This window comes from Emys orbicularis, chromosome 5 (assembly GCF_028017835.1).
Source record: "Emys orbicularis isolate rEmyOrb1 chromosome 5, rEmyOrb1.hap1, whole genome shotgun sequence".
Lineage (NCBI taxonomy): Eukaryota > Metazoa > Chordata > Testudines > Emydidae > Emys > Emys orbicularis.
The window spans coordinates 93,791,717-94,035,509 of record NC_088687.1 but is presented as its reverse complement, the minus strand read 5'-3'; the positions used below and the strand labels follow the sequence as shown (position 1 = coordinate 94,035,509).

Below are 243,793 nucleotides of genomic sequence, written 5' to 3'. Positions count from 1 at the left end.
TAAGAAGGACTTTCTCCATGAGGTTATGATGCGCTCCGCTGCCAAGAAACAGGAATTGAAGGAGTGGCAGGACAGCGAGAAGAGGGACCGAAAGGAGAACGCAGCACACCAGAAAAAAGCCACGGAGCGGATCTTAGATGTTATGGAGTGCTAAGTGGACATGCTCCAGGTGATACTAGCTTTTCAAACCGAGCAGCTCCGCACCCACCCTCCCCTGCAGCCGCTGTCACAAATCTCTTTCCCATGCACCCCACACACACCGCCAACACACTGTTATCAACCTCCTGTCTCCACTCTCTACCCGCAGCATTCCAATCCTCCCTGCTCACAGTCCAGCACTGTGGACTCCCACTACCCACTGCACTCAACATCCATCCCTCTGCAGTTTGGCCCTGCTGAAGTACAGCACCCTCTGCATTGTACTCCAAAGGAAAGGTTGGGCATGATCCCTGGGCATACACAAATCTGTAGCCATCTTGGGACCCCTTCCCCTCTGGAGACCTTCCCTTCCCCCCTCCCTCTCCCTGCTGATGAATTTTTTCATTTAACTCTCTCCTCCAGTTGTTGTCTTTTAATAAAATAATTCGGTTGGTTTGAAAGCAATCTTTATTCTACTAAGTGAAAGCAAAATGAGCACTGCAAAGCAACATACAGTTATGTTAAGCCCCCTTCTTGCATCATGTGAACCAATCACCTCCTAGAATTACAAACACTGCAATCCCGAGCATAGCAACAAAGATAGTGGCTTTCAGCTTCAAATTGCTGCCTGAAGGTATTCCTGATCCTTATGACCCCACGCTGTGCCCCTCTAATAACCCTGGTCTCTGGCTGTTCAAACTCAGCCTCCAGGTGCTGAGCCTCTGCAGTCCAGCCCTTAGTGAAGCTTTCACCCTTCCCTTCACAAATATTACGGAGCGTACAGCATGCGGCTATAAGTATAGGAATATTGTCATCGGCAAGGTCCAGCTTCCCATACAGGCATCGCCAGCGGGCTTTTAAATGGCCAAATGCACACTCAACAGACATTCTACACTTGCTCAGCCTGTTGTTGAACCGCTCCTTGCTGCTGTCAAGTTGCCCTGTGTATGCTTCTTAAACCACGGCATTAAGGGGTAGGCGGGGTCTCCCAGGATCACAATGGGCATTTTGACTTCCCCTACGGTGATCTTCTGGTCCAGGAAGAAAGTCCCTGTTTGCAATTCAAATACATTTGTTAGTCTCTAAGGTGCCACAAGTACTCCTGTTCTTTTTATGAATAAGCCAGTGTTCCAAAAGATGCGTGCGTTATGCACCTTTCCGGACCAGCCTGTGTTAATGTCTGTGAAACCCCCACGGTGATCCAGAAGTGCATGGAGAATCATTGAGAAATACTCCTTGTGATTAATGTACTTGGTGGCTAGGTGGTCTGATGCCAGAATTGGAATGTGCATGCCATCTCTAACCCATCTGCAGTTAGGGAAGCCCATTTGTGCAAAGCCATCCACAATGGCACGCACATTGCCCAGAGTCACAGTCTTGCGGAGAAGGATGCGATTAATGGCCCTGCACACTTCCATCAACACGACTCCAACGGTCGACTTTCCCATTCCGAACTGGTTTGCTACTGATCGGTAGTAGTCTGGAGTAGCCAGCTTCCACAATGCAATTGCCACATGCTTCTCCAGCGACAGGGCAGCTCTCATTCTCACATCCTTGTGCTGCAGGGATGGGGCGAGCTCATCACACACTCAAAGCCATGAGTGTGGCTTTCCTCATGCGAAAGTTCTGCAGCCACTGCTCATCATCCCAGATGTGCATCACAATGTGATCCCACCACTCAGTGCTTGTTTCACGAGTCCAAAAGCGGCGTTCCACTGTGGTCAGCACCTCGGTGAATACCACAAGCAATCTCATGTCATAGCTACTATGTGTGGCGAGATCAATATAGCACTCCTCTTGACTTTGTAGGTTAAGGAATAACTCCGCTGCCACTCGTGATGTGTTGGTCAGAGCGAGCAGCATACTGGTCAGCAGTTCGGGATCCATTCCTGCTGCCCGAAAGAGGCATGGCGCGCAGTACACAAACTGTTGAAAGATTGCGCCAAATGCGGACGGAAGCACAGGGATTGCTGGAATGTGAAGCAATGCATCACGGGGCATTGGGATAGGACCCAGGATGCCCAAAGACCCACCTTCAACAAATCTTAGTGGCGAAATAGAAAGAGGTGCTCTGTAGGATAGCTACCCAGAGTGCACCGTTCCGAATACCGCCGCAAGTGTGAACATGCTATTGTGCAGGCAGCTGTCAGTGTGAACACACAACCATAGGCGCCGACTCAGGGGGAAAATTGGTCAGTGCTCTGCACCCACCAGCAGCTCCCCGCCCAGCTCACCTCCGCCTCTGCTCTGCCTCCACTCTACCTCCTCCCCTGAGCACGCCATGTGCCCGCTTTTTCCCCCTAGCTCCCAGCGCTTCCACCGCGAAACAGCTGTTTCGCGTGGCTGGGAGGGATGGGGGAGGAGGGGAAACGCGGAGCGCTTGGGGAAGAGGCAGGGCCGGGGCGGGGATTTGGGGAAGGGGCGGGGGGGGCACGAGCACCCTCCGGCGCCGGGAAAGTTGGTGCCTATGCACACAACAGCGGTTTCCCTTCTGCGCTCTGTAACTGCCAGCGCTGCAACTTCGCCAGTGTAGTCATGCCCTCAGATGCTGAAGAGACAAAGTGTAAGTAATAGGTGACATATTTTAGCTTGCATATTCTAACACCCTCCTGTTAATTGCTTTTTCTGCTATGCTTCTCTCAACCCCTTGACCTTGAATTAAACAATCCTAGGGTACGTCTACACTACCCGCCGGATCGGCGGGTAGTGATCGATCTATCGGGGATCGATTTATCGCATCTAGTGTAGACGCAATAAAATCGATCCCTGGTCGCTCTGCCGTCGACTCCGGAACTCCACCGCGGTGAGAGGCAAAAGCGGAGTCGACGGGGGAGCGGCAGCGGTCGACTCGCCGCCGTCCTCACGGCCAGGTAAATCAACCTAAGATACGCTGACTTCAGCTACGCTATTCGTGTACCTGAAGTTGTGTATCTCAGGTCGACCCCCCACCCCCACCCCAGTGTAGACCTAGCCCTAGACTCTCTTAGGCTCAGGACTTGCCTACAAGGAACACAGCTGCATGCCAGGGTGCAAATCTACAGAGCACTAGCTTGTTGCATAGTAATGTCCCATATGGACACTGATATAGTGAGTTGAAAGTATGTCAAATGACTAATGATGGAATTTTTCATGTACTGTACCAGTTTCCGCATTGGATGTTACTGAACAGCAAGCTAATTTGATGTAGATTTACATCCTGGCTTGCCGTGCAGTAACATCACATGTAGATAATCCCTCAACTGATTAATTCAGAGATGGGGCCAACCCTTCCTCACAATATTCAGTGGGAGCAAGATCGGGCCCACGATAAGGGTCATTTATTAAATCTTGATTAGTTGGTGAGTCTCAGAGGGCAAAATAAGTTGAAAATTAGCTCTGACTTTGGATTTGAAGCCTGCCTCCTCTTGTCCTGCTGTGAAAGCAAAATTTTCCCCTATCCTGTGGATACCTTTCCACTTGCCAATACTTATAGGATCCCGATTGGAAAACCAGACTGAACCTGCTACAGCATCCAGAGTATCATCTAATCATAATTGATTAAAGTTACTTCATTTAGTTTTTTATAGTCCACACAGAATCTGGTGCTGCCATCTTCTTCTTTAGCCAGAACTATGGGTGAGGTCCAAGAACTGATTGAAGGCTCATGGAGATCAGCTTGCATTTTCCTCACTAGCATCTGCTACATTTTCTGGTGGGCTGCTGCAAGGAAAGATTCAAGTTCTGTGGCAAATTCCACAGCCTCTCAGAGTATTCTTGACCTCCTTTCACTGATCTTGATCTGCAAGTCCAGTTGATCATCTATAAATTGGTCCATTGCTAATATATCCTGGAAGTTCTCACTGGTATCTAGTTATGCCAGGAACACAAATCTCCTCAGGGCTTCTACCAGTTCAGGTGGATTCGCTTCTTTCCATCTCCTTGCCCTCAGCTGCACCTTGTGCAGCTTTTATTGATAGATGACTCCAAACTGCATATCAACGCCTAGTACCAAATCTGGATGATTGGTGATTTTCTTGGGGTAAGTTCTGAAGAACCATCAGAGCTGCTCCATTCAAGTTGGCTGATAGAAACCCCCTTCTCTGTTCATCTGGGGTATGTTAAATTGAGCCAAATAAGCCTCCCAAGAAAGTAATCCTTCAAAGAAAGTTGGCTTTTGTATTACTTGAGTTGCAACAATCAGATCTCTCCCCTCTGAGCCTCTGTTATAAAGGGGGGTAGAAAAGTGTTGCAAATGTCCTGTTTTATCCAAGTGCTTTGGCTTGCCCAATTCCTCAACCAAATGGATTACTTCCACTCTGGGCAGTGACATTTTGATTTACTTCTGAAGCTGATTTTTTTTTAAGCTCCTTAAGTCTTTACAGCAGCTCATCTCTGATAGGAAGTGTGACGGGTTGGATCACAGAAACCCCCTTGGGAGCTGCCACCCGATGTGCAAAGACTACCCCTGCTTCTGTTTTCCCTGCCAGCTCAGGACTCCAGCACCCTGTCTTGCTGAGCCAGACACTCCTGTCTGGCTCCAACACAGACCCAGGGTCTGAATCACTTGTCCCAAAGCTGCAAGTTTACCTGAAAACAGCTCACAGGAGTGTGCTTGTCTTTAGCACTCAGATGCCCAACTCCCAATGGGGTCTAAACCCAAATAAATCCGCTCTACCCTGCATAAAGCTTATGCAGAGTAAACTCATAAATTGTTCGCCCTCTATAACACTGATAGAGAGATATGCACAGTTGTTTGCTCCCCCAGGTATTAATACATACTCTGAGTAAATTACTAAATAAAAAGTGATTTTATTAAATACAGACAGTAGGATTTAAATGGTTCCAAGTAGTAACAGACAGAACAAAGTAAATCACCAAGCAAAATAAAATAAAATGCACAAATCTATGCCTAATCAAACTGAATACAGATAATCTCACCCTCAGAGATGCTTCAGTAAGTTTTTCTCAGACTGGACACCTTCCAGGCCTGGGCACAATTCTTTCCCTTGGTACAGCTCTTGTTCCAGCTCAGGTGATAGCTAGGGGATTCTTCATGATGGCTTCTCTCTCCCTCTGTTCTCTTCCACCCCTTTATATATCTTTTGCATAAGGCGGGAACCCTTTGTCCCTCTGGGTTTCCACCCCCCCCACACTGGAAAAGCACCAGGTTAAAGATGGATTCCAGTTCAGGTGACATGATCACATGTCACTGCAAGACTTCATTACTCACTTGCCTGCACACACACATACAGGAAGACTCACAGGTAAACACAGCCATCTGCAGACAATGGGAGTCATCAAGATTCCAAACCATCATTAATGGCCCACACTTTACATAATTACAATAGGCCCTCAGAGTTATATTTTATATTTCTAGTTTTAGATACAAGAGTGGTACATTTATACAAATCGGATGATCACACTCAGTAGATTATAAGCTTTGTAATGATACCTTACAAGAGACCTTTTGCATGAAGCATATCCCAGTTACGTTATATTCACTTTTTACCATATTTTTCTAAAACTATCCCAGTTACATTATATTCACTTATTATCAAGTTTTTATAAAACCATATAGACTGCACAACGTCACAGGAAGTTCCAAATTAGACAAAGTTTTCCTGTTCTCTTCTATTTCCTGGAAAGGCTTGTCCATGATAATCAAGTTGCTGGTTCCCTCATCAATCCATCCTGCCATTCCAGGTTGGGAGTTTTGTAGTTGGGTTTCCAAATCTGTCCAGACAAAGATTTGTATCTCCAACGACAGGTCTCTCAGTCCTTTCTGGGAAACCTCTAGATGTTTCTTTAAGTTTTTTTTCCAAGGTCTTCAGCTCCTGTTTTAAATTATTTTGAGAGGTCTCCGATTCGTGTTGTAAACCTTGTTTTAATTCTGTTTTGGGCATCTTCGTATTCTGCGAGCACCTCCATTATGGCTCAACAAGAATGCCAGCTCACAATTTCTCTCCTTGGAAATGCTATCCTACCACTAACAGTGTTGCTCCTTGGTTCAGGTAGTTAGCCAATATTTGATGTCTTGTCGTGTTTTTGTTAGGAGGAGAAATTAATGTTATGTGTCATGTATTTCTTTGATGAAATCCTATTTACAAAGAACATACAGACTGTCCTATTTCCCAGAACACAATAGGAACAAACTACAGGCAGTTTCTTTGCTCACAATTTCTAAGCCTGCCTTTCCTGTGCCTGAAGGGGATCTGACTCTGCTCCCTCAGGACTGTGTTCATGACTGCTTCTCAGCTTTTCTGATGGCTTTCACAGGGACACACCATTTGCAGCCACTCAATGCTCCAGTCCCTGTGTTTCCAATCAGTCCCCAAGGAAAATCCTCAGCCTGCATGGCTTAGTTGTTTATCAGCTTTGCATGTGCCCTAATGCCTTGGGGGGTGGCTTCCATTGTCTCCAGCATTCTTATTCCATAAAGGAGCCTAATTACTACTTCTGTTTAGTCTGAATGGAAGGTGGCTAGCATGACCATAAGTTTTAAAGGGGCTGTGGTTGCCTATAGATCAATTACACTGTTTGATGGCAGCCATAACCACAATACCTTGCTCTTATATCTCAAAACAGATGATTATTCCTTCACACCGTCCAACTTAATATTGCACAATAAATTATTGAAAGGCAAGTAGTTCAAAAATTATTCCACATGTTGCTTAATTACAAGAAATAAATATTTAGTATTTGTAAAGTGGTTGAAAATCAGTCCTACAGAAACCATCAAAAATAACTCTGTCCACAGGCAACTTTAAAAAAAAAATCTCAAAAATATCTATCACTTTATTTGAAAAAAGCTACAAATTACCATATTTCACCTAATGACATTCAGTTCTCAGACCTGATGATAAACACTCCTGATCTTCTGTGGGGATGAATGGCAGGGGAATGTTCTTTTAATTCCAGCTCTGATGTGTCTCCCTTCTATTCCCACTCTGATCCATCTTTTTTTTCATTCTCAGCTCTGATTTGTATCTGTGTTTACTTCAGCTCTGATCTATTATTTTAACCTACTAGCTGTGGTGTAAAACTTTACAGTGCAGAACAATATGAAAGATAAAATTAGTCTGGAAAACTATTTGATGTGAACAATCAATGCCAAAAAGGATTGGTGATGGTTGATCACCAGGCCGCTGGGCCTGTACCCATGCAGAATTAATTCCTTGTCAAATTGAATTATCTTGAAGGCTAGAAATCTAGGTTTTTCTTTGACATATCACAAATGCTGAAAATGTTTGTTTTTGTTGCCTTCTGCTTTTCCAGTGTTGTTTTTATTTGTCAATGTTTTAACTTCCTTTGTTTTCACACTTATGCAGAGTCAAAGCAACAAAAGTTCTGTCAAGAAATCATGAGGGTTTTTTAAAAAAAAAAAAATACACCACAGAGTGCAATTATTTCTCTTTATAAGCCAGTTTGAAAGAGAAACTACTAGCCAGTGCACAAAATCAGATTAATCAGTGTAAGTCCATTAATGAGGAAATTTATATTGGTAGTTATTTGTAGTCTATTTTAATTATTACTTGTGCAAATACTTAAGCATTCCAGAAATTAAAATAATCAGTATTGATTTGAAGACTCACTGTAAACTGGAAATCTTGTAAGTTCTAAAAAATGATGTAAAAGTAGTTTCATGTTCTGCACCTGACCTTTGAGTCCTATCCATTTTTGTGGGTTTAGTATCAGATTTTTTTAATTCAATTTCTTATTTTCTCATCTGTGTGAAAGTCCAAACAAACAAGTAAAACTGACTGACTCTACAGGGGAAATAGTGTAACTGGCATAGACTAAGGGCCCAATCCTGCAAGCACTCTTCTCAGGTGGACCATTGTATCTACACATGGAGTGCCTGGTATGACCAAGGTCAAAGTACTGTCAAATATACAAAGTAAACAAATGGGGAGGAGGGGGGAAAACGAGAAATACTGTACTGACCCTTGATAAAAGATACAAGTTCCTTAAAGTGTATATAAACTTGTTGTATAGGAAACCCAGGTCTGAAAACTTTCCAAATCAAACCACCTTTCTCACTCCATTTATGAATGCATAGTAAATTAGAATTGACTTGTAGCAATGAAAATGACCTGACTTCACTGCATAGTTAAATAACACTGGTCTACAATTTTTGAGAAGTCGTCTGCTTCAGAGATAAAATGTGCTATTTTATTATGTATTTTGATGTGCTGAATTCAAATATGACAATTAAAACAACTGATTGGCTACTGTTTCTAAGATATTTAAGTTTTTACATTTTATGTCTATGTATATTGTGTAGATAGTAGAGTTTTAATCATAAATTGTAAACCTAGGTCTTTTCATGTGTTTATGGTTGCTTTACATGATAATATTTCACCTGTCCTGTTTATGTAACACTTTAAAAATCAGCAAAAGGGTTATATAAATAAAATTTATTATGAAACAAAAGGCAAAAAACTATTATGTACATAGTTTAGTCCTATTCAGTGTCTACTCGGCGCTTCTTGGCTTGTCTCTTGTATTCATTAAATGAAGCATATTTTGTCACTGTCCAGCAATAGTCTGCAAGCATTGATGGGCTCCATTTGCCCTGATAGCGTTTCTCCATTGTTGCAATGTCCTGGTGAAATCGCTCGCCGTGCTCGTCGCTCACTGCTCCACAGTTCAGTGGGAAAAAATCTAGATGAGAGTGCAAAAAATGTATCTTTAGTGACATGTTGCAACCAAGGCTTTTGTATGCCTTGAGGAGGTTTTCCACCAACGACCTGTAGTTGTCTGCCTTGTTGTTTCCGAGAAAATTTATTGCCACTAACTGGAAGGCTTTCCATGCCGTCTTTTCCCTGCCACGCAGTGCATGGTCAAATGCATCATCTCGAAGAAGTTCACGAATCTGAGGACCAACAAAGACACCTTCCTTTATCTTAGCTTCACTTAACCTTGGAAATTTTCCACGGAGGTACTTGAAAGCTGCTTGTGTTTTGTCAATGGCTTTGACAAAGTTCTTCATCAGACCCAGCTTGATGTGTAAGGGTGGTAACAAAATCTTCCTTGATTCAACAAGTGGTGGATGCTGAACACTTTTCCTCCCAGGCTCCAATGACTGTCGGAGTGGCCAATCTATCTTGATGTAGTGGGAATCTCTTGCACGACTATCCCATTCGCAGAGAAAACAGCAGTACTTTGTGTATCCAGTCTGCAGACCAAGCAAGAGAGCAACAACCTTCAAATCGCCACAAAGCTGCCACTGATGTTGGTCATAGTTTATGCACCTCAAAAGTTGTTTCATGTTGTCATAGGTTTCCTTCATATGGACTGCATGACCAACTGGAATTGATGGCAAAACATTGCCATTCTGCAGTAAAACAGCTTTAAGACTTGTCTTCGATGAATCAATGAACAGTCTCCACTCATCTGGATCGTGAACGATGTTGAGGGCTGCCATCACACCATCGATGTTGTTGCAGGCTACAAGATCACCTTCCATGAAGAAGAATGGGACAAGATCCTTTTGACGGTCACGGAACATGGAAACCCTAACATCACCTGCCAGGAGATTCCACTGCTGTAGTGTGGAGCCAACAGCTCTGCCTTACTCTTGGGTAATTCCAAATCCCTGACAAGGTCATTCAGTTCACCTTGTGTTATGAGGTGTGGTTCAGAGGAGGAGGATGGGAGAAAATGTGGGTCCTGTGACATTGATGGTTCAGGACCAGAAGTTTCATCCTTTTCCTCTTCTGACTCAAGTGAGAATGATTCTGGTGCATCAGGAACCGGCAGTCCTTCTCCATGGGGTACTGGGCGTATAGCTGATGGAATGTTTGGATAATGCACAGTCCACTTTTTCTTCTTTGACACACCTTTCCCAACTGGAGGCACCATGCAGAAGTAACAATTGCTGGTATGATCTGTTGGCTGTCTCCAAATCATTGGCACTGCAAAAGGCATAGATTTCCTTTTCCTGTTCAACCACTGGCGAAGATTTGTTGCACAAGTGTTGCAGCATATGTGTGGGGCCCACCTCTTGTCCTGATCTCCAATTTTGCAGCCAAAAGAAAGGTGATAGGCTTTCTTAACCATAGTGGTTATACTGCACTTTTGTGATGCAAAAGTCACTTCACCACAAACATAGCAGAAGTTATCTGCACTGTTCACACAAGTACGAGGCATCTCTGCTCACTTTGGCTAAACAGAAATGTGTCCCTTTGCAAAATCAAACACTGACAAATAAGAGAGCACGACACTGTACGATTTCTAGAGCTGATATAGGGCAATTTGTTCAGCAGAGTGATGTAAGCTTCGTTATGATTGCATCATCCATGACTTCTAGGAATAACATGATGCAATTCATATCATGTCTGACGCAATACCAGCTTCAGATTGCATCATTCATTGTTTTGCCTAAAAAGCAAGTACTGTCCAAACCCAGTCATAGATTTATTCATAGATCCAGTCAAAGATGTATTTTAGTCATTTCTGGTTTAAATTGAGATCCCTTCCCTTTATAACTCACGTATCCTCCGCCATTCCCAAGTCAAGGGTCGTATATACTGACCCAATAGCATATCTTGAAAACTAGAGCCAATCAACAATTTTAAGCATCATTTTTGTTCTCAGTGACCCAGAATTAGTAAAGTTTGACTACATTTATTTCAGAAGCATTTTGGCTGTAGAGCAGTGTAACAAAAGTAATGTTCCATTCATGCTCATCACACTCTTTTCAAACATTTAACATTTATTTCAGAAGGAAATTTCTTAATTCAAAACTACATCTATGCCAAGTACAAAGCTGTAAAACAAGGTTGTCCATGCAGATGATTCAAAGAATGAGCTCCCTGCCACAAAGTGGAGCTTTTAAGATTTGCATAGGCTTCTGTTTTGATTTTCAGAGGGTGGATGATGGCATGAGAGCTTCTCTTTCAGTGTTTGCAGTGGGATGAGAAAAACCCTCACACCTGGGCTGAAGTGGACCCAGGGAGGTGGGACAAATTTGTTTCCACACCTCCCTCTTCTTACATTTTATCATTAAACTTTTCCTTAGTTGGCGGGGGGCTGAAACCACATTAAAGATGGCCACCATTTGCTGCATATAAAAGGGAGGCTTTCTGTAACAAAGATGGCAGCCATTGCCTATTGTTTTTGAAAAGGGCCTGAAGCAAGGCTGCCTTTAAGGAAAATGGTCTCACTCCCCATGCTGAATGGACAGGAGGAGGGCATGGCAACGTAAGGAGCAGTAGTGATTCCTAAAGGGAATGGGGGAGGGAGGGGATGTGATGTGACAGAAAAGGAGATGTGGATGCTGGCCCGATGAAGGGAAAGGGAGGGGAAATATGGGAAAAGAGCAGGTGAAATACAGAGACTGCAGGAGCAAGGGGAAGATCAGGGAGGGGAGGAGGGCAGGATCCTGGCTGCAGTGTGGAGGGATGCAGGATAATGCTACCTCAGTGTGTAGCAAGGAACAGAATGTCAGCCCCTCCACCCTAACGATAAGGGAGGCTAAGTCCTTCTCCCTGTGCCAGTAGCCTGGGAAAGGCCTCCATTAATGTGGGCCTGTTCAGGACTGGATTCATCAAGCTGCAATGAGCAGCATGCTCCAGCTGGGGAAGGGTTCACTCCCCTAGAGACTCCCCTCCCCCTCCGACTTCCCCGTGATTCGGTTTAATCTTTTTATTTTGGGGCTGGGTCTCACTGAGGATTTCTGTAACCCTTGCGGCTGGCAAGTGTGTATTTCCCCCTTCCCTGGCTGCAAAGAGAAGCCCCAGTTTCTGTGGCACCAGTTAGCAGGCAAAGGCCCCGATGCGATGGTTGTGGGCCTAAGGCAGACCGGCCCCTTAGAGGGGGTTCTCTCCCCAGGGCCAGGCCACCTTATTCCTTCCCGCAGTATGCCCTGCCGGGGGAGGGGGCAGGCCCCGTTTCCCCGCCCCAACCCCCGTTGTCCTGCCCCCGGCGGGGGCCGGCCCGGCGTCCTAGTGCTTCGGGGGTGGCAGGGCCCAGCCCTTTCCTGTGTGTGTGTGTCAGTCACTCGGCGGGGGGAGGGGAAGCGTTGAGCGAGCGAGCGAGCGACGGCTCCTCGGCGGGGGAGGGGCGGGCGCTGCACACACCGGCCTCCGCGGCTCGGAGCTCCTCGGCTGCCGCTGGAAGCGTCTGTGGGGCTGCGCGGGGAGCCGGCGCGGCGGGTGCCTGTGTCCGCGCTCGGCAGGGGCCGGCGCGTCCTGGGGGAGGCGGCCATGTCGACCGGCGAGGTGGAGCGGCTGGCGGCGGACCTGAGCGGGACCGGCGGGGATGAGGAGGAGGAGTGGCTCTATGGCGGTACGGACCTTCCTAGGCCCCGGCCTGGCCCGGCCGCCTCAGGCTCCCTCCCTGGCGCCGCGGGACGGGGAGAGGCCGGAAGGGAAGCGCTAGGCCCCAGCGTGCGCAGCACCCACTCTCCCATCGCCTAGGCCGGCTCCCTGGGCCAGGCCGGGCCTGCTGCCTCCGACCCCGCGTGCCCATCTTCCGCAGGAGCCGCTCCGCGGGCCTGCTGGTGCGGGAACCACCTGCTGATGTGGCCGGGCTGGGCATGGCGCACCCCGGGTCTCCTAAATAGCAGTGTGATGACTACAGTGATCCCCCGCCCCGCGGCACTGGGCCCTCCGCCCCATTTCTGCCTGCCCCCCGCCTACTGCCTGGCCGCCTGAGGGTCTTCAGTGCCCCGCCACCCCGCCCCGGGCCTGAAGCAGCTGCTTGTTGTGTGCTCCACAAATGCGTCCCCCCCCCTTAAAAAAGTCCATGATTCTCTCTGGTCTTGTAACTTCGCCATCACCATCATATTTAGGCACTTCCTATATCTACACTCCTTTGAAATACCCAAGATTTAAAATGTGTATTTCCAAGTGTATTTTCCTATCCTGTATAGTGACTGTACCGTTGGCTCTAGAAGAGCTAAGAGGGAAAGGCTGTTTGGACACTGGATTCATATAATGCTTCAGTCTATCTATAACCTGTACCAAATCCACTCGTTTTGGAAAAGAGGGTTAGAATATAGTGACTGATCAGAATGTATGTGTGCTAAGAGGGGTTTCGTTGTCTGAGAGGTAGTAGTTGCTCAGGTACTTTGAGGAAATTCTGAGGTGTGATTGGTATGGGAGTATTGAATACATATTCAGGGGCTGTTCCTGCAGCCTTCATTCACCTGAATAGTTCCACCAAAGCCTTATTTTCTGTCATGCCTTTCATATACATTGTCTTAAAATTCTTTGAATTCTCAACACCAATAAACTATCTTAGGCACTCCTTATTGTAGATTAAAATTTCACATACATAACTCACATTTCATTATAACGATAACAGTAAATAAGTGACCTAAAAATGAAAACAAGTTTGAAATACTGTAATCTCTCCCTCTCTCTCTCTTTTTTTTGGTTTGAAACTTGTAACGCTTGACTTCCTTGACTTCCTACACTGCCACTGGGAGTGAGCGTCCCAGCCTGGGTAGACAGACTCTCACTAGTGGGGCTTCAGCTAGCATGCTAAAAATAGCAGTGTGGACATTGTGGTATGGACTCGGAGCTCAGGCTGTCGAACCTAAGGGGTTATGTTGGTTTGAGAGCCTGAGCTCCAGCCCAAGCCACAACATCAACACTGCTGTTTTTAGCATGCTACCTTTAGCCTTGCAAGCGTGAGTCTGTTTTCCCTGACTGGGAGGCTTGCTTCCAGCTGCAGTGTAGACATACCCATTTACCCTAACCACGTTAATGCTGCCTGCAAACTAAAATCCTAATATCGCAAAGGGTCTGTTTGTGGAGCTCTGTTGGGTTAAATGGGGTGCTGTGTTGGCTCACATGTCTGACCACACAGATCCAACTCAGGATTGTAGGGTCCACTGTTTTATTTAGTGGTACAGAATTAGAGCTTGCAAGATACTCTGCTATTTTTGACAACATGGTTTCTAATACATAATTCTTAAATAATGTTTTTTTCTTTTGACAGATGAAAATGAACCAGAGAGACCAGAGGAACAAAAAGCTAGGTGGGTGTCTTGACAGTTGTGAATCTGCTAATGTAGTTGTGCAAAAAGTGTAATCAGAACAAATCATTTCACACCTGTTTCTTGCAAAGTGATAGCCACAGGTAAGTCATTGGAAGTTGGGCACCTAAATTGGTGCCTTTGAATATCTCCTTCATATCATATATGTGATCTGCCAGTCCAACTAACTCTTTAAATGATTTAACCTAGAATTTGGGCTGTTCAGTCTTAAATATGAAAGTCCACTTTTAGTTGTTTAAGTTCAGGGTTATCAATATCACTGTAGAAAGGACTAACAGATTTCTTTAACATAGCTTTTGTTACATTGGGAGCCTACTACTGTAGAATGAGGGACATCCTTCCCCCACACATACTTAAATGGATTATTGTAGGAGGTATAGGGATATATGATGTAATTTAGTACTTGCTATGAACGTGTAACATATAACATTTCAGCATAGAAGCTACAGTGAAATAAGAATATTTTGCTCTGTTTTCCAGGGGGTTACTGCTCTCTTTTGAGGGCAGGTGACACAATAGATATTGGGCAAATAAAGGCATTCGGAACAATAAATATGACATTAAAAATATCAACATGGAACCATTCACTTTTGCTAGTTCTTGTTTTTTATTCATTTGACTTGATTAGTGTGTTCCTAAAGTCAGATTCTAGGGCTGAAATATATACTGAATGTTCTTAGGGATTGTCTTGTTGGGGGATGTACATATTAGATTTCAGTTAAACCCTTTTAAATGGTGCCTGAGAAGTGGCATTGTCAAGAATGACTGAGATTCCTGACCAGTAAGTGTTTTCTAGGTATCCCTTGACCAGGCTACTTAGTGCCTTGATGGTAAGGACTGAAATCTTCTACTTGATATGATTTTCTGTAGTGAGCAGAGGGCAGGTGTGAGATGCTCATAGTATCTTGTGTTAGTGAGGAGATGTGCTGCTGCATTCTAATTTCCTCAGCAGCTGTCAGGCCCACGTAGATTGTATTGTTGCAGTTCAGGCAGGAAATGACAAAGGCATGAATTACCAAAGCCAGGTCGTTATTCACAAGGATAGGACATGACTTCTGGCCAGGGAGAGATGGTAGAACATATTACTGCAAGGTGCTGCTATGTGAAAGTTTAGCTTCAGCAAGGAATCCAGGAAAGCTTCCTAAATTGCACAGTGCCTACAAACTCTTCTTGGCATTTTATTCTACCTACCAGTATAACCTAAGTCTTACAGTGGTTTAACGTCAACCAGCTTTTCTTCATCCAAGAGCATATCTCAGCCAAGCATTGGGTTAACTTGGTGACAGAGATCATCCAGAGGTCCCTACACCTGCAGTTGTGCCCAGTGTCCTCTGCAACTGCAGGGTTTGGAGACAGATCCTGCCAAGATATAACTCGGGAAGGCTACATCTTCATTTCTGGGCTGCAACTACACTGAAGACTTTGGCCCAGGTATTTAGGTGTTGCTGTGCTCAGCGTTGCAGCGATCCCAACCGTCTGGTTTTAGACTCCTAAGTGCCTAAATCCCTTTTGGGGAAAAGAGATTTAGGCTCCTAAATCAGTTGGGTGTTGTGACACTGAGCTCAGCAATGCCCAAATACCTTTACAAATCTGGGCCTTTTAGCAGTTTTCCCATCATTAGTCTAGCGCAATGCAGTTCTGCTGATGGAAGCACTAAAGTACATTCGAGGTCTGGCATTTTTACAGTGTAATCTAGACATGCTGTTTTAGTGTTTTTTTTTTTTTTTATTATAATCTATAGCTAGGCGTGACAATTTTCTTTTTATAATTTCAGCAGATAATATTGTTTAAATTGATAAAAATGGAAAAATGCTAAAAAAAAGGTGCACAGTTGCAGGAAATTTTGGGGGTCAGACAATTATTGAATGAAAGAAGATGTTGAGATTCAAAATGTTAAAGCTTTATAAACCATTAAAACACAACTTTTCAGCATCACATGTCATAATATATAAATAAATATCCTTAAATCAACAAATTATACCTGTTTTTACTATTCATTCATAGTGAATTTGTAACAAGTCTAAATCACTGGATGTTGACTCTACTCTGCCTATCTGTACATTTTGGTTATCATCTGTGGGTGGGTGTGTGTGTGTGTGTGTGTGTGTGTAAATCCACATGTACCAATTAAAAAATCTAATCCTTCCAAGCCTGCTTATACACCTCTACCTCGATATAACGCTGTCCTCGGGAGCCAAAAAATCTTACCACGTTATAGGTGAAACCGCGTTATATGGAACTTGCTTTGCTCCACCGGAGTGCGCAGCCCCGCCCCCCCGGAGCACTGCTTTACCACGTTGTATCCGAATTCGTGTTATATCGGGTAGCATTATATCGAGGTAGCGGTGTAGTCACCCACAGTAACTAGCTCAGAGCAGGGTTAGATGACAGTGTTAAAAAGGCCTACACCAATATATTCTACCTTTTCCATCTTTGCTAACACTGATGCCGGGGCTGCACTGGTGTTTAACCAATGGTGGAATAATTGCTAACAATTTTCAGTGTCATCAAGGCCACAATGTGGAGTAGCTGTAGCAAGTACTTTATTCCCTGCTGGAAACAACTATTGCAAGACTGGCCTTTTTTTTTTTTTCTGAATTCTCTGGAGCAACTGCATCAAGACTGGATTTTTTTTACCCCTCCCCCCAGAGGGCAATGGTGGGGTAGAGATGATCCCTTTAAAATTCAATGCTTTACATCTGTCTATTATATAATGACTTCTGTATTCAACAGTGGATTCAGTTCTAATGGAGCGAAGCTTTATTATAAGAAGAATGAAAGTCCACTAAAATGCACTCAAGCAATTTTGCATACTCCCTTCATATGGAAGTAGAATCATTATATATGATCAATTATGATCATGTTCCACTGTATCTACTTCTTGTAAATATTTGAATCCAGTTTTGCTGTCCACGGGGTCATATTTGTGGACAGGAGTCAATGAAAATTGAAACAAATTTCTTATAATGAAATAATTCCTTTTGTTTCAATCTATTTTCTAATACTACTTTCATATTAGTGAGTCTTCTGATATTGATGGTGAATATTACACTATCTTGTTGTCTTCTGATTTTCTAGTATCTTCTGTAGATAATCTCCAGATTCTTCTTCCCCATAGTGTTTCATTGCTATGCCCATGAACTTTTCTTCTTTTCTAGGTTTTCAGACCCTTGGGGCTAGATTCACAAAGGGCTTAGGTACCAAAGTCTAACGTTTACGTGCCACTGGCATTCACTAAACTGCTGCTCAGCTGCTGCCTAATCACCTTTGAAGGGTATCAGAGTAGCAGCCGTGTTAGTCTGTATCCGCAAAAATAACAGGAGTACTTGTGGCACCTTAATTTGTTAGTCTCTAAGGTGCCTAAGTACTCCTGTTATTTTTGAAGGGTAGTATTTAGGCCTCACCCTCTCATCATTTCGTACTGGTTAGCTTAGGCAGCTCTCCACCAAGCATGCTGACTTCTGTGAATCCCTTTTTTGTGGCACCTAACTCTCCCTATGCATTGTATGGGGAGCTAACTCGGGCTTGTGAATTCCACTAGGTGGCAGGGGGCTTAAGTCCCCCTTGTGAATCTAGCCTTCAGTGTAGTAGTTTGATTTCCTAATCTTGCTGCCACCAGCTCCATTTCTACAACTTTTGTCAAAATTGGTATCGTGCTAGTTTGCTTAGTTAGGTGTGCTGTAAAAGTGCTTTGTCACATTTGAGTACAACTGGTGATGAAAAGAAATACTGAAAGAACACAGAGCCATGAGAAAGTTAATAATGTACCTGCATTCTCCGAGATTCACTGTAATTGAGCATGTCTAATGAAAAATATTTTCATGTTTATTGAACCAGCCTCTGTGGCAAATAAACTTTTTAAATTGTATTTGCCATAGTAATAAAATGTGCTGGACTAGTTCTTTGATGTATTGGTTAATTTTTAAGGCTTTGTAGTGATCTCATAATTAAAGTCACACTGGAAAATCTGTTTTCTTTTTAGAATATTGGCTATGTGGCAGTTAAAATGATCAGCTGTTAAATGAGTTGGTTCCTGCCGTTTTTAAGTCAATAGTACCACACCTGACCACAGAACAAATGGTCCTGATTGACAATAATTGGCATCACTATTGGCAGTGTATTGAATGGATACTAAGCTACCTCCTAACCCCTAAATTGGCCTATTTCAGGTTGGGACAGAGTGGGGAAGGTTGTACTACTACTGATGCTTTAGTCTCCATTCTTGTAATTCCAGCATAATTCAAAAACATGAAATTCAATGATTGTTTTTGAACTTGACAATAGCCAGTGTGTCATCCTAGTAAACAGTGATGTGAAACACCTAGGTTTGAATCCCAGAACCAGCCCTGGTAACGAGCCGGTGCAACTTGAAGCATTGGGAGTGTTGCCAATTGAAATTAGTATTGAATTTGTTTTTTTGTCTGATTGCCCATCCAGAAAGAAGCTGGGACTACAGATCCCATCTAGGGGCTTGAGGACATAATTTTAAGTACCAATATTCTCCTTTTCAGTTAAGGAGCATTGGTCATTGTGGTTCTTGTATGTTGTTTTGTTTGTTAAGCAACGTAAACAAGGATATCAACACAGTGTTAGAAATTAAGTTTAGTAGTCAGTTTTTGCTATCTCAGAAGCAACAAAACACTGGCTATTGAGTTAACTTGTTTTTATAAATTTCAGAGTGCCACAATGACTTAAAAAACAAACAGTATTTTCAAAACTGGTGGACATTACAAATCAGGTTACAACAAATTTAAAGGCTAATCAAATGTTGTATCTAAAATATCTTATACTATTGTGCCAGATAAAAAGAGAGAGAGAAACCTTGATAGAGATTTTTTTTGAAGCATTCTTGGATGTTTAGGCACATGTCTTTCATCATTTTAATGGAAGACGTGTCTAAACAACCTAGTCATTGTAAAATATGAGTCCTCATTTTTGCATGCTAAGGACCAAATCCTGCTCCCAATATACTCAATGAAAAAGCTCCTTTATGACTTCAATAGGTGCAGGATCCAAACATGGTGAAAAATTGAAAATACAGTACTCTGAAAATATCTAGTTCGCATAATTTGTCACCTGATAACTTAATGTCAACTTTACACTATCTCTTAGAATATTTTTGCTTAGCAGTCATGTAAAAGACTGCTGGGACATTGGCTATACTTCAAAATACTGTATCAGTGCTTTTTCACTGTAACATGTAGGTACACATAGTAACTAGCTTGCATTTCTGTTTTTAAGTGCTCCACCACCTTCTGCAAATGAAGAGGAAGCTGCTGAAAATGGTGTAGTGAAAACGGTAATTTTAAATTTATATTAGACATATTCGTTGGTATGCTTTACTTTCAAATGGGGCAATGATAATTTCAGTGACTAAAGAACTTCGCTAAAGTAACTGACTTTACACGTTAGTTTGTAAGTTCTGTCACTTTATTTGACTAATTTTCAATTCATTTTTTATGCGCAGTACTTGCCAGAAATTTCTTAACACCCAAAACAGTACTTATTGTGTGACCTTGTGCATGTCTCATGGGTTAACCTCTCACTAAGAATTACCTTTAAAATGGGTCTAACAATGATAGGTCTAACAGGGATGTTGAAGCTTATCTAATGTTTGGAAAGTGTTTTGTGGTTGTCCGGTTAAAAGTACTGTGTACATGCTAATTACTATTAGTTTTTTTGGTGGGATAATTCTGATTTTGTAAATGAACAGTAGTTTTAATATTTTGGATACATGGAGACAACTAATTAGTACAATGTTTTAAATGTGTATGCATGTTAATATTAATTTCTAATACCGTCTGCCCCTTCCCCCTTTTGCATCTCCAGGCAGTTAACTTATATGCTACACGGAAGAACTGTATATTAAGACATTTTAATAAAATTAGGGTTATCAAGGGAAAAGGGGGAATAGGAAGGGTATACATATAGGGTCAACAGCAGTCTGAAAAAGCATGCCTTAATGTTATAAATTCTTGAGTAACAGAAAAAAAATCAAATAACTTATTCAAGGACTATTATTGGTATACATTGACTAAGTTATTTGATGAGTAGTATTCACCCAGCTATAGAGAAAAGAAATTGTTTATGTAAATTATTTAATGAAAATTTGTGATGTTTGTGGTGATTGCTGAATTTCATGTACCTGAACATTGTTTTTACCAGCATTTGTATATATTAGTATTTGATTTGCTGTGAATGTATATTTAAAGATGCAGAGAACTTGGTCTCTTGTATTTTTATGTTCTTTCTGTGTTGAGCAGATGATAGTAGAGCTGAACTGTTATGGACTAGGTAGATAAACTGCGGTCTTGAGTAGCCAAAGCCAGTTTTTCTTTACTTTGCAAAATGTTACATTTCACAAATAGTATATTGACATTCAAGATACTTAAGTCTTATCACCCCTTTGCATCCAGATATCATCAATGTTAACATAGACTAAATGGATCAGTTCAGTTTTCCTGGTAGGACCCTGTTGTGCTAAGCAGTAAATGCCAGCTGTAAGCCAAAAAGTATAAATTAATGTGTTAATGTTAATTTGTTTTTCTATCAAAGTTCTCTGGAATGGATGCTTAAGTCTATGATATTTTAGGTAAATATCTGATTGTACCTTTTGTCTGTTTTTGTTGAAGAAGGTGACAGAGGCTGAGGATGACAGTGACAGTGACAGCGATGATGATGAGGATGACGTTCATGTCACCATAGGAGATATTAAAACAGGAGCTCCACAGTATGGGTAAGTTATTTTCAGTACCTGAATATTAAGTGTTTGACTCAGACCTTTCAGCAAGTATAATGCTTGAAATAGATGACAACTAATTTGTTCTGTGTGCTTCTATTTAGCCTTTTCATCTGATTAACCAATTAAAATTTAATTATCAAATTGATCTGAAAACAGAAAACTGTAAAATAAAATTTCTGCAAGGAAGAACCAGCAGATGGGTTACATTTTCACTTTCAGTTTCTGAAAAACCCAGGGTGGATTTGATTTAAAAACTGGGTCTCTTTTATGGCCTGCTGCCATTATAGGTTTTCCCTAGTTAGAGAATGGTATGGTAGATCTCAAATCAATGAAGGCTACACTCAGAAATACCTCAAGACTTCTGGAATATGCTGCTCACCCTCCCGTCTCACATTTATCTCCAGACTTCTTCTCCTTGTCCAGATCTATTCCACCCCCAACAATCTTCTATTCATTGAACTTTTTGAAACTTTGCACTTTTAGAGAGAGGTAAGGGATTGTCTCTGTGTACACAAATTTGCAGAGGGACAATAGGGTTGAGGTCTGTTATTTCTCACCTCTATTTATTTATTTATTTATTTAAAACCATTTTTGCTATTAACAAGCATGTTATCTCTGGAGACACAAATCCACAGTTTGAGAACTGCAAAACTAAGCATCTCTGATGGTATCTTCTAGACCGGGGTGGGCAAACTACAGCCCGGGGGCTGCATCCGGCCCTTCAGGCATTTTTAATCTGGCCTTCGAGCTCCAGCTGGGGAGCAGGATCCGGGGCTTGCCTTGCTCCACGCCTGCCAGGGCTCCACGCGGCTCCTGGAAGCAGTGGCATGTCCCCCCTCCACGCTATGCATAGGGGCAGCCAGGGGGCTCCACACACTGCCCCCGCAGCTCCCATTGGCCAGCAACTGTGGCCAATGGGAGCTGCAGGGGCAGCGCCTGCAGAAGGGGCAGCGCGCAGAGCCGCCTGGCTGTGCTTCCGCATAGGAGCTGGAGGGAGGACATACCGCTGCTTCCGGGAGCTGCTTGAGGTAAGTGCCGCCTGGAGCTTGCACCCCTGACCACCTCCTGCGCCCCAACTCCCTGCCCGAACTCTGATACCCCTCCCGCCCTCCGAACCCCTTGGTCCCAGTCCGGAGCACCCTCTTGCACCCCAAACCCCTCATCCCCAGCCCCACTCCAGAACCTGCACCCCCAGCCAAAGCCCTCACTCCCTTCCGCGCCCCAACCCCCAATTTCGTGACCATTTATGGCCCACCATACAATTTCCATACCCAGATGTGGCTGTTGGCCCAAAAAGTTTGCCCACCCCTGTTCTAGACTGAGCACTGAGTCCCATTGGGTAGATAGAAAGATTAACCTAAATAATCTATACAGAAGCTCCTGGAACCCCATAAGATTGGGGTTGAACTATTGGAACTCATTTACAAAACTTTTCTTAAACATTACATGAATATATTGTCTCATACTATAGCATTAGAATTTATCATTATGGAATAGGGATTAGATATCTTTGAGTTATAATGTATCTTAATTAAAACTATCTTTAGATAGTTGTTTTCCTCAAAAAGCATTTTATCAAAAAAATCAGATTTAAATTTAAAAAATCGGATTTTATTTATTTATTTATTTTATTTTAAAAATCATTGATTTTTATCCAACCTGGAAAAACAGTTGCATTGCAAAAACATATGGCTGAGACTTACAGTTTTAATTAAGTGGCAGTATAACCGAATTAGAATTTTAGGTTAATATTTATGATATATTTGCAAACTGGAAAGTATTATGCACAAAGAGAACATTAAACATGTTTGTTCTCAGTCCAGTTTCTAGTGGATGAGATGCATATTAAAACACCATCATAGCTGGCATTTTTATGATGTTCATAGAGGATTTAGTGGACTTCAGGATTGAACTGGCAGTCCTTAAAGATGGCCACCCAAAGTTAGGGCTCAGGCACATGGTTGGGCTGTGTAGAAAAACTTGCATTATCACTGTCCTGTATTTTTCCCCCTGTGAATAGAGGACTTCATTTTCATTTTCTACTACCCCAACAACTTTAAAGTGAACTAAGTTCACTTAAAATTATGGAATACAATTTTCCAAGTGAATTATGTATTTAAAAGGATTCTGAAGGAAAAGCACCATTAAAGAATAGAAAGTCTGCTTTAGGGTTGCTGTTCATGTGTAGAATAAAATTCTGTTAATCTAATGCCTGTGATAATACTGAGCCAAATTCTACTTGCCTTTCTCACATGTGTAGTCCAGTTGACTATTTACAGGAATAGAGCTAGTAGGGTTTAATGCTGAATGTGCTGCAGTAGTACATTTTCTAGACATAATTTACTGGGTTATGTACACTATCTTAACAGTCTTATGTACACAGTCTTAACTTTAAAATTATGTTGTATATTCTTCAGTTTTGCAAAGTGTTCAATATTCCAGAGCTTTAAGTATTTCATACCTTAAAATAACAAAATTTGCAAAACTGGGCAATATTAAAAAATGCCAACTCTGTCATCAATATTTGTGATTGATTGTCATTTCAACAGCATACTGCATGCTCTGGAGCTGGTCACCCTTGGATAAGGAGAACCTGGGGGAAAAAAAAAAAAGATAGGGAGGAAGGTTAGGATTACATTTTTAATGGGCAGAGTGCCCCTCTTACCCTGAGTACATAGGTTTATTAGCATATTATACTAAAGCTTATTAAACTGAGTACAAGGAATAAATAAAATGACCATTTTTTCTAAAAAGCCCTTCCAGAACAAGGTTATACAATGAATTTGTCACCCACTCCTGCTTTTATGCATGGGAAAAAGATTTTAAAATTAATTTAGTTTTAGTTTAAATAAACTTTCGTACAGTAAGTTATTTTACAAGCTTAAATTGTCTCCATGTATAATATTTAGTTTTGGCCATTGGTAAGAAACTATAAAATTTTCTCAGCAAAGTCATATACTGATCTAGCATGTCATACCAGAAGAAAAGTGCCATTTGTCAGTCTTGCATTATTGCAATGGAAATTTCTTTTATTTAGGAAGAGAACTGGAATGAGAAAGATGTTGCAGGGTAGTTAAACAGGAAATTGTACCCTTCCTTTTACTTACCAAGATTATCTGGAAGATTCTCTTCACCTTGAAGGCTTTAAAACCATGATTTGAGGACTTCAATGGCTCAGACACAGGTTTAATACAGGAGTGGGTGGGTGAGATTCTTTAGCCTGTGTTATGCAGGAGGTCAGACAAGATGATCATAATGGTCCCTTCTGACCTTAAAGTCTATGATTCTAATAAAAGTTCCCTCACTATGTTTAGGGGCAAATACTACCTGTGGGGATGAGCCACTTGCACACATCCTGGGGTAGAATTTGTTCCTTGGTGTCCAGAGTTACAACACCAGTACTGGGCCTTTTCAAGTGACAGCACTCTATTACTAGAGTAGTGTAGTGTCTTGTTTATAGTTAATGCATGTTTATATATGCACTGGAAGCTCAAAATCTGTTATCTGTGAAGAAAGTTCTATTGGCCTAATTTTTGTTCTCTGTTAGTGTAAAAGTATGAGATATTTGTTTCATTTACTGAGGAGTATTTGAGATGGTACAAAATAGCATTTTCAGCAAAAGCCACAAGGGTATGTACTTATTCAAACTACAGTAACCTTTCAGTCAGTTTTGATAAATGCTTGCTCTTCCTGCTTCAGTACAGATTAAATGATAATACTGAAACAACAGAGACTCTTTATCTAAAGTATTCTCCAGTCCTAGTCCCCTGGCATCCTCTGTATCCCTAAGTGAGCCCTTTTTTTTTTTCTTTTTTTTTTCTTTTTCTTTTTTTGGTCCTGTCCATTCTTGAGGCTATGTCATGGTCACTATGCTTTCAGCACCCAGAGTGTGATTGAGATTTCAGTGCCATTTATTAATTGGAGAAATTGCTATTGAGTGTTGGAGCGATGCATTCTCTTGCTCCTAGACTGATCTCTCTACTTCTGTGTTGTTAGTTTGGAGAGCTAGAGATTCAGACTGACAATCAAGTCTAGGTCCTCTTCTTGTTTCTGAATATAGCTAACCATTTTTATCAGTTTTCTCTACCTAATTCAGTTTTGTTAATTTGTTGAAGCTATGGAACAGCTCCTGTGAATCTCAACATCAAGACAGGAGGTCGAGTTTATGGATCATCTGGTAAAAAAAAATGTTTACACATTTATATTAATAGAAAATGTAACAAATGTATTAATCTGTAGTAGTAGCACATACTCTGTTTTTATAACAATTTTTGCATAAAGTTTCTGCACAGTGTTAGTGAATTAGACAAATATAAAATCTTTAACATTTTAGCCCATTAGCTTTTAGTGCAGAGGCCCCCAAACTGAGGGGTGTGCCCCCTAAGGGAACACGGAGGAACATTTGGAGGGGTGGGGCCCGGGCCAGCTCCCATGGGGAGCGGGGAGGGAGCACCACCCAGACCCTCTCCGTTCCTAGCTCTGCTCCAGCCCTGCCCACAGCCCTGGCCCCACCCTTAGCCTCAGCCCCTGGGGGGGAAGTGGAGTGGATGGGGGTAAGAGGGGGCACAACCCTGAAAAGTTTTGGGACCAATGCTGTATTTAGATCCACTGATATGTTCAGAATTAGGGCCGTAAAAATTGTATAGTTGCATTATGTATAATTTAATCCTAACATTTAAGGTAATACAAATAATTTAAAATAATATAGTATATTATCAATTGTACAGCAGAAGTCCCTGGAGAAACTTTGCCTTTGTATTTACCATCTATACCATAAGGCACTTAAAGGGTAACACTTGGTTAGCCTCTGTTGCTGATTTCTACTATTGCACTCTCTCAGCTCTCTCGTAAAAATTCTGTTTGCATTCCAGCAGTGATGAATGAGCTATAACTACTTAGATAATATGAGTTAACAAGATGCATAACAGGTGTCATGACTTGGACCATTGTCTTCCCTTGCTATATGTCTAATTTAGATGGTATACTGCTTGGAGAACAATTTTTTTTTTAACTGTCTGTAAAGTACCATGTATATCTATGGCACTACAAAATAATTACGATCGATCTGCACAAATTAGTGAGTCAAATTACATGGCAGAAATATATATATATATAATTTAAGATCCAATATACACTTGCATTTTGTTATAAAATACTACTAATATGTAAAGCTTTGGATGATATCTTCTTGAATGTGATGTCCTAAGTGCAGTGGAAAAGGTGTGGTGCCACTTCAAGGTGAGGGCAGGGCACAGAGAAGCCATAATTGGAGACTGCTCTGTGAGTGCATGCATAGAACACAGGTCAGATTGCAGTAGAAGGGTTTCAGCATGTGGCTGTTCAGATGGTCTGTACCCTGACCTTTTGGTTTTGGGGCAGGGGTTGCCTGAGAGGAGGATTTGTGTTTCACAGGGACTTTTTTCATGTCATACACTTAAGTTTATTGGAAACAAGAAATAACTGTGATGCATCTAAAACCAGTCCTCAAAACAGCAATTATGTTAATTGAAATTTCAGATAAAACAAACACATGTATAAAACTACTGTTTTATGAGCATGTACAGTAGTTAGTCTACAGAAATTAATTGCAGACCATGTAGTTGCTATTAATTCACTATAGGTAAGTTGGAAGGATAAAATGTGTTTAAGATAGTAAAGAAAATTATTTCATTTAGATTACAAGCTCTTTGGGGTAAGGATGCTTTCTTCTTACTTGTCTGTAAAATGCCTAGCACTCTAGTGCTGAATAACTTGTCAAAAATAAAATTTTAATTTTAGAAAAGTCACATGAAAAGTGTTGCATTTATTAACTTATCTCTGTAAAAGGGATTTTATGATTTTTGTTATTTTTCTTTATAGGTGCAAAAGTCAAAGGAGTGGATCTTGATGCACCAGGAAGTATTAATGGTGTTCCACTGCTGGAAGTCGATTTAGATTCTTTTGAGGATAAACCTTGGCGAAAACCAGGTAATATTTCTGCGTGACATTCTTATTGCATAATAATGTACACATCAGTTGAAATACAGGTATATTTAATAGATTACTTTCGATAGTTTTTACCCATAGCAGATTAATTTAGTGGTAACGCCCTACAAATGGAAGTAATATACACAATTGTACTAATGTTTAATTGTACAATTAATGAGCTAAATCAACCAGTCCTACTTGAAAAACCTGTAAAGGGAGACGAGTTACTTTGATGAGACTGTATTAACCTACATGGAGTTCCAGGGTATCCACTGCAAACACCTGTCAACGGGTGGGGAGGGGAGGGGAGGTGAGAAGGGGGCATAGCATATGCCAGCTAAATTCATGGACATCCTGAGAGATCCATGACTGGAAAATCCAAAGTTCTCTGGGGTTGTTGCCATTGGCTCCATGCCTGCATGTGCTACCAGAGATAAAGCAGAAAGTAATGTTACTAGCAGAAAAAGCTACATAGAATGGTTGCCCCTTGGCTCTAGCCACTCTCTGATCTATTTTATTCATGCAGGGGGCATCCACAGACTTTGAGGAGAAGGCTGACTCTTAGGGTCTCTGCATGTGTTCATTGTTTTCTGCTTACCCCTCTCCCCATACATATGGTAGAGCCAGATTTGTCCAGTATTTGCATTCTTTTCATCCCTCTGAACCGCTCATTGGAGTATTTTGTAAATTGCTTTAAAGATGGAAATGATGTCTTTACAAAGACGTAAGAGGCATATTACTTTTTGATTATTATTTGAAGCCTGATCTCTGCAAAAGTGGAATGTATAGCATTACCAGAACAGACATCAAATATATTGAACTGTAGAAGGTTACATATTATTTGGTGTAAGAAATTTATAATTCTTAACATTGGGACTTTTCCCTGATTTCTGCTTCTTTCTGTTGCTATAAACAAAGCAGAAATAGAAAAGGAAAGATGAGTTATAATGCTTAATTCTTAGAATTTGTGCTTTTCTGTTTGAAGGTGCTGATCTTTCAGATTATTTCAATTATGGGTTTAATGAAGATACCTGGAAAGCTTACTGTGAAAAACAAAAGAGGATACGAATGGGACTTGAAATTTTACCAGTTACCTCAACTACAAATAAAATTATGGTAATTAATAAAATTTTTGTGGTATTCCATAATATGTAAACACTTCCCTCCCATAAAGCTGTTATGGTGCTGTGTCACTGTTTGTGTGTTAGAAACCTCTTCTGTCTGGTACAATATCATTGTTAATAAGTTCATACCTTATCTTTCCTTTCCCGCCACCCAGAATCTTTCTCTATTGTTTCATTGTGCGGATAGTGGCACTGCTAGGCTGTGACCATGTGTTAGTCGTGATGTAGCCCATCAATTCAAAGTTGTGTGGTATCTTAATGGGCAATGTGTTATTTAACTTAGGCCGAAGACAATTCTATGGAAGTAACACCAGGTGCAGAGGTTCAAGATGGCAGATACAATCTTTTTAAGGTGAATTTTAGTAAACTTTCCTTGGTTGCTCTCATTTTTGTTGAGTATTGCTTCCCATACCACTCCCAAGTGATAGAGGCAAGATTGAAGTGGACATAGCTATTTTTCTAAGCTCTCATCTTACATCAGTGACTTTCAGTGTATCTCACAAACTTGCTGAATTAAAAAAAAATTATTTGTTTTGTCATCACTGCTGCAAGCATGTGAGTTAATGGCCTAGTGCACTAACAACTGCTAAGTGAAACTATACTTGCTTTATGTGGTGGTTTTATTTTTTTAGTTATAGTGCATTTGTTTATGCAGGTTAAAGAATTCCTGCAGAGGTTCTGGAGAGGCTTTGGAGATTATGGCATGATATTTTACTCCACAGCCTTGTAGTTATTTTACTTTGTTTTGTACCCTTCATCCTTGATGAGTCCGAAATGTGAAGATGTCTTTTCTTTTAAGTTCTTCTCTTGTCTGATGTGAGTTAGATGTACTCTGCTTTATTTTCCATCTGATATTTGTCTAAATGAGGACAAACTGCAATAAGAAAATATCAGTATTTTAACAGAAAAACAGCCTAGCTACCTGTTTATCTTCAGTAGACTGGCATGAAGCATTGACTTCAGTTTTCTTTTTTTTCAAGTCACTCTTTAATAATTCAATTTATATTAAAACTGCTTTTAATATAAATAAGTCTGTAGATTCAGTTGAAATACTAAAGTCATTTTATTTTGGTTGTTGAGTTATAATGTGTGGTAAGTATTTCATTCTTGAACTTCATTAAAACCAGTTCAGAACAGATCATTGCTGTTTCTCTATTCCATGCTATAGTAACAGAAACAGCAACTGTAGTCAGGGTAGGTTTTTTTTGTTTTGGGGCGCCATTTCTCACTCCTACACTGCTGTATTGTCCACTGGTTTTCTTCTCTATCTCAGTGAGGATATTCTTTACAGTAGCTTCTGTAGCTTTTCTTTCCTCCATGTTCATCATGGCAGAGTTCAGGAAATGCAAGGAGTGTGGTCTCCCATTGCAGCTAACCATTACAAGGTCAGACTCTCTTCTGGACCTGCTGCTTGCCCTGGTAGGGGGAGATTTAAGTGGTCTGACTCAGAGGCTGCCTCACTTGAGTCTGGGGATTGCCGTTTGAAGCACTAATAGAAAGAGAGCCTGGGGGCAAGAGCTAGTGATCTGTCACTGTTTAGGTAAGTATTTTCATTATCTAAACACAACAGATTGTTTGCCATGCGTGTCTTTCAATTTACGTGCCTTTTCTGGGAAAGAGGAGGATATGTACATATCTCCTATAGATGTTTGAAGACAAAGACACTTTTTCTTTGAAGAATATAACTTCTGTCTGGGTTAGTACAGAATCTGTCATTTAATATTAATCTTGTTAATTTCCCCATAATGGAACCACGAATGAATTACTTAAGATCAATAGCTTTTATTTGAATACAGTTTGTTCATAACCACTCCAGACTTCATATTTGAGCTTCGATTACAATTAGAATGTGACAAAACAATTTTGTAAATGTATGGTTTTAGTTATTGAAATAGCATTCTATGGCTGATCATTTGAAGAGTCTAAAACATAAAAGGGCATATATTTGGTTATGATGAGAAAATAGAGTAAGCTGAACAGGGTAATGATTATCATTTTGTTAACATTTTTAATTCTCCATTGAAACTATAAAAGCCATATTATTTGCCTTCATATTGTAGGTTTAGACTAGCCCTGAAGTAATTAACAAAATTAAATCTTGCAGTATTTTCACATTTTTCAGAATCGATGGGCCAGTAGAAATCTTTAGGGATTTTATCCTTCATCTGAAGAGTCTGTAATAATTAGTTATTAATTCAGTTTTTCTAGCTATTATGCTTTTTTATTTCTGGTTAAAAGGAAGGTCGGTGAGCTACAGCAACATATTCTGGCTGAAAACTTGAACAATTATGCCACTCTTTTGCATGTTTGATTAGAAATTTTCTAATGTTAAAGTATTTGTTTAAAATCCAGTGTGACCATGGCAACAAAATGTTGAATACAAAATTACTTTACTATACGGAAATAGCTCCACAATGATTTCTCTTTAAGCTGATATCCTGTGAGGTTAAAGAATCCAAGATTGTCTATTGTCACTACTAATTACTTAAGCGCTGAAAATCTCTGAGGTTTTGTACATAAATGTGTAAAGGAAGACATAATCCTTGCGTTAGACAATTTACCTTCTAAGGTTGAACTACTGTGCCTGTGTGGAGCTCTGTTTAAGGCATTGGGGCTGTGCAAAGGCTCTGCAGTCCATTGTCATGTGAAAAGTTACAAGATCAGAGCCTATATGGAAGTATACCATGATTTAGTTAAATTCCCATATAATATTTTGAGATATTGGTATCTAAACAATCATCCAATAAATGTTGTTAATAAATGGAAATCGTTTTACAGATGTTAAGGACTGGAAAGTTGTATGTGTATTGTTTAAAAAACCATAGGAAAGACTTTTTGTTGTTATATTTCTCATTCTGCATTTAAAATTTTGGTTCTTGATCTACTTATTGGCTAATGCATATCTTATACAGTATACTTAGAAAAGTCTTAGGTTTTTTTCTGGCTCCTAATTCCACTTTTGCTACTGCTTTTCCAAAGAGAGTCTCTGAAGAGGTGGCATGTGTGTTGCCAGCACCAGTTAGCATGTCCATTCCACTACTGAGTCGCTGCTGCTTGTGTTTCTTTCATAGTGCTCACATATTTCCCTAACAAAATCTTTAGGATATTTTGCTTATATACTGTGCCACTGTCAGCTGAAAAATCGGTGGGGAAAAATAGGTATTATAGGTATTTGCATCAGAAGTACTTAATAAGAGAGAAATCCTACAAAATCTTTACAAATGTTTCTACATTTCTAATATTTCTTACTAAACTGTAAATGCCAGTAGCTGCATGGTTAAAGTACATGAATTGAATATTCTTGGTATGACTTTCAAGAGTGAAGTAATTAATTAGGCTGTAGTTACTGTCTCATTACATGGAGAATGTTTTCACCGTGTTTTGCAGTTTGTTTTTGATGTGAAGACTTTACATTCCATTGGTTTTCTTGATGAGTATCTTTGAAAATAACTTTGATATTTTAAATCTAAATGTTATTTTACAAAATAAGAGTCTGCAGGAAGACTAATTTAACCCAGATTTTATTGTCCTTGGTCATATGCCTTAAAAAAGTTATAAATTTTATGTTAATTGATAAATGTGAAGCTCTTTAGTTTCCTTTTTTAATGTCAAAAACAATTTCTTGCAAGTAACACTTCCTTGTAAAATGTGGGATTTTATTAACTGTGCAAGAATAATAGTTTTAATATTATTGAAGTTGTGAATCATGTGGTCTGTCTTTCCAGTGTGTATTGTTGTATCGAGTGATGGTACTGTTAAATTTCTGAGGCTGAGCTAATGAGGAAAACATTATTTTGAAGGTACAGCAGGGCAGAACTGGAAATATGGAGAAGGAGTTGGCAGTGCAATTGACCAAAGCTGAGTTTACATCTCCTCCCCCACTATTCAAATCAGGAATCCCGACAAACAGGTCAGTTGGACAGTCATAATTTCATAACTTGTTGTAAAGTTTTTTCTTTTTAAAGGTTTTGATCTGTTGTAAAAATAAATTTTTTTTTGACTAGTTAAAAATATGCAAGGAAGCATGATCTTACTCAGTTTGTGCATGCAATGCGACTCCTGTGATGTTCCTAAAAGAAATGGTAGGATGACAGACCAGGAAAAAGTGATAGGACCCAACAGGACAACAATGAAAATCCCAATGTTGGTATCTCATATAGTATTTTCTACATAGTTAATTTGGCTCCCAAAGTAGCCACCAAAATGTCTCTTGTTTACACTGCAGTAGTGGCACTAACACACACATTTTTTCGAATAAACAAAATTTAGAGTTGGAAAGCTAGAATAAAAACAACTCGGGGCTCCTGGCATCTAGTCCCCTCCCTGCAAGGTATCTCTTGCTTTCTTGCACTTGGTTGACACTTAGCATACTTTTCTTAAAAGTGGACGAAATAACTTCATTACTGTAGTATTGTTCCACACCTCCCTGGCTTTAATATGTACTACTTGTGTCCTTCTCCCTTCAACTCTAAGCTTTACTGTGTTTGTGATTATGAACTTGGCTGTCTTTGGAGTTCATGACTCTACTTTGTTCTAGTTATCAAATGGTCCTGAAGAGCAATTCTGCTGGCAACTCAAAAAACCTGAAGGCATTTTATCATAGTATCGTAGACGTTACAGATGATGGCAGTGGAAATGTATTGAATCATCCAGTCCCACTCTTCCCCAATTCAAGGTTTTTTGCTATTCATTTTTTAGTACTATGTCAGGAGTAATTTTAAATATCCCAAAGAAGGGGGCTTCTGTCACATTTTTGAAAGGCTGTTTAACAGGCAAATACATCTCTCTGTAAAGAAATCCTTGCTTGATATTCAGCCAAAATGTTCCCCTCCAGTTGCTCCGAGTTATACTCCATTGTACTAAACTAAATAGTTCTTCGCTGTGCTTGGGGCTTACACTGTTGAGATGTTGGTAGGTTATTTTCAAGTCCCTCCACCAACCTTTAAAAGTTATACTGTTTCTTGGATAAATAAACTTTCCTCGTTTATATATCCTTCCAGCCCCCTGACAATTTTTATTTCTCTTATCTGAATTACCTGTAGCTTGTGTCTATTGATAATGAGATTCCCAGACTGAACACAGTATTCTAGGTGTGATTGCTTTAGAACTGTGCAGAGTACCATTGTTGTTCCATGATATGATACCTTGTGTAACGCAGCCCATTATTGCATTGGTATTTTAAATACTTTAGATAGTGTTAATGAATTGCTACTAAATTAGACTTTTTAAAATATATATCCATTCAGCTTAAAATATGTGGGAAATGTTGGTAGTGTAGATATGGATTGCATATTCTATGGATGTATATTATATGAGTGTGCAGTTTTAGTTTAAGCACTGAATGTGTGTGTATTGAGATTGAATTTGTTACTTTGTAAGGAAAATCCCTGTGACATGCTGCAGATGGAATTAAAATTTCATGCCATGCCTCTTCCCTTTCCTAGTGTTCCCCTGCCTACTTTCATTTCCCCTCACATCCCTTATCTTTGAGTCTCAGCTTGCAGCTACCATATTCTGATTTTCCAGTGGTACTAACATCAGTAAACATTGTTTATTAATTAGAGGAGTTATTCTTGAGCAATTGGAGGTGCACTCCTTTTCTTAAAGAGCCAAGTTTACTCCCCAACTTTTGATATCTTTGGGAGTAGAGATTGGAAATCAAACCTGATTCCCTTGCATGGCAACAGAGAGCACAAATCAGCATGCCAGCATTTATATTTCTATCCATCCTTCCCCATCAGTACATGTTTAGAATAGGTGTGTATATTGTGTGTCTGTATTATATATAAACTTTGTTTAAATCATTGTAATTGCATGTCCTTATAATGGCAAAGCTGACTTTTTTTAGTATTTGATGTCTGCTATTTTAGGATACACTGAGTTATAAGTTGCCATGCCAAAAACAATGTTTCTTATAAGTGGTCAGATGAGACTTTGAAAGAAAAATATTTATAAATTATTATAAACAGCTTAGTTTTGGATCATTTGCAATGCATGCTTCTACTTAAAACATTTTTGGTAGAATACAGTAACAGCGGTACAAAGCTCATCACCACCACCACCCTCCCTGCACCCTGTTTGTGTGTGAGGGAAGGTTATTCTGACTTTTTTTTATTGCAAATTAGTGGGTTAATGAAAAAACTTGGAAAAACTATTTTAGATGTTCTTATCCCTTAAAATAAGAGAATTTTAACTAGGTACAGATTATTTCAGGTGGTAGGATTGCACTGCAATCCCAGTCTGATGTCACTTGTTAAAAATTCCCAGTGTAGTATGAGGCGCCAGCAGTAGTGTTGTTTGTAAATTTGCTAGTAAAGCTTCTTGTCTCACATAAGAACTCCTGCTAGCTTTTAACAGTAGATGATATGCTGGGTGGTGGGAGTGGAAGAATGACAGTGGAAATAGAGTAGGGAAGAGAAGAGGAGCCCAAAGAACAGAAAAGGTAGAGACACAAGAAAAGAAAGACCTAGAAAATTTATCTCACCAGAAACAGCACCTCTTCTCAGTCACAGACAAGCACTGCTTCCAGAAAAGCCAGTTCAGGCATCGGGAAGTGGCAGGAGCGATATGGGAGGGCCGAATCACCTGAATTAAGGTAAGAAAAACAAAAAAAATTAGGGCACAATCCTTATTTAACATTTTAATCCCTCCCTTCCCCCTCCGTCTCCCCATTTTTATTTTTTTATTTTTATTTTTTTGTGTGTCATTGGTGGGACATTGTCCCCCTTAGACAGATTTTTGGAAATCTACCTAGTCAGGGCTGCCATGTGGTTTCCTGGATATACTCTTGTGCCTAGATATTGCAGCACATATTTCCCCTTATTTGGGAGTCTGAAAACAGATGGTGGTCTGACCACATAATACATGTGTGTGAAGCAAAAATTGAAAAGCATTTCATTTTAAAAATATTTTTTCTCTAGTGTTTGAATTTAGAGCCTATTAATTGCTTCCATTCAATGGCTTATCAGCTAGAAAACCCTACTACCCAAATAGCTTTTCCTCTAGTATGTAAATCAATAATAGTGGTCAGCCAGCAGCATGGAAACTGTTGTTCAAATGATACAAACAGAACTATCACTGGCTACTAAAAAGCTAAGAAGCAATTTTAGCCAGGTGGTAATAGGTTTTGTTTGGTGGGGGTGGCGGGAGGGGGGAAATCATGAATGTACATCATATGAATACTCCAGTATAATGGAAGACTTCCATTTGATTGAATATCTTTAGTGATATCTCATCTATTTATAGCTCACTTACTAGGTTTATTTAGAAACTGCAGTATAAATATAATCATGTAGAAGGTTAAAGATTATTGAATAATAACAATATGTACTTCTGAAAGAACTAGAACATTATGGAAGTCATCTAATAGATGTCTAAATAACACAGTATTTAGTTAGAAATTTTAGCAGCTTGACAGAGACAGATAATTACAGGATGAGTCTTGTTCTGTCACTGGGCTAACTGTACCTCTGTCTGTTCTTTGGAGTGTTTGTGAGAGCACCACCTAGAGGTGTCAGGCCTTTGGCCTTTACCATTTCTGGGGTGGAATTCCATAGTTTGCCCACTGTCACACCAGGATCCCTTGGGTATCAACCTAACTAATGCGGCAGGTCCTACTGGGGTATAGATTCATAGATTCTAGGACTGGAAGGGACCTCGAGAGGTCATCGAGTCCAGTCCCCTGCCCGCATGGCAGGACCAAATACTGTCTAGACCATCCCTGATAGACATTTATCTAACCTACTCTTAAATATCTCCAGAGATGGAGATTCCACAACCTCCCTAGGCAATTTATTCCAGTGTTTAACCACCCTGACAGTTAGGAACTTTTTCCTAATGTCCAACCTAGACCTCCCTTGCTGCAGTTTAAGCCCATTGCTTCTTGTTCTATCCTCAGAGGCTAAGGTGAACAAGTTTTCTCCCTCCTCCTTATGACACCCTTTTAGATACCTGAAAACTGCTATCATGTCCCCTCTCAGTCTTCTCTTTTCCAAACTAAACAAACCCAATTCTTTCAGCCTTCCTTCATAGGTCATGTTCTCAAGACCTTTAATCATTCTTGTTGCTCTTCTCTGGACCCTTTCCAATTTCTCCACATCTTTTTTGAAATGCGGTGCCCAGAACTGGACACAATACTCCAGCTGAGGCCTAACCAGAGCAGATTAGAGCGGAAGAATGACTTCTCGTGTCTTGCTCACAACACACCTGTTAATACATCCCAGAATCATGTTTGCTTTTTTTGCAACAGCATCACACTGTTGACTCATATTTAGCTTGTGGTCCACTATAACCCCTAGATCCCTTTCTGCCGTACTCCTTCCTAGACAGTCTCTTCCCATTCTGTATGTGTGAAACTGATTTTTTCTTCCTAAGTGGAGCACTTTGCATTTGTCTTTGTTAAACTTCATCCTGTTTAACTCAGACCATTTCTCCAATTTGTCCAGATCATTTTGAATTATGACCCTGTCCTCCAAAGCAGTTGCAATCCCTCCCAGTTTGGTATCATCCGCAAACTTAATAAGCGTACTTTCTATGCCAATATCTAAGTCGTTAATGAAGATATTGAACAGAGCCGGTCCCAAAACAGACCCCTGCGGAACCCCACTCGTTATGCCTTTCCAGCAGGATTGGGAACCATTAATAACAACTCTCTGAGTATGGTTATCCAGCCAGTTATGCACCCACCTGCAAGGTTTCTCTTTAGGAGCCTGTGACAGCGTACGCTTGCAATGAGATGGAATCAGCTTCTTCAAAACAAAACATGATTTCTTTTGCCCAAAGGGTACACAGTACTTAGATCAGTAGATATAAGAGGCCTTACATATATATTCCCTTGCCTAAACTTAATCTCTCTATCCACAGCTCAGGTGGGTCTGGCTTATTTCCCCATCTCTGAGTTGGGAAAACCAGCCTACACTGCTTGTAGCCTTTTCCCTTTGTCTCTGAATGCATCCCCCCGTCAGCTTATTTTTCCCCCCACTGACAGCACCCAAGACCAGCTCACCCCAAAAATGTCTTCAATTTCTGCCAGCAGCACTTTTTTAACTGGTCACAGTCTTTTGATCTCAGTGATAGCAAGTGAAAAGTTCTAGCCTGGATGGAGCCAGCTAGGTAACTGCTCCTTCAGTTGATAGCCCAGCCATTGTGCGCTTAGCTGCTTTGAAGGCGTGTACCTAAAGCTAAATTATATCTGTTATTGTTTTACCTTTAATGCTCAGTTCTGTAGCAGCCCCTTGTAACAAGGTGCACCCTGGGCCCCTCTGGTTTTGAACCCTGTTGCCCTCTTCAGTCAGGAACGCATCAGCTCGACGCAACACCAGTGTTCTTTATTTACAGTTGTTTTACCACCACCACTTTCCACCTATGCATAGGTTTCGCAGACAACTTTGCCAAGTGCAGGCCTGGCCAGCAATAGACCAAGGCTCCCAACTCCCTCTGTGCCTGGCCTTTCTCTTCCGCCGAACCTTTATAGCCCTGGCTAATGAGGCTGGCAGGTGCTGCCCGTTACCAGGCAGACACCGGGCTAGCCAGCCAGCCCCAATCCATTCCCCTTGATTGGGGCTGGAGTGGCAGGGGCTGATTAAGTGCTTCTCACTCAGCACCCTATCATACCCTTTTACAGCTCTCTGCATTGGGTCAGGCACCAATATAAAATTGAATAGGGAAACTATGATGTTTTACACATCATATTAATTAAAAAAACACCTGCACTACTTACAGCAAATATAAAGCAATGAAGGGAACCTCTTTGAACATATTGATAGCTAGATTGTCGACAGATTGAACATTTATGAAGTATATTTCAGACTAGCTTAACAGCCAGCTCACAGAAGCTTTAGGTCTTTGTAGACTATTCTGTTCTCACAGGTCATAGTGGAACATTTATAAAAATGGTATGTTTCAAACAGTCTAGGTATGAACTTGAACAGTGAAGTGTGACATTTCTTGCATCTAGATTGTAAGGGATATAGCACATTTTTAGTAATATATAGTGTAACTAACTCTCCATTACTTTTTTGGTAGTATTCTTATGTTGTTTATCCCTTGTCTGCTCTGTTAATTTTATTATTTTATGTTTCTAATGGATATTTCCACTAGGGGGAAAATGACTTGTCACCTTGACAGTCATGTTCTGCATGGTTCAGAGAAAAAGCACTGTAAGTGCCATAGAACATTGATCTATGCTTGTTCATAATTAAATAGGTAAATACCTCAAATTCCCTGAATTAGCATTGCAAGATTAAAGGGTGAAATATCAACTAGATTTGAAGTATGTCTGTTCAATAAATGTTGTACAGAATTGAACCTGGATTACTTTTACATTTGTTTGCTTACTTGTGCCCAACAATTAACAGCAAGTAAAACTGTCTCAACAAATCCCTGGTCCTTGTAAGGAGATACAGGGTAACAAAATGTACTTATGGAGGTAGGATAAGAAGAAACAAAGAAAAGCATTATTTTATTAGTTAATGGTTTCTAAAGCACTATGAAGATGAAGAGCAAAATATAAATGTACAGTTGGTATTGAGTAGCCTAGTCAATAATTGGTATCTTTCAGATTTTATTAGTTTATACATTTGGAAAAACTTGAGTTTCTGTTAAAACAAATTTCATTGTTCATAGTCTCATTTCTGGCGAAGGTATGAAGCGGTTTACAGCAGCTTGAAATTTCTTAAGAGTTGCATTTCTATTTTTTCTTAAAACCTAAACAAGTTCAGCATGCCATATAAGAGAGTCACTCTTTGAACTAGATTTCCTTGGAGAATAGGGATAGTGTAATTTGAATGGTTTATAAATAACCATTCTCTGCTTAGAATGGAACCATTCACTGTTTATTGCTGGAACATCATTCTTTTTCAAGTTTCAGAGTGTTAGCCGTGTTAGTCTGTATCAGCAAAAAGAACGAGGAGTACTTGTGGCACCTTAGAGACTAACAAATTTATTTGAGCATAAGCTTTCTTGGGCTAAAACCCACTTCATCGGATGCATGCAGTGGAAAATACAGTCGGAAGATATATATACACAGAGAACATGAAAAAATGGGTGTTGCCATACCAACTATAATGGGAGTAATCAATTAAGGTGGGCTATTATCAGCAGGAGGGAAAAAAACTTTTATAGTGATCACAGAATATCAGGGTTGGAAGGGACCTCAGGAGGTCATCTAGTCCAACCCCCTGCTCAAAGCAGGACCAATTCCCAACTAAATCATCCCAGCCAGGGCTTTGTCAAGCCAGGCCTTAAAAACCTCCAAGGAAGGAGACTCCACCACCTCCCTAGGTAACGCATTCCAGTGCTTCACCACCCTCCTAGTGAAATAGTGTTTACTAATATCCAACCTAGACCTCCCCCACTGCAACTTGAGACCATTACTCCTTGTTCTGTCATCTGCCACCATTGAGAACAGCCGAGTTCCATCCTCTTTGGAACCCCCCTTCAGATAGTTGAAGGCTGCTATCAAATCCCCCCCTCATTCTTCTCTTCTGGAGACTAAACAATCCCAGTTCCCTCAGCCTCTCCTCATAAGTCATGCGCTCCAGACCCCTAATCATTTTTGTTGCCCTCCGCTGGACTCTTTCCAATTTTTCCATATCCTTCTTGTAGTGTGGGGCCCAAAACTGGACACAGTACTCCAGATGAGGCCTCACCAATGTCAAATAAAGGGGAACGATCACGTCCCTCGATCTGCTGGCAATGCCCCTACTTATACAGCCCAAAATGCCGTTAGCCTTCTTGGCAACAAGAGCACACTGTTGACTCATATGCAGCTTCTCGTCCACTGTGACCCCTAGGTCCTTTTCTGCAGAACTGCTACCTAGCCACTCGGTCCCTAGTCTGTAGCAGTGCATAGGATTCTTCCGTCCTAGGTGCAGGACTCTGCACTTGTCCTTGTTGAACCTCATCAGGTTTCTTTTGGCCCAATCCTCTAATTTGTCTAGGTCCCTCTGTATCCGATCCCTACCCTCTAGTGTATCTACCACGCCTCCTAGTTTAGTGTCATCGGCAAACTTGCTGAGAGTGCAGTCCACACCATCCTCCAGATCATTAATAAAGATATTAAACAAAACCGGCCCCAGGACCGACCCTTGGGGCACTCCACTTGAAACTGGCTGCCAACTAGACATGGAGCCACTGATCACTACCCGTTGAGCCCGACGATCTAGCTAGCTTTCTATCCACCTTACAGTCCATTCATCCAGCCCATACTTCTTTAACTTGGCAGCAAGAATACTGTGGGAGACCGTATCAAAAGCTTTGCTAAAGTCAAGGAATAACACGTCTGCTGCTTTCCCCTCATCCACAGAGCCAGTTATCTCATCATAGAAGGCAATTAGGTTAGTCAGGCATGACTTACCCTTGGTGAATCCATGCTGACTGTTCCTGATCACTTTCCTCTCCTCTAAGTGTTTCATAATTGATTCCTTGAGGACCTGCTCCATGATTTTTCCAGGGACTGAGGTGAGGCTGACTGGCCTGTAGTTCCCCGGATCCTCCTTCTTCCCTTTTTTAAAGATGGGCACTACATTAGCCTTTTTCCAGTCATCCGGGACCTCCCCCGATCGCCATGAGTTTTCAAAAATAATGGCTAATGGCTCTGCAATCTCATCCGCCAACTCCTTTAGCACCCTCGGATGCAGCGCATCCGGCCCCATGGACTTGTGCACGTCCAGTTTTTCTAAATAGTCCCGAACCACTTCTTTCTCCACAGAGGGCTGGTCACCTTCTCCCCATATTGTGCTGCCCAGTGCAGCAGTCTGGGAGCTGACCTTGTTTGTGAAGACAGAGGCAAAAAAATCATTGAGTACATTAGCTTTTTCCACATCCTCGGTCACTAGGTTGCCTCCCTCATTCAGTAAGGGGCCCACACTTTCCTTGACTTTCTTCTTGTTGCTAACATACCTGAAGAAACCCTTCTTGTTACTCTTAACATCTCTTGCTAGCTGCAACTCCAAGTGTGATTTGGCCTTCCTGATTTCACTCCTGCATGCCTGAGCAATATTTTTATACTCCTCCCTGGTCATTTGTCCAGTCTTCCACTTCTTGTAAGCTTCTTTTTTGCGTTTAAGATCAGCAAGGATTTCACTGTTTAGCCAAGCTGGTCGCCTGCCATATTTACTATTCTTTCTACACATCGGGATGGTTTGTTCCTGCAACCGCAATAAGGATTCTTTAAAATACAGCCAGCTCTCCTGGACCCCTTTGCCCTTCATGTTATTCTCCCAGGGGATCCTGCCCATCTGTTCCCTGAGGGAGTCAAAGTCTGCTTTTCTGAAGTCCAGGGTCCGTATTCTGCTGCTCTCCTTTCTTCCTTGTGTCAGGATCCTGAACTCGACCATCTCATGGTCACTGCCTCCCAAGTTCCCATCCACTTTTGCTTCCCCTACTAATTCTTCCCTGTTTGTGAGCAGCAGGTCAAGAAAAGCTCTGCCCCTAGTTGGTTCCTCCAGCACTTGCACCAGGAAATTGTCCCCTACACTTTCCAAAAACTTCCTGGATTGTCTGTGCACCGCTGTATTGCTCTCCCAGCAGATATCAGGGTGATTAAAGTCTCCCATGAGAACCAGGGCCTGCGATTCTGCTAGTTGCCAGAAGAGAGCCTCGTCCACCTCATCCCCCTGGTCTGGTGGTCTATAGCAGACTCCGACCACGACATCACCCTTGTTGCTCACACTTCTCAACTTTATCCAGAGACACTCAGGTTTTTCTGCAGTTTCATACCGGAGCTCTGAGCAGTCATACTCCTCTCTTACATACAACGCAACTCCCCCACCTTTTCTGCCCTGCCTGTCCTTTCTGAACAGTTTATATCCATCCATGATAGTACTCCAGTAATGTGAGTTATCCCACCAAGTCTCTGTTATTCCAATCGCATCATAGTTCCCTGACTGTGCCAGGACTTCCAGTTCTCCCTGCTTGTTTCCCAGGCTTCTTGCATTTGTGTATAGGCACTTAAGATAACTCATCGATCGTCCCTCTTTCTCAGTACGAGACAGGAGTCCTCCCCTCTTGCGCTCTCCTGCTTGTGCTTCCTCCCAGGATCCCATTTCCCCACTTACCTCAGGGCTTTGGTCTCCTTCCCCCGGTGAACCTAGTTTAAAGCCCTCCTCACTAGGTTAGCCAGCCTGCTGGCAAAGATGCTCTTCCCTCTCTTCGTTAGGTGGAGCCCGTCCCTGCCCAGCACTCCTCCTTCTTGGAACACCATCCCATGGTCGAAGAATCCAAAGCCTTCTCTCCGACACCACCTGCGTAGCCATTCGTTGACTTCCACGATTCGACGGTGATAATCAGGATGGCCCATTTCCAACAGTTGACAAGAAGATGTGAAGTAACAGGGGAAAAAATTAGCATGGGGAAATAGTTTTTACTTTGTGTAATGACCCATCCACTCCCAGTCTTCATTCAAACCTAATTTAATGGTGTCCAGTTTGCAAATTAATTCCAATTCTGCAATTTCTCATTGGAGTCTGTTTTTTTGTTGGAGTATTGCAACTTTGAGGTCTGTAATTGAGTGACCAGGGAGGTTGAAGTGTTCTCCGACTGGTTTTTGAATGTTATAATTCTTGACGTCTGATTTGTGTCCATTTACTCTTTTGCTTAGAGACTGTCCGGTTTGGCCAATGTACATGGCAGAGGGACATTCCTGGCGCATGATGGTATATATCACATTGGTAGATGTGCAGGTGAATGAGCCTCTGATAGTGTGGCTGATGTGATTAGGTCCTATGATGGTGTCCCCTGAATAGATATTTGGACAGAGTTGGCAACAGGTTTTGTTGCAAGGATAGGTTCTTGGGTTAGTGTTTTTGTTGTGTGGTGTGTGGTTGCTGGTGAGTATTTGCTTTAGGTTGGGGGGCTGTCTGTAAGCGAGGACTGGCCTGTCAAGTGAGGGATCATCCTTCAGGATAGGTTGTAGATCCTTGATGGAGAGGTTTTAGTTGGGGGCTGAAGGTGACTGTCCATGTAGATAATACTTCTGGTGTGCATGTGCCCCATGTCTGCAAGACTAGATTCTTTCTGGCACGCAGGGTCCTTTGGGGCAGTGCCTGCACCCTACGTGCCTTTGGGGCATAAAGGGTGGAGCAAGCAAAATTGTCCTTCAATTTCTTCTTACTGCCCATGGCAGCAAGATGGAACCCTTTTAGCGTACACTTACATCTTGGTCTCATTAGGCTAGTTAGTTTAGTTTTATTTATGCCCATTGGCAAAAAAACCAAACCAAACTCTTTCCTAGTAGATTAGGACATATCCCCAGTACTGGAACTCAAGACACTATGACTGAATTAAAGTCTCCAGGTTTTAAAATTTGTCCTTCTTTGTGAGGTTGCTCTCCTGCTCAGTGATGGGCTCTCTCTAGGTGCCTCTTGTGCCTTGGCAAGGGGCATGTCTCTGAGAAGCTTAATCTGGTGCTCCTTCTCCAAGAGGACACAGAAAGCAAGCGAGGCCTGCCTCGGGCTCTTTCTGCTGGAGTGCTCAATGAAGAGCTTCTTCAAAGTCTGAGAAAAGGAACCCTTGAAGCCTGAACTTTCAGCTAGTGCTCCTGTGAGCAGTGGCTCTGCTGTGAGCTCCTGGGCTCATTTTTCAATTGAAGAGCTTGAACTCTTTGACTACTGAGTATTGAAGAGCAGTCAAGACCTCCTCTATCCAGTCATCAGAAAGGGATAGGAAGGAGCCATCACTGCAAGGACAAATGTAGGCATAGGTCATCTTCTCTGGTGCTTAGTAAAATGAGGCAAAAGGCCCATCATGCCTCTGTATTGGCTCTTGCCCTTCAGTAGAAAAGAGTTCACAGGCTAGATCCAAGTATGATGGATCCAAGTATGTTGGCTGGTCACTAAGAATCTGTGGTACCATCTTGAAACCAAGGTTCATACTCCTCCCAGTACTATTGACTTGGTACCAATGTCAGCACAGTACACTTGGTACTGATAACCTCGATGCCCATGACTCTGATGTTGACCTCCATGGTGCAGATGTTTCTAGCCCAGATTGTCAGTACCAAATGATCTCACGGTGACCCCATAACTGGAGTCACCCTTGCTGGACTCATCTGTGGTTAGAGGTGCTTCTGCCTTGGTACCAACTACAGATACCAGCACAATACTGATGAGCTCTCCTGTTCAGATTGTGGATGGGATTTGAGTGTGCCCTAGGACACTAGACAGAGTAGCTCCCTCTTTGGGAAAAAATATATTCATCCAGGCTTGTAACAGAGGGCACCTAGAGCGCAAGCATGGCTCCAACAGACATTGCTGGCCAAAAATAATCCACTCTTGCATGCATGGGGAATATGCTCACCCAGAGTAGAATCCACGTAGATAACATATCTCAAAGAATCCCAGTTACTATAAGGTAAGTAACTTAGGAGAGAACTTTTTCACTGTTTGTTTTTCAGGAAGTAGACAACAAATACAGAGTATGTTTTAAAAAGGAAGGATTTTGAACTGTTCAATTTGTATTAAAGAATTCTGTCAAGTAACACTTCTTGTAGCTTCCAATATATTATTGTAACTCCTCACTTAAAGTCATCCCGGTTAATGTTGTTTTGTTGTTACCTTGCTGATCAGTTAGGGAACATGCTTGTTTAAAGTTGTGCCATGCTCCCTTCTAACGTCATCGTTTGGCAGCTGCCTACTTTGTCCACTGCTTGCAGGAAGAGCAGCCCGTTGCAGCTAGCTGGTGGGGGCTTGTAACCAGGGTGGACCGGCAGCCCCCCTATCAGCTCCCCACTCCCCTAAGTTCTCTGTGCTGCAGCCACCCAGCAGGCTATCAATTGCCGGCAGTTCAGCTGTCCCTCCCCCCACTGCCATGTGCTGCTCCTGCCCTCTGCCTTGGAGCTGCTCCCAGAGACTCCTGCTTGCTGTGCGGGGCGGGGAGGGGGGCTAATATCAGGGTGTCCCCCTCCCCCCTGCTCCTGCACCCTGCTTACCCCTTCTCCATATAGAGCAGGGAGGGGACACAGATGGAGAGAAACCGAGAGAGCTTGGGGCAGCATCTGCTGTCTCAACTTCCTGATCCACTTAAAAAGACTGCACTTAAGAGTGGGTCAGCTTACTTAAAGGGGCAGTGTGCATCTCTCTCTCTCCCCCACACACAAGGTGTGTGTCTGTCTTTGTCTGCTATGCTGTCTCCCCTCCCACGTGTTCGTGCTGCCTTGTGTGAGAGGCTACATTAACAACAATGTGTTAACCCTTGAGGGCTCAGCCAAGTGCTAGTTCATCATTTAGCAGCAAGGCATTCCCTGAGAAATATCCTTCCCTCTTCCACCCCCTAACTTCACCACCTCAACCAAGTTTCACAATCATCATAGCTGTGAAGAGTATTAAATTGTTTGTTTAAAACATATACTGTGTGTATATCTGTATAATATATAGTTTTTTGTCTGGTGAAAAAAATTTCCCTGGAACCTAACCCCTCCTATTTACATTAATTCTTATGGGGAAATTGGATTCGCTTAACATCGTTTCGCTTAAAAGTTGCATTTTTCAGGAACATAACTACAACGTTAAGCGAGGAGTTACTGTAGTTACATGTGTACCTCTCTCCTACACAAAACAGACAAAGTTTACTGAATGGAGAAGGGGAGAAGAAAGTGAACAATCTGAGATAAGGAAAACAAGGTCCATGAGTCTGAGATAAGGAAAACAAGGTCCATGAGCCTTCATATCCCTCTTCCAGTATCTGGAAATCTACACTATGTTGTTTGGACAGTGGTTGTATGTGTAAAGTATGTGATCTGGAGATCCACTCTTGGTTCATTTATTTTTGTCAGAATGCTATCCCAGAACCACCCTATGCATTGACGTTCCTAGAATGTGGTGATAATTGCCAGCGCTCGCCTTGCCAGATATTCAACGTCAGCTGCTATCTCATGGACCTGTCTTGTGCTTTCACTAGGGGGTCTTGTATAACACGTAAAGATTTTAATTGCGTGAGTTTCAGCATAGTCTCTGAACGCAGACTGACTTCTAACTGGGCCAGTCTGCTTACAAACTCTGCCTCCCAAATTTGCTTTTAGCGTGTAGGTGACTTAATTGTAAAATCTAGGAGCATGCTTTAAATAATCAAAACCTATTTAACTCTGATTTTTTTGAGCTGATTATCCAGTTTTTCATTCTTTGGATTTAAGGGTTGGTAATCCAAGACCTTTCATCAGATTATGTATTTTAATTGTAAATACTGGTAGATATTACTCTCCCTCTCCCCTCCACTTCCTTTCTTCCTTATATGCACATATACACACACAACACAAATAGACCTCTATTTTTGTCTAAGCACTATATATACACTATGCTTTTTATTCATATAGCATTCACCAGTTGTATTTTGCCTTCACCTCCTTTTAGAAACACTGGTGTGATATATTGTTTGGGTTTTTGGCTTAGAAAATCAGCAAATAACTTCTGTGTATGAGGTATAGTTTCTGTGTTGCCTGCAATTTCAGACCCAAATAGCTAGGTCCTCCATTCTTTTCTTTTCACCCTACCTTCAACCCACTTGTTCCCAAAATGTTTCAATCTCTTGTATCTGTATTGACTAATGTCACTAAAAACATTCATATTCTGTTGATATGTTTTATTATGTAGTCTGGCAGCTTTATGACATAATTTTGCAGTTTACTGTATGTAAGTAATGCTTGGTTTTCACCTATGGTGATATGTTCTCATCCATTTGATTTAATGAATTTGTGTAAGACTGATAAGCTTAGCTTTATGGTAGATAGATGAATGTCTGCTTTCCTCATGGACGCATATAGTTTCTTCAGTTTCAATCTTTGCTTTTTCTGCCATATAAAACTAAAAAAAAAATACTTTTAGTTCCAAAAGTTAATTTTCCGGCTGGTTAGTAGTAGTAGCTTTGGGCCAAAGTAGTTGTGAATTGTGAAGCTGAGTAGACCTAAAGAGACTTTTATAAGAGACAGTCTATAAGTAGCTATGTTGGGAGCGGAAATTTGATGGTAGAGGGCTCTTCAATCTGGCAGACAAAGGTATCTAGCAGACAAAGTGGCTGGAAGTTGAAGCTTGACAAATTCATGCTTGAAATAAGATGCACATTTCTAACAATGAGGGCAGTTAGTTGTTGGAACAACTTACTAAGTTTTGTGGTGGATTCTCCATCACTGGCAATTTTAAAATCAATATTGGATGTTTTTCTAAGAGATATGCTGTAGTTCAAACAGGAATTAATTAAAGGAAGTCCTGTGGCCTGTTATGCAGAAGGGCAGAGTCAGTTATCACAATGCTCCCTTCAGGCCTTAGAATCTATGACTCTGTCTCCAAAAGTCCTCTGTCTAATAGTGTTGATTTTTGAATTATTCCTGTTTTTCTCTCAATATGCTCTAAAGCTCTGTTTAATGTCACTCTTAAATAATTCATGCTTTTTGTGACCCCATATAAATTGCTAGTTCTTAAAAACAGAAGGATGGCAGAATGTAAAAGGTAGAAGAATTTCCATTTGAACCCAGTTGGCTTTACATCCTGATATTATTCTAAGTACTGCAGTGTTCTGTTACTTGTCTGGTTTACTAGTAGCTGGGTCTTTAACTAGTAATAGAGAATTGTCTGTATATAGTATAGACTTGCATTCAGTCTCCATGATTTGATACCTTGTGACACACTTTCTTTCCTTACTGCTGTCATTAAAGATTCTAATACTAAAGAGAATAAACCAGAGAAAAGAGGCAGCCTTGTCTACTCCCTGTTTCCAATTCACAAAATACATGCAAAAAAATTAGGTTGGAGTAAAATAAGAGCAACATATTGAAAGACAAAATGTTAAAATTCTCAAACTGTTTCACAGCTGTATCACTTCATAAAAGGAGAGAGCGAGACTAGGACCCTTGCCACAGTGGGGGTGAGAAGAAAAATGGGAACTCAGACTCTTTGGACTCCTGCTTCTAAAATGAAAAATATGTGTCAACATCTCTAAGGGACTGGAATTGCTATATTCTGTTTAGTCTGTGTTTGCCTCTTTTAAATGTATTTTTAGAAGACCTTGTCTTTCTTCTACCTCAGAACCTAGTATCCCTTAGTTTTAGAAGTCCTCTCCAAAATGCAGACCTTTGGGAATTATTTGAAGCTCAGTGAAAATGAGTAGTCCAGGTTTCGTGAAGGAAACCTCTCCATTATCAGAGCAGTATATCTTATGAGAACATTTTAAAACATCTCCGATTTGAAAGCATGTAGTGAAACACATCTGAGGAAAGAGTACAGAGGTAGGGGAGTATTAGTATGATGCTGAAAGTAGATTAGTTAACTTCATGAGACAGTGAAGAAAAGTCTCTTTGCTAGCATAACTTGTATGTTTTATTAATAACTTGCACTTATATGGTGAGTTTCATATGAGGATTTCAAAGAGCATAATAAACACTGAATCTCTCAAAGCATTGTTAAGTAGTTAGGGGATATATGTACGACATTTAAACTGCGCTTGAAGTGGTGACATGTGGAAACTGTTTACTGGCACAGAGCAATAGTATATGACAGCTTAGAACTGGAAGGGACTGGATTAGCCAAGTGAAATTTCAGGAGGAGTTGGGTAGGCAGGGTGCAGTTATTAGAGCTAGAATTTGCTTAAGGTACCAAGATTAATACCTTCTGCTCTAACACAAATACCACAGATTCTTTAACAACCATGTCTCTTTTTTTCTATTATATTGTGTTAAAAAAAAATCTTAAATGAATGGTTTTTCAAACATAGCTACTGTACATGACCTTTGTGTTGATATTTAAGGTACTTGGAAAATTTGTCAATCAGTGGAATTCCGAAATGTATTGTCTCATCTCTATCTCAAATCTCTATGTGATTGTGATCCATTCCTCTATGACAAAAAGGATGATGGTTGAGGTGGTGAGAGATCTTCAGTAATATAAAGTGACAAAAAAATGCAGAAAATCTCTGAGTGGATGTAGAGTAAAACTTGGGTCAAGACCCTCTGGTGGTTCATGAGTAAGGCTTTGTGTTTGTCACAGAGGTCACGGATTATGTGCCTTTCCGTGATTTCTGCAGTGGCCTATGCCGCTGGCTCAGGAGCCATCTGAGCAGCTTGGCCAGCCCCTGGGCCAGTTGCACCAGCTGCTGCTGGGGCAGTCTTGGGTCCCCATCCCCCAGCAGCAGGAGTTCGGGGGGGGGGGTCAGGCCTGGGGATTGGGGTATGGGGCAGTGCTTACCTGGGGGGGGCCCTACCTGGAATGGCGACAGGAACTCAGCTCCTAGCTCCACGTGCTGCCTCCGCCCGCAGGCACCGCCCACGCAGCTCCCATTGGCTGTGGTTCCCAGCCAATGGGAGCTGCAGAACCAGAGCTTGGGTCAGAGTGGAAGCAGCAGGTGGAGCTAGCAGCTGGAGGTCGCCACTTCCCAGTTGCCGGGTAGGGAACCTGCCCCAGTCCCGCCAACCCCCAGCCCCTGCGGCGCCCCCTGGGCTGCGACCCCCACCCCCCACCGAGTACCCATGGTACCCCCAGGGCTGCCCCCACCAAGTTTTAGTTAGGGGTATATAATAAAAGTGATGGACAGGTCACGGGCCATGAATTTTTGTTTACTGCTCGGGACCTGTCCGTGACTTTTACTAAAAATACCCGTGACTAAAACGTAGCCTTATTCATGAGGAGGTGACCACTAGGTTGCACCTCTCAGGTTGAAGTGGGTGGAAACAGCAAAATCCCTTGGACACTAGGCCCAACAGGAACAAATGAAGTTGATGGTAGCAGAAACTCTGCTCCCTTCTACTACTCTTTCTATTGAAACTGCCATTCCACTCCACACCTTTGCCTTCATTTCAGCTCTGGGGGCAGCATCACTTCAAGAAACTGTGTAATTGGTTCCACAGCTGCTTATTAGTGCTGTTGGACCTGACTGTTGTGGAGACAGGAAAGGGAGAAGTACTTACACCAGTCCCCCCACCTACCTGCACTCAAAACCAGTTATGGGTTTATATTCTGAATCAGTCCTTATTTGTCATTTGGGCAATAAACTACAGATGGATTTTGGATCCTGGGTGAAAAAAGGTTGAGACGCACTGGGGGTCAGTGGCTGCCAAAAACAAAAATTAAAACAAAGTCTGTCGAGAGGCTTGAGTTCAGCTTTATCCTACTATTAATTTCTTTGTTAGTAAAGGCAAACCCAGGAAGGAGTTAAGTGTTTGCCTCTACTTTGTTTTTAGAGCAGTTAGGCAGCTCCTTGCATATTACATTTCTACATTTTGGGAAACAGGTACCAAAGGATAAGTGGCCTGGTCTAAGTGGCTTCTGAGTTTCAGGCAGACCTATCAACCCAAGAACAGAATCCAGGTCTCTTGGCTTCTAGTACCCTATTCCATTTGACGTTACCCACTAAATGGTATGTTGCTATGTCTAGATGTTGCAGAAGCCCAAGGATAATGGGTGATTTCATGTAATATGTGCTGCAATATCTACAGTATGCACAGTATGCTAACCGTTTTTATCAGTGCCTTATTATTTACCTTGTCATTCTCTCCATCTTCCATGGACCATTACAGGTATAGTTTCTGCAGCCTCAAGTCTAAATTTCCTGTGTTTTGATAGTTTCCTGTAACACTTTTTTTTTAATTGCATTTGCTAATTTTTATAGAATTTCTCTGAGAATACGCTTTTCTTGTTACATGTTACCAGTACTCTTTAATTCCAATGTTGCCGATCTTTTTCTTTTAACATAGGCAGAAACATATGGCTGTTTACTGTAGGGAAGTGTGGGAGTGGAATGTGGAAACATTCACCCTTTATTCTTGAGACGGCTGTACTGCTCCTTTCCTTAATTCTAAAGAAACAAGAAAGCTGACGTTATATGATTCAATAAATGAAACATGTTTTTAGGATCTAGCATTCTGCAGAAACCTTATGTGACTTGTAAATAGCTTTTGTACAGAGGAAGGAGCTTATGGACTTTAATTGATTCATATATTATTTGCCTTTGCTGTTTAATTTGCTTGTTCTAAGCTTTGTAAAAGTCCTTTAGTACTTTTTGATTATTCCGTTTTGTCCTGTGTTGCAGGAGATTGTCCGGTACAATAGATGTGATTGGACAGACCATCACTATCAGCAGAGTGGAAGGAAGGCGGCGTGCCAATGAAAATAGCAACATACAGGTTTTGTATTGCAGATTTTCACATGTTGTGTCACTGACCAAAGAGGGGCTTTTTTTTCTTTCACCTTATCGTCTGAATAAATAATTCTAAACTGCATGGATGAATGATGATAATATGAATAACCAAGGAAAAGGAACAAATATCATTTAAAATTAATGTGTTGTATTTAACTCCAAGAAACTTTTTTCTCTGTGAAATCCAAATTGATGATGATGATCAAAAGAAAACATTTTAATGTACTTTTTAGTAATTGCTGACTTACACCCCAGGCAGCTACATTGACTTAATCGTGCCTGTATGGGGGTGGTGGTGTGTGTGCGCGCGCGTGTCTCTGTAAACACACACATATATTATAAATATAAATGTCAATGTTATCGCCAGGGTGGTTGTTATATTGAAAATAGTCATCTGCCATGCATGCCTGCCCCCCAAATGACACTGATGTTAAAAAGAAGTGAGGAGAGTTTTCTTAATATGCAGTTTAAGAAATAAAAATCTGACTTAAGGCATAAATGGCTTGTAATGAAGGGAGACATTTTAATGAATTTCTGTGTCACTGTTCCACTAGCTCACACTACGTAATAAGAAATTTTAGTGTTTGTGGTCCCAAATTAAATTAAATTTGATTTTTGAAGGTAATCAGGGTTTTTATTCTAATTTTTCCCTCCATGGCATCACTATATGGCAGAATTAAAGTTTTTGGGTGCTCTAGCTGTATTCCTATGCTTTCGCATATTCAGGTTAAATTTAAAAGAAATCCTAAGTCTGAATTACCTGAATGTAATAATTACAATTTTCTTGTAATATTTTTTACACTTAAATTATTAATATGTAGCCTCAACCCGAACTCCAGCTTCATGTAGTTTTTTTTAATCTAGGAATTCAAAATGTTCTTTGTTTTTAATATTTAGTTTGGTTCATAAAAAGCTTTTTTTTTTTTTTTTTTTTTTAATGTATATTCCTTACATATCTATTTAAGAAGATATTTTGTATGAATGGAAAGAACTAGAAAGAGAAGAAAATTATATTTTCCAACCTGTCTCTACATAACAATTGTAACTGTAGATTTCATATCTTACAGGTTCTTTCAGAAAGATCCAGTGCTGATGTAGACAGTTTTACCAAGCCACCTCCATTTTTCCCTCCGGGAGCTCCACCTACCCACCTTCCACCACCTCCTTTCCTCCCACCCCCTCCAACTGTCAGTACCGCTCCTCCTCTGATTCCCCCACCAGGTAAATACAGTATGTTTTATAGAATGATTGAAACAGGAATGTGATGTTTGAAATGATTTTTTTTTAAATGCGTTAGATCCTAAATTACTTGTATTTGAAATCCTAAAAGAGATTTTTCAGAACGTTCCTGCTCCCTCCCTTCCCCCATTCAGAATTAAACTGGGAAGGCTAAGACTGAAATCTGTTTTTACATCCTCAGTACTTATAAACTACAGACCTGGATACTATAGAAATAGCTAAAACAGGGAGATTATCAAATTTTGAGTCTTCCATCCTTGAAAGTGCCCTTTTAAGTCAGACGCTTTTGTTCTGAATATTTTGCTATTGTTAATATTGCAGAGGTATGTTTTAAAGAGGAGCTATGGATGGCAAAAGAACTAGAGGGGATAATACTAAAAGTTCAGTGGGGCCAGGTGAGGAAGTTCTTGAGCAGAGGAGCAGCTGAGTGGGAGCTTATTAAGATGGGGAAAGTATACTACTCATGGGGAGAGAGACTGATTCAACGTGGAGCCAGAGAAGCGCACACTTTTTTTTTCTTAGCTTCCCCATTGCACTTTACCTTCTCCACTGCCGAGCAGTTTTCTTTCCCTTCTGTGGCCTTGCAGAGATCCCACTCAGCCACTCCTTTGCTTAATTGTTTCCCCTGCTGTCTGGTGCTCTTCTAGAATCCTCCCTTCTAATCTTCTCTGCACATGAACTGGATGGGGATAACTGAGGTAGAGGCAGCACCCTTCCTTTCTGCAGTGTTTTTTTGGCTTTTCCATGGTCTGGGTCCTTCTCTTGGAAGAGGATGCCAGTGCAGCTGCTGCTGGCGACCTTTAGGATTGTCAGCTCCTGATCCCTGGAAAACAGAATCCTTCTCAATGGCCTGCATCTAGGGAATGGTGCAACCTAGGGGAGATAGAGGAGAAAAAGTTAAAAATAAAATCCTTCCCCTGCCGTGTGTGTGTGTGTGTGTGAGTGTGTGAAATTATAGGTAAAAATAAAATGTAGAAATATGAATTTGATGAGAGAATGCTACTGCTCTGGAGCCTTTGTGAAAGTTATGTTATTGTTAAAAACAGAGCTAATCAAACTTTCAACTTTAAAGTGACCTTTTCATTAAATTAATGTGTACAACTCATTGGAAGGAGTTTGAAAATAATTATCTTCTTTATAATGGTGGAAAGGATCAGAGTTACATACTATAAAAGTTAGGCTGATCTCCCTTTTTTCCCTCCTAAGTGAGATGATGATATGTAGGTGTACTGTAATGTTTTTATAAAACTTTTCACATGTCGAGAATAGGCATTTAATGAAATATACACACGTGTTGCAGATCTGTCAAGCAGGTTTGGCTTTAGTCTTATGTTTTACAGACAGGTTTATGACATGCACTTGTTCAAAAAGTCTCCTTCAACATCCTTCCGTGCTTCGAGTAATTTGAAAATAACCATTAAGAGCTGTGGCTTTGGCTCCTCCAGTCCCGTGCTTTAATTGTGCTGCTGCCAGCTCTTTATCTTCAAAGCTTTTACTAAAATAGAATCTGCCATCCCTCCTAGGTTCAGTGGGGAAAAAATCCACTGTTGTTACCTAATATTAACTGGGACTACTTGCCAGAAAATTTAAGTACTCCAAATATAAAACATCCTCCAGAAGCCCCTTTGAAAAAGGATCCTGCTTTGAAGTTCTGTCTCTTGTACTGTATTCACTTACTCTCTTGTGATGCAAATGCCTTTTGAGGAAAAAGTACTAATATTGTTCAGAAAGCTGAACCTGGAAAACTATGAAATACTCCTAGAAAAGTCACTCTAATTGGCTGTGGTAAAAGGTATGGTTTTTTAATTTGCTAGCATAATGGAAATCTGGGAGGAAATATATTTAGGTGCTGTTGTGATAGTTTTAAAGCTTATTACCTTTTTCTTTTTAATATTGCATTTTAAAAAGATGCCATTTATACATTTATGATGTTACAAAAGTATTTTTACATTGTTATATTCTCATTCAAGCATGCCACATAATGTTAAGGGTATTACTGAATCTTAGTGACAGCACATTGTGGCCCTGCTCCCCTTTAGTGGAAGCTGTAACATTTTGTGAAGATTTTACACACTTGGACTGAGTGGGGTGGTTAAAGGCAGGGTCCCAAAAAAGTGCTGGAAGTACATTAGGTCATCTCTTCAGACTAGCCTTCAGGTTAAGTCGAGCACTGCAAGGAATGAATCCGTGCTTCAATGCTATCCTCTCTCAAAAGAAATCATTGGCTAACCATTTTGTCCTAAGAGTATCTTTTTAAGCATTGTGTTCATCAGAGATAAGGGACTAGAGTGTCCCTTGTGCTAATTACCTGATTCTCCTGATATTATGTTACACATTTTTGACATTGGAAGGTATGGAAGGTTAAGGTAGGAGATAACTTTCTGTCTAGATCAGGGGTTCTCAAACTTCATCGCACCGCGACCCCGTTGTGATAACAAAAATTACTACACGACCCCAGGATGGGGGACTGAAGCTTGAGCCCGCCTGAGTCCCGCCACTCCGGGTTGGAGGGCCAAAGCCCGAGCCCCACCACCCTGGGCAGCGGGGAGGGGAGAGGGCAAAGCTGAAGCCTCTGTGGGCTTCAACCCTGAGCCTGGGGCCTATAACTCAAGCCCTGATGCCCAGGGCTGCTGAAGCCCTCAGGCCACAGCCCTGGGCGGTGGGGCTCGTGCTTCAGTTTTGGCCCCGGGCCCCAGCAAACCCCATTAAAACAGTGTTGTGATACGCTTTCAGGTCCCGACCCACAGTTTGAGAACTGCTGGTCTAGATCTTTTCACTTGGTGTCTGCTGTCTTGAAATAAAGAAAAACTGCTATGCTAACACCAAATAGATTCCAGTCCATTATTTAAAGGGACATAACAAATACAGGTCGGTCTCATCTTACGCTGGGGTTACGTTCCGCAGTCAGCGCGTAAAGCGAAAACCACGTATAGTCAAAATGACCCTTGAAAATCCCTTAAATCACCCATAAAGTACAATTTTGTGTATACAACCCTGTACAGTACTATGTATTGTATACAGCAATGTACAGTACAGTATATAATAGACTACATATGCAAAATATAATTTTAAAGTATTTTTAATAACATAAGAGAGACAGAAGAATGAAAGAATAAAAAATGAAAACAGTACAGTACTGTAAACCTGAACAGTCACCAGTCATCCTGGATATTCTTGCTAGTCTTGTACTGTACACACTCCAATGATTAGTCTTCCTCTTCCCCTGACAACACTATTATTGAGTCGTCAGGGCTTGATGTCGATCCAGGAGACGACGGGCCAGGCTTGGGCGACAGAGAGCGAGTCGTAGACGAAGTGGTTGGCTCTGCAAAAAGAACAGGACTACTTGTGGCACCTTAGAGACTAACACATTTATTAGAGCATAAGCTTTCGTGGGCTACAGCCCACTTCTTATGCATCCGAAGAAGTGGGCTGTAGCCCACAAAAGCTTATGCTCTAATAAATTTGTTAGTCTCTAAGGTGCCACAAGTAGTCCTGTTCTTTTTGCGGATACAGACTAACACGGCTGCTACTCTGAAACCTGTCATGGTTGGCTCTGGTTCAGCTCGAGAAGTTGATTGTGTAGGCTCTGCTGCTGCTGGTTGTTTTTTCTTTAAAAACATGGTGACTGGCAACTGTCGCTGTTGTCTCTTGTCTCCTCAAACATTTCTTGGTACAGTCTCAAATCATCCATAATACTACGTGTGATTTTGAGGCTTCGTTCCATAGAAGGATCATATTCAGAAATTAAATCATTCAAGTGTTTCGCTGCTTGGAACACTTCAGAAAATTTATGAAGATTCCAAGTTGCTGGCTCTTCCTGTTCGTGGTCATCTTCATCTTCTGTAGACGATTTTATCAGTTCCTCTAACTCTTCATTAGTCAATGTTTCTCTATGGCCCTCAATTAATTCCTCAATTTCTTCCTCGAGGATGTCGACGAAGCCGTCACCACCCACTTGCCTGACCACCTGAACAATGAGTTGCACTTCTTTGTCAATGGTCTGGAAACCCTTAAAATCATTCACGCCGTCTTCCCATAGGTTTTGCCAACATGCATTGACTGTTTCAGGCTTGATTGCATCTATTGCCTGTTTAATATAAGTGATGCAATCATCAATGTTGAAGGACTTCCAACACTCCATCACATTAACATTGGGATCAGCATCCATTGCGGTAAGGATCCGTGAGAATGTAAGCCTCGTGTACGTGGCCTTGAAACAGCTAATGACGCCTTGGTCGAGAGGATGGAGGTGGTATTGGGGGTGAGAAAGACGACTTCAACGTCGTTATGCGCAAACCGGAGTGCCGCAGGGTGGCCAGGAGCATTGTCTACAGTCAGCAACACTTTAAAGTCAAGTCCTTTCTCTTCAAGGTACTGCTTGACCTCCAGAATGGAACACTTGTGGAACCAATCCAGAAATAATGCTGCCATCACCCAAGCCTTTTTATTTGATTGCCGGAACACAGGCAGGAGATTTTTGGTCTTGCCTTTTAGGGCACGGGGATTTGCAGCCCTGTAGAGCAAGCCCGGCTTTATTAAATGCCCAGCCGCATTGCCACAAAGCAACACAGTCACACGGTCTTTAGCTGCTTTGAAGCCAGGGGCTTGTCTTTCTGATTTCGAAATGTAAGTGCGGGTGGGCATTTTTTTCCAGAAGAGCCCAGTCTCGTCAGCATTAAAAACTTGTTCTGGAAGATAGCCCCTTTCCTCTATGATTTTCTTTAATTGTTTGGGGTAGGCTTTTGCTGCCTCCTCATTGGCAGATGCAGCTTCACCAGTAGTCTGCACGTTTTTGAGGTTGAAGCGGTTCCTAAAACTGTTACGCCAACCTTGGCTGGCTTTGAATTCCTTCTTATCAGAAGGCTGTCCCTCTTCGGCAGGAGGTTTGAACAGCACGTAGATGCTAAGAGCCTTTTCTCGCAACATGTTGCCATTGATAGGCACATGTTTACGGTTCATGTCTTCCAGCCATAAGTTTAATGCCTTTTCAGTCTTCACTAAAGTCTTATCACGCACTTGGCTCGTCATCTTAGCAGTTACTGGAGCACTTGATGCCACGGCTTGACGAATTTCTCTCTCGAATCTGGATGGCACGGATGCTAGATTCGTTGCGGCCGTATTTACGCGCCACGTTCGCGATGGACATACCGTCTCTCAGTAAGTCCAACACAGCCAGTTTTTCCTCCAGCGTTGGAACAGATCGCTGTTTCTTCGGTTGAGCACCAGATGAAGTAGGTGCCTTGCGTTTAGGGGCCATGTTATACAGTACGAAGAATACTGTATCTTTAAACAGTACAGGCACAGTAGAATCTCAGCGCGGCAAGGTGCTTACAGTATGAGAGGCACAGGGGCACTGAGTACTGTAGTGGGAACAGCAGTATTGTAGTGGGAACAGCAGATTCGCTTCTCCCATCTCACACTCACTCCGGGACAGACGCACTATTTAAACTGTGTGGTTTTTTTTTTGTTTTTTTTTTTGCCAACCCTCCAGGGTTATTATAGGGGAGAACCTTATCACAGGCCTAAAGACATGCTGTTGCTGTCAAGTCCCCCCCAAAAAATATTTTAGTGGAAACAGCAGATTCGTGTTTCATCCTGGTGGAATCGCCCGCACTTCCCCCCCCCCCCCCCCGACTGCGTAAAGCTGGAATCGCGCATGTTAAACGCGCGTAAGATGCGACAGACCTGTAATCCTTTCCTAGTGTTAAAGGCTTGAGGTAGAAGAATCTGAAATTTGATGATTTAATATAAAGATCTGTTAGTGAGCCTAACTTACTTTTTGTTAACTTTTCCAACTTTGGAAATCAATTTCAGTATTGAGACATTTACTATTAGTAATATTGGTCTCTAGATATAAAAATTAGCACTACTAGGTCGAATTTTGATCTTTGTACACGTCTCTGTTGAGTACATATCTTAAAATGAAAGTCTTAGTTTTACCTGGGCTCAAGTATAGTGCTTTATATTTATGTATTTTTTCTTGAGATTGTTCAAATTGTTGCAACAGGACTCATTTTGTAGAAGGTGTTCACTGATGATTTTCATAGTTAAATAAAATGTTGTAGCATTACCTATAGTGGAGAAAAACTTAATTTATCCTGAAACTTGACAAATTAGACTGTTTTAGTACAGTAATGGAAAATTACATGCAAAAAAGCCAACATTCATGCAGTGTTAAGTTTGAAATATCAGTCATTTAAGTTGGAATTCTAAAAGTATTGCTGGAGTAACATCTCTAAGATCTTGCATTTTTGGTATATGTAATGGTGTATGTTGATAAAGTGCAACATGTTAACAATTCTCCAAGAAAAGAGGAATAGAAAATACTCCATGTTTTCAACTTAACTAAGTTAATATTGCCCACTTGCCCTTCATGTGAAGTATTTTCTGACTCTTTTGGTGTTTGATCTTTCAACCATCACATTAATGCCAGCTAGCTTTTTTTCTATCAGATTTCCTAGATTATTAATAAGGGTGGGTGTAGAAAACGCCACGGCCAGAAGGTAGAACAGACAGCAGTTTACAAGATCTACTAATGCAACTAGTAGATCTTGACAGCTTTTATCTCTGGAATTAATGGATTCCTAAAATTACCAGGGTCCTGTTATCCCCTTAGTCCAGATGTGAAGGAGTTGCTTGAGTTCAGAAGTTCTGTTACCTCTAGCTCCAAAGCCACCAGGTTTTGGATCTTTCCATCTCCTGCTTCCCATTTCAGGTGGAAAATTAGCTTTTAAGTTTGTTGTTCAAAACCAAGAAATTATATTTTACAACATAAACAATGTAATTGCCTTAGAACTAAGGTTGTTGAAATGCATTACATGTCAATTCAGGCATTAAAAAGCAAGCACATCGCCAGTTAATATAAGTCTTATCCAGTACTCTATCTCAGCTTGTATATTAAACACCCTGCAATCATGCATAAGTCATTGGGAAATTTGGTAAGACAGTACAGGCTGCAGTGCCAGCAGAATGTGGCTGACACAGCTATACTTCCGTTTTATGCCATAATATGCTCAGATTCCACTGCTCCACAATATATTCACTTTTGGGGGGTTAGTGTGGACCAGGCCTAATACTATACATCTATAGGTAAGTCATGAGAGAGTCTAAGAATGGACCCTGTGGTTGGGTCTGAGCTTTGTTAGGTGAGCATATTAAAGTAGTCCTCACAGAGCTGGTGAAAGCACCTTTCCAACCACTCTTTCTGAATAACGAGGGAAAGATTTGAGTCTTGTCTGGCTCCACAGATGCTGGCTTTCCTAGTGGAAGCACTGTTGTCCATAATGACCCTTATGTTGCTGTTAAGTCTGCCACATTGCCCGTGTGACCTATTTCGGATTCTCATTAGTGCCATTAATGTGAATGCCCTTTTAGAGTACATTGTGGCCCATTAATATTACTTGGGGTTTTTAGCTTTTGATTTTCATGGCTCTTGTGCTTTTACATCTTCAATGTTAATGCTGTGTGGGGTTTTTATTTTGAGTTTTGCCCACATACAAAGGAGAAGGAAGGGACAAACTTGCTAGTGATTTTATATCAAAATAAATACTCAAATATATTTGGTTATTTGAATAATTTCTTGGTGCAGTTACTGAAATATGTCTAAATGGAATATGCTTGCTTCAAATTACCCCTGATTTCTTTAGATTTTTATATTTTAAAAATGTCCTTTATGATGATCTAGAAGATATACATATCTGGAGTCTTGTGAAAAATAAATGATTAGCAGATGCTTTCATATTGGAGCTGAATGTTTCAAGCTGATATGATTTGATAATTCAAGGAACTCTCTGTAAATATTAACAAATTGTCACTATTCAAACAGAAAATGTTATGTTATTTGTAGTTATAATTTTAGACAGGAAATATTGCTTTAAACACCTTGTTTTACCTGAAAAAGCTCATTAATACAATCTGCACAGATCCTCAGGCAAAAGTTTTCAAATTTGGATGCCTAAAAGTAAGACACTTAAATCTATATTTAGACATCTAAGGAAAGTATCTTTACTTTGAGATGTGGTGAGCATCCATAATTCCAATTTAAATCAGTGAAAAGATTTGCATTGAAATGAATTAGTGTGATATGTGCTCTCATTTAGGTGTTGAACTTTAGGCTCCCAAGTTTGAAAATTTTGGTCTTAGTACATTAGCCTCTGATTCTGCAAAAACTTGTCTTTTAAAACTCAGTGGGACTACTCTTGTGCATAAAGTTATGAATGTTCATAAGTGTTTGCAGGATTGGGCACTAAGATGCAGGATTGGTCAGTCTTTTCATTGACTTCAGTGGGCTTTGGATCAGAGCCTAAAGTAGGTACATGTACTTGGTGAAGTATTGTGATATATATTCTATTAAACCCAATTGCACCTGAGGCTAGTTTAGAGTTTGAAGGGGGTTTAAATTATGTAATTCAGATTTGCTCCCAAAAGTTCCTTTTTTGACACATTAAAAACCAAACTAACAAAACGACAACACAACAACAACAAAACAGCTTTTTTTATTTGCTTTCTGGTTTTTGAATGTTTTGGGTGTGCTTGGGTCACATTTTCAAGGTATTATTTGCAACTTTGAAATCTTGAAACTTACTGGGGTTTTTGTTGTAGTTGTGTTAATTGAAAACAATTCTCAGGAGCTGAAGTTTTAAATAAAACCCCAAATATCATGAGACTCGAGATAAAATGACAAGTTGATAACACTGAGACAGCCATGATTCTTACTCTAAGGACAGGGAAATTAGATACTTTTGTTCTTTATTTTGATGACATAATTTTAATTAGCTCTGCTGATAATGAACACAAATTATTGCTAAAATTGACTTAGTATGCATCATATATTTTTATTTCTTAGGTATACCAATAACTGTGCCACCACCAGGTAATTTATTTACATATTTTCTGAAGCATTGTTAAGAAATGTGAAACTTAAATTTGAATGTGCAACACGCAGTTGCCTACATCTGCTTGTTCATATCAAGATAAAAGTTCATAAACATAAAACTATATGTGTAGACATAGGCCTGGTTGATTTTATGCAAGGTAGAGATGGAACAGTTTTAATGTTTATGGGGCCAACGTGCCACTTCCCTAAGAACTACACTCCCCTCTTCCCCCCCCCCCGAGAAGAAGCTCATTAAAATTATTCAGAGACTTGTTGCTGGAGCAAAGCATTCTTGATAACTTCTCAAGAGTTGCAGCACAATAGAAAATACTTAAAGTAAATGTTTTAAGACTGATGGCAGATGAAATTAAGACACTGAAAATATATACATATTTAGGACTTGACCCTGCTTTTTGTTAAGTAGTTGTGTATTGTGTGGACGGTAATTCTTTGCTTCAGCTCTGCTTCTCTGAAATTAGTATCCCATTATATACCTAACCCAATTTTTTATGTTTTCCAATTAAATATTTCAGGTTTTCCTCCCCCACCTGGAGGTCCACCACCTTCTCTTATACCAACAATAGAAAGGTAAATTTTATTTATCATTTTTTAATTTTCATCCCTTTCAACATGGGGCTTTTTTTTAAAAAAAAAAATCCTTACAGTAAGCATAATAACTTTTATGTTCCTTATATAGAAAAAAATTCTGCTTTTATCATCATTTTCTATCTTGGGTTTTCCCTGGAGTTACTGTCGTCTAAAATTTCAGAAGGCTTTAATACAGATAACATTGTTTGTGTGTAAAGTATTTTGCTATCTGTCATCCTGTAGATCTATCCCATTATATTGATGTAAGATTTAAGAATAGAGCAGCTCTCTCATTAGTTAGGGTGCTGATTATTCAGAGATTCTCAGATTATTAAATGGATTATCTAACTTAATCTTACTGTGTTTCTCTGGAACAGCATATATATTACACACACAAAAAGTTAAGGTTGCAAAGTCAAGCACTCAAAGTCTAGGAAATGCTGGAAATCAGGTTGTCTATGCAACTGTTGACACTGATCGCCATAGTATCAGAGTGCTTCACAACATCCCCATAAGGTAAGATAAATAAATTAAATTAATGGAGATATCCTATCTCCTAGAACTGGAAGGAACCTTGAAAGGTCATTGAGTCCAGCCCCCTGCCTTCACTAGCAGGACCAAGTACTGATTTTTCCCCAGATCCCTAAGTGGCCCCCTCAAGGATTGAACTCACAACCCTAGGTTTATAGCAGGCCAATGCTCAAACCACTGAGCTATCCCTCCCCCCCAAGATGTAAAATTATCCCCATGTTGTAGATGAGGATCTGAGAGAGAGAGATATTAAGGCCAAATTGTCATGTCCACAAATATTGGGAATCTAACTTGAAATGTCTAGGGCCTGATTTTTTTTAAACACTTAACATTTTTTAGCACTTGTTATTCAAAGCTCAGGCCCCATTGACTCCAGTTGCAGTTGTGAGTATTTATCACTACTGCAAATCAGGCCCAAAATGTCTCAAGCTGGGTCCCTAGATAATGAAATGCGCACAGTGGCCACTTGTGAAAAGTTGGTTTAAATTACTTTCCTAGCATCACATAGGAATTTTGTGGGAGAGGAAGGGATAGAATCCATTTCTCCAGGGAGGCATTTCAAATGTCTAAACCACAAGACCATCCTTTCTCTTCCTGTTGTCCCCAACCTTATTTACGGTACACCTTCCTGCTTTGCAACAAATCAGGTCCTGCCTGCAATATCCTAAATCACAACACACTAATTCAGATGTGGTCTACACTTAAAAGATAGGTCAGCATAGCCAGGTGCGCAGGGGTATGAAAAATTCAAACCCCTGTACTGCGTAGTTAAGCCTACCTAACTCCCAATGTAGATGCAGCAAGGTTATTGGAAGAATTCTTCTGTTGACCTAACCACCACCACTCGGGGAGTTGGATTACCTATATTGATGGAAAAACCCCTTCCATTGCTGTAGGAAGTATCTGCACTATGGTGCTACAGTCACCTAGCTGCAGCTTTGCAGCTGGAGTGCTCGTAGTGTTAAGATGGTCCTGAACATCTTGTATGCTGAAGAAGTGAGAGTCCTGTGGAAAAAATAGTATGCAATCATGTGATTAAAAACTATGGGCCAGATTTTTAAATATATCTAGGCAAGATGCAGGAATGAACCTAGTGGGATTCTCAAAAGTGCATAGGCACCTAACTCCTATTGATTTCATAATGCATATGCTCAAGGGAGCCAAATTAAAGTTGCACAGACAACCTCAACTCTGGCATTTCCTACTTTTGAGTGCTTGCCTTTGCAACCTTAACATTCTTGTAATATAATTGTTTTTGTATGTAGTATTTTAAATGGAAAAAAAACCCCACAGAAATATATAAAACCATATTAATCTTCACATAGGTCAGCAGCACTATCAGAGCCTTTAGATTCATAGGACAGACCTCTACCATTTGAATTTATGGGGTAACTGGTAATATCAGTAGGCTGTTATCTACTGTCAGCCTCTAACAAACCTCTAGTGAGCATGTGCAAAACGAGATTTTCAGTGGCTTATAATTTGGCCAAATTTGGGTGGAATTTCACAGAGACAGTAAAAGGCACATTTTTGACATCAGAGCAGCCCCTTTGCCAGATTTCAAGTCCCTGCTCCACAGTATGGAGGTGATAAAGCTTCTCAGTGAAACAGCTGAAAGAATTTTTTTTAACATAGGTCATGCACAACCCAAAGATTTACATTCCCACCAACCGGAATGTTAAAATTTGCAGAAGGAAATAAAATATATATATGAAGTACTTTTCTTAAGATTTTGCAAGTAAAGAAGACATAGCAATACAGAGAACCGTTCAAAAGGTCTGAAGTATATGCTAGCTTGACTTTGTTTCTTTGGGTCATTGTATTTTTTATGGATATTTTTATTTATTATGAGAATAAATTATATAGGTTCCTCAGTATAGTACAGTTTTGCAAAATTCTTTATCTAGTTTATATTAAAACCTTGCATTCCAGCTCTGACAAATACCCTAAAATGTTGAGACATTGCATAAGGCTTTCATTATTCTATTTTTAAAACCATACTGATCCAAAAGCCTTTTTATACTGTGAGGCTGTCTTCAAGAACAAAAGTAGCACTTAAGTAAATGTGTTAAATAAGGTGTAGTTGATTAATTCAAGCTATCTAGGAAGTGATAAAACTTATCAAAGGTTATAGAAAATTGAATTTAAGCCCTATGTGCACATCATCCTTTTCAACCTCTATATTTTACCTATTTAAGTTGGCTACCATTGAAAGAAGTAGCTCTAGAAAATATGAAGTTGATTTAGAAGAATATTTATAGAACAATCCATTTGAAGCCCACCTGCTTTTATATGCATATGTGTTCGAAAAAATTGGATTCACTTCCATACCTATTTATTTAACAGGAAGGATATTAGGAAGCTTTCATTCACAAATTTGCTTGTTGCCAAGCAATTGGGCATGGAGTATGATTTCTCTGCCAATATTTGTAACTCTTTTTTGGAATACAAGTAACATATTGAAATAGAAAATCCAGTGAGGACAAGACAGAATAGTTTATATATAATATAAAACATATTCAGACATTTTTGGGAACAAATGTTTAAAAAAATTAGGAATGTTAAGGGAGAATATGAATCCTCCTTGCTACATCAGTATTAAAATATTTATATATTAGACATCTGTGTTTGTTCAGTGCAATTGATAATTAAATTGTTTTTTATAGTAGGAAGGCTTACGATGGAGGGCATATTATTTAAATATAATCCCCTTTAAAATATACTCTTTTAGTCACATACTTCTAAGAATTGTGAAGAATAAAATCAGGTACTATATGTGTGTGTGTATATATCTATATCTAGATATAGATATAGATCCATTCAGGTGTGGGCAGGAACCTGACTTGTATATTTACCTTTCAACAGTGGACATTCCTCTGGCTATGACAGCCGCTCTGCTCGTGCATTTCCGTGTGAGTATGGTTATCAGCTTTGAGGATTTTATTTAAGCTTTGTTAAAAATTGTTTAAAATAGCTATAGCTACGTTGTTTCAGTTTAAATGTAAACAAGAATCTATCTATTAGTCAAAATAAGATGGTGCAAAAGATCAAAATGAGTATTATCATGACTGAATTCCTAGCACCTCATATTAGCAGCTACTGGTAAATACCTGCTTACCTATTCATTCATTTTTCTGTCCTCTAAATTGAAATTTTTGTGATGGGGGCATTCTTTCAATGCGAATGTGTTTGTTTTTTAAAAACCATGCAAACACCAATAGAATTCAGTGTGTATCACTAGCAGGTGGACAGACATCATTTTCTCTTCATGTACCTTCAAAACTGTACCCAACAAAATCTGTAACAGTGGTTGGAAAGATGCAAACTTGTTTTGTTAAGGTATTTTTCCTGCAAATGCTATAAACTTGTTGCAGATGGCAATGGAAGGCGAGTAGTTCAGTATTTTCTTGGTATATGTGTGCGCTGTGGGGCACTGGATAATCTAGTACACTCCGTGTGTGTGTGTGTGTGTGTGTGTGTGCGCGTGCCCCCTTTCTAGAGCAAGATTTCATTTCCTATTTAAAAAAAAAAGTAAGGTGAATTGATTTAAATCACAGATTGTAATCATGATTTAAATCAGCAATCAGGAATCCTTGATTTAAATCATGTGTTTTAATTGTGTTTTGCATTTGTACTTACGTTCTTTTCCTAAAGAAAGATTGATTCTCATTGGTTGGTAACCATTAAAACATGTTGACTTGAAACTCAGTACAGTCTTTATTCTAAGTTTGATACTCTTTTTTTTGCTAACCAGGAGAATACACTATATCTCTACACATTTACTTAAGCAGTTTATATAACTTAATTTACATTTATTCAGATTCTTAATTTTTACATGTTAGAAAATTGTGAATAATGCATTTCTTATTTACTAGATAAGGATTCATTTTTTACTTGTGATTTGTGTCAAGTTCTGTTTGGATGGTAATTCAAAATCAATTAAAAATGCACAACAGCACCACCTTTTTTATTAAATAAAACTACTGTAAGTGCTGGAAACGTAAGAAAAAAATTATCAAATGTATCAAAACACATTTTGCTTTTAAAGCTAACTGATTTATTAAAGAAAGGAAGTATTGTCTGTAGTTAGTTAATTAAGCCGATTGTTTCTGCATCACCAAATCCATCAAGGCTTTAGAACTAGTAGATCTCAGCCTCTCACACTTAGTTTTTATTCATAGATTGAAAGAGGAAAGCTGTCCTTTTTAAACTCCCAATTAGTTTAATAACTTCGAAGAGTAATTTAACTGTGTTAGTTGAGTAAACTGAAATGACAGATTTTTTTCTATAACTGCAAAACAGAGGCAATTGCTGTCAAAAGCTGGTCTAGTACTTCGGCAGACTCTGGTTCTAGGTGCTTAGCAGTGACGTCCACCAGTTCAGTGGTCTGCCTTTCTTTAAAACTTGGCAACAAACGTATTGCTTAATATTATTTTTTTGTATTTAATGTAAATTACTTAATAGCTTATTGAAGTTATTATAATAAGGTTAGGCCTCCTCAACATCGGTTGTCAATTTGAAATGTAAATTTAAGTAGGTTTATTTAAAAAATAAAACTGTATTTAATTTAAATTAAGAAGACATTTAATGTAATTAATTTTACAATTAATGTAAATCTTATTAATGTTACACAAATAACCTTAACTCTGTCATTCCTAACTTCTGAGTGCTTGAGTTTGCAAACATTTTTCAATGTATTTTTTGTAGTTTTTTTTAAACTTCCTAGCTTTTTAAAAAAGCAAACTGAAAAACCAACAGTTCCATCCTGTGTAATCATATTAATACCCAAATGATTTATCTTCAGGATTAGAAACTTGAGATGCACAGCATCTGCCACTTGAGCTAAGAGTAAATGATAACAGTAGTAGGTTGTCGTGCTCTGTGGGCCAGCCACTAGAGTGAGATAAGGTGCACATTTTGCTGGTCACCATCTCTGCTCTCTACTTCTCATTCCAGTCCCCACATTCCCACTCTGTCTTTTCCATGACTGTCTCTTCTTTTTCTCCCCCATTCCAGTTCTCCCTGCTCTCAATTACTGTGCTCAGTGCCACAGGGCCCTCTGGGTGCTGGAAGCAGCAATTTCAGAGAAAGTGCTGCTCAGACCCTGCAGCCCTGGTACAGAGTATGCTTAGTACAGACTGTGTCTTCCTGCCAAACTCCTAACAAATCTCTACTGAGCATTTTTAGAGGCTCATAACTTGGTCAAATTAGGGTGGATTTTCATAGGAATGGCAAAAGACATATCCCTGACCTCAGGGCAATCTCCCTACCTTAAGTTTAAGTCCTTTCTCCAAAGCATCTTCTTAATGCTTCCTAGAGCCTGGAGTGTCTTAGTGAAACAGTTGGAAGAATTTTTGAATATGGGCAAAACACCCTATTTGTCTTTAACTTTGTTCTCAGAAATAGATGAACCATGCTTCTGGAAATTTCCCCAAAAAAATTCAGACTAAGGCGCACACACAGCATGGAAAAATTGAACCCAAATATTAAAGTTTTGCAAAGTTATAAGCAAATCGAAAAGGGTCTTACCATGGAAAGTGCTGAACATTAATTATAGATGTTACTAACTACACTGCTTATAAAGAAAAAAAACCATCCACCCACTATAGTTTGCTCTTTTGCTCTTGGCTGGAGCTGTTCTCTCAGTTGAAGTCTTTATTTCACATTGGGAAATGTTTTGGTTACAAGGGTAAGCTATTTCAAGCCACCTTTATTGCTGTTCTAGATAGTGGCAGAACCAGCTCAGCATTTTCTACTTTAAAAGGCTGTGATTGGCCTGCAGGGTTGATATTAATGTCATACTGAGATTAACTCAAAAAAAAAAAAAAAAGCTCACACAGAGATGATCATCCTTGCAATGAATATTTTCCTGTCTCCTGGGCAAAGTAAAAGCAGGAGCAGTGCATATATGTGGTTGTGAAGACCAAGCAGCAAGTGAGAAAAAAAATGGAAAGTTGAAGGGACATTTAGTTGTGAATGGGCATACCAGAATTTTATTTTCAGGTAACTGATCACAGATGTTGGTCAAATTGACGCCTGTAGTAGAAGACAGATGTGATCTGATTAATGCATATATGCGAGTATTTATTTTTTTAAACTGTCTTTTCTACGTTAAATAATATAGTATCTGGATTTTTTTCCCATTCTCTTCTCTTATTCTCTCTAACATGATCCATTGTGGTGAATCTCTCTCCAGTGAAGACAAGCTGGAAATGGCTCCCTCCTGAAACCTATGGCTGTTGCTTATTAAGTCAGTTGGAAAAGTTAACTAGAGAGGAACATGTGATGCTTCCTCTCCTTTTTTTGCCCCCTCTGAGCGCATAGCTGACTCAGGTGCCAGTAACAAGTTTGAAACCCTAACTTTTGAGCATCACTTTTTATTTCAGAGAGTAGGAACGTATTGGCTCCTTAAAACATGCAAATCCAGTACATGATTTTTCCAGCCTCACAACTTCATTCCTAAAAAGCAAAAAATTTTACCATTATCAAAATACAATACAAGTTTTAAGTGGATGACTTCTCTCTATTTCTGTCTGTCAGAATTGCTGTAACTTGAGAGAAAATGAGGGGCTTAGTTCTTGATCCCATTTACTAAAGGCTCTCAAGTTTAAGTATTAATTTATAATGTATTAAGTCAGTTTCCTCCCATACATTTTAATTCTTCTAGGTTTAGTTCCTGGTTTTCAGTGTACATAAAAAATGTCTAAAATGTGCCATCGGTTTTCACTGGGGATATCTACAGTATTGGAAAAAATAAGCTACTTTTTTTAATGAATATATTTGTCTTGGATACAGTACATATTTCATAACAAACTCTCTTGGTAATAGATGTCTTTCAATCATTCTTTGAAGCTCAGTAGACTTGGACTTTGTCAGACAAACAGTGGGGGCGAAAGACCTCTCTGGCTTTAAGATTAAGCTTGATAAGTTTATGGAGGGGATGGTTTGATGGGATAACGTGATTTTAGTCAATAGGTCAATAACGTGCCATCGCTGGTAATTAGTATCAATGGTCAATGTGGGTCTGGCTGGAGAATCTTGCCCGCATGCTCGGGGTTCTGCTGATCGCCATATTTGGGGTCGGGAAGGAATTTTCCTCCAGGGTAGATTGGCAGAGGCCCTGGAGGTTTTTCGCCTTCCTCCGCAGCATGGGGCAGGGGTCGCTTGCTGGAGGATTCTCTGCGACTTGAAGTCTTTAAATCATGATTTGGGGACTTCAACAGCTGAGTCAAGGGAGAGAATTATTCCAGGAGTGGGTGGGTCAGCTTTTGTGGCCTGCATCATGCGGGAGGTCAGACTAGATGATCATAATGGTCCCTTCTGACCTTAAAGTCTATGAGTCTAAATGTGGAGAGTGAGTTTCTGCCACATAGACCTCCTGTTACCTACCTGCAGATGTTCATGTGTAGGGACTGTTAGCAAGAGGTTCCCACCTGATCTCAGTTGTTGCAGTAGTGTATAAGGAGAGATTAATGTGGACCAAAACCATGTGGAGCTTTATCGACTATATCTTGCATTTGTACTCGGGTGCAATTCGGAAGTTTGCAGTTTTCAGAGAACAGAATGTTCACTTTGGGTGACATAAAGTAGGATGCTGCTATATGCTGTATTGGCCCTAGCTTCCCAAAAGGGTATTGAAATAATCTAATCTGCGGATCACAACTCAGAAATGACTGCCACTGTACACAACTGTGGAGAAGTGGTTGCAAACATCTTAGCAGACTCAGATGGGAGAAATATCACTTTTGTCTACAGATGCTGCCTCAGAAAACAAGAGTAATTGGGAATCCAAAAATACTCCCAAATTGTGGGCCTGCTTTGAAACAGGTGGTTGAGCCCCTTTAATAACAGGAGCCAAGTGCCAGTTTTGCCAAACCCATCAGTTCCTTACCCAGCCTACTAGGACCAAGAATCTTCTCAGTTTTGTCTGGATTGAGCCTCAGACTGCTCATTTCTATTCATATTCTAATTTCTGGAAAAGTAGACACTGGACCATCTGTTTTTGGAAAAAAGCATCAGGCTGTGTTACCTGCATACTGATGATTTCAGCCCAAATGTCTTGCTGTCTTCTGTTCAACGGTCTATGAGCCCACTAGAGAAGGGATAACAAATTTTGTGGAACCCTACACAAAAGAGCTCTCAGAAGAGTGATTGTCCAACATCACCCTCTGAAATCTGGTTGAAAGGAGGGTTGGCTTTCTCCCTGTCTCCCCAATCAGTAGCAAGACCAAAAACAAACAAACAAATCCAACTATGGTTAGTGATATCAAAGTCTAACAGATATAAAAGAATCACTTTAGTAGTTCAGAGTGGCATCTGTGCATTCCCAGTATTGGTATAAGGCACCCTAATACCTCAGGACCAATGGAGGATCTCAGAAAGAGTCTAGGACTAAAACACTGATTCAGTAAGCTTCTGTAAGAAGTTCTGTCGTCATGACTCTGGGAGACTTTCTACTAAAAAGGTCTCCAAAGGCACAAGTAGTGAGTTGCTAATCCTCATTTGGTGCTGTAACCTGATACAAGACAACCCCTTTCTAATCAAGACTTTGCAAGTGGGCCTTCCAAGGAAGGACTGGTGATCTTGAGAGGCTGCACAATGCAGAAAAGATTTCCAGTAAAGATTCTACCATCAGATCCAGCCAGAGTTTGGGCGAAGGTCTGGACTAGTTGTCTCATTCATCTGAATAAGGGTGCTCAACTGAAATCATCCGGCAGAAGAAAAAATCCCAAGAGACAATCTTTGAGGATGCTGTTGGAGGGACATTGGATGATTGGAACTGTCAGTAATGCTGAACTCCAGTTACTTTCCCAAAGGGCAGAGGGACAGAATTGAAGGAAACCAGACAGAACCATGTGTTGAGGAAGGAAAGAAAGAGAGAGAGAGAAAGAAAGAAAGGCCTAGAGAAAACAAAAAACTCAGCTGAATACAGACGTCTTCAGCATTAATTTAGGCAAAAAATATTAATGCACTCAGTTACTAATGATAGAGAAAAGGCCTTAATGTTGCCACGCATGCACAGTGACCCACAAGAAAGGAAACATATTGTAAAGATACTTTCGAAAACATGACATTTTTTTAACATGAGCAGTATGTTAAATATAAAAATATCACCCTTTTGAGAAAAATAATATATTTTCAGTATATCCCTACATATTTTCAATCATTTATAGACATATAGTTTGTAAAATGTTTTATGGAACATATGTTAATTGATATAATCAATGTCATATTTACATATTTTCTTTTTGATTACCTAGTAGTTTAAACATATTAAGCATATATTAGGGATGTATAAATGCTATTCTTTTATATGGTATATATTTGACAAAATAGGAGTCTTGCTGTTTTCTACGCCCAAATTAGCACTTTTTTCATACTCTGCAAGTCAACAGACTTCTCTTGCCATGATTCCTGCTGCTTTGGCTTTTTTGATTGATTTGAAGGGTGATTCTGTCTTAAATTATCAACTAAATATCTATTTTTACTCCTTAAGACCGTTTTTGAATGCATGACCTACTATAATCAACTTTATTAATGTTGCTTGAACATACTAGATTTTTTAGACTGAATTTTATGAAGGAGATTATAAAGGAAGATGTTTAAAGGTGACCTTCAAAGAGCAAAAAATTGACTTGTCTGTTTTTTTTGCTTCATAATGTATAGAAAATGCTTGCTAGCTCTCTTTTATAAATGAATGTTATAAGGGCTTTTTATTTTTGATTTTGTTTTCCTGCTGATGTTTTATCTTAGAATGTCAGGAATGTTGTCTAGCCTTCTCAGGCTTTGCTAGAAGTCTGAGACATGGATTGTGAGCTCTCTTAGTTCTTAACTGAAAGGACCAGAGTTGTTTGAATCCTTAAGAAATGCATCTTTTCTCTTGAAAGTTGCAGTAGTATTAGTATTAACAAAAAAACAAAATTTTAAACAGTTTAAAATCACTTAATTTCTCTGTCATAATGCTATCAGTTCTCCAATTGTCCATAGGGTCTTCAAGGAAAAATGAGGTAGACGTGATCAGAATTTCTAATCTGGTGCCCCTGGTCTTCCCTCTAACTGTGGGTTTTGAGGTGATGTTTACTCATAGGTCTGTGAGTACTGATACTCTTCCCAGTCTAATGTTCTCTCTCCATTTAAAATGGAATTACAAATTTAGTATAAGTATTGCAAAAAAGTTCTAAAAACAGCTCTTTCTACAACACAAATAAGATCAGCTAATGTTTTGCTGTTGTACATGACACAGTATAGTCTTACTTGTATGAAACTGTTCTCCAAAGCAGCGTTAGTCTCCAGCTGTATTGAATAAATTGAAAATTTCCCGTACCTGAAATAACCTTATTTGCTACTCCTCTCTCCCAATCTAGAAATGATCAGTAGCATTGCTTCATTGTGAAGCTTAGTACAAATCAATCAAGAAGAAACACAATAGTTAGATTTGTTCCTAGTAGAAGACACAAAATACTAAGCTTGATTATGTTTGAAAGCAATTCTATTTTTTAACTTCTTGCATGTTGAGAACTCTTATAGATGAAATCCGAATAGCTGCAATCCGAGCTATATAAAGCCAGAGCACTGGGTCACGTTGGATCACTGAGATGCAAATGACATACTTTGCTTATGTCAGATGAATTTTTTGGTGTATTTGGCAGAATATGGAAATCACTGTAGTTATTGCATAGGAGGGAGCAGACAGAATCAGCATGGATGTAGATTCCATAATAAGTAAAAATCATTACCATTTCTGTTTTGCAACTTACATTTAATGTAAACAATAGAATTTAGTAAATATAATTTCATATTTTTAATTAGAACAGTCTCTCTCATCCAGTGTATTCAAGCCCTGGAGACCATCCATATCTTGTTGAAATCATGGCAAGTTAAGGAAATTAGCAGTCTTTAAAGTCCAGCTGTTTGGTTTTTTTGTGTTTTGCTATTTCTGGTTGCTTTCCTTACATAGAATAATTTCAGTTTTGGCAGCATAATAAACAAAACACTGTTGTTCTAGGATTTTTTTAACTCCTCGTTTTCCCTATATTCCTAAACTCAAACATCAGCTAATGTTTGTTCAGCATTTTGTAGATGTAAAGCACTGTATTGCTGCTGCTGCTGTTATGCATTATATGGGTTGTCACTGGAAATAGTATTTTAATGCTGAAGTTCCTCCTCCCTCTCCCTATCTTCCCCCTCTCAAAGGATCTTTTGTATTAGTTCATGGAGCCTTTGGCGAACCAGTACTTGCACTCTGCTGCAGGCACATTCACAGGCATCTTAGACAAAGAAGACTGAACATGACTCTTGTCAGAACCCATTAGTGCTGCCTCTTCGTGCACTTCCGTAACACTTTATATTTTTGAAAGCTCTGTACAGTTGTTAACTTGCCCTCATAACAACACATGAGTTAGATAAGTATTATTCTATTTTACAGATGGAGAAACGTGGTAACTCACTGCAGTTAAACTGATTTATCTAAAGCCACACAGTGAGTTGGTCGCAAAGCAGATAAGAGCACTCAGGAATTCTTAACTTTGAGACCCTAAGTCCACTAGAGAGTGCTGTGTCTCAGTAAAATAAAGCAGTCACTGTTGGGTAGAATGAGGCACTCCAATTGCCCCATTGAGCATTATCTTTGGGCTACTAAGCCAGGTCTCTAGTCATTTTGGTGTCTTCCTGACATCAGAACATTCTGGAGAGTCTTTCTATCCCACTGCTGATTACAGAAAATTCTTGAGTGCGAGAGGATGTTTTCTTATCAGAAAGTCTGGTTTAAAATTTTTCTCCTCTAAACAAGTATATTCTGTTTTACAAAAAGTCTTAAACTGAAGTACGTGTTTCATTTTCTTAAAATGTAATATGTTTTAATAATAACTGGTTCTTGATGAACGTTTATTAGAATGGTATATTTGTATAAGATAAACAAAATAATTATTTCCTTTAGCTGGTTATAATAGCTTCCCCAAGGCTAATTTACAGAAGAGACTTCCACATTTACTATTATGTTCATTGGAAATGCTTTGAAAAATATATAGTGTAGAATATGAACTCGAGAGAAAATATGGAATGTAACTGTCAAAAATTGTACATTTAGTTGCAACTATTTTTATTTTGTGTACCTTTTTACTTCCGTAATGTTTTTCTTTAAAATAATTAAACTGACCAAAGTAGGAAACACTTTTTCCTCCCCCTTTTTTAATTATACTTTCAGAGCCACATCATTTAAAAGGATCTATGTTCGAGCTGTTTTTATTTCCTGTTTGTTTGTTTTGCAAAAGTAAAACTAAGCTAATCACACAAAAAATCGGATCCTTCTTAGGAAGTGTTTGTGTAACTGTTTTGTTTGTAGTGATCTAGAATTCAGACATTCTGCATGATATATATCTGAAGAAATTAAATGTACGCTGGTAACCATATATCCTCGGAATTAAAATGCAACAGAAGAGGGTCTGAGATCTTGGATTGCCATCATAGTAAAATACTGTACCTAGTTTCAAGTAATATGTAGACTTGTGAAGGAAAAAATGTGCATGTACAAAACTCTCTCTCATTTCAAGAGTGAATCATATTATATTTTACCAGCTTTTGTTCTTGCTAATACCAGCATTTTTTTCTTTAGTCACCTTTCCGCACCTTGCAGGTTCTGCGCCTTCGTGGCCTAGTCTTGTGGACACCAGCAAACAGTGGGATTATTATGCACGAAGAGAGAAAGATAGGGAACGAGAGAGAGAGAGAGACCGAGAGAGGGATCGTGATCGTGATCGTGATAGGGAACGAGAACGTACCAGAGAGAGAGACAGGGAACGTGATCACAGCCCAACTCCAAGTGTTTTCAACAGGTTAGTAATAAAATAGTTAACTATAATACTGTGTTTAAGTGTTGTGTCCATATTAGGTAGTGTGCTTCAACACTTAAAACCCTTGGTGTGCAGCTGTATGTTTTCAAGGGACGAGAGGGTGTGAGTCTCCGTCTCCCTTTGTTTTCTGTTGGAAACTAGCAACAATTTCCAAATGTAAAACAGAAGTGTAAAAATATACTTTATGTACTAACTACTTATAGGGCTGCAGGCATTAAGAATGTGATTTAAGCTTTGTGTATGAGGGAGAGAAGCAGCTCTTTGACCTCATTAATTCCAAAAACAACTGTGGAATCTGTGGGTTCTCTATTATTTTACAATTGGAATTTCTGCTTCTTTTCTAAGAGCAATGTCCACATACGGTTGACTCTGATTTGAAACGGTAGTATTACTGCCTGCTAAAAATGGGTTGATTTGTTTGGTGGGTTTTGAGAGTAGTTGGGAATGAATAATGTTCTGTCCAAGCTATTTATTTGTGAACTGCAGGCTTCACTAAAAGGTCAAGAACTTTTTGTTTTCAGACAGATAACTCCTTTATTGACATTTCAACTCTTTAATAATTTTTATTTTTTAAGTGATTAAACTTAGACACTACTGCTATCTTTGATATGTCTTTGTGCACAAGAACAGAGCATTTAATGTTGAATTGGATGTGACCCAAATAAATTGAGGGCTATAGACTTACAAACTTAGTATAAACTTTGCTCAGGCAGTTTTTCATGCTTTTCTAATGGTCGCAAAATATTGTGGGATTAGTCCCTTGACTCTTCAGTTAATTGTTTTGATCGGTTTCATGTTTACAGGATATACACATTAGCCATTAAATTGATTTTGGGACTGTCACCTTAATTGTTTTATGTTGCTGAACCTGAGCAGAACACTAGGAATTAGTATTACCTTAGTTAAGAGAAATGGATTTTTTTAAAATCATCTTTATCAATCATTACAGGCATAAGAGAATTGTTAAAGACCTAAATTAGGTGCAAGAAAACTTAGTTTTTATTTTGTGCAGACACTGACATTGTGGTGTTGTGGTCCTGTACTGTGTCTGTGTTTTGTGTTACAAATTACTGGGTCAGTGTTTAAGAACTTAAGTCCAATTTAAACATCTGTTTCTCAGGCAGCTTGATTGAAGGCCAGAAAGAAGGCTGGTCATTCAAGGGTGCTTGAAATGAACCTTAATGACTTCCAGGCCCAGTGAAGTCTCTGTGTTGCTGCCAGAGATATCAGTAAAGGAGGGGGAAGAGGAGGCCTGAGCCTTTTTTTTTTTTTTTTAAATGTGACTAAATTATCCACCATCTGCAGCAAAGCTGCTGCCACATTGCTATAAGGAACCAAGAGGCCCTTAACGAGTAAAAAGTAGATTTGGGAGTAACAGAGAAGGTGGGAGAAGATTTAAAAGGACAGATAATTCACATACGGTAATGTTGTTTTTTAAGCTTATTTACAGTTTCATTCACTTTTCAAAAATAAAAACACCTGTGAGGAGGAAGAAGGGAACGAGAACTTCACACATCACAAAGATGCATTAAATGTCAGGGAAAGAATACTTACCATTGGTGTCTTTTTTCCTCTCTGTTTAAAACTACCAGAAACAATACTTCTATGAGATTTAAAATAGGCATCATGTTTTGTGCAGGGAAAACTAAAATGAGGCTATATAGCCCTGCAAATGAAAAATCTGTGTTCTATTGCATTTCTTACCAGTGTAAGATAACCGGAGTGCATGTTACTGAAATGTGCAAGTTAATGTGGTTTTAAAATGATCCCACAACCATCTTGCCACCTTCTTCCCATACTACACCTCTCTGTATATGAAAATTCAAATGATGCCTTCTTTCTTGGATTATAATCTCTTCAAGGCAAAGACCACATCTTCCTTTGTTCTGAGGTACAATTTTAAAGTTAGTTATCACTAACAATGTAAAGTGCAAGTACTTGATTGACTTCCTCCCTGTATTGGAACTCATTCTTAGCATTCATTCTTAGCAGGGTATCTTATAAAGAATGAATTCTATTGTTTAAATCAATTTGAAGGGTTTTAGCAAAATTTATGATAAAACTTTCAAATATGGATGCCTTAAATTAGGTACCTAAATAGAAGTGGGATTTTCAGGTATGCTGAGCATCCTCAACTGTCACTGAAGTGAACAGCAGTTGTAGGTTCTCAGAACCTCTAAAATTATGCCCATTTCTGATTTGATGTCTAAATATGGATTCAGATGTTGACCTTTAAGCACCCATGTTTGAAAATTGTGGGCATAAAATGTGTGTGTGTAGTGGGGTGTACACTAACGTTTACTGTGTGTGTGTTCAAATATTGTGTGTACGCACATGCAGTGTTATCACCTAGATGATAAAATAGTGGAATCACGATAATTTTTTTATTACAAAGTTCTGTGTATTGTCATACACGTTTGCCCTCTGTACACTAATCCATCTCTCATTGGGAATATTTCTGACAATCAGAATGTGAGCAGCTTCAAATACCCATAGTTTATTACTTTAAGCTACCTACCAGGCAGAGAAATGTTGGTTCCTTTTGTCCGAAGTCATGGAATCTCTGCTCCTGCTCTGAAGACCCACTGATCCATTGCCCAAGGCCGGCTGTATTTGTTCAGTCCTGCACCAGTGACTGGTTTTAAGGTCCAATATTACACAACTCTGCAGGGCAAAAAAAATCAGCTTTAAATTATTGAAAAGGGGAATGTGAGACATGTTTACCTATCAGTTGGTAATTTTTGAGATACAGCAGAATAAAGATACGAGGGAGTAATAAGAAAATATAAGCCCTGCCTCTCTAAAGGTGCACAGTGAGCTAGATTCAATTTGACATGTATAGCCAGAGAAAATGGTTATACATACCAGGATCCAGTCACCTTTACACTTTAGGATGACTACGGTGCAAGCAAGGTAAAAAAGCATTTACAATTTTAGGTTGTGTGAGAGCAAATTGAATAACTCCAGAGATGGACAGGAATGATGATAGTAGGCAGATATAGGTAACAATAGCTATTGTACAGAGAATAAACTATTCCACTTCTCCTCATCTCTCCACTCCCAGTGGCACACCTAATCAACCATTTCATTGTTGAATTGCTGATGTAATCCAGTGCTGTGTGCCTGATGGGATGATGGATTGTCATAGTTTTAATGACAAAAAGGGAAACCATTACAAAGGACTTGAATCTTGCGGAGGAGGGAAGGTAGTACATACCTAGTTGGTTGAGTCTCAGACATGTGGCCTGCTTAGAGGGCTAGAAAGAAACTGGTACAGATAAGAGTGCGTTCTAGAAATCTAGGATATTGCTTTTTTCACTGTAACAACATGGATTGTATTTATCTGGAATTAGCTTTTACAGAGTTTTACAAAATATGCTAAGCATTCAGGTTTTTTTAATCTAATTGTATTGCGCTGTTTAAATTTTTTTTTTTTTTTTTTTTGTTACCTATAGCCAAGGTGGCTTTAGACTGAAAATGTCATGCAGACCATCTTGAAGAGGTAGAATAATTTCAACCTCCTAAGAAGAGATAGGATCCAGATAAGCTTCCTTTCGCTATCGCACTTGGATTTCTCTGTCAAAAAGGGCACTGATTAAATATTAAATTCTTTGTTGAGTGGTGTCTCTAGGGGTGCTTCACTTTGTGCGTGCTGGTGTAACTGTGCCTGGGATTGGAGATCTTCGGTAGCAGTGCCTATTGGGCTCATCTCCGTCATGTGCTCATCCCCGTCACACATTGTGAGCGGTGTCTATATACCACTGTGCGACCCAACATCGGTCAGTTCCTTCTCAACTGTCCTTGGTCTGGGACAGAGCCTCTAGCAGAGCCCTTCATCACTCGTAGTGCCTTTAGATGTTTTAGGTTTCCGTTTAAGATAGTTGTTAGCAGTTTTTCTCCCTCTTTTATTCTCCCTCTCTGTTATTTCCTAGTAGAGATTCCAGAGCCCTTCCCAATCGGGAAGTTCTCCCCTCACAGGACTGTGCCCGGATCCCCTGAGGTGCTTCTCTTGCTGTGAGGCCATTCCCTTGAGTGATGGGCACTCCCAGTGCATTTTGGGCCTGGGAGAGAGGTACATATATTAGCAGTTGCTCCCACTGCCTTAACTTAAAGGCACAGGCCAAAAAAGACTGTGACCCCAACTCAAGTTAATTATGATGAAGAACACATTATGGTCTGCCTCAGACCCTTGTCCTGAGACCTCTTTTCTGCAGCACTGACCCCACTCGGCATCATCAACTGCTGACCCCGACTCCTCGCGCGCTGTGAAGGGAGTCTGCTCTCTCCTGTCCAGAAGACAAAATGTGCATTCCGGGCACTCTCCAAGGAGCCACCCCAAAAAAGACCATCCCAGTGAGATCTGTGGCTGCCATGTCTTCTTCACTGAGATGTAGCTGTTCTGACCATCTGAGTACCTCCAGTACCGAGACTAGTGGCAGGCCCAAAGACCCTAAGAGGGCAGGACCACATGAGAGGATTCCACCATGTGAGACCGACAAGGGTAATGATAGACTACTCCACTGCACAACCTTCCATCATACCCCACAGCATGGTGCATCGTAAATCCCATATACATCCCCGATAACGGGAGTGCACAACTGAACCAGGTCCTTGGTATGGGCACCCATGGATGCCACCTAACATGCCTATTCCCCCACAATGGCCATATTGGGACTCATGGGGGTGTATAGTCAATCCTTTCCTCAGCCATCCTCTCTCAGGAGGGCCTTAAATATCCGCTTTCCATCTTCCTTGGTATCCAGGCCCCTGGAGCCAGAGCTAGAATTTCTGAAGAAGCAAGAAGTGGAATTAGAGGAAGAAGGCAGACCACTGGCCAACATCTTGTTCTCTCCATATGAGGCAATCCTGCCACAGCCTCCCACTACGGATGACTTTAGCCGCTTCCAAGAACTCTTTCAACACAGACAAGTGTAGTGGACATTCTACAGATCCCACTAGAGGAAGTCTGTGAGCAACAACATAAGTTGTTAGATATCTTACAGACCTTCACATCGGCAAGAATCGCGCTTCCTGTCAACGAAGCCATATTAGACCTAGTTAAGGTAATCTGGCAGACCCCTGCATCCATACCACCAGTCTGCAAGTGGGTGGACAAAAAATATGTCCTTGCAAAAAAGAGAGAGGGTTTTTATTTTCCCACCCTATTCCTAATTCCCTCATACTTAATGTAGTGAACGAGAGAGGGATATAACATCATTCTTGGAAAAACCCCTACAATAAAGAATTGAAGAGGCTAGACCTCTTCAGCCGCAAGGCCTACTCATCCACCACACTCCAGTTCAGGATTGCTACTTCCAAGGCGCTTCTATAAATTATAACCATTTGAACTACTCTAAGTTCACTGATTTCCTGCAACATATCCTAGACAACAAGAAGGAGCGATTTCAGGCACTCATAACTAAAAGACAGCTGTTGGGACAAACTGCTACCGGCCTCTCTGGATGCACCTGACACTGCAGCCCAATCCATAGCCACAGCTATAGTCATGAGACACGCCTCGTGGCTACATCTATGGGGGTTCCCCAAAGAAGTACAGACCACAGTGGAGGATATCCTGTTTGGGGGTCCCAAACTTTTCACTGAGAATATTGACGAGTCCCTTCATTCCCTGAAGAATTTGAGGGCAACACTATGCTCCCTCAGCATTTATACACCAAAACAAAGACAAGGTAGATGTCAAACTATTGCTAGTTCTCGTCCTCCACTTTTTGGCCCCTAACAATACTACAACCCACAACGTAGATGCCAGAGACCCCCTCCTAAACATAAGCAGGGACCAGCTCAGTCAACTGCTCCTCATCCTTCCTCCTCCAAGCATCAGTTTTGAAAGTTAGGTCGAGGCCCTGAGAGCTCTCCCCCTGAATCAAATGCAGCAGCTGTCCACGTTATCTCACCAGTTTGGCAGCCATTTGACCCTGTTCATAGAATCATAGAATATCAGGGTTGGAAGGGACCTCAGGAGGTCATCTAGTCCAACCCCCTGCTCAAAGCAGGACCAATCCCCAGGCAGATTTTTGCCCCTGATCCCTAAATGGCCCCACTCAAGGATTGAACTCCTCCCCCCAAATATATGGAGATATACGTATCTCATAGAGCTGGAAGGGACCCCAAAAGGTCATCGAGTCCAGCCCCCTGCTTTCACTAGCAGGACCAAGTACTGATTTTGCCTCAGATCCCCAAGTGGCTCCCTCAAGGATTGAGCTCACAACCCTGGGTTTAGCAGGCCAGTGCTCAAACCACTGAGCTATCCCTCCTCATGGCAGACAATCACCTCCAACCAGTGGGTGTTGGAAATTATACACAAGGGATACTCCATTCCATTCCTCTCCCTCCCATACACCCATCCCCCTTTCCGTCCCTCTTCAGGGACCTTTCTCACAACCATATGGGAGGAAATAAGCCACCTTCTGCAACTGGGAGCCATAGAACCAGTCCTGTTCCATCACAGAGGGAAAGGCTTTTATTCCAACTACTTCATAATAAAAAAGAACAACAGCGGATGGAGACCTATCCTCAATTTGAAGTACCTCAACAAGTTAACAAATTGCAGTGCTTCAAGATAGTTGCGTTAGTAATTGATAATCCCAGCTTTGCAACATGGGGACTGGCTCTCAGCCCTTGATCTCCAAAATGTATATTTCCTCATCTCTATACACCCTTTAGACAGACGGTTTCTCAGATTTGCCCTACGGTTGGACCATTATCAATACAAGGTACTATCCTTTGGCCTTTCTGCAGTTCCCAGAATTTTTTCCCAAGGTCTTAGCAACTGTGCCAATACCTCCACAAACGAGGACTCATGATATTTCCTTATCTCAACAACTGCCTAATAAAGGCCCCCTTTCAACATGATGCACTCCAGGCCATAGGAGAGACAATGAACCTCCAGTCTAGGCCTTGAAATAAACACGCAAAAATTAGTACTGATAATAGGACAACTGGAATTTATCCGAGCACAGTTGGACACAATAGAGGTCAAAGCCTTCCTTCCAACTCGCAGATTCGACACAATTGTCAGTCTAATTTCCAAGGTGCAAACCAGTCCACAGATCTCTGCCTGAACTCGCAGGCAATTACTCGGTAATATGGCAGCAAATACATTCATTGTCAAACATGCCAGATTGCCTATGCACTGCCTCTAGGCCAGGCTTCGAACAGTCTACTACCACACAGACAGAACCTGAACAAATCGCTATCGGTACCACTCAAGATCAAACTCTCATTAGAAGAATGGTGGACACAGCCCCAGAATGTCTGAGGGGGGGGAATCCCCCTTTTCCAACTTCCTCTGTCATTGCTCCTGATGACAGAGGCTCCCTTCTTGGTTGGGGTTCACATTTACAGAACCACACAATACAGGACAAATGGTCCCCTTTAGAATCTATGCTCCACATCAATCTTCTAGAGCTACATGCCGTCTGCAGTGCATGCAATGCATGCCTCCACTTTCTTCCATTAATCAAGAACACAAGCATTAGAGTATTGACAGACAATGTCTCCTGCATGTTTTACATCAATAGGTTAAGGGGGATCCAGGTCTCAGTCCCTATGCACTGAAGCCCATAAGGTTGTGGAACAGGTGTATCCGAGACAGTATCCATATCTCTGCCATGTACCTACCTGGCCACCAGAACACCACAGCAGAGTCGCCAAGCAAAAAGTCCTCACAAGATCACAAGTGGGAGATACACCCGCCAACTCTACAGACTATTTTCAACCAATGGGGGTTTCCGAGCATAGACCTGTTTGCCATACCCGTCAATGCCAAATGCTCACATTTCTGCCTGAGCGCGGGCCTTGGCCACCAATCCCTCAGAGACACCTGCCTTATTACATGGAACACACCTGTTCTATACTCCTTTCCACCCTTTCCCCCTTCTTTTCAGAGTATTGTACAAGATACAAGTAGAACAGGGTAGAGTCATTCTGATAGCTCCGAACTGGCCCCTGCAAATATGGTACCCATATCTCCTGTGCATGGTGGTCTGTCCTCCTATAACCCTTCACCCGGAGCCACATCTCCTCTCTCAGCATGCAGGCACAATTCTCCACCCCAACCTGGAAATTCTTCATCTGAAGGCCTGATTCCTTCATGGTTTCAGCTCCTGAGATGACCTGCTTTATGGACATACAAGAAATCCTTTAAAATAGTAGATGTGCAACCACTCGCTAGACTTGCCTACAAAAATGGAAAAGATTCCAGCCCTAGTGTGACACTAAGCATACTCCAGCGCTTCATGCTCCCCTGCCACTCATTCTGGACTACATTCTCAAACTCAAGAAATCAGGACTCTATTTGAATTCTATTTGCATACACCTGGCTGCCATCACCACCTTCCACTGCATAGTAGAATGACAGGTTTCAGAGTAGCAGCCGTGTTAGTCTGTATCCGCAAAAAGAACAGGAGTACTTGTGGCACCTTAGAGACTAACAAATTTATTAGAGCATAAGCTTTCGTGGGCTATAACCCACTTCTTCGGATGCATATAGAGTGAAACATATATTGAGGAGATATATATATACACACATACAGAGAGCATGAATAGGTGGGAGTTGTCTTACCAACTCTGAGAGGCCAATTAAGTAAGAGAAAAAAAACTTTTGAAGTGATAATCAAGATAGCTCAGTACAGACATTTTGATAAGAAGCAAGTGTGAAAATACTTACAAGGGGAGATAGATTCAATGTTTGTAATGGCTCAGCCATTCCCAGTCTTTATTTAATCCTGAGTTGATTGTGTCTAGTTTGCATATCAATTCCAGCTCAGCAGTCTCTCTTTGGAGTCTGTTTTTGAAGTTTTTCTGTTTTAAGATAGCCACCCGCAGGTCTGTCATAGAATGGCCAGACAGGTTAAAGTGTTCTTCCACTGGTTTTTGAGTATTATGATTCCTGATGTCAGATTTGTGTCCATTAATTCTTTTGCGTAGAGACTGTCCGGTTTGGCCAATGTACATGGCAGAGGGGCATTGCTGGCACATGATGGCATATATCACATTGGTAGATGTGCAGGTGAACGAGCCCCTGATGGTATGGCTGATGTGATTAGGCCCTATGATGATGTCACTTGAATAGATATGTGGACAGAGTTGGCATCGGGCTTTGTTACAAGGATAGGTTCCTGGGTCAGTGTTTTTGTTTTTGTTCAGTGATGTGTGGTTGCTGGTGAGTATTTGCTTTAGGTTGGGGGGTTGTCTGTAAGCGAGGACAGGTCTGTCTCCCAAGATCTGTGAGAGTAAAGGATCATCTTTCAGGATAGGTTGTAGATCTCTGATGATGCGCTGGAGAGGTTTTAGTTGGGGGCTGAAGGTGACAGCTAGTGGTGTTCTGTTATTTTCTTTGTTGGCCCTGTCTTGTAGGAGGTGACTTCTGGGTACTCGTCTGGCTCTGTCAATCTGTTTTTTCACTTCAGCAGGTGGGTATTGTAGTTTTAAGAATGCTTGATAGAGATCTTGTAGGTGCTTGTCTCTATCTGAGGGATTGGAGCAAATGCGGTTATATCTTAGAGCTTGGCTGTAGACAATGGATCGTGTGGTGTGTCCTGGATGGAAGCTGGAGGCATGTAGGTAAGTGTAGCGGTCAGTAGGTTTCCGGTATAGGGTGGTATTTATGTGACCATCGCTTATTAGCACAGTAGTGTCCAGGAAATGGACCGCTTGTGTGGATTGATCTAGGCTGAGGTTGATGGTGGGATGGAAATTATTGAAATCATGGTGGAATTCCTCAAGGGCTTCTTTTCCATGGGTCCAGATGATGAAGATGTCATCAATGTAGCGCAAGTAGAGTAGGGGCGTTAGGGGACGAGAGCTAAGGAAGCGTTGTTCTAAGTCAGTCTAACTTCAAAAACAGACTCCAACGAGAGACTGCCGAGCTGGAATTGATATGCAAACTAGACACAATCAACTCAGGATTAAATAAAGACTGGGAATGGCTGAGCCATTACAAACACTGAATCTATCTCCCCTTGTAAGTATTTTCACACTTGCTTCTTATCAAAATGTCTGTACTGAGCTATCTTGATTATCACTTCAAAAGTTTTTTTCTCTTACTTAATTTGGCCTCTCAGACAACTCCCACCTGTTCATGCTCTCTGTATGTGTATATATATATCTCCTCAATATATGTTTCACTCTACATGCATCCGAAGAAGTGGGTTGTAGCCCACAAAAGCTTATGCTCTAATAAATTTGTTAGTCTCTAAGGTGCCACAAGTACTCCTGTTCTTTTTGCATAGTAGAAGACCATTGTGTTTTTACCCATCCTATGACCAAACGATTTCTAAGGGCCTCCAAAATATCCTGAGGTTCGAGATCCAACCCCGTCTTGGACCTTAGCTTAGTCCTACGCTGCTTCACCAACTCCCCATTTGAACTGATGGCCTCCTGTTCCTATATCCACCTGCCCATGCAAATGCCTTTCTCATAGCAATCACATCTGCTCAATAAGTGGGTGAAACAGGTGCCCTCATGGTGCTCACCCCGTATACAGTCTTCTACAAGAATACAGTCACATTACGACCCAACCTGAAATTCTTACCCAAAGTCTTATCGTCCTTTCACTTGAACCAATCGCTCCACCTTCCATCATTCTTCCCCAAGCTATATAAAAACAAACATGAGGCAATGCTACACACTCTGGAAGTAAGTGAGCGGTAGCCTTGTACCTCAAATGACCTAAATCATTCAGACAATCACTGCGCTTATTCCTTTCTACAGCTGAAAGGTCAAAAGGATCTGCAATATCAAAGCAAAGATTTTCAAAATGGATATCTCAATGCATTCACCATTGCTATCAACAAGATAATCTACAAACTTCAGCGGGAACTCAAACATATTCTACCCGATCGCTGTCCACCTCAATAGCCTTCCTGAATAACGTGCCCTGAATAACGGACATTTGTGGGGCTACCACCTGGGCTTCCTCGTACATATTCATACAACATTATGTGATTACCCATGACTCAACATCCGATACGTTACTTGGACACATCGTCCTATCCTCACTCTTCAATACTGCTCCGAAGCCTCAACCTTCCAACACTGCTAAAGTGAAGCACCTATAGGGACACCACTCGAAGAAGACAGGGTTACTCACCTTGTGCAGTAACTGAGTTTCTTCGAGATGTTTGTCCCTGTGAGTGCTCCATTACCTGCCCTCCTCCCCTCTGCTTCGAAGTTCAAACATGGACTCGGCAGTGGTGAAGAAACAGGGTGGTTGGGTTGCACCATGCTATATAGACGCTGCTCACGGCACGTCACAGGGAGGAGCGCAGATGCGGACCAACGGACACTGCTACCAAAGAAATCCAATCCCAGGCACAGGGGTGCAGAGGATGCCAGCACCCCTAAAGTGGAGCACCCATAGGGTCACATCTCGAGAAACCTCAGTTACTGCACAAAGTAGCTAACCCTCTCATCCTCTCCCTCAGGGATGTGGTCCTACAAGCACATAGGAAGTGCCTAATGACTACAGATGGAAACCAGGTGTAAAGTGACAGGGGAATTCCTAGTTTGCCAGTGGGGCACACAGGTCTTATTCCACCTGAAAGGTCCCAACATGCTGGACCATTCAAATTGTGATTTTTGTTTTGCATGTAGAAAAGCTGGTTTTGGTCATGTTTAGAATTTTTCATAGTTCTTGCTGAATCCTTTGTCATATGCATTTGGTGGTAAGATCTCAAACTGTTAAATAAGAGGGATAAAAAAATAGTGTCAACTTTGAAACCTCTATAGAATATTTTTAAATAATTTTCTATAGCTCTCTGTGGCAAATACAGAATATGAAAAAGGTGTGATGAAAAAGGTTTTGGCCTTCATTTTTTAAACTTGAAAGCATAGCAGGCATTTGACTACCTATGTTAAACTCAGCAGAGGTAACATTCCATATTCCAAAGTTAACTTTTTACATTAGACATTAATCAGCAATTTTTTGATCTTGGGAACTAGATCTCAGGTAGGGGGAAATCCACTAAATTATTTTTTTCTCTCTGGCTTTGTTTTTTGCTACAAAGTGGCAAAAATGTTAAGCTCCTTGAACTGTGCTGAACATTCTTATTTCAAGGGTGTCTTCGTTCAGGGAATTGTTGTCCAATTATTTAAAATTTGGTACTTAATTTCTCTCTCTTTTCAGACCTGGCTTACCCATTTTAATGCCAATTTGACATTTTTGTGATTTTTAGACATGGGGTGAAATTTCAGTTTATAATTAATAATATTTGAAGCACACAGAAGTATAATTTGTATTCAACAAGTATATTCATAAAACCCCACCTATGCATATGAGTGCTCACATAAACTTCCTTTTTCTCAACCTACGATATGTTATCAATTTCAATTTTTTTTATTATAAGACATTTAAAACATTTTACTCTTTTTGATAGAAGGGATATATACTTTAAAATTGATCATTTAAGTGAAGGACTGAAGCAGTATCTAGAGCTAGACAGATGTTATGTAAGCTTTCCATAAGCTCTATCAGTGCTTCTCAATTCTGACCTGAAACAACCTTTTTATTCCAGAGCCGAGCCTCTCATAACTAGACTGACTAGTCATGTTTAGTTTTTGTGACATGGGCTAAATTTATTCAGGATTAGGACACACTTCCACTTTAGGCCAAATCAGGATTGGAATCCTGAACTAGAAAAGTAATGTGAACTATCCACCAAGTCTTTCTTAATTCTTAAGAAATAATTGCTAATTAGTTGTTAATGTTAAATAATTAGCGTTTCTAATGCTGTATACACTGCATAGGTTGGGAAATGTCTGAAGTGCTGTACCACACGGATGTGTGCCCCACTGCAGCTCCACTCCACAAGAGCCTAATGTCCTCTTTGAGTTTATTCAGCCCTGTCTCCTGTATAGTATTGTTAACCTGTGCTGCCCTCTCTCAGTATGACATGTTTTGGAAACTGGGGGTTGATATTTGCAGAATTTTCGGCTTAAATTCATATGACGTTTGATGTGGGAGAGTTTGATTGATCAGCATTTTTTTTCCCTTCAGCAAAATGGCTGTGATGTGAGGAAATATGTAGTGGAATGAAAGTTTGATTATGCACATTTTCCCTTCACAGCATCTCACAGTAGAGGGGAAATTGAGGGGTAAACTCACAAATTTCAAATCTGTTATACTGTTGGGATTCTGTTGTATACTACAATTGGGAGTCAGCAAAGTTTCTTTTTCTAGCGAAACTACTTCACCTTATTCTGGTGTTGGGCACCTAAGAGGAGTGAGAGAGTGTTGTGGATTCAACACAATAAGCACCTTGTGTGTTTCATGTAGCTTATTAAGTATTACCCCATACTCCTCAAACTGGTCATGGAACCGTCTGATTTAAGCCTTAATTAGTTCCCTATCTATTTCTTGTTTTTTATATAGGTATGTTGTAATTGTAGGTTTTACTTTGAGCCATAGTGTGAATGTGCATATGCTTTTGAATAAATGTATATTTCTTTTAGATTTAAAGTAGTGTCTCCCACAACATAAGACCATGCTTTATATCAATTTGTATACTCCCTCATCTTTGGTTGTAACTACAGTTAAGTTTTTATAATGCAAAACATTTGGAAGAGCATTGTTAGTCAACTCAATTGTATTACTTAGCAATGAATCATTACTATGAGTTAACCAATGGTAGCTATTGTTGTCCCATATTTTGACAGAGGAAATATTTTAACATATTGTGGAGAAACAGATGACATTCCTTGGCTTCCTTTATCATTTGTCCATTTGTTAAAGTGCTGTGTAATATTTTGGGAATTAGTATTCTGTAACTTCCAAGGAAATACTTCAAATTTTTACCCAAGATTTAACTGCCAATAACAGTCCCTAATTTTACTGCTCCACAGCAGTAAAATCATGTAAAGCAATCTATAGAGACCCATAGTGAGACTTGGCAGTACTCGTTCAGGTGTTGATTTCCTTCCCCTTTTCCTCCCTCTCCCCCATAAGTCCATGCCTAGGCCTGGAGTAATCAGAGATGCAGTGGTCCTATTAGGGAAATGGCCACTGGAGCCATATTGTGGCAAATCAGTCTTCTCTCATCCAAATTCTCACTTCATTGAGATGTGGGGAATCTCTGTGAAGCTGGGTTCTAATCCGTGTAGAAGGCACATTCCCTGCACAGGCTCCGCAAATCCTTCCTCATTAGTGGAGCCACATGGATTCTTCTGCACATAGGGTCCCCAGTACCTTGAAGGAAAAGACAGTAATATTTTGCTAGTAAATGTTTGCTTAGACTGAAGATGTGGCGCTTTAGTTTTTGCTTTAACTTAATGGCTTCTAAGTTCTAATTCCTTTTAGCTAGTTTCTGACTCAAAAAGTTTGATCACATCAGTCTGTAGTTTTCTTTCAGGATCTTAATTTGCAAAGATCTCCCCTTTATTTTCTGAGCTATGGAAACTAAGAATTCATATGACATGTTGCTATTCAATCAATTTATCTTTATTGAACAACACAGGTGTCAAATTGCACCTATGACACTGCATCTGTTTTTTAACCAAGTAATAAATAATACCCAGCTCTTACATAGAGCTTTTTCATAAGCAGTTCTCAAAGCAAGGAGACGGCAGATTGGATTATTGGCAGCGGGTGCATAAGAAGATAATGTTAAAATCTATTGTGTTTTCTGTTGGACTAAACTCAAATAGGTATCACTATCAACTTCTTATTTCATGGAACACTTCACTGACTTTCTCTGTGTGTGTGTGTGTGTGTGTGTGTGTGTGTGTGTGTGTGTGTGTGTGTGTGTGTGTGTGTGTGTTAGTAGGACAGGAACATGTTGCAGTACCCACTTTAACTAAGATGTTATGAAGCCTTACCAAAGCTACAATATTTTACAAAATCTCTTACAGTGCATTGAGGCCTCCTATATACCTAGTTTCTTCCTTCATGGCTGTTACTGCATGTCATCACTAAGACTTACTGAAGATTTCACTGAACATGCTCAAATGCTTTTTAACACCTCAGAAGTGCTGATAAGAAATAGCCAGTATGTTCTTTCAAAAACTTCATTTATAAAGTGTGAGCTCAAAACTGTATAACTATAACATGCCATCCAGATGAGGATTAAGTATAATAAATGTTCACTACCTGTGATTTTCATACAAAGTTTGTTATTGCATAATAAACTGTGCATAGATTTAATAAGATGCTGCTAACTTCTCCTTTTCCTCCACCCCAGTACACCCTTATGTCAAAATATCAAGACTTCAAATCTAAAGTTACAACAGTCCTTATATTCTACCCCTTAGGTTAAACAACTTTAACATCTTTTTAACATACGTTGTAGATGGTATTTATGAATCCTGACCAATACGTTAAGTCTGGTTTGTCATTTGTTGTGTAAATGTTAGAATGTGTGGGTTTTTTCCCCCAGGCTGCTTTAACATTTCACTGGCATGTGAAAGATTTTTCTTTTCTTCTCATCAGTGATGAAGAACGATATAGGTACAGAGAATATGCAGAAAGAGGCTATGAGCGTCACAGAACAAGCAGAGAGAAAGAGGAACGACACCGAGAAAGGAGACATAGAGAAAAAGAAGAGACTAGACACAAATCATCTCGAAGGTTTGATCTTTAATAGTATATGAAAAAGACTTGATCTGTAGAAAAATGACAGTTGGAGTATCATGAAAAGGTTGCAAAGATCCCGATATGCTGCCTGCAGCAAATCTGCTATGTAAAAGATGTGTAGCTGACAAGAGATGTTGATCCAAGGTTACTGTGTAATGTCTCTACCAGCTTCAGCTGGGGCAGTGTGTAAAATCCTTTGTCTGGACCCTACTGGTATACTTCATATAAGGCGAATGAGTGGGGGGTGGGGGTAACAAAAACATTACAAGAATCACAGTAGGGACTTACTTAAGCTGTAAGAAAAAAGCCTTGTAGTTAGAATATGAGAGAAAGGTAGAGGGGAGAGGATTTTTTAATGAATCTGTAAACTCCGGGGTTGTACCGTATGACTGGAGAATTGCTAACATAGTTTCTATTTTTAAGAAGGGGTGGGGGGAGAGTGATCCGGGTAACTACAGGCCTGTTAGTTTGACATCTGTAGTATGCAAGGTCTTGGAAAAATTTTTGAAGGAGAAAGTAGTTAACGACATTGAAGTCAATGGTAATTGGGACAAAATACAACATGGTTTTACAAAAGATAGATCATGCCAAACCAACCTGATCTCCTCCTTTGAGAAGGTAACAGATTTTTTAGATAAAGGAAACGCAGTGGATGTAATTTACCTCGATTTCAGTTAGGCATTTGATATGGTTCCACACTTTTTTTTTTTTTTTTTTTTTTTTTTTTTTAAACCAGGAATGGGGAATTATTAGTTACATTGGAAAAGATGGGGATTGATATGAAAACTGAAAGATGGATAAGGAACTGGTTAAAGGGGAGACTACAATGGGTCATACTGAAAGGTGAACTGTCAGGCTGGAGGGAGGTTACTAGTGGAGTTCCTCAGGGATCGGTTTTGGGACCAATCTTATTTAATCTTTTTATTACTGACGTTGGCACAAAAAGTGGCAGTGTACTAATAAAGTTTGCAGATGACACAAAGCTGAGAGGTATTGCCAATACAGAGAAGGACCAGGATATCATACGGGAAGATCTGGATGACCTTGTAAACTGGAGTAATAGTAATAGGATGAAATTTAATAGTGAAAAGTGCAAGGTCGTGCATTTAGGGATTAATAACAAGAATTTTTGTTATAAACTGGGGACTCATCAGTTGGAAGTAACAGAGGAGGAGAAGGACCTCGGAGTATTGGTTGATCACAGGATGACTATGAGCCACCAATGTGATATGGCTGTGAAAAAAGCTAATGCGGTCTTGGGATGCATCAGGTGAGGTACTTCCAGTAGAGATAAGGAGGTGTTAGTACCGTTATACAAGGCACTGGTGAGACCTCATCTGGAATACTGTGTGCAGTTCTGGTCTCCCATGTTTAGAAAGATGAATTCAAACTGGAACAGGTACAGAGAAGGGCTACTAGGATGATCCGAGGAATGGAAAACCTGTCTTACGAAAGGAGACTCAAGGAGCTTGTCTTGTTTATCCTAACCAAAAGAGGGCTGAGGGGAGATCTGATTGCTCTCTATAAATATATCAGAGGGATTATTTAAACTCAGTACTAATGTGGATACACGAACAAATGGATATAAACTGGCCATCAGGAAGTTTAGACTTGAAATTAGACGAAGGTTTCTAACCATCAGAGGAGTGAAGTTCTGAAACAGCCTTCCAAGGGAACAGTGGGGGCAAAAGACATATCTGGCTTCAAGACGAAGCTTGATAAGTTTATTGAGGGGAAGGTATGATGGGATGGCCTAATTTTGGCAATTAATTGATCTTTGACTATTAGCGGTAAATATGCTCAATTGCCTGTGATGGGAAGTTAGATGGAGTGGGATCTGAGTCACTACAGAGAATTCTTTCCTGGGTGTCTGGCTGGTGAGTCTTGCCCACATGCGCAGGGTTTAGCTGATCGCCATATTTGGGGTCAGGAAGGAATTTTCCTCCAGGGCAGATTGGCAGAGGCCTGAGGTGTTTTTTGCCTTCCTCTGCAGTGTGGGGCATGGGTCATTTGCTGGAGGATTCTCTGCACCTTGAAGTCTTTAAACCACAATTTGAGGACTTCAATAGCTCATACATAGGTTAGGGGTTTATTACAGGAGTGGGTGGGTGAGATTCTGTGGCCTGTGTTGTGCAGGAGGTCAGACTAGACGATCATAATGGTCCCTTCTGACAAAGTCTATGACTCTATGATTTGTCATTCCTGTTTTTTTTTTAAAAAATAGCGTGGATGCATATAAACCATTTATTAAAAATGAAGCTTGATTGTGATGCACATTTATGTTCTGATGATCACTTCCTATTCGTCTTTGTCCACATTTTCCAGTACTGCACATGACATTAAAACTGCAGGTGTCAGTTTTCTTATAAGGAAGCAAGAGGCAGATTTCTCATACATTATGTTTGAGGGCCTATTTAATAGCAGAGTATGCATCTGTCTGAGCATTTTCCTCTCTTTGTCTTAGTAACAGCAGGCGTCGTCATGACAGTGAAGAAGGGGACAGCCACAGGAGGCACAAACACAAAAAATCCAAAAGAAGCAAAGAAGGAAAAGAAGCTAGTGGTGAACCTGCCCCTGAACAGGAAAACACTGAAGCTGCTCCAGTGGAATAGGCATGTGTGATATTTGCTTACTTGCATATATTAGTGCCAGAAATAGATTACTATAAATCTTATTTTTCTGGGTATTAAAGAAATTTGCTCTTAATCTTGTTCTGTTAGTACAAAATATAAGGTTAATTTGTTTTTTGAAAATAAAAGAGTGAATTTTTCATGTTAAGTTAAGATTCATGGATTGACTTTGTCTTATTTTTAAGATACTATAAGAAAAAGTGCAGCGGTGGCTTCTGAGGTCTAGAGGGTGGTGCTGTTGCAGTACTGTACAGGAAACCTACCCCCAAAATACTGAACTCAGTCTCTTGTTGCCTAAGCCAGTAGGAGCTGTGGAAGTTTATTCTTCTCCTGGGTTGAGGTTGGTTTGCATTCATGTTACCGCATACTAATACCTACCAATACATCTGTAACCATGCTCATGGATCTCTGAATTTTATATAATGAACTCAAAGGGCAAAGCTAAACAGGTCATCCTTTTGTGTGCCATAGGAGAAGAGCGAGAGGCATTTGAGAAACTTTTGCTGGAAGGTATGGCAAAAACATAAAATATGCACATTATTTTTCATGTGATTGGAGAGTATGACCATTATTTATATTACATATAAAGTGTTAAAGGTTTTAACACAACTTTCAAATGTATGAGTGAGTGCAGGAGGATGATTTAAGTAGCTCATAGAATTGGAGGTTAGATAATTACTTTTGGTTTCTATTAACTGGTTATCCATCAATTCTGCTGCTCTGACCTATGTAAAATGAAGTTGGTCTTAGCATATTTGAGAGACAGCTGTCCACATCACAGTAAAAATTAATGGCCTGATCCTTTCCCCCTTTAAAGTTAATGGGAAAGAGCACCTGACTTCAGAATATTGATAATTTCCATAGAGACACCTATAATTGTTTAAGCAAAGAAAATAAACTACCATCTCACTTTTGGACATAATCCCTCCAGAAAATGTTTGAGTCTAGCAAAACTTACACTGCCACTATCCAAGTGGATAATTAGTAGTCAATCTGACAATACTTAAACACTATTTTATCCATGAATTTTAAAAAATTAAGTATGAAGTCCTAATCTTGCTGGGTTATCTGCAGTTAATCAGAAACTTTGGGAAGAATTATAGTTACTGTTTTCTTGAAGAAAAGAACATGTCTGTACAATAGTTACATTTATTTTTAATAAGAAATAAAATCTCATTCACAGTATTACATCCTACCAGACAAAATATTTGAAAGTCTTGAAAATATCAGCATCATACTGACCTTGAAAAGGAACATTATTTGATCAAAGTGCTTTTTACATGTTGGGTAGAAACAGTCAACTGATTTAAGCATTACAAAAACATTTCAAGTTTATCATTTCAAGAGACTGCCAGGTATTTTTCCGAGCTACATATCCATAACTTTTTTTATAAATTGAAAATGGTAGTGAACAGAATTGCTGCTTCTTCTTAATGGACTTTATTATAATGAGTCCAATATAAAAATACAAACTTAAACACATGAGAATTGTACCCTGATCTATAATTTCAGTAGCTTTGCTTTTTTCTAAAGTGCACGTTACTCTGACAGGTGCCATGTTTTCTCAAGACCGTCTTGACATGCAAAATTACATTTCACAAACTTTTTTTTTATTATTATTATTATTTACAAATATACAGTTGACCGGAAAACTGATGTCCATAGTAAATAGCTTGTTTTCTGTGTCAAATGATTTGTCATTTTTCCATGAATACTTGTTTTATAAAAAAGTGCCAGGCCAGGACATAAGAGTGAGAGTAATTTTTCCTTTCAGTTCTTTGAGCATTCTTGCCAAACAGGCATGCATCATTCCTGATGTATTCCTGCCATTGACAGCAAGGAGGATATCACCGCATCTGGAAAATTAAAAATGTAGATAAGATTTTAGTTAAAACACTTAAAACTAAGAAGAGATCCAGATCTCAGTCAACTTTCTTGCCAATTGAGCTGCTTTGGCTGGCTCTATAACGTTGTGTCACCACTTTGCCAGAAGGATGGCAACTACTAAGCGGGCAAAAGAGTGGGGGTGAAAAAGTTGAGGCTTCTGAAGGTAAGCTGTTGAAAAAATCCTTGTGTTCTTACTCTACCATGTATTTGTTTCTTTCCTGGCATTCCTTTACAAATCAGATATAGATGGAGGAAAATATGAAATCAGAGCTCTTCTTTCAGATCTCTGTGTGCCAGGTAAAATTAACTGGTTATTGGACAATAAAACACTGTGTAAGAATTTACAGGTCACCTATATTTTATCTCACACACCTAGTATTGGATTTAAATTACATTTTTAGTTGTCAATGTAGAAGTGTATGTATAATTAAAATAACTGTTACTATGTAAATAACATACACTACTTCACAGATGTCTTTTATTATATGTAGATGTTGATAGTTATACACTTGATAATATTTTGCCAGAAAAGCAAGTTGTTAAAGCACAGGATTCTATTTCGGGTTCTATTCCCAGCTTTGTCAAAAAGGGCCCAATTTTATACTTAACTGGTTTCAATGGAAGTTTTCATTGGATTGGTATGAAATTGAGCCCTCTTTTTACCTTCAGCAGGTCACTTGGTCTCTCTGGACCACAGTCTCCTTATTTTAAGACTTAACTCTATGAATATTATAAAGTCCTTTTGAGTTCTTTGGATGAAGAGTACTATTTAAATATTAGTTTCATTAGTTTACCTAATTCTTCCATCATTGTATGCTGGTGTGCCTCCAACGATGGATTTGATAAAGAATGGTTTGTTCCCACTGTGTTCTTCATAACCGCCTACGATGCTGAAGCCAAGACTTCCTGCTGTATTTCTTCGTAATACAATTTCTTTGCAGCTGTACAAATACCTGAAACAAATCAGTCTAATTAATGACTTAGGATTAAGTTAAGTTTATTTGTTGATGCATCTGCCTTTCTAGGAACTGGTAGCATGTTTGGGGACTGCTAAAAGGCATCAAAGTTCCATTGAAGAAAATATTTCAACTGAGATTGGACTTCATTTAAATCATAACTTAAAAACAACACTGATGCTGTCTGCAGATGTCAAGTGCCTTGTTACCTGCCTCTTATCAGCTATTCCATCAGTAATAAGTGTCATGCTTTTAAGACACGCTTTAAAAAAAAAAATACCCCAAAACTCTCAGGATAAGGATGGATATGAATTCTGGTGTAATACAAAGCTGAGTAATTCAGATAGCCATTTAAAAAAATAACAGAGATCACACAAGGAAAAATATCACCTTAGGGAAGGGATTATACCTTTGCTGTTAGTGAGCAAAGGGTGAGAATTGTGCAGAGAAGAGCATTCTACTTTCATAACCCTAGTGGTGGAGTAATTATGCTGTTATTGAGAAGGTGGCTTGTTATAGGTACAAGATTAATTCAGTGGGTTTTTTTTATAAGAATGAATGATTAAAAAAACCCTCTCTGTCTTTTGGTTTGGCTTTTTTATAATCCGTTGGTTATATTACCTGAAAACATAATGTATTGCCCAACTATACATAACTGATACTGGCTTGAAGGGGGGGGAAAGGGGGGGATGTTAGATTAATTAAGCTTGTATTTTGTGGTATGTTGTAATCAATCTTAATCTTGCATTAGTTTAAATGCCTGTTTGTTAGTTATTTTAGTGTTTATTATGAAACTAACCTTCCAAAATATTTCAGTGCATCAGTCAGATATTTTCTGAAAACTAGAAAAGACTATTGCCATCTTCATTAGAGATATAGTAATGCAAAATTTTGCCAGGGATACTGATAAGCCTTTACCATCTAGCCTAAAGCTGGCAGAAGGAGCTGAAATGCATTTGGTGTTATAACAGACTAGTTAACTTTCTGCACATATTCTAAGCCAATCCATTACAGCTGAATTTACTCTGTAGTGAAAGACATTTTAAAATTCTCACTGAGAGCTGACTCTTCTGCTGAAAAAGGCAAAATTGTACCTTTAAAGATAAAGTATATATATTTTTTAAAGATTGTCATATTTTTCTTGTAAAATAATATGTTTGCTAAGTTTCACAGCAGGATTTTACAGTATTACTAGATTAGTCCCCTAGGATCTACAAATATTCACCTGCTGCCAGGATGTTAGGTATAGTGTTTGCACAACAGATCACTGGCTGCTAATGGAAAAAGCAGGTGACTCTTGGTTATTCCCCAGAAGGCAGGCTCTATTACTTTCCCAGCTGTGAGGTTTTGAGCATGCAGAATCACTTTAAAGAAAATGGAGAGGAAAAAAAAAACTACCACCTTAAGCTCACAGGATTTGGTAACAAGGTCACGACCAAGTGTTGCCAGGATTTAGTCATCATTAATATTAATTCAGCCTGATATGCAGAATGGGTAACAACCTTGCTGTATTTGGACATTACTTATTGCCTTAAGGAGGAAGTTTCTTGACCGCTTGAATAAGGGCAATTTTACAGTAAATACTGCTGTCCATTTTTTTAAAAAAGGGAGTTTGTTCTTGTGTCCTTAACCAGCTAGGCCAAGTATAATTACAAGGAAAGAAGGTGTCTTAGTACATTGTGTAGGTCTTTCAGTTAAATTACCACCATTAGACTATAGAGTTTACCTTCTACTTGTAATCTAACTGTTTGATTTAGGTAACAGAGCTATGACATGCTGTCAATATGATTGATCTAGTGTGCATTTAATCTGAACCAATTGTGTTTGTGTAAAGGTGTCTAATTGATGGTTAATTATGACTGTTGGAGTCCTATTAATAACAAATTCAAGTTCCAGATGGCAAAGTGATTTGGGTTTCTGTTGTCCATTACTCTTAGCATTCCAGAGCCAGCCTCTTCTTTCTCAAGTCTAGGTTGTTCTTTACTCTTCCTCCATGGCTGTGAATAACTTTATTAGCTGAACTGCCTTGTGTAGGCATTCAATCTTCTAATGTTCGCACCAAACAGCAGCACTCTGTTTCTTGCAAATCTAACTCCTATATAGATACCTTTTGAAATATCCTTGTTCTAAAAAGTAGAGCAAGGCAGAGAAACAACCCCATCATCTAAAATATTATTTAAAATCAAGTTAATTTTGGAGGAGATTAGGGCAATATTTGGCTCTGATGAATGCAAACAAGGGCTCATTAGCCAACAGTATTTATTTCTCCTAGGTTCAGATGAAAGTGTAGTGGCCTGGCACTATTGTAGAATCGATCATTTGGGAGCAGAAGCCAGCTCCAAGAGGAGCTATATTCTGAATGTTCCTTACTGAATAGGGACAAATAACCTGCTTGTTATTCCTCCCCCTCTCCCCCCCCAACTCTACTAGGCATATAGTGTACGCTGTGATTATTCATAGGTTTCCCTATATCTTACTAGCAACTAAAATTATGTTCAACACCTTGTTGAGTCCTTGGGCATACCGTGATGGCCAGGCTCCCCCACTGGAGCGAGGGGGTAGATGTCTTACCACAGCCTACAGGAGATGATGGACTGACTGGGGTAATGCATGATTCACACCCCCCTTTATGTCAACACTTTAAGAATATCTGATCTTCAGCCAAACAGTGAGCTTTGTGAGCCAGGGACTGTCCCTGCCTGAAAGTGCACAGAATATCATGAGTGCTACTACAAGCAGCAGACATCAAGTGCTTTTCAGGAGCCAGAGAACATCGGAGAGAATCCTAGAGTTGGCACAACATGAGTACTAGAGTCCCATAATAATCATGAACCTTGAAGATGACACTGCCAGAATGGACAGCAACTTGAGCTCTACTAGGAAACTAGTGCTATTTGGCAGCCCCTCTAGACTAGCCAGATAGCAGTGGTGTGTCTAGCTCAGAAAAGGTGAATACCCTCAACGGAATAGGTTTAACTGCTTTGGTTGTTCACTGGCCCTGAAACACTTGCTGTTAAATGCCTAGCTTTGGGTATTGATGGCTGAAGTGGCACATCTTGTCTTTGATAGCTGTGAAAGGTGACATCTGCAGGCCAGATTGGAGAAAAAAACTTTGCACTTACTGTTGCAATAGCTTGGCACTGGGGCAATAGAAATTGCCCAGTGTTAAAGAAAAAGACATTTTGTATTTTTACTTCTTGAATTAATTTCCACTTTAATTTCTTGGTTGGCTAGCCAGAAATACAAGGAGTTCAGACTAAAAATCTTCAAATTTGGGTGCCAAAAGTTAAGCACCTAAATACACCAGTAGGTGAATTTGTATTCGCACAAACTCTTACTGTCAGTGTTTTACTAAAGCAATGAAAAAAATGTAAGTTACAGCCATGCACACTATCTAGATGCTAATACATTGAAACAACAGCTCAGGGCATGAAAGCTGCACAGAAACAAGGAAATAAGTAAGGCTCTAATGGAGTTGTCTGGATATTTCAGCACATAAGGAATAAAAAGCCTCCTGCTCTGCATAGCTGGGAGAGAGAGGGTTACAAATGGAGAGTTTGAGAACAAGAAAGGGATAGTGGTACATTTTGTAGTAATAAAAATGGAGTTAAATAGCACCACATCTGTACTTATTGCTGTGGAGCAGCTTGAGGGTTCTTGGTATACAAGGAAAAACTTTAATCTATGGATTATTGACCTAGTTAGACCACAATGGTTTCTTTGGAGCTGCTGCAGTATAGGGGATAATGTCTACTTTGGACCATACTAATTTACAGATTACCACTCTATAGCAGCTAGTGATTGGTAATTTTTTTAAGTTTAGGAGGGTTTTCTCTGCATACAAACACACTCATCATGTGAGTGACACAAAGTATCCCCATGGCAGTTCAGAAGCTAACAATGCTGTCAGACCCTTGTTTATAACACTGTTACAAATACAGTTGCCCATCTTAATGTTATGTACTCAGCAAACTAGTCCAGCACTTGGTACGAAGCTTTCACAGATGCATTAAGAGACTAAAACACAATTTAACTGTGTTCTCTTTAAGTCTTAGATTCAAATAGTAAAATGTGTAATGCCCTGCTCCTGGCTGCTTCATCTTTGTCTCTGCAACAATGAATATTGAAAGATTTTTTTTAAAGTGTTTCACATTCATACTTCAGAATGACAACCCGTGTCAGCAGACAAAACTGATTTCCCTGTCACTGATTTCATCTGTTTTCCCCTTGTTATAATGGATCAAAGTTACAGAACAACTTAGTCCAAACTTTCAATATAATGTATCTGTAAAACTGGCATTTGCTTGTGTACTTAATGGGGTTTAGAGGTATGTTTTGAAAGTTCTGCTTACAGCAAGACCATTAAAATGGGGGAGTGCTTGTCCAATTTCACGTCTCATACCCAGTTCTGCCACTGATTCTGTGATACACCTTGAATAACTCAATCTCTCTGCTTCACTTCACAGCTGAGTAGACTACTATTCACAGTACATCTGTGAAGTATTTGTAAGTTATGGTAGGCTGATCTATAATGTATTTTTAAAAGTAGTGTTGGGGGGAATGCGAGGATAAAGAGAAGGAAGGAGGGCAAAATTAGCAAGGGTAGAAAAATTACTGTAGCACTGGGGAAGTGTAACTTTGCTCTAGCTGCTGTGTAGTGTTCTCTTTATCACCTTGAACAATAAATGACCTGTATTCCTCAACAGCCAACTGAGTAGAAAAAACAAATGTTAAGAAATAACTATGCTAGATAGGGATGATGATTAGTCTTTACTTCAATAGATCTGACTACCAGCAAACATACCTGCCACTCACATGTGGTCCCTAGGACCTCGCTCAGACAATTGTTAGAAGCACACAGTTTTATAACCACCACATAGTGTATCGTACTACAGAGTGAACAGAGGCAGTAGTTATTTATACACTAACAAGTCATCTAAAAATGACTCACCGAAGACCAGTTTTAAAATATCTTTGGAAATGAAATTTGTGGCCATTTCCTGTGAGCTCAGCAAGTGCTTACATATTTAAAGAATTTAGAAAGGCAGTGATTTCTGGTGCTTAGAGCCAGGCCCTGACAAGTCAGATTTGGCTTCTATTGCTGACTTGCTATGGGAGCTTGAGCAAACTGCCTAATCCTCAGTGTTTATTTCCTCATCTGTACCAACCTTTGTAATGTGCATATGACCCATGGAAGAGAGGTGAGCTATATTAGGGGAATGTATTGCTCATTTACAGTATTGGTATCAGCGCAGAAGTATGCCTGGAGAAACATTAATCTTAAATCATATAGCTACACTCACAGAAATTAAGGGGAAACAAAACCAGTACTCCAGGTTGTTGCTGAGGCCGGTGATTCTTCCTTCTCTCTCTTGCCCCATGTCTCCGTATCATGTTCTATATTTCCCCCCTACCATTTTCTCTCCTTTCTGTGTCCCCTTCCCATCTCCCTTATTCTGCCTGCTCTTCCTTCTCTGGTTTCCTATCCTGCAGGACCAGGCCTGCTTGTTCTTTGCATTCCTCTTTCTTAGGGGCATTGTCTCCTGCTGTTGAACTTTAATTATAGTATCTAAACGTTCCACACTCTAATACACCAAGACTTCCTCCCATTGCACCACACTTGTATATTAATCTAGATTGCTTAACACTGACTAAGCAGAATTGTATTTGAATTGAATCATCTTTTCCCAAGACAAGCTTGGGCTGTGTAGCAAAGCTGTTGAAAATACCCTTGAAATCTAGTGGGGAGTGGCTCTTGCCAACAACATCCTGGAAGCCTAGTGAAAGGTTAAATTCTCAGACTGGGGGGAAGAGTTAATGTGTATTAATGATACATGTCCTGGTGACAGAGCTTGAAGGACTTCCAGATGTGTAGTGTGGACACCAGAGAGTCAATGAGAACAGAAGGGTAACCAGTATTTGCACTAGATAAGATTGAAATGTCTGATAACATGTATTGTTAAGTGAATAAGTCCAAATCTGTTGCTTGGGGCCTGCCAAACAAGCCAGTACTAATAGGGGTGAAATACACCTCTGTTACTGTCAATTCTAATAATCTTTATTCCCCCTATTTAATTTAAATTTAAGAAGACCAGCGCACCAGTTCAGCATACTAATTCCCCTACACTTCAGCCACACTGTGGCCCTTTTCTGTGAGTTGAGTTGCAGCTGGGGATATGATTACAATGAATTTCCTGTTTTCAGACCTGCTGCCATGGTGGGTAATTTTCCTTCAGTTAAAAGGTTGGGCGTTGTACATGTGCATTTTCTGGAGCAGGGAGCCTAATAAACTCAGCTGCTGTTCAAAAGGGTAAAATTCCCTTCCAGCCCAGAAAGCCAAAGATATCGGACTGCTTGATCTTAATGTGCTTTTGTTTATTACTACTCTGCATCTCTGACAGTAACTTTATCTTGACTGCAGGACAGAGTGACCACAGTCCTCCTTCAGTGGTTACAGCAGGTGCGGTGAGCGGACTGAGGGAAAGCTTCCTCAAGGTGGACTTAGCTGTATTTTCCTCAGTGATAGGCAATGCATTGCCTTTATATTGAACCACTAAGAGTAAAGTTTAAATTTCTGTTGGCTTAGGAGGGAGAACTGTAAATTGTAGAGAGGGGAGCTCTCAATCCCTGTGGTGCAGTAAGGTTAGCTATGCAGTGAGGCAGAGGGTGTGTTCTAGGGGTGATACTGGCATCTGACTGGTTCACCAGAACCATGGTGAAGGGTAAATTAAAATCCACCTTCAGTTGCTGATAAACACACTAGTTTCTACCTAAAAGTAAAGAAGGGAAAAATCTATTGGCCTAGGCTATTTCCCCCTCCCTCCCCCCGAATGAAGAGATGTACCTGACCCCTAAAGATGGCACAGATTTGCTTTTCATACTTTGTGCCCTCCACCCACATACAAGGAAGGGCCTGCAAAATGGCCTAACATGGAATAGTAAGGAACAGAATCTAGCTAGAGTATAAATACCCAAAAAAAGCAAAACCATGAAGCTGTGTACAAAAAACCTGAGTAACCCAACTGGTTTCACCCTTGTTCTCCATGCAGCGGAGCCACCTGATATTGCCCTTTTAAAAGAAAAAAGGATATTCTGAACAGCCATTGGGTTCAGGTTAATAGGTAAAGCATATATAAACTGTCGCGTCAAATTCTGCAGTCCTAGAAATCAATGAGAGTTAAATTCCATTTAAGAATTGGAATTTCAGCATTAACTCAGTGTAATCCCTGATGCAGGGCAAGTCTTCATTAAAAGCTCAGGTTCAAACAACATTGCAAGATGCAGATTTATGCGTGCTGAAGATGTTAAAATGCCCTGTGTATGTAAGACAATTAAACTACACACTATGTGGCTTATTTTTACTAAAACTACAAAACAGCTGCTTCCTGTATCTTACAAATGAACTTTTCGCAGGCAGGTGGTGGAGTCAGGGGAGGCGATTCTGAGAAATGCACCAACTGTGTGCACTTTTTAACATCTGGGCAAAGTCAAACAGTTCAGCTGTATTTAACTAACACAGGATCTGTGAAGCTTGAGTGCTGCAGGGGTAGTTTTGGACTTTGCAGGGTGGTCCAGAGGGCTCAGATCCCAGATATAAGTTCTATGAGCTCCTACATCCACTCAGACTTTTCCTTAACACATTTTCAACTATAGGACTGTTCAGGATATTTCTTTCCTCCCTTAAAAGCAGCCCTATGTGTCTACTTTCCATATATGTATATACAATTACTAAAGGGAGGTATTTAAAATAAAGGTTTTTGACAGAGCCTGGATTTAATTAAGATGTCAGTGTAATGAATCAGGCCAAAAAACAAGAGCCATCCAAGAAACATAAATCTTTCCTCCCACTCCCCTTCAACACAAGGATGTAATTTTTGGACTTACCGTGGCAGCTGAAGCCACATAACCCAGGAAGGTGACCATTCACTGTTATCAGATGTGTTCTGAGTGGTGTCAGGGAGTGATACATGGCTCATGTCCTCCAGGGCCTCACATTCTTTCATTTCCAAGGCTTTGAGCACTACAGACGAGGTGGTGTTTTTCAACAGGGCTACTGCCTCGCTACGGCTGACACCAGTCAGGTCAATTCCATTCACATTCAGCAAAATGTCACCTGAAGGACAATAAACAGAACCATTGTAAAAGGAGAAAATGGTTTTAAGGCTTTAATTAATTTTTCCTTTTAAACAAAATGCATTTCAGGAATAGGCCAGGGCTGGGAACTTGTTGCCTGTCAAAAGTGGTTGTTAATATTTTCATATGAAATAAACGTGAGGCATAAAATAGACCTTGAGAGTGGGATGAGGGGCTGAACTCAAACATGCATCAGCGCAGCCAGAATGGGCAAAGGTAGTGTTTTTGGTCATACTACTCTTCAACCCTGGATCAGAGGGCAGCCAAGGGCCCTGAGGTAACAGAGAGCAGACTAAGGGCTGTTGAATAACATAACCCGCTCACTGGCCGACATTAAACAACGTTTGGCATACACAGCTTTGTACCATGGCAAACACCGTTACAAATCCTTTTAACTTTTTCTTAAAGATACAAAAAAGAAGGAAACACAGTTTATTAAGTAAGGTTTTCATTTTAACAATATCCCTTTCCCTTTAGCTGGCAAGAGTTTTTAGATGGAAAACCCCCTTGTTTGAGAGTCTTTTAGATAGGATAAAGGATGGGGAAGAGAGAAGAATTTAGTTGAGATGGGCTGGAGTTGTCATCGTTGTTAAAGTCTGATCCCATTTCCTAGAAGACAAAACACACACAAGAGGGAAGAGAAAAGAACAGCGAAGATAGAAAATGCAGCTTCTATCTCTGATATTGATTTCACTTGCAACCTCACTGCAGAAAAACACAGGCATGGCACATGGTCTTATCAGCCACTCTCGAGAGCTGGCAAACTCATGTCAGCATCAGGCTGTGTAGAACATTGCTTTTGCTGTCTCTCTTTGGTCACAGGCTTACAGTACTGTTGCAAAATATACAGTCTTGAGTGGCTAAGCCCGACTCTTATCAGACACAAGGAAAAAGGAGAGAGAGAGAGGAAAGAAGAAAAATAAGGTAGGGAAAGAAGAGGACATGGAGGGACGGGGGGAGGGAAGGAAGTTTCATATCTTAGGTGGAGGTTGGATTTCAGCTGGTAGAGGTGGAAATGTCATCTGGTTCTCTCTTCCTTTGGCCCTGTCTGCTCAGGATTAGGATGAAGGAGGTTTGGCATCCCAGGAGATGGGGGGGGTTGCAATCATGATGGTGAAGCTCACTCCAGCCAATTTCCCCTCCTCCCTTCCCCCCCAAAAAAAGTTTCTCTAAGGTCTCCAAAAGGCAGTGATGGGCAAAATAGCCCATCTCATTGTTATTTTATCTACCAGTTAGGCCTAGTTTCTGACACATCAATTTTTGGTTCACACTTCTCTTGTTTACCAAGCATGATCTTATCCCAGTCCTTGAGTTGTATCAGCAGCCCTTTTCGTTTGGAAAAATTCAGACTTGCTTTTGCACCTTTTCCTATCAACATTTGTTGTTACAGGTTGTTGTGATATCTTATGAACTTTTTACTGTTGAGGGTAATTTACGATAAATTTGTAGGCTCAGTTATCACAACAGGGCTACTCTAAACAGGACGGGTGTATAGATGATCCATTGAGATTGTTATGCTGGGTGAGGTTCTCCAGTGAACAGAGAGCTCTGAAGATGTACTCCCCACCCCTGGCACACCACCTACAACAGGTGAGGGGCTGGATAGGAGTGCCACAGAGGTGTGTTTATGCACCAGATGAGGAGTCCCTTACATGGAGGCAATCAACAGCTAACCACGTAGGGCAGCTTTAAGGCCTCTCTACACTGATGCAGCAGTAAAAATGGGACAAAGTGGGGCTGAAGAGCATGGGACTTGAATTCTAAAATTTAAATCCCCTCGGGGATGTTGATTCCCCCCATGATTAGTCACCAGCTTTCTGCCTCAATTTCTCTAGGGGAAATTTTGAATGCATGAAAATAGGCTTTTAGAGGATTAACTTGAGTTTTGCAGTCTGTGTTGTACTGAGCTGAACTTGCATTATTATTTCCTCTTGTGGCAAGCTGATAATAAGGGTAGAGGCACAGACAACTGCACATGGCACTGTGATAATTAAGGTCTGTAAAGTGCACTTCAAATACTTTTGTATGTGCCATTGTTTTACATTCAGGTGTTTGTTTTCAAACTGAATATAAAATCTGGAAGAGAAAGGGTTGTTTATTTTATTCCTCCACTGATGCTATTATTTGTCCTAAACGGAGAACAGTAAATTTAGCAGGTTTTCTGTAAACTTTGTACCAATGTATTATTAATGTTTATTTAAATATGCCTCTGGCTGCCTCATACAATACAACAAATGACATACAGCGGTTTTAGAAATAAGAATGACCCCATAATTACCAGAGTGAACACACACAAAAAGAGGGGGAATCTATTAGTGTCACACCACTCTTGAAGAAGCAGTAATTCACAATACCAAGCGCCCCCTTTCAACTTGGAACAAGCTCCAAGCTAAAAGCTTCCTGTGGTGCCTCCAGTCCATTTTGTCTTATATGTGCCTGCCTCTTAGGCCGGGTCTGCTCCTAAAACGTAGGTTGACTTGCAGCGGCGGCTCTAGGCACCAGCGCTCCAAGCACGTGCCTGGGGCAGCAAGCCACGGGGGGCGGTCTGCTGGTCCCTGCGAGGGCGGCAGTCAGGCAGCCTTTGGCGGCATGCCTGCGGGAGGTCCGCCGGTCCCGCAGCTTCGGCGGTGGGTACGCCGAAGCTGCGGGACTGGCGGACCTCCCGCAGGCATGCCGCCGAAGCTGCTGGACCGGGGACCTCCTGCAGGCACGCCACCAAAGACAGCCTGCCTGCCGTGCTTGGGGCGGCAAAAAAGCTAGAGCCGCCCCTGTTGACTTAGCTACACCATTTCATGCCCTGAGAAGAGGTGAAAGTGGGCCGGTATGGCGTACTGGTAAGAAGTGGCTGCCAGTACTTTAACGTCGCTCCCCCTCCCCTATTGGCAGCCCTGCCGGTAGGCTCCCTACTGGCAGAGCCGCCGACGGGGTGGATAGGGGGGCAAAAGGGGCAGCTGCCCCAGGGCCCGGCAATTTAAAAGGGGCCGGGGCTCCTGGCCACCGCGGCAGTGGCTAGAGCCCTGGGCCCTTTAAATCGCCGGCGGAGCCCCGGGCACTGCGGATGGGCTGGCCGGGGGAGGCTGACCCCCAGCCCCGACCCTTCCACCCAAGGCTCCACCCCTTCTGGGGGACAGGAGCCAGGCCCCCATACCGGTAAGTCTTTTATGTTACTTTCACCCCTGCCCCTGAGCAACATACTTAAGTCGACGTAACCCCCACGCTAGATGCAGCAAGGTTGACAAAAGAATTCTTCCATCTTGGAGAGGTGGATTAACTACATCGGAAAACCCTTTCCGTTGATGTAGGAAGTATCTACACTACTGTAGTTGTAGCGCAGACATACCCTTAGACCAGGGATCAGCAACCTTTCAGAAGTGGTGTGCCGAGTCTTCATTTATTCACTCTAATTTAAGGTTTCACGTGCCAGTAATACATTTTAACGTTTTTAGAAGGTCTCTTTCTATAAGTCTATAATATATAACTAAACTATTGTTGTATGTAAAGTAAATAAGGTTTTAAAAATGTTTAAGAAGCTTCATTTAAAATTAAATTAAAATGCAGAGGCCCTGGACCGGTGGCCAGGACCTGGGCAGTGTGAGTGCCACTGAAAATCAGCTTGCGTGCTGCCTTCGGCACACGTGCCATAGGTTGCCTACCCCTGCCTTAGACCATATACTCCTTGTGGCATGGACTATATGTACAGGCACCCTGATCAGCGCTAAGCATCTGATCAGCATTTAATTGTAGGTGACAGAAATACTGATGCCTATAGTTAAGGTTGCCCAACATTTTCCATTATAAGATCGTGTTTACAGCGGTTTATAACTTTGCCAAACTTTAAGCATTTGGGCTGAAATTTTCCGCCTCAGGCTGAATGTTTTTGCAAAATTTAAGCCAAGATGATTCAGCCACATCTCAGAATGAAGCTGTGGAACAGATGTTTTAATGCATAAAATATGTATAAAATTCTTACATCCATTTTGTGGAGAAGCTCTAGTAGCTCCATGCATTGGAACAAGAATACCTAAAATTCTGTCCGTATGATGCATCCTGTAGCCCAGGGCTTCAGGGGCTGAGCATGACTTTGTTGCCAGGAACAGAGCAGGGAGACTCTCTACTGTGCTCTCAGCGTTCCTCCTGTTGGCACACAGGCAGCAAAGAATAAAAAGAGGAAGCAGCCAGATTGAAATGAAGAGGGGTTAAGGGGAGCAGGATTTGGAGCTGTTTGGAGGAGGGGGGAGGGTACTAGAAGGAGGGGCTGAAGCGGGATGAAGTCTGGGACTGGGACAAGGACAGGGACAGGTTGGAGGGGTCTGAGGGAAAGGGTCTGTAACCACTACCGCACATTCCCCTCCGAACCTGGAATAGAACCCATAGTCTCAACATTTCTCTGCTGTCAGATCCACTGGCAAAATGTGTCTCTCATCTCCCTTTAGTGGTTGGCCCACATAGAGGATGAAAACCTACACCTGCAATGGCTGGTGCTCTGGGAATAAATCAAGGTTGTACAGTGAAGGAGGCTGTTATGTGTAAATCCCTGCCTCACTTGTTGCAGAAAATGGAAAGTGTGTAGTAAATGAGGCAGGGCTGGGTATTGCAGGGACAAAAAGTCCTGGGTTCATGCTTTGGGTACTTAAATACTGCCCTGGAGAACCTGATTCTCTCTTACTCTCCCACAGAGTTCCAGTCTCATCTAAGGCACGTCACTTAAACCAAAGTTCAGTGGTGGTCATTAATTGTGTGTTCCTCATTTTCTGGGTACCCAACTTGATTCCCTGGAGTCTGATTTGCAGAAAAGCTGAGCACTCACAGCTGCAACTAATCAATGGGAACTGTGCTTTGAACATAGGATATGCTATATAATGCTACATAACCTGAAAAGATCAGGTCCTAGGCATCTCTAATTGGGCACTTAATATTAGTGGACAATTTTGACATTAATACTATTGCGAAGAGCACCACTGAAAAGCCCTTGAGGAATTGAATAATTCTGCCTTCAGAGAAGTATCAGAGGGGTAGCTGTGTTAGTCTGGATCTGTAAAAAGTGACAAAGAGTCCTGTGGCACCTTATAGACTAACAAATGCATCTGATGAAGTGGGTATTCACCCATGAAAGCTTATGCTCCAATACGTCTGTTAGTCTATAAGGTACCACAGAACTCTTTGTTGCCTTCAGAGAAGGGTTTGAATAGTGTGCAGTAAATAAGGCTTAGGACCACACATTGAAAAATGAGGATAAAACAAAATATTGAAAAGCTGCCTATTAAGTGAGCACCGTCCATCCTGTGCACTGAATGAGGCAGGGGTCCTGTGGAAAAATAGTATGTGACCATGTAATTGAAGACTGTATTATAATACATATGCAGACAAGGGGGCCAAATAAAGTGTGCACGAGCAACCTGAATTTTGTCCTAACTTTGCATGCTTGACTTTACAGCCTTAACATTCTTTTCATTTTTTTTTGTATGTAATAAATAATATAGGCCCATTCACCCTCTCATGGTAAAACCCATAGGAATTGATACTGAAAAGAAAATCTCTGCAAAGATCCCTTTGCTAAGGTCCCACCACATCATCTGATTGGGGGAGAGATTCTGCCCCTTCACAGAAAAGACTGTGGGGAATGGAGGCTCAGTAGAAGAGGCTATTCTATACACCCTCAGGCTGTATTTTTTTTTTAACAATTTCAGCAGGTCTTTGGGGGTGATGGGATGATTTACATTACATTACCACTCACCCCCACACTGACCACTGCCTCGGTGCATACACAGGACCACATAGAGAGTGACCACAGGCTCTGAGAGGAGAGTGGGGGACAGCACTGCAGATGTAGCTAGGAGAACCAAGGGCTCCACAGGAGGAGGGTCCCTCCAGCCATAGGTCTCAGAGGCATAATCTCAGCTAAGGAGTTTGCCTTGTTTTAAAAACTCTTTCAGGCTAGTTTCTTTCTCATTTCTGAGAGATATCTAAGTGTCTACAGAAACATACAGAGTGTGGCACCCCTTTGTGATCTTTCAGTTCGTCAAAAGGGAGCTTTCCATTCAAGCAGGCCTCCAAACCCCATTAGCTTTACCTGTTTTCATTCTGCCATCTCTGCTGATGACTCCTCCAGGTTCAACACTTATCACGTAGATGGGCAAATCCCATTCCCTGTGAGATGCTCCACCTGCCACAGTCATTCCCAGTGACTCTGTGTGATCTTTCCGGACAGACACCACCTTCTCATGACAGGTGACAGCATGAAGGGTGTTCTGTGGAGGCCAAATAGCAAGGATAAATGAAGTGTTCACATACAGCCTTCTGATAGCTTCTTCACTTGGAATAATCAAACTGGAATTAATATGCAGTTGTATGATGACTACTCAGAGGATTTCAAAGCATTTTACAACCCCTGAGATCACAACACTTGTGTGGACAGTAAATATGACTATCCTACTGCTTGCGATTCCGCAGGGTCACAGCTATGACCAAAGCACTCCAAACTTGGATGAGTAAAGTCGGTCACTAAATCTGTATTTGGGATCCAATACTGCTCCCATTAAAGTCAGTGGTGGTTTTGTCATTTACCTTAATGGGAGCAGAATCAGGGTGCCTGGACACACAAATAAAGTGGCCTGAGTTTTCAGTTAGAAAGCAACCAGAGATTATACACTAGTAAAAATTTTGGGTGTTCAGCACCTCTGAAAATCAGACCACTTATTTAGGTGCCTCAATTTAGATTCGGGTGCTTAACTTTAGGCATCCAAATTTGAAAACTTTTTCATACATATTTAACAAAGAAGAAACAATATATGTACTATAAGGAACAAACCTATAGGGGATGGACTACATGACATCATAGTTCTTTTCCATCTCTAATTTCTATGACTCTATGAAAATCTCCAGGAGAAACTGGCTAGAAGGATGTGTATTTAATTAGGGAGAACAACAAAGGACTTTTATAGAATAAGTGTCAAGGGCTTCTGTGGTGATTCATTTATTGCTGATTTTTAAAAGGTTGCTTCTGTGTGATGGCCATATCCAAACTATGAGGCGATTCATCTTTTTTCTCCCAATAAGAAAAGCTAACCACTTTGTTAGGCAAGGGTGCTCAGTTTGTTTATACTTTGTGAATAAGGGTCAGACAAATCAACACACATCATCAGATACTGAAGGATCATAAGGTAACATAGGTTCTAAAATGTAATACTGTCAGGGAAAGCCTTTCTAGTATTCAGATAGAGTTCCCTCCTCCGCATGTGACCTGAATGTGTGAGTGTTTCAAAGCACCCCATTCCTTACCAAATAATTTATAAAATGGACATGGATTTTTCTCCAAAAAAATCTGGATTTAAACCTTACTGAATAACTTTAACTGCCCTAAATAATTGATATGCTATGTTCCTACAATTACTTTCTGAACATTCCAGCCTCTAGAGCAGAACTGGCACACTACTTTCAAGTTTCAGTATAGAAATATAATACATGTGCTGCAGGGCTAGCTGCTCTATGACATGTTACAAAAGATCTCATCATTCATGAGTGTGACATCACATCTGTGATACGCAAAAAGATGGATCAGTCTCATTCAGGGCTGTGATAATCCCATCCCTGAAATCTCAGATTCGACCACGAAATCCTATTTCAAGTTCTGACTAAATAGCATAGAGAGAACAACAATCAAATGTATGGCTCTTCTGGCAATGGCTAGAGTAAACTTCAAGGAAAGACAGAAATGGGAAAGTAGGAAAAGGGAACAATTGCATTGGGAAATCTGCCGATGAATGATTAGTGGGCTTGAGTATGTATATATTTACAGCATTTTATTTTTAAAGGCACATTTAGAATGAGGAGACTATAATTCCATCTCAAGAGTTCTGCGATTAAACAAACAAGCTGCATTTATCAGCTGCGCATCCAGCAAAGGACTTCTAGACACTTCAGAAAATAAGCAGAAAATATCAAAATGCTAATATTCCATAACACTTCAGATAATAAAGTCACTAAACTCCATCTAAAGAGGTTCCTTCTTATGTCGTAGGGATAGGAATTGCAAAGGTAGCACTGTTATGGATGCTGCATACCCCTGGCCTGAGATGGAACACAGAGAGTCAGAACCTCTGTAAGACGACTTGCTATTGTGGTTTGAGAGCAACTGAACACTTCCAAAGGATCTACAGCACAGCTGTGTGAAATCATCCAAATTTTTTTCACAAGGATTTTCACAAAAAATGTTCATTATTCTATTTCAGGTAGTTTCATTCCTGCAAAATATTGTCTTTTTTCAAAATTAATATTTTACATGAAATGTGTAAAATTGTTGTGACTCAACCCTTTGCTCAAAAATAAACCTAATTTTGCTTTGGTTTACCCATTTGCATGCAAAAAATTGCCCCTTTCCCCTTGAGAATGGGTTGATTTAACTGAGAATAGCCCTTTTCGGGGTGGAGGGTGGGGAGAGTAGTGCTTATTTTTCACAAAAGGGCAGTTTTTGATTTTGTAACAACAGCTCAAAATTATATCCTCTGATTCAGAGCATGCTTGTTAGCTATTCTATGCCCATTCTGTCTCAGACATCAAGAATGTTACTGATAAAAGTAGGCTGTTTATGCCATATTTCTGAGGAAACAGTGCAGACACTATCAGCATTTAAGAGTTATGTTCAGAAACAAATTGTCAAATGTTACTTTTCAATGAAAAATGATTGAAGAACTGCTTTTCTGTGTGCGCGCGCACACACACACAAGCCAACAATCAGCTTCCCTTTGAAGATTCCTTGCAGCATCTTATTTTTTAAAATGATCATAGATAGATGGGAATTGTGAATTCTCAAACGAGGGGAAGATAGTGATAAAAGGAAATTAAAGGCTTTTTAATAAACACATGGACCGCACTCTTGGAGGTATTGCTGATAATGAGTAAACCAGTTAAAAGGCAATGTTTATTAATGAGTGCATTTCAATACATTCTCTTCTAAACAACTACCCTTCTCCATCGTTTTGAAATGACCTTGAAGGCCGTGATGGGGAAAACATACAGCTTGTGTCCCCCCCCCCCTTTTTTTTTTTATGTTTACTGTAAAATAAATATTTACAGCAAATTATCACAACCTCAAAGTCATGACCCGTGTCTCACAGGCAACGGACACAGCTGCAGCTGCTTGGAAAATATATATTACCTACAGGCTAACCCACTCACACAGCTACAGGACATTATGTGCCTGAGCAGCAAGGGCAGTGGGCTCAGTCTTTAAGGACTGGACAACAACTTGTTATAAACAATCGGAGTAGAAGAAATAGTTACAATTAAAACCAAGTGCTATTTTAGTGTCTAGTACTGCATCTGCATTGAAGTCAATGGCAAAACTCCCAATGACTTCAAAGGAGCAGAATCTGGCTCTATTTCTATATTACAAATCCTGTTTAACAGATCCCTCTGTAGTACAGGAGAGTGTTTCTGACATCTTTTCTATTCAAGTCCAGGCAGCAGCAGCAACTTGGGCTTTACATTGCCTTGTTCCTCAGACATGGGAGGATAGCTTACTAAGAACCTGCCCATGACCAATCATACACCACACTGTATGCAAAATACATTCCCAATACACACCAAAGAGGATGTATTCAATACAGATTGTGTTGCTACTTCATCACTGATCTGCTGGCTGTCCTTCTGTTTACCATTGGCATTTGCTTGAAAGAAAGCCTCTTTTCTCCTCTTTCCAGATGGAGGCAGGATGTCATGAGGGCAGTGACTTGGCCAAAAGGGATTCCTGAGTCATTATACAATAACAAATAATACTGGAGTCTGGAGTTTATTCTTGGCACTGAATACGCTGGAGACTTGAAGGCAAAATACAGCACACATTTATATCCTTGTTATATAGTTAACCCGGACAGAACTGGCTCTCTCAGAGAGTTAAAAGAGGGGACCAGCGATGTTAACAAAAATCCATCTCTCCCAAGGATGAATTATCCCCCCCCATAAACTTCAAATTAATAACACCGGGTTATATTAATTAGCAATTTCTCTATTAGCCACATTTAATTTAACAATCCCCACTGACGAAGCCAAGTGTAAGATTCACCAAGCCACACATCCAAAGGAAATTGCTTTGACTTGAAAGCATGGCCAGGAAGATGTCCATTAGATCTAAGCAAGAGCACATACTGTATTACCAGATTCTGGGCTGGCACGCTTAATCCCTGCACTATGGTCTGTTTTTAAAAAATATTTAAGCCCGCATGGCCTGCAAAGCCTAATTTTAAAGAGAGTGAATTATGAAAGAGTATGGTGAAAAAAATACAGGGTATGTACTGAGAACTATCTGGTAAATACAGAGACAAATCCAGACCAATACTCACATGTGCCTGACAAAAGGCAAACAACACTACAACAGCGAGTTAAAGACAGAGTGCACCACAGCAAAACTCTACGGCGCCTCCACATAATCAATCCCACAGGCTGTGTGAGCTCCTTCAGAGTTGTTCAGTCTATTGAATCATAGGTGCCACATTGGAAAAGCAAAAACTAGATTCTAGCTAACCAGCAGGAGTGCAGCACAGCATCAGTGTTGTGGGGAAAGGGAAACAGAACCACCTCCCTCCTCGTGCACCCTTTCAGAAAGAATGGGGCTGTTTGCATACCCCTTAGCTAAATGGTGCCAGGGGCATGTGTATGACTGAGGGTACATCTACATGGTGGGTGATGTGCACTACAGGGGAGTGATTTCTAAAGAGCACTACCATATTGCGCAATAATTGGTCCATGTAGACCCAGCTGGTGCACCCTAGATTCACAGATTTCAAGGCCAGAGGGGAACATTGTGATCATCTAGTCTGCCCTCCTGGATAGTACAGGCCATAGACCTTCCCCAAAATAATTCCTAGAGCAGATCTGCTAGAAAAACATCCAATCTTGATTTAAAAATTCTCAGTGATGGAGAATCCACCACAACCCTTGGTAAATTATTCCTTGGTCAGTTACACTCACTGTCAAAAATTTACTCCTTAATTCCAGTCTGAAGTTGTCTAGCTTCAACTTCCAGCTTTGTACCTTTCCAGTGTTGTACCTTTCCCTGCTAGACTGAGGAGCCTATTGCTAAATAATTGTTTCCCATGTAGATACTTACAGATTGTAATCAAGTCACCCCTTAACCTTCTCTTTGTTAAGCTAAATAGATTGAGCTCTGAGTCTTTCACTATAAGGGATGTTTTCTAATCCTTTGATCATTCTTGCGGCTCTTCTCTGCACCCTCCAATTTACCAACATTCTTCCTGAGTTGTGGGCACCAGAGTGGAACATGGTATTCCAGTAGCAAACACACCAGTCCCAAATACAGAGGTAAATAACCTCTCTACTCGAGATTCCCCTGTTTTATGCATCCCAGGTTTGCATTAGGTCTTTTGGCCACAGCGTTGCACTGGGAGCTCATGTTCAGCTGAGTATCCACCAGGATCCCCAAATCTTTTTCAGAGTTACTGCTTCCCAGGATAGAGACCCCATCCTGTAAGCATGGCCTCCATTCTTTGTTCCTAGATGTATACATTTACATGTAGCCATATTAAAATGCATATTCTTTGCTTGCACCCAAGCTTACCTAGCTATCTAGAACAGGGGTCGGCAACCTTTCAGAAGTGGTGTGCCGAGTCTTCATTTATTCTCTCTAATTTAAGGTTTCACGTGCCAGTAATACATTTTAACGTTTTTAGAAGGTCTCTTTCTATAAGTCTATAATATATAACTAAACTATTCTTGTATGTAAAGTAAATAAGGTTTTTAAAATGTTTAAGAAGCTTCATTTAAAATTAAATTAAAATGCAGAGCCCCCCGGACCAGTGGCCAGGACCCGGGCAGTGTGAGTGCCACTGAAAATGAGCTCGCGTGCCGCCTTTAGCACACGTGCCATAGGTTGCCTACCCCTGATCTAGAAGATTTGGTCTGAATCAGTGACCTATCCTCTTGATTATTTAACACTGCCCCAATTTGTGTGTGTCATCTGAAAACTTTACCAGTGATGATTTTATGTTTTTTCCAGGTCATTGATAAAAGCTTCCTAGTGCACTGTAATGTAATGCTGTTTCAGTACTATTTTGAAGTACACTAGGGAACCTTTAGTGCACACCAGCAGGGTCTGCAGGGATCAATTAATGTGCACCATGTTAATGTGCTTTGGAAATCACACTCTTGTAGTGCACATTACCCCATCGTGTAGACAAGCTCTAAGTCACCCGAGTGCCATGCTGCAGTAACGCCAGAGGCATCTCTATCCCAGCCACATCCCTTCAGTGCGGCTATGATTCTCAAAGCCGGATCTGAGCTCCACATCTAAATATCCTTGGAGCTGGTTGCTGAAGAGTTGAACTGTGCAGATGGATAACCTGTTTTTCAAGCAAAACACCTATGGTCGTTCACACTCATTAGCTCAGAAATACCACAGGCACCTAGTAAACCAACATCTGAAATTAAATCAGATGAGACTTGAAGGTCTACAGGCTCAGGAGCTCCTTCTGCGGGGGCATGGAGGGGATGTGTGAAAGGAAAAGGCAGCTATGCAGCCTGCTCTCTCCAATCTCGATTTAACCACCCCAGAGCTCAGCTGTCTTGGGGTGAAAAGGCCACAGAAGGGAGGAGTCAGGGATTAGGTGCTCCAGATAGCATGTTCCTCCTCCTACACAGCCAAAAAACTGTAAAAAAAGACATTTGTCAAGAGAGAGAGATTTGTTTCTGAGCAAATCTCCGTCTTCGCTGTGCCCTCCACTGGAGGGGTCACAAAGTGCTGCCACTGGCCAGAAGCAACACAGCCACAAAACCAGCTGTGCCGTCACTGATGGGGCAGGAGACAGAGAGGCACAGAGACATACTCCAGACACCTGTTGGGGGATTCCCTTATCTCCATATCCTATGCAACAAAATAAGGCCCCACCAGCTCCACGTAGGGTACTGCAATGCAAACACAACTCCCTAAATCTCACAAGTCAATGCAGTTCCCCAAATCAACTTGTAACTAATCAAGAATTCCTTTCTTGCACCTCTTTATACATGAAGAGAAGAAAGAGGGCCAAAGTTGCGTATGGAATAGAATTAATGTACTGAATTCCCCTGTACCATACCCATAGACCAGTAACACAAATATATTAGATATAGCAGACGCTCAGGCAGTCACTGGAAATCATGTGATAGCGACATGAGTTGATTGCTATCCCACTCAGAGATCACGAAAGCATTATTTCATTGGAAAGTAACGACTTGCAGATGCAGTATCAGCTAGGATAGTCTTGTGACAGGATGGCAGCAGCCTTGTTTCATCTCTGCTGTTCTGGATAGCAGACATGGGCCTGTTCTTACAGCACGAGGGAGGAGTTATGTCTGTGAATGGCATGCGAGGGTTCAGGTAAGATGGAATATGCTGCAGGAAGTACCATTTCTTAAGGGTCTGAATGAGCATAATTGATAAAAGGAGGAAAACAACAAAGGGATGTTTATAAACATTTTTAAAATGTGGGCCTGTTCCTTTCTCCCCACTGGCAGCTGCATTCGGGAGCTGACAGCTGGCAGTGCAGTCTAAGGCATGTGGTCCTTTAAGGTCACAGTTGCCTGCATATCAGTCAGGATTGATTTTAAATGAGCCCTGCTGCTTTTTAAAGCCCCTAGTGACACGGTCCTGCCTATATTCAGAACTCTCTCTTTGCTGGATAGCCGTGCTGTGGCACTGATCTCCTTTTAGGGATTCCACCCTTGTGTGGTGTATGTAGCTAGGACTCTGCTTTCTGTGTACTGGATTCCAGGTGAAGGGTATGCTGAATGACGCACACACTGCTGTCATCTTTGTGGAAACTGTATGCTTGTTCTTTGTCATTTTCCTTAATCTAACAATACCGAGTCCTTATATAGGGCTTTTCTTCCATAGATCTCAAAGCACTTTACAAAGGAGGTCAGAATCAGTATCATCATCCCCGGTTTCATAGATTCCTAGATTCTAAAGCCAGAAGAGACCGTTGTGATCATCTAGTCTGACCTCTTGTATAGCACAGACCATAGAACTTCCCCAAAATCATTTCTATGCCAGATCTTTTAGAAAAACATCCAATCTTGATTTTAAAATTATCTGTGATAGAGACTCTACCACAACCCTTGGTAAATTGTTCCAATGGTTAAGTACACACACTGTTAAACATTTACACCTTATTTCCAGTCTGACTTTGTCTAGTTTAATCTTCCAGCCATTGGATGGTGTCGTACCTTTACCTGCTAGACTGAAGAGCCCATTATTAAATATTTGTTCCCCACATACATCCTTATAGACCGTGATCAAGTCACCCCTTAACCTTCTCTTTGTTAAGCTAAATAGATTGAGCTCTTTAGTCTACCACTATAAAGGCAAAATTTCTAATAGTTTATTCATTTTTGTGGCTCTTCTCTGAACCCTCTCCAATCAACATCCTTCTGGAATTGTGGACACCAGAACTGAACACAGTATTCCAGCAGTGGTTGCACCAGTACCAATTATAGAGGTAAAATAATCTCTCTACTCCTACTCGAGATTCCCTTTCTTATGCACCCCGGGATCACATTAGATCTTTTGCTCACAGTGTTGCATTGGCAGCTCATGTTCAGCTGATTATCATTCATGACCCCTCAGTCTTTTTCAGAGTCACTGCTTCCCATGATAGAGTCCCCCATCCTGTAAGTATGCCTTACAGTCTTTGTTCCCAGATGTATATATTTATATTTACTGTATTAAAATGCATATTGTTTGCTTGCACCCAGTTTACTAAAAGGTGAATGATCGAGTAACAGTCACAGTAATCAACACCCAAGTGTGGGAATATCACACCCAGTCTATGCAAGCTTCTTCCCTTCATGCTTTGTTCCAGATGGAGTAAGTGCAGATAAGCCTCTTATTTTTGTTAGAATACATTACATTTTGCTGGCTCAGGCTGGGAGGCAGGCTTGTGTACAGTATAGTGTGTGTGTATAAAACTTTTGTCTCATTATTATCCTTCAGCTTCCTCTCTCCCAATCCTTCCAAACTGAGTCAAGACAGAAGCACTTCCTAGTGTATAAATAAAGATGATCTCTGTTTTTACATTTATACCGCAGAATAAGATGTGCTTCTCCTGGTGATAGGGTCTGGAGACAACAAAACCTTCTGTTTCCCACAGAAAGAACAGTAAATGTAAGATAGATCCAGGCCTCACCTTGTTAGGATAGTTTCTTTCCGATGGGCAAGGCTGAGGACTGCCGTTGTAATTCCACCCAGCCTCCTGCAAGATGTCAGGGGTCTGCTGTCTGGTCTGCCGTGACACAATAAAGTGAACCCGCTTCTCACTGGCCTACATGACGAGACACAGATGTAAATCCTGCTGTTATGCAGCTACAAAGCCAATCTTTTCAGCTCTAGAAATTCACAAAGTCCAGGTCTTAGTTAAGCTTGCTGTTATTTTCATTTTCTTTTGAGATGATATTTTGGTTGCAGATTTTGGTTAATTGAAGGGCAATTCTTTTCTGTGCCTCTACCCTTATTATCAGCTTGCCACAAGAGGAAATAATAATGCAAGTTCAGCTCAGTACAACACAGACTGCAAAACTCAAGTTAATCCTCTAAAAGCCTATTTTCATGCATTCAAAATTTCCCCTGAATTAACAATCCTCTCGCATGACAGTGCTGCTCAGTTCTTGTTTTTAGACATTTATTCTATTCACCTGTGTACATTAGCACAGCTAACTAGTGTCTCATGGTTACATCACATGTGTAAAAGTAGGTCTACTACTGTTTGATGGAAACAGTGGAAGCAATGCCGCTTATCTCAGAATGATGGAAATGCTCACATTGAGGGGGGCTAGTGGCAGAATTTTGCATGCTGCTAACATGATAAAAGTAGTTTTACTTAGAGAAGGGGCTATGCTACTATTTTAAACAATAAAATCTTAACAGACTAGTGTAACGGACGAAACACAGGACTGGGAGCCAGGCACTCCAAAATTCAAATCCTGGCACTGCTACTTGCTCAGGTAGACCTCAGAAAGTCATGAAACTTTTTGGTCTGTCTACTTTTTCCATCTGTAAAATGGGGATCATAAAGACTGTCCCCCACAGAGGTGGTGTGAGGATTCATTGATTTGTACATTGCTTTGAAGTTGCAAGATGCTATACTAGTTTAATTCTTATAACTACAAAGTCTCAGTGCAGTTGGATCAGTACTTGAGAGGCCAGTCCTACCTCCAGGAGTAGACAGCCAAATTCTGCTCTCAGTTACATTGACTCCACTGAAGTTGACAGTGTTGTACTGGCATAACTGAGAATAGAATTTAGTTGAGTAAATCCAATACGTGGTACTTTCCTAACATAAAAACAAACTGATACAAGAAAGAGAAATATATTGGTAGCTTCAGTGGTTTAGAGACATGCTACTATATGGGAAAATCCAAAGTTAATTTTCAAATCTGTAATCTCTTGCTCTTCAGGCTGATGTGGCTGGAAAGGTTGCAGATAAAAAAAGATGAGTTGGCAGTGCTTAATTTGTGCCAGGGCTCAGCCCCAGCACCTCTAGCCCCGGCACTTCCGGGCTCGCCACGTCAGTTATGAATGTAAAAAATTGCTTGAGCCCCAGCACCTCTTTCATTACAAATTAAACACTGGTTCTTGGGGACAAGGAGAGCCACTAATGGCCTCCTGAGGGAGTCTTGTCCACTTGGGTTCAGGCTATTACTGTAATGTAGAGCCTCCCTGCAAGAGTTTAAAGGGGAGAAAACACCAGAGCTTCAGAATCCTAAGGTGTTGGCTCCAGAGAGAGAGAAGTGTGGAAAAGCATTTAAAAGAAGATGTAAACCAAACCTGGAATTCAACCCTACTCTCACCAAAAGTCAACTCTCTCAGTGACTTCAGTGGGAGCTAGATTTGGTCCCTGAGTTTTGTATTCTACAGTTAAACTTTTCCTCACTAGAGTCTGGTTCAAAGTTCTTTGCTGTGATTTCAAAAAATGTTTTGATGGGTTTTAAACTAATAATAAAACTAATCAATATTTCCAGTCTGAATTCCTCATACTGGGCTAGTTACTACTTCAAATGAAGTCAAAACAAGTTAGAAACATGCATTTCCCTGTAAGCTATGGTATATTAACATCTGAAATCTGAATCCACATGATACCTGAGACTGGAATCTTGGGTATTGGTAGAAAAGAAACACAGTAATCCCTAATCTGATGTTTAAAACCTAGAAGCACAACACAAGACTAAATGACCCAATGGTGTAAAACCCTTTAACATGCAATTCTACTGTAAAAGAAACACTTTACAACTTCAGTTTAAAACTGATCTCTCCCTACGTGGCTTGTCTCAAAATTGATTATTTACAAGGCGGCTGTAAATTTGAGTAATTCCTTGTAGAATGACTAACAAAAGTTCAACACGAGCGTCTGTTGCAAATGTCCCATTTGTCTCTAGGTCAGTCCAGTTGGGTCATTTCTCATAAATTCAGAGAATATTACTAAGTTATCGAAACCATATCAGCTTCCAAATCTACATTCTTCCATGTAAAAACCCATAAAAATGTTTGCTGATTATTAATTGAATATGAATTGAATATGAATTGTTGTTTCAATTGGTCTCTCTCTCCTTTGCTAGTGGTTTTGCCCCAATTCCCCCATAGCTATTCATGACCAGACAAGAAGTAAATATACATACATCTTACTTTTAGGTTTGTTTCAGTACTGAACACAAACTGTAGCTTAAAGAGCCTACAAAGGTCAGATCCTCTGCCAAGACCAAAATGGTCAGTGCGTCTTAAAACTCCCCTTTACCCTAGCCTCATTCTGGAACTGCTTTGTGCAGGCTATTCCCCTGCACTGTGCTAGAGGAGCCGGAGGGCTCCTCTAATTATACTGCTCTGCAATAGTCACCATTATTATTGTTATATGGCATCACCTGGATGCCTCAGTTGAGATGGGGCTACATTGGGGCACTGCCAACCCACAGTAAGAGACATCCTCATCCCAAAGAATTTTTACAGGCTAAACAGACAAAGGCCAAACACACCATGGGCAGTTCAATGCAGCTCAGAGGATTCTATCTTTTCGTCTTTCCCTCCAGCTACATTAGCAGCAGAGTGAGTAAGTGGTGCCCAAACCTCAGCTTTGGTTCTGGGCCACTGGCAGATCCCCTCCGGTCCAGTGAAACTGGCTTTAGCGCCAAATTACATGTTGGGTCAATGCAGAGTAGACACACTGCACTGGAGGAACTAGCCCAAAAATCTTGACAAAAAGGTAGGAGAATAATCCACCAGATCACCTGCCTCTATGGGTAAAGTTGATTTCTTCATAATGAAGCAGTGAGTTTTTTAAATGAGCTATTGTACTCATTTAAAAAACTCTTCTTGCTTTGGCTTGACACTCACTCCTTCATAACAGAAAAATTGTATTATATGGCAATATCTAGTGTGAAAAAATACACAAAGGAAGAGAAAGGAGATAAACAATGTGTTGCTGTTACTATGTTTCCTGAACCGGCACTGACATATATACAGGCTGAGGCCTGATTCTCTACTCCCTTGCACAATTTGTTCTTATTTGAACCTGTGCAAAGTGCGTATAGAATGTTGCCACCCTGATTTGGTAGCTCTTTACCCTTAATTTGCACTCCCTTTGCACAGGTGTAGATGACTGCACAAGCCCCAGGAACTTTGGAGAATCAGCTCCTGGGAGTGTGGCTGACGGGAACGTTTAGCCACTGGATAAAGATTTGCCTTTAAAGTGAATAGCCTATCCAGTGAGACGTTGGTATGGAAAAAAGTGATTGGATGGCAGATGTAAAAATCAACATGATTTCACTGTTTTTCATCTGAGAGTTTGGGGAGCATAATTCCATGACTTTGCTGCATCATTCTGGGGTCCCTCCTTATAATTTAGGTCTGAAGTGTGATATCTGACCCATCCTCACCATAGGTAATTGGGCAAATGTGAAAAGTCCAAAATCCAAATTTTGTGATTTATGCACATCCCTAATGACCACCTTTACATTTTCTTCATTTTAGCTTTTGTGACTGAGTTTATAACAGCCAGACACCTAATCTACTAATTAACAAGTACTTAATACGTGCTAATATCTAACTGCTAGGGCTGATGAGTCAGACCTCTCTCAGTTATACATCATTTAGGAACCAAATCTAATCATGCTCTACAGAAACCTGATTTTCTCTCAGCTTTATTCAGTGCAATAAGTCAGGAAAGAGAAGCTACAGGACAAGATAATAAAAGGATAATCACCACCACCTCTTAAGACATACAGTTCTTTACAAATGTTAATTAAGGTTATTTATATTTTAAAACTGATCCCATATTTTGAACTTCCTGTACTATTATTTTTTGGTTCCTCGTCTAACAAGAGTGTCCCGCATTTGGGTCTTGGCAGGTGGAGTGTTGTTGAGAAAGAAGAGGGGGAAGTACTGTGCTGTGTAAAAAGCAGATGCAAAACATTTGTGGCTTCTATATAATCGTTCTCCTCTGAAATAATGTGGAAACAAGCAAGGAGATTTATAAAAAACATGACAAAAAGGACACACAGTCTGGGAATTCTGTGCTAGGCAAATGTGATTCATGGAGCTCACATCGGTGCAATGTAATCCTGGCCTGTTTGGAAACATGAGTCAAAGTCTTTGATGGGCATGCTGTTAAAATCCCCAGAGGCTGGTGTGCGTTTCAAGTATTTATATAAATAACATTCATTCTGTAGAACTAGTAAGAGCTTTAGTTGTGTTTTTAAACATTTGTGTGAATGGTCTCATTTCTTCCATCTCTTCCCAAAACTGAGGGTGTGTTTTCTGCATGTGAAGCATTGTTGCATTGTTTTTTAAGCATAAGGAAATGTTCCAAGAATACCAATTTTCATGAGGACTTCATTTCATACGTTGCTCTCCCCAGAGAGCATCCCCCTTTCTATTAGTAATCTACACAAGAAAAACCAGAACAACACTCAGTTAGGATTCCAGCAAGTGACAGTATGCAAAATGGTGTACATAGAATCACAGAATATTAGGGGTGGAAGGGACCTCAGGAGGTCATCTAGTCCAACCCCCTGCTCAAAGCAGGACCAATTCCCAACTAAATCATCCCAGCCAGGGCTTTGTCAAGCCTGACCTTAAAAACCTGTAAGGAAGGAGATTCCACCACCTCCCTAGGTAACCCATTCCAGTGCTTCACCACCCTCCTAGTGAAAAAGTTTTTCCTAATATCCAACCTAAACCTCCCCAACTGCAACTTGAGACCATTACTCCTTGTTCTGTCATCAGGTACCACTGAGAACAGTCTAGATCCATCCTCTTTGGAACCCCCTTTCAGGTAGTTGAAAGCAGCTATCAAATCCCCCCTCATTCTTCTCTTCTGCAGACTAAACAATCCCAGTTCCCTCAGCCTCTCCTCATAAGTCATGTGCTCCAGCCCCCTAATCATTTTTGTTGCCCTCCGCTGGACTCTTTCCAATTTTTCCACATCCTTCTTGTAGTGTGGGGCCCAAAACTGGACACAGTAATCCAGATGAGGCCTCACCAATGTCGAATAGAGGGGAATGATCACGTCCCTCGATTTGCTGGCAATGCCCCTACTTATACAGCCCAAAATGCCGTTAGCCTTCTTGGCAACAAGGGCACACTGTTGACTCATATCCAGCTTCTCGTCCACTGTAACCCCTAGGTCCTTTTCTGCAGAACTGCTTCCTAGCCATTCAGTCCCTAGTCTGTAACAGTGAATGGGATTCTTCCGTCCTAAGTGCAGGACTCTGCACTTGTCCTTGTTGAACCTCATCAGGTTTCTTTTGGCCCAATCCTCTAATTTGTCTAGGTCCCTCTGTATCCTGTCTCTACCCTCCAGCGTATCTACCACTCCTCCCAGTTTACTGTCATCTGCAAACTTGCTGAGAGTGCAGTCCACGCCATCCTCCAGCCAGAACGTACTCTATCTGGATTAGGCTAACTAAGGAATTTACCCATTGAAACACAGCTGAGTAAATTAACATGTTCCACCTCTGCTACAGACTTTCAATACACATTGATCACTGGAGCCCATGAATCTATTGTAAAACTAAGCCTGTTACACACAGTACACTGAGCTGAAGTCTCTTCTCGCTCAAGTCCATGTTACTTCACTGGAGTCAGTAGGCTTATGCAAAGGACAGAGGGGAGAATCTGGCCTGATCTGTTGTCTTTGCATTACTACATGCAAAATGGTTCCATACACATGTATGCTACACCCCACCAAACCAGACAAGTAGAATAAGCACAATGACTTTGTCATAAATGCAAGGCTTAGCAGTAAATTACTCTTGGTTGTTTTGCTAGTAGCACTGCGCCATTTTAAAGAGAAAATTGTAAAGATTAGGTCTTAAAGAAAGACTAATCCAAATGGCTGTGTGTGGGGGTGGAGGATGTGGAAAGAAATCAAGTTTGTAGTGGGGAGCAAAGTTAAGTGTTCTGTGGGCAACTTAAGTGTATTTGGTTTTGTAATTTTGGTAGGGATGCTTAGTACCTTGGATAGATGCCCCTTTTAATTCTTTGTATATATGTAAACAAACAATAGACCTAATCTATACAAATCTTCCCCAAAGTGCCTGGCTCTCCAGATGCAGGGTGTAGGTATGGCCCACCTCTGGTATAGAATCATAGAATCACAGAAGATTGGGGTTGGAAGAGACTTCAGGAGATCATCTAGTCCAACCCCCTGCTCAAAGCAGGACCAACCCGAACTAAATCTTCCTAGCCACTGTTACTGTAAATGGTATCCGCAGAAACCACTGAGATTGGAAGATAATACATATGTTACCAATGTTTTCTCTTCTTGGCACAGAGCAGGGCAATAGAACTCCTAATATCCTTTGACAAAGGGTATATATTCTAATGCTTCCATCACCCCTTACCATGCCGCCTGTCCCAAGAGTGGTAGTACTGAGCACATCAGGAAGTCTGGCATCCAACAAGTTAAAAATTCTATTGCTGACAAGCAGAATATACAAAGAGATTAAATCTAGTTTAAAATAATAACTAGGCCTCTTGAATAGTCTTGTACATATAGAAGATGTCTGCTATTTTTATGGAGTTCTTGGCCAGTATGGGCAAAATTCTGTTCTCATTTTCACCCATGTACTTTCCCTGAAGGCAATGGGGTTGCATGGGTTTAAGTGACAGCAGAATCTGGCCCCTGGCATCCACCCTACCACTTGATATGGCTCATCGTGTGGCATAGCATTGGATGGGGGAATTATGTTTTTTTTGTCTAGTTAAAGGAGTTTAGAAACTGGGGTCAAGTCGTCATGACAAACCTGTATCAGCTGGGCTGCATTTTCCGGACTGCCGTACCGAAGATCATGGCCATTAATAGCTAACACCCGGTCGTTTTCTCGAAGCTGTCCATCACGGGCAGCCACACCTCCTTCCAGCAAGTTGAAAATAAATACCCCGGATTCATCTGCCTTGCGGACCAGCTTTATTCCCAGCTGCTCATCTGGGTTGCCTTTGTTTAGAACCACATGAAAACTGTCATCCCTGTTGTAGTGAGCATCAAGAGGAAGTCTGTTATTTCGGCATCGGTACCTCTGCTCTCTGAGGACAGTGAGTCGGAGCACCTGACAAGGCTGCTTCAGAACTGACAGGGCGTAGTTGTGAGGAACATTGATGATGTCCATGCCGTTCACCTGGAAGAGAGAACCATAAATCAGCAATGTAAAGAAGCATCTAATCTGAACTGGCACTGCAGACAGCTGATCTATTTACACAGATGTCTCCATGTTCACTGACGTGCAGTATTTGAAACGGTGTCACACAAGAGGCCAAGTTTTTATTATATAATATCCTCCCCCCAAGGACAGGACGCAGCGTACAGACACTTACTGTCTTTTTCCTCTCTCACTGATTGTCTCCAGACATAACTGTTATTTTTCAGTTTATTATTGCCCCTCCTCAGGCCCCAATCTCCTTTTGTGTATCTTCATTTTATTCCACTAGTTTCTGATTTCAAACCCAGCTACCCTTCCTCCCACTCCCACTCCTTTTCTGCAGTGTCCTTGTTCATTATCTCACAACCACTGTGGTTACAGTAGACAGTCTGTATCCCCAATTTCCGACCTCACTAAAGAACTTCTAATTAAAATGGGGGAGAGGGGGAAGAAGCCCTGAGTAGTTTTAATTCACTGTGGTCCAGAATCTCAGCTTGAAGCTATGCTGATTTACATCAGCTGAGGAACTGGCCCTTCATGTTTCCCTCCATTTCCTGGGTCAGAAGAGTTCACGTTTCTTTCAAATGGCTTCAGACAAAGAACTTTAAATCAATCGGGCAATTTTTGTTCTGTAAAACTGACTGGTTACTGCACTTTATCCTTACTAAATGAAAAACATTTGCAGGGTTTTAATTTGCTGGAGGAAAAACCAAACTAGACAACAGCCTCTATGTAGCTTTACATTATAATAGCAGAGCCATTTAGCATTTAAAAATGTTTCCGTACTGCAACAAAAAAGATCTCCAGCAGGGGTAAAACAACTCAGCTTGGCTTGGTTTTCTAAACTGCTTCTGTGGCCACTAAATGTAGGCTCTGCTAACCTGTTATCTTGAACTCTCAGCAATGCTGAAACTCTACAAGGACAAAAGAAAAACAGACTTAGGCTATGTCTACATTTAAACCATTACAGCAACACAGCTGCGTTGCTATAGCGCTTCAGTGTGGACACTCACTACAGCAAGAGGAGGGGTTCTCCTGTCGCAGTAATTAATCCACCTCCCCAAGAGGTGGTAGCTAGGTTGACAGAAGAATTCTTCCATTGATCTAGCGCTGTCTAGGGAGTCAGGTTGGCTTAACTACTGGCTTTTCACACCCCAGAGCAATGTAACTGCATCATCCTAACTTTTTAATGTAGACCTGGCCTTAAAAATTCAGTAACTCTGGATAGGCTTCTCCTCCAGTTACCTACAAGTATTATGTAGAGGAGAATTTAACTAGGACAAGGAATAAATAGACCAAGGGCACAATCCTGCATTATTGACTACAATTGATTCTGATCTTGCTCTCATTGAAGTTGATGGCAAAACTCCTTTATGGGAAAAGGATCAGGCCCCAAGTGGGCAATCAAATCTTAATATCTAATGTCATGATGCCGTGAGGTGCTGAGTACCTCCCCAGCAGGACGCTGAGTGTCCTCAGCTATCACTGATGTCAAAGGCAGTTGAGAAAGCTCAGCAACATTCAGGTGGTGCTCTGCATCTCAAAAGATCAGGCCCTGTTACATTACTAGAAAAGAAAACTTAATAAGAGAATTCAGCACAGTGTTCAGTCCCATATACCATCATGTGCCAGCAATGCCCCTCTGCCATGTACATTGGCCAAACCAAACAGTCTCTACGCAAAAGAATAAATGGACACAAATCTGATATCAGGAATCATAACATTCAAAAACCAGTAGGAGAACACTTCAATCTCTCTAGTCACTCAGCAACAGACCTAAAAGTGGCAATTCTTCAACAAAAAAACTTCAAAAACAGACTCCAACGTGAAGCTGCAGAACTGGAATTAAATTTGCAAACTGGATACCATCAAATTAGGCCGGAATAAAGACTGGGAGTGGTTGGGTCATTACAAAACCTAAACTTAAATTTCCCCAATACGAATTTCTCCCTACTGTTACTCACATCTTCTTGTCAATTGTCTGTAATGGGCCACTCTCTTACCACTTCAAAAGTTATTTTTCCTCCCTTGGTATCCTGCTGTTAATTGATTTATCTCGTTAGACTGACCTCACACTTGGTAAAGCAACCCCCATCCTTTCATGTATTTATACCTGCTCCTGTATTTTTCACTCCATGCATCTGATGAAGTGGGTTGTAGTCCACGAAAGCTGATGCCCAAATAAATTTGTTAGTCTCTAAGGTGCCACAGGGACTCCTTGTTGTTTTTACTAGATATGCTGTACACCAAAGGTCATAAAACAGGGGGACTGTGAAAGGAGGCACCAAGCTGGCTGTCAAAAGTTATAGATCTGAGGGAATCCTGTCATATAAATATACAGGGACTCCATCAACTACACACCCTCAAGGCAATGAAAGAAGGGAACTAGTATTGTCTTTGTTAAGTACTATTGTGCTATTGCTGTTCTCTTTTAAGAATTGAAATACTATAGATTTTAGTAGCCATGCAGGCCTCAGAAGCTTACAGGCACAGTGTGAGAAATGGTACTTGCAGCAGAAGCCACAGTTGAAATATACAAAAAACAGATTATTTTAAAGTAGTTGGCCTCATATTTTGCCCATCCATCATCCATTTCTATGGAAACAGGAATGGAAGTAGCAGCTGACAGCCAACGTCACGTAGTTATTCAAGCTTTCTTACAGATTTCAGCTGCTGCCGCCGACTGAGCTGTTTACCAAACAGCACCTACAGAATTAGGGACTCATCCTGCCAGGTGTTGAGAGTCTCTCAGTGCCGATGAGAACTGAAGGCACTAACCACCCATTGGACTGGGCCTGTAGGAGTTTCAGGGCCAAATTCTCTGCTGGTAGAACTCTATTAAAGTTGCATCAACTGAGAATTTAGCTCTCAATTTATTAACAACACTTCCTTTAAAAACACAAACCCACAAGCTCTAATATTAGAACAGTCTTTGCAATGCCCTTAAACTGAATAAAAGATTTTTAAAGAAATCAACATTTCTTTTATTCAAATATACAAACATTCCTAAACCTTCCCTTTCCCCTGCCAGTTTAGAAAAACACCTGTGCATTTCTAATGGTGCCGTTAAACCAGATGCCAGAGAGTGACGGGTAAATTTAAAGGTTTGGAGCTTTGGTTAAGTGTCATTCTGCTTATCAGAAGCGTATCTTGGCCCTCATTCTCCTAACCCTGCAGCTCGTGTAGTCATTAGTGCAAAGGAGGTGTAAAACACTGTCAAGCCAGAATGGTAGCATTTCATACACCCTTTGTGCTAATGTAAATCAGTAAACAAGGAGCAGGGCAATGGAGAATTAGGTCCCTTTCATCCACAAGTGGATCTCGAAATGTCACTAGAGCAGACTGAACTGTACTTCCTGATTCTGTCTGGGTCAGAAATGGCACAGGAATACTCTCTCTTACTGCATTTTGGGAAAATGAGCAAACCAATCAGTAATCTTCAGAAAAAGGTTTGGTTGAAGTTTTGAGCAAAAGTTAGAGTCAGTTCTTATTTGTGCAATGCAGTTCATCCATCCTTATTCACTGAGGCCCCAATTCGGGAAAGCATGCCCACTCAGGACAGCACTCAAATACATGCCTATATGACAGAAGGAACCATATCAAGTACCAGAGCCTGCAGTTTAATGACACATCTTGTCATGCATTATGCTTTCTGTATACACAAACAGGTAAGTCTTACCTCCCTTTCTTACATCCCTATTGCAGTATGTATTTACATTGACTTGTTCTTTGTTAAGATGTTAACCCTTCACCTGGCATTTCCACAGTACTGTACCTTTAGTATCATGTCTCCTGGCAGTAATCTTCCATCTCTGGCAATCACCCCATCTCGATAGATATGTTGTATAATGATGTGGACCAAAGGTGTCTCACTGCCTCCAACAACTCTAACAGCAAGACTTTCTTTGGGATCAGTACGATTGATCTTAATACTGGTAATTTCTCCATCTGGAATCAGGTGATATAATCTGGGGAAGACTGAAATGCACATAAAAAGTTATTTATCTGAAATAATAATTATGCTTTATTAAAAACAACACCATAATTTCAGGTCTGCAGCAGATCCAACCAGGTTTTAGCAGTCGATATGGTTTATGTTAAAGGGGAGGAGAGGATGCCCTGGTTTTTTCAGGGATTGTTGTAATTAGTAAATTCAAGGTTTAATGTTTTCTGCAATCAGTTCTTCTCTGCATCTTCTACCTTGATGGACTGCGTCTTCCCCACTCATAAGTACGATTCTACAGAACACTGCTTGGACCTTCAGAGTGATCCAGGCCGGTGAAATGTATTTAAAGGAAAATTGCAGTGATTTGTTCTAGTATCCTAGGAGAACTAAATAGGTACTTTACCTCTCCAATACCCTCCCTACTCAGGCAGTTCTTTACTGGCCCCAGGAATGTCTTAGAGGGACATGTGTAACTACCAGACAAACCAAGAGCCTGAAGGGGCCGCAGCCTGACCTATTAGCCCAGAACTCTCATCTGAGTTGTCATAGACTTTCATGTGTGTGTCTGTCTGTCTGGGACCGACCTGAACATTGCCTATTATTGATTTAGTAGCCCAGGGTTTCAGCACCAGAACAGAAAGTTCCAAGGGACGTTTGGCTCACAAAACGTGAGGAAATATTTCCTCACATCTTCACGTCTAGAAAGTTTCCTAATATCCAAATTAAAGGGAGGAGGAGATCTTCTGTGTAACCTAAGAGAAGTGACGTTTCCTCTATAGGACCCTTCCTACTTCACTATATGGAGCTCAAGCAAACTCATTGGAATAGGAATCCCTTGCTCCTCCTAACTTAAGTGTGCAAAATGTCCATATTAAAGCAGCATGCACTTGGACAGAGAGCAGACAGAGATCCCTAAGGATCTGAGGTAGACAAGGCTCCATCCAAACTTCAAGGGTTTTCCAAACTCATGGGCCCAGCTACATGAGAAAAAATGACTCATTGCGGACAAATCAGTCATATACAATACACAAGGGTTTAGTTTAAATTCTAATTGGGAAATGCAGACTTAAATGTGTCTCAGCATGGAGCCAATTTAGTGGAAAGGGACGATAAATCTGGAGTCATCAATAGGGGATGTGCTATCTCCCCAATGTTGTCTACGGCCTGGTTAAACATTACTACAGACCCTTAGTTTCAGACAAATACAGCCAGGCAGCTGGGTGTCCTGGTTATTACTACATGGTGTTATCTCCCATCTATAGAAAAGTAATATGGCATTATTCCCAATACAGACCCCAATTCAGCCAGGAATTTAAGAACGTGCTGAACTTTAAGCATATATATAGCCCCACACAAATCTTGCTCACGTTCTTAAAGTCTGGCATGTGCTTTAGTACCTTTCTGTAGCAGCACTATACCATATAGAGACAAACTAGCTTTGATTTTAGTAAAAGGAAATTTATTTGAAGGGAACAATGACCTTATTTCCCCTCGATGCTGGAATATTTTCCACCTGACTTAAGAAGCCCTCCTGCCGCCCCTCCCCGCCCCTGGTGGCACAAAACCATGATGTTTCCTTAGCTGTATTATGTGGAGCTCTGCTGTACTTGAGGATCTGAGCATAGGTGTATTATCTTTTAAACTATAATTTACTGTAGAAGTATGTTCCTTTCCCAAATGGCACATTTGTCTGTACAATGTTACTGTAATTTTCTTCCCTTTTATGAGTATTAAAACTTTTAGTTCAAATTCATTCCTGTCTAAATCCAAATCTAAAATCAATGGAGTTACACTAAGGAAGTATTTGGTTCAATATTATTTTACACATGCCTTAGTATTTTTAATGTATTCATCTGTCCCAAACCATCTATTACAGAAGTAAAGGCCCCACACATGAGAGAAGGCATTTTGAATTTTTGGCACAAGGGATCTTTTGATTGTAAGAGTGAGCTCACACGAATAACCCACTGGTAGAGAAATAATGTATCATCATTCTTTTCAAAGAACCATAATTACCTATTTTTAAAATCAAAGGGCAGAGGTTGCCATTAAAAAGCCAACACTTAACTAGAGTTGCAGCAGAACAGTATCAGAGAGCACAGTATTTCCGAGTCTAAGTTTGTTGAAGAGCAAATAGATTGAGAGAGAGAGAAGCTGAAAAAGAATAGTAGCATTGTGTTGCATCCCTTACCACTCCTTTGACTGTAAAATCTTCAGGACAGGAAACTCTCCTCCATCATGTCTGTAAAGAGCACCTACCAGCAGCACAGACTTGGTCTTTGTTGTTTACATACAGTAGATACAGTTTATTACTGATCTAGGTAATTATACAGCCTCATCACTGCAGTATCTGAGTGCCTGTTTCTCTTACACCCTCCTTTTAGTTGTTTCTGCTACAATACCAGCCCCTTTCTGTTTTGCACATGCACTAAGTGCCAGATAGGTGGAAGTCATGTTACTTTGCCATTTACCCCTATTTTTTTGGACCAGGTTTTACTCAGTTTGTAACTTATCCAACCATTTTAAGTCACCACTGAATTTGGTCCCAAATATCTTTAATAAAGGATCCACACTTTCAGGGCCTGATTCTCATTTCAGCTAAGTGGGTGTATAGCTGATAGAAAGGTGTAAAAGGGCTATTGTGTAAATGAGAATCAGAACCCCAATATTTTTCATTGTACCTAATCACCTATAAAACATCTTGTCAGTCTGTCCTAGGCATTTTTCATGTCCCCATCACTGTATTAGCTAGGTGCCAATGGAATCCTTGTAGTTTGATCAATGCAACTGATCAAAAAACTGCTTGAATTTCACATTCCATGGCGACTTGTTACGGCTTCTAACAAATTGTACCATTTGATTTTAATCAGACTCTGTCTCTACAACTTATTCTCAGAACCTTTTCTAGTGAATTATACTGATCAATCTCTTGATCACTTAAACACTGTGGGCCTGATACACTACTATGTTATTCCAGTTTTACACCAGTCTTGCTGTAGATTTCAGCTGAGTTGTACTAGCATAAAAGTGGAGTACAGGAACAACTGTTGTATAGTTTTGGCTCTTTGCTTCATGTATAGACGATTCTTTTAACTAGTTTGTAACCTATTGAGTCTTGCAGTGGCATGTTCCTGTCCTTCACTACAAACTTTTACAGCATCTTAGTTGCAGATACGCCAAGAAGAATTTTAATATCTAATTTGCTTTTACTCTAATCAAATGTGTAATCTACAAAGAAATCTCTCCGAGAATTTTCTCTTTTCTTGCCAGTCGCCCATTATACAGGTTTTCCTCTTATACTCAACTGTGTGCATTTGATGTCTGTAAAGAACATCCTGTAAAATACAGAATGTTCTTTAGAAAAAGTAGACACTTCTGCCCATAATCCAGGTGAAATAACTGGATTAATCTCTTTATTTCTGCTGATGGTTTCTTTAATGCTCTCCTGGATGTGTCTATATTCACAATATCCCTTTCTACTTTGAGCCTGGTTTTCAGTTGTATGTTTGTCTAAACTGTACCAGATTAAAAACTAGCTGCTAACCAGATTAGACCCCCTTTTAAGCAGAACAAATCTATTATCCACTCATTTCATTGTCCATATGAATTATGAAAATGGTTGATTAAAATATACTTTACCTATTTAAAATAGTAATATACAAGAAAAAACCTGAATGGCCTTTTAATTTACTAATATATTTATTTCACTCAAAAGAGTTAGGCCTGGATCCAGCTACTGCTTGCGTATGGGTGGATGCCTGTGCCTGAACAGAGCCCCACTGACCAGGCTTTGCACAGGTGCAAGTCATGCGTCACACACAGCTAGTGGCAGGGTCAGAGCCTTAATCTGTGTTTCCCCCATTTATTCCAATCTTCATTGTATTCTTAATTAATTAGTTATCCCCCATCCTCTTTCAGCAGGTTTTCCAGAGCAGGAAAACCATTAAGTATTTCATACCTTTCTTTCCCCATTTACACTTCCAGTCTTTACATATCGTTGAACGGCAGAATCTAGAAAGAAGTAAACTTTCTGTCTTGTTTTTGGTGACTCTGCTTGCAGATTTTTCTCCATACTCTTGTATATTTCTCATCGGGAGTGGTATGGAGCACTCTGAATCTGTCAATAATAATAAAAGGTCATCTGTATTCAGAAATATCCGATGTACTACTTCCTCAAGCTATACTCCTTTGATAGCAGCATGTAATATATTATTGACATTACAGTTTTAAATAAGACAGGAGAGAATGGCCATTCCTGTTTAAGACAGTACCTCTGTTCGCTTGAAAAGATGTAAGACTCTGAGTGCTCATTAGTACTTTAGCTACAGGATTTTTATATAAGACTTTATGTGCCCCAAATTTATGTTACTTAATGTAAACATAAATTCAATGCTCAAATTTAGCAAACTCATATGCATCTACTGATCATGCTGCTAGTGAAATATCCTGTTCCTTAACATCCTTAGCTTAATATCCTGCTCCTTAACTTCCTTAACAGGAAATATCCTGCTCCTTAACTTCCTTAACTTCATCAGGTGTGATGAGTGCTGGATAATGTCTGCTATTAGGTTTTAACCCATGTTGACCAGACTGAATTATTAACACAATTTGCACCCCATGCTGCAAATCTATATTCATGCTAGTAGGCCTGATTCACGAGTAGCTCACTGAAGTCAATAGGTTTATTTGCATGACTAAGGACTACTCACCTAAATAAGGCTATGCAAGTGCAGGCTATCATTTCCTTTATCCTCGTTTCCAGAATTTAAGCAATATAATCAATGTTATAATCAATTGTTAGCAAATACGCAGATCTATAATTCTCACACACAAGTTTGACCCAGTTTGGTTTCTGTGTTACATTAGAGTTATTTGAGCCTTGCATATTGTCCTTTGCAACCTGCTTTAATATTTGATTTTCCTAACGATTTTCAGTCACTTCGGAGACAGGAATGATCTATCTATCTATCTACTTTTAATTCTCCAGTGAAGTAATCTATACTTTGGGATTTTACCTTTTTTTAACATCTTATTGCTTCTGTGGTTTCTCCAGTGGTATATCAATTCTCTCAAAGAAGGTTTTGTAGGACTGATGATATGATTGTTTAAGATCTTATAGTATCTCAGTAAAATTGCACTTGTTTTATTTGGTCAGTAATCACATTTCCCTTTATAGTCAATTCTTGCCTTGCACAGGCAGGCTACAACAGGAATTTATCTTAAATGGTGGAAATCCTGCAGGATTACTCTTTTTCTAGGTATTTATGCCTTGTGCATCACCATGGAATCAGAGTGCTTAAGATCCATCCTTTCTGAGATCTCCACCATCTGTTTTCTGAGATTTTGGCAAAAACAGAACCAGAAATTCCAATCTGCTGTGGTGGATTTTAATTTGAAAAACCACTGAAAGCGGGTTAGACTCCACATTCTAGGTTTGGGCCACCTCTAGAATAAACTTGATTTTTTTGGTGTTCTTTCTTTGCTCTGTATAAACCATTTTCCTTTCTTTATACAAATCTCACAGGCATGATGCTGAAAAGGGGATTCTAGTTCCCTAAAGTCTTAACTTTTTCTCATCTTTTCAGTATCTCCATTTCAGTATCTCAAGGACTCTCACCTTGCTCAGGATCAATTCCTGCCTCTTGCACCAAAGCCAATTAGCCAGGCTTAGTACAGGGAGTGTACCGCTACAGGCTTCTCAGCAGCCATTATTGCAACCCTGAGACGGCAATAGCTCTTTATAGGGTGAGGAGTAGAGGCTGATGGATCTCCATAAGCACAAGATCCACAACCCCTATTCCACTCGTACCCCAGCCTGCCCAGCAACTCACTTGTATTGATCCCCTATAAAATTATTAAAAACTCCACAGTGTACAAGGAGGCAGACATCCTGGCAATGTCCACACCAGCTCTACTGCCCTCTCCAGCTGAGAAGGAAAGGGTAGATGTGTCCCTCACTGCAGGGTGCCACCTGCAACATTGCAGTCCCTAGGAGGCAGCCAAGCCTCATGAGACATATGGGAATGAGAAAAATTCAGATAAATCAGCTATTTTAAAGTTATTTTAAGATAAAGCCCATTAAAAAAAATTCAATTAATTTGTTTAAATTAACCAATTTAATATTTACATACAAACAGCTTTAAAGTTGTCGGAGTTTCATTGGTTTCCAATGAGTCCTGAATCTTTTTTGGGCCTAACTTTGCCTCTTGAGATTGTCAAGATGACAGCTTCTTGCTTGACCGCTCACTATTCACTCACCTTCCTTTTATTCTTATGCTTTTTATAGAACACTGCAGTTTCCCTGTAAATTCCCCCCCCCCCTCACTGGGATAGCCTCATAAGACCTTTAAAGAGCCAACAAGCAGACCACACACTCTTACTCCAAGATACACCTGCTGCCTGGATGCGTTTGCTCTATGTTTGTACAGCGCCTACCACAATGGAGTCCTGGCTCCTAGGGGCTACCACATTACTACTAATAAAATGATTATAATACAACAGTTACAAAAATGATGCAGTGTGGAACACATTCCATCTAAAATAGCAGGAAATGTCATTCAGCAATCACAATCTCCATTTATTTTACAGCTTCCTAAAATAACTAATGAATGTTACTGAAAACCATCAGCATGAGTACCTGTTACAGTTCCCACAGTTAGTGTTAGCCCTAGGTGGTTTAAAATTAATACTGTAGACTGGTTTGAATAAGGAGTATATATGTCTCTGTTGGACAGAAATGAACACAGACAGGGTGGTGCCAAACTAGGAGTATATTGACACACGTGGAGTACACCATAGTTGTACTGACTTGCTCATGGTACTTGATCATTTAAGTCGGCTGTTGAGGTAACTCACAGTGACAGACCTAGTCATAAGAAATTACATCTTAAATGCAACACAGTTGGAGAGGCTACTTCAAAACCTCAACACCTTCTTTCACTTCTCAAAATGTAAAACCATGTATTTTCAGGCTCTCTTAGCATTTCAGGGATGAAGTAGGAATTATTTTTAAACCTTATATGCTATGAGTTAGACCATTCTCATTTAAACTCCATCAATTTGGATGCCATATTGTAAAGAATTTTAAAAATCCAGTTTACTTCTCAGTATTTATGCTCTTTGTTTTTTTAGCATTTCAGGCCGAGGCAGAGAGCAAGTCTAAAATTTTTTAGACTAAATGGTTGGGGTTTGACAAAGTTATCAGCAACTGAAAACAGGGGCTTACCATGGAAAGTGTCGGGCAATCTTAGCTTTAGGTGGCACTACCAGCTCCATTTATAATTGATCATTAAACTCCTAAGAGAGCCTCTAGGATGCTATAATATAATCATATTAAAGAGACAATCAGCATTGTTTAATATTTATCCAATGCCTCCGTGTCCATGGTGAGTGAAAGAACTGTGTGAGGGCAAGCTAAACGGAGTCAAGACTGTTTCACTGTGGATCTTTCCACCTTAATGAAAAGCACGATGAAGAGGAGTATAGACCATCACTAAGGCTAAGATTTTGCCATAGATATTTTAGTAAAAGTCATGGACAGGTCATGGGCAATAAAGAAAAATTCGCGGAAGCCATGACCTGTCCATGACTTTTACTAAAAATATCCATGATAAAATGGGAAGGGACTAGGCAGCTATGGGTGGCTAGGAGCTCTGGGGCCCCCACCACCCATGGGGGCTCAGAGCTCGAGGGTTCCCCTGGCCCCCCGTGGCGGCTGGGGGCTCTGGGGATCCCCCTGCCCCCGCGTCTGGGAGTCCCCCTGCCCCCACCACCGGGGAACTGCGGGGGTCCCCCTGCCTGGGGAGCTATGGGTGTCCCCGTCATGGTGGCTGGGGAGCTGCGGGATACTGCCCCTGCCTGCAGTGGCTGGGGAGCTGCAGGGGTACCCCTGCTGCCCATGATGGCTGGGAGCTTGGGGGCCCGCTGCCTCAGGTGGTGGGGGTACCTCACAGTGGGGCTGGAGTCATGGAGGCCTTTGGAAGTCACAGATTCCATGACCTCTGTGACAAAATCGTAGCCTTAATCATCACCTGAGGCACACAAAAGCTAGCCTACCAGTTTCACATTATCAGCGCAGTGCCACAGTGAGGATATCAGACTCATCATATAAGGAAGAGTATACAAGACAACATGGGCTATGGCAAGGAGGTTATTCTAAATGCTGTTCATGCTGTGCAGCTGCAGGAAGCGCAAGCATCACAAATGAGGTTCTTACTTGCCCCTTATCCATGGAGCTCTTGTGCCTGAGGTACAGACAAACACAAAACAGAGCCCCCTCAGCCAGGCCAGGGGAGGGAGTTCTGAGAGACCAGCAGATCAGCCACAACAGACGTTAACTCAAGCTCAGTTGGGCTTTGGTCAAACGGATGGCAGCTCCTCGCAGAAAGGCTCACCTTTAATTAGTAATATAGCATTTTCCAAAACTTTTACTGCAACCTGATTTCTGCTATTCAGATGGCATGGGCATAAAAACCATGAACAATTTGGGCCTGATTCTGCACTCACGCTGAGATAAATCAGGGGTCTCTCTGCTGATGTTAATGGAGTTACATTGGTGGAAACAAAGGGAGAGTCAGACTCTCTCTCTCCCTGGGAAAATTGGGTAATTTGGCCACAACTGGCCAGATGGAAATCCCATCAACAGGGGAGATGTATGTGACAATGTAAAGCTGGCAGAGCCAGCTCTGGCACCTGCGCCAAACCTCCCAACCACCTTGGCACAAGGGGCATGTGGCAGGAGACAGAGGGCATGTCAGAGGCAGGAAGGAAAGGGGAGAGGGCAAGGCAGAAGGCAGCTCTGCTACATCAATTCACAACTGGTATATGGTCCCTTGGGAACCAGAGGAAGCTGTCATAAATTAAAGGAGCCCCTAAACTGTTCTAACTTGGGCTGAGGCCAGGGCTGGGGCATCTCAAGACTCAAGGAGCCATAACTGTCTCCTTGATAGCCCCAGTCTCTTCTGCCCTGAGAACTGCTCAGCACAGGAGAATATCTGGCTTTTGAATCCCATTTTGATTAAACATTGAGTGACACAGGACATATGTCTAGAAATAAATTGAAGTGAAGTTGACAGCTAGAGAAAAAAAATTAAAATAATAATGGCAGCTAAACCATCCGAACTGCTGCTGACCTCTGTGAAAGCATAAGGTACAAAATATAATGTTGGTAAAACCAGCCAGATCTTGAGTCCTGCCAGGATTCAATTCATCACAATATTTACCAGTCAGGATGATCCTGGAAGGGTACAGGCAATGCCTGGAAGCCAATGGGCCACTAAGAGAAAGGTATGCCCTCCAACACAGCACCACACTCTCCAAGAGGTAAAATCTCCCCAAAAGGAATAAGAGACTCAGCAAAGCAGGATGAATCTGCAGCAGGCTGAAAATGCAGCCTGGAGAGAGCTATGACCTGTTTGGCTATCAGACTCCAGCCATCTCCCAAGTGTGTCCCAGTGACAGCACAATTAACAAGAGTCAGACTGTAGACTATGGAGAACAACTGAAGGAGCCCCCGCACCCACACAGAATTGGAGTGTTCTGCTGCCTGTCATGATGATTACAATTGTTTCAGAAAGAACTGTATTCAGTTTCTCCTCCAGCAAGAGGAGAGAGACGAGCAAGAACCTTTGAGTCTCTGCTATACAAAGCACCTGTTGTAATGAACTGTCAAGGATCAAAATCACAGATTCATATTAAGGGCGTATTTGAATTCTAACAAATTATTTGTTTACATGCTTGTTTCCAAGATGTAATAGGGCATTTAAAGACAGATTCCCAGAACTGTAATCACACAACTGCATACATTTTTTGAATTTGAGTTCATACAGTTCTAGTAATGTCCATGCAAATAGCCCTTTAGACATATGATTGGACATTTGAACGCATAATTACTGTGATCACTATGATGGTAACTATATCTGCAAATTGAATAGTCAAATACACACATGGCTTTTCACATGCAATAGCACATGCAGAGTTTTGCAAACCTAGGCTTTTTAAAGTTTGCTTGCAATCTTTAACTTTAAATTTCAGTGAAACTACTTGGTTCAGTGAAGTTATTAGTGATGCCATCGGGTCAAAGATCAGAACCATAATACCTTTAGAGAAAGGTTTATGCATTTAGAGTTACCTGGTTGTCATTTAAGTCCAACTTTTAAGTCACTTTATAAATATAATGTCTCAGTATGTGGAAAGTACTGAAAAATACCTGAAAATACAGAAACCAAATGGAACTTTCCACATGGAACAAGCAGATAAACTGTGAGAGATGTTGGCGTGGCTCTCTGTTGCTGTACACCTTGTGTACTCATTTACTCCTGTGCAAAGGGGTGTAAAATGCTACTGTTCTGACTTGGCAGCATTTTACACTTGCCGTATTCAGGTGCAAATGACTGCAGTGCAATGGGGAACTGGACCCTTTGTCTTCCTAAAACATTGACCTAAGCAAGATGCAAATGGATATCTGATTTGGGGATAAGAGATTCTATGTCATGTTCCCATCGTTAAAGTTTAGAGCAAAGAAATAATGAGCTTGATTTAGGCAATCATCACTCCAAAAATATTGTCACTTCCCCTCCATCCTGATGGCTGCTGTGTTGGCATATGGTGCAGAGCAATTAGTTAACGTTTATGTAGTGCTGTGAGCATATCAAGTGCTAAGTATTATTTTCCACCCCTCCCTGTCACTGAGCGATAGCATATAGTAACTTGTCTCTATTTCCTTATGACAGAGCACAATGCTCTTGCAGCGTCACCTGTCTGGCCATCTTAGCACACTTCTGCCACCAAATATCAAACGTAAGTGCTGGAACACTGATGATGATATTTTATCTTTGTATAATACTTTCCACCTACAGACTTCCAAACGCTTAAAAACATCAATGAAGCCTTACAACCCCCTGTGAGATGTATAGTAGGTATTATCCAAATTTTATAGAGGGGGAAACTGAGACATACACTGGATAAGTGGCTTGTCCAAAATCAAAGAGTGAATCAGGGGCAGAGCCAATAACAGAATTCAGATATCCTGACTTCCAACCCCATGTTTTAAACACTAGGCCACCCTTGTCTCTGTAGCATGTGTTCTGTTGCCAGAAAAGCCCCAATCAGATTCCACATATCTCTAAGTTCTCCCTCTCCTTGCTTGGCTGGTACATTTAAAAAAAATAAAACAATGAAGTATTTTAAAAACACAAACTAATCCATGACTAGGGCTCCCAGGCACTACAGTCACACAATACATAAATAATAAGAGAAGTACTGTAAGACCTGGGTGTTAAATCGTCATGTGAATGGGGCTCCCACCCCGTCATGGTATATAGAAAAATACACAGGCTGAACAAAGTGTTACCTTCGTCTGCGGCAAGACAGTTTTCAACACACTCCCTTTCCTGGTCAGCCTGGTTGGATACAGCACTGCCACTTTTCGTCCTTCGAAGGACACTCAAAGCTCGATTTATTTTTTTAAAAGATCTGCTTCTTATAGTGGAACGTTCGAAGGGCCGACCTGCAACAGACAGAGAAAAATAAATAGAATGCAGCAGCTTTGGGTTGCACAACCAACAGAACCACGCCATTTCTGTAACCGCAGCTATGCACAGGGAAGGCAGAGGTCGTGGTGGCAGTGACACCAGGGCTGCTGTAGCTTCTCCCTCCCCCCTCCTTGCTGCATATGGCTTCCCTTACGTTGTATCTGGCCCCAAATGGAGTTTCAGGCCTGAGAATTCATTAACCTTAATTTGAAGGATTGCTATCCTGTGCTGCCCCACACCCCAGGATCTTTAACTCTATCTGTTTAGCCAGCCATAAACGTAGCATTGATTTCCAGGGATAGTGGCCTGTGAACAGCACTATTCAAAGCCAAAGCCATTCCATGGATTGGCTAGTGGAAAATGCCTGTAAGGTGAAGGGCTAGTGCCACAACAAATGAGCTGAGTGTGTTCCACCAGCCCGCAGGAGAGAAATTGGAGGCTATTGCTAAGTCTGCTATGGAAGCAGCATATGGCACTGCTGCAAAGTCATCATGGTGGCCCCTCCAACCCCCCACCCCAACAGTGCTTAATATTTTAATGGCTAAAATTAGAAGTGTCAGGAATGCTAGCCATACAGCATTCCATCCTCCTGATCAGGAATAATAATTAGGGAGGTGAGAAACCAAAAGGGGTCCCAGTTCTAAAGCAGGCTAAAGAACTTTTTTTAAAAGGTTTTTAAAATTGAGCAAAAATAATGATATGAAGAAGGAGAGGAAAAAAGAGCAAAAGGGACTTGCAAGACAGTACAAATGTATAATAATTGAAATACAGACTCTTCTGATTTCTACAGGGCCATAGGTATGCATGGCACTTCTTACTCTGTATCTTTCAGTACGATATGTGTACTGTGCATCACCATCTAATGGTACAAAACTCCCCAAAATCAGGTTTAACCCCCCCGCCCCTGGCCCAACCAAAACAGCAGGGTTCAGTTCTATGATGAAGGTCTTTGATTCTGGTGCTCTCTCCCCACCTTTCCATCTGCCCACCCACTGCATGCTCTCAAGACCAAAGCATTGGTCATGGATTCCAAATTCAACTCAGTTTAAATTTTTCCTTTGTAGCCTTGCATCCATCCTCCCAAGACAAACTCCTTTTGGCTCCCATGCCCCCACAAATACTAGTTCTACCTGTACTATACTCTTCTTTTTACTGGCTATACTTCTTGATGGCTGCCTTTGGTTATACTGCATTTTTCCAATATGCTACACTCACTGGGGCTTGGCAGGGCAGGGTAGGGGAGGAAGAAATAGGGAAAGATTTTTTGGTGTGGTTAGTTCATTACTGTGGTTCGTTTTAGCAATGCCAGCTCCTCTGAGCTTCATCATCTTGGAATCTTGGCAAACACTCCCCCATTTCCCTGGGAAAAATTTATACCCATAAAACATTGGTTCATTTCAAGATCTTGCTGAATGCATTTTTCACCTTAAATATATTGGTTTATCGGGAGCACACCTTAACAAGACAAATACAAAACGGTTATTACAGAAAACAAAGAGGTTTCTCTGCTCTGACATTTTTAAAGCTTTTGGCAAAGTTAATTTCAGAGACAGGCCCCCTAGCCTCAGAGATCATCCTACTTAGTTCTTACTTCTGTTTCGGTTGCTTCTACTGGGGTCCCCAGAACTGCTCCCTGACTGGTTGTCTTCTGAGGAAGGGCTGAAGGATGGATTAACTAGGCCTGGCTCATCTGTCATTAAGGCAATCGCTGCAGCTGCGGAGAGCTCTGGGCCAAGAGCTGCTACGGTTAAAGTGGCACTACAGTCTGGAGAGTCATCTTGTGAACGTCTCTTTCGTTCCTTGGTAAGGCCATAATGGGATGCTCCTTTACATCTAAGGCAAAGCAAAGGAAAAGGATATGTTAGTAAAAGTTGCATTTAAAACATTACCTGCTTACGACGAGTGTCTGACACTGACAAATGATTAACAGTACCAAGGGTAACGATTGCAATTAAATCTTTTTCTTGACCTATGAAATACAGACACCAAACAATGTGGGAAAATGCCAGCCCTGTCGAGGTTTCACAGAATTAAAAGAAATTGAATAGATGCCACTGAATAATTAGCTAAATTATTATTTTACTTGAGAAATCTACTTCAATAGACAATTAGATAGATACAGCCTGTTGGTAGCTGTAGTTTTACTGAGCATAAACGGGAGACACAGGCATAGCAGGTGATTGATCAAATCAAAGACCGGAATCTATAATCTGTCCTTTGTGTGCAATTAATGAAAGAGACCAGTGTGAGGCTTGAAAGCTTGTTTGTGTCAGCTTATGTTTGTGAAAGAAAAAAGCCACATACACAGTGCCTTTGTGAGCTCCTCACCATGACAAATATTCTCTGTCAGAGGAGCTGTCACTCTTTTTAGAGTAGCAGCACCTCTCTGTCCGCAGAAGATATCTCTTCCTCCCCTTTTTCCTTTTAAACCTCTTCCTTGACAGCACCTACTTCAAATCTGGGCTAACAGTATCGATGAGCCAGAACTTCAGATATAAATGCCCCTGAATATGGGTGTATTCAACAATGGAACATCAGATCCAGACCCAGCTAGCTTGAACCCACTTCAGAGTAACACACACACAGTTTGACCTCTTTAGATCAAAAAATTAAACTATTTTAAACTGTGTCTACACTGGTGTTTATGTGGGGTTCTCAGTTGAGTTAAGTGACTCCATTGGGCTAACAATTGTAAAAAGCACCTTTTCCTCCCAGTCTAGACAAGGCCCAAGAGACAGTAGGCAGTGGCCAGCCACCATCATCATAAGAGCCCAGGAGAGGATGGAGGTCAGAGTCCCACCCGGAATATAGCAATGGTGAGTGAGGGCCCAGGAGAGAGTGACGATAGCTGTTCAATAGATATAGCTGTTGTTTGGGGTTAGATGCTCAATCCAAATTCAGATCCAGCCTGTTCTCACAAATAAAAATCCAAACCCTGAATCCTAACCTTGACAGCAACCAAATCCATGTCAGCCCATTACTAGTTAACAGACTTTTTTTTTTTTTAAGAATAAATCAAGGGTAGCTAAAGATGTGGCATTGTAGTAGATAAAAATACACATCTTTCAATTTTAAATATACTTATTTTCAGAGCCTATTGTCTGTGTGTGATTGATCCTGTATGACAGACCCGGGACCACACATACACAGTTGCTTTCAAAACTCCTAGGACTGCATGAAGAAAGAAGGGTTCTGTGCTCCTAATGATTCCATATTTAATCAGAGTCACACACTAACCACAAAACCATGGGGGCTCAAGGGAACAACGCCTAACACTTTTCTCCAGCGTCATTTCTACCCCACCACTGCAGCCATCACAAACATGTTCATTGTAATGAATTCTGCCTTTTAATCATTGCCTAATGAGCTTGCCCTACTTACTGTTACTATTATATCTTCCTCATGGCTAAGGTTAACTGATGACTTTCATATAAATGCCCTCTAGGATGCAATCACAGAAATAGCTGCAGAAGCCCTTAGGGACACAAAGCCTTTCGTAATATGTCGTGCACACATAGAGGAATGCATAATACATACAGTACATGATGCTGGTGGAGTATGCATCAGGGAAACTGTAATACATGGAACAGAGGCCCATGAAATAGAAATGACTTATGGAGATATTTTTGGGCATGTAGGAGAGGTGTAGATGGGAGGCAGACAAGTTACAGAACTTGGTGTGTTCATTTCAGAACCGTATTTTAATTCCGCTTACTGTTAATTACAGCAGTGGTGTTTTTAAGAGAGGGAGAATTAAAAATGGTTCCTGTAATATTAAATCATGTTTTATCCCAGTTGTCGTGACACTGGTTCTGACATCAATTCCCTCTAGGGAAGAGAGCTGCCTCAGCTTACTCATCTTTTAAATACTCATGAGAGCTGATCGACAAAGGATAACTTTTTTGGTGACTAGTTATTTGAATTGACAAGCAGTTTTCCTTTTGACTATATTTATGACCCGTTAGTGTTTGCTTGCTGTGAACAGTCAAGTGGTCAAGCTGTCCTAACACAAATACTCTGGAGAAGCAAGTCTTGAAGCTTGAATATGCACCAAAAATGTATCTCCAGCGAGCTGTATATTTGATTGTAATATTATAAATTCATTTGATGCTGGCTTGTGACATAAGTCATCCAATTGGGGAACAGAAACAATACCACATGCCTTAGTATCTAACCACCTTGTGTACATTTCAGAGTTTGGCTCTTACCACCTGTGGCAGAGGCCAGTTTCAGAGCTTTCTCTCAAACAGAAGGAGAAGGGGTAGAAGAAAAACTCTCCTCGGGGACAGTGGCCTGGCTAAGTATTTTAAAGAGCCAGCAAAAAGTAAATGTGTCCCCTGAAGGCCCTCAGATCTTGGGGGCTGCTTATTCCAAAATAAGGCTCACAACAAAACCAGCAAAATAAAAAGTACCTAAGTTTGTAAGGACTCCCCTCAGGGAGCGGAGAGCTTTCCTCACTGCTGCAGCCCCTTCTAGCAGACTGGCCTTTTCCTATGTGCTCTGGAAACTGGGTGCAGCTATCCCATCTTATGCTCTAAAGGTCCTCAGAGAAGTCCTCTAAATCCTTGCTTCCCACCACCCAGACAGACATTGCCTTCTTTAGTTAGGGGGAACTGTGAGTGGAGAACCAGGGCCCCCCTTTTGGGTCCTGAAAGGTCTGTATCACAAGTACAGATGGCTGGAAAATGGAAATTCTTTCCTGCAAAAAAAAAAAAAAAAAAAAAAAAAAAAAAAAAGTCACGTACTGAGTGCATCCTTGTCTCTCTGGCCCTAGAATAGGGGGCAGCCTGAGAACCAGGGAGGCAGCAACCCAGAGCACTCAGCCTCGGCTGCTCTCCTGGAAAGCTTCTGTTCATTTAGTTTTCAGCCAAACAGAAATTTAGAAGAGCATTCCAGGCAGAAGCCAGGGAGCCATCATGTCAATATTCCCAATGGATTTTTTTTCCCCCCCAAAATGAAAGTTTTCCTGTGGAAATTTTTGGTTTTGTAGAAAAGGCATTTTTTGTCAGAAAATCGTTGCAGTTAAAAATTCCCAACCAACTTTACTCACAACAACAAACCAGTCACAAGTTATTTGTGCAGGAAATAAAACATATGAGGAGAATTTGGAATAACCAATTTCAAAATGTTGCAGTTGCCCACTGAACATTCCACAATCAAACAAACAAAATGTTTGTTCTGAATTATTTGCCCATCTCTGATTACTATCTTCCTACATCGTGGATATGTTACAAGGATTCAGGATTTAATAGCAGAGGCTGCTATGTAAGTATTTATTATTACTACAGAAGGTATTTGTAACATGCTGCTGGGGATACCCAAAGCTGTAAGGCACTGTTACCCCTCTGCCTCAGCTAGAGTGAATTTTATTGGAGAGTAGACTATGCATCAGATCCCTGCTATCCCATCTGTCTTCCTCACCAGTCCACTCCACCAGGCTCTCCCTACCCCAACCTGGCCTAGCAGGAAACAATCAGTGGACTCAGGGCTGGATTTACATCTTATGTGCCCCTAGGCACAGCATTTTCAGTGTCCCCCCTTCCTACAGTTGACCTTCATGTTTTCCGTAAAAAATGAAATGAAAAGAAATATAAACTCAACCTCCCCGGGAAGCCATGAGACCCTTTGCCACGCACGGCACTCCCAGCCCGGTGCTCAGCCCACCTGCCCCAGGTGAGGCACAAGGGGGGGGACTGTACCTCTCCCCATGGAGAGTGGTCCCTGGGTGTCTTCTGTCCCTCCCACAGCCTGGCATGGCAGCCATGCTCTGGCTCTGCCTGTCCAAGTGAATGGGGTGCTGGCCATGCCCTTCCCTCTCCCTCCCCAGCACAGGGCAGAGGCGGCGGGGGGCCGAGATTGGGAAGGGCTGGGACATTCCCAGCACCTTCAGCAGCCGTCCCGCCTGCCCGTGGCTCACAGTTCCTCCAGGCGGGCTGACTCAGACACTCACCCTGCTCCAGCCCTACAGGCTGGGCAGCCACCAACCCGTGCCAGGAGCCCAGCCACCCGCAGGGGAGCTGTATGTATAACTTTTTAACTTTTAACCCACTTTTAACTTTTAGGTGCCCCTAGAATGTGTGCCTACTGTGCCTAATTGGAAATCCAGCCCTGTGTACTCCAGCCCCTGAGCTTCTCAGAGATGTTTCTCTGCAGTGCACAGCACCTATCACTCTACATTCACCGAAGATATTAAGTTCACTGCTCTTTTAAAGAGTAAGTACACTACAGCTCATTAACTTAACTGGGATAAACACACCCTCCCCTTCAAACACAGCCCTGAATTGGTTTATAGTAAAAAATAAAACAAGTTTGTTAACAAATGGACATAGTTAAGTGATACTAAGTAAAAGAGATAAAGGTAGACACTGTTACAAGTAAATTAAAGTGAAAACAAGCATCTAAAAGACTAAACAATCTATCAAGATACAATCTTTGTTCAAGATGGTTTCTCCAATCCCCAGTATTCTTTCCAACTTTCCATCACAGAGATCAAATTGCTAAGGTGAAGGAAAATGAAGGAGTCTCTCTCTGTTCCTTATATCCCCAAAGGGATGTTTTTGTCTTTCTTATAAGTCAGGAACACCTCCTGGGGATTCAGTCTCCTGCCTCTCTCGAGTTCAGGCTCAGGATAACACTGGCCAGTTTAGCTCGATTATTTTGTTCACTGCTAAAATGTAAATTGAGGTAAACCCACAATCCTTTGTCTAGGACAGACCTGTTTATCACCTTTACCTAGGGTAGGCTGTTTGGTAACATCCTACAGGGGACATTTATAACTTCATACATAATGTTAACCAATGCATTTGACAATGATATTAATAATCAGTGTGCTATTAGTTTTCAAATGATACCTCAGAAGGCATATTTTATACCAACATTATTGCAGTAGCGTGTAGGGTGTGAACACAGGAGTGCATAGGTCACAATATTGTTAGGGACTTTAAATTTTAAACCAATGTCAGGTAGTTGATGATGTAAGAGATTCACAGCAGAGAGCACACCACTTAGCAACAAGACAGACCAGACTAACCCTAAACTAGAAATTGGAGTATTTTTACCATGCGACCAAGGTTCATTTAATTACACACCTAGGCCCCAGTCCTGCAAATGGATCTGCAGGGGCAGACCCTTACACTTGCATGAAGCCCCACTGGAGAAAATGAGACCCTGCACAGGCACATAGGCACACCAACATGGAACCAATTGTTGAATCAGTGCCAAAGAACTTTCTTTTACTTAAACTATACCACACGTTCTCTGGCCATCCCAAATCACTGATGTTTATTCTGTTACACAGACAGACAGTTAACAGGGTCCAGCCAACCGGTTTGTTTCAGAGAACAATTTCTCCTAACGTACAGATGGATGGCGAGGTTTAAGATGTGGCAGACTGGCACTGTGTTCTAAGGTGAAAGACATCTTCTTCTAATTCTACCAGTAGAAGTTAAAAGACAGCCAAAGCTCTTTAAGTGTGAACACCAAATCTGTACCCTAAATAACTGTGGCAGGCATAAATCAGCAAGACTCCAGCAATCTCACTTCAGATTAACATACTATCCCTAGAAGAAGAAAAACCTCAAACTTGCAATAAAATCTGCAGTGGCACCTCTTCACTTTCAAACATCCCTGTTTCACTTAAGATGACAGTGCTGAGATAACAGAAAATAGAACTAAGCAAATATGTTTCTCTAGCCATGAATGGAGGCGACTGCTTAAGTGGAATCATATTTGTATGGTTTAAGCTTTCTTTTCTTTCCATATGACCATGTCTGGCTCTCCAAACAAAGAGAGAGCCATGAAATAGCTACATGCCAGTACTAATTTTCTCTCTTGTTGTGACTAATACTCAGCGCCTTGATTTATGGATGAAAAAGAGGGATGGAAAGGAAAGTAGGATCCCTGATTATCATGGGCAAGTCACAAAGTGACTAGAACACGGACTGGTGACCAAGGTGAATTGCAGATTTGTGCTCTCCCTCAGTTGTTCTGGACAGCAATACTTTTGTGCTGCGACAGGATATAGAAACGTTGGGCTGGTCTTCATTACTGGGGTAAGTCAACCTAAGTTACGCTACTCCAGCTATGTGAATAACGTAGCTGGAGTTGACATAGCTTAGGTCGACTTACCCTGGTGTCTTTACTGCGTTGCGTTGACCGGAAACGCTCTCCGCTTGACTTCCCTTACTCTTCTTGGGGAGCTGGAGTACTGGCGTTGACCAGAGAGCGCTATGCTATCGATTTAGCGGGTCTTCACTAGACCTGCTAAATCAGTGGTTCTCAAACTTTTGTACTGGTGACTCCTTTCACATAGCAAGCCTCTGACCGCGACCCCCTTTATAAATTAAAAAGGCTTTTTTATATATTTAACACCATTATAAATGCTGGAGGCAAAGTGGGGTTTGGGGTGGAGGCTGACAGCTCACGACCCCCCATGTAATAGCCTCGTGATCCCGAGGGGTCCCAACCCCCAGTTTGAGAACCCCTGTGTTAAATCAACTCCTGCTGCAATCGATTGCAGCAGCCTCAATCTCCCTGAGTGAAGACCAGCCCATTGTGAAGGCCACAAAAAAAGAGATAATGCAAATTGTCCTTTTACAAAAATGTGCATAGTTGAATCAGCGCTGTTAAATAAGCGTCAGAAGTAGAACACAGGAATTTCAAAAACTAGCTTCTTATACTTGCAGCCTCTTTTATAAAGAAGCTCCAGAAGCCAGGAGTTAGGACTTCCCCTTCACTGAAGTGCTAGCTTAGGGCTAGATTGTGCCCTTTAGCTACAGCCCATAGAAAGGGGAGTGCAAATCTGCACCATCCCAGGGAAGCTTTAGAAGATGTGCCTCCCACCCCTCCCTGGCCGTGCTGGCTGGAGCACCCATGGGGAAAAAAATAGCGGGTGCTCAGCACTACCAACCACAGCTGTTCGGTGCTGCCACCGATTGGCTGATCGATGGCTTGGGGGAGGCGGAGAACAGCGAGTGGTGGGTGGGTGGGAGCCTCGGGGAGGGGGAAGAGCAGAGGTGGGAAGAGGCGGAGTGAGGGTGGGGATTCGGTGGAGAGAGTGGAGTGGGCGGGAAGAGGTGGAGTGAGGGTGGGGATTCGGTGGAGAGAGTGGAGTGGGCGGGAAGAGGTGGAGCGAGGGTGGGGACTCGGGGGAGGGAGTGGAGCAGGGGCAGGGCCATGAGGCGGAGCAGGGCTTGAGCACCCCTGGGGAAGACTAAAAGTCAGCGCCTGTGCCTGGGCATGTGGAGCCATGGCTCTGGCCTGTGTTTTGCTGGAGGTCAAACTAAACCATCATAATGGGGCCCTTCTGCGAATACTCCCTTGGTTGTTCCCAGGAGTGAGGGAGCATTGCAGTAGCAGTCCCCTGTGCGTCAACAAGCACCAGGGCTGCAGTTCTGGTCAGCCCTTACACAGACAGCTCAATGTAGGATGATGGTAGAAGCTCCTTACTCCCTCTCCCTCGCTGCCTGGGAGGAGAGGGGAGCGGGGAGCAGTCTAGTCTTTGGTAACAGTAAATCCTAAGGACAGTTCTACACTTAAAACGCTGCAGTGGCGCAGCTGAAGTGCTTCAGTGGAGACGCTTCTACTCCAACAGGAGAGCTTCTCCCATCAGGGTAGTTAATCCACCTCCGTGAGAGGTGGTAGCTCTGTCAACGGGAGAAGCCCTCCCGTTGACCTAGTGCTGTGTACACTGAGGGGTAGGGCGGTATAACTGTGTGGCTCGGGGATGGGAATTTTTACACCCCTGAGCGGCGTTGTTATACCGGTATAAGTTTAAAGCGTAGACCTGGCCTAGTCACCAGAACCAGGAGTTTCAAAGGGCGGCAGTAGCAGCTGAAATTTGGTCCTACATTTTGTAAAAAAACAACTTTGACCAAATGAACTTTGACCAACAAACTCAATGCCAATAAAAACGTTGCCACATTTTGAATATTCCAGTGAAAATGGTAGTTTTTAAACAAATATTTCCATTGTAACGTCTGAAACCCAAACACTGCAGCAGGGACGGTCTGAAGGTGAAGCTGATTTCAGGGATTTCCATTGGCAAAAAGTAAACAAAGAGCATAAACAGTGACAAGTACATGGGATCGTCACAATTCTTTCACTTTTAAATAATCTCAAGTGTTATCAGTAACATGGACAGAGAATAGTGTTTGTTTATAGCACATATTTAAATGGCCTGTGTCCTTTCTAATCTATGTCACTTTTTGGGTTAAGTTTGCTTTCCCTAATCCACTCCTGACTTTAATAAAAGCATGTGGGGTGACTAGAATGCTGACTAAAGTGAGAGACTAAGAAAAATTGCTTGAGCCTGATATAAAATAGACAGGGAGCATAGAGGTTTCCTCTGCTCAGCTCTAACAACCCACCTCTCCTCTGACCTACAACAACCCCAGTTATGTCAGTGCAGGCAATAGTTTGTTTCAGCAGAGCAGCACTGAGCATGTTGTCAGGGTGCAACTAATAATAAATAAGAGTAAGTAAGCGCAAGACACACTTATTGTTGCCCAATGGAAGAGAACACTGCACCAAGGGCCATAACCAGCGACCAGCATCTAAACTGTGACTAACGTATACAGCTGTGCTTCTTCAGCTAGACTCCACGGAGGGTGTAGTTTCTGAGAGGCATTTGTGGTGTTACGGGTGTAAATCAGGCTAAGGGAAGACCTAATATAAATCAAGATGGGCAGTGCCAAATGTCTATCCCATCAATTAGCATAGCCTACCTGCAGGACTAGTCCTTAGTGAACCAGTCCTGTGGAAAGGTAACAAGGAGTCCGGTGGCACCTTAAAGACTAACAGATTTATTTGGGCATAAGCTTTCGTGGGTAAAACCCACTTCTTCAGATGCATGGAGTGAAAATTACAGATGCAGGCATTATTATACTGACTGACAGAGGATGAGGGCCAGATGCAAGGACACATGAAAAATCAAGCAGCATCAGCCCTCTCTTCTGAGCTCTCTCAACCTGAGTTTGATCAGGTGTCCTGGTAGAGTCAGGCTGTGCTTCCCTACCTTGTCTTAAAAAGTAGCTGTTTATGTATTGCATATAATCCTGTTTGGCATTACCAACACACGACTACTGGTTTTTCTTCCTGAATAATGATGTGTACACAGTGTAGCCTTGAAGCACATGTTGATGATTCAGAAAAATCAATTCAGCTGCCTGGTACTAGAACAAACTAATGGGCAGATTTGAAGGGTTGGCAGATTCTATTTGCTCTGCTGGTAGCACTATAGCATTTGCTTGTCAAAGAGAAATCAGGTCATAATCAAGGTCCTAAGCAATAACCATCCAATTATCTGAATGCTGTGAAAGTGGAGAAACCCAACAAAAGGTGCAGCAACCACTGCAGCAACTATTTGTATTTGCTACACCTCCAGTGATCAGAGAGACTTAAAGCACTGGCATTAGCAATGTGTCACAAGTGCATGTAAATCACATCCTCAAGGAACTTATGTCCTTAGAGCATCTAGCTCCCTAATATAACCCTTTATATCACTTTCATACCACCAATGAGCATGGCACAATATACCCAAAAGCTACATAGAGATCAGGTTAAACTGCTAAACTTTCCAGTCCTCCAGAAGCAGCATGGTCTGGTGGACCGAGTGTGGCATGGGAACACATGAACTCATCTAAACCCAGCTTGGCCACTGATGCGCTGGGTGGCCTTGGACAGCTACTGTAACTTCTTAGCCTCTCTGTATCCCATCTGTAAAATAGGGATAACAATGCTTAACTACTGTTGAAAGGATTATTTAGTTAATGCACTTGGTATATGAAAAATGCTACATACATCCTTAGTATCTTGTTCATCATCTTGAACCTACCTCCTTGTCATTCTTTTATAGAGGATTGTGTCAGGTTGACAGTATTCCTTGGGGCCACTACAGTCGTGGGCTATAAGTAGGAAGCTGCTGTCTATAAGTTAGCTTCCATAAGTCTTTGTAGAGAAGCATTCTTCGCTGGCAAAACTTAAACCTCCATGGCCAAAATTTCCACACTAGTTGTCTAAATGTTAGGCTCACACATAAAACCACATTTAGGCACTTAAACAGAAGCGGCCTGATTTTCAAAACTACTGAGCACTTCAATAAGCTTTCTTGATGCTCAGCACTTTTATTTAAGGGGGGGGTCTAAATATGGATTGAGCAACCAAAAATGCAGACACCTAAGTTTTAAAATTGTGACCTAGGTCTCCTTTATCATTTAGCTTGTCAGGATTTTTCCATTTTGTATGGAAAAAGCCCATGTTTCATATCAATTAAGTGCAAAACTGTCCCAACTATTATTTCTCATCTACATTATAGGAGTATTGATAAATGGATGTAAACAAGAGGACTTTTAAGGACAACTGCTCAACTATTGTTGACTGACAGTTGGAAGGGACCTCTTAAATCAGCAGTCTAGATGAGTGACTTTATTCTATACTTTATCCCATAAATCTAGTTGTCCTCAGTTTCAGCATCTCTATCAAGATTGCGATAACTATATATTACAATTCTACTTTAGACAAACTGCTCCCCCATCCAGTTGTCAGAAATATTTTCTAATTTCCATCTTACATGTGTTCTTTATTGCCAATCAGTGATCCTTGCTTTACTACAAGTATACAATGAATTTAGTGTTTTGATTCTGTTGCGTTACTACTCTATAAATATTACATAGGTTCTGATCCCTCTTAAATGTTATTTCTTTAAGATTAAGCCCTCTAATCTTTTCTCAGAAGACATAGTCGGAGTCCCTTCATCACTGTAGATAGGGTTCTCTGAATCTTTTCTATAGTCTCTCAAAGACATCCTCCCCTGGCCCTCCCCAGATAAAATGGGAAGGGATGGGATGGGGAGAGTGTGGGTGTCCCGGGCTAGGGGTGGGGTCATGTGGTGGGTGGTCACAGGGGTTACTGCCCTGACTTCCAGCTTCTCCCCCCCCAAAAAATTTCCCCACCAGTTGCTGTCCCGGCCCGTCAGGGTAAGCAGCTGGCACGTCGGCACACTTTGTTTACTTAGGTTTACCTCCGTGCCTGCGGACGCTCGAGGTAAACAAACCATCTCGGCCCACCAGCAGCTTATCCTGATGGCCCAGGAGCCAAAATTTGCTGACCCCTGAATTATAGGGTCGGCTTATGAATTTCCATTTTTACTTATCCATCTTTGGAGGGGGAGGAAGGCGGGTCAGCTTATAAACAAACCAGCTTATGATCGAGTATATATGGTACAGTGAAACCTTATCAATACAGCCTAACATTGTTTTACATCTTCTCTTATCCTACAAAGATCCATCCCAATGTAGAATGGCCCTTTTCAAAATGCCCTTACGTTGTGCAGCCCATGAAACAAAATATATCCAAGTATTATATCATATTATATCATCAGATATTAACTTATATGCAGGAACCTATACCCACATATATGCAACTTATATGTAAATAAAAAATAATGTACTAAGCACATGAAAAGTTTGTGTCCTTTCTACAAGGGTGAACTCATTTATAGTTGGTTATCCCACAAACTTCTCAGTTAATGGTTGTATCTTAAATAATGCCACCTATTTTTTAAACAGACTATGAATCATTCTGTAGTATTCTCAAGGAAACAGGGATTCTTAGGTTTCAATTAAATGAGTTTACTAAATAAACTATTACATCAAGAATATAATGGAGAAAGCTAGATTTAGCTCAAGAGTCCCCTAACTGTGTGTCTCCAAGTCTCTCTCTAGCATAATTCCTCTTGGCTCTGCACTCCTGCTAGATACATACGGTGTCCACAATGTGACTTTCTGCCCCATATTCTTCCCTTTAACCTGGACTGTTTTGCAATAAAGCCTAGCTCACTCTGGCCCAAAAAGGACTTCCACTCTGTAAGTCATAGTTCTGCTTGTGCATTCCCCTTGTGTAATACCTAGAGAGAAAGGACAAAAGGACCTACGCTGTGGTTTCAAAAAAGGCCAATTAATAACAAGGGGAAAAGTGTTTGCCATTCCTATCACACACATTTGTTATTAAGCATACAAACGGAGAAAGAGTTCAGCCCACTGCTTCCCTAAATTCCAAAGACTAGATATGGAAATATGGTCAATACTGGTCAAAGATTGAAATTCTACACTTAAAATTAACAAAAATTCATAAGTTATTCATGTTATGAGACTCTTTACCATAGTTAAACAGTTTTCTTAAAACGAAACATGGTATTTTATCACCAGAACGGTTTTTTTTATTATAAAACATTCTTAAATGGAAGTGGCCAAAGGCCTCAATCACAAATGGGATTGTTGTGCACTGTACAAACATAGATAAAAGAGAATCATTGTCCTAGAGGGTTCCCTCCCCCTCCCCCCCACTCTAGTTCCCTGTCATCTCATCTCTTCTCTCTGCCTTTTTTTTTTTTTCTGTGATGATTTTGAGGCTACAATTGTACATGCCTATCTTTAGGCCTGTCGTCTGAGTTAAAAGGAAACAAAATTTGATTGCAGTGGTATCATCAATCTGTAAGGGGAGTTTTAAATTGCTAGCTACAGCTTAGTTCAGTGGTTCTCAAACTTTTATACTGGTGACCCCTTTCATAGCAAGCCTCTGAGTGCAGCCCTCCCCCCCTTATAAATTAAAAACACTTTTTTATATATTTAACACCATTATAAATGCTGGAGGCAAAGTGGAGTTTGAGGTGGAAGCTGACATCTCGCGACCCTCTCATGTAATAACCTCGTGACTCCCTGAGGGGTCTCGACTCCCAGTTTAAGAACCCCTGGCTTAGTTGGATATGTCAGAATTTAGGCGGGAAATATCAGCTTCTCTTATGGATTAGTACAGCAGAGCTGCTTTATTTATCTTTTCTAACAGAGCTAAGGTTATAATTCAATTTGTGGATTCACCTTCTGTTCTCCCCCCCCAAATCATTAATACTGTGAGACACAGCACGGTATCAATGACCGTTTCTTGTTGCACATTTCAGGCTTCTGCTTCAGGTCTACAGCGATAGGCTTTACTTCCCTCAGACACACTGATGTCACTCTTAAACGTAGTGCTTGTAGTACGGGTGTAGAGCAGGAGCAACAAAAATGAGGAAGCAAGCTAAGGTGGAAGACTAGAAGCCAGCCCAATAATCATATGCACTAAGAACACTAGATATTGATATTATTCATCACAGGAAAATCATTGGCTGCAAGTATATAATCGTGATGATCTTGTAACACCAAAAACTGGGAGCTACTATTTCTATAAACTTTTGCAGTGAGGAATTAATGGCTTTAAGATTAACTTAACAATATTAAACACACTCACATTCAATCTATTCAAGCTTACTGCCACAGGTAAGGAAGAGGGAGATCCTGAGAGAGATTTGATATTACTTTTTTACTTTTGGGAGGAGCACAGATACTAAACATGCTGAGTGTCATATATGCATGTAGTTAGGCAGAGAGATGGATATTCAGAGTAAGACAGAAAAATAAGGTACTCAGGGCTCAAACCTTTGGGGTGCAGAGAGCTTTTAACTCCTATGGATGGTCAATAGGATTTGAGGGTCCTCAGCAACTCATATATTCAGGCTTTAAGCTGTATTACCCCACCAATCCTAAACATATGCTAATGGGCCTGACCCAGAGAAGTGCCGAGAATCCTCAACTTCTGTGGACCCCAGTCGTGGTGCAACTTTGTATTATTACTTGGCAGGATTGGGCCATTTTCTACAAGACACATTTTAGAAATGAAATAAAAACTAGGGTTTTTCTGACGAATAATTCATTTCAAGAGGAAGACCTGAAAACATTAATTAAATAAAATCTGCCCCCAAAAGATTGGATGATGGAAAGCCTATGTTGCTCATTAAACATCAGTGGTCCCAGAGTGCCAAAACATTCTCATCTCCGTCAATGATTAAATATAGAAGATATGTACTGTAGATTAACTATGTGTACATCTCTACAAGGAGTTAACCTGGCATTTGGACAGTTCCACATGCTTAAATATTCCCCATTAATAGCTGTCAACTTCACATCTGGTTTCTGAATCCTTCCAGGAGCCTCCAGAGAACAAGCACTGGTATTAAGCAGGCAATCCTGCCTATCAGGTTTGTCTTATAATAATAAAATGATAAACACAATCCTTTCAATAGCAAATGAGCACCACACTTAGTGAGACTGCAGATAATTCAAAATTGTGATGGTTTCAGATTTTAACTGAGGGGTCCATGTTTTCTTTGCAAAAGAGCCTAATCAAAATCAGAACTTTTATACAATGGCTCTACTTTTTTATACTGGCCGAATCAAGTTGTTTGGTGCAAAAACAACAAGTGAAGACAGAGTGAAATTTCCAAAGTACTGCAATTATGTGCCTCATAACTCATACAATCGGCTATAGTGACACTGTGTTCTTCAGACGACATGGAGGGGTTCATCCTGAACTAGATGTTAAAACGCAGCCACAAATCTGTTAATTCCTTGATGTATTTTTCATGTTTGTTGTTCAGTATTTTGATCATTTGATTATATTTAAACAAGAATAACTAGTTACCCAGAAATCTCAAGAATATCTCAGCATGATCTTCCCCTCCTACCGTACTTCGAAAGTAAGAAAACTGCATAACAGAGAAAACAATATTGGCACTAGCAGTACTAATACAACTCAAACCTGACAAATAATAAATTAGGGGGAGGATTTTTTTTTTAATGAGTTGTGGGTTTATCTGTGTTTTGATTATAAAATCAAAGCCTTTAAATGATAACAGCAAAATAGAGACAATGGATTTCAGGAAGGCAGATTTTGGTAAGCTCAGAGAGCTGATAGGTAAGGTCCCATGGGAATCAAGACTGAGGGGAAAAACAACTGAGGAGAGTTGGCAGTTTTTCAAAGGGACACTATTAAGGGCCCAAAAGCAAGCTATTCCGCTGGTTAGGAAAGATAGAAAATGTGGCAAAAGACCACCTTGGCTTAACCACGAGATCTTGCATGATCTAAAAAATAAAAAGGAGTCATATAAAAAATGGAAACTAGGACAGATTACAAAGGATGAATATAGGCAAACACCACAGGAATGCAGGGGCAAGATTAGAAAGGCAAAGGCACAAAATGAGCTCAAACTAGCTACGGGAATAAAGGGAAACAAGAAGACTTTTTATCAATACATTAGAAGCAAGAGGAAGACCAAAGACAGGGTAGGCCCACTGCTTAGTGAAGAGGGAGAAACAGTAACAGGAAACTTGGAAATGGCAGAGATGCTTAATGACTTCTTTGTTTCGGTCTTCACCGAGAAGTCTGAAGGAATGCCTAACATAGTGAATGCTAATGGGAAGGGGGTAGGTTTAGCAGATAAAATAAAAAAAGAACAAGTTAAAAATCACTTAGAAAAGTTAGATGCCTGCAAGTCACCAGGGCCTGATGAAACGCATCCTAGAATACTCAAGGAGCTAATAGAGGAGGTATCTGAGCCTCTAGCTATTATCTTTGGAAAATCATGGGAGACGGAAGAGATTCCAGAAAACTGGAAAAGGGCAAATATAGTGCCCATCTATAAGAAGGGAAATAAAAACAACCCAGGAAACTACAGACCAGTTAGTTTAACTTCTGTGCCAGGGAAGATAATGGAGCAAGTAATTAAGGAAATCATCTGCAGGGGGTAAGGTGATAGGGAACAGCCAGCATGGATTTGTAAAGAACAAATCATGTCAAACCAATCTGATAGCTTTCTTTGATAGGATAACGAGCCTTGTGGATACGGGTGAAGCTGTGGATGTGGTATACCTAGACTTTAGTAAGGCATTTGATACGGTCTCGCATGATATTCTTATCGATAAACTAGGCAAATACAATTTAGATGGGGCTACTATAAGGTGGGTGCATAACTGGCTGGATAACCGTACTCAGAGAGTTGTTATTAATGGTTCCCAATCCTGCTGGAAAGGCATAACGAGTGGGGTACCGCAGGGGTCTGTTTTGGGACCGGCTCTGTTCAATATCTTCATCAATGACTTAGATATTGGCATAGAAAGTACGCTTATTAAGTTTGCGGATGATACCAAACTGGGAGGGATTGCAACTGCTTTGGAGGACAGGGTCATAATTCAAAATGATCTGGACAAATTGGAGAAATGGTCTGAGTTAAACAGGATGAAGTTTAACAAAGACAAATGCAAAGTGCTCCACTTAGGAAGAAAAAATCAGTTTTACACATACAGAATGGGAAGAGACTGTCTAGGAAGGAGTACGGCAGAAAGGGATCTAGGGGTTATAGTGGACCACAAGCTAAATATGAGTCAACAGTGTGATGCTGTTGCAAAAAAAGCAAACATGATTCTGGGATGTATTAACAGGTGTGTTGTGAGCAAGACACGAGAAGTCATTCTTCCGCTCTACTCTGCTCTGGTTAGGCCTCAGCTGGAGTACTGTGTCCAGTTCTGGGCACCGCATTTCAAAAAAGATGTGGAGAAATTGGAAAGGGTCCAGAGAAGAGCAACAAGAATGATTAAAGGTCTTGAGAACATGACTTATGAAGGAAGGCTGAAAGAATTGGGTTTGTTTAGTTTGGAAAAGAGAAGACTGAGAGGGGACATGATAGCAGTTTTCAGGTATTTAAAAGGGTGTCATAAGGAGGAGGGAGAAAACTTGTTCACCTTAGCCTCTAAGGATAGAACAAGAAGTAATGGGTTTAAACTGCAGCAAGGGAGGTCTAGGTTGAACATTAGGAAAAAGTTCCTAACTGTCAGGGTGGTTAAACACTGGAATAAATTGCCTAGGGAGGTTGTGGAATCTCCGTCTCTGGAGATATTTAAGAGTAGGTTAGATAAATGTCTATCAGGGATGGTCTAGACAGTATTTGGTCCTGCCATGCGGGCAGGGGACTGGACTCGATGACCTCTTGAGGTCCCTTCCAGTCCTAGAATCTATGAATCTATGAATCTATAACAAAACACACATCTCACATTAAAGAACGTTAGTGGGTGGCGACATATTTTTCCTTCCCCTGTGTTGGCGTTTAGTTTTGTGAGAGAGGTTATTGTCTGTGGTGTGGGGCAGGATGGAAATGGAGCACTTGTAAATAGTTTTATTTCAACCTTTTTTGTGTCGGCGGATTAATATTTTGTATCTTATAACATTAATTCTGTACATGCTTTACATAAAATTTCCTTGGCGATAGCGAAGTAAAATACCCACCAAGTAACAGACTAAACACATCAACTTAGCTGAGATCAAAATGTCTGGTTTTAAGCTATTGTTGACATAAAACAAGAATATAAATGTCCAGATTTGAAATATAAAACAGTTTAAAAGCATCACATCCAATTTCAGGGAGCTTCCAATCAGGATCTTATTTTTACTAACCTGCTGCCTGAAGTAGTTGGAGATTTTTGACAGCAGCCCCAGGCATATTATGACAAACAATGAACACTGTCTTCACACCATGTTCCATCAAATAAAAAGGTGTAAATAGCAGCCCAGAAGTCTGGATTTAGTGACACTTGCCTCTGACCTTAATAACCCTTAGATCCCCCAAGGCCTCTTTTAGGTCAGGCTACGTATTCAGATTTCCACTCTGGCATGTCTTGGTAGAGACTAAAAATTCTGAAAGAGGGTCTGCTTCATGCCAGCAAAGGTCAGAAAATGGCCTCTGATAAAATGGTGGTAAAAATGAAGAGTAACTCAGGTGCCCATATAAGAGTTGCGCATGTGTGGATAGGAGTGGGTGGGGAAAGGAGCATCACAGGATGTTAAAAATACATCTTTGTTACTTTAAAAAGAAATTCTCCTGACCTGTTGACTTCATGATCTGACCTTTAACAAGGAGCAAAAACAGTTTAAAATGTAAGTGAATCAGAATATCTTGCACAAAACCCTGAACCAGCAGGGGCTCCTTGTAGGGGGGAATGGAACATTTCCTGGCTTACTACACAGCTTTAGTTTCATTGCTTTCAACATAAATGAGTATTGACACTGGACTAAAAAGTAGATTAAGTCACATTACTGAATAAACTTCTCATTACACTGGAGGTTCTGTGGACCTAACAGATCCAGCAGCAGACCTTGCTCATCTAACTGTAGTAAAGCCCCATGCGGGTATCAGGTCCTAACAACTGCCCAGGGCTCTTGCTATGATTATCACTGGAAGAGGATTTGGTTAAGTGCGATATTGTGAGCTGCTGATTTTCAGAATTAGAACTTTCCTTTATTCTCATGCCTATTGGGTAGGCAAAATCTCCTTTGGTGATGGTTTAATGGGATTAAAAACATCCCCTGGAATATGCTAAAATAATAACAACAACAACGAAGAAATAGTCTGGCATTTTGGTGAGGTATTCTGGTAATCCATTAAAATGCACACAGGACAAAACCAAATATAAAGTTTGAGAAGTCCTTGTTCAGTCATAGTACAAATATCACAGGTATATTGATTATAGTCCACTGAAAGCTTACATGGTAAGTAACACTGATTACTCCGTAAAAATTACAAAATGCATTCTCCTTTTAAATTTCTAATTTTTTCATAACAACAGAATTGTTGATAATACAAAGTATTTACTTACCTAAGAAGTGAGAGCATAATCCTGTCAAACAGCCATTGACTTTAATGTGATTAGGATCAGGCCATAAGGGAGGGCATGAGATATGGGAGAGAAGGGAATATCAGAGTAGAGATGGTATAGCTCATAAGTTATGCTTTTTATCTATAGAACAAAGCACTTTAGAAAGAATGGTAAGTATATGTATCCCTCTTTTATAGATGGGGAAACTGAGGCATGTGACAATGAAATGACTTTCCCAGAGTTGCAGAGAAAAGCAGTGACAGAGCTGGGAATAAAATACAGGTCTCCTGATTTCTAGTCCAGTGCCCAACACACTGTACCATGCTAGTAAAGTTTAATCAAAGAAAATTCCTTCACTATTGAAATTAAAAAGTCATGGAAACATATCTATTGAAGTTAAGATTCATAACATTTGTTTGTGACACATTTAAAATTTGGGCCTAAATTGCCCAGATGGTTTCCCTTTACATTCCTAATCTTGCTGACAATGCATGTTTTCTTTCATGCTTCCTAGAATGAAAGTTACAGTTAAACTGTAAATTAAGTAATGGATAAAAAATGGTTACTGATTCTTTAGAACTGTCTTTTGTACAGCACCTAGCACAATGGGGCCCAGTTTCTGATATGGAGCTCTTGGTGCTAATGTTATATAAATGTTATATAGCAATAATTTTTAAAAAAAATCTCTAACACTATGTCAATTACACTTTGATCAAAGTTACTCCTGGAAACCACTCTACACCTCCATACACTGAGGATTTTCTGAGGAATATATATTACACACACACACACACACACACACACACACACACACACACACACACACACCCCTTTCCTTTAGTCACTTCAAGTCTGTCAGACAATTGGCCCCTTTACGTATGATTATAAATAAAAAAACAAAAAACAACAAAAAAAAAAACTTTTTCACTACAGTCTTTTTTTAAATTACACCCATTTAGCTAACAAAGATTCCAAGGTACGCGACTGACACCATACCAGCTCAGTACAAATTGTATTAGCCCATTTACTCTCCCTCCAATTAAAATACAGTGTATAGAAAAGAAAAATAGAAAGAGGGAAATGTTTTTAAATATTTTTTTAACACAATATAGCATTATGTCCAAATGGGGAGTCCAGTTTTCAGTATCTAAATTTGGGTGCTTTGTTCCAAATCTGGAAACTCAAACATGCAACTAAAATGGGCAGCTGAGCACCAAAATATCCAGTGGCAGAATTGAGTACCCAAACTTAGGGATCAGTGCTTCAATATTAGACTCTGGGTGTACACTGATCCCTCACAGTCACACTACCTAGCAATTCACATCCTGCTTTACCTTGTTGCTGCTATAAAATGGATCTGGATTATTTTTTTAAAAAGCAGTGAGACACTTTTGAAATTATTTCAAATTGTGTATTGTTTGACAGGTTCTGACATCGTGGTGACTCAATCAGTCTATCAGCCTGCGGCCATACCACATCAGGCTGTGATTTCGTTAGCATCACAAGTTAAACTGGTTTGAGTCTAGTTAGCAGCGATGGCAGACCCTCAAGGAAAACCAAGGTGATATAGGAAATGATGCTGGTTCAGTACTGACTCAGAAAGGAGAGCAATTACACTCCACCTCCCTAAAATTGTGATGACCCTACACCTTCAGAAGTGAATAAGCAGCTCAGAAAATAAATTCTAGCAGCACATTCACTGCATGGCTCACCTCCTACTAAAATTTACACAGTAGAGGAACTAGCCACATCATGTAAGCACAAGGTGACCCAAGGCCATTGGCTGCAGCAACATTTCAGAGCTCCAGTGGGACATCGACACTTGCGCCAGCAGACTGCAACACACGGTGGGTATTGGATGTGCTGACAGACTGAATCCAGACATATTTAAAATAAATCTTGCTTGCTTTCTGTAAATATTACTGGAACAGCCTGTCAATGCAGATGGCTAATCCACCCAAACTGACCAGCTTTTCAATATGTAATACTCTTACAACTACAACAGGAAATTTTCTTCAGTTCCAAAAAAACCCATTCCTGAAACAAATACGGTGGATAAAAAGTTTTTAACCATGGGGAACAGACTAAACAAATTCACGGATGCGTTCAAATATTTATATTAATGACTTGGTCATTGGATTCTTTCTTTGTGGTTGTTTGCAGTGCCCTGTATGTTTGGTCCTTGGTTTATCTAGTTTAATCTGACTGTACCTTTTGTCGTTTAGGCAGTATTAAATTGCTAGAGGAAGGAGTTCTCTTCCTGGAAGGCAGAGAGACGATTCTCAGCAGTCATCACTTTTTGTTTACTAGGGCGGATATATGGGGGAGGAGGAGGAAAAGGGAAGAAATACCTAACATCTTAACGGCTGTAAACATAACAAGGGACTCACAGCAAACTATTTTCTGCTTTTTTTTAATAAAAAAAAACACAAGCTTAATGGGGATGTTACAACATCATGCACCAAGGACAGCTGTGGACTTAGATCTTTGCATTACAGTAGATCTTTCAAAAAGTAACTCGAATAGTTCTACCAAAGTTACCACTCCAGTTTACAGTTTTCAGTACATGGTACTATTTACTAAGGGCTTGTCTTCAGGGGTAAATTGACCAGAATAGCTATTATGGAATAATTTTCATTGTTGTTTGCAGTGTTGTTGTAGCCATGTTGGTCCCAGGATAGTAGAGTGAAAAGGTAGATGAAGTAATATCTTATATTGGACCAACTTTTGTTGGTGAAAGAGACCCACTATTGAGCTACACAGACCTGAAGAAGAGCTCTGTGTAGCTCAAAAACATGTCTCTTTCATCAACAGAAGTTGGTCCAATAAAAGATACTCCCTCACCCACCTTGTCTCTCTATTACAGAATAAGGTATTCTACAACAACTATTCCAGAATAGCTCCCCATGTGGACACACTTGCTCTGGAAATAAGAGTGTGTCTTCCTTTAGTTTAGCTTAATCACAGTCGATTAAATTAAACCAGAAAAAGGCACTGTTTTTCCAGACTAGCTATAAGCATTTTAAATTCACACTCTACCTTATTCCAGAATAACTTCCCTGTGCAGACAAGCCCTGAGCAAATCGCCCCTCACAAGACCCTGGGCACTGACAAGGAACTGGGGAAATCCTCGGGGGAAAGATGGGGTGGAGTTTTATCTAGGCCCTTCCATAGCTACTGTTCCAGGTTCTACCGCCACATGTCCCCACAATAGGGTAAGGCAGGGTAAGACCATAGCATCTACAAAAAGGTGGGTCACTCTGTCCTCCCTACCTGCCCTTACATACAGCCATGCAAGGAGCCACTGGTGAGTAGGTTCCACATACAGAGGCACCCCACCAAGGTACAGTCTCCCCAAATTCTGCTCCCCCAATTTATGCACTGGAAGTGCACTGACTTTGATGCAAGAGGATCTAGTGTTCCAGATGAAGGGTAGGATTTGCTCCTTTGAATGCAGAACCTACTATTGCTTGCGTGCATCTCATAGTTGCAATATCTGCCCCGATATCTCCGTTGTGCAAGAATCAGAATGTCTTTTCCAATACCTGCTTTTAAATGTCAGACTTGTTCCAATTCCATCACATAGGAGAGACCCTGAAAGCAGTGATCTCAAACCAGAAACTCTTTAAATTTGATTTAAAGAAAAGATTAATATAATGTAAGTTACTTCTACTCGCAAGTCAATAAAAGTATTTATCTCCTTACTCTGGCCTACCCAGGGTCCTGTATACCTGAGTATGGATTGGATGTGAATAACACAATACAGTGAATCAGCAGGTCATTCTGATATTGGGGGCAATTTGGGGTTATTCTCTTTTTTTCCTTTGCAATCTTCTCTCAGTTGATTAATCTTGAGAAATATCACTAACATAGGTGCTTTGCCTGATCTGGAAAAAAATAAATCTTAAATTAGAAGACACTTTTCTTGGTCAACATCCTGTACGAAAGAACTTACTTAATCATCCTGTACAAAAAGGTAAATCCAGTCACCATGGTAGCTATGATTCAATGTGAATGAGCAGGTGATCTCGTCTTCCATTGAGAGCAAGGCACTGGGATTCAGGGAAGAGGGGCTCTGTTTCTCACTCTGTCACTGGCTTGCTGTGTGACTATGGGAAGGTCACTTGGGCTCAAATTTTCAGAAGTAGCCTCTAAGGTTCTGATCCTTCAAACACTTAAATACCTGCTTAAGTGCATTTACACAAGTAGCCCCGTTGAAATTAATGGCACTATTAGTGTATGTGACATTAAATCCATTCGTAAGTGGTTAAAGGATCAGAGATTAATATCAGATGCCTTATATGCGGGGTTGCACTTATGGAACAGAGCCAGAATTTGGCCCAGGTGAGGCAGTTTGGTCCTGTGAATAGATTACATGAGACTCAGCAGACCCAGATTATATTGCTGGCTCTGCCACTAACCTGCTGTGTTACTTTGGGAAAGTCATTTTACCTACCTGTGGCTGTCTCTCCGCAGGCCGCCTGTTTTATCTATTACGACTGAAAGTCCTTTGGGGCATGGACTGTTTCTTACTATGTGTTTGTACAGAGAGTCTTGCACTGATCTCAGTGGGGCTTCTATGTACTACTGTAGTACAAATACTAATAGTGAGGGGAAAACCCTCCTAGACCCCTAACTGTACAGAGAGCATTGTCATGCTATTTCAGCACTTCTATCAGGAAGAACAGAGGGCAGTGAAAATATAATCCATGCCTTTTAGAATTTGTAATTAGCTTAAGGCTTTGGTTGATTTATTTTATTTGAAAGCTAGCTGAGCTGGGGACCTGACACGTTGTCTGGATCTACATCCAAATGTTGCCAAAAGTTCAAGGGTGCTTGAATCTGAGGTTCCACTTCAGGATCATTGCTCATCTCAAGTATTAATGAAGTGTCATTGGTTTGAAAGGTCTGCTAAAAACTAAAAAGAACAATTTTTATCCAATATGAATATTTTAAAAGACCTGGAAATAGCGTTCTTTGTGAAGAATGCCAGAGGAGAGGAGGATGAGAACAACAAGAGCTTCACTGGCACAAGGGACCCTGGATGGAACAGCTGTTCTTTTTTGGAAGCATTAAAAGAAAAAAAAAGTGTGATGGGAGGTCATTAGCAGACACCACAATAGATGTTTCCAAGTTGATGTTTTATATACTGAGATTCTTTTCTTTAAAATGCATCTCAAGAAGGTCTGGGTATGACAAACTTTATGTGTAATGAAGGGAGTTTTAAAAACAAGTTTGATTCCATGGGTGAGTCATAACCATTCATCATCAAATCTCTTAGGACCAGGTTTGCCTTCATGATCAGCACAACCCTGGGTCTCAGCAACCATTATAGTCCCTTAGACACACTGGCAACTAGCACAGGCAGGAGCAGTCGGATCTAACCCACTGTCAAACTTCCTTAACTTGCAGTGTGTACACGTGGGGAGATAATCCCATTAAAAAAAAAAAAAAAAAGCGCAGCCTAGGAGCTAGCATTTTAGCACCTCTTGCACCATTGTGCTGAGTACTTCTTGGCTGAAGTTTAGGATCTGCATTGGGAAGTCTCATTTTTTGCCACTCAGTCAGCTGTGCTACTTTATCAGGAATATCAAATTTAAAAGGGACTTTTCTTAAGTTGTAACAAACAATTGTCAGAAGTCAGAAAGATATGGTGTGTGTTTCTAACAGGGAAAGATAAATATCAACAGAAACATGCAAGAATTCACAGCTACTTAGGAACTGCTTTAATTCCTGCCATCCTCACTAGGGAAAGGAAAAGCTCATGGAGTTTGAGGTCTGTGAAGCTCACAAACGGCTATTTTTTGGGTACACAGGATTTGCAGAAACAGCAGTTCATGAAATTTTATTTATGTAATTTAAACTCATTCATTCCTGCACCTTCGAGGGTGATTCGGTTTTTACAAGTTAATGTTGTTCAAGCTAAAAGGGAGATAGAGGCACCATGCTCTAAAATAAAGCTTGCATTCCCCCTTTAAAGAGGGTGTGTGCGTATGTTCATATATGTACAACTATCCACACGCACAAAGCCTGTATCTCCTCTCATTTACTCTGGTGTAAATCGAGAGTCATCTCACCAAAATCAATGGAGTAACACCAGTACAAAACTAGTGTAAGTGAGAGAAGAATCAAGCCCACTGATGCACCTTTCTTCCGCTCCCTGCTCCATTTTTCAGACTCTGTGTTTGAGTTTCACTCTACCCACTCCCTGCTCCATTCTCACACTTTTTTCGCTATATTTCTCTCCCCACATACACACATTCGTTTTAAAAAACAGTCTCTTCTAAGGGAAACACAAACTCAAAAGCATCAGAGCCACACTTCTGAACTCACAAATTTCAAGTTCTCCCATCCTCAACTGTCACAGCTAAACGAATTATTATCAAGGGCCAAATTCTCCCCTCACTCGTCACTCCTGATTTTAGCCAATGTAACTGCACTGAGTAAAATGGAATTATTCCAGATTTACACCAGTGTCAGTGAGAGCAGAATTTGGCCTTTTATTTTAAAAAGAGTCCTATTATTTGTCCAGGGTCCTTGTATCTCTCTCCTCCATCATATGGCCGACGTGCAGTGTACTCTTTTGGGGCATTCCCTGTTAACCATCAGTCATACTACCACCAGTTGTGGGCAGTTTGGAAACCCTTCATTAACTGTCTTGTAAGAGAGGACAAGGAGATTGAATGTGATGAGGTATGAGACAGGGACAGGATGCAAAGGAGAGCTTCAAGAGGAGCAGAAATTTAGTTGAAGCAAGGACAAGAGGAAGAAGATTTTGGCAGAAGCATTTTAGATAGACAGGATAAGGAGTGAAAGCCAGACCGACAGTGATTAAAGTCATCAAAGCAAGATATGACTGTGGAGTGGACAAGGGGTGGGGAGATTACAAGACATATCCGAGGATACTAAAGGGAAGTTTTTCCTCTCGGTTTATTTCACGTGTGCATGTTCTCTCTAACTCAAAATATCTGTAAGGTATAAGCTGCTACCTACCTATACCAGGTTTAGGTAAAGTTACCTACCTAAGAGTGGGATTGAGAGGATTAGTTAATGTTTATAACACACTTTGAAGAGGTAGAGACCTAAGTAAAGTGCTAAATATTATTTAACCCTATTGTCCTTAGACAGCATGCATACAAATCAGGCTCTATCAGTAAAGCAGAAATCTTTGGTCTGTTGACTACCAGCTATCCTGGTGCTTGAAAGGCACCATATGGCCGACGTGCAGTGTACTCTTTTGGGGCATTCCCTGTTAACCATCAGTCATACTACCACCAGTTGTGGGCAGTTTGGAAACCCTTCATTAACTGTCTTGTAAGAGAGGACAAGGAGATTGAATGTGATGAGGTATGAGACAGGGACAGGATGCAAAGGAGAGCTTCAAGAGGAGCAGAAATAGAATCATGCTAGGATTTTTTTTTAATTGTTTGTATTTATTGGGAATTTGAAATAACTGAGGTGACATCAAGTACAGAACAAAATTTGCATAACCATTAGTTGACTTTAACAACAAGCAAAGAGACTATCACAAATCTTTAAAAAGCATTTTTTTAATAGCTGCTAGGACAAGCACTCCATAATACTGTTGCAAAATGAGCACAAGGGATGAAACGCAGTGTTAGCTGACAGACAGGACATTGTCTGGGGGAGGGGAGGAGGCGGGGGAAGCTTTCCAAAAGTGTCTAGTATGGATTATGGTTCATCATCTGTACAAAAAAGTCATTTGGTTTAAACCTCCCTTTACAAACTTCCTTTCTTCATTCAGGTCACATTACTATTAGTCAGACTTAAAGTCTGAAAAAGCCAGATCCATGAGGCTTTACATTTATTTGCTCTGTCAGCGCTACGTATTAAATGCATGTTTAGTTGGGCGCTATATATCTTATTAAATGTTCTGTCCTGTTTAGCTCTGTTCTCATCTGATTTATTCTGAATTCAAAGACTATGACTGTAAGTGCCTTCAAACCTACAGATGCTTAGACCACTGGGGACACAGCACAAAAATGTGAAATGCAGCAACCATTACTGTCCGATCTCATTATGCTCATGACTTGGAAGAATAAAATAAGAATGCACTGGAATTAAATCTCTTCTACAGGGAGAAATTGGAAGCAGAAAATCTCCCTTAGAAACTATGTGCGCTCAAAGCCCCTGGAAATGATCAAGTAAAATGTACATATAGTCTACATCAAATGGGGGACTGCAGACAATTAAAACACAGCACCAAAGGAAATACATATGGATTCCTAGGGACAGATCTTTGGCTCATGACAATGCAAGTAGCTGAAAAACCAGCAGAACAGAGGGTCACCAGGTGGTGTAGAGCTGGCATAGCCATCTCCTATAACCCTTCATGAAGAGGGCATGGCCAGAAAGCTGTTGTGTACCGGCAATCCTGGGGCACCCAGAATGGCCCCTCCTAATTTGAATCAGCTACACATATTAATACAATCACCCCCCATGTATTTATGCAAACAATTAAATGTAAAGTGGATTGCACGTCCAATTTCCCTCCCTCGCCAAATGGATTCCAATGATAAAATAACCACAGTAGTGCCAATAGCAAGATAATTAAAACTGCACTCATGCCATCCATGGGGAAGATAATTGTACTCTCTCTCTTTTTCATGCACTCTAGTAGTGCAATCTTAATGGTTGTTGTTGTAACTATTAATTGGATATTAGTATACCAGTGAGATACTTGCCAAGAGTTTAAACCAACATTACTGGTGATCCCTTCTTGGGTGTTGGCCAATGCAAGTCACAACTACCTCTTGAGATTCCTGTTTCACAGAACGCTACTGCAGAACCAGTTCTGTGAACTGTTGCATTACAACACATGCTGTACACAGTATGTGTGCTTTTCTGCATGTAATTTAACTCATCGCTACGAGCTCTGGCATCTATTAAGAATATTAAGTGGAACAATCTTACTTCTTACTCATAACTTTCAGCCCAAACATTCACCACCACCTAATAGGAGCACAGTGTACTCATTGCCATCAATGGGCCACCTGTGAATTACAGAAGTTACAAATGAAAAAGACCTATTGGATCATCCGGGCCATCTCCCTTCCATACAGGATTGTTCAATATGGTACAGTTTGTAGCATTTCGTATAGCCTAGTTTAAAAAGTCCCAAGCGAGGAAGCCTCCACCACTCCCCTTGGGACATTAAGTGGTTAAAATAATGTGAAGCGATGGAAACAGCTATAAGCATGGTTGAGAGAGCTCTTTTTGTTCAGAGTATCACCAGGTTGAATCACCACCAGGTTTTGCAGTCTGTCACCATCCAATTTTTGAGTTCCTAGCCGTTTTGACTTCACAAATTACACTCATGTGCTGTACAGCTACAGTAAGACGTCTCTATGCCATGCCAAGCCAAGAATCCTAGACCACTGTGATATCACCACTCTTGCGCTACAGCTAGTTTACAATCAATAAAATTGTTGCTTGCATGAGGGAGACTGCACAGATGGTGGATTACTTGGCCCACCTGCCACACTCATGCAATAGGATGGCCTTTCAGATACTTGTATACAGTAAGTCAGAAGACATACTGGGAAGTGGACCAAGGCAGGGTGGGAACAGGATAGTGCATGGATCCACCGGCCATTGCACCCGATGGACAAAGACTACTTACTTACAGGGGGGAGAGATAGCTCAGTGGTTTGCGCATTGGCTTGCTAAACCCAGGCTTGTGAGTTCAATCCTTGAGGGGGCCATTTAGGGATCTGGGGCAAAAATCTGTCTTGGGATTGTCCTGCTTTGAGCAGGGGGTTGGACTAGATGACCTCTTGAGGTCCCTTCCAACCCTGATATTCTATGATTCTACTCTGACTGGGAATGCTACTTCTGTGTTCTGACAGCAGTGGCAGTCATGCAGCAACACTACTGCTTCTCTAGAACCTGGGGGGGAAAAGGACTGATTTCCTCCTCTCCCACAGACCTCCCTCATGTCAAACCCAGTGGCTTGGGCTTGGCACAGGAAGGAGAGAACATATGCCTCCTGGCTACAGTGGTTAAAGGCAATACTCTGCCTGATGATAGCTAAAGTGCCTAACTGCCTACAATCTTGGGGAAGGCAGGACATAATGTCAGTGAGGTTTAAGGTATTATAAAAATAATCCAAAAACCCAACTCTATGCAACATAGAGAAAGATAAATATTTGGATAACAAGTCCCTTAAATCTAACTTAGCTACAGTGGGTTCCATACACTTTGTCATAGGATGATCGGTTATAACAGATGAGTTTATGGTATCTTAATGATGCTCCTTCTGTATAGTAGTACTTTTTAATCCCAAACCATTCCAGCAGGATGTTCCAGAATGTGTTTTATTCTACATTTTGCATCAGTTGTCAAAACAGTCAGCGAGTCAGACAGTACATTCTCTCTGCGTAGTCGCAGAGTAGGGGGCTGGACTAGATTACCTACTGAGGTCCTTTCCAGCCCTACATGTCTATGAAAAGCAAATTCTATGATAAGCCAAATTCATCCTTGATATAACTCCACCGAGGTGCAAGGACGAATTTGGCTCAGTGATTCAAAAAACTGATTTCATATTCTTTGATCTATCATCTAGAACAAAATGCAGCTACAGGACTCAAATCCTTTTGTGATTAAAATACATGAATCACCATATTACACCTTCTTTACTAATACGTAGGCTTGGAATGATTAGATTTTTATCAGTAAGTGTCAATTTCACCATACACATACAAACTGTCAAACAAATATTTCCATCGATAATCGAAATTTACAGATAGGTAAAGTAAGAAAAATGCTGTTTGGACCCTTATTAGAGTTTGATTTAAGGATATTTACTTTGTATATTGTTGGGACGTTGGCTGCCTCATAATTTCTCTTAACTGTGAGCATTTAAATTGATCAAAATCTAAAATACTTTAAAATAAACAGCAATATTATCCATCCAAATTATTAAAAAAAATTGAATTCTGGCAAGCCTAGTGATACAGAATATTTCCACCATAGCACTGATTCAGCAGAAGGGGCCAAATTATGCCTCATTTACAAAAATGAATCCCTAATGAACCCCAAACATACTTTCTACTTTATTATCTTGATGTTGCTACTTATGATGGTATAAAGTCTCTGCCTCTGTATCTGGTGCTGTTGGTGTCTTTGCACATACAGTCAGCCTGTAGCTCAAGGGGAACAGTTTGGATACTCAGTCACACGTCAAGATGCCGAAAATCAATTCTAAACCCTGAAAGATAGAACTACTCACAGAGAAGGTCACTAAACACAACCAGCTGCTCTGCTGCGCTACAAGCCTGAAGGCAGATTCTACAAAAAGGTCATGGGTGTCCCAACACACACACACACACACACACACACACACCCCTCCCCACTCTGTTTCACTACGGTAAGAGGGACATACCTGTAGGGGACCATAAATATTTATTGAGTAGGATTTACCTTATATTGAGCACATAAATATGGGGGACAGAATGTTGATCCCTGGTGTTGCAGGATAGCAGAATTCTGCCCAATTCATCAGAGAAAGATCTCGAGATTGAAATATCATCCTTGTCATGCTGCCAAGGTCAGTGATAAACTGGGTTAATTGTAGTAAAGCAAGGCTGCACAAGTTAGGCCTGCCTATGTACCGTACCAATGCAAATTAGCGCAAGGAAAGCTAGGGTAATGAACAGGGCCAATTTTAGGGGTTGGCGAGTCGGGCCACTCAGCTTTTTCATTTTTTTTCTGGGCAGCCCTCATTATGAATCAGTTTCTCTTGCTTGGCAATACCCAGCCTGCACCTTTCCCCCTTCATTTTCTGACCCATTTCAATGCTCAATCTCTTTCTCCAGTCCCCTCCCATCATCTCCTGAGCAGGTCACCTGTTGGGAACTAGCCTCTGAGAGGCGGAACCTAGGTTTCGTTTGTGCACAGCTTATATAAGAGGGGCGTGCAATGCAGTCTTTTCTGGCAACTTACACAAAAATCCAACATAACTGAGGTATAACTAATTCATGAAAAGAGAGCTTTGTGCCAACTGCAATTATGGCATTACCTTTTCAGCTTGGTGTGGTTTAACTTCAGCAACTAGCGCAGGTTTTACTTTTGGCTTTAGAAGTATTTACCCTAATTGATGTTGTCTGGGAGGGGGCTTCCCAGGGAGTAAGAGCCAATTAGTGTACCTGTGACTGATTGAGTGCCTCCTAGGGTGACCAGATGTCCTGAATTTATAGGAACAGTCCTGATTTTGGGGGCTTTTTCTTATATAAGCACCTATTACCCCCACCCCCTGTCCTGATTTTTCACACTTGCTATCTGGTCACCCTAGTGCCTCCTGGCCTGGGTGGGGAGAGGCTGAGGGCGAGCTAGGTAAGGATCATTAGGTATCTGGGCCTTATAAGGAAGCTGAGGGAACTCAATAGTGGAGAGACTAGACTCTCCTGGGAAGAGAAACCCACAGAGAGTAGCTCAACCTACGAGGGGCGAGTTCAGCAGAGAAAGAAGAAACTGGGAGGATCTAGGGGGAAGGCAGAGGCCTGAGAACCAAAGGGAGGTTGTATTAAGCACAGGTTGCAGGGAAGCTGCACAAGAGGGCTTGGGGTAGGAAGCAGCTCAGGGAACAGAAGCACACCTGAAGCAGCAGACCTAGCTGTTTAATACAGGGTCCCTGGACTGGAACCCAGAGTAGAGGATGGGCCAGGGTTCCTCTACCAGCCCTGGAGAAGAGGTGTGCAAGCCCAATGTAAGGAATATTGAGCCCAGGGTGGGGCTGAAGACTTATCCCAAAGGGCAGGCCATGGAATCTGCCAATAGTGGGGGGCTGAAGGCTCTTATGTTGGGACATTTTGTGAATTTTCATATTGGACCTTCTTGTTACCCTGGAAGGGAACGGATCTTTATGTGACTTGGCCAGAGGGCAGAGATACGGAACACCTGGTGAGAGGCAGCCTGCAGGAGGTGCCAGAGACAAGGGGCCCTTGCAGCATCAAACCTGACACAAGGGGGCGCTACAGGTGTTGAGTATACTACTTTACATAACCTAACATCAGCCTTTCCTGAAACTGTCAAGAGAAAATATACACAGCATCATTGCAGATCAGGTTCTGCCTCCAGATGGTAGTCTGCAGCTACCAATGAGGTAAAAGGGAGTTTCACACAGGCACCAGATGGTAGAATGTGGTTTGATCATTTTCTTCTAAACTATTCCAGATACAACAGCCTGCCTCCTATGCAAAATTCCCTGGTAGAGATCTACAGGAATCTATAAAGGATAAGTAGTGTTGTCCATAGTGTAACCTCACCGAAGTTAACAGCAATATACCCTAGAAATAAATGTAACCCAATACATTGTTTTTTTTTAAATGGCCCTTACCTGTGTTACTAACAATATTTAGCCATTATATAGCACTCTATATTTTCAAAGCATTGTATAGTCACATGTTTAAAAGGACATAGAGGGATATAGATGCAGCAAGTGGCACCGGCAATATGAGCCAGTGTTGGACTGTCAGGGGAGGGCCTGAAGAGCAGCCTAATGACTGGGTGGCATCACGCCACCCATCAACAGAGAGCACTCCCTTCCTGGTAGGACGACTGCCATTGGTCAGTCACTGGGACTGGCTTGCTGCTGCCTATAAAAGGCAGTGTCAAATGGATGCCACTCCTTTCTGCTCTGCCTCCTACCCTGCAGCATTGTCTGTAACAATGTGTCTTGGTGAGTTAGTGGCGCAGCACTGCTGACCCCACATGTTCAAAAATCGTGAGTTAGCCCCTGTGCCTCCAAACCATGAGATTGGCTTAAAAATCATTAAAAAAAATAAATCGGGATTCTTTTCATTTTCCTTATGCTTTTTGAGCCTTCATGGTGCTCTGCGGTCACATTCTCAAACTTTTTCCTGTAACCATGAAGAATAGAAATTTACTTTTAAAAAAGAAAAAAAAAAGTGAGAGATTCTCCCATAATCAATTTAGTCCAGAAGCTGGGCTTTAAGTCAAGCATCAAATATCACTAAAGTTGGCAACACAGAGTTTGGGGTCTGCTCGCTCAACCTCACAAATATTATATCTTTTCTCTTGATAAGGCAACTATACAACAAGACATGTTGTTAGAAGCTGGATCCACATATGCACGGTCTGACTTTCTGAGGACTTTCTAAGGTGATTGGAACTCAGGTGTCTAAGCCAGGTACAATTTAAGAGAGCACAGCTTGTGTCCTAAATGGCAGTTTTCTCACAGCACAATGTTATGATTGTTGTGATTTCCCACTGATGCAGCATGGATGGGTCTGCCAGATTGTTTAGGCCTTGCATAGGTTAGATGCTCAGTAGTATTAGTACCACTGCATGGGGAAGAGGAGGATGCAATAATAGAACTGCATGGCTGCACCAGTTCTGACCCATTGCTCTGATATGTTAAGCTTTTTAAGGCCAATTAAATAAAGTTACAGCATTTTGAATATTTTGGATCAGATTTTGCCACCTTTATTTGGGCTGGTGAGCATTTTATTCCATGCAAGTAGCATCAGTGGTTTCAATGGGCCTCCTTGTGTGAATAAATGCTTACCAATGTGTGTGAGGGTTGCACAGTCCGGCCTCTTCTTTGTACTTTTGCATCTGCCCTTGCTGGTCTCCACCCTCAGCAGGAGAGAGCTGCTGATGAGAGGAAAGGAGCAAGTCCAAGAAAAAAGAAAAGCAATTGAAGAATGGCATTGGTAGAGATGGAAGGGTAAATCACAAGGGAGGAGTGGGTAAATCAAGTTAAGGAGACAGAACAGATACTAAGCAGAGACCGGGACTGGAAAGACACACCGCGGTGAATGAAAGGGAGAGTGAGAGTAGGGCCAGACACCAGGTAGGGGTCATCACCCTCAAGCTGGGGGAAGTGACAACAGCTGCTGGAAACTGTAAGAGATCCCAGGAGTTTGGTGGAACAATAACTAATGGGAAGATGTGCTGCTCTAGTAAAGGGGTTGGGGAGAAATAAAAAGGGAGGCTGAAAATTTCCAGCCCCTGTTACTCAACCATCCTGCAGTAGCTGCACATACTAAGTGTAGGGCTTAGAGCCAGAAGATAATATCCAGATCAGGGGAGGCCCAAAGAAGATATCAGAGACAGGAAGTCTACAGGACCAAACAGACTGAAGAGCTTTTTTACCAAAGTCACCGACTTTCCAGCACAGCCCCTTTTGCAAGGCTGTAGGGTACATCTGAGGCTAACAAACACAGTCCAAAAACTTAGCTATTTCCTCTTTATTGCTCCTCAGTTTTGTTTTTCTTGTGATCCATCCAATTCTAGTACACTGGAAATAGGGTTATTTGAATTTGTTTTGGGTTACTAATTCAATTTAAAGGTTCTCGTGGTTTTTGCTCAAGAATGATTTTCTTGTGAACCTGTGCCTGCATTACATTTCTGTTCCTTAAAAAAACAAAAATCTTAATTCTGGGACAAATTTTCCTCAACCAGGCCATTTGTGTGTCCACAGTCAGTGGCATTCACAATTTTTTGATGCACTAGCACCCATGTGCGAATGGGATTTGTGTTGGCTCCATCCTGTAAAGCACATGTGCGCTTATATTTAAGCATGTGAGTAGTTCCAACTCAATGGGGATACTCACGTTCTTCAAGTTAAGTGCTGTGCTGAATAGGGGCCAGAGTACTCTGCATCTTGCAGAACGAAGCCCCAAAGCGCCAATCCTACAAATACTTACACTGAAAATGTACAATGCAGAAATTAACCAGTGCAATAGTTAGGCCTCGAGCCTGCAAACCTTTAGGATCAAGAGTAAGTTCACTCATGTTGGGGTTACTCATAGGTGCAAAGTTGCCCACATGTGTAAAGTTTTGTAGGATCAGAGCCTATCCATTGCATTGGCAAGTTGTGCATGCACAAATACAAGATCTTTATTGAAAATGTGAAAATCAAATGTGCAATGATTTTTAACGATCATCTCTCACTATGCAAGGAAGTCCTCCTTCTCCTAGTAGTTTGATCCAAACTGTGCTTACAATACATGAAATGTATCCAAGGAAACTAGAAGACAGCTGTGTTTGTTTTTTAATTTGATGAAAGAGAAAGTTTTGGAGGACTAATTTTAATGGAGACCCCATAAAGCTCAGAGTGTTGTTTTAAATGTTAAGAAAATAGTTATCCTAAAAAAATGAAATGGGAAACCCAATCCAGTTAATTTGGTGAGGTTATTCTTGACTTTCTAATGCAAAGGCAAAAAGGAATGTAAATTAACTTTCAGCACTACACAAAAAACAGGTAAAAAACCATGATTTCAGCTATAAAACTGAAGTTTTAAGATTTAAAGAATATTTGGGTTCAAATTAAATGGTGCTCTGAAGTTGGTCAATTAATGGCATTGGCTAAAATCAGGTGCTGTGTAAACTTTACCACACAGCACTCAATCCTAACAACTGTTATTCCAGTCTTGGATCTCTACTGAACACACAGACTGCCAAACCAGCTGAACTAAATGGTCAAGTTAGGCTAAAACCAACCAACAAATTCTTTGCATGGCTGAAAGCAGTTCCTCAGAGGTAAAAGTTGAGTAATTCCCACCAACTGGACCAGCATCCTTCCCCTTGTCATTTTATTTCTAGCAGGTTTAGTTAGGGCCAGATTTTTTGATGCCTTTACATTGACTCCACAAGTAGTTTATGACTTTTACTTAAGGAATGCTCTTGTAAAATGGCTTCATGTTAATACATGATTTACATTGATGTCCACATGTTTTGTTTCCAAATTAATAAGAAATCCATCCTCATTTAGGGGGACCAGATGTCTCGATTTTATAGGGACAGTCCTGATTTTTGGGTCTTTTTCTTATATAGGCTCCTGTCATAACTATAAAGGGAAGGGTAACAGCTCTCCTGTGTACAGTACTATAAAATCCCTCCTGGCCAGAGACTCCAAAATCCTTTTACCTGTAAAGGGTTAAGAAGCTCGGGTAACCTGGCTGACACCTGACCCAAAGGACCAATAAGGGGACAAGATACTTTCAAATCTTGGGGGGGGGGGGGGGGGAGGCTTTTGTTTGTGCTCTTTGTTTAAGGGGTTGTTCGCTCTTGGGACTGAGAGGGACCAGACATCAATCCAGGTTCTCCCCATCTTTCTAAACAAGTCTCTCATATTTCAAACTTGTAAGTAAAAAGCCAGGCAAGGCGTCTTAGTATTACTTTGTTTTCTCAACTTGTAAATGTACCTTTTACTAGAGTGTTTATCTTTGTTTGCTGTACTTTGAACCTAAGACTAGAGGGGGGTCCTCTGAGCTCTTTAAGTTTGATTACCCTGTAAAGTTATTTTCCATACTGATTTTACAGAGATGATTTTTACCTTTTTCTTTAATTAAAAGCCTTCTTTTTAAGAACCTGATTGATTTTTCCTTGTTTTTAGATCCAAGGGAGTTGGATCTGTATTCACCAGGGAATTGGTAAAAGGTTTCTCAAAGCTTCCCAGGGAAGGGAATTAGCTTGTGGGAATGGTGGCAGCGGACCAGATCTAAGCTGGTAGTTAAGCTTAGAAGTCCTCATGCAGGCCCCCACACTTGTACCCTAAAGTTCAAAGTGGGGATACAGCCTTGACAGCTCCTATTAGCCCCCACCCCCGTCCCGATTTTTCACACTTGCTGTCTGGTCACCCTGTCCCCATTCATAAGAACTTCTTGGACCCATTTATTTTTAAACAGTGCTACTATGTTTTATCTAAGTGCAAAAAAGTTATCAATTAAGTTGCTTTGCCAGGAAGTAGAGGAGAGGGAGTGGATCCGCAAAACAATGCAGCTTGCCTGGGTCTCCTATGGCTCCCCCTGCATGGATGTCAGGGGTTGTGTGGGCTTGTGTGTCTGAACACCTTACCCACACTGCTGGGATGAACAAGCTCCCCTCCTCTGAACAACGGAAAGGAGACTTGGCAAGGGAAACTTCATGGCTTGCCCTTCTAGCACTATTCCAAGGGCTTCTTTGCAGGATGGAGCAATCTGATCTAATAATAAATCCCAATAATACTGAACATCTGTCAAATATTCTGGAAGAAAATGAGAGCAATATGTATTATGTGTCCTAAGGGGAGGGGACATCCTCCCTGGGGAAGTGGTTTCAGTGGTGGTGACTTTAACAGGAGATTGACATTTGCTCACTGAGAATACCTGTAACTACCAAATATTATTTTTTTCCTAATTTGAACAAACTGCAAAAAAGTAGAGAGCTAAAAATGACAACATCCCACACTCTACCTCAGGGAAATCCCAGAGAGGATGCTTCTCCGGGGTATCAGGGACCCCCCCCCCCCCTCCCCAACACCTGCACCATTATCTTCCCACCTACATGGTCCCAGATGAAGGGCCCCAAGCCCCTTTGATACTTCTCTCACCTCCCTCAACTATCCCAGAAAGGAGAGCTCTGAGGCTCCTCTGCTCTGTGCTCTACAATAGCCTTCTCCCCATCTTTGCTCCTCCTCTACTCTGCTGAAAGAGGACAGCCAATCCCACTCCCTAGCTCAAGAACATGTCTCTCTAGAGGCCAGAAGAGACTCAGGCCTGTATCATGATCCCCACCCCCAAAAGATCATCCATTCTGCTGTTGTGTAGAACAAAACCTGGCATTCCTACCTTCAATGCCCCTTTCCTGGCTTTCTTGAAGTTTAGTACCTAGTAAATTATGGTAGTACAGAGTGATATAGAAAAGAAGAGACAGGGAGGAAGAGGGAGTCTCCTGTCAGCTTCATTCCCTAGCTCTTGTCTAATGTGGACATTCACAAGACCTTCATCTAGCCTCACACCAATAGCCAGGGCCGGCTCCAGGCACCAGCAAAACAAGCAGGTGCTTGGGGCGGCATTCTGGCGCCAGCCATCATAGGTGCCGACTCCGGGGCATGGGGAAAAAGTGCCCTCGCCGCCCCAGCTCACCTCCGCCTCCTCCCCTGAGCACGCCGCCGCCGCTCCGCTTCTCCACCCTCCCTCCCAGGCTTGCCACGCGTGAAACAGCTGTTTCGCGCAGCAAGACTGGGAGAGAGGAGAAGCCAAGCGGTGGGGCACTCGGGGGAGGCGGCGGAGGTGAGCTGGAGCGGGGAGTGGTTCCTCTACCCCCCCGTTACTTCCTGCGCCCCCCCACCCTAGCTCACCTCCGCTCCGCCTGCTCCCCTGAACGTGCCGCCACTCCGCTTCTCCCCCCTCCCTCCTAGGCTTGCCACATGCGAAACCGCTATTTCGCGCAGCAAGGCTGGGAGGGAGGAGAAGCCGAGCGGCAGGCGCTTGGGGGAGGCAGTGGTGGTGGAGCGGAGGTGAGCTGGAGCGGGGAGCGGTTCCTCTACCCCCCCCATTACTTCCTGCCCCCCCCACCCTAGCTCACCTCTGCTCCGCCTGCTCCCCTGAACGCGCTGCTGCTCCGCTTCTCTGCCCTCCCTCACCTGAGAGGGAGGGGGGAGAAGCGGAGCGGCGGCACGCCCGGGGGAGCAGGCGGAGCGGAGGTGAGCTAGGGCGGGAGGTCACGGGGGGCCCGCAGGAAGCAATGGGAGGGAGAAATGCGGCACGCCGCGGGAGGAGGCGGGGCTGGGGATTTGGGGAAGGGGTTCGGAAGGGGTGGAGTTGGGGTGGGGCCGGGGGCAGAGGGGCATGAAAAAGAAAGGGGAGGCGCCCAAAATTTTTTTTGCTTGGGGCGGCAAAAATCCTAGAGCCGGCCCTGCCAATAGCAATGCATGCTCAGAGTGCACCAATTTCTTCCCTTGGCAGCCACTCCTGTCCCATCCTGCCCCCTCAGATGATGCCTTTTTGGTGCATGCCAATAAAGTGAGTTCTGACCAAGTTCAATACTTACATTGGCCTGCAGCCAAAAGTGTAGGTGGTGGTAAATAATATTTCCACTTATTGCAATCTAATTTCCAGTGACACCCACAAGTTGATCTGTTGCATGCAGTGATGGACTAACTTTTTCTGTTGCCTGTGTCAGGGATTAAAAATGTTGCCTGCCCACTAAAGGGCAGGGGGTTAAAAACTTGCCCACACAGCCTGTAGACTGTCTAGGGTACGGATACTGAATTTGTCAAACAGACAAATCTTTAAGAATACAGAAACACACACTGGACAATGTGTCCAAGTAACCCTAAAAGCAACCAGCAGGCTTAAAAAATTCATGCAATCTGATTAAACAGGACTGAAAACAGCATTTCGCTCTTTCAACTACTGCTGTTACAGTGGGCCTCGAATCCAACCCATATGTTAACAGAGTACGTCACAGACTGTGCAGTATCCATCAGTAGCCAACACAGAAAAACAAAGAGGAAAAATTATAGCAGCCAATTCTAAAACTAGCACAAACTGCCCGATGTCCTTTTGAATTATGTCAAAGAGAGAAGATACCGACCAATGCTCCTTATGTTAAAGAAATAGTCTCCACTCACACAATCCATACCCTATCCTCAGTGATTTAAACTACTCTTTTGTGGCTGGGTTGTGTTTCAGTCCAGTTCCCAGGGGAATAGATGAGCATCTCCCATTACTCATAACTGGAGTTGCACGTCCAATTCCAGAGCCACTGGGCAAAGAACGTGTGTCTCTACAAGAACAGCTAAATAGGGTGACTAACATTTTTGTGGGCTGGAAGGTTAATGTAAATTGGAGATGAATAACTACTGTATATAGTAGCCCTTTATCCCTGTAAAGCCAACAAACCAGAATTCCCCAAGGAAAAGCAACAGGGGTGTGTGTGTGTGTGTGTGTGTGTGTGTAGCTACGTGTACACAAGCTCCGATTAATCTCATCAGTTTGCTTTCCTGGAAACTGGATGCCCCAGATGCCATTGTTTCCATTATAAATGTTCATCTGCTCTAGTTTCTGTAGCTTGCTTTGCTTAAGTGATTTATTTTTTTAAATGAACATTCTTAGCACAACCCTGATTTTAATTTAGCGTTTTGGCTATGGTCGTCTAAGCCACATTCTTTTTAATATTTAAAAAAAGACTGTATGGCATATAGAAATCCTGAGTAGCACCATAAAGAATTACTGAATTATTAATTGCTGTCATGCACATCAAACAAGAATTTCAAAAGGGGACTTTTTGTTATCTCAAACGCTATGAGTTTGGTATGAGAGCAGAGACAACACAACCACAAACACATCCTGTGAATTAAAACTGTTCTTATCAACTCCCCTTCAAAGGGTAGTTACCATATAATTCTTTAGCAAAATAAGCCACTTCATTCATTCATCTCAAGCAACATGTTGAAATTAATAAAACCTATTTTACTTCAGACCATATTTGCTAATATTCTTATAATGCATTTCTATATTTATCTGCATTTAAACAGAACCTATTACCATTGCATCTAAGCTTTAATTAAACTAGCATCATTTATTGACCACGCATGAAGTGACAGAGTATTTATTGTAAGTTTTGGCAAGGTCAGTTATGTTTTTAACACACCAGATGATGTAAATGTGGATCATTACATTTAAAATAGGCAATATTATAGAGAAAACAACATTCTGCTATAGGCAAAAACCACAAACATGGGGGATTTCTTTCCTCTCATAAGTGAATTATGTATGGGAAAGCGTTCTCAGCGATGGGGTGTTTTACCAAAGGTGTGCAGATTTACACAGAGAACACATACGCACACAGAGTGATTTACAAAGGGTTTGTATCTGTGATCCCATGCTCTACTCTCATCTTCTGTTTGAGTCTATTTATGGACAGAAAAGGAGACGCAAAGGGGCAAAAAAAACCAAAAACAAAAACAACAATCAGAAACACCAGCCCAGAAAAGCAAAGTTGACAAGGAGACAGAAAGACTGCTTCATTCAGCTTGTCTCAGCTGCTTCCATATTTCAAAAGTGGAAAGCACTAGAGAAGTATTGCTATTATTAGTCCTTCCAATCAGATGCAGGCTGTGTGTGGCATTGTTTTAAGCCCTTGGCAAGATGCTTTGTAGTTTACACACACACACACACACACACACACACACACACACACACACACACACACACACACACACACACACACGTATTGCATACCGAAAATTTCTCCATTAAAAAGACAATACATAGACACACACAGAGACCACCACAACAACAGCACGACTGTGAGTACTCACAGCTCTGAGTACAGGAAGTGCAGATTGCCCACATTGTCTATGTAGTTTGCAGGACTTAGCCAAGGTAGGACCAGTAACAGAAGAGCCTTCATTTTCAGCGTAGGGCTGGCACTGCTGCTAGGTTTCCTCCTTCCCACTTTTTCTCTGCCTGCTGATGGGACACAGAACTTCAAGCTTGTCAGCCAAACCCTTTCTAAATGAGCCTTTCCATTTCAACGCAATTGGTAGCACATTATGAATCAAATTTAAATCCCTGAAACGAAGCTATGCTGAAAAATCATTGACCTGTAAGAGGATTACTTGATCGGATTCTCAGATGGGTAGATGTGCGGGTTTAGGGACAGCACAGCATGGTTGGCGAGATAGTGACTTATGCTGCAGAGCAGGCTGATGCACAGGAAAGAGACCTGCCTCCTGCAGTATTCAGAGTGGTTCTTCAGAAGCAGCTGGTACATTTACATCACTGGCCAGAAGCAGATGGGTTATGAGCTAAACTGCATCAGAGAAGGGTGTAGTAGTCTCAGCATGGCAAATGAACCTCCCTCCCCCCCACAGCTCCAAAGCAAGCAATGTAGGATGACCACACCTTTTTAAAGTAAAATACCACAAAGGAGCTTAACTGATTGAACTGGAATCAATAACCAATCTAAATTCTCAATATTCAGCTAGATGTTTTTGTGCAAAGGTAATTTAAATATGAACCCAGGACACATCTTCTCTGTCTTTTTTAAATAATACAAATAACTAATTTTAAATGCGAACGTTTTTAATGCATGTTTGTGCCGATTCCAGTTATAAGCAATTAAAGTTCTCTTATTAAGCACAAGCATAAATACGCAAGAAACTCACCTTGTCCTATCAATTATCTCATCTGTGAAAAGGAGGGAGCTTTCATTTTCTCTCCGAGGAAAAGATCAGGCCAGAAACAGATTTATAAAAGAATCTGTCAATAGCTGGCTACACTGATGACTCTAATAGAATCCACTTTGATTTATTCACTGAGAACAACAGTCACATTTAGCGGAGATTTCAGTCTGGGTTTGAGTTGCTCCCTCCACAAGCATCAGACTACTTTATTAGCAGAATCATACACCTTCTCCCTCCCATATTGATTTGCCAGTGCTAAACAGAACACTGTCATTTCAATCTGCGTTGTGCCTAGACGAGACAGATTCCTTGCTTGAAGCACACGCAGCCCTTCTTGTCTCCTGTACTATTATGGACTGGAATTCAGACTGCAGTGGGGTTTCTGCACCTCACTGGGCTAAAGTAGTCACAAGCAACAAAGAGTGGTAGTGATAATTACCAAATGGTTGCATCAAAACAATTAATACGCTTTATCTACAAATATAGGGTTTGAAAGTCCCCTAGGTAGGTCATTCTGGTGTAGGGGCAAGGAAACTCAGCCAGCTGGTACTCATGAAGTTTCCTCTTAACTCTTACTTTGGGGAGGGGTGTGCTTGTGTGGGTTGCCTCATGACCTCATGGAAAGTGCAGTGGGTTTGTCCCTCAAAAACTGTAGATCACCCAAGTGCCATCCACAAAGAGGCCCTGCTCTCTCTGAATTTCTTCTTACCTTTTATCTAGCCCCTGGCTCTATTGTAATTCAGCCCATAGAACCATCCTTAGGGAGGAGAGTGGGTTCCACATGCAGAGGGGGAACCAGTTCAATGACTTGTTCAGCATTAAGTTGTACTGGGTTGGCCCACAGGTTTCAGGGGTCAGGGAAAGATAGCACTAGATTGGCCAATACTGTCTCCCCACAGGCCCACTCTCTCCAGATCTGCTGAGCTGGAACCTTGGGGAGCACCTGTAGAATTTGTCTGCTTGGTCAGGCAGGGCAGGAGAAAGGAAGTAGGCACATGCTGTTGAGCCAGTTCTTCTCTTTTCTGATGGATCCAGGTCAGGTGGGCCAGAGGCTTATGTTCTATGAAGAAGCTGAGAGCGCCACTGACATTTGGTAATTATCATTGCAATAATATTTGCTAGTACTTTATAATGTCAAATTACCATGCACAACACACGTCTCCTGCAAGCTGGGTAGTATCATTATCCCCATTTTACAAATGGGGAAACTGAGATAAATAGAAAAATTAAGTAACTTGTCCCACACCACACTGTGTGTCAGTATCAGAGTGGATATTACGAATCATGAAATCCTAAATTCTGGCCCTATACTTACTCCACAGAATATAGATCATTCTGCCTCTATGTAAAAACTGTTCATTAAAATTAAAAAATAAATAATGACTAGGAAACACCATGTTTTAATTAGCGAATGGAAAATGAAAACTGTATCTACCCTCTACCTCTTAGGTCTCTGACCCACTATGACATGTTAGTAGATGCTTTTTCGGGCATCTGTAGTGACCAAGTTACTGGGCGTGTGTTTGGTCTTTGCTAGGTTTATTGACAGGGCTCCTCTGCAGAGAAGCCTACAATAGTTATACAATCAGCAGTTCTACTGAGATCTAGTTGAAGGGTATCCAAAATACATACACAAATTGTATGAATTGTGGAGAAGAGAGAGGCTGATGGAACTAGAGTCTTCCAACTAACAGAGTCTTGAATCAAATACACTTAGGCTTTGTCTTCACTACCCGCCGATCCGGCGGGTAGCAATCGGTTTATCGGGGATCGGCTTACCGCGTCTAGTGAAGACGTGGTAAAATCGATCCCTGATCGCTCTGCCGTCGACTCCGGAAATCCACCTCGGCAGGAGGCGGCAGCGGAGTCGGCGGCAGCGGTTGACTTTCCCGCGTCCTCACCGCTAGGTAAGCCGACCTAAAATACGCAACTTCAGCTACGGTATTCACGTAGCTGAAGTTGCGTATCTTAGGTCGGACCCCCGCTGCAGTGTAGACCTAGCCTTAGTGTAGAGGAGCAGCAAAGTTGCACAATAGTATTATACAGCCAGAGTACTATGGTTAGTTCACTGCTATCACTATTAATATTTTTTTCATGCCTCAGATAAGAGTATTGGCCAAAGGTTAAAACTTTAAGTGACATTGCTAACCCATCCCCCTTGAAAGAGAGAAAGCTAAAAACAACATAGAACACACCACAGCTGATCAAAAAAACAATCAGAAACAGGAAATTAAAAAAAGGAGGTGATTAAATCATGAGTTTTCAGATACCATCACAGTGAGCAATGAAATCTAATTTCAGAAGTACATATGACCAATATGTAGCCACAAATTATGGTTGCATAAACACCAAGGAACAAGCACATGCATGTTGGGGGCCCACATTTTAAAATGTCTTTCAGTTTTGACAATACAAAGTTGGTCAGATCCATGGGTGGTGTAGAGCAGGATAGCATCATTGAAGGTCCCAGGTAAAGGGCTCAAAAGCACCTACATAATTTAGGAGCTTAAGTATCATTTTCAAAAGTGACTTAGGAGCCTAAGTGCCACTGACTTTCAATGGGATTTAGGCTTCTAAGTGTTTAAGTCATTTCTGAAATTGGGCCTGAAGTGCTTTTGAACATCTTACTTGATAAGTTCTTCTCAGTTTCATATATAGGTAACTTTTAAAGAAAGAGAAGGCAATTTATACCCCCCTTATAGAAACTACAAAATATTTAAGATATCCCTTCTCCCAAAAACTCAAAGATCATTTTGGATTATTAAATACACACTTTTACTGTACAACTTGATCAGCCCCAGGATACTGCCCAAAAGAACTTAGTGTATTTGAGTTTGTTTGTTGTAGTGAGGAGAATAAGAATATACTCAAATGAATGGGCAAATTTAGTCCTAACTTAACTCCTTTGAATACAATGAGCTTCTATCATGGCTGAATTTGAGAAATCTGTGTTTAAATTAACTGTCCATTATAAGCAGCATGTGTTGGACTCCTTTCAGGTTACTGATGCTTTCAGTCCCTTTAGACAAACAAACAAGCAAGCAAAAAAAGAAAGTTGGGGGTGGGACTTACCCAGTTTGGAAATGCTGTTCAAGGTCACAACGTTGCAAAACCTCTGAGCAGTGTTCTGTGAAAGGGCAGCTAACCATTAGCTTATCCAGGAGTTTATTTACTAGTATGTTGGACTTTCTGCAAGACTGTAGAATCAAAATTTTGCGATCCACAGGGCAGAAGTCTTTTTCCACTAGGAAGTTTGTAAGGCAGACTGTGCAGTAGGTGTGACCACAAGGAGTGTCCAGTGGCTGGATCAAAGCTTGCAGGCAGATGTGGCATATTAGATCATCATCCACTTCTTCTGTGTAGCTGTACAGGTGGTTCTCTTCTGGTAAATGTCGTTGGCCACAGGTGATACATAAGGGTTGAGGGCTCTCCTCCACTTCTTCTGACAAATCTTTTTGACTCATGATAAGATCTGATGTGATGCAAAACAGAGCAAATAAAAACTGCTCTCTATTTGGAAGAATATCAACAAGTTCTGCGAGATAGCAAACCTGTAGGAAAAAGCCAAAGAATTACATTTTGGGGTGGCTGTTTTTAAACATCATTTATGATTTATCTGAATGTGCTGTGCCTTGTAAGAAAATGCTTTAGTGATTTTTACAGAAAGAATGCACAATTAGGGCAGGAAAATAAGAAAATGAGTTAACCCTATAACTTATGTTTTTTTCCTTGCTGTTCTTTACCATCCCCTCTCCAAAAAAGGTATTCCTGCGGGGTGGGGGGGTTAAATAGGGAGGAGAGGGGAGAAGGTTGCAAGAACTTAAGGCTTAAAAACATTAAAAAAAAACCCCATAAAATCAGAGTCTGAGCACTTTAACTTCTCTAAGGTACCTGAGTTTAAAGCAGGCAAGTCAGCTGATTATTTTTTCCCTACAGGAAAACTTGGCAGTGACAAAGCAGCACCACGTGAAGGCAGAGCAGCGTGACACTGCATGTAGAAATATCATTAAGAATAAGGGTTACCTCCCCTGCCCAGTCCAACACAGAATGGGAAGCCATTTGTAAAATAGATGTAAAGGAAAATAGTTAGGTTCTGAATTAGCACTGCGCTCATATCATATGCTGCACTTTTCTGCACTAATAAACTTTTATGACCCTTCTTCTAAACACTGCCTCAGCTATAGAAGAAAAGAACAATAGACATAAAACATTATAATTCAAACAACTAGTGAGTAAGACTATCTCCTTATAGAGATCTGAAGGATGGATCTTTGGGGCAGAAAATATTTGTAGGGATTAAATTATGATCTGCCTTCACTGGATTTACATGTGTGTACTTCCACTGCCTTCAGAAGAATTACTTCTGATCTACATCAGCATGAGATGAGAATAGGTCCTTTGTATTTTTATTTAATAACCGTCAGTCTCAGTCCAGTTTCTAGTGGAAACATGTCATCACCAAATCTGGACACCCTATTGGCAGTCCCAGAGGCAACAGGGATTGAACATGAAGAATTAACTACCCTCCAACCCCTAGAGATGAAGCCTCTAAATCATGGTTGTGGTCAGACTAGATGACCATATTGGTCCCTTCTGACCTTAAAGTCTATGAGTCTATGAGTCTACTAGAGTGGTTTGAGGAAGGGCTGCATACTGCTGCCGCTGCCCAGGCTACACCTGTTCTGTGAATAAACCAGACAATTTCAGTCTTCAGGGCTGTCAGTCCAGCCTCTTTCACAAACTATACATTTACTTTTACAAAACTGCAAAACAGGATAGCTCAGTGGTTTGACCATTGGCCTGCTAAACCCAGGGTTGTGAGTTCAATCCTTGAGGGGGCCACTTAGGGATCTGGGGCAAAATCAATATTTGGGCCTGCTAGTGAAGGCAGGGGGCTGGACTCAATGACTTTTCAGGGTCCCTTCCAGTTCTATGAGATAGGTATTTCTCCATATATTATATTATATATTGGTCCAAAGGGAAGTATAACACTATATACTACAGAGCAATGCACATATAAATATCTTACAGCCAAGCACCATCAGGGGTCTTGCTTATTGACCAAACCCAACAAACATGAAACTCAATTTTTTACTTCTCCAATTATATGAAGATTTTATAGACATTCTCTCTCTACACAAGAGTACATTTTACTTACCATAAATGCTGCACTAGCTAGCTGCTGCAGGACTGATTATGAACAAACATAAATGTAACTTTTAATTTTGTGTTTTCATTTTTAAACTCCTCTATCCCACCTTCAATCATCCCTCCAAAAGAGTCAAAGCTGTTTTGGGTTCCATATTCTGAGGTATCACATCACAGAGCATGGAGGTAACAGTCTAAGACTCCGGTGAAACTTCCCCATGGCCTACTGCATATAGGCCCCAATTCAAAACAACCCTTGGGCATGCTCTTAAGTCCCACTGAAATCAATGCACTTAAGCACATGCTTAAGTGCTGTGCTGAATAGGGGCCTTAATTCTGAACACTGCGTTACCAAAAAGTTTAGACATATTTGAAGGAATTTGGGATCTGGAGGGATTGACTATGAGGAAAGATTTAAAGAACCGAATGCATGAAGTTTACCTAAGCAACATTCAAGGGTCAAGGGAGTGTGGAGAGGAAGATTTTCAAACTTGGGTGCCTAAAGTTCAGCGCGCAAATTCATATTCAGGCCCCTTAATAAATAGGCTCTATTTTCAGAAATGCTGACTTTCTCCGTTTCAGAATAACTGCACCTGTATGTTCCACCACTCTGTGGTCCACCCCAGGAGTGCCCAGTCAGGCCTCAGGTCTCCAGCCATCACCTGTCTCTGGGCAGGGACCCTTGTCCCATTCTCTTGTGATGGGGTTTTTTAAGGCTCCCTGCCTTACACTGTGACTTTCCCAGCACTCTTTTTTGAAAGGCACACAGCAAGTTAAGGGTTAGAGCAAGGAACAGTATTCAGCACTCCAGACTCCCAATTTATTACTCTAATCCCTAGAACATGCTCTCTTTCGCTCCCATGCAAAAGGGTTATCCAGTTCATATTAGGTTCAGCTGGAAATGGTGTGATATTTCTAAGTGACTGAGATTATTTTCATAGTGACAACAGAGAGAGAGACATTGCTTCCCTAAGGCCACATCCTGGTGTAGTAAGAAAGATCAACAAGACCCACTGCAAACAAGTCTAGTTGACACAGCCCTCTAAAGCAGCAATGTGTTAAGATACACTGGCAGACTCCTGTGGTAGAGACTGTAGGCAGTGGTATACCATGGAAATTACATGGCCTGTGTCAAATTTAGGGGAAATGCTACTGGCTGTATTTCTTTAGCCTACCCTTTGTAAGCAGATTCAGTACACAGTATTGTGCTGACTGGAATGACTTGATCTCTTGCTATATTAGACAATGATATGGATACCACGGAAATGGTTAAAACAAAGAGAGAAAATCTGTCCTAATTTACACCCCACACATCCCTAGATTTCACTGGGCCCATCATATGCATTTTCCATGGTTATGCAGTACACTTTTCCTTCATCTGGTTTACAATTATTAATAAGTGCGTGGCTGTTAGTGAATGGCGAAAGTATATATAAGTGCAAGTACTTGCTACTGTGCAAAAAAACAGAACACTGAGTTAAACTTGTATGGCTTAACTGTGATCACCTTATATCCACAAGCAGGCCTGTTAAATCATTGGGTCTGCTCATGTGATAAAACAATCACAATCTGGCCTTTAATAAGAGATTATATTATCACCTATTTTGTATTTCAGGTATGGAAAACATTTGTCTAAAAGACTCCAGGAGAGGGAGGAATTAGTCTGTGATGTTTACAATAGTTTGTATTTATAGTACTGTGTTGTCATAATAACCTCCATAATTCACTTCATGTCTTTTTTACTGGCATGATGTTAAGCTAGTGTCACTGATTTTCTCTTTAAATATTTGTGAAAATTAACCAAAAAGTTTAAATGAAAAATGTTATTCTAAATTACTCTGAAACAATAATTGGGTGATTTTTCATTAATTGCAATGAATAAACAATACATGATTAAGAAGCACTGATGACGCTTCACAACCATGCTAAAAGACAGCAGGCTTCGTTCTGATCTCATTTGTGAGATTATAATCAGGCCCAAGATTTCTTCCTCAAGGACTTTACAGATCTTCCAGCACTGAAGATAATGAGGGTGCAGTCCTGGCCCCACTGAAGTCAATAGGGAAATTCCTGTTGACTTCAATGGGCTAGGATTTCCCCCCTGGGAATTCTGCCATTGTCTTCAACATGGGAGCAGGCCTGGGCCCCTAATGGCCTGATCATATAAAACATTATTCTCATAACTAGTTAACGGGACTAGTTGCATGAGAGAGTATTTTCAGGACTAAGCTTGTAGAGGGCACATCTATATTCCAGCTGGGAGAAAGCCATCCAGCCCAGGTACACAGATTTGCGCTAGCAGGGCTCCAGCTAGCATGCTAAATATAGCTGTGTAGATGTTGCAGCTCATGGATTGTCCTTTAGTGTGTCTGTACAGCACCTAGCATAACAGAGCCTGAACTTTGCTGAGATAAATAATAAACAACATAGAAAAATCATGCGTAAATAAACAGGAACAACATATCAGACACACTGAGGTGATACTCAGGAAAATGATATAAACAGCAGATGAAGATAGGACAGTATCATCCAGGAGATTTACGCTAGAAGGCTTTGCAGAAAAAGGGATTCTTTTTTCTTATTCTGTTTTTAAAGTTTTATACAACTTTATACCACACTAGTATTTAAAGTTGAAAGAGCCACGCTAACTGAGAATGGTTCTAAAATGCTGAATGAAAACATCAGCTTGCTGACTTTAGTCATTGCAGATAGTCTTAATACTGAGCTGTTTTTTTAGATTGCACTGAAATGGAAATTTCCTTTATTTTTTGTAGTTGCTGTTGGGTATTTTATATGTTTGTTCTATTAAATGAAGGAGAAAAGGTGGGCAATAATTGCTAGTTGAGTTTGTAAATTCCATCATTCAGATTCAGTTGGTTTCATGACTCTTGAACCCAACTGCCCTTGACTAAACAAGTACAACCAACACTAGGGGAATGTGGATCTTTGTCCCTACCTAGTGGCTGGTCCCCATAAGAGGGTGCAAGTTTATTACAGCTGCCAGCTAATGCAGAGTTACTCATTTAGCTCAAATTGTAGTGACTCATGCATTTTGCCCTGTAGTTCCAGGATTCAAACCCCACTGTCAGTCCAAAGAGGGTCAAGTTAATAAAGTACAGAGGAAAACATACCTCTTAACTGTTATTTTGTATCTTATGTTTAAAAACCCCACAACTAAGAATTTCACACTTGGTGGACATGTGGTTGAATAACTGTCTGACACTAGTTACATTGATTCTAATATTGCTCTAATTATGCAACATTCATTATGAAACGAAGCAGTTTCCTGTGAGGGGCCATCCTAATTCAGCATTTCACAGTAATGTATCCTGTAATGCTCCTTTGCATTTAAACAACACCTTTCATATTGACATACTTTGCATATTCGGCCACCCAACCTCAGTACCTCAGGCATGGATAGAAGCAGCCAACTGGCATTTGGGATACTGTACAACCGTGATAGAAAACCATCAGACATTGACCCCTGCTCTTACAATATGCACCACATACTCTTTAATATCCACAAAGAGCAGAGGGGTGCTTTCATTTTTAAGCTCTTGATTGGAAAATTCACACAGTAAATTGCATAGAATTCAATTTATCTACCTATAGACTGAAGGGCTGAGTCAACCCTCCCTAGATCTGAACCTTTGCTCCCAGGGCAACAAAATATTTCAACCCTGATTTTTAGATCAATACAATATTCTCTCATTCAGATCTTTAAAGCACAATTCCTACTATGCATACTAGGGCTGGTCAGCAAAATTCCAACACATTTTTGTTATAAGTTTTGCCCATTCATCAAAATCAAAACATTTAGTAGAGATTTTTCAATTTCGACAAAGTTCTGACGTGACCCTGGTAGGAATCCAATGAAACCCTAACTGCCGGGATATATCAGAAACCTGCCTGGTTTTCTGGCAGCGTGCCTGCCAGGCTCCTTGGCTGTCTGCCTGTTGGATTGCCTCGGAGGTAGGGATCCCAGGTCTTCCAGGGTCCATGGCTCAAGGGCACTCAATCAGACAGACTGCTCTAAAGCCAGAGCTCCATTCCTTTTCTTGGAGAAGTTTGAAATTTTGGTTTTTGTTCCACATCAGGAATCAAACACGAATATCAATAAACATGGATCTCCACAGTGCTCCCAGTGATCAAAGCCACTTTAGACTGAGCAAAAACACCCTAATAGCATAGTACTGCAAGTTACTACATGCAAGTTTTTAAGCTTCAGATCAAACTATGAAACCTGACAAAATCCACACTGCGCCTGCAAGTAACTTAAATAGCACCGAACCAATTTCCTTAAAACATGGCTTATTCTGTGGATCTCATTGAAATGTACAAAACAAACAAAGTTGGAGAAATTGGTTTGTTGAGTTTTGTACACAAAATTTCTGATCAGAACATACGGAAACATTCTCTCTCTCATGCATGCACACACCCTTCTCAAAATGCCTGAACTGATTTTACTGACATTTTCACAAATATAAAATTAAACTTCTGAGACCCTGGATGGAAAATTTCAGCCCCAAAATAAATTATTTAAGAATATTAGGAGCAACTGAACAAGATATGTGGGGTGAAGGAGGGGAAAAGGAGGAAAGGGGGGTACAGAACGAAGAGAAATATGAGAAAATAAAAGTTGCAGTTCATCTTTTACTATAGCTGTTACTCAAACTATGATGAATATAAATATAAATGGACTTACCTTGACAATATGTAGTACTTCTGATGAGATTTAGTTTTGTTGCTTGTACAATTTAAATGGTTAATAATTTGAAAATATTCCACACCTGGTATAAGAAATAATTCAAAGTTCCTATTTCTTATACAGTTCAATAAAATCAATGTTTGACAGACAGAACCATGAGTAAACCACAAGTTAAGATTACAAGTACGAGGACGAGTTGTGGCAAAATCAACAGACAGAGGCTAACTGCTTCACAAATGCATGCTCTATCTATACAGAGGAAGTCCATCATATGGATCAAGCCAGATCATGTGAGCAATCATGATTAGCTCCTGAACTGCTTCCTAAACATGTGCTCCATCTAATTGCATAATAAATGCCATCAACATTCATGCACTAAATTGCACTGTGTAATGGTATTAATAGTTATGTAATATAAATTGCGTTACTCTGTAGTTTGGTTGATAGCTCTAAAATACTTTTACCAAACAGGTAACCTCTTTAGTAACATGACCGTATTTAAAGCCATCTGACCAAATGATGATTTTCTTTATTTGGTAGAATTGCTGGTTTGACAGTGTCACTTGATGCCCTTACCCAACTCCCACTGATTTAGACCCATGGTTACTTGGGTGTGACAGAATACAGATGGCTACAGAACCCCTGCATACACTGTGTGGTAACAAGAACCCATTCTGTATTTTAGCAGCTATAGAATAGCTTGGAATAAACTGCATTTGTTTTATTCCTCTGGATTTCTCACATGCACTCAGCTCATTAATTTAACTCCACCAGGAGTGCTTTATTCCAGCATTTTTATACCCAGGACATCAACGCTAAAAGCAAATTTTATTTCCTCCCCCTCCCCCATCTATGGCAGCCTGAAACAGGTAAATGCCCATATTTCCCAGGGAGTTAGTTACCCATCAGGGTAGAATGTGTTCCCCAGCCACTACCCTGGTTTCCAGCTGACCAGGGATCAGGAAGGAAATCTGCCTCTCTCTATATTCCAAAGTCCTGTTCCCTATCCTCCTTTAAAGAAACAGGCTGGCTCTCGCCTGCACACTGGGGAGCAGATCCTCAAGCTGCTCCTCAGCTCTTTTCATCTAGCTGCAAAGAGAAGCTCTGCTGTTCTCCCTAGCTCTGTCTTCCCAAATAGGGAAATAGGCCATAGGTGCCGACTTCTTGGGTGCTCCAGGGCTGGGGCACCCACGGAAAAAAATTAGCGGGTGCTTAGCACCCACTGGTAGCCAGCTCCCCCCTCCCATCCAGAGCCTCCTGTAGACCGGCAGCCCCATGGATCAACTGCTCCCCCCTCCCTCCCAGCGCCTCCCAGCTGCTGCAATCAGCTTTCCTCAGCATACAGGAGGCACTGGGAGGGAGGGGGAGGAGTGCGGATACGGAACACTTGGGGGAGGGGGCGGAAAGAGGCAGGGGCTTAGGGGAAAGGGTGGAGTGGGAGTCGGGCTGGGGGCAGAGCGGGGATTGAGCACCCTTCGGCAAAGGAAAAAGTCGGTGTCTATGAAATGGGCCCACAGGATACTCCCAGGCTGCCTTCAGTGGCTAAATAGGGGGGAAAGTAAGAGACTGGGTGGGGGAATGAAGTGAAAAAGGCAGATGGCGAGGCAGCTGGGAGAGGACAGGAAAAGTATAGCTAGAATGGTATTGGAAGGAGTTACCAGCAGGTTCTTAACCTCACTTTGACTTAGAAAATGTTCTGCTTGTTCTAACTAAACTATTTTGCATCCCACAGCCTTCACTGCAGAGGATGTGAGAGAAATTCCCACACCTGAGCCATTCTTTTTAGGTGACAAATCTGAGGAACTGTCCCAGATTGAGGTGTCATTAGAGGAGGTTTTGGAACAAATTGATAAATTTAACAGTAATAAGTCACCAGAACCAGATGGTATTCACCCAAGAGCTCTGAAGGAACTCAGAAATGAAACTGCAGAACTCCTAACTGCGGTATGTAACCTATCACTTAAATCAGCCTCTGTACCAGATGACTGGAGGATATCTAATGTAATGCTGATTTTTAAAAAAGGTTACAGAGGCAATTGCAGGCCAGTAAGCCTAACTTCAGTACCAGGCAAACTGGTTGAAACAATAGTAAAGAAAAGAATTATCAGACACACAGATGAACACAATATATTGGGGAAGAGTCAACATGGCTTTTGTAAAGGAAATCATGCCTCATCAAACTATAGGAATTCTTTGGGTGGGGGGTCAAACAAACATGGATAAGGATGATCCAGTGGATATAATGTACTTGGACTTTCAGAAAGCCTTTGACAAGGTCCATCACCAAAGGCACTTAAGCAAAGCAGGCAGTCATAGGATAAGGGAAGGTCATTTCATGGATCAGTAACTGATTAAAAGATAGGAAACAAAGGGTAGGAATAAATGGCCAGTTTTCAGTGTTCAGAGCTAGGTCCCCCTAGAATCTGTACTGGGCCCAGTATTGTTCAACATATTCATAAATGATCTGGAAAAAGAGGTTGCACAAAACTGGGTGACCGGGCAACAAAATGGCAGATGAAATTCAGTGTTGATATTGGAAAATACAAGTATGACTACAAAATGATGAGGTCTAAATTAACTGTTACCACTCAAGAAAGATCTCGGAGTCATTGTGGATAGTTCTCTGAAAACATCTGCTCAATGTGTAGCAGAAGTCAAAAAAGCTATGTTAGGAACCATTAAGGGATAGATAATAAGACAGAAAATATCAGGCCACCATCTAAATCCATACCCACACCTTGAATATTGCGTGCTGTTCTGGTCACCCCATCTCAAAAAAGATATATTGGAATTGGAAAAGGTTCAGAAAAGAGCAACAAAAATGTTTAGGGGTATGGAGCAACTTCCGTATGAGGCAAGATTAATAAGACTGGGACTTTTCATCTTGGAAAAGAGATAACTAAGGGGCAATACGATAGAGGTCTATAAAATCATGACTGGTGTGGAGAAAGTAAATAAGGAAGTGTTATTTACTCCTTCTCATAACACAAGAACCAGGGGTCACCCAATTAAATTAATAGGCAGCAGGTTTAAAACAAACATATGGAGGTAGTTCTTCATACAATGCACAGCCAACCTGTGGAATCTGTTGCCAAGGGATTGGAAGGCCAAAAGTATAATTGAGTTAAAAAAGAATTAGCTAATTTCATGGAGGATAGATCCCACAATGGCTATTAGCCAAGATGCTCAGGGATGCAACTGCATGTTCTGGGTGTTTCTAAATCTCTGACTGCCAGAAGCTGGGAGTGGACGACAGGGGATGGATCACTCGATAAATTGCCCTGTTCTGTTTATTCCCTCTGAAGTTTCTGGCACTGGCCATTGTCAGAAGACAGGATATTGGGCTAGATGGACCGTTGGTTTAACCCAGTATGGCCGTTCTTATATTCTAAAAATCAGGTAGCCATAGTTAGGCAACAGAGTAACTCAGCCAAGCAGACTATCCAATTTATGGAATACCAAAAACTAATAAAGCTGAAACAGGCAAACTAAATAACCCTCTAAAAATGTCTAAGTAGCTTTATTCTAAAATGTGGCATAAATATATTTTGTGCTTGTGCAGTATATTTGTGTTGGCACTGGTTTAGAATGACCTGCCTGACTCACTCATGGCTTTGTGAATTGGGGGTAATGCCACCAACTTAATCATCCCAATAATAACTTTATACCACTCTGCTAACTGTACACTCTATATAGAGAAAATACTACAGATGACTCAATACCACTACAATAGATATAGTTTATAGATAAACATATCCATCACACAGATCTAAAATGGGATGAAATATCTACCCATATTAATATTTTTCATGGATTGTGGTCCCTCTTTATAGAAACTAATAAATGTTAAAACCTTTGAATAATTGAGGGTTTTAGTAAGTTCAGCTGGCAAGCCTAGGGGAAGCTGGTGGGTGGACAGCTTCACTCTGCTTTGGTCCTCATTTGACTGGCTGTAGGGAAGCCAGCTGGCTTCCTGCTGACTGTGCTCCAGATTCCTGGAACCAGACTGCTGTGAAAACTGCAGCAACACCCAGGACATATAACTAACCTTCTGTTAATAGAGTTTCAGTTAGCGGGGTCCAGGTAGCCAGGGTTTACTGTATGTTTACATGCCATACAAACCACTAACCCTAATAACAATGGACACTAACAATGGAACATTCCCTCAATCGCTGTGTATCCTGTATACATACTGTATACTGTGTTCCCATACCCTACTTACCATAGCTATATACTAGAAAGCTACAATAGTTTAAAAAGAAAGGGAAATGTATGGAAATTTGAAAGTCTTAATCTTAATACAGATTTACCAATAGTCTTAATCTCTCTTTACATTCCTCTCTCAGGCCTCCAACTGGGTTAGCAGAGTGTATTGTCGGTATTAGATTTACCCCCTGGACTGAGCCTATACAACCAGCACCCAAGGGCATGCTGCACTCATTCCTGGTCTTAGAGGAAACTATTCCAATCCATTCTCCCTGTACAGCTTTGTTGAACATCCTCATCTGGCTCTCGCACCTTCTGTCAGGTTCTGCAGTAGTGAGTCCTTGGACTGGCTCTCTCTCTGCCAGCTCCAGAGGAGAGGGGAGCTCTGATCAGAGGTGCTACTAAAGTAGAACTGGAGGTGTGGGGAGCTCCTCATGCTGCATTAAGGAGTGGTGTTTCTAGAAACAAAAATACACCCTAGGACTGCAGGATGATTGCTCCCAGGATGTAGAACGAGGAGGGGGAGGAAGGAAAGAAAGTGAGAAGAAGGGTTCCAGCAAGAGTGTTAAACGGGAGGAAGGTACCGTGAAAGGGAAGAAGGGTGAGTGGGCACAGGGCGAGCTAGGTTTGAGAGGTGAGCACTCACATTCTCCCCACACCCCCTCAGTCCCAGGTCTTCTGTTGGTTACTTGAAAGCTTAATGCTGTCAACTGATGTTTTTTCTGGTTTCACACGTTAAATTTGCTCTCATAATTTTCTTGAGACTGCTATTTCAACAAGGGATAACCTTTGAAGTGACTGGAGAGGCTCTACTCTCATTTTCAAAAATGACACAGGCACGTAGGAGCCCTGAAGTGCATTGAAAGATAGTGGTACACAGGCTCTGAGGTGCCCACTTCCCTTCTGAAAAGGGGACTTAGCTCTAGGGCTAAACATTCACAAACGCCAGCTATTATTACGTTTGTTGGCAACAAATAGGATGTTTAACAGTACCATGACATGTCCATCAGATAATAGTAGTAGCTTAACTATAAAACACAGTATACGTAATTGGTAGCTGCATTAATACTGTAGCAGTGAGTATGCTGCATTAATACTGTAGCAGTGAGTATGCTGTAGACTTACATAACTCCTTTCCTCTATAGAGCTTAAAATGCTTTACATAGTATTTAATCCATTCTCACAACACCCCATGTGACCTTGGGTTTTTAAATGCCCATTTCATAGATTGATCAGGTGAGCTGCAGAGAGGTTAACTGAATTCCAGCATCCCACAATGAATTCTTAGCAGTCAGGGATAGAACCCAGGAGTCCTGATTCCCAATCCATGCACACTAGACCACACATTGTGTTATAACTGTAGAAACATTGTTGCATCCTGGATCTGGGAAAAAGCACACATTGTTTACTTTCAGGGCCTGATCCTCAGCTGGTATAGATTGGTGACCGCAATGGAACTACACTGATTCACACCAGCTAAGACTCTGACCCTCATTGTTGACTTGCCTGAGCAGAGAAAACATTCTGGATGAAATCCCGACCCCACTGACATCAATGGCAGAACTCCGAATGAATTCAATGGAACCAAGATTTCACTGTCTGTACCTCAACACTACTTGAGAGCTCCAGTTCTGATTCTGCTAATCAGGATAGTATTCTGTTCCCAATTCAAATACAGGGATTGGCTCTCCAGCATACTGCAGTTAGTTGCTTAACACTAGAAGGCGTTAGTATTGAATAAGGAGAGAATGATTTTACTCATGCAACTCAACTCAAGGTGGAGACAAGTTTTCAGAGGTTAGGGTGAGGGCTGGTTGGTTGAATTCATTAGCAGGCAGCTGGTCTTATAGGTGATTGTTTCTGCTTGATAGCATTCCTGCAAGGAAAGAATTTATGGGGAGGTGAAGCTAAAAAAATTGCCTTTAGGTGCATCTAACTTAAAGGTAGTTATTGTTAGTGATGGGCAAACGTATTCAGATATGATACGAACACCAGTCATCTTTCATCCATTCTTAAAACCTCAACTGAAATTTGCAAGATTCTGAAATGTTTGGGTAGAAGTTCTGCACTTCTTATTTCCAGCTGGAGGAAATCAAAACTTCCCCAGAGATGACCCCATCTCCCAATCTCCCTCCAGAGAGAGATCAGGGATGTCTGGTCATTCCCCCAATCCTATCCATCTTCCTTCCCCACAAGACAGGCTCTCCTCCTCCCAACAGGTCCAAGTGCTCAGACACCACCGTGAGGAGTGCAGCATACATGCCTAGATAGAGTTCTCTTCTCCACATGAACCATTTCCTGTGAGTGTGGCACAGAAAGGCCGGGTGGTTTTCTGCTTAAACCTTTTGTTACTTCAAGGAGGAACTGGCCTGTCTATTTCCCAACCCCACACCTGGATTTTCAGAGGAGAGATGGATGGTTCACTTCCCACCAGCAAATAATCCTCATGGGGGAACTGTACAGAAGCAATAGCCTGCCCTCAACTCTGTTTTAATTCAGTGAGACTCAGGAATATTCCCCTGAGTCCTGATGTGGCTGCTGCTGCTCCTGGCAGTGTGTAGCAGGGTGGTCACCCTGCTTCTGCCTGGAGGGGTAAAAGCAGCCTTGGAGAGGGCCGAGGCTGAGAGAAAAACCTAGGCTGATTGGGGAAGTAGCCTCAGCTGGGGCCACGCCTCAATTAGGCCACAGCTGGCCCTATAAAGGGGCTGCTAGGCTGGCGCTAAGTCAGTCTCTCTTAAGATGTTGAGAGGGATGGGCCTAGCTGTTGGGAGCTAAGCAGGGTATGTAGACTGGAGCAGGGCTGGGGAAAGGCCAGAGGAGCTGGGAAGCTCCGGCCTGGAAAACCCCCAGGCTGCAGGCCTTGCTAAAGGCCGGAAAAGGTACTGGGGTTGCAGAGGGCAGCCCAAGGGTAGGCAGAGGCAGCAGGTCCAAACCCTCCTTGCTGATAAGTGGCAATTATACTGCAGTCTGCCCCAGTGAGTGGGGGCTAGACAGTGACTGGCAGTAGCCAAAGACTGAGGTGAGGATAGGGGATTGGGGGTTCCCGAGGGAGGGGAGACCCAGCAAGACTATGGGGTACTGCAGGGGGCAGAACCCCAAGAGAAGGGGCACTGGGGTCCGGGAGGGACACCAGGGCCAGCGGCAAGCGAGACACCGACCTGCAGAGGGCGCTTCTGGAGGCCAGCGAGCTAATTCCCTGGACGACCAGCAGGAGGTGCCACAGGGTGAGTCGGCACCCCATTACACAGTCCATTAGCATTCTGGGACTGAGATACCCCAGGGAGCACTGGGTCAAATCCTAAGTCTGTCAGGAGGAAGGATGGGGTGAAACAGGAGGGTGAAGTAGGCCAGTGGGCAGCCCCCTGAATGTGCTGGGGGATCAGGCCCTCCAAAAAAAGTCAATACAAGGGTGGGAGTAGGCCTTTAGATGGTCTGAGGAGCCATGGCTTAAGAAGTTTTAATGAACCTCTAGATATTTTTCTAAAAACTGAACCTTACTGCTAGGCTGAATGTTAATTATTGTGTCAAAAGTAAGATGTCATTTAAAATAAGGGAATAAATGGTGAGACAAAAGTGTGGCCTAGTGGCCCAAATAACATGGCTTGAGTTCTGATACTGCCTCTAATCCCTACAGGCCTTGGATACACAACCCACCCTTTCTTGTTCAGTTTATCTCATCTGTAAATCACAGTAACAGTGCACATTGCCTATTTTGCCTATAAGAGCACTAAGCATCATAGTGGAAGTAGAAGCAATTGCTATGGTTAAGTTTTGCATAAAGTGTTTCCCTTCTAAACCTCTATATTCAGCAGGCTACTGACTAAAGGCTCTGTCCTGAAAATACTTATGCACATAAACTTTGCTCAGGGCCAGATTCTGCCACATTTACTCATGTTGAGGAGCACTTTATTCTGTGAATAGTGCCACTCAGTCAGATACTACTCACTGGACTTGATTCACCACTGCTTTCCACCTGTTTCATGCAAGTGTAACTCCATTAAATCACCCTTTGAAGTACAGTACTAATTAACATTCATGCTTTATTAGCCCACTATTAATGCATTCGGAACATTCTTCTCAAAATGAAGAGGCTTAATAGAGTTCTATTTTATCAGCCAGGACATGCTGGTAATTTATGGCTAAAGAAGATTGTGAATACTGTGGCTGAATTAATGTCTTCTTCCAGGAACTGGTTTTGTGGGTGTGGAGACCAATTTGGTGCAACTTAATCTGGTGGGAGGAGACCAATTAGTGTGAATTCATAACATGCCACAAGATCAGGTGAAAGTGGCTGCATGGATCAAAGTTTTTTATTTGAATTTTTTATTTTTATTTTTCCTCCTATGAAGCTTAGCCATTTGCAGTAACCTCAGACCCGTCCTGCCCAATAAGGCCTCTCAGAGTCTATATCTCGATATCCTTCTAAGCAGCTGTAGAGCAATTAGATGACCTCATTGCAATGGAACTACAAGAAACAGGGATGTGGTACAAATTTCCTAGCATTAAATTCTATTTGCAAAATACTGCTGTAGTCCTGAAGCCGAGCAGTACATTTTTGGTGTTATGAATGTCTGCACTCAAAAAATCAGCCTTAAAGGTGAACTCCAAAGAAAAAGCAGCACTTACCTGTATTTTATAATAGTAGTATTTAAATAGTACTCATAGGCTTTGGTGTTCACATCACTGAAGCAAATGGGTTAGGGAAGGGATGAGATCCCACCTTTCACTGTGTTTTGGGCCAAACCATTCCCTGTCAGAGACAAATCTGTAGGAGGCAACCATAGGTACCGGAAAACTGCAGTGGGTTCATTTCATGAAGTTTCCTGCCAAGCAGCATCCAGTGTGTATTCAGACATAGGGATTTAGGGAATGCAGAGTCTGGTTCAGCCAAACCTGCGCACACCCATTTGTTGTTGGCAGTATTCTCCTGGCAAGTTACATTCTTGCATCAGGTTGAGAACAAGACACCAGCAACGGTGAGGTCATGTCCAACATGAAAAAGAAGGTATGCTTTTACAGAAGGGTTATAGAGCCAAGGTCGAAGGAAGTAGAGCATAAGGTCAACAAGGCTGGAAGACAGGTTTCTTAAATCCTTCAAAATTGTAAGTCCTCCCATACTGACTCTTGCTGAAGGAAGCGTGCAGGATGAAAGTCCATTCTATGTGCCACCATGGCTACATCATAGCCATGTAAGTGCAGTTGCTGCTCTGAGATTTATTTAAAGTGAAAGTTTCCATTTGCACATTTGATATCCGCACGTCGCATATTTTATTCTGATTTCGGGTGATTTTTTTTTAAAGCCAAACAAGTGCAAAAAATCAAAACGTGTGTTTTCTTAAGTTTAATAGAAAAAGATGTACAGTTTTGCATGCCCTGATTTCTTTGGGTGAAATTTCAGTGAAGCAATTATTTCTGCATTTCAATCATGGGAAAATATTGAATTTCTGCATGTCTTCAGTGTATAGCCATTTTCACTAGAAAAAACTGACTTTATTTACACTATAAAAAAGTCTGTTCTACTGAAGTCAATGAACCTGTGCATGGGCACAGTGGTCTGCTCAGGCAGATCAGTCTGCAGGACTGGGGCCATATTAAAATAGGTCACGTTTTGGAGTGGTCAGTCCGGATAGTATCCCTTTAACAGACAATTTGGATAGCTCTCTCACTTCGAGAATCCCCTTATTGTTTGCTTTCCTGCTTGAAAAAGAGTTGCTTGATTTATTGGATATTTTTTACATGCAACACAGTAACTGAATGTTCTACAATGAAATGAAGCTTATCAATCATCTAATCCTATGTGCACGCTTTATTGGCATTTTGCACAAAAATGTTATCCTGGGGGAGATACTGGACACTCTTCAGAATTCTCACATAGGATATTTTAATTTTTTCCTCTGATAAATAAGCATGATATTGAGTTAGGGACCTCCCTTTTTCCAACTCAGTGCTACAATAAAGCACTGCAGCAGTTAACGCCCAAACACACAGGCAAAGAACAATCCTCTAAATAGCACTAATGTTAGTGGAACCGAGAACAAGACGGGTCCCAAGCGAGTAAAAGGAATTGACAGCAGCGGCAGAAATATTTTCAGGTGGCAAGAGAAGGCTAACAGACAGCTTGTTTCAATTTATATTTTTGGAAAATATACGCTCTTAGTATTTGGGTGGAAGAGTATAGGATAGTAAATTACTAACAGATTACTTCCTTAAGAAGAATTTTCTAATTTCATCTCAGGAAAGAAGTGGATTAGAGTATTTACTGTAGAACTCCTCAAAGAAAGCATCTTTTCAAATGCCTTATATAACCCAATGGTGAATCCTAGCATTCCATTTATAGATTAGTGCTTTTGTTGTTCTAACAATAGCAGATAACATAAAGTGCTGTTTTTATTTCACTGGAACAACTGCCTTGCTATTGGTATTGTACTGCAGAAATCTGACTGAGCAAATACAAATAGATCCTAGGGCAAAACCAGGCCCTCAATTTTTACATAGGATTCCACAATGCAGTTCGGTGTAAATAAATAAATAAAAATCAATCACCTGATGTAGCTCCCCAGTGAGAACTTTTAAGGTCAGTCTTGCTCTTTTTATTGCTGGCTGAACAATTTGTTACCAATTTGCTTGCCAATAAAAGAAAAGCGTGAATTACCACAACTGTGTTCTGTATATTCTATTTATGATATTTCTGAGCTAGGTATACAAGACCTCAATTCAGCAGTCCATCCTCCCAGCCCAGCAAAACACTTAAGTACCTGCTTAACTTCAGCACCTGATAAAATCCCTTTGACTACATGTGCATAAGTGTTTTGCAGGGATGGGATGGACTTAAGTACATACTTAAACATTTTGCTGAAATTTGGGCCTTAGCATCTATGTGCCAATACAGGGTCCAGTCCTGTGAACTTTTGCACAAGCTTAATTTTACATAGGTCAGATAACCCATAGAAGTTAATGGCACTATTAACATATGCATAAATTATTCATAAATGTAACTGTCTAAAGGATCAAGGTCATAGTCTGCAGGTATATTATTAAAAAATTTAGTTGCTTTAAGTTGAAATGTGACTGCAAGATTAAGCTAGTGAAAGACAATATGTGCCAAAAGCAAATTAACACAAATTGAATTAAATAGTTTCTCTTTTCAAATGTAGTTCAACATTCTGATCTGAAGGGGTATCATTTTGATTTTAACATACTTTACCACAGATGAAAGTTTACTTAGAAAAATACAAATATAAAATAAAACAAAACTAGCAAACAGATTTAGTAGATGAAAGTTGCCACTATCCTTATCAGCTAGATTAGTATTTTAAAAGCAGTTAGGAAGAAATACTGTTACACTGCAAAAAAGTTACAAGTCTTCTCTTCTGGAGTATGAAAATGATCAGTGTATTAGGTTATGGAGAGACTGAACCCTACGTATATGAAGTAGTAAAAATTCACTGCTGCGGCCATGTTAGAGTGTCACTTCATAATTATAAAAGCTGAGATACTAATCAACCCTTAAATAGTCTTTTCCTCTAAAAAAGTACAGTGTTTTGTTCACATGATCAGTTCCTTTCACATTTGTTTTTTAGACAAATGTATGGCCAACTGAAGAATAAAAGTCAGAACAAAATGGTTTAAACTCACCTTTCTGTCTTACTTTGTCTTTGATTCATATACAGAATTGTATGCCGCTGCTAGATTCCTGCAGGTGTAAATTAATGAACTTTGGCAGATGTCTGCCGAACAACAGTGTTTTACCTTTCAGTCTGATCTCTGTAGGAAGAAAACTCTTATTGGTTGTACCACACAAGGAAATGCATGACATCACAAAAGGTAGAAAAGACAAGCTTCACTGCATACTCCTAAGTGATTTAAAGCTTCAGCAAACCACACCCTACTGGTTACTTAGCACAGAGGAAAGTAGGCTGCACACACCTGCATGTTCAGACTTCTCAGGTAACAAAAATCATTTGCCGTTTTTACTTTTATTTTTAACATACACATAAATTCCATTTGCTTTTATGCTTTTCCTTAGTATGTCTTTTCTCTTGCAGCTTATCAACATTTAGTACAGGTTTAAAGAACTGGATGAAAACCTGAGGACTGGTTCAAGACAAAGATTTGGGGTTGTTTTCCCCTGAAGGAGGAAGAGGCAGCTAGAAAAGACTGAATAACCCTAATCTGCTTTAGAACTTTTGAAATTTAAGCTTCATTTGTTTCTTAAGAAGATGGACTTTGAACACAGATCTAGGTCTCTAACCACAGACTCTGGCTTCAAGGATCCTAGGTTCTATTCCTAGTTCTGCCATTGACTTGCTGGGACCGCAAGCAAATCCCTTAAATATCACTTATCCCTTTTTTGCTTCTTTATGGTGCATAAATGAGGCCTGAGCAATTTTTTCTGATTGACTTTATTTTTAAAGCAGTCAAAATATCAGGTTTGGTTTTCCTTGCTTATGCTAAAGGATCTCTGGGAGGAATCAGAGAATGTTTATTGTAAGATCTAACACCTTCATTGAAAAGACAAAGGTGCTGAATTTTAAAAAAAGATTCCTTTATCCATAATGTTAGTTAGTCATTGGAATTGTATAGGTGTATAAGAAACAATTAAAACCAGACTTTTAAAAACAGTTTAACTAGAAATTACTTTCCCCCTCAATTGTTCAACTTTCACTTTCTTGGCTCTTGAGATGTCACCATTTCACTAATTTTCCAATAATCACAGAGTTTCAGGCCTAGAATATTTTTAATATGAAAAAGAAGCAGGGAAAAAGAAGCCTTGTTAAAAAAAGAGAGACCTTTCAAGCCTTTTTTATATAACATACAGCAGCAAAAAAGACCACAGCTTATTCTACTCCCTCCTCTGCCCCATCCCTCCGTCTTGCAGGTCTCCTTTATCCTAACTGTCTCAGTTTATCTATCTATATTTACCTGTTTCACTGTTTTTTAATCCTTCTAGTGTTTTTTCAATAGCTACAGATGAAAAGTACTATGGAAGTGCTAAATATTATTTAGAACACTCTTTTTGTAAAGCAAAAACACAATTAAAATGTATATATTCCTTTTTGTAAGTCCATCACAGCACCTTCCCTAAAATATGATAGTTGTAAGTTATTTTTGTATATTAAAGTTTAAAAAAAATCTCTTTACTTTTAAATTCATACTTCAAACTAAAAAAAAATGTTATCTACTCAGAACATAGCATATTCGGTCAGATGCTACCTACCAATTATAGCCTGCAAGTAGAGTGGTTTAAATAGCTCAGTTTAGAGCCATGCAAAAAGAAAATAATCCAAAACCCACATTTATTTAAAAAAAGTCAATTTCTTATGAGTCAGCAGCTGAAGAATCAGTACTAGAATGACTAGCCTTTTAAAAATTAAGGTCATACTCCGTAATCTTGATTTCAGGTTTGACTATTTTAGAACAGGCAAGCTAAACATTACAAAAATCTTACCTTTTATAGACAAGAATAAAAAAAAGAAAGTACCAGGCCATAAACATCTAAGAGATAAAAAGCCATACAGGTATACAGTATTGCAATAAAGTGACTGAGCATGAATGTTTACAACAAAGGCATCTTTTTTGTCTGAAAGAATATTTTCATTGGAGGAAAACTAATCTAGTGATTACATGAATCACTAAAAATACAGTGCTTTCAGTTACCATAATGATAAATTTTCCACTAAGAAAGGAAGCATTATTCAATTCAAACATTATTTTCAAAGAAAGGAAGGCCAGTTCTGAAGATGCACTTATTAGAAAACACCGATTCTGCAGCAATCCTATTTCATGTTAAAAACAAAAGAAAAAATTCAGCAGTCACTAATGCAGATGTATGTGGCTAATGGATCTTTGCTTATATCCTTTGATTCATGCTATAAGTTGTTTTGTTTATCCTTCAAAATATACTAAAAACTGAATTGCAGTGAATCAATATAAAACTTAAACTAAATCATTACTAATGAAATGTCATCATTATATACAATGAAGTTTTAAAATAGTATTTAAGCTACACATGCTTAACTGTGAGCAAGTGCTTAAGTCCATCCATATTCAGCAATGGGACTTAAATGCATGCTTTGATTTCCATGAGAATTAAGCACATCCTTAAGTGCTTTGTAGAATCAGGGTCATAGGGATGGTGAAGTGTCTCTTTATGTGAGGTCCTATGTTAAATCTGCCTCTTATCTACCCAGGTTGAGTACACTAGATGCTTCTTTGAACTAATGCCTGGTGCTGCACAATTAACAGACCCATTCAGCTGGTTCTTTTGAATGGTTTGAGGCAGTTTTAGATTTTCTTCAGCAAAACCATAAAATAAAAAGTGGGAATATTTTCCAGTTGGGATTCATTCTACCCCACTAGAATGAGAACAAAGACTGGAAGGTCTAAAGCTGGAGATGCACCAGTTAATGAAATTGTACCTCATGATTTAGAAGTTTACTTGTGGTAAGCAAAACCAAAAAAAAAAAGTTTCATTACAGTTTGTGGTCTTTAATTATAACACATTGTACAGTTTGCCACAATTTACTGAACACCACAACAAATACTGGTATATCCCATCTGATTTTAATGAGAGGCCTTTCTAATTGAAGGCATTTTATCCTTCCAAACTGCTGAAAATATTTACATCAGGACAGCATAGTGTACATTCTGTCATACTGGGCTTATTCAGTTATTCATTTTCTTCAGTTAAGTTACTTCAGCTTCTAGTGTATTCATTGGCACATGCTGTGGGCTCAGTATAATACAAATGAGTAGATTAGTAGAGTCAAATGACTGAAAATTGTAATAATCAAAATGTTAGATGTAATAATCAAAATGTTAAAGGTGCCATCTGTGTGGAGCTCTGATAAGAGTATTAGTCTTTTTTTATAAACATACTGTCCATGCAGCCTCAACTGAAGTTTCTCCCAAAGGGTGAAGTTGCCCTTCCTCACACATACCAGAACTTTCTGCAGGGAAATCTATGGAGGCTATGGCCAGAATTGACACCAGTCTGTGGTCATCTGTGCAGCTTGCTGATGGTCTCTATTACAGCCCATTTAAGTCCTTCCAACAGAGGATCTGTGGCCAGTAGACATCTAACTTTGGAGCCAGTGGCTACACCAATCCCAATAAAACCCTGCATGCTGGGCTATGTGGAGATGGCATGGAGCCAAGCTGTGCAATATGCAGAAGATGCAGAGTCCCTTGAATAATCACTTCTGCAGTCCCCTTCTCTGCTCTTCTGCGATGTTGGATGCCATCTGCAAGTCCAACCCTCGGGATGAATTTTCCTGAGTACCAAAATTTGCCTTCATTTACACACCGAAGGCCGCATTAAGGCAGGGATACTAAAGGCCTGCAGTTAGGGCCCCAGTTCCTGGAGTCATGTGATTACATCAGAATTTAAACGTTCATTAAAAACTAAAAAGCATTGAAAATGTGACCCAAGTGTAACCCACGCAGAGACATCTGTCTGGGTCTGAAGACAGGCTGGAACAATAACTCAGAGGGGGTGAACTTCCCCATTCCTCTCAATAGGTTAACACACTGCTGAGTGAGGAGCCTGCATCACCCCAGCAGAGGACTCTGTGAGGGATGGAAGGGAAAGAGTGCAGCAGGCCTGGTCTATCCACCCACCTGTGCAGACATACCGTGGCTGCTGCTGAAATGAGTGCTGTGGGGGACCCAGCTGCCATCCCTGCCATGCCAGGGGTGAGAGCACTTCTGCTGCTCCTGAAGGGAAGAGACCCCTGCTATTGCTGCTGCTCCTGTGGGAAAGAAGTGAGGCCCCATGTTGCTGTCCCAGCCAGCCACTCCAAGTAGTGCTGGGCTGCTGGGGCAGAGCCTCTGCGAAATGCTGTCTCATGATGTGCCTAGATCTCCAGATTACCTTAATCTGGCTCTGGTTATACCCATATTCAGCCCTAAAGAAACCAGTGGGCCAGATTCAGATCTGGGCATAAGTGGTTTCAATGGAGTTGCTTCCACTCATGCCAGGTCTGAATTTGACCCATTGAGTTTGGAAGGGCAAAGTTAGGGGAAATGGCCCCTAACCATTCAATTTAGTAATTGCTTTAGGTTTAAAGCCATTGTCTTTGTTTCTGTTGTCCCCCACCCATCCCATTCCCTTTGGGGAATGAACATTTAAAATCAGATTACAAAACCTGGAAATATAGTCTTCTGGTGGATTGTACCACATTGGAAAGGGAGTTTACTATGGACTCTCGCATAACCACTGAGCACTGTGTACCGGTCTGCTAGGAGACAGGCCTATGGACTCTATTTTAACCACTAGTCAAGTGATGTTAGAGTGAAAACACCTTACACTGGGAAGCTGTATGAAGGGCCCTCACAATTGGCACTATACGGTATGTCTACACAGCAATTGAACACCCAGAGCTGGCCGGGGACAGCTGACTTGGGCTCATGGGGCTGTGGCTGTAAAATTGCTGTGTAGATGTTAAGATGACCAGGTGTCCAGTTCTCGACTGGAACACCCGGTCGAAAAGGGACCCTGCCGGCTCCAGTTAGTACCACTGACTAGACCGTTAAAAGTCTGGTCGGCGGTGCTGCAGTGCTAAGGCAGGCTAGTCCCTACCTATACTGGCTAGCTTCGTGCTGTGCCCCAGAAGTGGCCAGCAGGTTCAGCTCCTAGGCCGGGGGGGGAGGGGGAGTGGGGGCATGGGGTTCCACACACTGTCCCCGCACCGAGCACCGGCTCCGCATTCCTGGCCCATGGGAACAGTGCCTGTGGGTGGGAACGGTGCGTGGAGCCCCATGGCCCCCCTGCCTAGGAGCCGGACCTACTTAGGTACGGGAAGTAAGGGTGCAGGGGGTACTTCCTGCACCTATGCCCTGCTCCCAGCCCCCCAACAACATCTCACCTCACCTGAGGGGGGCTCGGGTCCTGGCTGCTGGCCCCAGGGCCCCACGCTGGTTCCACCCCCACTCCCAGGCCTCTGCTGCTGGCCCTGTGCCTGGCCCCATGGCCGGGGCTCCCAGCTGCCGGCCCCTGCCCGGGGCTCTGCTCCTGGCCGCATGCCCTCCCCCAGCTGTGGCCTCGGACCCCTTACCTCTGTCCAGGTCCCCCCCTCCTGGAGACACAGCCCTGCTCCCAACCTCGGGAGGGGGGGGGGAAGATAGGAGTAAGGGGGCTGACTTTCAGCTCCCCCACTACTAAAAATGTTCCAGCACCACTGGGTGCCAGGACAGGCAGACAGTCTGCCTTAGCCCCCCCGCTGCACCGCTGATGGGGAGCCACCCAAGGTAAGCCCATGCCCCAACCCTGAGCTCCAACCCCCTACCCCAGCCCTGAGGCCCCCCCCAAGCCCCTCATCCCTGGCCCCATCCTAGAGCCAGCCCCCCCAGCCCAGAGCCCTCTCTCCCTCCCCTATCCCAATCCCCTGCCTCAACCCACAGCCCCCTCCCACACTCCGAATCCCTCGACCCACCCCCCAGCCTGGAGCCCCCTCCTGCACTCCAAGCCCCTCATCCCCAGCTCTACCCCAGAGCCCGTACCCCCTCCAACACCCCAACCCCCTGCCTCAACCCGCAGCCCCCTCCCTCTGCCCCAGGCCCTGCCCCCATTCCACCCCTTCTCCCAACCCCCCTCCCCAACTCTTTCCAGCTTCTCCCTCCTCCCCCGAGCAATGCAAGGAGCTGGCAGGGTGGGCTGGGGCCAGGTCGCTCACTGCTGCTGGCGCCAGGCTCCCCGCTAACCCCCCAGGCTGCCCTGGACTCTATGTATCAAAGTGCGGGGCCCCCCAAAGTGCAGGGCCCGGGGCAGTTGCCCCGGTCTGTCCTATGGACAGGACGGCTCTGCCAACTGATGATCAGTTGGCAAGAACAAACAGGACAAATACCCAGTTTTGCCCAAAAAGTTGGGATGTCTGGGGCAGGGCTTAAAAAGGGGACTGTCGCAGCCAAAACGGGACATATGGTCACCCTATGTTCAGTGGGCACCTAATAAAATTACAAATTCTCTTTGGCTCCTATGAGGAAATGATATTACAAATAACATGTTCTATATGTTATCTCTCAGGAGAAAAGTTAAGTTAAAGGATTAATCTCGGCTTTCAGCACATTCATTAGTTAAATTGAAAAGCTTGTTACATAACCAATCCTATGACAATTATATCTATCTCCTCAAAGTTCAGAGTGGATTTCTAACCAAAATGAAGGGAATGCATCCATGGAGATGAAAGTGCTTTGATGCACTAGAAATCTCCCATGCATTGCAGCAATTTTCAAATTAACTTTTTCCCCCTACAATAATACTTTGCACTTACATAACACCTCCCAAAGATCTCAAAGCACTTCAACATTAATGAATTTTGCTTTACAGTTTCCCAGCGAGGTAAGGAAACAAATACTGTTCCCATCTTACAGATGGGGAAGTTGAGGCACTGAGGTGAAGTGACTTGCTCACAATTATATAGGTAGTCTGTGGCAGAAGTAAGATCTAGATAGAGCTCGTGATGGTCACTCCTAAGCTTTAACCAAGAAGCCATCTTCTTCCTATTGATTATATGTAAAAAGGCAGAATTATTTAACTTGGGTAAAGATCCCATAGTTTAGCAGATGCCACAGTAGCTCAGTTGGGAGAACGTTTGACTGAAAATCTAAAGGGTCCCAGGCACTGGTACGCCTCTTCGCTTCATTTACAGGCAGGGCTGCCCAGGGGGGGGGCAAGTGGGGCAATTTGCCCAGGCCCGAAATTGCTTTGCCCCAGGCCCCCTGAATCCTTTGGGCGGCCCTTTTTACAGGTCAGACTGGATGATCACAGTGGTCCCTCTGTCTTTATAATTATAAATAACACTTGTCTACTACAACATTGTGACAAGTTGCAGGTCTTGTCTGTACCACCTCTGAATGATAGATGATTTTATGAAATTGTATCATGAAGTTACTGTGTCATGGAAAGCCTACATGTATGTGGATCCACTCTGAGTTAGCAGCAGGGCTGTGTCGTGTTTTTGCCAGGCCAAAGACAATGGTGAGTCATCAGCACTCAATGGCTGATCATATTCAAAGTAAATAGCTTGGGACAATGGGTTTGCTGTAGCTGGGAGAAGACACTCCCTCCTCTTGTCTGAAGGGGGGGTGGGCTGGAAGTAATGGAAAATTACCAGGAGGAGAAGAAAAGAAGGAGGTGATCCCCATTTTGCACCAGATTAAGATGAAGGAGGCTGTTGCAGGGACAGAGAGGAAAGGAGGTAGAGGACTGACTGCCTGCATGCTTGATGGCACACAGATAATCATAGAATCATAGACTATCAGGGTTGGAAGGGACCTCAGGAGGTCATCTAGTCCAACCCCCTGCTCAAAGCAGGACCAATTCCCAGACAGAGATTTGCCCCAGATCCCTAAATGGCCCCCTCAAGGATTGAACTCACAACCCTGGGTTTAGCAGGCCAATGCCCAAGGACTCCCAATGGAAGGGTGAGCTAGCGAGGGACATTGCATTTATGCTGTCGTATTGTTTTGTATGATCTATTGCTCTCCTGTGCTTTACATGATTAAGAATAAAAGAGCATAAAGATGTTAGACTGGGCAATGTGTGAGTGTGCTGACTGCTTCACAACAAAGAGTTAGGGCAGGTCTATATTTAAAATGCTGCAGCTGCACCACTGTAGTGCTTCATTGAAGTCATTACCTCTGTTGATGGAGGAGTTCTTCCATTGACATAGGTACTCCACCTCCGTGAGAGGCGGTAGCTCTGTTGACATAGTTCTGTCTACACTAGAGGTTAGGTTGGTTTAACTGCATCACTCAGGGGTGGAGATCTGGGGGAGAGATGTGTTTGAATATTGGGGAGTCTGAAGGATCAGCATTGTGCCCAGAGGGGCTAGGACAGCAGGTCCCAACATCTGAGGGTGAGGGAGTGTGCCAGACAGAAGATCTGCACCATGACAGCATGCCTAGGAACCCTGAGACTGGGGCAATGGCTGGACTTGGTTCAGGTTCCAGGGGCTTGAAACACCCTGGGAATCTAGAGTACAGGGGCTTGGATTCTCCTCCCAGAAGTCCTAGTGGGAGGCCAGTAAAGGATGCTAGCTAGGATCTGTCACAACCATTTGTTCAAATTATCACATACAGACATGCACCAGATACACAAGCTATCCTCAGATTAACTTTTACATTGTTTTATTTTTAGAACCAATTTCATAGATTCATAGGCCAGAAGGAAACATCCAATCATCTAGTCTGACCTCCTATGTATCATAGGCCATTCAATTTTACTCGGTTGTGCCTCTACTGAGCCCAATAACTGGTATTTGACTAAAACGTATCTTCCAAAAATGCACCCAAAGACAGAGAATTCACCACTTCCCTAGGTAGTTTATTCCAATGGTTAATCACCCTCACGGTTAAAAAAATGTGCCTCATCTGAATTTGTCGGGTTTCTGCTTCTAATCGTTGGTTTTTGTAATGCCTTATTGTGGTAGACTAAAGAGCCCCTTATTACCTGGTATTTGCTCCATGTAAAGGTACTTACACACTGTAATAGAATCTCCTCCCAATCTTCTTTTAAACTAAATGGACTGAACTCAGTCTCTCACTGTAAAGCATTTTCTCCACTCTCAAATCATGTGTGTGGCTCTTTTCTGCACCTTCTCCAATTTTTCAACACTCTTTTTAAAGCGTGGACACTAGCACGAGATACAGTATTCTTGTACTGGGCTTACCAATGCCATATACAGTGGTACGCTCTCTTCCCTACTCCTGCTTACTACTTCCCTGTTTATACATTCATGGAACGAGTTAGCCCTTTTTGCCACAGAAATCACACTGGAACTCATGTTCAGTTGCTTGATCACTAAGACCCCTAAATCCCTTTCAGCATCATTGCTTTCCAGGGTACAGATACAGTCCCCATTCTATGGGTATGGCCTGCATTCCTTGGGCTAGGTATTTACAAGGGGGACTTTGGCACCAAACTGCCACTTTAGGTACCCAAATCCAACATTTTGATGTCACTGGCATTCACAAAACCATCCCTCAGCAGCTCCCTACATTCCCTAGGCACCTACTGGTTCACTCCCTTAGGTGTCTAAATTTGGCTAGCAGGCATGTGCAAAGCCACCTAAGTCCTGACAGCACTGAGCAGCTCAGCACCTAACTCATGGGTAAGCCCTGGTGGGATTCACAAACTAGGTGTTCCTCTACCTTTCTTGCCTGTGGTGCCCAATCTGATGGACATTCTCAGAGATCACTGAAGTGCACACCTACCGGACTGGGTCTCACACAAAACACTGCTGCTGTCACTCTGTAGCCCAGTGGTCAGCGCACTCACCCAGGATGTGTGATACCCAGGTTCAAATCCCCACCCTGCTCTGAATCAGGAGGGACCTGAACTTGAGTCTCCCACTTCCCAGCTGAGTGCCCTAACCCCTAGGCTATGGGGCATTCTGGGGGTGGGTGGGTCTCTCTCTTTCCATCTCTCCTGTTTAAGCTGTTGCACTTTGTATGAAATACTGAAATATTCATTGGAGCAAGGACAGGAACCCGGGTCTCCCAAGTGAGTGCTCTCACTGCAGGGCTGTAGAGTCACTCGCACTCTCACTCTGGCCCAATGAATATAATCAGTGTTTTTAACATTCCAGTCATGGGAAGGGTCCCACCAGATTTCCACAATGCCAATTGTATCCAGTTTCTTCTCAGAAATAAGAATTTCCAATTCCTCTTCCTTGTTCCCTGGCTCCTAGCAGTGGTATTTAAGCAACTGAAAAAATTCTTCTCTTCACATTCCTTGCCACATCTATTCAATTTGTTCCTGCCCTGGTGTGCTTGAGTTTGTATCACATATGCCTCCTTAGCAACGCCCCCTGCGTTGTTAGTTTAATGCCCTCACGGAGGCTAAAGCTTTTCTCCAAACTCACAGTCATGCAAAACGAAAATTTCTGCCCTCTGCTACAATCCCATTAACTTCAGTAGTATTGCATGTGTTGTAAGTCCACAGAGAATTTAGCCCTATATTGTTTTTGGCGCAAACAACAAACACTGAGGATATTTTTGTTGACATGTGGGATGCTGACACAAACTGGATGGAATATTTTATTTGCACTACAGCTTAAATAATGGCATTCAGCGTTCTTCTTTTACATAGGAACATTCTGTTTTTGCAGGTGGCTTTGTACATTAATTCAACAAGTAAAATTGTAAATGTCAGTGTAACAATTCTATTTACGTCATGCAGTCAGGCTTAATGACACAGCTTCAAAGAACCACTGTCTACAGACTTCTAATATAAAGCCACAGTATTCAGCTCCACACCTAGCCAAAAAATATTGTTGAAATGTCTCTGAAGAGACACAATTACATTTCACACAACAAGAAGAAATGGACTGCTATTATGTGAGACAACAACCTCTTGTACTCATCTGTGACAGTATCTGTTACCTATAGGTAACATACCACATATAATACCACCAAGTCTTCTGAAGCCCATCCCTGGAGCAGAGATGGCAGCCATCTCAGTGCGCATGACTATTACACAGGTATCATTGACACCACTGTGCTACCCACCTCTCTAAGACGACAAGGCAGTTTTCTCTAGGAATTGTCTAATATGGAGAGTTAGTGCCTAGCAACCCAGGGTGTAAAGCTACAGCGCACTAGCCTGCCGCTCACTCCTTGGCCATGTGGACCCTACTGGTGCACATTAGAAGTTCCCTAGTTGCGGCATGGTAGTGGAGAGAGAGACCAAAAGAGTGAAATCCAACAAGGTTTCTTATTAAGACAACAATATTGTAGCTCCAGAAGCACTTGCAGCAGCCCCTGACCCAGCTGTGACACGCACCCACTTATATTTTCTGCTTCTGTTGTTTTTTCTTAAATCAAAGACTACTACTCCCAGCATACAATACTGGATACAGCAACACTATTGCTTTGATGGACTCCCATTTCAAACATAAAAGCATCCAGCAGCATTTGCCCCAGCTGTGGCCAAGGTCTGTAGTGTGTTAAGCCCACATACACAAATGAGGAGTTTTCAAAGGTGCAAACTCAAGTTAGGATTTTGTGGTCCAGAACTGGCAAAATAAATCCTCAACACTTCAAAGAGATGTGTCAGTGTAGAGTGTTACACCCTAATGGCATCCCGATTAAGCCAATGGGACTTCATGCAAGTGCAAGGGTCTGCACTGATGCATTTGTTTGCAGGATCAAGGCTGTGGACAGATGTGAAGCTCAAGCAGAGAGTGTGGGTAGGAAAGTTATTAGCGGCAGGCTAGGAATGTTGTACAAGTCAGCTTGTAGAAACTCAAAGGAAAAATGCTCACTCGGGGCCTTATTCTACAGTTTTCACTGAGGCAACATTTCCACCAATTTCAATTGAGATTGTCAGCATTTTGGGAGACTCTCTTTGCTATGTGCTCTGTACTTACTGCACCTAGCTGATTTGAGGCTCTAAGCAAAGATATAATAATAATGGGAACTTGACTTGAGTAAGTAGTAAGGCAGGGAGGGGGAGTTCACTGAAAGATTCTGCAACCTAAGCTCATTTACAGTATGTCACTTACCTATTTCAAACCGTGCTTGAAAGCAGCGTGCCATGCAACAGCTGAACTGGTCTCTTTTTGACCACACACACTGTGGTGTCCTTTTCCTGGGAAGAAGAGTCTTCCCTTTTCCCCACTTCAGTCGTAGTTTAAACATGGAAAAAAACAAACATAGCTACCTATGGATATAAGATAGGTAGGGGCAGGAAGGAGGAACAATAACCCGAGATACCTATTGACCTTTCATTAAACATCATCCTCTTAGAAGCATCATTTCCTTCTAAATAGATAGAATGTTTCCAATACACACAGATTTTGTTCAGTTGTCAAGTCCATTTCAGGTAGGATGCTTGGCCACTGAAGCAGTCAACGTTGCTAGCCTAGCTACCTCAGAAAACCTAGGGGGTACATAACTTTTGTTTTGCTAAGTGAATTCAAGTAACACATAGCTAGGCAGAGCACCATTTCTATGCAAATTAAAAGTTTGCTCTGGCTGTTCATTTGTGCATGAGGAGTACAGTGTATACGGGAAAAACTAAAAGCCTGAAGATATATATACAAAAACGGCTCTTCTTTTAACAATATCCATTGCAAGTTAGAAAACCGTATTAGGTGAACCTATAAATACTTCTCAGTTTGTTTCAGATAAACCCCCAAAGCTCAGATGAATAAGTGCTAAAAGACCTACTTCCAAACCCAAAGGTAAAAAGAAAAAAGCCCTTGGTTTGCTGACCTACACTGCATAGTACAAGGCCTATCTGTTTGGTAATGCTTTTGCCTGAGGACTTGTGCCTCTTTTTGTTTCTTTATGCTGTCTAGCAAAGGCCTAATTTTTTTTTTTTTTGTTTAAATCTTTTCCTTTACAAATTCAGGCCTTGTCTATTGTAGAAAACTATGAGTGGAAAGCTAGTTGAAAGACACCAACACAAAACCTAAAAGAGGGAAACACCCCTGCTCAGCAAGATGTCTCCTCAGCAAATGGATGCCAAGCATCTTTCTCCATCCTGTGATATACTGAATCAGTTTTTTGTGTTTATTGGCAGACAGGTGATCCCCTGTCTGTTACAATGTTCCTTTTTACCTCCAACGGTTTCTGATGCTTACAGTTTGTCTTCAATGATTTTCCATTGGCTTTTCTGTGGTTGTTGCAATGGCGGACAGTTGAGCAATACATTATGTAATTGGCTAGCCAGGAAGGGGTGACACTCTCAACTTCTTGAATGGGCCATCACTGAGCCCATTCACTTTTACGACAAACCCATAAGGGCATAATTTTCTATACAGTTACATTATTCCTTAAATATTTCTCATACACACATCTTGCAATGATTGTGAGCATCAGTAAATTACAAGCTTTCAGTAGAGACCTCACATGCTACCCTTCATGGATAAATACCAGAAGTGATGTATTAGGTGCAGTGAGTTTGTCAGGTCTGAGGCAGGAGGAGTTTGTAAAGAAGAGTGAACACTTTGTCTGCAGGCATTAATGGTCCTCTGTGCAGATTATTTAACTTAATCCATTTACAAATGAATTTGTGACGATCAGCCCAAAATTCTTCCCCTTCAGGCAACATAAGAACGGCCATACTGGGTCAGACCAAGGGTCCATCTAGCCCAGTATCCTGTCTTCCAACAGTGGCCAATGCCAGGTGCCCCAGAGGGAATGAACAGAACAGATAATCATCAAGTGATTCATCCCCTGTTGCCCATTCCCAGCTTCTTGCAAACAGAGGCTAGGGACACCATCCCCATTAGAGCTCAGCTCACCATGAACAAGCTCTAACACATCAAAAAGGCTTTAAGTAAATTAGACTTAATGACAATTAAAAAAATTAAAAAACATTCAGATCTTTGTTTGAGGTCTTCTGTGCTTGATGAATTCTGCTGATGAATTGTGCTAATTCTGATATAATTTAATGCGTGGGCTTAGATCAGTGACATATGTGCACCTAAAGAATGTGATAGGAGCATGTTATAAATACATTACAAATGGTAAAAGGCAGGCACTTAAGCCACGTATGTGACATGTAAATTTCTTTACACAGCTCTGCCAATGAACCTCAGTCCTGGCCTGCAACACACAATTTTGCTCTCGTAGTCTTAGGCTTCTCTGGAGCAGAGAAAGAAATATCTTGAGTTTTGCAATACCCACAAAGAGAAACTAGTACTAAGACTCCCAAACTAGTTTTTATACATAACCCAAGACAGGAGATGAACTGAGGTCTCCAGAAGTTTAAGGATGATGCATTAATCTTACACCTACACTTCCCCTGCTAACTAACTCATGTGTTTGTGATCAGAGCACAACTCTTCCTGTGTATTTAAAGAACATACCTTATTTTTAACTATCAAAGGTTTCAGCAGTAGCAATCATTTAACTGACTATAGAAATGTGTTCTACTGCTGACAGAATAACTTTACATTAATGTATTACAAGGGAAATTGCCATTTACATTCAGACATTGTGTCATATTCACAATGCTCCTGATAATATAAAAGCTCTGTTTGCTTTTCATTTGGGGACATGGATCAGAAAATACTGACAATTTTCAATGCTTGCCTTGAATTTCAATGCCGCCTCCTTGTAATAGCTAACAGTGAACTACTGTTGGAATACACTAGGTCCCTCACACCACACAAAATATGTTGACTTGTCAAGTTTGTGGAGACTGAAAACTCCCTCCCCTCCCAAAAAGTTTAGCAATGGACCATTATCTTTGATTTTGACATCTGAAGAGAGGATCCAAACACCAGGAAGGAAGTTTTCAGAATCTGTATAAAAATACTCTATAAAAGACCTTCCCAAAGGGAATATTAAAACAGGATACAGTAAAGGAAAACGGGAAGGATTTGAAGGGGAGAGGCTCACACTGTAAATGAAAAATACTTCTGAGAAAAAAGAAAAAACACATCAAACACAGCAGAACTACTTTTGCCTAATGAAAAATGTATCATTACATTTTTGTTATGATGTTAACTGTTATGATGTTAAATGTTAACTACTTAAAATCGACTTTGAGCACATTGGTGGAATTCTTAAGTATAGTTAATTTGTACCTTCCTAGTACAAGAAATGTGGCGGTATACTTATAATCAGTGTTGGGCTATTCCCTCTAGGCCACCAACATATTGGTGGAAATGGATCGGTTATATCCTGTGTACTAGAATTCAGAAATCTTTGAAGGGATTCCCTCCCATACCCTGAACACTTCTTGAAGAACTAGAAGGGAAAAAAAAGTAATGTTACCCAATAAACTGCAGACGAGAAGTCCAGGTGTGGAACTGCTCAATTATATCTGGTCCCGACAAAAATAATCACAAGTTATTGCCCTTTGTGATAGTGATTTGCATAATATGTATCAATATTCCATAGCACAATATGATCTAATGCAGGGATCTCAAACTCAAATCACCACAAGGGCCACATGAGGACTAGTACTTTGGCCCGAGGGCCGTATCACTGAAACCTTTTCATACAAAGATACAAAAGCCCCCCGCTCTGCCCCCAGCCCCGCCCCCACTCCACCCCTTCCATGAGGCCCTGCCCCTGCCCTGCCTCTTCCCATCCCTTCCCTGCCCCAACTCCGCCTCCTCCCTGCCCCTATTCCAATCCCTTCCTCAAATCCCCGCCCTGGTCCCGCCTCTTCTTCGCCTCCTCCCCTGAGCGCGCCGCATCCTCGCTCCTCCCCACTCCTTCCTGGAAAGTCCTAAGTGCTGCCAAACAGCTGTTTGGCGGTGGGAAGCTCTGGGAGCTAGGCAGAGGAGCGGGGACACGGCCTGCTCAGGGGGGCTGGGGGTGAGGGGAGCTTGGCTGCCGATGGAGTCGGCGCCCATGGCGGGCTGCAGGAAATAACTCCGCGGGCTGCATGTGGCCCGCGGGCTGCATGTTTGAGACCCCTGATCTAATGCAATAGCAAAAGTAACATGGAATATAAAAGTTTAGATTTTGAATTTGTCTAATTCCAAAATCCCAGCATTTATTTAAGCACAGACAATCTGTTCAGTGCTGTACAAGACACAAAAAGCCTATGCATCCAAGAGTTAACAAGCTAAGAAACAAAATAGAAAAGATAGGATTGTACAAGGAAACACAGAGAAACTTTGTGTTATACAAACTTTTGTTTGTCTTTGTTTGTTCACATCTTGAAAGTATCATGGAAGAAGTGAGTTGTAGGGAAGGACTTGAATATGGAGAGACCGATGGCTTGGCAAAGGGGAATAGTGAAACTCCTTATAATTATGGAATGTAGCAGATCACTTTAAATCAAGCTTTTACAGTTACTGGCAAGATCTCAGAAGACAGGATTAGAAATAGAGCTATGCCAAAGGTCCACGGCAGAACTTCCCTAGTTTGTAACTGGCACTCAATTATTGAACCAGTAGGTTTTTGTCTGAACTTTTTTTCAGGCTCAAAAATGTTGTGACAAAATTGGAATTGACATTTGTTGATCTACATGGAGAAATGCAGATTTGTTGAGGCTCAGGTCTTGTTGGTTTGAACTGAGTTTACGGTGAATGGTTAGATGCAGTAAATTATATGGTAGGTATTAGAGATATGATTAGCAGTAATCATGTGATCTGAAGGGGACAACCACAATGCAAATCGTGGGTATGCCTTCACAGAGTGGGGCTAAGTCCCACTGAACTCTAAGTCTGAGATACAAAAGCAGTAACACTACACAGTCCTAATGAGAAGCTCTCTGTTAGCTGTGTAAATGCTAAACAGCCTGAATGTAACAAAAGATACATCCAGGAAAAGAAACACTGGGAGGACAACATTAAATTTTCCAGCTGTGGAGCAAATTCAGTTGAGTCTTTTCTTTTAATGAAAGGTCCAGAAAAGGCTATGTAAGTCTCACAAGGTAAAATTCACATCCTTCCTAATTACTTTTATATTTCTGAAGCAAGAAAGCAGACCATATAGGATGTACAAACTTTATGAACTAATTGTTTTGCAGAATCAATATGTAGTGGGTGGGATCAAACCTGGGACCTCTGGAGGTAAATACATGAGCCTCTACTTATGAGCTATGAGCTAAAATACATATGAGCTAAAAGCCATATGACACTTAGGCCAGGTCTACACTACCGCGGTAGTTCGACAGCTGGCAATCGAACTTCCGGGTTCGATTTATCGCGTCTGGTCTGGACGCGATAAATCGATCCCGGAAGCGCTCGCCGTCGACTGCGGTACTCCAGCTTGGCGAGAGGAGTACCGCGGAGTCGACGGGGAGCCTGCCTGCCGCGTGTGGACCGCGTCTGAAACGCGGTAAGTTCGAACTAAGGTATGTCGACTTCAGCTACGTTATTCACGTAGCTAAGTTGCGTACCTTAGTTCGAATTTGGGGGTTAGTGTAGACCAGGCCTTAGATATTAATGAATCGTCTCCACTTGTAGCTAAGTGGTCTCAGTGCCACTAGGGGACAGAACATCACACCCAGGAGGTGTGTGGGTTACATAAGCATATAGCTTCCTATTAAGACGTCCATGCAATAAACATAAGACTATTAATTTTTCCTTTAAGTTGCATTTCTCCTACAACATGCTGCAATTCCTTGCTAGATCATCAGGTGGCATGTGACAGATGAGAGGGTAGACAAGAGAAAACTGCTCTAGTTAGAGTTAAGTAGAGAACTCAAGGACAATAAAGTTATGGTGTTTATTATAGTTAATCCACTGCCATCTGTCTTCATTTTGACAACCCACTAGATCACACACAACATTCTTCCACAAAATCCCTGACAAACTACACAGAAATAGTGTCAAAGGGAGCATGGTTCCCCTCCAAGGGCTTGAAAATGAAACCTCTCATAAAAAGAAGAGCTATTCCCTCAAGTGGCATTTCTGCAAAGGCTATTCAGTGCTACAGATGTCTCTACTGCGGCAGACTAGTTTGTATAGCGCAGTGCCATTTGTCATATTTATGAAGACAGGAGGTGGATGGGGAAACAGAAATAGGAGAGGTTGCAAAGAGTGGTCTTGGTCCTTAAGAGATAAAATGCATGAAAGGGGCTATTGATTCTGCTTGTTTGTTCAGTCTTTAAGTGACTGATGGAGGGCCAGAACCATCCATCTTTCCCAGCAGAAACCGAATGGGCATCCCCTTAGGGGACAAGTAGAAATGCAAGCAGAAGACTGAACCTTTAAAATAGCCTGGAATGAAGAGAGAGTTTTGCAAGTCAACCAGTCAAAAAACTTGCTTTTCATATTCTTCCAAAACACTGTCTTGTAGAAGAAGCCATCTTCTGCAACCTTTTGGATTTCTCTTCTGTGCTAAGGTGGTCTGTGGCAGCCTGCTAAGAAAGCTCACAAGTCATAAGTTATCTTTATACCCAGATGCCAATTTTTAGAACCAGGTTACAGGATTCAGAATAAAATAAACTAATTTATTTTCTTCACTGAAGATGGGAGGGATGGTTAAAATGCTAAAATAATACCTGCCTCAGCCTGTGCTGCTTGGTATTTACTAACACTATCTGCAGGTAATTACATGCCTACAGTGGTATCCTAAAAAACAAATCAGGTGTTTTGATACCTGAACCTAATTCTTTACCTACAGAGACTATTGGTCCATTCAAGTAGTTTCATGCACTCTATAGTTCCTTGTCTACATGTGTTTATTGGTTTCCACATACAGGAGGAGACATTTTGAAAGAAAAAAAGCTTTGAACTTGGTTGTCCCCTCAGAACACAGCTGACATGCAAAGGGTGCATGCTACCAGAGAAGGGAGGGGGAGAGCCTTGGTATGTGCACTGCCCAGGGCAAGATTCTATCAGAAGGTCTACAGCACTGGACTGTCCTGTGCCTGCTGCTGTACCTCTCAGCTTGAGCAACAGCCATCCCCTCTGTCTGCCAACTAGCACTAGTTGTTGACAGCAGCATAACACTAGCTGTCCATGTCTCCCTCAGAATAGCTCATGTACAGACACATTAGAAAGGCTTGCTTCCTAGGGCACTCCTATACACAGTGGAATGTTCCTGCCCTGCTGCTTATTTGCATAGATTGGTGGGGGTCAGAGGGAGTATGAGGAAGAGGCTTCCCCCTCTCCCCCACCTTCCCAATTTTGCCTCCTGCAATGATTTAGATTAAATCTCAGGAAAAACTTCCTAACTATAAGAACAGTAGGACAATGGAACAGACTGCCTTGGGAGGTTGTGGAAGCTCCTTCTCTGGAGGTTTTCAAAAGGAGGCTGGATAGCCATCTGTCTTGGATGGTTTGGACATGGTTTTGCATCTTGGCAGGGGGATAGACTAGATGACCCTTGTGGTCCCTTCTAACGCTATGCTTCTATGAACACGCAACTTCTCCTGTTGAAAGTGCCAAATATTTTTAATTGTGACACATGACAGTGTAAAGTAGAGATTCTACATTCACGAGGCCTGAAAGGAGTAACCAGCACATATATGTCACTGAATAGCTGCTATAGTGGTTGTGACGCTCCCCAGGAGTTCCCAGGGTTGTGAGGCACCTCACCACCATCTGCCCTTAGTGTGAAAGGGTCTCGTCTGCGCCTGCTGTGGATCAGCTCCCTGAAACCACCAGCTTCTGGCAGCACAAGCACTGCCTTCCAGGCTTCAACAGGCCTGACTCTCTGTGTGCAGGTAGTGATAGGCACACACCAACCTCTGCGTTCTCAGAGCATTCCCTGCAGCGTCCAGCCCCTTAATCACTGAACGGTCACAGAGTTACCAGGTCTCCTGTTCCCAAAGCTTGTAAGAGTCAACTCAGGACCAGCACTTTGTTTAACCCCACAGCACTTAGCTATGTTTACAGGGAAAACAAGAATTATCATCAAAGAATAAAGATTCAAGTAATAGTGAGTAAGAATATTGGAAACATATGGTTACATGTAAAGCAAAATCGTAACATGCTTTCTAGAGACTAAACTTGTCAACTGAACTCTTTTGTCTAAAGAAGGTTATCTCACCCAACGTTCTCTCCAGCATTTTCAACCAAGCCTGGTTGAGACCCCTTTTTCATGAAGCAAAAGCACTGTCCTTTTCTCCTTCAGTGAAGGGTGCTTGGGTGTCCTCTTTGTCCCCTCAGCTATACTCAAGCAAACCTATGATAGGCATCTCAAGATAAGTTCTTTCCCCGCACTGTGTTTCTCTTCTTGTTAGTTTGTTTCTGAAGTTCTTTCTTATAATCCTTCATTTGCATTCAGTTCAGACTGCTCATAGGGGACACATTGTGAATGACACAATATTCAATTAACATGTGAACAGATAGAGGGATGGACATTTCGCGTCTGAGAAACCTGTTTTTCACATTTGCTGGTGACTAATACCTTGATACAGTCTTTAAGAACGTATTTTCAGTTATGTATACATAACTTCTTACATAGTATTTGTACATACATTTCAAAATGGTATAGATGACCAGTGTGACACTGGCTTTCATTTGCCCTCACATGACATTATTTGGGTAACCAAAATGTACATCCCAGAATCAGGAAATACCTGTAACCCCCACTGGATCCAGTGGCGCTGGAACATGGGGAGCCAAGGGGCCATGGCCCTTCCACTTTTTGAAAATAGACAGGCCTGGCCTGTCCACTTTTCGCCATGGTGGACCCTGCCCCCTTCCCCTCCTCTTCTCCTGGGGGCCACACCCCCCAGCCAGGCCAGCAACTGGTGGAGCCTGGCTGGGGAGCCTGGCTGGGGAGCCTGGGCAGTTGTAGGAGCCACATGTACCCTCCACCTTCCTACGGTGCAGGGGGCCCGAAAGCAGCCCCCGTCCCATGTCCCCACCCCACAGGATCTCTGCCCGGCTCAGGGTAGGTGGAGGTAGAAGGTCCACGCTAGCTCCCCACACCTGCTCGGCAGGGGGGTGGGGCCTCGGAACCACAGCCCAGCCATAGTAAGAGCCACACAGGTAGCTGTGGGGAGCCACAGCAAGGACCCTCCACCTGCTTGTGGTGTGGGGGACCCAAGAGCATCCCCCCGCTCATGTCCCCACCCCCTGGACCCTCCACCCAGGGCAGGTGGTGGGTCCTTGCTGTGGCCCCCCCCCCCCCCAGCTGCTGCTGCAGCTCTTACCATGGCCGGGCTGCGGCTCTGAGGCCTCGCCCCCCAGCCAGAGGACAGCTGGGGTAAGAGCCACGCGGGCAGCTGGGGAGGAGCCTGGGTCCTTCCACCTGCCCTGGCTGAGAGATCTAGGGGGCAGGGACACAGGCAGGGGGCTGCTTTTGCCCCACCCACCACCGCAGGCGAGGGGGGGGGCAGGTGCCCCAGTCCCACTCTGGTTTCCAGCTTGGACGGGGCATCCGGAGGAAGAGGAGGGGTGGGGGTGGGGCCTCAGGAAGAGGCAGGGCCTTGGGGGGAAGAGGAGGGGCGGGGCTATGGGGGACAGGGGTCCCTGGCCCCCCCACTTTTGGGAAGGCTCTGCCACCTCTGTCTAGACCCCCTTGCCAGTTGGCATTAAGAGGTTCTAGGGTCACAGTGGCTTTATAACAAAAGTTATAGAAATACAAGTCTAACCACTTTTACATAGAAAAACCTTTCTTCATTGCACGTTAGTAAAGCTACCGGGTGTGCCAGAAAGGAAGAATAGGACATTCTGTAAAATCATAAGCTATAAACAACTGAAAAACATTGACAATGGGGAATTGAGACAGAGAACAACGAGAAACTAAGACACTACGTTTTTTTTCCTGGACATATTAAAACTTAAGTATGATCTATGGTAGCAATAGAGTGAATTGCACTATTATAAACAAAATCCATCTGGCTTGTAGAAGGAGTAGGTTTTTAAAAGTAGGAAGTGGGGGATATAAAAGCCAAATGGCGTTCTTATGGTTAGTGTCTGATTTTCCACAAATTTAAGCTAAGTGATTCCCTGATTTTGCTTGTTAAGTAACTAGATGTTTTGGGAAGCCATGTATATTTCAGATTGGATTTACATTTATGATCATTTGACATTGGTGCTGGAACTAAGAGTTCTGGGGGTGCTGCTGCATGCCCTAACTTGAAGTGGTTTCCATCAGATACAGGGTTTACAGTTTGGTTCAATGTCCCTCAGCATCTCCACTATACAAATTGTTCCAGCACCCCTGTCATTTGATGTTGTATGCTACTGTCTCCAGTCACAATTCCTTCCCCTTAACATCCTTCAAATGTTGGCTGATATTGTGGCATCTTTACTCCAGATGAAAAGTTAAGTAGACAGCTCCTCTTTAGAGTCAATGACTAATTGCTACAAGGCTAGTTGGGCCAGTACTTCAGATCTTTCCTGACACTACTCTTCCCCACCTTAATTTCTTGTCACGCACACCTATAAGTTATATTCCTGTGTTAACCTTAGGCTTCCGTTTGGCAGGACAAACCACTGTTAATACATTACAGGCTGCAGCTTTCTGGTTGGGTTCCAGATAGCATTGAAAAGTAACCTTCAGCCCTTGAAAACAAAACAAAACAAAATAGGTGGTTTGGGGATGGCATTTTCTGTGTGCCTGAGAAATAAATATCAATTTGTTCATTTCTCATTTAGGGCCTCATCCAACTCCCACTAAAGTTAATGAAAGTCTTCTTATGAACTTTAATAGGATTTAGATTGGATTCTTAAGAGGCTCTAAATTTGACCTCCATAAAATCTCCAGAATCTAGTGAGGAACCTGGATGCCAAATAAAAATGATTTTTATTTTTTAAAAACCACAGTCTTCCAGAAGTCCATCCCTGAGAAGTTAAACAAACCTCCTCTCTTCCAACTCCAGTAGCAACTCATCTTGGGGAAACTTCCCCAAAACCATATTTTAGGCTGATGTGATCATGCTGCTAAGTCTGCAGCAGCAGCTGCTAACTAATAAGCCTTCTTCCCAGCTAGGAAGCTGAGGTGGAGAAAAGGAGGTGAAACATCCCATTCCCTGGCATTCCTTTGCATGCTTGGGATGGGAGGAGGGCAGCTCGCTCTCATTGTTTCAGGGGTTTGATAGCTGCAGGCTTCTTCATAGACTCTGACGAGGCAAATGAGGCTGAATATGACAAACTGTAGGAACTTAGTCTGAACGTAAAAAGGAAGCCAGAACATATGTTCTCTATCTTCAGGTCACTGTATTATGACATCTTTGTTTTTCTTTCTTTCATCTTTATTGGAAGTTCTCAACAATTAGTTCTTTATGCCACTGTTATTACCGCAGGCCTGTTGGCAGTTTGTCAAGAAAGAGCCAAAGCACTAATTTGAATTACTAAAATAACATGCTCTTTAGAACTCTCTGCCTTCAAGTACAACTAGTTCTAGCTCTTACCCTCCTCTGTGGTTGGACTGTACTTTCTCCTGCTGAGTCAGATCTTCTCTGGGCAAACTGGGCCTATAGATATTTTTCACTTTACTTCAGTGGATGCACATCATCAGTCTGTAGAATTTCTGACTCCCAAGGACATAGAAGATGTGGAAGACAAAGTCTAAAATCTGCGTATTCTACCTTCATTATTTTTGTTCCTGGTCTACAAACACGTTGATGTAACTATAGAAAGTCTGAATGAAGAGAGATGTTTTGTTTTACAGATGATCCCTTTGCTTTCTTATTAATGATTTATTGAGTGATGTATTTAGTTCTTTTTACAGATAGGCATGGTTCTTGGAGATCTGTGTTGAGGAGAGGTGATTTATAACCATTAAGTTGTCTCAATGGAGCCATATGAAACACATGAAGTAAAATAGGAAAAACTGAAAGATTGAGATTTTTCTCTTTCACCATCTGCTGCACTATATATATGCATGCTTATGTGATTTTTTTGAATGCCTATAATCTCTATGTTTAGAGTGGTTTAAAGTTCTGTTTTATTTTAAAATAGAAAAGTAAAACCTCTTCACACTCCATTTGCTGGCCAGCTGGAATGACAATGCCTGTTCCTGCTTATTTAAGAGAATTCAGAGCATAAGGGGATAGACATCACACAGTTGATATTCTCCAAGTAAAAGATGTAAATGGGAAACAAGGGAAAGACAGCTTTAAATGGCTTCCTTAAAAGCATACAGAGGAGTTATGAATGAGAACTGATCTCAGTCTGATTTCACAAGTCTCCTCTCCAAAGCCAAAATTACTCATTCACTGGCAGTAAGCATCTCTAGATAGTATCCAGCAAAAGCAAGTTCTATGACTTTAGAGTGTCATTCTCACCATGGGTGGGAAGTTCCAGTAGGGCCAGAGATTCAAAAACCAAGCTGAAATGCCATTATAATGTAATTATACGATATAATCACAACAGTCATGGAAAAGGAAAGCGCATAGCAGCAGAAAATAGACTGATTTAATTGGAACAACATTTGAGAAAGTATCTCGTCTAGTTTAAAAAAAATATTCTGGTTCTTATTTTTGTGTGGAGGATCCTGTTCTTTTATTTAAATGGTACATTTGAGATTTTGTATCTATTTTTATGCAGTATGAGATTCATTTTACGCTCTACACTTACTTCAGTTTCCTTGGGTCATAAACTTTATACTTCTTTCATAATGAAATAATGGATAAGTTTGTTGAAAACTAAATATTTCTGCCTTTTTCATTATTATCTGCACATTCTTGCAAAACAGTCCCTGAGAAAGTGTGTCAGTGTCCATAAAAAAATGCTTTCTTTGCTCTAATGCTAGCTAATGGAGTTAAAATCCTGTCTTTCTGCCTGTTTTAGGGTTTTCTATAGTATCCATCCACTGTAGTACCCAAGCACTTCCCAGCTACCTTAACATCTGCATGGCAATGTCTCTAATGGACTTCATGGAGTCATTTGCTCTTCTGTTTTCACTGGTCATAGGAAATTGTGTTTGGGGTAGATACACCAGCTTTTTTTTTTTTTTTTTTTAATATCCCAGTTATGGCGTTGGAGAGTCTTGCAGTATGCACTAAACTTTTAGACTACTCTAATCTCTTCTGGAGGTTTTTCCCACAACTCTATTCCCGCAACTCTATTTCCACAACTCTATTAACCCCACATTTTGCTCGGGGGTTTATAAACTGCATCGTTTCAGAGAAAGAACAGCTGTGTTCGTGGGTTCTGGATGTGAATATGGTCACGGATGCAGCTAGGTCGTCCCCCTCCCCCCCCCATGATGAAAATCAGGACCAGGGTCTTGGACTGGCAGTGGAAGCAGAGTGGGATCCAGTCAAGGGACTGGAGCACAGAAGTGATGTGCTCCCAGCCAGTACATCCTGTTGAGAAGGAGGGCTGTAACATTCTGCACAACCTAGGGTCTTCTGCCTTGCCTCCACCTTGAGACACAGACACAGCAAATTGTGGTAATCCAGTGGGGAAATGATGAATACGCCAGATCTTCATTTGTGAGGTAGGGGAAAAGTTTCCTAGGAAGCTGAAAATGGAAACATTTTTCAGCACAGATGGTACCTGTTTATCTAGGATAAGTGAAGAGTGAAATAGGACTCTGAAGATCATACTTTGAAAAACCTGAGTACATACCTGTACTAGAAGGGGAGGTCAATGTTTCAGTCAGTTATTTCCCTCTTCCTACAAGCATTTCTTTGGTCTTGTCCAGGTTTACATGCAGCCAGCTGTTCTTTCAGGTGCTGACTTCCTGTAGGCATTGGGACATCACTGTGATGGGACTGATTGCATCGGTGGAATATTAGATATATGGGTGGAGATTACAGGCATTCTGTTCATTGGGGAGCCCATGTTGTCTCACAAGCTTTTAATAGATTCATCTACACATTGAAGAGGAAGTGGGACAAATTAGATCCCTCTGGGACACCAGAAGTGAGAGCTCTTGTGGAAGAGGCGCAAGTTGCCCTTCACAACCTGAGAGTAATGATCAAAGCCACTGTATTGCTGCACCATCTACTGTAGCTATGTCATTAAGCAGATCAGCCACACCTTATGGTCAACTGTTTTAAATGCTGGAGAAAGATTGAGGAGGATGAGTGCTGCGATAACAGCTTCTATTAGTCTCCATGAGGAGCTCATTTTTTAGTGCTACTAGGGCTCTTTTCATACCGTACCCTGTCTAAAGCCCTTACACGCATTCTAATCAACCAATGCCACTTTGAACTATTAAATAATTGGCAATACAGAAGTACTGATTGATTGCGACAATTACTTATTATGTTAAGAAAAATCAGTTAATAAAGCTTTTAAATTTAGCTAACCAAAGGAAACATGGGGAATTAAAATCTCATATTAAGTTTTATTTTTTCCCCAAAAAACCTTTGATTAGTTTAAAAGACTCCTTTTTTGAATGCATATTACTATCAAGCTCAGAAAAGTACCAATCTTCAGCAAAATATTTTGGCTAGATAAAGATAGTTTGCCCTTTGAAAACAAGTCACCGAGTTCCAAAGCAAAGTACTGATGGAACTTGTTCCATAATCTTAGAAAAACTCAGATGTTATGCAAAGAAGAAAAGATTTGAACTAGTGATAATAGTAACAGACCAAAGGAAAATGTCTAAGGGCAGTCCAAATCGTGGGGGAAAAAAGAAATTACTTCAGAGGGGAAATAATCTGGAGAACATTTCTCTCTAATTTCTGCAAGAAAAATGCTAACTTTCTGCTACTTGACAAGTGTATTAATTAAAAAACCCAGCATATATTTCTGAGATTAGATAACAGGCTAGAAGCAGTTGGGAAACATGCATATAATATTTTGACTTGGGTCCTCTGAATTGGTGCCAAAAGCTGGGTGCATTTCAACCCCTCCCCCCCCCACCAGTTCTCAGAGTCAAAAGTAGTCACAGATGCACCTTTATAATCGCATTTCAATTACTGAAGGTGGGTGTTTGGGTTTGGCATACTTGTTTATCATGTCAGCTTTTAAAAATCTGTCCAGCTTGGCTTTTACGTTAACACCCTATTAAGAAAAATGGGGAAGTTTACACCCTGGTGGTAGTATCATTTCAGGCTGACTGGATATAGTATATTGCACAAGGAAGCAGTGCACTGATTTACCTATTGAAGGAGCTACAATTTGGCTTCTAAGTTAACACCCAAAGGGGAAGTCATAATTCTGGAGGACATGAAATTGTATCATCATTCCAATTGACATAGAATCATAGAAATGTAGGACTGTAAGGGACCTCAACAGGTCATCTAGTCCAGTCCCCTGCACTGAGGCAGGACTAAGTATTATCTAGCCCATCCCTGACAGCTTTGTCAAACTGTTCTAAACCCCTCCCCCCCACCCAATAATCGAGATTCCACAACACCCACTCCCTCAGGTAATTTGTTCCAGTGCTTAACTACCCTTCCAGTTAAGACGATTTTCTTAACGTCTAACCTAAACCTCCCTTGCTGCAATTTAGAGCCACTACTTCTTGTCCTGTCCTCAGTGAATAAGAACAATGTATCACCCTCCTCTTTATAACAACCTTTTACATACTTGAAGACTGTTATGTACCCCCCCAGTCTTCTCTTTGCCAACTAAACAAACCCAGTTTTTTCAATAGTTCCTCTTAGGTCATGATTTCTAGACCTTTAATCATTTTTGTTGCTCTCCTCTGAACGGTCTCCAATTTGATCACATCTTTCCATGAGTGTGGTGCCCAGAACTGGACACACTACTCCAGTTAAGGCTCCTGCTAATACATCACAGAATGATTTTCACTTTTTTTACAACAGTATTACATTGTTGACTCATATTTAGTTTGTGATCCTCTATAAACCCCAGATCCTTTTCTGCAGAACTCCTTCCTAGGCAGTCATTTCCCATTTGGTATTTGTGCAGTATTCCTTCCTAAATGTAGTACTTCCCACTTGTCCTTACTGAATTTCACCCTATTTATTTCGGACCATTTTATCAAGATCACTTTGAATTGTCCTCCACACTGCTTGCAATGCCTCCCAGGTTGGTATTGTCCACAAACTTTGTAAGTATACTCTCTATGCCATTATCCAATTCATTTATGAAGATATTGACTAGAACTAGACCCAGGACAGATCTCTGTGGGACCCACTTAATATGCCTTTCCAGCTTGACTGTGAACCACTTAACTACTCGGAGTATGGTTTTCCAACCAGTTGTGCACTCTCCCTTACAGTAGTAGGTTCGTCTAGGTCAGGGATAGTCAATAGGTGGACCACACGCCAAATCCAGACCGCCAGACACTTTTGAATGGCCCCAAATCTTTTTATTTATTTATCTTTTTATATTAATTATATTATATTATTATTATTTTCTCTGGAGTCTAGACTTTTACTATACCTTGACCAAGAAATTTGGACCTTGAAAAAAAATAACTGGCTACCCCTTGTCTAGGCTATATTTCACTCGTTTGTTTATAAGAAAATCATGCGAGACAGTAACAAAAGCCTTAAAGTCGAGATATAGCACATGTACTGCTCTCCCCCATCCACGAGCTTTGTTACCCTGTTGGTTTGACATGATTTGTTCTTGACAAATCCATGTTGACTGTAACTTATCAGCTTATTTTCTTCTAGGTGCTTACAAAGTGATTGTTTGATTATTTGCTCCATTATCTTTCTGGGTACCAAAGTTAAGCTGACTGGTTCATAATTCCCTGTCCTTATTCCCATTTTTATAGACCGGTACTATGTTTGCCCTTTTTGGGTCCTCTGGGATCTCTCCTGTCCTCCATGAATTCTCAAAGAAAATCGTGTATGGCTCAGAGATCTCTTCAGTCAGTTCCTTAAGTATTCTAGGACATATTTCATCAGGAACTGCTGACTTGAAGACCTATGAACTGGCTAAGTAATTCTTAATTTGTTCTTTCCCTATTTTAGCCTCATATCCTACCCCATATTTACACTGATGTTCTCTATGTTAGTCATCCAATCACTGATAATCTTTTTGGTCTGTTCATTTTGAGAAATGGCCTATGGATCAACTATGACCAATAGTGTTTATGGTTTACAGTAAAAAAAATTAATTACAACATAAAGCAGTAGTCATCTCCAGTAGGTTGTCACTTGAAGTAGCAGCAATGGGGGCAAGAAATCCATCCACCTGCTTTAAAGACAGGGAGTTGTGCAGGGTTTCTAGAGGGCAGGTGGAAGGCACCATGGAATATAGTTCAAAACCTGAAGTTCCAGACTCAGGGTATGTCTCCTCTGCAATTAAAAACCCACAGCTGGCCTGTGCCAGCTGACTCAGGCTCGCGGGGCTCTGGCTAAGGAGCTGTTTAATTGCGGTGTAGACATTTGGGCTTGTGCTGAAGCCTGGACTCTAGGATCCTGTGAGGTAGGAGGGTCCCAGAGCTTGGGCTGCAGCCTGAACATCTACACTGCAATTAATCAGCCCCTTAGCCCGAGCCACATGAGCCCAAGTCAGCTGGCATGGGCCAGTCACGGGTGTCTAGTTGTAGCGTAGACACATCCCCAGTGACCCCAAACTGCCTGTCCAAAGAAACATGCTTTAACACTGTGTTTAAACATAGCTTGCAGTAAAACTGGTTCTAACACATGCTGGCAGGTCAAATGGACACAGCGCCGGCTCCAGGCACCAGCTTAACAAGCAGGTGCTTGGGGCGGCCAAGGGAGAGGGATGGCACCTGCGGCAATTCGGGGGCGGCAGGTCCCTCACTCCCTCTAGGAGCGAAGGACCTGCCGCTGAACTGCCGCCACCGATCGCGGCTTTTTTTTTTCTCTCCAATTGCCGCCGCCGATCGCGATTGCGGCTTTTTTTTTTTTTGCTTGGGGCGGCAGAAATGCTGGAGCTGGCCCTGAATGGACACAAGTTGTGTTACTCCTGTTCCTAACCCATTTCAGTGTCATTACCCATGTTTGGCCTTTGTCCACAAAAGTCAGCCAAATTGTGTTAGAAACAGATTTGCAGTGCCTGCATTTGAACAATGTTTCACATGGCTTAGAAATGCTGCCCTTTGGTTAGTGAAAATATGACCACTGAGTTAATGCAGCATAGATTTACCTAATGAAATTGTCAATGATTAGTTTTGAAGTTGACACCCCATTAAGAAGATTGCAGAAATAGACACTTCTAGTGGTGGCTACATAACCCATATACATTTCCAGCATACTTTCTCGGTTGTGAGCTAAAGTAGCATTGTTTCAGTCTGCCTAGCTACAGCAGACTTTGAGGCAGCATTGTATTGGCACATTTAGGGAAAGTTCTCTTCACAATCAGTGGGCTAAATGAGACCTAATTACTTTTATAATCAGTAGCTTCCAATTCAGAGGTACCCATGCTCGAGGCACCCTTGGCACCTTTACCAAAAAATAACTCAAAATGGTGTCTGATAAGCAGGGCAATTTGCTTGAATACCTCCCAGAGAAGGAGTGTGTGTCTGGGTGTGGAAACAGTACGATCATGCTGTCCTGGCACACAGACAGATGGCATCAAGACAGTTTTGGGAGGAGCGCTGGCTACACCTTTCTGAAGGTGAAGTAAGTCTTCCAGCTCATCGCATTTCCCCCAGTTCCTATGAGGTACTGTGCCTTAGACAGGCACGTCTCCTACCCACTTACATTCTACAAGCTTCCTCTCCCTAGCATACATAATTTAGCCCTGACTGCTCTTCCACAGGGTTGCCTGAATCTATTTTGTACCTCTGCATCTTAGAAAGTGGTAACAAATGCTTCTTGGTATAAAAGGAAGTCAGCTGCAGTAATAAGAACTGTACTCTGCTATGCTAGGAAATCTCCTATAAGGAGGACATTGTTCAGACAGCCAGGAAGTGGAACTACACAGTAGAAATAAATCCAGACAAGGCAAGCATTTTAAGAAGGTAATAGTCTGTGCATGGAAAAGACTGAGATCACCTGTGAGGAGTCTAGAATCAGAATGCATATGAGGCAGCAGGGACCATATCTTATTCTAAGTTTGTAAAGCAAGGTGAAAATTTATGACCCTACATTATGAATAATGAGACCCTACTCTATTTGCGCTACATTGATTACATCTTCATCATCTGGACCCATGGGAAGGAGGCCCTTGAGGAATTCCACCAAGATTTCAACAATTTCCACCCCACCATGAACCTCAGCCTGGACCAGTCCACACAAGAGGTCCACTTCCTAGACACTAGAGCGCTAATAAGCGATGGTCAAATAACCACCACCCTATACCGGAAACCTGCTGACCGCTATACTTACCTACACACCTCCAGCTTTCATCCAGACCACATCACACGATCCATTGTCTACAGCCAAGCTCTAAGATACAACCGCATTTGCTCCGATCAAAGAGACAAACACCTACAGGATCTCTATCAAGCATTCTTAAAACTACAATACCCACCTGGTGAAGTGAAGAAACAGATTGAGAGAGCCGGAAGGGTACCCAGAAGTCACCTACTATAAAGACCGGCCCAAAAAAGAAAGTAACAGAACGCCACTAGCCGTCACCTACAGCCCCCAACTAAAACCTCTCCAGTGCATCATCAAGGATCTACAACCTATCCTGAAGGATGATCCCTTACTCTCACAGACCCTGGGGGACAGGCCAATCCTCGTTTACAGACAGCCCCCCAACCTGAAGCAAATACTCACCAGCAACTACACACCATACAACAAAAACACCAACCCAGGAACCAAACCCTGCAACAAACCCCCGTGCCAACTCTGTCCACATATCTATTCAAGGGACACCATTATAGGACCTAACCACATCAGCCACACCATCAGGGGCTCATTCACCTGCACATCTACCAATGTGATATATGCCATCATGTGCCAGCAATACCCCTCTGCCATGTACATTGTCCAAACCGGACAGTCTCTACGCAAAAGAATAAATGGACACAAATCTGACATCAGGAATCATAACATTCAAAAACCAGTAGGAGAACACTTCAGTCTCCCTGGTCACTCAATAACAGACCTAAAAATGGCAATTCTTCAACAAAAAAAACTTCAGAACCAGACTCCAATATGAAACTGCAGAACTGGAATTAAATTGCAAACTAGACACCATCAGATTAGGCCTGAATAAAGACTGGGAGTGGTTGGGTCATTACAAAACCTAAACCTAATTTCCCCAATACTAATTTCCCCCTACTGTTACTCACACCTTCTTCTCAACTGTCTGAAATGGGCCACTCTCATTACCACTTCAAAAGTTATTTTTCCTCCCTTGGTATCCTGCTGTTAATTGAATTGTCTCGTTAGACTGACCTCACACTTGGTAAGGCAACTCACATCTTCTCATGTATTTATACCTGCTCCTGTATTTTCCACTCCATGCATCTGATGACGTGGGTTCTAGCCCACGAAAGCTTATGCCCAAATAAATTTGTTAGTTTCTAAGGTGCCACAAGGACTCCTTGTTGTTTTTGCTGCTACAGACTAACACGGCTACCACTTTGAAACCTGGATGTTGGACAGTAATTCTCAACAGAGAAACCTCACTTTACCAACATGAATAAAAACAATTAACTAAAATGGTATAAGAGGCAATCGTCCATACTGACATCAGACTATGTTGTGCACATTTGGAATTGGATAGGAGGCATCTGTCAAGGCTAATTCCCCACTCTGGCACTTCGAGTGCAGAAGGTGGGGGCCCGCAAGGATTCTAAAAATTAATACACTGGCCACTCCAGGCTTGTATTAAACTTCCAAGGTTACAGCTTTTCTCCGATCTTGGATTGGTAGATGCTGCCACCACCCAAGTACAGAACCCCTTTGAGAGCTCAGGAAGGCACACTTGGGAATTCCTTCCTGTGGGGTACCCTCAAGCCCTTTTCACGGCCCCACCTTCCCCGGGGAAGAGCTGAGAAAGAAAAAGAAAAAAAAAAAGGAAATTAGCTCTTGCCACCAGCTAATTAAACATGTGCACAAACCTCTTAAGACACAAAAATCGAATTCTGTTCTTAAAAAAGGTAAATTTTATTAATAAAAAAAAAGAGAAAAAATACATCTGGGAACTCAGGCTATTGCTAGATTTTAAAAGAACAACTACAAGAATTAAGCATCAAGAATAGCTTTCTTGAGGTCCAGCTTAAAGGTTACAAGCAAAACAAAAGCACTTGGGGTTACCACAAGCCATAAAGAAATAAAAGGGATAAACCTAATTGCATCTTCCTAAACATTTCCTGATCTATTTACATATCTGGGGTTTTAAATGAGTAGTTTCTAGGTATGATACTGATTATTTTTTCATACCTGGCCCAAACTTCTTACAGCATAGCTGCTGCCCTAACCGCCTCTTCCTGGGAGAACAACAACACAGACAGACCAAAGGGGAGTCTTTTCTCAATTTTAAGAAGTTCTAGCCTTCCCATTGGCTCTTTTGGCCAGGTTCCCTCTCACTTCCTTTTACCTATGCATAGTAGTGAGACTTTTTAACCCTTTACAGGTAGAGCAATTAGAGAACAGCTACTAAGAGGGATTTTATAGCTACTGGCTGGCTAGGTGTCTATAAAAGGGAGCTCCCCCCCCATCATTTATCACAGCGTCTCTTCAACTGGCAGGCTGCTTACATGTATGCAATATATTAACCATGGTCTTGATATGCATTGTTTAGAATATTATAGCTTTTTGCTAGACTTTGTTGTGGGCATGGCATAAACTTGTTCTCCTGTGGCTGAGTTTTCCCAACACAGAATGGTTTAATGGTTCTCTGGTGTCAATGCAACTTACTGGTGGTCGCAAAAGAGGGAGTTCTTGTGTAGACAAGGAGCCAGTTGCCGCTGGTATTTCTACCACTGTCTCATGTAGATTTCCTGTGACCAGTGTTAGTCCATATGGCAATCACACAAGAGAGCCAGTAGATGACAGAGGTCTTCCAAGGCAGAGAGGCTGGTTGAAGAGGAGAATAAAGCCTGGTTGACACTTAAAACTTTGGTTGACATAACTACAGTGCTCAGAGGTGTGAAAAATCCAAACTCCTCAGCACCACAGCTATGCCAGCCTAACTCCCAGTGTAGAGTGCAGCTAGGCTGATGGAAGAATGCTTCCATCAACCTAGCTACTGCTGCTCGAGGAGCTGGAGTCCTACAGTGACAGAAAAACCCTTTCCATCACCGTAGTCTGCCTCTCTGCTATGGGATTACAGCAGCATCACTACGGCACCACAGCTATGCTGTGGTAATGCCCATAATGCAGACATGGCTTAAATTGGCAGGAGGCAGAGCAAATAAAAGGCTTGGGGTGAGTGAGGAAAAGTGAAAGGCCTCAGAAGGGACATGACCCTCTCCTACACGATTCCTCCTCTACATTTCCATTCCTAACGAGACCTGCAGCTCACATACTGTGCACACTGAGCTAACAATCATCTGCTACTCACCTTAGAGAAGCCACTGATCCTTCTCCAGGTCATGACGGCACAACCCCCTATCTGTCTTTTATCCATATCCAGTAAAGACACAACACCTTCCTTTCCTTCCATCTTCCATTTCACTATCATCCAGAGAACTGGGTTGATTTCATTCACCCCTTTAAATGGAGACTAGGAAACACAATTGTATTGACAGTACTGCATCCATCTTCCCAACACAGGAGACCCTGACACTGAGAAATGTTCATTTGTAGAAATGATGTGAAAAGTTTCTGAAACAGCTGTGATGTTCCTCATCTACAGTTGCCACCATTAGGTGGGAAGGGACACTAGGTGCTATGATATGGGGTCAGGGCCAGTGGGTCTGGAACTGTGTGGATCCATCAAGGGAGAGCAAAAAGCTTTAGAGGCTATATGGAGAAACAGATATTTGGCCTGATTGCCCCTTGTGTTGCCATTTACACTGCACACAGCATGCCAAGTAGGTGTACAAACCTACCATTTTGATCTGGTTGAATTTTAAATCCACTTTATACTCAATGGACCAATTCTCTATTCTCCCAAGATGCACGGGATAAGAGGGTAGGGGTAAAGGTGGCTTTAATCCACCTTTGCATCCTGTATCCTTTCGCCTTCCCTAAGGCCTACCTGGCTGTGGCAAAAATCAGCGCACCCAGAGGGGTGCTTTAATTATGCTCAGCTGCAACAGCCCCAAGAGGCCATTCTGCTGCTGAGAATAGCTGGAGGGCAGCATAGTGTGCTTTGGTTAGATCCCCTCCCCATCTCCTACACTGAGGGGGATGCCAGAGCTGGCATAAAGCTATTCCAGTAGCTCTACTCAGCCTGGAGAATCTCCTCACACTGGGTGTATTTCCTGGGGCCATTTCCATTGGCTTTCTAGTTTCTTTATGCTGTCAGAGAAATTTAAAGGAGCCAGACTGCAACTGAGAATCTGGCCCATTCGTAGAAATGCAAATGACTACACAAGGTGCAGGGCAGTGCATAATCAGGCGCAGAGAAAGGTTAATGATTTGGTTAAGGCCACAAAGTGAATGACTGACATAGCTAGGATTATAACTCAGGGGATCCCCGTGCTCAGTCCACTATACCATGCTGACTCTTTGCAGGTAAAGATCAAAAGATTCAGAAATAATTGCTTCCTGTTTTGTTCTTTCTTCACCGAGATGCGCAATGTCATCTGGGTGCCTCACATTCAGTTTAAAATTCAACAAAGATGACTACATGAGTCACCCAAATGGATGACTCAGGAAAATTAAATACAGATCATGCCTCACTGTGATAATTAAAAGGGCAGAGTAAACAGGAGAGCCTCACACCAGGCCTTGCTGATTGCTCTACAGACTGTCAGAAGAAGCAAGTTCCACAAGAACAGGCTCTCTCTGTGGAATGTCCTGCTGCTAGCCTGGGGGGGAAGGGGGAATCAAATCAAGAAACAGGCAGCAAGAATGAGTTAACAGCCATGGAAGGGGAGGAGACACTTGAACAGAAGGAACCCCCCCCCCAGGTAGAAGCATGCTGTGGGCTCATTTATCTCCTATAAAAATGCATTTCTGTTCTCTTACATTGTAATAGTTATTGCCTATGGCAGGGATTACAGATGTGCCTGATTGCTGAGCAGGGTGTCGGCCAGGACAGCTCTCTGAATCCTCCCCAGCTCTTGTGCCCCTTGTGGAGCTGGTTGGCACAATCTGGGTCAGCATCTGAACCATGCTGCTTTGGGGATTTCTTGTTTTTAGAGTAACCTTTGGACCTAAAACGTTATAGAGCTAAGACAAAACGATCATTGCTGGTCTACCTGACTATTGGAGCTGATCCTACAAATCTGCAAGAGCTGCCTGTAGAACCCCGGTCTATCAATAATTCAGTACACTAAGGCTCTCCTATTTCTTCTAATATCTCCAGTGGGACAGGTTTTTGTCTTAATTATAGAAGTGTAAATCAGGAGTAATTTCAATGAAGACAATAATCGGTTGTGAGATCAGAATGAGGCCCACTGCCTCATTTCAGGCTACATTCAACGTATTCATGATTTCCCAGCAAAGTTGCAATTAGAGTTAGTACTGTTTGGATAAAATTTCAAGATTACTTGGAAGTCAACTGCTAAAGTCATTAGAGCTTTCCAGAATAATGA

At 41.5% G+C, this 243,793-nt stretch overlaps 2 protein-coding genes across 9 annotated transcripts; one reads left to right on the top strand and one right to left on the bottom strand.

Moving 5' to 3' along the window:
• The first annotated feature begins 12,326 nt into the window (after positions 1-12,326).
• FIP1L1 (factor interacting with PAPOLA and CPSF1) lies at positions 12,327-93,524 on the top strand. 7 transcript variants are annotated; one of them, XM_065405239.1, is made up of 19 exons: positions 12,327-12,408; positions 14,068-14,107; positions 19,367-19,424; positions 20,758-20,861; positions 24,983-25,044; positions 26,727-26,834; positions 27,820-27,950; positions 28,242-28,310; positions 31,759-31,868; positions 32,496-32,633; positions 34,446-34,553; positions 50,966-51,059; positions 52,141-52,294; positions 61,161-61,187; positions 61,724-61,778; positions 65,175-65,221; positions 74,941-75,139; positions 90,603-90,740; positions 93,211-93,524. In XM_065405239.1, exons 1-19 carry the CDS (start codon positions 12,327-12,329, stop codon positions 93,356-93,358), a joined length of 1,872 nt encoding a protein of 623 aa, XP_065261311.1. In that variant the 3' UTR covers positions 93,359-93,524. The 7 variants fall into 7 exon arrangements, with proteins under 7 accessions (XP_065261311.1, XP_065261310.1, XP_065261312.1 ...); XM_065405238.1 differs by having other exon boundaries at positions 74,920-75,139; XM_065405240.1 differs by lacking the exon at positions 28,242-28,310 and having other exon boundaries at positions 74,920-75,139.
• A 1,572-nt stretch (positions 93,525-95,096) lies between these two features.
• Positions 95,097-189,422, bottom strand: LNX1 (ligand of numb-protein X 1). Of its 2 annotated transcripts, none has more exons than XM_065405257.1 (10): positions 189,031-189,422; positions 144,092-144,333; positions 142,320-142,475; positions 130,799-131,001; positions 126,631-127,002; positions 119,526-119,660; positions 110,423-110,600; positions 104,104-104,332; positions 96,058-96,216; positions 95,097-95,232 (listed from the first exon to the last, which is right to left on the bottom strand). In XM_065405257.1, exons 1-10 carry the CDS (start codon positions 189,420-189,422, stop codon positions 95,097-95,099), a joined length of 2,202 nt encoding a protein of 733 aa, XP_065261329.1. The 2 variants fall into 2 exon arrangements, with proteins under 2 accessions (XP_065261329.1, XP_065261330.1); XM_065405258.1 differs by lacking the exon at positions 189,031-189,422 and adding an exon at positions 185,092-185,183.
• Positions 189,423-243,793: the final 54,371 nt, after the last annotated feature.

Excerpts from the sequence above, each read along its gene's own strand:
- LNX1 (XM_065405257.1), bottom strand. The coding sequence starts at position 189,422 with ATGAGTCAAAAAGATTTGTCAGAAGAAGTGGAGGAGAGCCCTCAACCC. Across the intron at positions 119,661-126,630 it reads ATGCAGCCCAGCTGATACAG|GCCAGTGAGAAGCGGGTTCA; the intron begins GTTTGTCATGAC and ends CTCGTCATGTAG. Across the intron at positions 96,217-104,103 it reads ATGTGGCTTCAGCTGCCACG|GTATTTGTACAGCTGCAAAG; the intron begins GTAAGTCCAAAA and ends GATTTGTTTCAG.
- FIP1L1 (XM_065405238.1), top strand. The coding sequence starts at position 12,327 with ATGTCGACCGGCGAGGTGGAGCGGCTGGCGGCGGACCTGAGCGGGACC. Across the intron at positions 26,835-27,819 it reads TAAACCTTGGCGAAAACCAG|GTGCTGATCTTTCAGATTAT; the intron begins GTAATATTTCTG and ends TTCTGTTTGAAG. Across the intron at positions 52,295-61,160 it reads TCCTCTGATTCCCCCACCAG|GTATACCAATAACTGTGCCA; the intron begins GTAAATACAGTA and ends TTTATTTCTTAG.